Source organism: Bombus bifarius, unplaced genomic scaffold (genome assembly GCF_011952205.1).
Source record: "Bombus bifarius isolate JDL3187 unplaced genomic scaffold, Bbif_JDL3187 scf7180000009825, whole genome shotgun sequence".
Classification (NCBI taxonomy): Eukaryota; Metazoa; Arthropoda; class Insecta; order Hymenoptera; family Apidae; genus Bombus; species Bombus bifarius.
The window spans coordinates 153,260-397,052 of NW_022885359.1; the positions used below are offsets into that span (position 1 = coordinate 153,260).

The 243,793-nt window shown below is 36.1% G+C and overlaps 10 protein-coding genes and 1 non-coding gene across 22 annotated transcripts; 5 read left to right on the top strand and 6 right to left on the bottom strand.

The window, feature by feature from the left end:
• Positions 1-6,169: 6,169 nt before the first annotated feature.
• Trnai-aau lies at positions 6,170-6,243 on the top strand. Its single transcript has one exon. It is a non-coding gene; the product is annotated as a tRNA-Ile (tRNA).
• A 113,996-nt stretch (positions 6,244-120,239) lies between these two features.
• On the bottom strand, positions 120,240-124,331 carry LOC117215815 (mitotic spindle assembly checkpoint protein MAD1). 5 transcript variants are annotated; one of them, XM_033462297.1, is made up of 8 exons: positions 124,194-124,231; positions 123,735-123,819; positions 123,556-123,622; positions 123,252-123,482; positions 122,367-122,803; positions 121,826-122,278; positions 121,445-121,743; positions 120,240-120,708 (listed from the first exon to the last, which is right to left on the bottom strand). In XM_033462297.1, exons 3-8 carry the CDS (start codon positions 123,613-123,615, stop codon positions 120,356-120,358), a joined length of 1,833 nt encoding a protein of 610 aa, XP_033318188.1. In that variant the 5' UTR covers positions 123,616-123,622; positions 123,735-123,819; positions 124,194-124,231; the 3' UTR covers positions 120,240-120,355. The 5 variants fall into 5 exon arrangements, with proteins under 5 accessions (XP_033318188.1, XP_033318187.1, XP_033318183.1 ...); XM_033462296.1 differs by having other exon boundaries at positions 123,556-123,819; positions 124,230-124,331; XM_033462292.1 differs by having other exon boundaries at positions 123,556-123,819; positions 124,194-124,248.
• A 1,005-nt stretch (positions 124,332-125,336) lies between these two features.
• On the top strand, positions 125,337-129,519 carry LOC117215814 (GATOR complex protein WDR24). Its single transcript, XM_033462291.1, has 12 exons — positions 125,337-125,892; positions 126,291-126,407; positions 126,477-126,699; positions 126,771-126,984; positions 127,046-127,294; positions 127,370-127,530; positions 127,603-127,786; positions 127,866-128,019; positions 128,128-128,251; positions 128,339-128,840; positions 128,918-129,079; positions 129,139-129,519. Exons 1-12 carry the CDS (start codon positions 125,796-125,798, stop codon positions 129,265-129,267), a joined length of 2,316 nt encoding a protein of 771 aa, XP_033318182.1. The 5' UTR covers positions 125,337-125,795; the 3' UTR covers positions 129,268-129,519.
• Positions 129,354-132,844, bottom strand: LOC117215818 (aldehyde dehydrogenase, mitochondrial). Its single transcript, XM_033462300.1, has 8 exons — positions 132,683-132,844; positions 131,515-131,760; positions 131,188-131,434; positions 130,654-130,988; positions 130,440-130,577; positions 130,169-130,333; positions 129,926-130,083; positions 129,354-129,852 (listed from the first exon to the last, which is right to left on the bottom strand). The coding sequence occupies exons 1-8, from the start codon at positions 132,776-132,778 to the stop codon at positions 129,705-129,707; spliced, it is 1,533 nt and encodes a 510-aa protein (XP_033318191.1). The 5' UTR covers positions 132,779-132,844; the 3' UTR covers positions 129,354-129,704.
• An 846-nt stretch (positions 132,845-133,690) lies between these two features.
• LOC117215811 (gamma-aminobutyric acid type B receptor subunit 2) lies at positions 133,691-218,889 on the bottom strand. 2 transcript variants are annotated; one of them, XM_033462287.1, is made up of 20 exons: positions 218,086-218,889; positions 207,737-207,830; positions 194,885-196,308; positions 142,543-142,680; positions 141,789-141,956; positions 141,191-141,366; positions 140,627-140,804; positions 140,326-140,559; positions 140,176-140,236; positions 139,877-140,111; positions 139,373-139,613; positions 139,168-139,290; positions 138,967-139,077; positions 138,610-138,834; positions 138,305-138,487; positions 138,141-138,243; positions 137,928-138,054; positions 137,354-137,829; positions 136,642-137,058; positions 133,691-136,445 (listed from the first exon to the last, which is right to left on the bottom strand). In XM_033462287.1, the coding sequence occupies exons 3-20, from the start codon at positions 195,191-195,193 to the stop codon at positions 135,904-135,906; spliced, it is 4,047 nt and encodes a 1,348-aa protein (XP_033318178.1). In that variant the 5' UTR covers positions 195,194-196,308; positions 207,737-207,830; positions 218,086-218,889; the 3' UTR covers positions 133,691-135,903. The 2 variants fall into 2 exon arrangements, with proteins under 2 accessions (XP_033318178.1, XP_033318179.1); XM_033462288.1 differs by lacking the exons at positions 207,737-207,830; positions 218,086-218,889 and adding an exon at positions 189,081-189,224 and having other exon boundaries at positions 194,885-195,009.
• A 2,615-nt stretch (positions 218,890-221,504) lies between these two features.
• Positions 221,505-225,432, top strand: LOC117215816 (glucose dehydrogenase [FAD, quinone]-like). Of its 2 annotated transcripts, none has more exons than XM_033462298.1 (5): positions 221,505-222,113; positions 223,012-223,367; positions 223,471-223,851; positions 223,944-224,317; positions 224,557-225,432. In XM_033462298.1, exons 1-5 carry the CDS (start codon positions 221,536-221,538, stop codon positions 224,929-224,931), a joined length of 2,064 nt encoding a protein of 687 aa, XP_033318189.1. In that variant the 5' UTR covers positions 221,505-221,535; the 3' UTR covers positions 224,932-225,432. The 2 variants fall into 2 exon arrangements, with proteins under 2 accessions (XP_033318189.1, XP_033318190.1); XM_033462299.1 differs by having other exon boundaries at positions 223,471-223,845.
• LOC117215821 (rh5-interacting protein-like) lies at positions 224,970-231,458 on the bottom strand. Of its 5 annotated transcripts, none has more exons than XM_033462314.1 (9): positions 231,054-231,448; positions 228,209-228,670; positions 227,851-227,979; positions 227,005-227,145; positions 226,355-226,483; positions 225,997-226,257; positions 225,835-225,930; positions 225,682-225,753; positions 224,970-225,586 (listed from the first exon to the last, which is right to left on the bottom strand). In XM_033462314.1, the coding sequence occupies exons 2-9, from the start codon at positions 228,333-228,335 to the stop codon at positions 225,501-225,503; spliced, it is 1,041 nt and encodes a 346-aa protein (XP_033318205.1). In that variant the 5' UTR covers positions 228,336-228,670; positions 231,054-231,448; the 3' UTR covers positions 224,970-225,500. The 5 variants fall into 5 exon arrangements, with proteins under 5 accessions (XP_033318205.1, XP_033318204.1, XP_033318206.1 ...); XM_033462313.1 differs by having other exon boundaries at positions 228,209-228,691; XM_033462315.1 differs by lacking the exon at positions 228,209-228,670 and having other exon boundaries at positions 231,054-231,458.
• A 235-nt stretch (positions 231,459-231,693) lies between these two features.
• Positions 231,694-235,573, bottom strand: LOC117215820 (multiple epidermal growth factor-like domains protein 6). Its single transcript, XM_033462311.1, has 7 exons — positions 235,333-235,573; positions 233,940-234,092; positions 233,724-233,858; positions 233,500-233,637; positions 233,129-233,401; positions 232,903-233,046; positions 231,694-232,724 (listed from the first exon to the last, which is right to left on the bottom strand). Exons 1-7 carry the CDS (start codon positions 235,493-235,495, stop codon positions 232,651-232,653), a joined length of 1,080 nt encoding a protein of 359 aa, XP_033318202.1. The 5' UTR covers positions 235,496-235,573; the 3' UTR covers positions 231,694-232,650.
• A 97-nt stretch (positions 235,574-235,670) lies between these two features.
• Positions 235,671-236,990, top strand: LOC117215825 (tenascin-like). The gene is made up of 6 exons (XM_033462323.1): positions 235,671-235,923; positions 236,015-236,164; positions 236,249-236,377; positions 236,468-236,611; positions 236,709-236,825; positions 236,899-236,990. The coding sequence occupies exons 1-6, from the start codon at positions 235,857-235,859 to the stop codon at positions 236,952-236,954; spliced, it is 663 nt and encodes a 220-aa protein (XP_033318214.1). The 5' UTR covers positions 235,671-235,856; the 3' UTR covers positions 236,955-236,990.
• A 726-nt stretch (positions 236,991-237,716) lies between these two features.
• Positions 237,717-238,691, top strand: LOC117215826 (39S ribosomal protein L51, mitochondrial). The gene is made up of 2 exons (XM_033462324.1): positions 237,717-237,888; positions 238,158-238,691. The coding sequence occupies exon 2, from the start codon at positions 238,159-238,161 to the stop codon at positions 238,642-238,644; it is 486 nt and encodes a 161-aa protein (XP_033318215.1). The 5' UTR covers positions 237,717-237,888; position 238,158; the 3' UTR covers positions 238,645-238,691.
• Positions 238,692-238,797: 106 nt separating this feature from the next.
• On the bottom strand, positions 238,798-243,169 carry LOC117215812 (dipeptidyl peptidase 9). 2 transcript variants are annotated; one of them, XM_033462290.1, is made up of 11 exons: positions 242,907-243,169; positions 242,627-242,821; positions 242,393-242,527; positions 242,146-242,308; positions 241,831-242,072; positions 241,442-241,753; positions 241,076-241,362; positions 240,672-241,000; positions 240,359-240,610; positions 240,013-240,285; positions 238,798-239,890 (listed from the first exon to the last, which is right to left on the bottom strand). In XM_033462290.1, exons 2-11 carry the CDS (start codon positions 242,794-242,796, stop codon positions 239,543-239,545), a joined length of 2,511 nt encoding a protein of 836 aa, XP_033318181.1. In that variant the 5' UTR covers positions 242,797-242,821; positions 242,907-243,169; the 3' UTR covers positions 238,798-239,542. The 2 variants fall into 2 exon arrangements, with proteins under 2 accessions (XP_033318181.1, XP_033318180.1); XM_033462289.1 differs by having other exon boundaries at positions 242,627-243,169.
• Positions 243,170-243,793: the final 624 nt, after the last annotated feature.

Below are 243,793 nucleotides of genomic sequence, written 5' to 3' on the forward strand. Positions count from 1 at the left end.
AGACAAAGTTTAAAAAAAACTGGACATATCCTATATAATGGGAATAAAAAATGATTTATTAATAATCTATGATTGCTGATTCTATTATGCATGCTGGTTGATTCAATTATATAAGAGTTATGCATTCAATTATATCAGACAAGTCTCATACGCTGGTTTGAGACTTTTGCGCACTACTGTACGTTTTACACATGATCTCCGTGGTTAGTTCACAGCTGCCATGTGTCATAGCAGACCGAGTGTCAACGATGCAGTTCGTACGTCACGAACAGACATACGGGTTCATTAGTCGATCAGATGAGGTTCTGTGAAAGATTGTAGCTTGTATTGAGTGTATCCTGCAGGATGTCTATCGAAGATCAGGACAAGATAGGATTGCTTCACTGTTAATCTGCTAATTGAGTCATTCCTCAACCAGAAGCTCCTCTAATCTTACAGTAATTATATAATCTAGAAAGTAAAGACACTCTATTTATAAAAGATCTTCTAGGATCAGGATGTCTTCAAAATATTCAAATGAATCGGGACCTTTTCTCAATCTTCAAGTAATTATTATGCCAAAGGTCTTCGCTAGTATTATAAAACTATTTTCCAATTGATGCCTTCGCAATGTAAGGCTAGCTATTGGTCGAAACATTCATTAATTATGTAATTCTTTATCTATCTATCTATTTACTAGATAGATAACTAGATCATTATATTAGTATTATGTCTTGAGACAGCCCACATATGTCGAAGTGTATTGAAATACACGCATTGCTTCCTAGATTTCACCAAATCAGAATAGGATCTCAACAGCCAGGATGGTCTGTACTGATTCCTTCATTAATGCAACCTATTGCCAATGTCGATATCAATCTACACACATTGTAACTTGCTTCATGAAACTTGAGGATTCCTAGGGATTGATTGATGAGTCTCGTAACAGATTGTTTAAGCCTTAAGAAATCGCGAGACTATCTTCCATCTTGAAGGAAAAAATACAGGTACATTTTGATGTTTACATTTTGATTAATGACATGTAGATGTTTTATTCCGCAATAATGAAAACTGATCCGCGTCATCACGTCCCCGACCCGTCAATTGAATCTTTCTTTCTCAATTCTACACCTCTATATCGGTACGAGTAATTTTTTGACTTGCTGATTCTGACGCCAACAATGTACCCCTCCCCACCACTTTACCTTAAAAAAAAAAACACTCTATAAACTGGAAAGTAGGTCAGCAATCAGCCAGGCTCGCGCTCTGCCTCACACCCCTCACGCGGAACACGCTGCTGTACGAGTCGAACTACCGGTCGCCATAATATAGGCTCGTTGACGAGTATCGCCAAGCTTTGCCAGCGCCAGTTTACGCGTCGTTTCCCTATACAACCGCGACCAAACGGTAGAATGGATAGGAACGGTGGGGTTGGGGTCGTAGCAGCGCGTGGGATGGCGTTGGCGGTTATTGAATTATTAATTAAGTCAGTTAATTAATAAACGATAGGCCACAGACCCAGGCAGTTGGCCAAGCCCTGGAATGCCAACTTCCAACCACTCGTTTTACGCGATCGTCACCCTCAACCGCCATTTCCGATCCTCTTACACTTCTGCTTTCATATATCTTCGATATTAGACAGCAGGCAAAGCTGACTTTCTCTTCTTCTTTACTCTATTTCCTTCTTCTATAATCTTGTATTTCTCATTTTGCCTCTTTTTGATCTTTTTTCTTCGTCTGCTGCCGTCCTCCTCCTCCTCTTTGTCTCTCGTTATTTATTTTATTATACCTTTTTCGAAGATAGTGGCAGATCCTCCATTTTTTTAGGTTCATTCCGCACCTGTACATCTTCATTCGCCCAGGGAAATTAATGTTTTCTCGGAACATGAGTTTCCCTTTCTCTCCGGGCGTCTTCGCGGCAAATTATTAATCGTCTCACCGCGTCATGAAGTGTAGCAACGACGAGATTCTCTTCTTCGGCAAGCGTTGCGTATAATTCTTAATTTCTGTCCTGGCGTCACCTTTTCTATCGTATTTTTGTAAGAAACTAATTTTCAGCTGGGATAATTCGTTTAGTTCTTATCCTCTTTTATTTTAGATACCTTTCTAAAAGCAAATTTTTGATTGGGAAAATCAATTTGGTTATCATTTTCCTCTTTTATGTTTTCAGGAAGTTAATTTCTCAGTGAAGACATTGGTTTCACTGTCATCTTTCTTTCCTAATTTGTTTAAAAATCTAATTTGTAACTGGGAAAATTCAATACCTTGAGTTGGTTGTCAATACGACTTTAAATTTATATTCGTAAGGGCTTTAGATATTGATTTGACTATCGTTTGTTTTCTAATTTTCTTAAAGAATTAGTTTTGAGAAAGTTAGCTTTAAATTATTTTTAAATTTGATTTTGTTGTTATCTGTTTTCCTAATTTTTAAGGATCTAACTTTATGGGAGAAAACTTGATTTCACTGTCATCTTGTATTCCTAACTTTTCAGCAGGCTAATTTTCGGTTGAGAAAATTTATTTGATTGTCATCTCCTCTTTTTATAATTAATTGCTGGCTGGGGAAATTAGCAGAGCTGGCTACATTCTGATAGTAATAGAAGAGGGATGAAATCGACGGTTTGTACGATATTTGTTACTGATCGAGTGGTAATTAATAGCAGTTTAATGATGCAGGTTTGAGCAAATTTGATGGAAGATAACAATATGCCAGATTGAAGGGTATTAACGATAATACGCAATTTGATGGATTAGATGCAGGATGATTCCAAAGCAATTGAATTTCATAAGCTGTATATCGATCGAAATTTTACCTTGTAACTAAACGTCATCAGTTTAATTAGCGTACTCGAAATTTGATTATTCTTTGATCTTTAAATATATACAGGATGGTTGGTAACTGATGGTACAAGCGGAAAAGGGATGATCCTACGTAAAAAAAGAAGTCAAAAATATAGAATAAAAATTTTTCGTTTGAGGCTTTGTTTTCGAGAAAATCGACTTTGAATTTTCGCTCGGTACGCGTGCACTTTATCACGTCTCGTTATAACGGATCTCACTGTAAATCGTTGTCTCGATGGAAAAATTTAAAAAAAAATTAAAAAAAAATTTTTATTCTATATTTTCGACTTCTTTTTTCGCGTAGAATCACCCCCTTTCCGCTTGTACCACCAGTTACCAACCACCCTGTATATAATCAAATATGTAACATATTATTATTTCTTGTCAATTTATTAGTTATCATTATTGATTGAACTTTAATAATAATTAAAATAAATTGATATATAATATTATTAATTTATACGTGCTAAATATCGATTATTATACATAGTTAGCCCAGTCGCTTACCCTCTTCAAGAAATTTTTCTATCGTTAAGAAATCTTCTTTAGGTTTGAGAAAAATATGAAAAATTCATTAGGGATATACGTAGATAATTTCTCGTTTCACTTTCATCTTAAAGTTGTTCTTAAAGTATTATAGGTATAAAGTGAGCCAAGACAAAGATGAGATTGAGACATAAAAATTCGAAGACAGTAACAGAGTTAATTTCTATTCTCATCTGTGTGATTATCGTCTTTATGCATCAATGGAACAAATATAGTTATAAAAAAGGAGCAAAGATAAAAATTATGTAGTAAGATTTTGGAAACATCTTAATTTCATAATGGAAAATAAAGTTCCATTTTGGTTATAAACATTCTGCAAATTTATTATGCATCGAAATACTTCTATTATAATTAAACGCTACTTCATTTTGTAACGACGATGGATAATAAATATTGCTATTATTTGCAAGTAGATATAACTATGCAATCCAGAAGTCTGCCCGCTGATTTTCATTACCGATTTCCCGGGAACCTCGATTTCAACGTGTTTAATTCGAAAAGGGAAATATTTTGGTTGTTGGCAACGGTATTTATAAAATTTGTTACAAAAATCGTTGATTTTTCTACGGACTGATATTTGACTTCGAGATAAACGTTATATCTATCTGCTCGTTCGCAAAACACCAGTTAGCTTGCGCAAATATTTATAAAGCCAGACGCAAAAGCGGAAACGTTCGAATTTATTTTTCGTTATAATTGTGATGTTAAAACTGCGAGACAGAATGACGGTCACTGTCATCGACAAGTTGTGATTTCTGCTTCCATCATTTCTTTCTTTATTTTGTTTGTTTCTTTTTTCTTTATTTTTTTTAACTAGTTTCGTCATTGAATTAATTTTAATCACATGTAAATCACGATAACCATAAAATTGTGTCGTAATGCCATTAAAAAATCACTCCACTGATGTAACAATTGTGGAATATTTTATTCCAGGTTTGTTATTATAAGTTTAGTTACATAGCTTTTGTCGACACAACTATTTCTTCACAGAGATACAAATTTTGGTTAATTATAAGGTAATAGAGAGGTAATAGAGCGCGAAACGTTTGAATAAGACGGTGGGGTTGACTGCTAAGTGAGAGTTGATGATGTTAGATAGCCTATAGCCAAAGAGATACCGTAGAATACAAATTACGTTAAATTATAACTTAATTACGTATCAAATTTTAATCCACATATTGCGTTCTATAAATGGAGAAATTAGTTTGATATCTTAATCGACGTTTTGACTTCAGACAGATTATAGTAAAGAAAATATATTAATACGAATTATAGTTTACTTACAAATGAAATGTCCATTGCGTTTTATAAATGAATTTTTGCGGATACAATAAATAAATACAATGAATAAATAAATTTATATCATAATGAAATTACTTTTCAATATTTAATAAGTCAATTTGTCTTTTAATCTTCAAAATTTAATCAAAAAGCCTGGTTGAAAATGTCTGATAAAAAAGAAATTTCTATCAAATGTTCCAAGAATGCTAAATTCATTTCATGTATGTAAATTGCCTTGTTTTGAATAATTACTATCGCAAACAATAAAAAGGGCCAGTTAAAGTGTATTGTTTCGTTTCATCGACTATTATTCAATTTATCTAAAATGCAAATTCGATATCAGTTTGCTGGTGCGCGTAATGTAGTCACACGCATATTCGAAGGGCGCGTAACACGAAATCGGACGTAATGTAATTTCCATACAGAAACAGTCAAAGTAGAGACTCGAATGAAACTCATAAAATACTTCTACGGGCATTTACGCGGCTGTGCAATTTTTTTCTACAACATTTCTCAGCTTCGTGACGCTTTATCGGGATAGCTTTTAATCATCGTGCCGCGTTTCTTCCGGGCACCCGTTAGATAAAAGTTAGATGTGCGACAAACGTAGTGTAAGTTAGGGGAGAATGGCGGAAAGTACCAACACGATACGATAAGCTAGAGGCACTCGTACGTTGCAAAAAAAAAAAAAAAAAAACGAAACCAAAAATGGAGAAATATCATAACTACATATATGTCACAACTTCGCCATCGTGGTCTCCTGCACTCTAGATTTAAGGCCTCTTCAAGACATCTATTCCTTCCACTTTATTTTTATCTTCAAAGAGAGGAATAAATACAAACTGTGACAATATAAGTATTATAATTTCTATATTTACTTGTTTAATTTTTATTTAATTTAACTTTCTCAGTTGTTTGCAAGTTCCCAGATATTTTTTCATTCATTTTCTCTCGGTATTATTTTTATAATAAAAATATTGTAAATATATATTGTAACATCACCTATTTCATTTTTAGTTTCGGTTTATCATAATTTTGTTATATTTAGTTACTTAATTCGTAACATGCTAACGCGAATATTGTTACATGCAATTAAATTGTTTGCTTGTTTGATAGATAACAAGACATTGATAACGAACGAGTGAAGAACGCAATTAATATGAGGTATAACCCCAAAAGCAACCTGTTGCCAGCGGTAATAAATAAGGCGGTTGATCGTATCGTTGGGAAATTTGTGCTTCTCGAGCTTTCTGATCCTTGTCTGGCGTTTCTTCTTGCTTTTAATGTTGTTCTCACTTCACGATTATTGCTTATTTATGGACTTACTAATTTCAAACGTAAAGTTTTCCAGTTATCTTTATCCTTCTGAATGAGAACTTGGGCACATTGCGGTAATTGTTATCGAAAATTGATTCTCCACTATCATAATGATTAATTTGTTGAATTTTTTTCGTGATTTATAATTAATTATGATACGTGAGTATTTTCTTCACTAGTAAAATTACAACCTGTTTTTTCAACTGGCTCATTAGCTCAGTTGGTTAGAGCGTCGTGCTAATAACGCGAAGGTCGTGGGTTCGATCCCCTCATGAGCCAAAAAAAAGTAAGATTATTAGAACACCGGGGATATTATGTTTATTCTCTGAAATCTTATCTTTTCTTTTACAAAAACTTTCTGCATCGAAGCAATCGATAAACTTGCTGCTATCGCGTCTAAATTCTTGAAAAAACAAGAATCAGAAATCACTACTAAACACAGTATAACCAAACAAACCCTAGTCCTAAACATATTAAATCCTCTTTTTTTGTGTATGTATCGGTAGAACATGAATATTTATGCAAATTCACATTTGTATTAATACTCTCAATATTCTTTGTTTGGCATAGATACTTGCTTCATTTATTAAATCATCGACTATAAAGTTTTGAATTATTCGCTAATTCACGGTGCACGCTTACGTCGAAATTCTCATTTCTTCTGCATCTGCAGCATCCACAGTGCAATACACAATAAGAAACAGCAAAATGGCGGACATTGATGAACGAGCGCACGACTCACAAGCATTATTCTTTCGCCGTGCAGGAAAATTTTGATCCGATCCATCAGTGCGTGCACGTGATCACCCATGTTCGCTATTATTTCAACGTTCTTTCCAATTTCTCTGTGACTAGTCCGGAAATAAAGGCGAGCCCTGTCACAGAAGTGGTGGTCAAGTAGAAAAACGATGACAGCGTGTACATGGTCGCCGGCTGAAGAGAAGAACGAAAGCAAATGTCGGCGCATCGACGACGATGAGAAATAGAAAACTATAGCCGGGCGAAACCGAACGAGAAAAATCGAGCCTGGAGGAACGAAGGTCGCGAAGCCCAGAGAATCGAATTACGCGATACGGACCATAAAATAAATAGACGAATATTCATTCCATTCCGACATCCACCTATTCGCCCATCCCATGTCCTCTGTTTTCTTTGCGTTTATTCTTTTTACGTTTCGTTGTTTTCTCTCTCTTATTTTTTGTTATCGCTTGTTCCCAGTTTCGTGTTAATCGATTACTTTATTAGCGGAGTCGGTGATTCTCGAAAGACAGAGTTAGTAGTCAGAGCTCTTTTTTTGGGGGGGGGGGGAAGAAGATTGAATATCAAGCAAATTTATTAATTGTGACAGTGGAATACGTGATGAGTAATAGCCATATTTAGTTCAAATAATATTCGAATAGTAGAGAATTGATTGTAGAATTGGAATTTTGAGATTTTAGCGGCATTGGAAAATTACGTTTTGTAATTAAAAATTTACTTCTCACTAGATTAATAGAAAGAAAAAGAAACCTCAATCCACTTTTGCATTTGGTCACATGATCGGCCACACTTAATTCCAATCAAATTATCTTCAATTTAAAATTTTCCCTTTCGTCGTCCTCATTCTAAATTGCTCACCAATTCACGGTGCACGTTTACGTCGTTTCAATTTTCCACGTTTCCGTTCGCTTACAATTCAGCCGGATATCCCACGTTTCCCTTTTTCCGTGGATCGACACGACGAGTAATTCGAAGGCCGAATACTTTCGAAGGCGCTCGAGATTTGCCGCGATATCAACCCTCCCCCCTCCGCGCATTTTCCCATCCCGTTTCTCTTTCCCCTCAACAATTCGATACCAAATGGCCAACTACAAAATTCGCCTAGCTCTCTCTCGTCACGTCTCGCTAAGATACAATATACCTGCCCGGTGATAGCATCGAGTGTAAACTGCGGAAAGTGTCACGTAGCCTGACGGTAGATTTCTCGTTTGAATTTGTTTCAATAGGAAACTTTCAACGACAGATTAAAAAGTGGTCATATAACATATAATAAAAATAAATATACGATATAAAAATAAATAATAAATGATATAATATAGTATCGTAATGAATAAGAATGTATGAAGCAATATATAATCTCAATGTAAATTAAAAAATTAAAAAATTTAAAAATTTCAATGTGAGATCAGAAAGTATAATTCTATAATTAAAAGAAATATATGCTAAAAACAAAATGAAATTAAGTATAGAAAGTACTTTTAATTGATTATGAAGATACAGTACTACGAAGCATAATAGATGTAGGTATCTAAATCCTATAAAACCTTTGAATGGCAGCCTGCACCAGTGTGACCTACATTTTTTGTGTAAATGCATGCACTTAGTGGTAGTAATAGTATAAAAAACGCAGACATGGTCTGTCACTGACCAGGGCACTGTTAAGGAGGTTGCGAGAGTCCTTTAGAAAATTAACCGACGAATTTCCATGTCTAGCTTTCGCATACCGATTTCTTTCGCCGGCTTCTTTTCAGCCGCGGTTTTCACGAGGAACATTCCGAATATCACGAATAGGCGGGACGAAACCGAAACGTGATTCAGTTCGTAACGGGACAAAAACTGTAATCGAATTCGTCGTCTAGTTGCACAACTCTCTTTTCCAGTAGCGTGACTCCACGAATTTTTTTCTCACCCTCGTCTCGCGATTTGAGTGAATACCATCTGTCTGAATAGTCTGAACGAATTGAAGAAGTTCAACAATGGAACGAAGGGGCCGATATTAGCGCCCCGACATTTGCGTTTTTGTAGTTACATCAGGAACAGTTTAACGAAGAAAATAATTAGTTGCACGAAAGTATTTGAATACACTTGTCATGAAAAGCATTACTAACATGTCCATATTGTACGTTTCACAGTAAAACATTTTAAAATTTCGTTAACATCGGGATGGGATACGGCTATGTTGATTAGATTAGTAGAATTTGCAAATTGGGAAAATGGAAAATATTTACGCAACATTTTGCAAACATATACTAAACACAAAATTAGTGTACAGCATGAACAGCCATTTTCAGGATACAGAACAGTTGTTAGAATATTTACTAGGTGAAACAAATTCCTTGTTAGATCGCATTTCTTTAATTCAACTCGTAAAAATGTAAATACATAAAATGTAAAATATACAAATATAAATATCCGCAGTCTAGTTATCAGAACTTCTTCAACAGTGTCATAACGCTTTTATGAGGGCGTTAGCAGCGTCTGCTGATCAGTATGCCGAGGAAGGAACGGAAGACTTAGCATCGCTCTCTCTTACCTCCCATGTGGCTTCACCCTGAGCCAAGGGTAGGGAGTATAAAATTTCCCAGGAGATATAGCTCGTGGGTAGATGGACCAATGATAGGGGAGGAACGGAGGAACGATGAAAAAGGACGAAACTCACGATACGTACGTGATTCTTGAACGCGGATGACTCTCGCCGCTGGAACTTTCCGGCTGAAACAATTACCAGCCATAGTATAGAGAGAGAGAGAGAGAGAGAGAGAGAGAGGGAGAGAGAGAGAGAGAGAGAGGATTTTATACGATAAGGGCTGTACGGAGCAAGAATGAACGTGCCGACGTGTTCCAAGTCAGTTTACAAATGTACGACGCTTTTGGTACATGATTTAAAGATTGAACGACTTGTTTAGAGATTTTTTTCTGGAAATTGAAGTACAGTGATTATGAAAAGTATATATTTACTTTCCAACGGAGCATTTGTTTATTAGGTTCCACGTTTGATTTTCACGGTATTACATTTTCGTGATCATACGAAAGTATTACTAAATGATATGAGACCTAATATATTTGGACTTGATTAATTGGTATATTAGTGCAATAATGAATACAGTGGTGTACAAATATTTTTTGTAGCCACCATATATTAACTTTGTCGTTTATAAATAACACTCATAACAGTTGTATAATACGATGAATATTTTGTTGAAATATTATGAAATTTATTATACGAAAAATATAAACATGCTGCAATATCTTTTTAGTTTCCAAGAAAAAAGACAAAAAATAACAAATGCAAGTTTTAATATCAAAATCCCAGAGCCAGAGCGTATTAAGTTATACTTTTTAAGCTTTAGAGAACAGATCAAAGTTGCAAAAACCTTGTAACGAAAAACGGATTTAATATCATTTTTCCGCTATTATATTAAAAAGAACTTAGAACGAAAAATTTTTACTATCAGAAAGTGTTACGTCGCGTAACCCTCTACCTAGCCCAGGCCGCACACCGCGGGCAATATGGCAACCAGATGTCTTCGGATACTCACTGCGTACCCTCACTAGTCTCAAGTATCTTCCATAAATCTCAGGAATTTCCTAGTAGAGGTCCTTCAAACCAAACAAACGTCTGTTTCCCAAGAATTTCTAAAGACTATTGTCTACCACGGCTTGACAAAGGAATGTTAGTTTTTCTCACGTATGCTGCAACTTTCCTCCCACTAACCACTTTCTCTCGAGGGCGGTTAAGACCCTTCGTTTAACCAATTAACAACGAAGCCTATTCCCTCACTCTCCTAACTAAAATCGTCACCAACAAATCCGAGGGTCCCGTGCGCTAGACACACCCATCCTTAGCTTTCCTCCGACACAGCATCGTCACTCAACTTCACTTCTTCTACATCGTTGGAAAAGTCAACTACTAAGTTTAACGCTAATGCCTATCGGGGCAGTCTAAGCATAACGCGAGAGTCGGTCTCGGTATTGTCGAGCATACATTTCCTCTCCTAAATATCTTATAGTGCTACGTCCACTAATACATTAAATCCAATTATAAGAGCCCTGCTCTAACGTACATATCTATCTTATCTTCGTGCGATAAGTGATTATCTATCTGTCTATGCTCATCAGTGTAATCTAAGTGTTGGAAATATATAATTTATAATTCTGTGAATCACAGTGTTATACAAACTCAATCACCCCTATTATCTCAACGGAAATCAGGGGATCGATCAAGTCGTGGTGTCGATTGTTATAATCGTAACGGGAATTTACGACTCCCGTTGACGTCTCTCCTAGCGACTACGTCTCCCCGCGATTGGTCGAACAAACAGAAAGAGTGAAAAATTTGATACAGGAAACATGTTAAATTTCATATTTTTTGAATCTAAATCTCGAACCACGCTGTATCGAACGAGAAGCGAAAGACGTTCGCGATTAATACAGCATTATTCGATATCGAGTCAGATTCGGGTCGTGATCAGAAGCAATTGTGGCTGCTTAAAGCGGATGGCTTTTGTCTCGCGAGGAAAGGACTTAAAATGGGGAGCGCAAATTAATGACGGCCGCGAGTGGAGTATTCTGTAGTTCTTTCGTGGCGTCTTCTGGCAGCGGAGTTGCCAGGAAGCCCGGCAAAAAGCGGAAAAAGTGTTAAGCGCGTGGAAGTAGCTATCGCTGATAGAAGTAATGGTCCTCGGAAAAAGAAGGAAACGGGACTAAGAATCCTCTCTAACGTCCAAAGGTCTATATGTTACCATATCTCTGGAACAGTAACATATTTCTCCGCTAATCTATTCGAGCTGCTCGACGTACCGCCATTTTTGTCGGCCGTTGTTCCTTGAAATTTTCATCGATCATCACCATTCCACGGAAATTCGCTTATAAAACGATTCGCTTTCAACTCGGGCGAAATATCTCGAGGAAAATTCGTTTAACTGTCGCCAATATACACATTTACATTTCACGTTCATTCGTAATAGATAGCACTTATGTGTCTTGTGAATTTTCTTGGTCTTTTTCTTTATTCTGTGAAATTAAATTCGATGCGAGTCGTGTAGCATAAATATTCCTCCTACGTACATTCTAATTATAATAATAAACAAAATTCAAATTTTTCTTATTATAATGACAAATTTAATTTATTATAATAAGCTGTTGACAATCAAGGGCCTCTATCAAATATATATGATTTCTTGGAACTTTCAATTCTCAATTAAAGGATCTTTTAGGTACGAAGTTATAAGTACAATATCTATGTATATAGACAAGGAGCGCATAAATTTCGTCGGTAGTGTTTGAAAAAACATTTTCAAACTTTTAAACTACCACTTTTTAAAAAGTTGCAAATATATGAACGAGTCAATATATTTGGCCGATTATAGCGCATAATCTTTCTGTTAAAAAGTAATTTATCTTCAAGATTGGTTTCGAATGATCATGAAAGTTAGTATTATCTTCTTCATTTACATATTTATTTATATTTCATGTTATAGTATCTGGAATTCTGTTGATGTTTCTCTGTTATACTCTGTTAAAAATGTATTATTGATTGCAACTTTTTATTTGAGATCTTATATTTCGGATTTAACAAGGGTATGAACTTTTATAAGAATAGTCGTTTCTTTTTATATAAAATATTTCGTTACGAGATACGATTTTCTATTATGGATAAAATTTGGGATTTTATTGTCATACAGAAGAATGTTTTATGCATACATTATAGAGAAATTTCATACGTCAGAGCGCGTTAAACAATTAATTATAATAGTTGAAATGTGAGCAGAGTCCATTTGCATTCAACGCATGGGAAGCATATATAATCACCTGTGCAACATTTGTCATCCACATCTTCGTATGCCATACGCATGTATAGCTTTCTAAGTAGAGAAATTATTACATGAAACGAATGGAAAATATTACTCTTATTTTTACAAGGAAGAAACTGCGTTCCAAAAAATCGAAACAGATAAATATCTTAAAACTGTTTATTGTATGATTATATTAATGATATTGTTTACTTTTTTCTTTTTTATCTTCGAAAATATATTTCACGAATATTCGACTTTATATCCCAATATCGCGGAAACCATACTAAAACGAAAGAACCGGAAAATTGCGTGTTCCTTAATCGTCTCGAAAATGTAATTCAACCCTCTCTTATCGGCTGAGGTAAACGACATCTACGAAGAATTGCAGCCACCCTTAATCTAAATGTAAACGTTTTACGAGACATCGACGCGAGTGCCTCCTTATTTATCTCTGCTATAACACGCTATATAATATCAAGCTCCCCTGTCGAATCAAGTACTAAAAATACCCGTAAAAGCTTCATTTTAAAACTTCGACTGACTCGCTTCACAATCCAACCTCGAAAATACAACTTTCGAGTAAACTATTTCTCTCGTTCAATTTTTATCCAATTATATTACATAGCATTTTACATCAAAAAACAATTATGTTGTACCGCACGCTACAGTAAACTTCCCAACTCTGGAAAAATGCAGTACAAAAGTATAAAATAAGTTTCTTCATATATTTGAATAATTGTGAATATTTTGTTATTTCAATGTACAAAGCTACTAAGATGCTAAAGAGGCTACAGTAATATACCTATTGTCTAATAAGCTGTAAAAGCTTGTGCTAATCTTCACAGTCCAATATTCACAATATTTCAGTCCATAGTCACAATATTTCGAAAACTACAAAATCTTGAAAAACTCTACTAACAAACTTAACGATTATCATTAAAATATATTAGAAAATGTTTAAATAAATTGAAATTGTTCTGAACCCAGCTAAAGAAATGAAATCAAAATAGATATTAGTTTCGTATACCAAATATTACACCACCACTTTATTTTCGATATTTTACATATTTCTTCTCATTATATTACGTTCCATATATCTGTACACTTTTAAATTTCCAATAAATGCACAATCATTCACAGTCATCGCAATATTTCCAATGTTTTCTACCATATAACCACCCCCCCCCCCTCCCTGAAACCCTCTTGAAAACAAAACGTGAATAAAAAACGAATAGTAGGAAAAAATCCAAAATAAAATAGCCGAATATATTCGCATGGAGGATAAGGCCGACAAATAGGAAAAAGTTGAGCCAGCCGGCGAGGGAAAATATCGTGCCACGTGTTACCCTGAAAAATTAATCGTTTCAGGACTCTCCGGGGAGAAACTGCGGCTGCCACCCCCATCCCTTGTCGTAGCCAAGTCCTGGAGGACGAGTTAGCCCGTAAATTCTCGGCGAACGCGACGCATCGTCCGGCCAGCATGAAAATTAATGACAGGGGCGTGATAGGAGGTGGGTTCCTCGGGCAAGTAACCCTGCAAGACTGAGCGGAGGTGGCGCTGGCGTGGCAATAATGCAAACAGACATGCGATAATCTGCGATAGCTCGTTAGCAGAGGCGAGGAACACGTAAGTCATACGTGTGTTTCTGCCACGTGCCCCTTGACGAGGGTTGCTTACGTGTTTCCAAGCCACCACCAAGGATGATCGTCTTGTAGAGTGCCCGGAAAGCGATTCCATTTCGTCTTCCATTCCTAGCCAATCCGTTTTAAGGGGTTTTTTTTAACGGAACAGAAAACGTGCAATTTATACGACACGCCTTGGATCAAGCAGCGTTGGCTAAGAAAGAGCAATTCTCTGCTCTTTTCGTGGCTTTCGGGAGGGTTAAAAGAGATTATGAGGCTGGATAAAGAGAAGCGGAGATGTTTAGCGAGCATTTGTAGGGCTGAATAGTTACGATGGATTAAAATTTGGGAGCAAATTGTAAATTGTGACACTTCTAGCCACGTTACAAAATTTGAACCCGTACAATCGAGACATATTTCTTAGAACAGTAATCAATGCCCTATGGTATATCCGCAACGAAATCCGTCACTACCTGTACGTAAAATCGGCTTCCGAAGAAATAAAACGACCACGTAATCGCTACCAGAACAGACAGGAGAATTATCCCGATACAACAGCTGCGGAACTTTATACATCTGATGGACTCAGGAGATTACGGAGAAAACACTCGGTTGACGAGATTAGAGATTTCTTCTCTGATTAAGCATTAAATCTCCACAAATTCCACGATGCTTAATTAACGCAATTACGCTAACGGAATTGATACTGACGTTTTTATAAGGGGATAAACGTCTACGTGTTAAATGAACCTACGCCAATAAGGCGATCTACCGAGTATCCTTATTTGGATAAATTGTAAAGCTTCTACGAAGAAAAAAATACTACTTCTACTATTAATTATGTATTATATGATATATGATAGTTTTTTTTATTATATATGGTACTATATTCAAGAATATATCTTTGAATATATAATACCATTCTGAATATACTATTTATATATGTTATACAAAAGATCTTTCGTGGCATACGATATCACACGATTATCATGACCCCAATATTATTGTTTGGAACAAACTCGAGAGTGTATATAGAAGTTACAAGATATTTACTGCAAACGATTTTAAATGGGTCTAACTAATCTATTCGTATGTCCAATCCGGAATTGTAGGGTTTCAGCAATTAGCCACGAGAACGATCGATTTAAATGAAACATTCTCGGAACAAGATTCAGGGATAACGCCGGAAGACATATCGGCTAGCTTGAAAGGACTTAGTGGAAGCGTTAAAGCAAACCGTACTTGGAGAATCGGGCCGAAATCAATATCTTCGTACACCTTGAACACGACTCACAAATCCTAGTAATGTTCGACTTACTAAAGCGATCATATCAGTTAATTAACATTAAACACGATAACTACTGGTTTTGAATTTTGCACTGTTTTCTTTTATCGACATATACTGCGTTAGAAAAGTGGTAACCTTAACAACTATTATAACGTTTTTACAATCTTGTGATAAGAATCCCTAAATATTAAAAATGTATAAGAAACTCATACGTAAAGCCTGTTCTCAAATTAGGTCAGTCAGTTTTGAAATTAGGAAAGAAACAAATGCTAAGAATTGGATAATGTTGCAGTATATTTTCATTTCTAATACTTTTGTCTTTTAAAGATGACAACTACAGCTACAAAAATTAATTATCGGTCAGTTTTTTAAATTAAGGAAAAGCAAAAGATAGCAAAGTACATTTCCTACATTTATAAATGTCTATGCAAATTTATATTCTTATTAATACAAGCAAAGAAATAGAACTTGGTTAGTGATTTGTTTCACTTATTTAATATTATAACGAGTGCTCTGCTATAGATCCATTTTTCCACCTTCAAGGCTAAAAGTATATTTTTAATACTACACAGAGTTGTATTTGCGATTTTTCTTAGAAATTTATGTAGATTTACAGTGGTTCGATTTTGCGAATTTATATGGTTTGTTACAAAATTTTATATTTTTTCTTGCACATATATCTTTTTTACACACTTTTCATTTTTAGATTTTAAGCTTTCACGATAGCTAGATGACATGTTTGTGGTCTTTCGGGTTTCAATCATATTTGTATCAATACGAAAGCGCTTGGTTTCGACGTTTCATGAACATCCCTTTTGAACGAATTCCTCGTAAACTTTACATTGCCATTTCTCTCAGACGGTTTTAGTGAATGCTTCAGTTAATAGTTCTATTCTCAAATAATTGCATATTAATTTAACTGGTGCAATTAATAAGTATTCCTCAATTATCATAAAACAGCATAAATAACAATTAAAGAAAATAACGAAAAAATACAAATACGCCATAGAATTAGGAGAAGAAAAACAAGTCATAACGACGTGACGTTGTACCACGATAAGTGATTAGAAATGCGACTGGTGACCACTGCCAATCATCCGGAAGCCGTCAGCCGCATAGCAATTTCCTGTGGCTCCTGCAGGGCCATGCTCGAGCCCTCGGTGCGTCCTTTAACTGCCTCATACCTCCGCGATGATCAATCCGAAGATTTAGAGAGGCTTTCGTCCCCTCTAACAGAGAATCTAGTCCTGTCTCCTTTACAGATTGCACCCCGAAACAATCGCCCATTCAGCTAATTGTATCCCTTGGATTTTTTTCTCTATCCTTTCTCTTTCATTTTCTTCCTCGTTAGACTTTTCCACACTCTTCCCTTCATCTTTTATTATTCTACGCGTATATTCGAGAATAGAATAGTCGCCGAAACGATTCTCTCTTAATTCGAATGTATTCCTTAGCAAGTTGAATATTTCTCTTTCGAACTTTTACTTTTGTTGAAAGAATTTAGCGTGATTGAGTTAATGAACAATTGTAAAACGTTGGGGGATTATTGATAAGTATTCTAGAGTCTTGTTCAGATTTGTACAAAGTAGGAAAGAGTAAACGATATGAGACTCGAGTTAATCCAATTTGTAATAAATTAACAGATAAATTAAATATGCAATAACAATAACCCATGATATGTAGTGATAAGATATATGGTATATATAATATAATGTATAATTACACGAACGTATATGTACGCCGTTTTTCTTCTACGTATTCATTCGAGAGCAAGATAGTTGTCAGAAAGATTCTCTGTTGATTTCAATGTGCTCTTTCGTAAGTTGAAGATGGATGGTTTAAGTTAGGTTTAATGGAAAGTAGATGGAAATCTTTTCTGAAGTAGAAAATTGTTAAAAAGTTGCGGTTATTATCCTAGTTTCGTCCTGTCCTCGTATTTTTCGGTCTTTCGCACAGGCGCATCTATCCACATAGCCATAATAGTGCAATCCCTGTTAGGTTGATGCAAAAAAAATACATTTGCCATGCAATATATATATTCAGAATGTTCATTTCCATTTTTCGGTATATGTATCGGCATTGTCTGGCTGCTTGTTTACTGTTCCTGTATTGTTTACATTTATGTCGCGTTTGTTTACATACTTAGCATGTGGATTACATTTTTATGATATATTCCCGGACTATCTGTTTATATTTTCGAGATATCTGTTTATATATTCGAGATATCTGTCTATATTTCCACCGTACCGGATTATTTACTTTAACCTCACTTTCATTTACAATTAATTGGAAACGAATTGTTTTAAAATACCGACGCTTTCTTCATAAAGAATAAAACAATACAGTTTGATTGGCATATAAAAAGATATCTACTTCCTCAGAAATGTCAATGACTTAAAGTTATACCATTAATAACGTTATAAATATAACGTTATACCATACAACGTTATGTTATGTAAAGTAATACGTTCTAACGTTATATCATATAACGTTATACGATATAACGTAATACGTTATAACGTTATACTGTATAACGTAATACGTTATAACGATATACCATGTAACATAATACGGTATAACGTTAAACCGTGTAACGTTATCCGATACTGCGTTATACCATGTAGCGTAATACGTTATTACGTTATACCATGTAAAGTTATACGATACAACGTAATACGTCATAACGTTATACGATACAACGTAAAACGTTATAATGTTATACTATATAACGTACTACGTTATAACGTTATTCTATATAACGCATTACGGCATATCGTTATCCCATGTAACGTAATACGTTATAACGTTATACCATGTAGCGAAATATGTTATATCGGTATTCCATATAACGTTATGTTTTATAACGTAACACGTTTTAACGTTATACTGCATAACGTAATACGTTACAACCTTATAGTATATAACGTAATACGTTATAACGTTATATCATATAACGCAATACGTTATAACGTCATACCATATAACGTAATACGTTATAACGTTATCCCATATAACGTAATACGTTATAACGATATACCATGTAACATAATACGGTATAACGTTATACCGTGTAACGTTATCCGATACTGCGTTATACCATGTAACGTAATACGTTCTAACGTTATACTATATAACGTAATACGTTACAACCTTATAGTATATAACGTAATACGTTATAACGTTCTACCATGTAGTGTGATACACTGTAACGATATACCACATAACGTTATACAATACAACGTAATACGTTATAACGTTATGCCATACAACGTTATACGACACAAGGTAATAAGTTATAACGTTATGCCATACAACGTTATACGACACAACGTAATACGTTATAACGTTATACTATATATCGTAAAGAGTTATAACGTTATACCATATAACGTTATACTATATACCATAACACGTTACAACGTTATACAATACAACGTAATACTTTATAACGTTATACTATATTACGTATTACGTTACAACCTTATAGTATATAACGTAATACGTTATATCGTTCTACCATGTAGCGTGATACACTATAACGATGTACCACTTAACGTTATACGATACAACGTAATACGTTATAACGTTAGACTATATAACGTAATACGGTATATTGTTACACCATACAACGTTATGTTATATAACATAATACGTTATAACGTTAGACTATATAACGTAATACGGTATATTGTTACACCATACAACGTTATGTTATATAACGTAATACGTTATAACGTTATACCTTATAACGTAATACGTTATAACGTTATACCATATAACGTAATACGTTATAACGTTATCCCATATAACGTAATACGTTATAACGTTATCCCATATAACGTAAAACGTTATAACGTTATACCATGTAATGTAATACGTTACAATGTTATAGTATATAACGTAATACGTTATAACGTTATACCATGTAGCGTGATACGTTATAACGATATACCATTTAACGTTATAAGATACAAACTAATACGTTATAACGTTATACCATATAACGTAATACGTTATAACGTTACACCATATAAGGTTATGTTATAAAACGTAATGGGTTATGACGTTATACCATATAACGTAATACGTTATAACGTCATACCATATAACGTAATACGTTATAACGTTATCCCATATAACGTAATACGTTATAACGTTATACCATGTAATGTAATACGTTACAACGTTATAGTATATAACGTAATACGTTATAACGTTATACCATATAACTTATTACGATATATCGTTATACCGTATAATGTTATGTTTTATAACGCAATACGTTATAACGTTATCCCATATAACGTAATACGTTATAACGATCTACCATGTAGCGTAATATGTTACATCGTTATTCCATATAACGTTATGTTTTATAAGGTTACACGTTATAACGTTACACTATATAACGTAATACGTTACAACCTTATAGTATATAATGTAGTACGTTATAACGTTATACCATGTAGCCTGATACGTTATAACGATATACCCTATAACGTTATACGATACAACGTAATACGTTATAACGTTATACTATTTAACGTACTACGTTATAACGTTATTCTATATAACGTATTACGGCATATCGTTATCCCATGTAACGTAATACGTTATAACGTTATACCATGTAACGTAATACGTTCTAACGTTATACTATATAACGTAATACGTTACAACCTTATAGTATATAACGTAATACGTTATGACGTTCTACCATGTAGCGTGATACACTATAACGATATACCACATAACGTTATACGATACAACGTAATACGTTATAACTTTATACGATATAACGTAATATGTTACAACGCTATAGTATATAACCTTATACTATGTAGCGTAATACGTTATAACGTTATACCATATAACGTTATACGATACAACGTAATACGTTATAACGTTCTACAATGTAGGGTGATACACTATAACGATATACCACATAACGTTACACGATACAACGTAATACGTTATAACGTTATACTATATAACGTACTACGTTATAACGTTATTCTATATAACGTATTACGGCATATCGTTATCCCATGTAACGTATTACGCTATAACGTTATACCATATAACGTAATACGTTGTAACGTTATACCATGTAACGTAATACGTTATAACGTTATACCATGTAGCCTAATATGTTATATCGTTATTCCATATAACGTTATGTTTTATAACGTAACGCGTTTTAACGTTATACTATATAACGTAATACGTTACAACCTTATAGTATATAACGTAATACGTTATAACGTTATACCATGTAGCGTGATACGTTATAACGATATACCACATAACGTTATACGATACAACGTAATACGTTATAACTTTATACGATATAACGTAATATGTTACAACGCTATAGTATATAACCTTATACTATGTAGCGTAATACGTTATAACGTTATACCATATAACGTTATACGATACAACGTAATACGTTATAACGTTCTACAATGTAGGGTGATACACTATAACGATATACCACATAACGTTATACGATACAACGTAATACGTTATAACGTTGTACTATATAACGTACTACGTTATAACGTTATTCTATATAACGTATTACGGCATATCGTTATCCCATGTAACGTATTACGCTATAACGTTATACCATATAACGTAACACGTTGTAACGTTATACCATGTAACGTAATACGTTATAACGTTATACCATGTAGCCTAATATGTTATATCGTTATTCCATATAACTTTATGTTTTATAACGTAACACGTTTTAACGTTATACTATATAACGTAATACGTTACAACCTTATAGTATATAACGTAATACGTTATAACGTTATACCATGTAGCGTGATACGTTATAACGATATACCACATAACGTTATACGATACAACGTAATACGTTATAACGTTATACTATATCACGTAATACGTTACAACCTTATAGTATATAACATAATACGTTATATCGTTCTACCATGTAGCGTGATACACTATAACGATGTACCACATAACGATATACGATACAACGTAATACGTTATAACGTTAGACTATATAACGTAATACGTTATAATGTTACACCATATAACGTAATACGTTATGACGATATACCATGTAACATAATACGTTATAACGTTATACCATGTAACGTAATACGTTATAACGTTATCCCATATAACGTAATACGTTATAACGTTATCCTATATTACGTAATACGTTACCACCTTATAGTATATAACGTAATACGTTATATCGTTCTACCGTGTAGCGTGATACACTATAACGATGTACCACATAACGTTATACGATACAACGTAATACGTTATAACTTTATACGATATAACGTAATATGTTACAACGCTATAGTATATACCCTTATACTATGTAGCGTAATACGTTATAACGTTATACCATATAACGTTATACGATACAACGTAATACGTTATAACGTTCTACAGTGTAGGGTGATACACTATAACGATATACCACATAACGTTATACGATACAACGTAATACGTTATAACGTTATGCCATATAACGTTATCCGACACAACGTAATACGTTGTAACGTTATACTATATATCGTAAAACGTTATGACGTTATACCATGTAACGTTATACTATATAGAGTAACACGTTACAACGTTATACGATACAACGTAATACTTTATAACGTTATACTATATTACGTAATACGTTACAACATTATAGTATATAACGTAATACGTTATATCGTTGTACTATATATCGTAAAACGTTATAAAGTTATACCATATAACGTTATACTATATACCGTAACACGTTACAACGTTATACGATACAACGTAATACTTTATAACGTTATACTATATCACGTAATAAGTTACAACCTTATAGTATAGAACGTAATACGTTATAACGTTCTACCATGTAGTGTGATACACTATAACGATATACCACATAACGTTATACGATACAACGTAATACGTTATAACGTTATGCCATATAACGTTATACGACACAACGTAATACGTTGTAACGTTATACTATATATCGTAAAACGTTATGACGTTATACCATGTAACGTTATACTATATAGAGTAACACGTTACAACGTTATACGATACATCGTAATACTTTATAACGTTATACTATATTACGTAATACGTTACAACATTATAGTATATAACGTAATACGTTATATCGTTCTACAATGTAGCGTGATACACTATAACGATGTACCACATAACGTTATACGATACAACGTAATACGTTATAGCGTTAGACTATTTAACGTAATACGTTATAACGTTACACCATATAACGTTATGTTATATAACGTAATACGTTATAACGTTATACCATATAACGTAATACGTTATAACGTCATACCATATAACGTAATACGTTATAACGATATACCATATAACGTTATACGATGCAAAGTAATACGTTATAACGTTATACTATTTAACGTAATACGTTATAACGTTACACCATATAACGTTATGTTATATAACGTAATACGTTATAACGTTATACCATTTAACGTAATACGTTATAACGTTATTCCATATAACGTTATACTATATACCGTAACTCGTTACAACCGTATACTATACAACGTAACGCTTTATAACGTTATACTGTTTAACGTACTACGTTATAACGTTATAGTATATAACCTTATACCATGTAGCGTAATACGATATAACGTTATACCATAAAACGTTATACGATACAACGTAATACGTTATAACGTTATACTATATAGCGTACTACGTTATAACGTTATTCTATATAACGTATTACGGCATATCGTTATCCCATGTAACGTAATACGTTATAACGTTATACCATGTAACGTAATACGTTCTAACGTTATACTATATAACGTAATACGTTACAACCTTATAGTATATAACGTAATACGTTATGACGTTCTACCATGTAGCGTGATACACTATAACGATATACCACATAACGTTATACGATACAACGTAATACGTTATAACGTTATACGATATAACGTAATATGTTACAACGCTATAGTATATAACCTTATACTATGTAGCGTAATACGTTATAACGTTATACCATATAACGTTATACGATACAACGTAATACGTTATAACGTTATACTATATAACGTACTACGTTATAACGTTATTCTATATAACGTATTACGGCATATCGTTATCCCATGTAACGTAATACGCTATTACGTTATACCATATAACGTAATACGTTGTAACGTTATACCATGTAACGTAATACGTTATAACGTTATACCATGTAGCCTAATTTGTTATATCGTTATTCCATATAACGTTATGTTTTATAACGTAACATGTTTTAACGTTATACTATATAACGTAATACGTTACAACCTTATAGTATATAACGTAATACGTTATAACGTTATACCATGTAGCGTGATACGTTATAACGATATACCACATAACGTTATACGATACAACGTAATACGTTATAACGTTATACTATATAACGTAATACGTTACAACCTTATAGTATATAACGTAATACGTTATATCGTTCTACCATGTAGCGTGATACACTATAACGATGTACCGCATAACGTTATACGATACAACGTAATACGTTATAACGTTAGACTATATAACGTAATACGTTATAATGTTACACCATATAACGTAATACGTTATGACGATACACCATGTAACATAATACGTTATAACGTTATACCATGTAACGTAATACGTTATAACGTTATCCCATATAACGTAATACGTTATAACGTTATACCATGTAACGTAATACGTTATAACGGTATCCCATATAACGTAATACGTTATAACGTTAGACTATATAACGTAATACCTTATATTGTTACACCATACAACGTTATGTTATATAACGTAATACGTTATAACGTTATACCATTTAACGTAATACGTTATAACGTTATTCCATATAACGTTATACTATATACAGTAACTCGTTACAACCGTATACTATACAACGTAACGCTTTATAACGTTATACTATATAACGTAATACGTTACAACCTTATAGTATATAATGCAGTACGTTATGTCGTTCTACCGTGTCGCGTGATACACTATAACGATGTACCACATAACGTTATACGATACAACGTAATACGTTATAACTTTATACGATATAACGTAATATGTTACAACCTTATAATATATAACGTAATACGTTATAACGTTCTACCATGTAGTGTGATACACTATAACGATATACCACATAACGTTATACGATACAACGTAATACGTTATAACGTTATGCCATATAACGTTATACGACACAACGTAATACGTTGTAACGTTATACTATATATCGTAAAACCTTATGACGTTATACCATGTAACGTTATACTATATACAGTAACACGTTACAACGCTATACGATACAACGTAATTCTTTATAACGTTATACTATATTACGTAATACGTTACAACCTTATAGTATATAACGTAATACGTTATATCGTTCTACAATGTAGCGTGATACACTATAACGATGTACCACATAACGTTATACGATACAACGTAATACGTTATAACGTTAGACTATTTAAAGTAATACGTTATAACGTTACACCATATAACGTTATGTTATATAACGTAATACGTTATAACGTTATACCATATAACGTAATGCATTATAACGTTATACCATGTAACGTAATACGTTATAACGTTACACCATATAACGTTATGTTATAAAACGTAATGCGTTATGACGTTATACCATATAACGTAATACGTTATAACGATATACCATATAACGTTATACGATGCAAAGTAATACGTTATAACGTTATACTATTTAACGTAATACGTTATAACGTTACACCATATAACGTTATGTTATATAACGTAATACGTTATAACGTTATACCATTTAACGTAATACGTTATAACGTTATTCCATATAACGTTATACTATATACCGTAACTCGTTACAACCGTATACTATACAACGTAACGCTTTATAACGTTATACTATATAACGTAATACGTTACAACCTTATAGTATATAATGTAGTACGTTATAACGTTATACCATGTAGCCTGATACGTTATAACGATATACCATATAACGTTATACGATACAACGTAATACGTTATAACGTTATACTATTTAGCGTACTACGTTATAACGTTATAGTATATAACCTTATACCATGTAGCGTAATACGTTATAACGTTATACCATAAAACGTTATACGATACAACGTAATACGTTATAACGTTATCCCATATAACGTAATACGTTATAACGTTAGACTATAACGTAATACGTTGTATTGTTACACCATACAACGTTATGTTATATAACGTAATACGTTATAACGCTATACCATATAACGTATTACGTTATAACGTCATCCCATATAACGTAATACATTATAACGTTATACCATGTAACGTTATACGATACAACGTAATACGTTATAACGTTATACTATATAACGTACTACGTTATAACGTTATTCTATATAACGTATTACGGCATATCGTTATCCCATGTAACGTAATACGTTATAACGTTATACCATGTAACGTAATACGTTATAACGTTATACTATATAACGTTATGTTAAATAACGTAATACGTTATAACGTTACACCATATAACATTATGTTATATAACGTAATACGTTATAACGTTATACCATACAACGTAATACGTCATAACGTTATACGATATAACGTAATAAGTTACAATGTTATAGAATATAACCTTATACCATGAAGCGTAATACGTTATTACGTTATACCATGTAAGGTTATACGATACAACGTAATCCGTTATGACGTTATACGATACAACGTAAAACGTTATAACGTTATACTATATAACGTACTACGTTATAACGTTATTCTATATAACGTATTACGGCATATCGTTATCCCATGTAACGTAATACGTTATAACGTTATACCATGTAACGTAATACGTTATAACGTTACACCATACAACGTTATGTTATATAACGTAATAAATTATAACGTCACACCATATAACGTTATGTTATATAACGTAATACGTTATAACGTTATACTATATAACGTAATACGTTGTAACGTTATACCATGTAACGTAATACGTTATAACGTTATACCATGTTGCGTAATACGTTATATCGTTATTCCATATAACGTTATGTTTTATAACGTAACACGTTTTAACGTTATACTGCATAACGTAATAGGTTACAACATTATAGTATATAACGTAATACGTTATAACGTTATACCATATAACGCAATACGTTATAACGTCACACCATATAACGTAATACGTTATAACGTTATATCATATAACGTAATACGTTATAACGATATACCATGTAACGTAATACGTTATAACGTTATACCGTGTAACGTTATCCGATTCAGCGTTATACCATGTAACGTAATACGTTCTAACGTTATACTATATAACGTAATACGTTACAACCTCATAGTATATAACGTAATACGTTATAACGTTCTACCATGTAGCGTGATACACTGTAACGATATACCACATAACGTTATAAGATACAACGTAATACGTTATAACGTTATGCCATACAACGTTATACGACACAACGTAATACGTTATAACGTTATAGTATATATCGTAAAACGTTATAACGTTATACCATATAACGTTATACTATATACCGTAACACGTTACAACGTTATACGATACAGCGTAATACTTTATAACGTTATACTATATCACGTAATACGTTACAACCTTATAGTATATAACGTAATGCGTTATAACGTTCTACCATGCAGCGTGATACACTATAACGATATACCACATAACGCTACACGATACAACGTAATACGTAATAACGTTAGACTACATAACGTAATACGTTATAACGTTATCCCATGTAACGTCATACGTTATAACGTTGTCCCATGTAACGGCATACGTTATAACGTTATACTATATAACGTAATACGTTAAAAGGTTACACCATATAACGTTATGTTATATAACGTTATACGTTATAACGTTATACAATGTAGCGTGATACGTTATAACGATATAACACATAACGTTATACGATACAACGTAATACGTTATAACATTATACCATATAACGTTATACGATACAACGTGATGCGTTAGAACATTATACCACATAACGTAATACGTTATAACGTTATCCCATATAACGCAATACATTATAACGTTATACCATGTAACGCTATACGTTATAACATTACACCATATAACGTTATGTTATATAACGTAATACGTTATAACGTTATACCTTATAACGTAATACGTTATGACGATATACCATGTAAAGTAATACGTTACAACGTTATAGTATATAACGTAATACGTTATAACGTTATGCCATGTAGCGTGATACGTTATAACGATATACCATATAACGTTATACGATACAAAGTAATACGTTATAACGTTATACTGTTTAACGTAATACGTTATAACGTTATACCGTGTAACGTCATCCGATACAGCGTTATACAATGTAACGTAATACGTTATAACGTTATACCATGTAAAGTTATACGATACAACGTAATACGTCATAACGTTATACGATACAACGTAAAACGTTATAACGTTATACTATATAACGTACTACGTTATAACGTTATTCTATATAACGTATTACGGCATATCGTTATCCCATGTAACGTAATACGTTTTAACGTTATACTATGTAACGTAATACGCTATAACGTTACACCATACAACGTTATGTTAAATAACGTAATACGTTATAACGTTACACCATATAACATTATGTTATATAACGTAATACGTTATAACGTTATACCATATAGCGTAATACGTTGTAACGTTATACCATGTAACGTAATACGTTATAACGTTATACCATGTAGCGTAATACGTTATATCGTTATTCCATATAACGTTATGTTTTATAACGTAACACGTTTTAACGTTATACTGCATAACGTAATACGTTACAACATTATAGTATATAACGTAACACGTTATAACGTTATACCATATAACGCAATACGTTATAACGTCACACCATATAACGTAATACGTTATAACGTTATATCATATAACGTAATACGTTATAACGATATGCCATGTAACGTAATACGTTATAACGTTATACCGTGTAACGTTATCCGATTCAGCGTTATACCATGTAACGTAATACGTTCTAACGTTATACTATATAACGTAATACGTTACAACCTCATAGTATATTACGTAATACGTTATAACGTTCTACCATGTAGCGTGATACACTGTAACGATATACCACATAACGTTATAAGATACAACGTAATACGTTATAACGTTATGCCATACAACGTTATACGACACAACGTAATACGTTATAACGTTATAGTATATATCGTAAAACGTTATAACGTTATACCATATAACGTAATACGTTATAACGTTACACCATATAACCTTATGTTATATAACGTAATACGTCATAACGTTATACGATATAACGTAATCCGTTACAACGTTATAGTATATAACCTCATACCATGTAGCGTAATACGTTATAACGTTATACCATATAACGTTATACGATACAACGTAATACGTTATAACGTTATACTATATAACGTACTACGTTATAACGTTATTCTATATAACGTATTACGGCATATCGTTATCCCATGTAACGTAATACGTTATAACGTTATACCATGTAACGTAATACGTTATAACGTTATACTATATAACGTAATACGTTATAACGTTATACCATGTAATGTAATACGTTACAACGTTATAGTATATAACGTAATACGTTACGACGTAATACCATATAACGTAATACGATATAACATTATACCATATAACGTTATACGTTACAACGTAATACGTCATAACGTTATACGATACAACGTAATACGTCATAACGTTATACGATACAACGTAAAACGTTATAACGTTATACTATATAACGTACTACGTTATAACGTTATTCTATATAACGTATTACGGCATATCGTTATACCATATAGCGTAATACGTTGTAACGTTATACCATGTAACGTAATACGTTATAACGTTATACCATGTAGCGTAATATGTTATATCGTTATTCCATATAACGTTATGTTTTATAACGTAACACGTTTTAACGTTATACTGCATAACGTAATACGTTACAACCTTATAGTATATAACGTAATACGTTATAACGTTATACCATATAACGCAATACGTTATAACGTTATCCCATATAACGTAATACGTTATAACGATATACCATGTGACGTAATACGTTATAACGTTATACCGTGTAACGTTATCCGATACAGCGTTATACCATGTAACGTAATACGTTCTAACGTTATACTATATAACGTAATACGTTACAACCTCATAGTATATAACGTAATACGTTATAACGTTCTACCATGTAGCGTGATACACTGTAACGATATAAAACATAACGTTATAAGATACAACGTAATACGTTATAACGTTATGCCATACAACGTTATACGACACAACGTAATACGTTATAACGTTATACTATATATCGTAAAACGTTATACCATTATACCATATAACGTTATGCTATATACCGTAACACGTTACAACGTTATACGATACAACGTAATACTTTATAACGTTATACTATATCACGTAATACGTTACAACCTTATAGTATATAACGTAATGCGTTATAACGTTCTACCATGCAGCGTGATACACTATAACGATATACCACATAACGTTACACGATACAACGTAATACGTTATAACGTTAGACTATATAACGTAATACGTTATAACGTTATCCCATGTAACGTCATACGTTATAACGTTATATTATATAACGTAATACGTTAAAAGGTTACACCATATAACGTTATGTTATATAACGTAATACGTTATAACGTTATACCATGTAGCCTAATATGTTATATCGTTATTCCATATAACGTTGTGTTATATAACGTAATACGTTATAACATTATACCTTATAACGTAATACGTTATAACGTTATACCATGTAAAGTTATACGTTACAACGTTATAGTATATAACGTAATGCGTTATAACGTTATGCCATGTAGCGTGATAAGTTATAACGATATACCATATAACGTCATACGATACAAAGTAATACGTTATAACGTTATACTGTTTAACGTAATACGTTATAACGTTATACCGTGTAACGTCATCCGATACAGCGTTATACAATGTACCGTAATACGTTATAACGTTATACCATGTAAAGTTATACGATACAACGTAATACGTCATAACGTTGTACGATATAACGTAATCCGTTACAACGTTATAGTATATAACCTCATACCATGTAGCGTAATACGTTATAACGTTACACCATATAACGTTATGTTATATAACGTAATACGTTATAACGTTATACCATATAACGTTGTGTTATATAACGTAATACGTTATAACGTTACACCATATAACATTCTGTTACATAACGTAATACGTTATAACGTTATACCATATAACGTAATACGTTGTAACTTTATACCATGTAACGTAATACGTTATAACGTTCTACCATGTAGGGTAATATGTTACATCGTTATTCCATATAACGTTATGTTTTATAAGGTAACACGTTATAACGTTATACTATATAACGTAATACGTTACGACCTTATAGTATATAACGTAATACGTTATAACGTTCTACCATGTAGCGTGATACACTATAACGATATACCACATAACGTTATACGATACAACGTAATACGTTATAACGTTATGCCATATAACGTTATACGACACAACGTAATACGTTACAACGTTATACTATATATCGTAAAACGTTATAACGTTATACCATATAACGTTACACTATATACCGTAACACGTTACAACGTTATACGATACAACGTAATACTTTATAACGTCATACCATATAACGTAATACGTTGTAACGTTATACCATGTAACGTAATACGTTATAACGTTATACCATGTAGCGTAATATGTTATATCGTTATTCCATATAACGTTATGTTTTATAACGTAACACGTTTTAACGTTATACTGCATAACGTAATACGTTACGACCTTATAGTATATAACGTAATACGTTATAACGTTCTACCATGTTGCGTGATACACTGTAACGATATACCACATAACGTTATAAGATACAACGTAATACGTTATAACGTTATGCCGTACAACGTTATACGACACAACGTAATACGTTATGACGTTTTACTATATATCGTAAAACGTTATAACGTTATACCATATAACGTTATACTATATACCGTAACACGTTACAACGTTATACGATACAACGTAATACTTTACAACGTTATACTATATCACGTAATACTTTACAACCTTATAGTATATAACGTAATGCGTTATAACGTTCTACCATGCAGCGTGATACACTATAACGATATACCACATAACGTTACACGATACAACGTAATACGTTATAACGTTAGACTATATAACGTAATACGTTATAACGTTAGACTATATAACGTAATACGTTATAACGTTATCCCATGTAACGTCATACGTTATAATGTTATACTATATAACGTAATACGTTAAAAGGTTACACTATATAACGTTATGTTATATAACGTAATACGTTATAACGTTATACCATGTAGCCTAATATGTTATATCGTTATTCCATATAACGTTATGTTTTATAACGTAACACGTTTTAACGTTATACAATATAACGTAATACGTTACAAACTTATAGTATATAACGTAATACGTTATAACGTTATACCATGTAGCGTGATACGTTATAACGATATACCACATAACGTTATACGATACAACGTAATACTTTATAACGTTATACCATATAACGTTATGTTGTATAACGCAATACGTTATAACGTTATACCATATAACGTTATGTTATATAACTTAATACGTTATAACGTTACACCATATAACGTTGTGTTATATAACGTAATACGTTATAACGTTATACCATGTAATGTAATATGTTACAATGATATAGTATATAACGTAATACGTTATAACGTTATACCATGTAACGTGATACGTTATAACGATATACCATATAACGTTATACGATACAAAAATAATACGTTATAACGTTATACTGTTTAACGTAATACGTTATAACCTTATACCGTGTAACGTCATCCCATACAGCGTTATACAATGTAGCGTAATACGTTATAACGTTATACCATGTAAAGTTATACGATACAAAGTAATACGTTATAACGTTATACTATTTAACGTAATACGTTATAACGGTACACCATATAACGTTATGTTATATAACGTAATACGTTATAACGTTATACCATATAACGTTATGTTATATAACTTAATACGTTATAACGTTACACCATATAACGTTGTGTTATATAACGTAATACGTTATAACGTTATACCTTATAACGTAATACGTTATAACGTTATACCATGTAAAGTAATACGTTACAACGTTACAGTATATAACGTAATACGTTATAACGTTATGCCATGTAGCGTGATACGTTATAACGATATACCATATAACGTTATACGATACAAAAATAATACGTTATAACCTTATACTGTTTAACGTAATACGTTATAACCTTATACCGTGTAACGTCATCCCATACAGCGTTATACAATGTAGCGTAATACGTTATAACGTTATACCATGTAAAGTTATACGATACAACGTAATACGTCATAACGTTATACGATATAACGTAATCCGTTACAACGTTATAGTATATAACCTCACACCATGTAGCGTAATACGTTATAACGTTACACCATATAACGTTATGTTATATAACGTAATACGTTATAACGTTATACCATATAACGTTGTGTTATATAACGTAATGCGTTATAACGTTACACCATATAACATTCTGTTACATAACGTAATACGTTATAACGTTATACCATATAACGTAATACGTTGTAACTTTATACCATGCAACGTAATACGTTATAACGTTCTACCATGTAGCGTAATATGTTACATCGTTATTCCATATAACGTTATGTTTTATAAGGTAACACGTTTTAACGTTATACTATATAACGTAATACGTTACAACCTTATAGTACATAACGTAATACGTTATAACGTTATACCATGTAGCGTGATACGTTATAACGATATACCACATAACGTTATACGATACAACGTAATACGTTATAACGTTATACTATTTAACGTAATACGTTATAACGTTACACCATATAACGTTATGTTATATAACGTAATACGTTATAACGTTACACCATATAACGTTATGTTATATAACTTAATACGTTATAACGTTACACCATATAACGTTGTGTTATATATCGTAATACGTTATAACGTTATACCTTATAACGTAATACGTTATAACGTTATACCATGTAAAGTAATACGTTACCACGTTATAGTATATAAAGTAATACGTTATAACGTTATGCCATGTAGCGTGCTACGTTATAACGATACACCATATAACGTTATACGATACAAAGTAATACGTTATAACGTTATACGATATAACGTAATCCGTTAAAACGTTATAGTATATAACCTCATACCATGAAGCGTAATACGTTATAACGTTATACCATGTAAAGTTATACGATAAAACGTAATACGTCATAACGTTATACGATATAACGTAATCCGTTACAACGTAATAGTATATAACCTCATACCATGTATCGTAATACGTTATAACGTTATACCATATAACGTTATACGATACAACGTAATACGTTATAACGTTATACTATATAACGTACTACGTTATATCGTTATTCTATATAACGTATTACGGCATATCGTTATCCCATGTAACGTAATACGTTATAACGTTATACCATGTAACGTAATACGTTATAACGTTATACTATATAACGTAATACGTTATAACGTTATACCATGTAATGTAATACGTTACAACGTTATAGTATATAGCGTAATACGTTATAACGTTATTCCATGTAGCGTGATACGTTATAACGATATACCATATAACGTGACACTGTATACCGTAACTCGTTACAACCGTATACTATACAACGTAACGCTTTATAACGTTATACTATATCACGTAATACGTTACAACCTTATAGTATATAACGTAATACGTTACAACCTTATAGTATATAACGTAATACGTTACAACCTTATAGTGTATAACGTAATACGTTATAACGTTCTACCATGTAGCGTGATGCACTATAACGATATACCACATAACGTTATACGATGCAACGTAATATGTTATAACGTTATGTCATATAACGTTATACGACACAACTTAATACGTTATAACGTTATACTATATAACGTAATACGTTACAACCTTATAGTATATAACGTAATACGTTATATCGTTCTACCATGTAGCGTGATACACTATAACGATGTACCACATAATGTTATACGATACAACGTAATACGTTATAACGTTATACCATATAACGTAATACGTTATAACGTTATACTATATAACGTACTACGTTATAACGTTATCCCATATAACGTAATACGTTATAACGTTATACTATATAACGTAATACGTTACAACCTTATAGTATATAACGTAATACGTTATATCGTTCTACCATGTAGCGTGATACACTATAACGATGTACCACATAATGTTATACGATACAACGTAATACGTTATAACGTTATGCCATATAACGTAATACGTTATAACGTTATCCCATATAACGTAATACGTTATAACGTTATCCCATATAACGTAATACGTTATAACGTTATCCCATATAACGTAATAAGTTATAACGTTATACTATATTACGTAACACGTTACAACCTTTTAGTATATAACGTAATACGTCATATCGTTCTACCATGTAGCGTGATACACTATAACGATGTACCACATAACGTTATACGATAGAACGTAATACGTTATAACGTTATACCATATAACGTAATACGTTATAACGTTATACCATATAACGTAATACGTTATAACGTTATCCCATATAACGTAATACATTATAACTTTATCCCATTTAACGTAATACGTTATAACGTTATACTATATAACGTAATACGTTAAAAGGTTACACCATATAACGTTATGTTATATAACGTAATACGTTATAACGTTATACCATATAACGTAATACGTTGTAACGTTATACCATGTAACGTAATACGTTATAACGTTATACTATATAACGTAATACGTTACAACCTTATAGTATATAACGTAATACGTTATAACGTTCTACCATGTAACGTGATACACTATAACGATATACCACATAACGTTATACGATACAACGTAATACGTTATAACGTTATACGATATAACGTAATATGTTACAACGTTATAGTATATAACCTTATACCATGTAGCGTAATACGTTATAATGTTATACCATATAACGTTATACGATACAACGTAATACGTTATAACGTTATACTATATAACGTACTACTTTATAACGTAATTCCATATAACGTATTACGGCATATCGTTATCCCATGTAACGTAATACGTTATAACGTTATACTATATCACGTAATACGTTACAACATTATAGTATATAACGTAATACGTTATAACGTTCTACCATGTAGCGTGATACACTATAACGATATACCACATAACGTTATACGATACAACGTAATACGATATAACGTTATGTCATATAACGTGATACGACACAACATAATACGTTATAACGTTATACTATATATCGTAAAACGTTATAACGTTATACCATATAACGTTATACTATATACCGTAACACGTTACAACGTTATACGATACAACGTAATACTTTATAACGTTATACTATATCACGTAATACGTTACAACATTATAGTATATAACGTAATACGTTATAACGTTCTATCATGTAGCGTCATACACTATAACGATATACCACATAACGTTATACGATACAACGTAATACGTTATAACGTCAGACTATATAACGTAATACGTTATAATGTTACACCATATAACGTTATGTTATATAACGTAATACGTTATAACGTTATACCATATAACGTAATACGTTATAACGTTATCCCATATAACGTAATACGTTATAACGTTATCCCATATAACGTAATACGTTATAACGTTATCCCATATAACGTAATAAGTTATAACGTTATACTATATTACGTAACACGTTACAACCTTTTAGTATATAACGTAATACGTCATATCGTTCTACCATGTAGCGTGATACACTATAACGATGTACCACATAACGTTATACGATAGAACGTAATACGTTATAACGTTATACCATATAACGTAATACGTTATAACGTTATACCATATAACGTAATACGTTATAACGTTATCCCATATAACGTAATACATTATAACTTTATCCCATTTAACGTAATACGTTATAACGTTATACTATATAACGTAATACGTTAAAAGGTTACACCATATAACGTTATGTTATATAACGTAATACGTTATAACGTTATACCATATAACGTAATACGTTGTAACGTTATACCATGTAACGTAATACGTTATAACGTTATACTATATCACGTAATACGTTACAACATTATAGTATATAACGTAATACGTTATAACGTTCTATCATGTAGCGTCATACACTATAACGATATACCACATAACGTTATCCCATGTAACGTCATACGTTATAACGTTATACTATATAACGTAATACGTTAAAAGGTTACACCATATAACGTTATGTTATATAACGTAATACGTTATAACGTTATACCATGTAGCCTAGTGTGTTATATCGTTATTCCATATAACGTTATGTTTTATAACGTAACACGTTTTAACGTTATACTATATAACGTAATACGTTACAACCTTATAGTATATAACGTAATACGTTATAACGTTATACCATGTAGCGTGATACGTTATAACGATATACCACATAACGTTATACGATACAACGTAGTACGTTATAACGTTATACTATATAACGTAATACGTTATAACGTTACACCATACAACGTTATGTTATATAACGTAATACGTTATAACGTTATGCCATATAACGTACTACGTTATGACGTTATCCCATATAACGTAATACGATATAACGTTATCCCATATAACGTAATACGTTATAACGTTATACCATATAAAGTTATACGATACAACGTGATGCGTTATAACGTTATACTATATAAAGTAATACGTTATAACGTTATACTATATAACGTAATACGTTATAACGTTACACCATATAACGTAATACGTTATAACGTTACACTATATAACGTAATACGTTACAACCTTATAGTATATAACGTAATACGTTATAACGTTCTACCATGTAGCGTGATACACTATAACGATATACCACATAACGTTATACGATACAACGTAATACGTTATAACGTTAGACTATATAACGTAATACGTTATAATGTTACACCATATAACGTAATACGTTCTGACGATATACCATGTAGCCTGATACGTTATAACGATATACCATATAACGTTATACGATACAACGTAATACGTTATAACGTTATACTATATAACGTAATACGTTGCAACCTTATAGTATATAACGTAATACGTTATAACGTTCTACCATGTAGCGTGATACACTATAACGATATACCACATAACGTTATACGATACAACGTAATACGTTATAACGTTACACCATATAACGTAATACGTTATAACGTTACACTATATAACGTAATACGTTACAACCTTATAGTATATAACGTAATACGTTATAACGTTCTACCATGTAGCGTGATACACTATAACGATATACCATATAACGTTATACGATACAACGTGATGCGTTATAACGTTATACTATATAAAGTAATACGTTATAACGTTATACTATATAACGTAATACGTTATAACGTTACACCATATAACGTAATACGTTATAACGTTACACTATATAACGTAATACGTTACAACCTTATAGTATATAACGTAATACGTTATAACGTTCTACCATGTAGCGTGATACACTATAACGATATACCACATAACGTTATACGATACAACGTAATACGTTATAACGTTACACCATATAACGTAATACGTTATAACGTTACACTATATAACGTAATACGTTACAACCTTATAGTATATAACGTAATACGTTATAATGTTCTACCATGTAGCGTGATACACTATAACGATGTACCACATAATGTTATACGATACAACGTAATACGTTATAACGTTATACCATATAACGTAATACGTTATAACGTTATACCATATAACGTAATACGTTATAACGTTATCCCATATAACGTAATACGTTATAACGTTTTACCATATAACGTTATACGAATCAACGTAATACATTATAACGTTAGACTATATATCGTAATACGTTATAACGTTATACTATATAACGTAATACGTTATAACGTTACACCATACAACGTTATGTTATATAACGTAATATGTTATAACGTTATACCATATAACGTATTACGATATATCGTTATACCGTATAATGTTATGTTTTATAAAGTATACGTTATAACGTTATCCCATTTAACGTAATACGTAATAACGTTATACTATATAACGTGATACGTTAAAAGGTTACACCATATAACGTTATGGTATATAACGTAATACGTTATAACGTTATACCATATAACGTAATACGTTATAACGTTATACCATATAACGTAATACGTTGTAACGTTATACCATGTAACGTAATACACTATAACGATATACCACATAACGTTATACGATACAACGTAATACGTTGTAACGTTATACGATATAACGTAATATGTTACAACGTTATAGTATATAACCTTATACCATGTAGCGTAATACGTTATAACGTTACACCATATAACGTTATACGATACAACGTAATACGTTATAACGTTATACTATATAACGCAATACGTTATAACGTTACACCATATAACGTCATGTTATATAACGTAATACGTTATAACGTTATACCATATAACGTTATACGATACAACGTAATACGTTATAACGTTATACTATATAACGTACTACGTTATAACGTTATTCGATATAACGTATTACGGCATATCGTTATCCCATGTAACGTATTACGTTATAACGTTATACCATGTAACGCAATACGTTCTAACGTTATACTATATAACGTAATACGTTACAACCTTATAGTATATAACGTAATACGTTATAACGTTCTACCATGTAGCGTGATACACTATAACGATATACCACATAACGTTATACGATACAACGTAATACGATATAACGTTATGTCATATAACGTGATACGACACAACGTAATACGTTATAACGTTATACTATATATCGTAAAACGTTATAACGTTATACCATATAACGTTATACTATATACCGTAACACGTTACAACGTTATACGATACAACGTAATACTTTATAACGTTATACTATATCACGTAATACGTTACAACATTATAGTATATAACGTAATACGTTATAACGTTCTACCATGTAGCGTGATACACTATAACGGTATACCACATAACGTTATACGATACAACGTAATATGTTATAACGTTATACGATATAACGTAATATGTTACAACGTTATAGTATATAACCTTATACCATGTAGCGTAATACGTTATAACGTTACACCATATAACGTTATACGATACAACGTAATACGTTATAACGTTATACTATATAACGCAATACGTTATAACGTTACACCATATAACGTCATGTTATATAACGTAATACGTTATAACGTTATACCATATAACGTAATACGTTGTAACTTTAAACCATGTAACGTAATACGTTATAACGTTATTCGATATAACGTATTACGGCATATCGTTATCCCATGTAACGTATTACGTTATAACGTTATACCATGTAACGCAATACGTTCTAACGTTATACTATATAACGTAATACGTTACAACCTTATAGTATATAACGTAATACGTTATAACGTTCTACCATGTAGCGTGATACACTATAACGATATACCACATAACGTTATACGATACAACGTAATACGATATAACGTTATGTCATATAACGTGATACGACACAACGTAATACGTTATAACGTTATACTATATATCGTAAAACGTTATAACGTTATACCATATAACGTTATACTATATACCGTAACACGTTACAACGTTATACGATACAACGTAATACTTTATAACGTTATACTATATCACGTAATACGTTACAACATTATAGTATATAACGTAATACGTTATAACGTTCTACCATGTAGCGTGATACACTATAACGGCATACCACATAACGTTATACGATACAACGTAATACGTTATAACGTTATACGATATAACGTAATATGTTACAACGTTATAGTATATAACCTTATACCATGTAGCGTAATACGTTATAACGTTACACCATATAACGTTATACGATACAACGTAATACGTTATAACGTTATACTATATAACGCAATACGTTATAACGTTACACCATATAACGTCATGTTATATAACGTAATACGTTATAACGTTATACCATATAACGTAATACGTTGTAACTTTAAACCATGTAACGTAATACGTTATAACGTTCTACCATGTAGCGTAATATGTTACATCGTTATTCCATATAACGTTATGTTTTATAAGGTAACACGTTATAACTTTATACTATATAACGTAATACGTTACAACCTTATAGTATATAATGTAGTACGTTATAACGTTATACCATGTAGCCTGATACGTTATAACGATATACCATATAACGTTATACGATACAACGTAATACGTTATAACGTTATACTATATAACGTAATACTATATACCGTAACTCGTTACAACCGTATACTATACAACGTAACGCTTTATAACGTTATACTATATCACGTAATACGTTACAACCTTATAGTATATAACGTAATACGTTATAACGTTATACCATGTTGCGTGATACACTATAACGATGTACCACATAGCGTTATAAGATACAACGTGATGCGTTATAACGTTATACTATATAAAGTATTACGTTATAACGTTATACTATATAACGTACTACGTTATAACGTTATCCCATATAACGTAATACGTTATAACGTTATACTATATAACCTAATACGTTACAACCTTATAGTATATAACGTAATACGTTATATCGTTCTACCATGTAGCGTGATACACTATAACGATGTACCACATAATGTTATACGATACAACGTAATACGTTATAACGTTATACCATATAACGTAATACGTTATAACGTTATCCCATATAACGTAATACGTTATAACGTTATCCCATATAACGTAATTCGTTATAACGTTATCCCATATAACGTAATAAGTTATAACGTTATACTATATTACGTGACACGTTACAACCTTATAGTACATAACGTAATACGTTATATCGTTCTACCATGTAGCGTGATACACTATAACGATGTACCACATAACGTTATACGATACAACGTAATACGTTATAACGTTATACCATATAACGTAATACGTTATAACGTTATACCATATGACGTAATACGTTATAACGTTATCCCATATAACGTAATACATTATAACGTTATACCATGTAACTTTATACGTTATAACATTATACCATATAACGTTATGTTATAAAACGTAATACGTTATAACGTCAAACCATATAACGTAATACGTTATAACGTTACACCATACAATGTTTTGTTATATATCGTAATACGTTATAACGTTATACCATATAACGTACTACGTTATAACGTTATCCCATATAACGTAATACGTTATAACGTTTTACCATATAACGTTATACGATACAACGTGATGCGTTATAACGTTATACTATATAAAGTAATACGTTATAACGTTATACTATATAACGTACTACGTTATAACGTTATACCATGTAACGTAATACGTTCTAACGTTATACTATATAACGTAATACGTTACAACCTTATAGTATATAACGTAACACGTTATAACGTTCCACCATGTAGCGTGATACGCTATAACGATATACCACATAACGTTATACGAATCAACGTAATACATTATAACGTTAGACTATATATCGTAATACGTTATAACGTTATACTATATAACGTAATACGTTATAACGTTATACGATATAACGTAATATGTTACAACGTTATAGTATATAACCTTATACCATGTAGCGTAATACGTTATAACGTTATACCATATAACGTTATACTATATACCGTAACACGTTACAACGTTATACGATACAACGTAATACTTTATAACGTTATACTATATCACGTAATACGTTACAACATTATAGTATATAACGTAATTCGTTATAACGTTCTACCATGTAGCGTCATACACTGTAACGATATACCACATAACGTTATACGATACAACGTAATACGTTATAACGTCAGACTATATAACGTAATACGTTATAATGTTACACCATATAACGTTATGTTATATAACGTAATACGTTATAACGTTATACCATATAACGTATTACGATAAATCGTTATACCGTATAATGTTATGTTTTATAACGTAATACGTTATAACGTTATCCCATGTAACGTCATACGTTATAACGTTATACTATATAACGTAATACGTTAAAAGGTTACACCATATAACGTTATGTTATATAACGTAATACGTTATAACGTTATACCATGTAGCCTAGTGTGTTATATCGTTATTCCATATAACGTTATGTTTTATAACGTAACACGTTTTAACGTTCTACTATATAACGTAATACGTTACAACCTTATAGTATATAACGTAATACGTTATAACGTTATACCATGTAGCGTGATACACTATAACGATGTACCACATAGCGTTATTAGATACAACGTGTTGCGTTATAACGTTATACTATATAAAGTATTACGTTATAACGTTATACTATATAACGTACTACGTTATAACGTTATCCCATATAAAAAATACGTTATAACGTTATACTATATAACGTAATACGTTACAACCTTATAGTATATAACGTAATACGTTACAACCTTATAGTATATAACGTAATACGTTATAACGTTATCCCATTTAACGTAATACGTTATAACGTTATACTATATAACGTAATACGTTAAAAGGTTACACCATATAACGTTATGTTATATAACGTAATACGTTATAACGTTATACCATATTACGTAATACGTTGTAACCTTATACCATGTAACGTAATACGTTATAACGTTATACCATGTAGCCTAATATGTTATATCGTTATTCCATGTAACGTTATGTTTTATAACGTAACACGTTTTAACGTTATATTATATAACGTAATACGTTACAACCTTATAGTATATAACGTAATACGTTATAACGTTATACCATGTAGCGTGATACACTATAACGATGTACCACATAGCGTTATTAGATACAACGTGTTGCGTTATAACGTTATACTATATAAAGTATTACGTTATAACGTTATACTATATAACGTACTACGTTATAACGTTATCCCTTATAAAAAATACGTTATAACGTTATACTATATAACGTAATACGTTACAACCTTATAGTATATAACGTAATACGTTATATCGTTCTACCATGTAGCGTGATACACTATAACGATGTACCATATAACGTTATACGATACAACGTGATGCGTTATAACGTTATACTATATAAAGTAATACGTTATAACGTTATACTATATAACGTAATACGTTATAACGTTACACCATATAACGTAATACGTTATAACGTTACACTATATAACGTAATACGTTACAACCTTATAGTATATAACGTAATACGTTATAACGTTCTACCATGTAGCGTGATACACTATAACGATATACCACATAACGTTATACGATACAACGTAATACGTTATAACGTTACACCATATAACGTAATACGTTATAACGTTACACTATATAACGTAATACGTTATAACGTTATCCCATATAACGTAATACATTATAACGTTATACCATGTAACTTTATACGTTATAACATTATACCATATAACGTTATGTTATAAAACGTAATACGTTATAACGTCAAACCATATAACGTAATACGCTATAACGTTACACCATACAATGTTTTGTTATATATCGTATTACGTTATAACGTTATACCATATAACGTACTACGTTATAACGTTATCCCATATAACGTAATACGTTATAACGTTTTACCATATAACGTTATACGAATCAAAGTAATACATTGTAACGTTAGACTATATATCGTAATACGTTATAACGTTATACTATATAACGTAATACGTTATAACGTTACACCATACAACGTTATGTTATATAACGTAATATGTTATAACGTTATACCATATAACGTATTACGATATATCGTTATACCGTATAATGTTATGTTTTATAACGTAATACGTTATAACGTTAAACCCATTTAACGTAATACGTTATAACGTTATACTATATAACGTAATACGTTAAAAGATTACACCATATAACGTTATGTTATATAACGTAATACGTTATAACGTTATACCATATAACGTAATACGTTGTAACGTTATACCATGTAACGTAATACGTTATAACGTTATACTATATAACGTAATACGTTACAACCTTATAGTATATAACGTAATACGTTATAACGTTCTACCATGTAACGTGATACACTATAACGATATACCACATAACGTTATACGATACAACGTAATACGTTGTAACGCTATACAATATAACGTAATATGTTACAACGTTATAGTATATAACCTTATACCATGTAGCGTAATACGTTATAACGTTATACCATATAACGTTATACGATACAACGTAATACGTTATAACGTTATACTATATAACGTACTACGTTATAACGTTATTCGATATAACGTATTACGGCATATCGTTATCCCATGTAACGTAATACGTTATAACGTTATACCATGTAACGTAATACGTTCTAACGTTATACTATATAACGTAATACGTTACAACCTTATAGTATATAACGTAATACGTTATAACGTTCTACCATGTAGCGTGATACACTATAACGATATACCACATAACGTTATACGATACAACGTAATACGATATAACGTTATGTCATATAACGTTATACGACACAACGTAATACGTTATAACGTTATACTATATATCGTAAAACGTTATAACGTTATACCATATAACGTTATACTATATACCGTAACACGTTACAACGTTATACGATACAACGTAATACTTTATAACGTTATACTATATCACGTAATACGTTACAACATTATAGTATATAACGTAATACGTTACAACCTTATAGTTTATAACGCAATACGTTATAACGTTATTCCATTTAACGTAATACGTTATAACGTTATACTATATAACGTAATACGTTAAAAGGTTACACCATATAACGTTATGTTATATAACGTAATACATTATAACGTTATACCATATAACGTAATACGTTGTAACGTTATACCATGTAACGTAATACGTTATAACGTTATACCATGTAGCCTAATATGTTATACCGTTATTCCATATAACGTTATGTTTTATAACGTAACACGTTTTAACGTTATATTAGATAACGTAATACGTTACAACCTTATAGTATATAACGTAATACGTTATAACGTTATACCATGTAGCGTGATACACTATAACGATGTACCACATAGCGTTATAAGATACAACGTGATGCGTTATAACGTTATACTATATAAAGTATTACGTTATAACGTTATACTATATAACGTACTACGTTATAACGTTATCCCATATAACGTAATACGTTATAACGTTATACTATATAACGTAATACGTTACAACCTTATAGTATATAACGTAATACGTTATATCGTTCTACCATGTAGCGTGATACACTATAACGATGTACCACATAATGTTATACGATACAACGTAATACGTTATAACGTTATACCATATAACGTAATACGTTATAACGTTATCCCATATAACGTAATACGTTATAACGTTATCCCATATAACGTAATTCGTTATAACGTTATCCCATATAACGTAATAAGTTATAACGTTATACTATATTACGTAACACGTTACAACCTTATAGTATATAACGTAATACGTTATATCGTTCTACCATGTAGCGTGATACACTATAACGATGTACCACATAACGTTATACGATACAACGTAATACGTTATAACGTTATACCATATAACGTAATACGTTATAACGTTATACCATATAACGTAATACGTTATAACGTTATCCCATATAACGTAATACATCATAACGTTATACCATGTAACTTTATACGTTATAACATTATACCATATAACGTTATGTTATAAAACGTAATACGTTATAACGTCAAACCATATAACGTAATACGTTATAACGTTACACCATACAATGTTTTGTTATATATCGTAATACGTTATAACGTTATACCATATAACGTACTACGTTATAACGTTATCCAATATAACGTAATACGTTATAACGTTTTACCATATAACGTTATACGATACAACGTGATGCGTTATAACGTTATACTATATAAAGTAATACGTTATAACGTTATACTATATAACGTACTACGTTCTAACGTTATACCATGTAACGTAATACGTTCTAACGTTATACTATATAACGTAATACGTTACAACCTTATAGTATATAACGTAACACGTTATAACGTTCCACCATGTAGCGTGATACGCTATAACGATATACCACATAACGTTATACGAATCAACGTAATACATTATAACGTTAGACTATATATCGTAATACGTTATAACGTTATACTATATAACGTAATACGTTATAACGTTACACCATACAACGTTATGTTATATAACGTAATATGTTATAACGTTATACCATATAACGTATTACGATATATCGTTATACCGTATAATGTTATGTTTTATAACGTAATACGTTATAACGTTATCCCATTTAACGTAATACGTAATAACGTTATACTATATAACGTAATACGTTAAAAGGTTACACCATATAACGTTATGTTATATAACGTAATACGTTATAACGTTATACCATATAACGTAATACGTTGTAACGTTATACCATGTAACGTAATACGTTATAACGTTATACTATATAACGTAATACGTTACAACATTATAGTATATAACGTAATACGTTATAACGTTCTACCATGTAACGTGATACACTATAACGATATACCACATAACGTTATACGATACAACGTAATACGTTGTAACGTTATACGATATAACGTAATATGTTACAACGTTATAGTATATAACCTTATACCATGTAGCGTAATACGTTATAACGTTATACCATATAACGTTATACGATACAACGTAATACGTTATAACGTTATACTATATAACGTACTACGTTATAACGTTATTCGATATATCGTATTACGGCATATCGTTATCCCATGTAACGTATTACGTTATAACGTTATACCATGTAACGTAATACGTTCTAACGTTATACTATATAACGTAATACGTTACAACCTTATAGTATATAACGTAATACGTTATAACGTTCTACCATGTAGCGTGATACACTATAACGATATACCACATAACGTTATACGATACAACGTAATACGATATAACGTTATGTCATATAACGTGATACGACACAACGTAATACGTTATAACGTTATACTATATATCGTAAAACGTTATAACGTTATACCATATAACGTTATACTATATACCGTAACACGTTACAACGTTATACGATACAACGTAATACTTTATAACGTTATACTATATCACGAAATACGTTACAACATTATAGTATATAACGTAATACGTTATAACGTTCTACCATGTAGCGTGATACACTATAACGATATACCACATAACGTTATACGATACAACGTAATACGTTATAACGTTATACGATATAACGTAATATGTTACAACGTTATAGTATATAACCTTATACCATGTAGCGTAATATGTTATAACGTTATACCATATAACGTTATACCATATAACGTTATACGATACAACGTAATACGTTATAACGTTATACTATATAACGTAATACGTTACAACCTTATAGTATATAACGTAATACGTTATAACGTTCCACCATGTAGCGTGATACGCTATAACGATATACCACATAACGTTATACGAATCAACGTAATACATTATAACGTTAGACTATATAACGTAATACGTTATAACGTTATACTACATAACGTAATACGTTATAACGTTACACCATACAACGTTATGTTATATAACGTAATATGTTACAACGTTATACCATATAACGTATTACGATATATCGTTATACCGTATAATGTTATGTTTTATAACGGAATACGTTATAACGTTATCCCATATAACGCAATACGTTATAACGTTATACTATATAACGTAATACGTTATAACGTTACACCATATAACGTTATGTTATATAACGTAATACGTTATAACGTTATACCATATAACGTAATACGTTGTAACTATATACCATGTAACGTAATACGTTATAACGTTCTACCATGTAGCGTAATATGTTACATCGTTATTCCATATAACGTTATGTTTTATAAGGTAACACGTTATAACTTTATACTATATAACGTAATACGTTACAACCTTATAGTATATAATGTAGTACGTTATAACGTTATACCATGTAGCCTGATACGTTATAACGATATACCATATAACGTAATACGTTGTAACGTTATACCATGTAACGTAATACGTTATAACGTTATACTATATAACGTAATACGTTAAAAGGTTACACCATATAACGTTATGTTATATAACGTAATACGTTATAACGTTATACCATATAACGTAATACGTTGTAACGTTATACCATGTAACGTAATACGTTATAACGTTATACCATGTAGCCTAATATGTTATATCGTTATTCCATATAACGTTATGTTTCATAACGTAACACGTTTTAACGTTATATTATATAACGTAATACGTTACAACCTTATAGTATATAACGTAATACGTTATAACGTTATACCATGTAGCGTGATACACTATAACGATGTACCACATAATGTTATACGATACAACGTAATACGTTATAACGTTATACCATATAACGTAATACGTAATAACGTTATCCCATATAACGTAATACGTTATAACGTTATCCCATATAACGTAATTCGTTATAACGTTATCCCATATAACGTAATAAGTTATAACGTTATACTATATTACGTAACACGTTACAACCTTATAGTATATAACGTAATACGTTATATCGTTCTACCATGTAGCGTGATACACTATAACGATGTACCACATAACGTTATACGATACAACGTAATACGTTATAACGTTATACCATATAACGTAATACGTTATAACGTTATACCATATAACGTAATACGTTATAGCGTTATCCCATATAGCGTAATACATTATAACGTTATACCATGTAACTTTATACGTTATAACATTATACCATATAACGTTATGTTATAAAACGTAATACGTTATAACGTCAAACCATATAACGTAATACGTTATAACGTTACACCATACAATGTTTTGTTATATATCGTAATACGTTATAACGTTATAATATATAACGTACTACGTTATAACGTTATCCCATATAACGTAATACGTTATAACGTTTTACCATATAACGTTATACGATACAACGTGATGCGTTATAACGTTATACTATATAAAGTAATACGTTATAATGTTATACTATATAACGTACTACGTTATAACGTTATACCATGTAACGTATTACGTTCTAACGTTATACTATATAACGTAATACGTTACAACCTTATAGTATATAACGTAACACGTTATAACGTTCCACCATGTAGCGTGATACGCTATAACGATATACCACATAACGTTATACGAATCAACGTAATACCTTATAACGTTAGACTATATAACGTAATACGTTATAACGTTATACTATATAACGTAATACGTTATAACGTTATACTATATAACGTAATACGTTAAAAGGTTACACCATATAACGTTATGTTATATAACGTAATACGTTATAACGTTATACCCTATAACGTAATACGTTGTAACGTTATACCATGTAACGTAATACGTTATAACGTTATACTATATAACGTAATACGTTACAACCTTATAGTATATAACGTAATACGTTATAACGTTCTACCATGTAACGAGATACACTATAACGATATACCACATAACGTTATACGATACAACGTAATACGTTGTAACGTTATACAATATAACGTAATATGTTATAACGTTATAGTATATAACCTTATACCATGCAGCGTAATACGTTATAACGTTATACCATATAACGTTATACGATACAACGTAATACGTTATAACGTTATACTATATAACGTACTACGTTATAACGTTATTCGATATAACGTATTACGGCATATCGTTATCCCATGTAACGTAATACGATATAACGTTATACCATGTAACGTAATACGTTCTAACGTTATACTATATAACGTAATACGTTATAACGTTATACGATATAACGTAATATGTTACAACGTTATAGTATATAACCTTATACCATGTAGCGTAATACGTTATAACGTTATACCATATAACGTTATACGATACAACGTAATACGTTATAACGTTATACTATATAACGCAATACGTTATAACGTTACACCATACAACGTTATGTTATATAACGTAATACGTTATAACGTTATACCATATAACGTAATACGTTGTAACTTTATACCATGTAACGTAATACGTTATAACGTTCTACCATGTAGCGTAATATGTTACATCGTTATTCCATATAACGTTATGTTTTATAAGGTAACACGTTATAACTTTATACTATATAACGTAATACGTTATAACGTTATACTATATAACGTAATACGTTATAACGTTACACCATATAACGTCATGTTATATAACGTAATACGTTATAACGTTATACCATATAACGTAATACGTTACAACCTTATAGTATATAATGTAGTACGTTATAACGTTATACCATGTAGCCTGATACGTTATAACGATATACCATATAACGTTATACGATACAACGTAATACGTTATAACGTTATACTATATAACGTAATACGTTATAACGTTACACCATACAATGTTATGTTATATAACGTAATACGTCATAACGTTATACCATTTAACGTAATACGTTATAACGTTATTCCATATAACGTTATACTATATACCGTAACTCGTTACAACCGTATACTATACAACGTAACGCTTTATAACGTTATACTATATCACGTAATACGTTACAACCTTATAGTATATAACGTAATACGTTACAACCCTATAGTATATAACGTAATACGTTACAACCTTATAGTATATAACGTAATACGTTATAACGTTCTACCATGTAGCGTGATATACTATAACGTTATACCACATAACGTTATACGATACAACGTAATACTTTATAACGTTATACTATATCACGTAATACGTTACAACATTATAGTATATAACGTAATACGTTATAACGTTCTACCATGTAGCGTGATACACTATAACGATATACCACATAACGTTATACGATACAACGTAATACGTTATAACGTTAGACTATATAACGTAATACGTTATAACGTTATACTATATAACGCAATACGTTATAACGTTACACCATACAACGTTATGTTATATAACGTAATACGTTATAACGTTATACCATATAACGTATTCAGATATATCGTTATACCACATAATGTTATGTTTTATAACGTAATACCTTATAACGTTATCCCATTTAACGTAATACGTTATAACGTTATACTATATAACGTAATACGTTAAAAGGTTACACCATATAACGTTATGTTATATATCGTAATACGTTATAACGTTACACCATACAACGTTATGTTATATAACGTAATACGTTATAACGTTATACCATATAACGTAATACGTTATAACGTTATCCCATATAACGTAATACGTTATAACGTTATCCCATATAACGTAATTCGTTATAACGTTATCCCATATAACGTAATAAGTTATAACGTTATACTATATTACGTAACACGTTACAACCTTATAGTATATAACGTAATACGTTATATCGTTCTACCATGTAGCGTGATACACTATAACGATGTACCACATAACGTTATACGATACAACGTAATACGTTATAACGTTATACCATATAACGTAATACGTTATAACGTTATACCATATAACGTAATACGTTATAGCGTTATCCCATATAGCGTAATACATTATAACGTTATACCATGTAACTTTATACGTTATAACATTATACCATATAACGTTATGTTATAAAACGTAATACGTTATAACGTCAAACCATATAACGTAATACGTTATAACGTTACACCATACAATGTTTTGTTATATATCGTAATACGTTATAACGTTATACCATATAACGTACTACGTTATAACGTTATCCCATATAACGTAATACGTTATAACGTTTTACCATATAACGTTATACGATACAACGTGATGCGTTATAACGTTATACTATATAAAGTAATACGTTATAACGTTATACTATATAACGTACTACGTTATAACGTTATACCATGTAACGTATTACGTTCTAACGTTATACTATATAACGTAATACGTTACAACCTTATAGTATATAACGTAACACGTTATAACGTTCCACCATGTAGCGTGATACGCTATAACGATATACCACATAACGTTATACGAATCAACGTAATACCTTATAACGTTAGACTATATAACGTAATACGTTATAACGTTATACTATATAACGTAATACATTATAACGTTACACCATACAACGTTATGTTATATAACGTAATATGTTATAACGTTATACCATATAACGTATTACGATATATCGTTATACCGTATAATGTTATGTTTTATAACGTAATACGTTATAACGTTATCCCATTTAACGTAATACGTTATAACGTTATACTATATAACGTAATACGTTAAAAGGTTACACCATATAACGTTATGTTATATAACGTAATACGTTATAACGTTATACCCTATAACGTAATACGTTGTAACGTTATACCATGTAACGTAATACGTTATAACGTTATACTATATAACGTAATACGTTACAACCTTATAGTATATAACGTAATACGTTATAACGTTCTACCATGTAACGAGATACACTATAACGATATACCACATAACGTTATACGATACAACGTAATACGTTGTAACGTTATACAATATAACGTAATATGTTATAACGTTATAGTATATAACCTTATACCATGCAGCGTAATACGTTATAACGTTATACCATATAACGTTATACGATACAACGTAATACGTTATAACGTTATACTATATAACGTACTACGTTATAACGTTATTCGATATAACGTATTACGGCATATCGTTATCCCATGTAACTTAATACGATATAACGTTATACCATGTAACGTAATACGTTCTAACGTTATACTATATCACGTAATACGTTACAACATTATAGTATATAACGTAATACGTTATAACGTTCTACCATGTAGCGTGATACACTATAACGATATACCACATAACGTTATACGATACAACGTAATACGTTATAACGTTATACGATATAACGTAATATGTTACAACGTTATAGTATATAACCTTATACCATGTAGCGTAATACGTTATAACGTTATACCATATAACGTTATACGATACAACGTAATACGTTATAACGTTATACTATATAACGCAATACGTTATAACGTTACACCATACAACGTTATGTTATATAACGTAATACGTTATAACGTTATACCATATAACGTAATACGTTGTAACTTTATACCATGTAACGTAATACGTTATAACGTTCTACCATGTAGCGTAATATGTTACATCGTTATTCCATATAACGTTATGTTTTATAAGGCAACACGTTATAACTTTATACTATATAACGTAATACGTTATAACGTTATACTATATAACGTAATACGTTATAACGTTACACCATATAACGTCATGTTATATAACGTAATACGTTATAACGTTCTACCATGTAGCGTGATACACTATAACGTTATACCACATAACGTTATACGATACAACGTAATACGTTATAACGTTATGTCATATAACGTTATACGACACAACGTAATACGTTATAACGTTATACTATATATCGTAAAACGTTATAACGTTATACCATATAACGTTATACTATATACCGTAACTCGTTACAACGTTATACGATACAACGTAATACTTTATAACGTTATACTATATCACGTAATACGTTACAACATTATAGTATATAACGTAATACGTTATAACGTTCTACCATGTAGCGTGATACACTATAACGATATACCATATAACCTTATACGATACAACGTAATACGTTATAACGTTATACTATATAACGCAATACGTTATAACGTTACACCATACAACGTTATGTTATATAACGTAATACGTTATAACGTTATACCATATAAGGTATTACGATATATCGTTATACCACATAATGTTATGTTTTATAACGTAATACCTTATAACGTTATCCCATTTAACGTAATACGATATAACGTTATACTATATAACGTAATACGTTAAAAGGTTACACCATATAACGTTATGTTATATAACGTAATACGTTATAACGTTATACCATATAACGTAATACGTCGTAACGTTATACCATGTAACGTATTACGATATATCGTTATACCACATAATGTTATGTTTTATAACGTAATACCTTATAACGTTATCCCATTTAACGTAATACGTTATAACGTTATACTATATAACGTAATACGTTAAAAGGTTACACCATATAACGTTATGTCATATAACGTAATACGTTATAACGTTATACCATATAACGTAATACGTCGTAACGTTATACCATGTAACGTAATACGTTATAACGTTATACCATGTAGCCTAATATGATATATATTTATTCCATATAACGTTATGTTTTATAACGTAACACGTTTTAACGTTATATTATATAACGTAATACGTTACAACCTTATAGTATATAACGTAATACGTTATAACGTTATACCATGTAGCGTGATACACTATAACGATGTACCACATAGCGTTATAAGATACAACGTGATGCGTTATAACGTTATACTATATAACGTACTACGTTCTAACGTTATTCTATATAACGTATTACGGCATATCGTTATCCCATGTAACGTAATACGTTATAACGTTATAACATGTAACGTAATACGTTCTAACGTTATACTATATAACGTAATACGTTACAACCTTATAGTATATAACGTAATACGTTATAACGTTCTACCATGTAGCGTGATACACTATAACGATATACCACATAACGTTATACGATACAACGTAATACGATATAACGTTATGTCACATAACGTTATACGACACAACGTAATACGTTATAACGTTATACTATATATCGTAAAACGTTATAACGTTATACCATATAACGTTATACTATATACCGTAACACGTTACAACGTTATACGATACAACGTAATACTTTATAACATTATACTATATCACGTAATACGTTACAACATTATAGTATATAACGTAATACGTTATAACTTTCTACCATGTAGCGTGATACACTATAACGATATACCACATAAAGTTATACGATACAACGTAATACGTTATGACGTCAGACTATATAACGTAATACGTTATAATGTTACACCATATAACGTTATGTTATATAACGTAATACGTTATAACGTTATAGCATATAACGTATTACGATACATCGTTATACCGTATAATGTTATGTTTTATAACGTAATACGTTATAACGTTATCCCATGTAACGTCATACGTTATAACGTTATACTATATAACGTAATACGTTAAAAGGTTACACCATATAACGTTATGTTATATAACGTAATACGTTATTACGTTATACCATGTAGCCTAGTATGTTATATCGTTATTCCATATAACGTTATGTTTTATAACGTAACACGTTTTAACGTTATACTATATAACGTAATACGTTACAACCTTATAGTATATAACGTAATACGTTATAACGTTATACCATGTAGCGTGATACGTTATAACGATATACCACATAACGTTATACGATACAACGTAATACGTTATAACGTTATACTATATAACGTAATACGTTATAACGTTACACCATACAACGCTATGTTATATAACGTAATACGTTATAACGTTATGCCATATAACGTACTACGTTATGACGTTATCCCATATAACGTAATACGTTATAACGTTATCCCATATAACGTAATACGTTATAACGTTATACCATATAACGTTATACGATACAACGTGATGCGTTATAACGTTATACTATATAAAGTAATACGTTATAACGTTATACTATATAACGTAATACGTTATAACGTTACACCATATAACGTAATACGTTATAACGTTACACTATATAACGTAATACGTTACAACCTTATAGTATATAACGTAATACGTTATAACGTTCTACCATGTAGCGTGATACACTATAACGATATACCACATAACGTTATACGATACAACGTAATACGTTATAACGTCAGACTATATAACGTAATACGTTATAATGTTACACCATATAACGTTATGTTATATAACGTAATACGTTATAACGTTATACCATATAACGTATTACGATATATCGTTATACCGTATAATGTTATGTTTTATAACGTAATACGTTATAACGTTATCCCATGTAACGTCATACGTTATAACGTTATACTATATAACGTAATACGTTAAATGGTTACACCATATAACGTTATGTTATATAACGTAATACGTTATAACGTTATTCCATGTAGCCTAGTATGTTATATCGTTATTCCATATAACGTTATGTTTTATAACGTAACACGTTTTAACGTTATACTATATAACGTAATACGTTACAACCTTATAGTATATAACGTAATACGTTATAACGTTATACCATATAACGTAATACGTTATAACGTTATACCATATAACGTTATACCATACAACGTGATGCGTTATAACGTTATACTATATAAAGTAATACGTTATAACGTTATACTATATAACGTAATACGTTATAACGTTACACCATATAACGTAATACGTTATAACGTTACACTATATAACGTAATACGTTACAACCTTATAGTATATAACGTAATACGTTATAACGTTCTACCATGTAGCGTGATACACTATAACGATATACCACATAACGTTATACGATACAACGTAATACGTTATGACGTTAGACTATATAACGTAATACGTTATAATGTTACACCATATAACGTAATACGTTCTGACGATATACCATGTAACGTAATACGTTATAACGTTCTACCATGTAGCGTGATACACTATAACGATATACCACATAACGTTATACTATATAACGTAATACGTTACAACCTTATAGTATATAACGTAATACGTTATAACGTTATACCATATAACGTAATACGTTATAACGTTATACCATATAACGTTATACCATACAACGTGATGCGTTATAACGTTATACTATATAAAGTAATACGTTATAACGTTATACTATATAACGTAATACGTTATAACGTTACACCATATAACGTAATACGTTATAACGTTACACTATATAACGTAATACGTTACAACCTTATAGTATATAACGTAATACGTTATAACGTTCTACCATGTAGCGTGATACACTATAACGATATACCACATAACGTTATACGATACAACGTAATACGTTATGACGTTAGACTATATAACGTAATACGTTATAATGTTACACCATATAACGTAATACGTTCTGACGATATACCATGTAACGTAATACGTTATAACGTTCTACCATGTAGCGTGATACACTATAACGATATACCACATAACGTTATACGATACAACGTAATAGGTTATAACGTTAGACTATATAACGTAATACGGTAAATTGTTACACCATACAACGTTATGTTATATAGCGTAATACGTTATAACGTTATACCATATAACGTAATACGTTATAACGTTATCCCATATAACGTAATACGTTATAACGTTATACCATGTAATGTAATACGTTACAACGTTATAGTATATAACGTAATACGATATAACGTTATACCATATAACGTAATACGTTATAACGTTATCCCATATAACGTAATACATTATAACGTTATACCATGTAACGTTATACGTTATAACATTACACCATATAACGTTATGATATATAACGTAATACCTTATAGCGTTACACTATATAACGTAATACGTTACAACGTTATACTGTCTTACGTTAAGCGATACAACGTAATACGTTATAGCGTTATACTATATAACGTAACACGTTATAACGTTATACCATATAACGTAATACGTTATAATGTTATACCGTAACTCGTAATACTATATACCGTAACATGTTACAACGTTATACTATATAACGTAACACGTTATAACATTATACCATATAACGTAATACGTTATAACGTTAGTTCATAAAACGTAATTCGTTATAATGTTAAAGTATATAACGTATTACGCAATAAGGTTATACCATATAACGTGAAAGGTTATAACGTTACACCATATAACGTAACACGTTATAACGTTATACTATATAACGTAATACGTTATGAGGTTAGACCGTAACTCGTAATACTATATACCGTAACACGTTACAACGTTATACGATACAACTTAATACTTTATAAGGTTATACTATATAACGTAATACGTTATAACGCTATACCATATAACGTAATACGTTATAACTGTTACGCCGGACGAGTCTCTGCATGGCCCAGGTCACACACCGCGGGCCAGACGGGTACCTGATGTCCGCTCTTCCGTACGGCGTACCCTCAATAGCCTTAGGCACCCGTCATAAACCCGAGTCACTTGCCTGCTAAGGTCCTTCAGACCCAACAAATGTCTTTTCTAAATCAGTTTCCAAAGACTATTGTTTACCACCGCTTGACACGGGAAAGTTAGTTCTTCTCACGTACGATGCTTCCTACCAGCAACTTTCTATCGAGGGTGTTTGAGACCCTTCCTAGTCCACCAACCTTCGTTTGTCCAATCCGAGGCAATGTATACTGCCCTCACTTCCTGACCTAAAATGGCATGAACAAATCCGATGAGCCCGTGCGCTAGACACACCCTTCACTAGCTTTCCTCCGACACAGCATCGTCACTCAACTTCACTTCTTCTACATCGTTGGAAAAGTCAACTACTAAGTTTAAGGCTAATGCCTATCGGGGCAGTCTAAGCATAACGCGAAAGTCGGTCTCGGTATTGTCGAGCGTATATTTCCTCTCCTAAATATCTTCTAGTGCTACGTCCACTAATACATTAAATCCAATTATAAGAGCCCTGCTTTAACGTACATATCTATCTTATCTTCGTGCGATAAGTGATTATCTATCTATCTATGCTCATCTGTGTAATCTAAGTGTTGGAAATATATAATTTATAATTCTGTGAATCACAGTGTTATACAAACTCAATCACCCCTATTATCTCAACGGAAATCAGGGGATCGATCAAGTCGTGGTGTCGATTGTTATAATCGTAACGGGAATTTACGACTCCCGTTGACGTCTCCCCTAGCGACTACGTCTCCCCGCGATTGGTCGAGCAAACAATAACGTTATACCATATAACGTTATGTTATGTAACGTAATACGTTATAACGTTAGATCATAAAACGTAATACATTATAACGTTGTAGAATATAACGTATTACGCAATAAGGTTATACCATATGACGTAAAACGTTATAATGTTATACCATATAGCGTAACACGTTATAACGTTATACCAGATAACGTAATACGTTATAACGTTATACCGTATCTCGTAATACTATATACCGTAACACGTTACAATGTTATACTATATAACATATTACTCTATAACGTTATACCATATAACGTAAAACATTATAACGTTATACCATATAGCGTAACATGTTATAATGTTATACCATATAACGTAAAAGGTTATAACGTTATACCATATAACGTAACACGTTTTAACGTTATACCATATAACGTTATACGTTATAATATTATACCGTAACTCGTTATACTATATAACGTATCACGTTATAACGTTATACCATATAACGTAATACGTTATAACGTTATATCGTAACTCATAGTACTATATACCGTAACACGTTACAACGTTATAGTATATAACGTATTACGCTATAACGTTACACCATATAACGTTATGTTATATAACGTAATACGTTATAACGTGATACCCTATAACGTTATGTTACATAACGTAATACGTTACAACGTTATTCTATACGTTATATAACGTTATACGTTATAACGTTTTACCATATTATATATCATATTTACCATTATAATATTATATAACGTTATACGTTATAACGTTTTACCATATAACCTGGATAGTATCCTAACTGTTGCCATAGAAAACTTTAGTATAAAAATGATCTTTATAAAGTATATGACTTTAATATAAAGAAGATAAGAAAATGATCTTGAAAGAGGGAAATCACAATTTTCCTCGCTTCAAACCAACTAATTTGTCCTGGCGCAAATTTTTGCGTTATGTCGGCGCTACAAAAAATGATAACTACGAACGGAGACAATAGTGTAGTATCGGGGAGAAGGGCCCAAGAAACGTCGAGCTAACTACAGACAATGTCGCGAGAGCCGAGGCGCTGTCGGCTCCATCAATGCATTACCGGGTCCTTCAGGTAAATAGGTAAATAGCCGAAAAGACCTACGTGACCCTGGCTACGAGCGTCTGTAGAACACGTGTGCGGTGGGCCCATCAATAGACAATAGAGTGCTACAACGGCCGGAGAGTCAGTCGGAGAGCAGAGTGCGAGTTGAGCGGACACGGAGTGTGAGTCGGCGTGCGACGATATCGTAGTCTGTCCTTTTGTTATCGAATATCACTCATTAAAATACCGTAAACTTTAAACTCTACCATCATCACTTGTCCTTACTCTAAGAATCCACCAGTTACTACAATAGTAACTAGGAAATTTTGTAACCCAGGATCAACGAAACCCTCTGTACTCTGTGCTTAGAAATAGGTTTTGAACAGCATTGTTTAATGCTCTGCCCCACGAACAATTTAGGAACCTTCGCTGCATCCTATCCACCATCCAACTTTGTCATCCGTTCTCCACAGCTCCTCCCATGAAAATCCATTGAAATCGATCGTTCAAAAAGTCCAGCGATCTCGCGAACGCAGTAAACTCAACTATACATAAGTCTCTTTGACCATCTTCCGTCGCTTGCCTCGACACACGAGAAAACTCGCGCAGGCTCGTTCAATCACTCATAAAATAAGCGTTTTGGAACGATCTTCCGTCTCTCCCTGCTTTAAATATTCAAACAATCCTTTTCCTTCTTCTTCTTATTCTCCTTGCTCCTTCGCACTCCAATCAAGCGACCGTGTCGTCGTCGTCGTCGTCGTCGTCGTCGCTTTTACGCCCGCATCGTGGCCCTTCTCACAAGAACCCTCGAACCAACTGTCGAATGATACGCCAGCGAATCCTTTATAGCTTGCCCTTTTCCGATGTTTACGATCCTGTCGCTATATTCGCTAGTCAAAGAAGCGTATTCGCCCCTTCTCTTCGTCCTTTTCATCGAGATAAGGCGAATTTTCGCTTTGGGTGATTCTGGATGTGCACAGCGAAATGTGTAAGGATTGCTTTCTATAATTATTGATATTGAATTTAAAAGTTGCTGTTCTATAAAACAGTAGAAGATATAACTTCTTCACGCATTCTTGACATTCCTTCACCTGTGACGTCCATATGTAAAAAACATTGCCTCTTTTTATTTCTGCATTTCAACTGTAGATACGAATAAGTTTTAGTTTAGTAAGAATAGTTTTATCTCTCATTGTAAATACTGTAGCTTTCATCACTCTGTGCATGAAACGTCTGCAATGGACAGTCAGCAGACTGTTCGTTTTTTAACTAGAAGGTTCTTTCGTTTCCTGGACAAACATTCGACACGATTCACCCCTCGTGTTGCTATAAGCACGCCGTAAAATGATATTTCCTTTTCGTTTCGATGGGGAACCTCCAAAGGGGACCAGATTAAGTCACGCCATGTTCTGAGTTTTGATTTCGCGGAGATATGTTGACGTCGAAGTCTCTTTGATCCAGTCGAATATTACCTTTCAGGTAGCTGGAAATATGATTCCTCTTTATTGCTTTTCCTTCCCGTTTCTTCTTCTCTATGGGATTCTAAGCTTGTTATAGGGTTACGTGTCAGGGTCCTGTTTAATTCGGTGTGATATTGGGGGTTTTAGAGAGGGGTCGCGAGATTTATTGGTTTGGATTTAGGGATGACGAAATATCTTGGGAGAAAATATTTTTCTGCCATTTCTGAAAATTACTGCTTTTTGAGACATAGGAAACAAGGCAATTGAAACTCATGGTAGTTAAGTTTACTAAATTGTTAAGTTCTTCCCTCTTCTTACTCATTCTTTAAAGATACGAATGTTCGAATAAGGATACTATTTAATCCTCCATAGACAAACTGGATCGATGATTTTTTAAATTTCAGTTGTGAAACTTTTCCCTTCGAACTTTTACTTTTAAATAGAGATTTTTTAATGTAATATTGATTGAATGAAAGGTTGATGTGTAAATGTATACGTATTCAGTGTGTTATTAATAGAATCGTTTATAAGGTGTGTTAACATATTTGTTTCAATCGTTTAAACTTTGTTTTTACTTATTTTTATAAATATACGGTTCTCTGGTATTGATATAGTTGATTGCAAGAACTAATTATAGACTTAAACTGATTAAACAATCACTAACTGATAAACGATAACGTAACTCATTAAATAATATTTAAAAAATGTTCAGGAAAATAAATCAAACGTGTTAAATGTCGCAGCTAATTAAATAAAGTATTTAAAAAATAGACTCAAACGTGTTAAAAATATCGCCAGAAAGGATTTACCACTCGTTTTATTTTTATCATTTACAATTATCATTATTATATAAATATACAGGGTGGTTGGTAACTGGTGGTACAAGCGGAAAGGAGGTGATTCTACGCGAAAAAAGAAGTCGAAAATATAGAATAAAAATTCTTTTTTTATTTTTTATTTTTTTTTTTTAATTTCGATTTTCTCGAAAACAAAGCCTCAAACGAAAAATTTTTCACTTTCACCCCCTTTCCGCCTGTACCACCAGTTACCAACCACCCTGTATAATTATTGTGTAACAAATAGCTTTTGCACATTGTTTATACAATCATAAACATAACTTTCGTTTATGGTAACTCAGCTTCAATATAGTTCATAAAATAATACAGAAATTCCCAGCAAACGAAACTGCAATCAGACTTTTCTACCGCATCTTACTTTCTCGATTAACGCGAAGAAGCTTTAAGAAGAACATCTTTTAGCCAAAGAAAATAAAAACCAATTCACCAAGCGATCGCAAATATTTACTCGGTTGCCTTACGCCCTCGTTGTCCTAATAAATATATTTTTAACGAAGCGCAAAGATTTCAGAAAAGATCTTGATGCAACATATTGTTTATATTGCTTTGTTTGATGTTGTCAACTTCAAAATTTTAAGCAGAAAATCGAATATTCGAATATAAAGAGCTCAGGGGAAAGCGTTTAATACGAGAAAGTTTTTAATTTGAGAAAATTGTAGATAAAGTTAAACTGTAATAGAGAAATCTCTATGCCATTTATTTTATTTTATCTCATAAGGGCACTCCTTCAATTTTCCACCATCTGTTACGTTGTCTCAAATGCAATTTCTTTATTCTTCATCTCCATCTTCTTTTGCTTAATAGAACATTCTTTTACCATTTATTACATTGCCTCAAATGCAATTTTTATTATTTTTCATTTTCCTTAGTCTTTTTACTTTGCATTTCGTTATTCTGTCTTGTACCAAACTTGTTACTAAACACGCTGCACAAAACTGGCTTTCAGGAAACTTACAATGACTGTAGATACTGGAATTGCGAAGATGTTCGGTTCTGTCACTGGTTGTAGGAAGGTTCTAAAATCAACGAAGAGAATGGTGAATAATGGTGGAAACTGAGGTGTTCGGTCAGGACATTCCACGTAGAAAGCGAGGCATGGAATTTGTAATAAACTAACGAATGTAGAAATTAGGGAGTTTGGTATATCGAGGTATGCATGGAATGACGCTCGTTTTTATCGCTCCGTGGAGAACACACATGGATGAACGGTTTCTGTTAATTGATCGTGTGCAGCCTGTAAATGAAAAATTCCATTGCCCTAGGTAGAATGCTTGGTAACAAGGAGTGATCATTCGATATCCGTGACAATGTAAAATTTAAAATTATATGAATTCAAATCGTTTGAATAGGAATAATAACTCGATTGAGTAATAAATGAAGTAATGACATCATGAGTATGATCGAGATTCGAGACTCCATCTACTCTTTCAGTTCGATATTGCAAAGATCTACAACAAATGTTTGCTTTACTATTAATGTTTTGGATGAAAACGATGAAAACGTGAATTGAGCAAAATGTGAGTGTGAACATCGTCAGACATGATCGGACGCACCGTCGCGTTACATCACGATGCAGGCCGTTCCGTTTCCCAATATCGATGCAAATTTTTTTGCACGCGCCACAACTCGTCGCTGGACACACGAAGGAAACGTTTCTCGAAGGGAAATTAATAGCACGTCCCGTTTAACGGCAGCCAACGCGTCGTTTCGACGACATGGAAATATATTACCGTCGGCGCAAACGTCATCGCTGAATATTCCGAATTTCTAGTCCGCGGGGCTTGATTTCGCGACACAATTTCGATGCAAATTCTCTGGCATTCAACCTTCTTCTCTAAGTGTCTTGCGCGCGGATGATTTCTTCTTTTTTCGTAATATATTCTATAATAAAAAATATTAATTTACAATAAGTTTTTTTACTGTTGTAATTTTTCTTGTATTTTTATCAGAATAGATTGTTTTATATCTCAATGTATTGTTTGACGTTTAATATAATATAATTGATATTTAGAGGATAGAAGATTTTTAACAGATTTATCTTAAATTTGTATATTTTGTTTATATCGATCTTTCGTAAGATATTGACGATTCAGTTTTTTCTTGATTTTCTGATTTTTATATCACTTGCTACGAAAGGAGTAGTTTAATACGTTCATACTTTGTGACGCAACGTATGCGCCATGGATATCATCGATTTTATATGTAGCGACGCATATGTATGCGTCATCAACGTTTATCCAAGAAATGTGGAGTTTGCGTCAAATACGTGTCTTCATAGTGCACGTACGAAGCGACACCAATTATTAAGTAATCAGTTATTAACTACATTTCATTTTTTATGTTTTTCTCTAATGTCATTATTTTGCCATCAGTGAAACAATACTATACATATATAAATAATATACAATATAATATATAATAATATGTAAATAAATATATACGATAGGTAAAACAATTCAGATTTTGAAAAAGAGATTTTGATCTCCTTATTCTTTCGCTGCCTAGAAAGGCGGGATTATTCGATGTCGGGTCGTTGATGCCATCGTTTCAGTTCAAAGGAAGGCGAGATTTTCTTTTCCGCCTTTCTCCTCTGATTTCTCGTTTTGGGTATACTTGGCTGAGTGCTCGGTTTCTTGGCGGTTAAGGAAGCTCCACGGGTTGGTCTCGGCTCTAATTCTCTTTTTGCAGCTAACATTGCATTGGAGATAAAAGTGGTTTGCAGGTAGCACTGTGCAATTGTACTGTATGGGTTATATCCGTGGAAAACGATGTTTTCGTAAATGACGATAGTGTGAGCGAGTTGTAAATTCTTATTTTTATCCATATAGTGACATTAATAGATATTAGTGGCAGATATTGTGCAATGACTTAACGCTATGCAACAATAGTAATAGCGTGCAGCAATTAAATGCTATGTGACGACAATATAAACAAATCAGCATAAACTCGAAGTAATCTATCTTTCCTGCTTCATCAAAGAGCAAATAAGTAGCAAACAAATGATTACCATATCATATGAATTTTTGTTCCAACAATTGTTATAACAAAACAGTTTATGGATTATTTAAAATGAATGTGAATAGTTCTGGTTCTTTATATGACATCTAAAAATAACGGCAGTCATACAAATACAAATACATACACGTACAAATTTTATTTGCCTAAAAATACACACGTTGGAAACTTTCGCCCGGTGTAGCAATAAGCGAAGAAATCAGGACCATGGGGCATTCTTACCCCGTTCCATTTGCCGTATTTCACGCACGACTTTTTCCCCCCCCCCCCCCCGAAAGCGTTCCGAAATGCCCGTGGCCTAGGGCAAACGCTCGCAGCGAAAGGTTAAATGGCGGAAAACGGCCGGCCGTGAAGGAGCTGCACCGTGCTGACTTCATTCTACTCCTGAGCTCGGTAAATTCTGGAACGTCGACCGAAGAAGCCAAACGGTGTAACGTTGAAAAGAGAGATGGCTTCGAATTAGAAAAGAGAACAGAGGATGATGATCGTCGAGTGTCGATTTTGTTCTAGGCGGACCCGAAGTTTCACTTTAGCATGCTTTTCGAGAGGAATATCGTCTTTAAGGGAGGTTTCAGATGAGTAAATGCGGGTCTCCTTCTTCTGTTCTTTCGTAGATAGCGGTTCGTAGATGGGTTTTGCCGATGTTTGTGTTTGAAGGTTGGAATGAGTTTGTGGAGGCTTGAAGGTAGTGAGGTTTTGGAAGAATTCGTTTGTGAGCGTGATGGTTAGATCGTGGATGTTCATGCATTTATTCAATCATTGGGAGAGCGTTAAAAATTATTTAGAGAATATTACAATATCTAGTCGTTTTTAAACTTGTATCTATCACCTGCCGGTTGTAAGTATTCGATATTGCCTCGAACAAAATGAAATATTGTAAATTTCGCTTGAAAAATTTCAAAGTAACCTTCGTGTCTTTTAAGAAATTTAATGTTACTTGAATAATTATAAGGACATGATTGAATAATGAATTAAATAATAACTATATTAATCTGACACCACGTTGGATTCTATACGAATTTTGTTTATAACAATTTCTCTCCCATTAAACATTAAACAGTAATTTAAACAATTTCGACGTGAAAACCTTAAAGTATCTCGCGTTAAAAAGACAAGATACGCAAAAAATTACCATGATATATAAATCTTGTTTCTCACGATATTCTAAACAATTTCTTAGGAATAATTTTTACAAATAATTAAAAACGATCAAATAATATGACTCATGCTGTGTACACATAAATCACAAATATAATAATATATACAAATAAACAACGAGAAACATTCGCGTTTAGAAAAGAAATTTATAAATTTCTCAACGAAATTCGCTCATCTTGAATACTAATGTATGAGAAATGAAAGAAACGCGGGTCTCAGCTGAAATTCCCAGAGAAGCTGCTTCCGAGCAGTAAATATAGTCCGCAAGATTGAAAAGTGGAAATTATCCGCTCCTAATCCGCTTCACGTGCTCATTTTCGCGCGCAAGCAGTGAAATAATCTCGTCGAGGAGGGAACAATAGAAAAACAATTGGGGCGTTGCGTGGCCGAGGATTTGCTAAAAATTTCACTAAATTGACTTCGACTCGGGAAACGACGAAACAGTGCCTCGAGGCTTCTTCGATTGAAATATTCACACGTTCCCAAACATTTCAACAGACATTTTTACGAGGTCAGCTAGTACTTCTTGCTATGTTTAGTTGCGTGTAAAATGTAGGAGCAAATTGAAGGAGCAATTTTCCTTGTTTCCTTTAAAATCTCGCTTTATATTACAGCCAAGTAAGAAATTGCAATTAAAAACAGAAAGTTACATTTATGTCAGGTTTAAGAGACAATTGAAATTGATTTAAACAAAAGATTCACGCGGATGATTTAAAAGTTTAAAAGCTCCGAATAAGAAGGGATAAACGTACAAAACCTCCAAGAACTCAAATTCAGAATCTTTCAGGAATTCGCAATATTCTTGAAAAGCGTAAAATTTAATATTTTAAAATGAAAAGAGAAATTTTCGGAGATTCGAAATGATAGAAATTCTGTGAAGATTCAAACAATAAATTGTAAGAGATTCAAAAATTTGATATCTGTTACAGAAATCTCACGAAGACACAAGTTCGAACTTGAGAATTTAAATGCTCCATCTGCCCGATTCAAACTTAATCAAAAATTCATTTATTCAAATCGAATTTGAAATCCAGCGTGGGAAACTTTGAACATTTTCACTACAAATAATAGATATAAATTTACTTGTAACTTTAAAGAAAACTATTTTTTTCAAAGCAATATAAAATTCCACAGATCATCTCAAACACCAGCGGTTTACAAGAAATCGTTAAATCAGCGTGTTGAATATTTTGTGATTATAATACACATAATCTACACGCGAATGTTTGAGGCAGAAATGGAGGGCGGAAAGCTTTTGGAAGTTTCGGCGCGAGGAGTTCGTGTAAATTACGAGCGGTAACAATGCACAGTTGCCGGAACATAATAGAAACTTCGGCGTGTTTTTTGTGGAAAAGTGGCGGACGTGTTGCTCAACAGCCGTGTTAGTAGTCGAAACAAGAAAGAGATGCGGGAATTGAACTCGAGGAAAGGCAAACAAGTAGTGAATGTCGATAATAAAATTCGAGGTGCATTTACATCCCGCAAGTATTTATTGAAAATTGCTCCATAATTGAACGGGACGTCCGCGAATAAAAGTCGTGAACCTCGATCCTTCCATTTCTCAACTTCACCGATATTTTTTACTTGATGAATATTTTCTTGAAAGTGCGAAACGATATCGTGCTTTAAAACATTTCGGTCAAGGATTTTAAATACTTCTAAAAGTAATTATTGTAAAATATTTTGGGACATGATAAAGATCTGAAACATTCTTAAAAATATACGAGATACTGCTGAATATTTTTAAACAAGAATATTCTTTAAAATATGCAAATACATTAATATTTTTTATTATTTTATTATTATTTTAAGAGAAACTTTTCGAATATCCGATAAGAGAAAATCATAAAATTGACTGTTGAGATATTTTTCATATTTAGAAGTGAGCAATCCAATCTGTGGAGTAGGTATATACTGGTTTTGAATCGTAACTGCGAATAACAATACAAGCGGCAAGCACGATAATCGGAAAATCTAATCTGAACTCACCATTATGGAGAACATGTTCGAGTTTGATCATTGGGATTGATCAGATTACCGAAGCTGTTGAAATATTTCCAAATCCGGTGTAGATCAACCTATAGCCATAGCAATCGATCAAAATGTCGCTCCATACCGCTTTCTTCCCGCATTTTCGTTTCAAATAAAATTCCGTTGGATTATTTAATCAACCTCCGCACATTTTAATCGAAAATACTTATTTAAACCTAAGATTATGGAAAATATAAAGAGCACGACTGCTAAACATTTTTCTATTTTCGTTTGATAAAATACAGGATTGTGTTAAATGAATTAATCTAATCGGATATGTGCATTTAAATTATTGATATTTTTTAAATGATATTTTAATAGAGAAAGAATAATAAAATAAATTGGGATAGTATAAAATTGTATCGATTCTGTTAATCAATTTATATCTGTTTCAATTATAAATATTTGTTTAAATTTTATATAACAAAGAAAACCAACTATATACAAACAAAAAAAAAAGACAAAATTTCCCTGATACCAAATACGAGGAGGTTTGTAACGAATGTCTAATCCACTTCTTTTTAAAACAGTAACAAGTATAACAAGCACTTGCTTGTTACATAGTATTACGGAAAATTTTCAAAAATTTGCGCAACGAATATTTGGAAATATTTCTACGAGAAACTCTAAACCAGGAAATATACAACACAGTACAGTCATTCTATAATTTGTAGTGTTATATGTATAGCGAAATACAAATAACCTACCCCCAATTTGCACACTGAACCAGAGCATTAGAATTGCCGTTTCAACCCTTTAATTTCCATACGTAACTTCGCGACTTCCGCTCTGCTCTTCAGTTCGCAAATTCCTGATTTTTTTCACCCTCGTAGAGTACGATGTTCCCCACCCTTGTTTACAACTCACAGAGAAAATGGCTGCCTCTGAGGAGATTAAAGAGGATCGCTTAAAACACCCTTATGAACGTCAAAATTCCCTTCATACTATCTACTTTAATAATACAATATATCAAAGCAACGTAAAATAGAAGCAACATAAAATAAAAATAGAATAACATTCTATTAAAATATACTACGTCGAAGCATATTTTCATAAATAAAAGAAAATAATGTTAAAATAAAACACCGTTTCAGGGCATAAATAATTAAATTTATTTATTTAGATCGTGGAACTCGTAATACTCTTTTTAAAAATACAACAATCCAAAAAAATGTACAATAAAAATAAACAGAATTGAATATTTTACTTTAAATAACACGGGATGTAGCGTTTTTTAAATATAGAACTTTGAATATCTCTTTTAAGAGCATGACAATTGAAAGCCACGTGAACGAAAGAAAACATGGAATAAAGATGAAACAACAGATTGTTGGACAGAAACGTTTAGACTTAAAAGTTAATTAAGTAACTATAGTTATTCTGAATATTGAGCTTGACAACATATTTCAGGGCTATCAAAATTGTCCTATTCTAAATAAATATCGTGTTTATTGTAACGTTGTTGATATCTTCTCATACGTCCCACGATAAAATCGAATGGTGCACACTACACAACTGTTACCATAAAATTCTCGTAACAATAGCAATTTGTTATAGCGATTACCGTAACATTAACAGAAGAGAATGATGGAAAGACACGAATCCCGAATTTGTATATTTCAATCCTGCTCTCATTTTAGTAATCAAAGAAAGTTTGCAATGGTTTAGAAAGATGTTTAATGCTTATCCACACTTTGGTTCTCACTCTCCAGATCTTCATCCCTTTTTTCGACGATCTGACCCGTAAAAAACATATCGACTGATTTGATCTTCGTCGGATTAATTTGTACCCTCACGGCAACGTATTATACTTAATTTGCCGTAAATCAACTCTCACCCCTCCTCAAACAAAGTAACCAGTCACGATCGTAATGAACATTCGAACGAACGCTGATTTGCGTTTCGTGAAATTGTCTGTAAACGATTTCCCTCTTTCGGTTGTTTTCCACGCGTTTCTTCGGTTCGTTGAATTTTATCGCGGTTTTTCCCAGCTTGAAAAAGAATGCCAGATCTAGTACAAACGAAGGGAAACCAATACTTTCTCGTTTCCTGTCAAACTTGGAATTGTTTTACGGACATAACGTACATAGAACTAGAACGTATCTATGTCAAAGAGATTAGAGAGAAACGTTTTATCTTATTTTGGGATTCGTATAAAAAGAATTCCAGAGTTTATGTGGGAGTCTACTTTATATTACTTAAATTAAATTTAGGAGAAGATTGTAGATAAATGTTAATCAATGTTAGACTTTGGACCTGGTCTCTTTATACTTTAAATACTCTTTAAAAATTTTTAAATGACATCGAGTGGTACTAAAAATTCTTGATATCCATTGAATTCGTCGACTCTTTAGCTTCACCATCTTTGAATAATTTTAACTCCCTTGTTCATTCAATTCAAGCAACCCCACAAAGTAATACCACACACATCACAATCATTAATATTTACTTTTTGTAAATTCAAAAAACAAAATAGATATATAGATAGGTATATATATATATATGTAATAATAATAATATATATATATAATAATATATATATATATATGTATATATATATATGTAATATATATGTATGTATATATATTATGTATTTGTATTTTGTATTAAATACAATGTATGTATATATATATATATACATTGTATTTAATACAAAATACAAATACAAAATTACACACTTTTGTTTATTACACACTTACCATCGCTTCGAAAATTCAACAAGTGATAATCCTAACAGTCGACGAGCGTCACTCTTTCGTACAGAAATGGGAAGTGGAAAGTGGTTCATTGTCTTTTGCACGAGTAATTCTCCCGAAGCGCGTTCCTCTGCGTCGACTGTTCAACTTTTCTGATTTTCTTTGCAATTTTCGCACCACGGAATTTTCATGCTGACACGTTCCTTGCGCCTCCTGTTTGTCGAGCTTATGGTTCGACGTTTCACGGTTATTCCAAAAATTCGTCGACTACAAACGCGCTAATAACAATTTCTTGTGATCGCAGCGAAGAGAAACCTTCCTCCTTGTTCTTTCTACCTTTTCCGGTTTGTAACTCCTTTTGAGCACGCGGAGGAACGGGTGCTGAAAATTTAATTGCCGTACACCCCACTACTTGGCAAACGCCTACGTGTGTGTGTCATCAAAATTTTCCTAAACGTTTACTTCTTCACGTGTTCGCTCAACACGGCAAAAATTCTGCTGGTTTACGACTGGAAACGTAAACGGTTAGACTTTGAGGGTTTCTGACTGTTTTTTACGAGTGTAATATAATGCGCGCGTGTGTGTATGTTTTCTGCTAGTGCTGAAACTGCTAATGATATTTTGGAAATGAAGATTGATCTCTGAAAATTATTCTCATTAATTCGTTCACTATAACAATAATCATTGTTTATCAGTGATTTGCTAAATTGTCTAGGGTAGTTAAAATAAGATAAATTTCATGGATTAACAAATTTCCAAGAATTTGAATTTATGTGGAACTTAGATAACATTATCAGAAAATAATGCACGAACAAAATATAATATTTTGCAAAAATGAAATCTTCTGGTGTAGGATGTTTCAATCATTGCGACTCCAAAATATATAACACTCTTCTTTACAAAATGATTATGAATAAATTCTTTTAATATCCAAAGCGTTAATATAATAGTAAAAAATGGAGATTAGTTCTTAGAAATCTTTGAAGCTATTTTAGCAAGCAATTTTAATTTTAGATTATTCAATAGGTAATATAACAGATTTTGCAAAGATAGAAACAATTACAGCAATTTGCAATAAATTAATATATAAATTAATTAGTTTCTTAAACAGTAATTGGGCCAACAAACATTGTCAAAATTCTTCATACTAACGACTGCTGCACTAAAATAATACAACGCGAATATCAGTGCTCTAACAGTGGAAATTGCGTGAAATTGACAGAACGAATGGGCAGAAATTTAGCTTTGACACGGCAACAATACTAACAAATACTGCTACAAGTATACATTATACAGTACTATGTTATTATCAACAATTGCTACTTACTACTAACATGGCTACAAACTAAGGTGCGACAATATAATTAAACAACAATGGCATTGGAACATTTTCGACAAAAAGAAATCGATCGAACAAACTTCACGCTGAATGAGAGTGGAGAGGTTGGAAATTCAGTTAAAAATATCGTCGACGCATGTCGTTGCATTATCGATCCCCTAACTGCATCGGTTTACCTGGGCCCCGTGAAAACTGGCACGTTAATGTCGCTGTAATTCAATTAATTAACCGCAGCTATTACACACGTTGCCACGTGTCAAGCGTTCACCTCGCGTTTCACTCAGTCAACGACTAACTCCGTCCTTCGTCGCCTGTGTTGCTCTCTGACTTCCTGTTACTTTAAATTCCCCAACGAATAAACAGCGAAGTGAGACGAGGATGGGGGGGGGGGGAATTACAAGTTAAAAGGTAAAAATCCAGTAGTCGTAATGCGGGTGTAAGTTGGCGGGAAAAAAGGAAAAGAAGGAGGGAAACATTTTTTAAAGGAAACAAAACGAAGAAAAAATTAAAAATTAGAAAATAGCAGTCCAATAATTTCAAGAGAGCAGGTTAATGGAGAAGGGGAGAAAATAGAACGAATTTTTAGAGGAACTAAAACCATAAAGATGTTTAAAGTTATTATACTAAGTAAAGAAGTAAACTGGCAAAAGAAAAAAGGAAGGACAAAACAAAAAAGTTTGGAGGGGGAATCAGAATGTGAGAGCAATTAAAGAGAGGAGAAGAATCTCAAAGGAGAACAGAATGGAAAAGAAATGAGAAATTAATAATGAAAAGAGCACGAGAAAAAATCTCAAATGAGACCAAAAGGAACGAAACAATCGAAGTGTAAGAAATCGAATAATCTTATTGTGGAATAAGTTGGCAAGGAAAAGTGGAGAAGTGCAGAAAAAAAGAAAAGAGTTTTTTATAAGAATACAAGAGAGAATGAAATATTAAAAATTAAAATCCAATAATCGCAGTGAGACAAGGTGACGAAAAAAAAGAACGAGAGAAATTTTGTAAGGAAAGCAGTACGAGAAGAACTAGAAATTAAGAAATAGAAATCAAATAATTGCAAAAATGTAAATGGATATAGGAACGTAAGGAGAAAGGGGAAATAAGTTTGAAGGAAACCAAGCGTTCAAAAAAAGACTGATTATAAGGGGGAAGAAAGTACTTTAGAAAATATGGAAGTAGAATATTTCAAAGTATGTAATTGGCGAAGTAATTACCAGGCTAGTTTTGTTGGTACGAAAGGCACTAACGAGACAACGTTAACGCGACTCGCTAAATGACGTGGCTAGAAACCGCACACCCACGCCGATATTCTTTTTTCCTTTTTTCTACCCTCTTTGCTACCCACTACTTCCTTTCCATGAACGTAAGTGATCTCTGGCTACACGTGCAGTTCAGGTCGTAACCTTTGAGATCTGGTACCACCGACTCTCTGAGTAATGAGACCCTCACACGTAAAAGCGAATTTTTGGGACCTTTCCGAGGCTTTTATACGTAGTCTTTCCGTAGATCCGGAAGTATCGAGATCATCTTTGTAGATATTTTTGTACGTTAATAAAAGTCACAGTGATCTTTTGCAAATTAATTAATTATCTTGAGAAGCGATACACTAATGAAGAAATTTTTTCAAATTCTTGACATAATGTTGGCAACCTTGACTTTTTGGCTTTAGAGTAATGTTAATCAATCCTTTATTTTCTTTTTTGGATCATGACTACTATCTGTAATAATATAGTATATTTTAAAAAATATGTACGAAGAATTCTAAGGATTTCCAATTGATTTCATCTTTCCTCATCTATCTTATTCGAACAAAATAAAATTTATTTAGCTGTGCACAAAAGTAAAACCGGTTCTCGATGTAATCAGTTAAATGTAAAGAGAGTGTTCGTATAGTCGCGTAATCTCGTTTCTCTATGAATTAAGTTAAAAAGGAATGAGACTGTCGTTTGCAAACGACTTTAAAAAAGTAGGAAAAGAAGTTAATTTTATAGCACAACGACGACTGAATTGACGACGAAAATTAAACGACCGAAGCGGACTCGGTCTTAAACCAACAAAACTATAATAGATGTTACTGGCTTCCATTCGAGTTTCTTAAAACGACATGATTAATGCAACAAAAATACAAAAAAAAACCTATGAAAGAAATGTAATTATGAATGAAAATATTATAATCATAAATACCATTATTTATTTCAATCTTATCATTTACATCACATTGAATTTTATTTATTATCATTTCATCAAAATCTCTTCATCAAATATAACAAATATATATATTGTATCATCGAAGATTACCAGATAAAATAAGAAAAGAATGTAAAAAGTAGAATAAAAAAGCAGAGAAGAAAAAATAAAGAAAAATATTTATATAACTTATTAATAAAAGTTTATTTTACTGTATTAGGGACAGATTAACGAATCCACTAAGCAAAATTAATCGAATTAACAAGGCAGGTCAGGTTGCATAGTGCAAAGTGGCACGTTGTAGCCATTAGAGGAAAACGTATAAATAATAGAAAGACGGGATAAGTTTCGGTGCTCTTAGAGCGTCTCGGTGTCCCCTGCGTAAAGGAGGCAGGATAAGAGGCTGCTTTTAAGGACATAAAATACGTAGACACGTAAGAATACCTGCGCGAAGCCGCCATACACATGTGACCCCACCACTTTACCCCGTACTCACGCTTCTGAAACGCCACTTTTCTTACCCCCCGAGAATTCCGTAAGTGTACCGTCGAGCTGCTTTCTTTGAACGATCGAGCGATCTTCAATCGATCGTCGTCCCAGCTCGAGTCCCCCGAACCTTCTTATTAACAACTGACTTTGGCACGTGGATCGACTGTTACATAACTCAAGAAACGATTTTTGATGGTATTCGTGGAACAAAATGATAGATGCATGAATAAAGAATACTATTACTAGTCTAGAAACTTAAACGTTTGAAAAAACAGGACTGTGATATGAGCGGAGTGTACATGACTAATATTTTAAATTTATATTTTTGAAGATGTAGGAATGAGTGTATCAAGCAAAAAAGAGAAAGAGAAATACCTAAGGACAGATGGTTATGGAAAATGCGTGTGCAAGCAGTTGAGGACGGAGAGTTGGGCGCAAGAAATTGAGAGTTTAGAGCTCAAAGTGAGAGTAAGAGTTTGTATAGGAAAGTGCTTGATCAAGTAGAACGATAGTTTAGAGTAATCTAGCTATTATTGTCAGCAAATATCTGTACCTTCAGAAACAATTAAATCTTAAACAACTCTTAAACAATGCAAAATTAAAATTCGAAATCAATTTCTATTAATCTTCGTTCACGCTTTCAATTTACATGCTTCTCCAGGGTGAAATAAGATATTCAGCCGAACCTGCAGTGGATCATTTAAGCGTGGCTATCAACCTGTGTCTTACGACGCTTCTTATAACGTTTACATGATTTTTTTAACGCCACTTTCGACGAAACGGTGGTTCCGGCGAGTCGTTTCTCTAGTAACCCGCAAAGAGCACGATGCGCTCCTTAAGAGTAGCGTTATCGGCAAATAAGAAATTCCTGCCGAGCCAACCTAACAATATTTTAAATGCTCGCGTGCGTTCGGTTGAGAAGTCTTCTTTTTAAAGCAAATAGGGAAAGAAGGAAAGAAAGGAGATTGCATTTTATCTTGCAATGTGTGTAACCTTTTGAGTTTCTTTGGCGATGAAAATTGGGTCGGTGTAGTTTACATAATACGTAGCTGTATGTCGTATTATAGTACTCATATCGAACATGTAACTTAGAATTATAGGAGTAGTTACCTAATATTTGATTCTTATAAGCTAGTTGTGTTTGTATGTAAATTGTTTCTTCTATTTTTATATAAATATGAAAATTTGTGAAAGAGTAAACGGAACGCAGAATTTAAAGAAAGGAAAAATTCAAAGTATACAAGGCAGAAAAATTCAACGACCGCACTAGATGATTCTGAACCAAGAAATAATAAAGAGTAACGACATATATAAGGAGAAACACCGGTGCTTAAGCCGGCAACATTAATTTTATGCTTTACAGAGAAACATACTTCTCCAGACTTATAGGGAAGTTACACTGTGAACACTCGCGGGCCATCAGCTTCTTAATTAAAGGGAGACCCTCCCAGCCGTGTTCTCATCGGTGAAACGTTAATTCGTTGGTTTTATGAGCTTGTTTGGAGAGGATGTGTCGTGGAACGTTGTTTCAATGTTACTCTTCCTTACTTATGAAGAGAAATTCTGCTATTTATTCCTAGAAAATTTGCTTTCAGGCAAACAGGTAGTAGAATTAAAAAAATATAAATTGGAGCCAAATATTATGAATCTTCAAATGTTTAGACATTGACAGTTCTAGCATTAAGACTTTCATAAAGTTTGTTGTTCATCGGTTCCATTTAACCGGTCGATAATTAATTAAACGTAAAATTTAATAAATCTGAGTTTCTGTCTCATATGTCAATGCCTCGACATTGATGATTCGTACAATTACGGAATGAAATACAAGAGTATTAGAATTCCCAAACGTACTTCGCACAAGCGCGTTGGAAATTCGTTTGAAATTCGTTGGAATACACAAGAGGGTAAAATCTACAAGCATAAATCAGACGACGCTTAGCGAGTCAACGTCAATTACTCAATGTCCTGTCAACTCTTCTATTCATCCCTCAAGCTTCCATCGCAACAACCAGTTAACCTTCCCAACGCGATTGCTAAGCAGGTCTCGAGCGATGAACCATCATTCGGAGAAACCAAATTCTATCAAGATTTATCCTGTTGCGAGCATACTACGTACGATATCGTTTCAAGGGTTTCGAAGCAAGTAAATTAGGATGTACAGTTAACAATAAGATCAGTGTTGGAAACAGTCTCGGCATTGGATAGTCGAGCTTCGGCAAAGTTACACGAATTAGTCGAGCTCTCTCCAAACTTACGGCGTTGGACCAAGAATCACTCAGCCAGGGCGCAAATCACTTCAACATCGTACTTAGAATTACTTACATCGAAACTTTCTGAAATGACCCGGCTACGAATTATATTCCGACGTTAGTTATTATGGCTTCCTCAAAGTACAGAATTAATATTGGGTCGGACATCGTTCACTGATAATTTATATACAGTAGCGAACAAAAGGAAGTTTATAAAATAGGATGTACAAAAAGACAAAATAATTTAACAAACTGGATTTCCATTTAAATATAGCAATGAATAAATATAATTAGACTGCAATTTTTTATGTAAATTCATATTTTCGGCAATTTAATTAAAAGACCTAATAACTCGGTGGAGAATTGTTCTACCTACCAAGTAATATAAAAACCACTATGCTTTGATTATATTATATATGTTTTTATATTATACGTATCTTGTGCAAAATTGCGCTTTCAAACTTCTTGTAAATGCATAAAACTCCGCAATTATAGCAAACTATAGAATAAAAGACTGTTGTCAATATGATAAAGAATTTTTAATATAAAAGTTACTAAAATTTATAGTTCATAGTTACGGAAATTCATAATTTTGAACTTTGTTTTATCCTCCATTGTAATTGTACATAATTTTTCATTAGCCTGCTACTATGCTATTTTATCCTGTTAGAAAATCATTTACATCCACGACAAAGGACTTCTTCGTAATTATTATTCATTTTTAAACTCCAGATAACAATACAATTACAATTTTCCTCCCATACGGGGAAGAAAATTCTAATTAAACGGTGTTGATATATTTTTTAAACTACAACTTTCCGATTTTCCTAATTTTACGGTTTTTATAATCCATATCCATATTAAATTAAAAAACCTGGCATTAATTACAGTTGTTTCTCTCACATTAACATTCTAGTTATAAGGATTGAATATGAATTTTCCCAACTGCGTAGTTTCAAATTCGTACAATAACGAAAATAAACAATAACATACGAAGATTGTAAAATTAAAATAATTTACGAACAGACGTTTCATCGTCACTATACAGTTTTACATATAATTATCTACAATTTAATACGAAATTCTGAAAATATTAATATTACATTAATATACTCGTATACGTTGATTAATTATCATAATTGATATATTATCGTAAGAACGGGTGCAATATTTTCCCATGTATTATTTTAACAAATATAACAGAAAGAGAATTAATCTTATTACTCACAAAGGCTTAGAAATTCATAATAAAATTCTCTAGATGAATACATAAATGAATATCACAATGAATGAATAGATCGTCCCCCATATTTACCTCATTTTTAGAAAAAGTGCATTTATACTATTCTTCTATTAACAACAATATGTATATCGATTGAACCATAAAAGCAAACATCGTCACATTAACCTATTAAAAATCTAATAACCAAATATTTCCCCAAAAAGTGGCATAACATCGCCAAAAAGAAAAATCTCAAAGTCTAAAGAAACGAGGAACTGTGACATGAAGAAGTCGCAGGTTCGGAATTTCGCGAAAAATTCGCCTGGAACGTGGATCTTACCCGAGGCGACCAGCAAAGTGACGTTTCAATCGTTTGAAACGATAACATTCAACTTTTTCCTCCTTCCCTCTGCGAAATAAAAAAGTCTAGAAAAGCAAAAAGCTGATGGAAGTCTTTATATCGGAGCGTCACGTTTGACGGAGGAATCAAGGTCGGTTTAATAGAGCGTAACAAATTGTCCCGTTAACTGTATCGAACTATCGTTTCGTCCAGAACTCGACGCTTGTACATGTTCACCCGTATATTAATCTTGAAACTGCTATACCACAACTATCGATCCAATGGCCCTATTTCATTCTATTCAACGTGAACTCTTTCAACCTGGAAATATTATCGGTTCTATTAAGCGTCACGCGACACCGACTTTTCCCTTCCCTAGTGAAAGACCACACTTCCGGAACAAACTCAGGGAGAACCAGTAAAAGGAAAGGGAGTGGAGAAATCGAGATTTTCTTCCTCACTGTTTCATACGCGTGTCAAAATGTTTAGAGACAATTGTTCCCCGGTATATAAAGGTGTAGGAATTGCAAAGCACATTTTCAAGGCACATTAAAATAATAAAATGCAGCAGGAACGTGGGGTTAGCCATTGATTTATAAAAAGAATTGATCGATTTGAGATCAATACTAAAGGAACATTATTTAAAAAGTTATGTAAACATCGTGTACTACGAATGATTTCAAATTAAATAATATTTAGACCTTCTCCAGGCCCAAAAGAACTTTAAGATTCAATTTCTGTATCTATAATATCGTAAAAGAATGATCATTCTAAATTGGAAAAAATAGCTAATTTCCTTTGAAACTTAAAATTGGCACAATCTTTGAAAAATTCGTAGCTTTTGCTCTCAACAAAAAAACAAATCACGAGGGCAGCAACAGTGAGACGTTTGTCACGAAACGAACTCGACCGAAAATCAGCACGGGCGTACAGAGCAATAACAGCAAAAGCCACTTAATGCAAGGATTTCAGGCGAATCTCCGAGGAAATCGTTTAAAGTAACGCCTTAAGTGCTTTCTCCGGACAGGTTTTACGAAAAACCATAATTTCTTGTGACCCATTCGCCTATCTCTTCCATGATCCAGCTCTGTTATCATTGCCCCGGCTGTACCTTATTTCTCCCGTTCGAAACAAAGTGTTCGAATAAAAGGACCATCGATCGTACGGGTTGGGTAACATCGACAGATAAACGGGGACCATTCAACTAATCAAAAGCGGAGAGGAAAGTTATGGCTACGACTATTAGCACCTTATGGCGTCGGGACATGCGAAACCCCCGTTTACCGACATCGTGAATATGAATTACAGTTTCGTCCCTTAGGACAGTTAGATTCTCCATATATTATGGCAAACTCCGGGTTCTACCTGTTTGTTGATTTATAGATGCTTAATTCTTTTAATACGCTTTTTTGCAAAAAATTAATCCGTTCGTTACAGTTTATTTAGTTTCTTTACAGTTGCATCCTTTTAGACTGTTTTAATCCCCATATATTTTGACAAATTCCATGTTCTCTCTGCTCATTTATTTATGGATGTTTCATATTTTAAATATTTTTTCTTTTTTGTTAAACATGGATGTTCGAGATCATTGAAACGGGTAAGGATTTATGACACTGCTGAGTGGGCCCTCAGGCAGGTCTAAGCCCGAAAAACTCTTGAAGGTCCAACAGTGTCATAAACCATTCGGTAAGAGAAGCAAACTTTTTACTTTTAACCTTCACTCCCATCTTGAGCGCACAACTGCGGGGTAGATGCGAAGATTTAGTCGTCAGTAACTGTTGTCTTCCGTCTTACGAGAACCAAGGGTTAGGGTCTGGCCGCTGAATACGACAGACAGATGCGAAGAATCAATTCTCAAGAGCTGTTGTTTTCCATCTGATGTAAACCAAAGGTCGTGGCCTGGCCGCCACATACGAAGGGCAGAGATGTCAAGGAATAGTCAGCAAGAATAGAGTTGTTCTTCTGCCTTACGATACCTCCAGGTGATGCTATAACCACCTGACACGACGAGGCAGATTCATCCAAGCAGATATCAACAATCAGTCGTAGAGTACGGTTCTCCTCCTTCTTACGAAGATCAATGGCCGTGGTCCAACCACCGGACACAACAGTCAGTTACACATAGTCATTCGTCGAGCACGGTTCGTCTCCGTCTCACGAAGTTCAGGGGCCGTGGTCCAACTGCTGGGCACGATGAAGTCACATACGAACAGTTATTCGTCGAGCACGATAGTCTTCCGTTTCGCGAAGTTCAAGGGTCGTGTTTCAACCGCTGGACACGACAGAGTTGCACATAGTCGTAGAGAACGGTTCATCTCCGTCTTACAAAGCTGAAGAGTCGTGGTATGATCGTCGGACACGACATAAAAGTCGATATTTTGTATCATATCTAGAAAGGACAGTCCCTTGATAGTCACGCATCCAATAAAATTATACAATCCACTTTGTGAACAACTGTCTGGCTTGCAACTTATTTCCTCCGTCAACCCGCTTACAACCGCGAGTGTTCCGACGCGTATAATGGAAATTAATGAATTCATTGATCAAATATAACTACATATTTCTCTTTAGGGGCTGCATATCGTTTTTATCAAAAGTGTCCGTAGATTAAATGATAATATTTATTTTAATACATTATTGACTGATTTGTTTATTTTCGTAAGCCTTTTTAACATAATATACACAATAAAGATGCAATACTTCTGTTATTAATGTTATTTAGATAATTGAATCATTGCAACACGTTCATTAATAACCAATTGTCTCGCAATCTTTGTTCCAATGATACATGCAGGGTGTTTATAAATATGTGGAACGTTTTCAATGGATACCAGGAAGATGAAATAAGATTATGAACACAAGACTCGGAAGTATCTTACTTCTCAAGCTACAAGTAATTTGAGTTCGCTGTAAAAACGCCTGAATGTAAGCAATTCATTTCAGTACGGTACCGACCAAAAATTTGACATCACTTTTGTATCACAAATTGTATTGACATCGAATCACCTGGCAAATTTATTATTAATTTGAAATTAATGCTCCAAAATATATCAATATAATTTTAAATCAATACGCAACAAATGTTTACTTTTAAATATTTTCTATCATCTATTACAGACCAGATACACATAGTATCATCTTCTACAATTATATTCTCTGCCCATCCCAAACCTTTGCAATGAACAAAACCATTTTAAACCGAAATTGTCGGCCAAACAGTTTGATAATTTAATAGGAAGTTGTTATGAAAATTTCTATTATACATTCACATTGTAGAGCTTCATTCATTATATGGAAAATCGATATGGTTAACCCTGAGATCAGCTGAGTTGACTTTAGATAATCCCGAGCAGGGGGAACATATAAAGGCTAGCCAAACTTGGAACATTAGGAGTAGAATAGAGAGTTTCCTGGTCGATGAAGAGTTTATTGAAAACTTACGGATACAGTGTGCTGCATCTGCTTGCACAGAGGAATAGTTAATCGAATATTCGAACTCTCTTCGGTCCTAGATAGGCAGACATTAATTAGCTAAAATTTCAGGTAAAAATCCTCCAGTTTCTCATCATAATCCTCAAGCGGTCTAGGCTGAGTAAATTTTTACTTATGCAAATATTTCTTGTTTTCACTTCTTAATACATTTACACGTATTTATTAAAATATATTTACATGTATCATTCTGTTAAATTATATTCTATAAAAGATCTTATCCTTTTAGAAAATTTAATTGTTACGTAGAGGTAAAATTATTCTCAAACGGTCTTTCGATTCATCGCTACAGAATAAAGTATTCGATAACTGTGACAATAATGTTTCGGTAATGATGATATAATTTTTGTCTATAATTTCGAATCAAATATAATTATTAGTGGATCAGACAGAATTAATTTCTGCTATTTTTGGTTTAATGTTTGCAACAAAACAGATATATCTGTGGCTATCTTAAAGACCATCTTCAAATAGCTATACATCCATTCTCCAGTTTAGAGCGATGCATCACGGTTAACACGCGATATCGCCGAGAATTGTTTCCAATCAATTTCAATGCAATTTAAAGCTACTCTCTAATTTGACACAGGCTGTTTCTCCCCTTCGTTCGACCCTATAAGTTCCGCTACACTCCATAGTTCGAAATTTTAATATGTAGTGCCGGCCAGAAGTTTGAAATTAGTTTTCCAATTAGTATCTATGTCTAATTACCTACCAAATTTGATATTAACTTAAATATAATGTTACAAGTATCAATATCAATATTTTTTATTTCAATAAAATTTGTATAGCAATTAATGGTAATGTGTCTATATAGTATATACTTCACGTCATTTATTTTTACACCTTTACGCCTTTATGCCATTTATATATAGCAATTCTAGCAATTAATAGTAATTACCATTTTTATAAAAACAGAAAAGAGAGGAATAATTACAATCGTTCTTCTATCGGCAGAGAACGAGTACTATTTAATTTCACATCTTTTTAACCGTAGCTCGTCGGATCCTTATAAACGCGAAATTGAAAAACTAGTGAGAAAGGTTGAAGAAGCTCGAATTACATCAGCGATTAATTGCTTTCCGTTTATGCAACCTTGTCTCTGTTATGCTCCGTCGAACAAAGGAACTGAACTTTTGTTCCAGCTTGATAATTGCTCTTTCCCCGTCGTCGTTTCGACATTTTCATTAAGATCTCCTATCAATGTATTGCATTCGCTCGACACAAATATCGACCTATCTATAGCCGACTTGAAGCTCGTTTACAATCGTTCGCTAGTAATTTTCCTAACTTCAGACACAGAGACAAAGGTATCTCGTAATTATACGATTTCATATCGAAGAATGACGTTTTTATTGGACAAGATATAATAGAAGTTATACAAGATATGGTAACATAATTCTTATTTTATCCTTGAGGTGTGTAGGACGTGCTAGTTGCCAAAGAAACACTCGGAGATGTTTAAACAATATATTTATTAGCAATTCTCGCTATCGACACTTTACATAGAACTCGCGATTACAATTGACGATTCGCACTTAACGATTACAACTCGACTGATAGACGATGAATTAAGATAGCGATTGAGCAGAATGCGCGGTATAAGTTAAGATGATGACTGCTCAAGGTACGTCGACGAACTGTCTTTCTGCCATGATGATGCTGCAGAGGAAAACTGTGATGGGTGTGTCTAAGGGTATGAGATAATTGGATTCGTTAAAGAACGTTTTCGTTAGGAAAGTAAGGGAAATGGACGTCGCTGTTAATTGGTTAATCTACTAGGTTGGTGGGTGAGGGAGGATGCTAACCACCCTCGAGAGAAAGTTGCTAGCGGGAAGCATCATATGTGAGAAAAACCAGATTTCCCGTATTTTTGCGGAGTAGATAATAAATTATGGAATGTTCGAACTAAAAGATATTTGCTCGGTTTGAAGGACCTTAACTGAAGGTCCTTAAGCTAGTTAAAGGTATGCCATGAAGATGCTTAGACATTTGGCAATCATCTTGTCCGAGGGATAGAGTCTGCTTTGTGTAGCAAGCCACGGGACAGAAACCGTTGGAAGGTTTGTTGCTGAGTGTCGCTACATTCTTTTTTAAATTAAATAAAATAATTAAGGAATAACAAACTATTTTACCTCGTAAGAAGGTGAGGAAACTATTTTGTTTATTTTTGAAAAAGTAGAATATCGTGCTTTTTAAATAAATTGTATCTCTACTTTAATAAGATCAAAGTTATCGTGTTTATTTATAAAAATAAAATATATATATTGCTATAATTAGCCTTTTTCTATATATAATCGACAAGAATTATATGGAAATGCAAAGAAGTAATATAATAATGTGGAAAACACAGGACTTATAGTACAGATTTAGATTTATAGTCAAAATTCTTACCAGAGGGTGTCAGTAAAAAGGTCTATCAACGTAAGCGTGAGCAATCGTCGCAAAATTGCCGTCTCGACGAAAAGGCCGCGGCAAACACCCCGAAAGAAAGACTGGTTGGAGTCGAAGGATGAATTGGAAGCGTAAGGGTAGCTTGTCACGCGATTGTCTCCCTTTCAGGAACGTCTTTAAAGGCACCGATCATGCGAGTATCACGGAAACGTGAAGGTGTTTCATGTCGACTCGCATTACGTCTTTTCAATCACGTAAATGGATTTCCGTTATCTGTCTTCGTCGATAAAAGGCTATATTCCGGTAATACATAGAAAAGTGATAACGTGAACGGGATCTTATCAAATTATCGAGGCTCTTTGAAACCCTTCGTAAAGTTAAATCACTTATTGGATAGTAGAATTTCTCGGAACTTCGATGCATTCAACTGTTTTCCGTTTCTTAGAAGAAGAACATTTTTATACTTAAAAGATTCCATATAAACTAAATAATATTATTTTTACTTTTTGTTGACTAACAGAAAATTGAAGACTATTTATTAGAATACGTTTAGAGGCACGAGGAATTAAAAGATAAAAATAGCTGCGTTATAAAATTTCTAAGATAAGCAAAATATTATACGGCACAATAAGTAGAATAGGTAAGTATATAACCAGAGTAGTTAAATGACACAAGGGTAGAGCAGAGGCGCGAAAAATTAAAACTAATAAAAGCGTGTAATGCATTAAGTATAATAAATGTGAAGCATGCTGAGGTAAAAGATCAAATACGTTACTTTCAGAAATAAAAAATAAAAAACGTATATATAATACACAACATAGCCTATACCGAGTAACAAGTAGTATAGGAAAGTGTTTGATCCCATAAACAATAGAACTAAGTTCAGGAATCTTACATATTCTTATATTTTTGTATTTTGTATTTTTGTATTATTCTTATATTTTTTTAAAAATGATATTTTTTAATAATTTCATAATATAATTGGTAAGAAATTCAGAAAAATACTATAATGCAATATGTAGATCAGAATTAAAGCAATATGTGCAATATGCAAATTAAATGTTCAAGTAAAGTAATAAAATATTGATATAAATAATATGATGTAAATGATATTTTAATAAAACGAACAGCATAAGAATTATTATAGATCTATATGTAGATCATGCAGGTTAAAATTATGCAAACAAGAAAATAGAAAATAAAAAATTAATATTCTTTAATAATTATAATTCATACTTGTACAAATATAACAGAAAGAAGATTGTGTATATTTTAATAAAACGGGCAGTACATATTTAAAAAAATAGTTTATATATCTTTCTTGTTTAGTCCAACAAAAGTTAATACTTTCTAATAACAATTCACGCTCGTCCAATCTCTCCAACATAAACGAAAAATTCACACATTTTAATTAAGGGAAATTTTAATTAACATTTCGAGGCCGACATGTAGATCAACGAGTAGTATAAGAGCGTAATCGATTGAACATTGAACGATATTTTCTTGTAAAAGGTATCGTATTATTTCAACTTTTTACGATGTAAAAAAACATGTAAGATTTGTAGCGTGACCTCGCACGAGGTTCGAGTAATGAACGCCATTGCAAAATTGCTGCATACTGCAGCGAGCGAGAAGAAAATTGAGGCGAGAACTCGCCTTTCGATATGACAGCTGACGAATGTGCACGAGTGACCCGTCCACGATATATTTTTGCAACTTCCATTTACAATCGTGGGAAACGGCATCCTGTTGCAAGTCGTAGGTTTTGTAGCCCACGGGCGAGAACAACGAATCCCCTGGCTTGTTTCGTTGTGCGCTCGGTCTCGAACATCGTTTAAGCTCTTTGTTCGAACGATAAACCGCCCGCGAATAAATCGATGGATTTGCCTCGACGGACGTATATTGTGTGTAGAACGAACATTTCTACCCTTTTGCTATCCTTTACGGCTATATAAAAGAAAATATACTTTCAAGGGCCTCTCAGGGGAATTTTATTAGAGGGGTTGCAGACTATACGGCTTGCGAAATTTGTAGAATTATGAAAGAAAAAAGAATAAATGAGATGAAAATGGATTTTTTTCGAACAATGAATTAGCATTTGAAGTGCAAAAATATTTTTAATCTTTGAATTTTTAGAGACTTCTATAGATTCTTCTAAACCAATGAACCAGTATTTTTAATGCGAAAATATTTTTAATCCTTCAATATCCCTGAAAACTTTTTGATCGGAGATTTAAATATGTTAGTGGATAATAGGAAAAGTAAAAGTGCTATAAAAAAAAGTTAAAACACTTGCTCTTTCGTAAGAAAATAATATATCAACACAACATTGGACCTGAGTGAATTAAGCAATTTTCCTTATAAAATTCAGTTTATGAAATCACAAATATGGTATTTAAAAAAATCTCTGTCGCATGATATAGTATAATTTTATAGTTTTTATATTTTTCAATTTTTAAACAAACATATATAACATATATATTATATATTATAGTTTCAACTTCCAACAATCACAGTCCCTTTTTTTCTCCGAGCTGTAATAATTTCAGACAGAATCAGCTGATCAACAATCGCCACATCCTTCGAGGTACATTATCTCGACAGTTAACTCTCTATTTGATATGCCCAATACATCCAAGCTGCTATTTCAAAAGAGAAACAATGGTCCACCCACCCTGTTTGCCATAAAATCTCATCACCAACGACTAATCTTCTTTTCGACCAAGATAAAGATTACTGTCGACCGCAGGAACGCTTTCCACAATCTTATTTACTTACGTTCCTTTTGTTTCTCGAAATAAATGTTTGCCACCAGAAAGATTTGCAAACTCAATAATGAACAAAAGAATATTTGAGAAATAGTTGATACGAAATGATATAATAATTGAGAAGAGCAATGGACAGGTATAATATACAGTAAAGTGAAAAGAAAAAGCGATTACTAATATTCATCATACACAAGTTATAACAAAATTGTCTTAATTTCAATTATTCAAATATAAAGTACGAAATTATTTCATTTAATAGCTAGATAATAATATAAAAAAAAATTATAATTAAATTAAACTAACGCATAATTATTTCAAGACAACATCTAGCTAAATGAAATAATATATTGCTTGATGTATTATAAAAATTTGCATATATTTGATTTATATTATATCCACGTCTGATATAAAAGTATTTCCACAAATATTTATTCTTTCTCTTGACCACCTCGATACATTTCCTCCGAGATCAATTTTTCACCATAAAACAAACTCACATCTTCTTTTTTTCTTTCATCCAAACCACCAGAAGAATATCTCTTCCCGCAAATTCAGTAATAAACTCGACACATTGCACTCTCAAACCTCGTATCAATGATCACCACTTAATAGCCCCTATCATACGCTTCCATTTTGCCCTTCAGACTTATCCTAAACCTCCTCCCTCCTCCACCCTCCCCCAAGAATCTTCCAGAAATTCTTGAAACTCGATCGCAACATAGACACAACCGGTCTTCCAAACTAAGAAGACCGCAATCGATTGTCCGTTAGCCAATAAGTTCTTTTTCCTATCTTGAGCTCTCTTTCCGTCATATTTCGAACGCGTCTCGCCGACAATTTTCTATATAACCGTATATACTATCAGCTAAAGTTTCGAATCACTGCATACATACATGTATATGTTTCGTAAGATTTCCGAATTTCGAAAGACGTCAGTTTAGAAGTTACTTTAAAATCTTACTTTAGGTACGTAGAAAATTATTATCGATGTTTGTGACATTAACTTCGACTGAATAACGGGGTTAGAGTGCAAGAATTCGAAACGATATTAGTTTGAAATTCACTTAATTTGCTTGAATGCTTTTTAGTTGAAAATCTATTTAAGAAAAAAAAATTACGGAAACGAAACGAATGATAAAGTGAACGATAGCTTTGTATCTTTGAATTTCATAGAAATCCATCAGAATCAACAGCACACTTATGAATAATAGTAAATAAAATAGTAAAATAAATAGTAAATAAAAATAGTAGAAATAGTAAAACCAATTCGATATTTTTGACCAGTATTGTATGAGAGGATTGGACTGCAAAGACACGAAACACGTGAGACGCGAGCTGATATTTGGCTTAGTGACAGACCCCAATCTCCGGCTGTTCTCTCGAAAAACACACCACTGTCGCTGCTACCGTAGCTGCCACGCCCTCTTTTTCTCACCGCACGCCGTATCTTTTTCTCTTTTTCTTCTTCCCGCCAGGGTTACCAGGACTGTTTTCTTAAATGGCGAGTTGAACGATAAGAAGAAAAGGACCATTTGATGAATCGACGCAGAACTATGTCCAGCATACATAAACTCCCACGGGTGTGGTACCGCGGTAGGAGAATGTGAACGATGCCCTACAACCAGGCCAGAATGCCGAGGAAAGCAAACCCTTCGTGCCGCTTGGAAACACTTGGAAGTGATTACAGAAGAGAGAAGTCTCTTGTTGGTGGCTATACGACGTGGATACTCGAGAAGCCAGTTCGCTGACGCGAATCGCTCTTAGTAATGGGGATGTGCCAGCTGCAATTGAATAGAGATAATAGAGTCTGGTACAAAATGATAATCCCATATTTCTGTGCCTTTTTGAATATATATGCGAAGATATGTATATTTTGCATGCGCTGTGCGTTCCATTATATGCAAACATACTGAAAATCGGTTTCGTGGAACATGGTTTACGAAAGTTATGGAAAGAAGGTGTGCTATAAGATTAGGTGTTTCGTTTAGGAAATTTGTTATGGTATCTTTATTGCGATTTAGCATAATTTATTAAGATAGTTGGACAAAGACAGAGTTAGAAAAATCTTGGAGTTTATGAAAATTTGTATAATGAAATTGTACTATTTGAATACTATCTAAATACATCGTTAACTTTCATAATAAAATAGCAATGTTATTACTAAATTTGATTTGATGACAATTTGAGTTTGATAATTCAAATACATAATCTCACAAAAGATTCTTGTCTTAGGAAAAGACTTCTAAATCACGAAATAATCCATCATGAAGAATGGATTATATAATATAAGAATTTATTGCAATTTTCATACGATTAAACATTCTATCACAATTTTTGTCATCGATCATGTTCCGTCTTTACGATAGTTAGAAGACATACTTAAGCACCAATCGCAATGCAGAGCCCTGTTCATCTCGAGCACGTATGTGCTCTAACAATATCCTTTGTACTATTGATGATGGATGATTGTATCGTACGTGACATCTGTTAAATGTCCAAAGTATTCACATCTTGCATCATTTCCATAACCCGTGTTTCATGATAACCAACTATATTTTGATCGACGTCCGATTAAGTACCTCTTTTTCGTTAATATCTACGTTATTGTACGATACGCTTGAATACGTTCCCCGTGATTGATAGTGAATATCGATGTTCTGTTCATCAGATTGAACGTCAATTCAACACCTAAATGTGACGTGTAAATAATGTACGTTTCACTGCCTGAGTAATTGATTCTTTTTAAATCTCTAAATTGCACGACCCACGATAAATATCACTGAAACAAAAATAAGTATTTCTTCTTTCTGTCTTTAAGTATTTCTCAGACTTCACTATGGTGGTTGGACAAATTGAAGATTAATTGAAAAGGTATAAAGCATGTAAGAGAATGCAAATTAATGATCAAAAGCATAGGTAAGTTAATATCATACGAACCTCACTTTGGTAATTATATTATTATTGATACCCGTTACCATTATTATAGCCTACAACACCAAATTCATGTACCAAACTTCCTCCAACATATGCATTACAAAATCCACCTAAACGTATCTTCAAGTGTCCCTGGCCGAACCAGTTTTCACCAAAATTTACACAACATTCGGTACAGTCGGGATGGTATTGTGTAAGGTCGGTGAGTTAGAAAGGGTAAACCACGCTGTCCCGCGAGGTACATATTGTCAGTTTCAGCCTCGGCACTCGCTACTTGTAGACTCTGTAATTTCCGGCTGCCACTCGACCCGCTCTTATTTCCCGTCACGTTCGTCCACCGCGTCGCTTTTCTCACCGGCCCACGTTGGTCCTTCAGGTGTAATGCAGCCGAGAAACAGATAATTATCCCCTTGGCTCCCTTTACCCCGAAAGAATCGGCACTCGACTCGCCTCGCGCATCCAACCAGTCGTTTTTCCGTCTCCGATATCGACCGCACGGTTAAAAACAGCGAACTCACCATCAACAAAATCATTTCGAGTTGTTCTATGGCAATCATCCTACGCTTCAGAAGCTGCAACGTGGTTCAAATTAATAATTCTCGAAAGTTAATTTTAAGTAATTTTTCATTTTTCCCACATTTTTCTATAAATTTTCCTTCGCTTCATGAGATCAAAGTAACATATAGATATTTTAGAAACGTAAAACAATATTCAAGAATTTTTTAGGATTTTTTAAAGCACAAAAGCCTGGAAATGACCTGCATGAACTTAAAGGACGACCCAGTATGCAAATGATGTCAGTAAAAATAAGCTTGCAGGCGGAGGGTTAATTGTTTTGGAATAGAACGGAGAACAATTTTGTGTTAAGCCCGGAGTAATTTGATTTGAATGGGATGATTTGTTAAAAATGAATTGAGTTTGATGTAACATATCTTTTGTATACTATACAATCTCAGAATATTTTTTCTTATATATCAGCATCTCAACTTTTTACCGAATTGATAAAAATGGTATTTGAACTGTTCATGTATTCTGCAATATAAAATCTGATCACTATATTTATAATTTGTATCTATAATACTATCTAATCAAGTATTATCAATCTATCTGTTTCTACTGTTTTCAAGTGGAACAACATTAATCTAAAAGTACTTGCAATGAAAGAGAAATATTATATATTATGTTATAAAAAAATTGTTATATATGTCGGAGATGAAAGGATATCGGGGCCTCCCTTTTGGAATATTGGGAAAAACCCCAATACCCTAATCCAGACTTTTATTGTAGTTACACTTAAGTAATAAAACTAAGAAATAGTTGTGCTCAAGGTTTATGACGATTGGCTTGTGCTCGAAGTGACATAACGGGTCACTGAACGCAGCCACGATCACGGGAGGGATGTGTACCTAACAGAGGTATGGAATAATTATATAGCTTTCCCTAAAAACAAAGATTGACCCGAGAGGTGGGGAGAGGACTATATAAGGGCAGTTCCACTTGGACATAGATAGAGTCTATTCCGAGCAGTACTACTTGCACTTTCAGTGACATCAGGATCGTGTATCACATCGCATTCGTCGTCCCGTTGGCCGTGGATTCGTTATCGAACCCGAGGCCACCGTGATTCGTGTCTAATCACCGCGATTACTCGATAACGTTGTAATACTTACGATTGTGATAATAAATATTACCGCTATTGTATGACAACCATGGCTAATGCTAGCGAAAGTTCGTTAAACGCCCCTAACCCTATTCTTGACGTCAACCCGACATATATATGATGAAAATTGTTATATATAAGTAAAACATAATGTATTTAATACGAAAAATGGTTAATGAAGTTAATTTAGAAAAATTTTGTGGGTAAAATTCTGTGATAATAAGGCCAACAGCATATGTAACAGCATTTGCAAATAACTTTAAACGATATCTAAATTGCATTAATTCCCTTTGCAGACGTATGGTCAGCAGATCTACAGGATTTATTGCTTTATTACATATGCGCCATCTAAATTAATCCACAAACCAATCCAAATTAATCCAAATTAATCCTATACCTTCTCTATACCATACTAGTGAGGGTACAGAGATACAGGTACATTCCAATTTTCTTTTCAATACCAAATTCTAATATGTATAAATAATTAAATTTTCTAACCGACCAATCGTACAATTCCAAGAAATCTCATTCTTTAAGATCACCTTTGATTGAAATCCATAGATACAATCTATTTTATATTTATTTCATATTTTTATATTCAAAAATAGTTATTACATCGAACATCAGACGAATCAACGAAATAAATATCTTGTATTCCGAATTATTATAAACTATCTATTCATTTAGTTAAAATGAAAATCTCTGATATTCAACTCATTTATTACATTGCATCTATTTTTGTTACATTGAAAATAGATAATTGTCCAGAAATTGTGTCCAGAAACTTCGTGAAAAAATGTTATAAAATTAAAGTATTGCAGCCTCTCCACTTGTTAGCATTTAAATTATAACTGTTCGATGGGGTCACGAACCTTGGACGATATTAACGTTCAAAGTGGAGGCTCGATTAAGAGTTCTAACATGATTGTAATTTTGTTGAATGTTTATTTTGAAGTGCTCTAGTATGATTGTGATTTTGAAGTCGCTTTTGAAGTGTCTTCTGAAGTATCTTTTGAAGTGTGTTATTCTCGGAAAGACTGGTGCTTATATTCTACGTGTTAGTCTAAAGAGTGTGTTTTTGTTTACGTTTTCTGTGAGGTGGAAATCTATGTCTGTCCAATCATATAAATATCGAAATGCCATGGACGTCTCGCAAGTTCCACATGATGTGCGTACACATGATCAAGAGTGCGTAGCATATCGTTCCGTTAGTGACATCGTCCTGTGGTCTCTTGTCGAATTTTCAACTGGTGTCAAAGTTTATGACACATCGTTTGCTATTGAGTGGGCCCGTCAAGCGCTTAAAATGTTAATTAAGTTATCGATGTGGTCTGAGTTGTGAACTTTATAATGTGCAATGTGAAAAAATTGTCACTTCTCAAAAATAGCAAATGTGCTGTGCGTATCGTAAACTTGGGATAATCTTATATCCTAAACATAAAGAATTCCAAAAATTAAAATTAAAATTAATATTAATATGTTTCATTATAACACAGTTATTATTGAAAATATATATATATTAGGTTGTCCGGAAAGTGTCTTCCTTTTACAGACCCGTCTTTTACAACGATGCATCTTTATACAAACATGAAACCTAATCTGTCGAACGTTGTGATCTTTATTTTGATAGAACAAAATGGATCATACGTAATTCGGTAAAATAATATAAAACGGAAAATGTTGTGCATCCTTTACTTCCTTATAAATCGAAAGAAACTTTTCGGGCGACCTAATATATATGTATAATCAGTTGAAACAAAAAAGACCTAAACGATACATAATTCGAAGAACATGAAAAGCAGAATACGCGAATACAGAATAAAAATTGTTTTTCATATTGCAAAACAGGAAAGTAAAATATATTTCTTATATTAAAACAAGAAATATCACAAATTTTTTCACGATACCGAAATATATAAATATTCGGATGTCGCAATCGAATACTGCATGAAACGCAACTTTTAATTATTCAATATATGAAAAGCACGCACATATGAAACATGAATGAAGCTCCTGCACCAATTCGAGTGAAAAAAGTTGCATGTTTTTAGCTTATTTCGTTATAAAAAGTTGCCTTTCATCGTCCGCTGCAAATGAATCGCTGTGTGAACGTTAAACATGATACAACAGTGATTGAACAATTACAAATAGACCAATTGCTCTCTGTGCATTCGCAAAGCAAAATCTCAGCAATGCAATCATTGATTCCAATGAATATCTCTCGTTCCAGTAAACCCAATGCAAGAATAAACATACCTTACTCTCTGCTTTTTTCTCGTTTACCAATTTACTTGATTTACGTCAATCTTCTATAAAACCATGTGATTTAGAGATTATTATTATATACGTTCATATAGCTACGTTTCATAAATTTTATTACATTTATTTGTCGTTGTACTGTTGCATTTTATTATTATTACGTTATATACTCTGCTGTAACATTATTATTACATTCTATTGCGTTAAATTGATATTAAGCAATTTATTTGTGACAATTATTGGTTTGTACATTTCAAGCGAAGTCAAATGAGATTTCAGATCAAACGATTAATTATCACTACCTTTGTCATAAACGAGTAGAATATCGATTACAGGGAATTAATTTATAAAAAGAAGTAACGTAGGGCTACATATAAACATTTCGTTGCAAAATAAATAAAAATGATTAAAATGTGGTTGAATTCCTGCTTGATTTGCGAGAGTATGATGATGCAAGGTTCTGATCAAGGAATAACATGATGCGATGTATCATTTTAAAAAAAGGAACTTTATGACTATTATATTTTTGCAGTTTTATTTGAACAATTACTTTAATACTCCAACATATATTTTCTTCAGATTTTAAGTCAAACTTAACCAAGCATAGGACCTACTTTAATCGAAATTTAACCAAACTCAATTCTATAATATATCTATGATTTCGATTAATTTAAATTCTCACTTTAATCGCAATCAATATAAACAATAACATGGCATTATTTTAATTATTATCTTAATATTTAAAGATCTATCGATTCAAAATCTTAATCCAATTCGACTAAAACCTAACAACTAAATTCAAATATAATTGTACAATAGATAATTGTATATAAATTTTACATACTTAAATTCTAATTTCAATCATAATTAATAGGACCCTTAATATGTTTGTTTTAGTTATTACCTTAATATTTAAAACCATATTCTTCCCAAATTCAAATCTAGCCTAATCTATCTTAAACAAGATCTAACCCAATTTCGAACCCAATCTACTTTATTTAACAACTCAACTGCATTGATTAAATCTCTTCCACGCCCTTAAAGAAAATTAATTCCAATTAATTATTAGTGATTTATATACCCTCATAATTGGAACCTGCTAGGTTGCTCTCATATAAATAAGATAACGAGTTTGCCAGGCTGTCGTGTCTCTGCAAATGAGAAATGTTGATCCTCGAAATCCTCGTTGATCCGACGAAACGTCATCAGCAGATTAATTCCTCGAGCTCCTTTATCGCGTTCAACATTGATCCTTACTTTTGTCGCTCCTTTCATTACTCTTTTTCTTTTTTGTTCAAACAGAAAACAGGACGTTAAGAACGATTCGGCGAAGCGCGTTGATAGGGAGATGCGAAAAAGTCGGTAAGCGCGTGCTGGCACGTTTAAATGAAAAAAGAAGGAAAAAAGAAGTTTCGCCTTTTGCGAAGCAGAAAACAAAAAACTGATGAAAAAGGAATTAACAGCTTTTCGGAGCTCGAATATTGCGCACTCAGAGTTTCATTAAAAGCTGACGACCAAGCACAGAATGCATATTATGAAAAATTGAGACGTTCAATTTACAACCGTGCTGGGTATACAATTGAGGAGGAATCTCATTGTGTTGAGAATTAGTCGAATTCTAAACCAAAAAGGATTTTTATCCGTTGAAATAAAAAAAGCCCCGTTTAGATCAGAATCGAGATTAGAGGTTTAGAGTAATTTAGATTCAAGTCGCCTGACTTCAGCTGAATATTTAATGGCAAATGATATTTTCAACCCAAATGTTCCTTTTTTCATTATTCATAATCGTATTTGTATTTGTGATATATTTTGTATATACTTTGAGAGAAATTAATAAAATAAAAATCTTTTTAACAATTCCGTGTCTCCTTAAACTAGTGCAGCAGTGAGTACAAAACATTTATGTCAGTTCCATTTGGGAAGATTGATGAACCTATCAGTGCGCTGCCATTTATATTTCCAAACATTTCACCAAACTCTATTTATTCGCGACCAACGTAGCAGCCGGATATTTTGCATAATTTATTTGATAGTTTAGAATTCGATGACGTTTTCGCGATAATTTTCGTTATTGGGTCACTGTAATACAATGACGGATGAAATAAATCTTGTTTGCTTTTGACTTTAGTCTTTCGTTTTCATGATATCCGCATAGTTATTTATTATAGGATTATGAAGTGTGTTTTTCAGAAAATTTGCATGTTTATTAAATGGTTGTGATTTTTGAATAAATAAATCAATTAATCTTTTCTGTCTTCAAAGCTACTTAGAAAAATTCAAATTGAACTTTTGAATGTAACAAATTATTTCTCTTTTCAATTATGCCATAATAGAATTCTCCACTTCAATAAAATAACATAAAAATCAAGCAATAAGAAAGGAAGAAATTTCAAACATGATCAGTTTCCTCTCGAGTAACGCGGAAATTGTAAATTTTAAAACGTTAACCTCGGAAACATTATTCGTGGAATATTTGGTGCAATCGTCGCCCGAAGGTGGTTCCACAATTTGCTAAAAGCCCGTATCGACGTTAAAAAGCTCTCAACCTATTCGACCAATCTTTCTCCATCCTCTGCTATTTACAACTCTCGAAATTGATATCGAAGCAAACGAAAAAATCCTCGAAAAATTGGAAATATTGAAAGAGTAAAAAAAGAAACGACAAAACAAAAACAAAAGTCGAACAATTGCACAAGTTGTTTCTATAAAATTTTAATTTGCACGAGGTGCACGAAAAGCATTCTCTATGCCACGCTACTTCCGTAGAACTCTCGAAATTTTAGAGTCTAAAATATCGTAGCAATTAGAGCGACCGGTCAAAATCTTTTCAACTAAAACGTAAAAATGAACTTTCGATGGTTTGTTTCTTGGTTCTTTTGTTCGTCACTCTCGACACTCTCGATAAATGTGGAATTTCCGCGATTTCCGAAATTGGACATTCTCATGTCGCATTCAACTTCGAACCAACTCACGGCCTTGAATTTCGAGGAGAATCGCGAGACTCGTTCGCGAACATTGTGACATTGGTAAATGGATTCGAGGTTGATAGATTTAATACTATAATTATTATTTGTTATGCTACGATGTTTGGTCCTTTGGAAATTTTTATTTATGTTCCTAACTGGAATTTTAATTCGTGAACAGATCTAGTCTGCCAACAGATGTTGGTCTTTACCCGATTCTTTGAATTTTCGAGTGTCAAATTTCTTAAAAAACGTGTCGTAGGTTAAATTTGGAATGGTGAAATTGCATTGGTAGTAGGAAACATAAGAACAATTCTTCTACCGATTGTTATTATGAATTTAATTCGTTATCACCGTTAAAAGAATCAATATGTTGGTTGTTGTATTATTTTAAGTGCAAGACAAAATAATCTTACATTATATTAAAAAATTCATATTTCCCACAATATAGAAAACATTTCATTTCAAAAGCCATTCTTTTATCTAAATATTAATCCAATCGGCTGTAACCGAATAAAAAAGAATATTGAAACAGAAACACCCCCATTCCTCTCAACTTCATAAAAGGAAAACAAAACCCATCCCTAACACGATCCCACCCTCGCCCCAAAAATTTCCTCACAAATGCCCCCATCCAAATGTCAACCTACTCCTTCCGACACTTTCGTGCCAACCTTCACCAGGCATTAATTCGCAATTTCCATCCAAAACGCGTCACGTTTGGCAGAAAATGCGACGAAGCGTCGAACGACGATTTTCACGACAGAATCGTGGCAAAATGGTTTGGGGAAGTGTTGAAATTCAAATAAATTACAGCGTGTTCTGGGTGTTAAGCGGGAAAATTTGTCGGACGATTACCGGGAAATTCGGTTGGTTGTACGCCGCTCTATCGTAGCAGATACGTCGTATCAATGCAACGCTGGCAGACGCATGATAGACGATCGCATTATTGGCCCATATTTCACGACGATCGCCGCCACGAACAGCTATTGCTTCATTTTTATTGGGCACATTACAAATATGCGAGCGACGGAAGAGAAAGGAGCAGCCGATATCCGATGAGGATCGCCGCGGCGCCGATAGAACGGTTCTTTTATGCAAACCGCGTTATCAATGCCGCGTAAACTGGTTGGGGAATATATCCGCCGTGAACCAAGTCGTGCTTTTTTCACAGTTTCTCGTTGAAATCCGTTCTTACGTGGATTTAGGAGAAGAAGGATGATTGAAAAAGTGTTATAAATTAGAGTAAGAGATGGAATTGATATTCAATTTATAAAATTTTGGTATTTGATATCATAATTGTGATTTTTCATTCTATCAATGGAGGATTAGCAGACAAATTATTAAAGACTGAATAATAGATCTTTTCATTATTCTGAAAGCTTTTTAATGGTCTCTGTGATGTGAATTTAGCGATTTGAATTTCTTGTGATTTGTAAATGAAACAATAGAAATATATAACACAGTCGTGAGAAGATTTACTATTAAGCATGAAAACAGTAAATGTTTCTAACAGCCAAATTTATGTTACTTTTTAAGTATAAATAAATACGATATACGAAAATTTATAATTTATCAATTTTAAGCTTTCTTCTATCGGTCACTTCATGCCAGGCAAAGTGCCAATCAACCATATTATAACTACAAACATCTGAAGATTCACCCAACGAAATCAACTAAAACAGATGAACCACATACATCAGAGCCGGCAAAGAAGAAACAAAACGACGCATCGAAAGGAAATATATTACCGAGCGTGCAACTGGAGAAACGTCCGATAAACCGCGAGCAATCTTCGGAAAACCGTAAATCGTTTCCACAATATCAAATAGAAACAGCGGAGAACCATTGGGATCCGGTCGAATTCAGAAAATCTTCCGGAAAGAAAAGTTTCACGGGGGGAAGTTGCACGAACGACGAAGTAACGAGAAGTAAATAACGCCGGAGAGGATGGGGGCGGAGGAAGCTGAAAACGGCGGGTATTATGCGAGAGCAAGCAAAAGGGGGGCGATGGTAAGAAATATGCAAATGCAATTGCGTCGACGGTTTAATAAAATCTGAGAGAGTGTAGCCCTGGGAGATAATCACCGGCGCGGAATGATTCAAGCAATAATGCGTAAAAGAAAGAAGAGAGGAACGGTGGAATGATAGAGAAGACAGCCATGAATGTGTGAGTGCTGAAGAAGAAAGAAAGGAGCATGAAGACTCAACGAAGAAAAGAAGAGGGAAAGGGAAGTAGGGGATAAAATGGATGGACAGCTAGAGAAAAGTAATTAGATGTTAGAAGAATTGTGAATGAAAACCGAAGACAATGAAACGTCGAACGAAAACGAACGAAAGCGAAAAACTGGCCATGCTAACTGCCTTTTCACTTGCTTTTTCGCAAGAGGAGGTTGTTCCTTAGCGCTCATTTATCGGTCGATTTTGAGAGGACAAGATTCATGAACCTCTTTACTCATTTGGAAGTTGAATTTGTTAAAGATTTTGGGAGGCAACGGAGGTTGTTTAGAGTACTGTCCGCGTACTTGTTTTTTTTTTTCAAATTATTCATAGACGTGAAGATTACATGGGATTTAGCATCAAACGTGAAAAATACATACTTTAAACTCTTTACAGAAAATGAATAATAATTGCAGTGCATATGACGATGCTTAAAATGTAAAATTTACAGCAATATATTTGATGATTTATCTTTCTCGCATTATTATCACGATATGAGTGATCATTGTCATATAACAAAAATAAAATTGCGAGTATAATTTAGTTAAATTAATCCAAAATATTAATTGATCTTTGACCAAATATTCAAATTCCTTATCCTCTACTATAAATCACCCCACGATACATTTGGACCAGAAGAGCAACTAAAAGAGAGATGATTAAAAACAGTGAAAAGCGATAAAAGACTTGCATTGTTTAGTCTCCGAGTGTTGCCTGATTGACGTCGTCTACCAGCTTAATTTCGATATTGTATCGGATTCAGGATCTCTGTCCTGGTCTCGCCCGGAAAAGCTCGCATCCTGAGTTGATGAAGCCAAGAAACAGGTAATTATGCCGCGATGGTCTCGAGAAACTACCCTCTCAGACCTCGATGAACGTCATGGCGGCTTATAAGCCCGACACTGAAGGATCTTCTCCATTATTGGGGACATCGACCTCCAGAATGATTACGAAAATAACGAGGAAGACGCAAGTTTTAAACAACCTATTTGTTAGCCTGTTGCATTTCCCATGTACAAAAATATACAGAAACTTCTCTTTATTGATATTCCTTTCGATTAAATTATTAATTTTATTAAGAACTTGATTGATTCTACAAAGAAATAGATGAATTTAGAAAATTATTGGTCTTATTAAAAACATTCATTTTTGGTTCCTATTAGAATATTAAGTTTATTAAAAATCTCAAACACAATATAAAAATAATTGGAGGAACTAAAAACATTATTAATTTTATTAAAAACCGTAATTTGACTTTTATTTCATAGAATAATTCTCCAGATTTTTTTTAACAACACTCATTATACTATCTCTTTGATGGACTTTGGGTACACGAACATTTTGCTTAACGTGGGTTAACGTTAAAAAAGCTTTTGATTAAATATTCGTAAAGACAAGTCCCATTATAAAATATCTAATTATTTATAATAATCTTTGGAAAAAATATTTAATTCGAGCTGTTTCCAAGGCGGATTACTTACTAAGTAGGGAAAAAATCGACCAATTTGAATATATCTTATTTTGACTGTTTATTTTTGGGAATGTAATTACAATGAGATTGTTACAAATATAAATAAACTGGCAGAAAAGAGACGAAAGAGGCAAAACCTCACCGTGAGGCGTCCTAATTAATAAAAACAGTTTACCTTAATACTTTTTACCAGCACCTTCGTTTAAACTTGCCCCTCAATCCCTTTTGTACCCTTTCAGTTCATTATTATAACAAGAAAAATTCTGAGATGTTACCAGAACAATGTTTAAAAATTTACCAGTTCAAACGCAATCGCAGTCACAAAATTATAATTAACGAATATGTTATTAATATTTGACACAGAATAATTGTGTTTCCTTTGCAAGTGTCTTTCTTTATGATAAAATAACAAAAACGCGGATGTTTTATTATTTCTATGCTCGTTATAATTTTCACAAAACAGTTACAAAATAGATGAAGCATTTGTCTGACTATATACAGAAGTGTGCTACTGCATACTGAAATCCTCATTTTTCTACATCTATTCATGCTTATTTCTTTGATGGTAATTATTCTAAATTATAAAATTTAGGAATTAAACTTTAAATAAAATTTCTTCCCTCGTGTAATAGTAAAATTACCTAAAAAATTAAATTATAAATATACAGGGTGTTTCACGCAGCTGAGCCAAGACATAGACCTTTAAAAGGGGTTGGTAGAAGAGGCAGAAAAATTTTCATTAGGCAAAATGAAATGATTTCAAATGGTGCATTACGTGGTACATGTATCTAGTTTGGAAGTAAAAAATTTCAAGGATTTCAAGATTTTGATTTCTATTTTTCTCTAACAAAAATATGCATTTTTATGTACTATAATTTATATAAAATGAAAATTCTAACTTTCCAAAAGTTAAGCAATTTGGGACTTGAAATCGTTATGTCTAATAGCCAAAAATCAGACAGTGTCGAATAATTACATTGCGTAGAACGCACAAACTTAGAACCAACGACCAGCTTAAAATTCTTAAAAAATTCTACGGTAAAAAAGTGTTATCGAAGCAAGGAATATTATTATTGATATTTACATCATTAATGTTGAATTAATAATCAAATATGATAATATACGTGTAGTATCGTGGACGAAAGGCCTGGGAAATATCGGACGAACTATGAACAGTGTCGCGAGAGCCGAGGCGCCGTCGGGCCCATCAATGTGTCATCGGTCTTTTCAAGTGCATAGTTTCGTGGAAAAGACCTACGTGACCCTGGCCACGAGCGTCTGCAGAACACGTGTGCGGTGGGCCTAGGAAAAGGGCAATAGAATGCGACAACAGTCAGTCGAGAACAGTGTGCGAGTCGGGAAACAGAGTGCGAGTCGAGAAGCCGAGTGCGAGTCGAGCGGAGACGGAGGTTGCGAGTGGCGTTGCCGAGAGAGTGTGGATTGCGCTGTTTTCTGTACGTTTGGTATGAATAGTTCAAGTTAAGCCACAATCGTCTTTCCTGTCTGATTAACATCTCTATTGTCCACTCTTTGTGAACATATTACATCACGATATTACATACGTATATAATAAATTCCAATATGATAATATAAGTACATAAGTATAAAGTGATTCCAAATTTTACATTAACAGTACAAACAATTAGCATAACACGATTCAACGAAACGTCGAAACAGGCCGAGAAATATATCAAGCCATATCATCAAAGATTCTAGCCTAAATTAACAGGTAAACACGTTTGTTGTTTAAACAGTTTCACGCTAATCGCGGCCGAATAAACATCTGCTCCAGGCAAAGTTTATGCTTGCTAGCATCGGAATTCGCGGATTCTGGAAAATTAATAAACTTCCTGATTAAATGTGGTGTCTCGTGCGCGACGTGACTAGTCGAAGTCGTTACTCTCAGCGGGTAACTGAGTCGAGACGAGCGGATAATTAACTCCTACCAGTTTCTTTTGCACATCCGTCGACTTTTCCCTGTTCATTCTCTTTTTCTCCTCCGCCCTTCCACCCTTTTCTTTTTTCTCTCCAGCGCAAAGCCTGCGGCTTCCACGAGATTCCACTTTCCACGTGATTCAACGAAAGTTTCCACTCGAAAGTGCGCAACACTGGAGAAATCGTGAAATGACTGACCGATTACTTACCTAAACGTGTTCAGACTGTCCTCCAGTGGAATCCAGCTTTCTAAAAGGATTGGAAGTGTCGCTTTATCGAAAAATCGCGCCTCAGCTACGGTTCAGAGGATCGTTTCTGACAAAAGTTTGCTCATTGGGTTCTTTGTGACGATTCTTTGGAATTGTTAGGATTTTGCTGTTCTCATTTTGTTCAATCACTGCAGATAATTCGTTATATCGATAGCATAGAAAAATCAACATATAAATTTTTGGAAGATATAGAGTTTGCTGTAATTAATTTTGATCTTTGTTTGTTGTTAATATTCTACAGTGTAATAAAGCCTCAAATGAAAGAGATATATTCTATCTTTTCGGCTCACTTTTTTTTTGTAGAATCGTCCCCTCCTCGATTATACGCATCATTATTAGAATACCCTGTATGTTAAATTGTTTACAAGAAGAATTAATCTAACCTTTTAATAGCCGCTGTATACTTATGTCTTTACCTTTAAAAACTTTCTACTCCAACGACACAAGAGGACTATATCACAACTTCTAATGTACATACACCTTTACTGACGCTACAAAACCCTTCTTCAAATTTACTCACGCGTCAAGAAACTAATTTAAAATAATAAAACAAAAATATTTGTTGTATATGATACGGTAAACCACATCGATCTTGCGAGTATTATTATAACAAGTAAATAGATATTCCATTGTCAATGCAACAAAGCAAATGAAATCGCGATGCAATGTTGCGTTCACGTGGAATAAAATGTACATAGTGAATGCTTATTAATTACGAGAGCATTGACGAAACAACAATAATCAACACCGCGTTTCCGGTTTTACATAACGTCTATCGCATTTCATCCCGAATCGCTGATCGCTCCCCTTTCGTGGCTCGCGGCTGACTTGGCACTGGTTTGTTCTATTGGCAGCGCGCGCGCGTGTTCAAATCCACGAAAAGTTTGACGGAAGTTTATCGTGCGGCGCGATTGAAAATCAATGAGATCCTCTGGTGAAACTGACGTGAATTCCGGCAGAGAGTTTACAGAAGGAAAGGATAATACGGGAAAGTGTTTGGGAAAACAATCCTGCCACGAATATCGTTGTGAAACGCCAGATTTCTTGTTGTGTACATTATGATAATTTTCTGGATTAAAATGTACGAGAGTAGAAAAGAAAAAATATTTTCTCTTTATAAAAAATTTGTAATATTCGTGGATTTTTGTCATTACTTACATGAAATTATATAGAGTACTTTGTTAAATTAATTTTTCTTTCAGTTTTATTATTTTATTATAACGTTGATATTCTGGGTAAATTTTACCCATGATGTTTTAGTATTTTATATCTTACTTGCAAATATTCTGCTTTGTAAAAATATTTGCATCTCTCGTGTTTTATTATGGAATAGAAATGTTTGCAGCTCGTATATTTTTTTGTGTACCATATCGGTCATATATTAAGTCGTCCGAAAAGTTTCTTTCCTTTTATAAGGAAATAATGGATGCACAATATTTTCCGTTTTATATTATTTTATCGAATTACGTATGATCCATTTTGTTCTATCAAAATAAGGATCACAACGTTCGACAGATTAGGTTTCATGTTTGTATAAAGATGCATCGTTGTAAAAAACGCGTCTGTAAAAGAAAGACACTTTTCGAACAACCTAATAAAGAGAGAAGGTCCTTATATAAGTCCAAATTTTTAACTTAATTTGAAAGATAAGATGATCTTTTTTTTAAAAAAAAGTAGAATCTCATGCCGCAAATTGATGAACGTTTTCGGAAATTCTGGAAAATATAAATCTGCATCCGGTGTCCCAGCCAGCAGAGAGTTTCCCAGAAATCCCTATTCTCGCATATAGATCGCATATTCATATAGATCTTTTGTCCTAACACCAATGTCCCCGCGTTTAAAGCACGGATCTAGCCAGTAGCCTGCTAGGTAATCCACTAGTAGCCCCGGATGAAACGAAGCCCCCTGATCCTCCCTTCTTCCTTTCCTCTCTACTTTCTCATCCCCTAGGGGGACGTAACACGCTCTACATATCAACTGCTCTTTTAAATTACATAGCTAGTGTCCACAAACACAATTTGATCGATTCAGCAACTGATTGTCAACAAGGAACTTCGTACAAAAACAACACGTAATTATAATCAACAATTCAGTACGATTTTTTAATCGCAATTTCAATTCCATAAATTTAGCTTAATCCTTTTAGGAAATTAAATAGCATCTGTCAGTTATTGGTAACAATTTTCATTTTTAGTATGTGTAATATTCTATTAAATCTATTACTATTTGCAGTATATTGCAATAATCTAAATGTTGTTATTTACAGCATACTGCAATAGTCTGTCTATTATTATTTGCAACATACTACAATAACATATCTGTTGTTATTTACTACATACTGCATAAACCGTGCCTACTGAAAATGATACCACATAAATTCAAATACTGACCGACCTAAGCGATAAAACCACAAAATCGATAAATCTGTATCTCATGTTTCCTAGAGAATTGGGAAGCGTTTCGACATCAATTAGATTATTGACTAGCTGATAGTTGTTGCTATATTCTTTGACTTTATAAACCTACTTTTGCTACATGTCTTATCATAGAATCTGCAGAACAATAAGCAACTAAAGAACTTAAAAATTATTATTTGTCATATAACATAAACTTTATCGAACAGAAAACAATCCCGCAACCAATTTTCAAAAACAACCATCATTCTCGTTTTACAGTCATCCTCCCCACCGATTAAATCCAGGAACACCAAGATCCCTTCAGCTCGAACGAACGCAGAAACCCATTTTCTTTCATCGTCACTTCCCCTCGGTTGGTTTATCTTTCCGGCTGAAAAATTGTCAGGCGGCATCAGAAGTGCTCTAAAGTCATCGGGGATGATCCCAGTAGAGGCAAGGGGACTCTGATAGCCCGTAGTATCGGACTTTCTTCGTCCACGCAGTTTTTTCCTCTCCTTTTCGCATCGCGACGCGGTAGAAACTGGTTCAAGGGATGTTGCAAGAAGAAGAAAAAGCCAGTGGAAGAGTAAGATTCCTCCAGAGGTATCCGGAGACAGGCAACGTCGATATAACCGGCCTCCTTCGTAACTCTGATCGAGCAAGTTCCTCGTGGCAGCGCCGCGAGCACACACAGACGCGAAAGTTAGGGGAACCCAGCCCTGCGACGCGTCTCCTCGTCTGTGTCGCCTCGATTCTAACCACGCTCCCTTCACCCTTGATTCCATGCAATGCGAAGAACACGAGTCCGTACACCAACGTTGAGACCAAGTTTCACCGAAGATGGGCCAACTTTGATAAGATATCCGTTTACCCTCCGCCACAACTCCGTCATCCCCATTCCCCCGATTGATTATCTTCCGAGACGCTACCGCCGCCGTAAAACCATCACCAGCGTCTTTTTTACATCCGCGAACAATCATCTTCAAAGAGGATTCCCACTGGTGGGTATTGGTTGAAGAGCTTGAAAATTAATGTCGAAAATAAAAAAATTAACCTGTACGTACAACTGTCTTCGAGCTAACTATTCAAAAATGCACAACTTTTCTGAGCGGTACAATAATATCTTTCTTCGTAGTTCTAATGCTGTTTATTTTTATTAATTTAAAAACAAATTTCTCTAACTTCTAATTTAGAATTTGTCATTTTTTATGAAGTATAGGATAATGATACTCACTCGCAGAACTTTAAAAATGAATTCGAAGGTAGCAAAGAAGAGACAGTCTGAGAAGCTACGGTTGCTTCTAAATGGAAGATGAAAACTGAGTGTCACTCGATTGTCAGTGCTTCGCATAACTTCTCCTATTATATCAAATATACAATCTCACAAATCGGAGCCTCCTGGATTATAATAGTCGCTTATAATACTAATTTGTCACAGTGACAGGCTTAATCCAGGAGATTGAATAGAATTTAATATAGAACCGTGTAATTAAATTTCATATCTCATTTATAATCAGTTACGTTTAAATTACGCTTGTATTCGGAAAACTGATTATGACGAAACATGATCTACATCTTTATGAAACCAGAATTTTTATAATAATTTAACTATTATCCTTTCTTGAAAGAAACGATAAATTCACAAAGGTTTTATATAGTCTACTATAGAGAACTTTTTAAATTGTCAAACGTGCATCAACAATTGTTCAATTCTCCATTAAACTGTAATTATATCAAATATTTAATTCTTTAATAATTCTTAACTGTAAAAGAAAATTCTTTGAACGATCGAACATGGATCAGTAATTTTTCAATCCTCAACTAAGCTATAATTAGATTAAATTAAACTTCAAACCTAAAATTTAATTTTATCACGTAATTACAAAAAGAAGCATTCATTTGCTTTAAGCGTAATGTAAAAATGTAATATTTTGGCTGATACTCATATATTCAGAGACAAGTTCCTCCTTCGAACAAAGTTAAGATATCCGTTTTAAAAGTAGCGCAGACTGTACACAGCGAATAATAAAGGCAGATGGCAGTAATCGTAAAGAAAGGATCAATGTTTCAACGCTCACAGTTCTGCATCCAAGATACACGTAAATGGAGACGGGTCCTCGTATTTCAAGCAAACGAGGGCTCTGCTCGGACCACGCCTTTAGCCGTGATAATCATTGAGGAGGCTTCTGTTAATCTTACAGGACTCGATGCGATGTTTACGTTCATGTTGTCCGTTCTTTGATGTAAATTAGTCGATAGCCGTCGACGTTTTCGGTGTAATGGTTGATATTGTATTACAATAGTTAAACTACGACTGATATTAAGTCGTGTTTAGTCGTTTGATTTATAATTTTGGAGGATTTATTTGGAAGTGATGATTGTCTGATTATATAGAGACGTATTCATTCACGCTTTATACATTCTCTTTGAAATATTATGTAAATTAATTTAATTCAGCATAACTTAATAGCTTGTATACTTAACGTAATACACTTACTTGAGTATTGAGACTGCTTGATACTAATCAACAGTCGTTTTTCTACTAGAGATTGATTCCATAATTGTTTGTGCTTTTATAAAATCGTTATAAATGTTTTTTTCGCAACCTTTATATTGAAAAATCTAAGCTATTAAAAGCAGATTAGAATAGATTAAAAACGGAACACAAAGTTCTAAGCAAAGTTTAATCGATTGCGCAATGATACGTCAAGCACTTTGTTCGTGACAAAAAGGCTACAACATGGAAGAGCGGTACGCTAGAAATAGAAACTACAATAAAAAAGAAAAAGATCGAACTGAGCAATTATTCTAGTTTCAGGCTGACATCGATATTTCATTAGGCAAATAGAACGGCCTTTGTTTCTTTACAAAATTCTTAAATCTCCATAACTCGACAGAAGATATCTAAGCCTTTAAATCCAACTTTTATTTTAACTTTCAATAAAAATCTAAGGAATTATCACTATCAATACTTTGTTACAAAAATAAATTATCACCGATTGGAAATCAAACCAACACCATCAGAAAGCATTTGTATCCTCATACAAAAAATTCGGAACATTTGATCTGTAGTTCAACTATTAACAATATTATATGTAAGCAAATAATATAATAATAATCTCTGTTATAATGAACGCCAACTCTGTCTTACTCCTCGAAGTTGATTCCAACCTTCAACAACAAAATGTAAAACAACCATTATATATATTACAAATAGATGATATACCTTGTATAGATAGCTGGCTACTCCCCTCCCCCCTCCCTCCAATGCTTTCCTCGAATCAAAAAGAATTCATCCTCCAGATCCATTCGACTTTCGTTCGAAGCAAAGTACCCCGGGCATTGTTTCGTTGACGGAAGAAAATTCAATTAAAAAGCGGGCATCGTGGAAATGCGATTAACGCTCGTTCGCTCGCGCAAATTCTGCGCCTGTGCGAAGCAACACCGGTTGTAACTTTTCGCGACGGCGAACGGATTAACATGAAAACAGAGTTAATAGGAAACTTGGAGAAAATTATGGGGACGAACAACGTCGTCTGGCCAAACTTGCCAAGCCACCGTTCCCGGCGTCGCTCGTGATTAAAAGCGTGGCGCGTTTGAAAAATCGTACTCGTTAGCCCCGTAAAACAGGGGTCGAGAACCGTGTAGCTCTCTACGCAAGGAAAAGCAAGCGGGTACCAACGATAGACCGGTGGGGTGTAAAGGGAAAAAAACGTTTCCAACTTATCGAATAAATTTAACGAACCGAAGGTCTCCAGAAAAAGGCTTCTTGTTCGCGTGCTACGAGCACGCGTTTAGAGGCTCCTCATTATCGGAATTTTTGGCGCCACGAAAGCATCGTTTACGCGGCAACTTGACATCGTTCTACCACGCGTGCAAATTACATCGAAGTTCAACTTTTTAAAATGCGCCACGGCAACCTGGATATGTATATTGTTATCCTACTATAGGTGGTTTCGTGGATTCTGTAAGGTTTCTGAAGCTTGGAACGTACATGTTTCACTTTATCAACTAATAATATTAATGAATTGACACGTTATACATTGTAGAGTTCTTTTTTATAATTCAATGACTTTAAGACGAATAGAATCGTTCGCTAACTTGTAGCTTATGATTTACTTATAGAGTTTCATAAATTAGTATGATAATGTCATATTTCTTAGCCCGTATATTATATCACGGAAGAACTCTAATTAAGTAATTAAGTAATTGTGTATCTCGTAATAATTTTATAGTGTCAATTAATTTTCATTCGACAATAAAGCAACATACAGACCATTTTTTATATCAATTTCATTACACTGTGGGCTCGCTTCTGACTACTATAATGCGTTGTTATATAACAAATCGAAATATTTGACGAGAATCTTTTGTGTTGCGAGCACCTCGATTCCACCAATTTGCTTGTTAAAAGTCGTGGAAATAAATGTTCCTCTATGGAAATCAATCTCATACAGCAGAAGACGTGGGTCAGTTGATAGACGTGACGTTACAGTCTGATATAATTAAGACGAAGATCATCCTCCTTTCAACGTGTTCTAGGTGCTTTTCATCTCACTGGGGTATCGTTTACGCCCGTCTGGAAATCATGGATTAATCCCGCAGGGTATTAGCCTCGGAAGTCTCCAACCGTGGTAAGGAAAGGCAGGAAGACAGAAACGAATATTAAGGAAACGGGAAGGTTGGATGTTGACCCAGTGGACAATGTCGTTGTCTGGGATTTTATTTGAGATGCCACTGTAAGGAAACAATGAGTTTTTGTACCAAAATTGTGCTTCTAGGAACATTTGGAGTTTGGAAGCTTTTGATTAAGATACTAAGAACAAGATTGCGTTAATACGATATTTCATTCGTAATTAATCAAATCAATGAAAAAAGAATTCGCTAAATATTTTTTATCAATTTTTACCCTTCTACCTATATCTCGGAATTTTATACAGTTTTAGGAACGTAGAATATTTGAAGAAATATGATACACTATTTTTCCTTTAAATCATAAAAATAGTTTTCATTGTTTTTTGTGGAAAGTAAGAAGCGTAGCTTCTATTTATTTATTAACCCAATTAAGGACTAAGCAGTGAAATAACTCATTGCGTTTGAGAAACATGCTACAAATAAAATAACTTACTACTTTGTCAAGGCACAACAAAATTATTCAAATAACAGATACTTTACGGAAGCTCATTACAAAATAAGAAACACAATTTCATTTTAAAAATAATAGCTTATCATAATGATAATACTATGAATAATTTAATTTTATCAAACTTCGTAAAATTATAAAACCTAGGTGGAAGTACGAGGAAACGGAAAGGGGGCAAGTATTGAACAAATCTCTGGCATTGAAAGAAAAAGATTCAAAAGAGGATCTTTTCGAACATGGATAAGCGTTGTTTCTGTGATGAGCCCTTCGATTCTCGTGTACGAGGTACGATTAAAAAAAAGTTTACGATCGAAACGATAAAGGTTCCTTAAGCTTATCTCTGCGAGTCTTTCGCGGCCGAATAAACTGAGTCGGATCGAACTTTCGAAATAGGGTAGCTTCATTTGCTTTTACTCGCTCTCAATCTTCTCTTCCCTTCCTACTCAAGTTTCTTTGAATTCCACTTGCCCCGTGACAATGACTTAAGTTTCATTCCTTTCGGATAGTTCGCGCAGTCTCGCGTATTCCCTCGCCCCTGACCTTTTCCACGCCCTGTAATTTTCTCTTATCGACCTCACTGCGATCCGCTTTTTCAAGTTTCTAGCTGAAATATAAGAAATAGTTAAAAATTATATCAATGTGCTTGAGAAATTCTCCTTTCTTTGAACTTTCTAGTTACAAAAATGGTATTTCTTTTTAATCCAATAATTTCATTGTTGATGGTATCTTTATAGTTATGTTAGAGTTCGTATTTTTATGAATGCAAATAAAAGAATGAAAATTAAATATACGAGAATATTTTAAAAGAAGTAAAAGAAATTTGTATTATCCTTTAAATATTCTGCTTTTGATGTTCTTTGTACATATTCTTGAATATTTTATTCTTCATATCTTTGCATATTTAAATCCTTCATAAATGCACAAACATCTGTACTATAATTATAATAAATATGAAGATTATTTTAGTAATATTGGAACAATCGAGATTGAAAATCGGGAGTTAGTTTTCGTCATTTTTTTCTAGTCTGACATTAAAATTATTTTCTTCAAAAATCGGTCCATATATAATTTGATCCTGAACGATAATGGAATAAAGTCTTATAAACAAAGTAAAAAGGAGCTTAAATATTCTAAAATCCTGTTGTAAAATTTAAATCATTTCATTCAAGATCACACCATCGATAACTTAATCACGAATTATAGTAGAATATGATCCTACAAAAGAGGTAAAAAAAAGTTTAATATTCTAGAATCTCGTTCTAAAATAAATATTATGTTTCGTAAAATCACTTCAGTTATAATTTAACCATGAACGATAATAAAATAATTCTACGAAGGAAATAAAAAGAAAGTTAAATATTATAGAATCTTGTTGGTATAATCACTGTCTTTACTAAGTGACGCAGGGCTCTAATATCGTAGAAAAAGATACAATAAAGCGTACGTACGGCTAATTCCCCAAGTTGCAGCCCCTCGCTGATAAAACAAGAAATTTGCGATGGTATTTAATTCGTGCTAGCAGGTAGCTCAGGGAAATTGTTATACATTAATTATGCAGGTTCGAAACGCGGTTACTAGTGGTGAACTTTTACCGAACCACTAGGCGGTAGTTACGCCCGCGTATTCGGCGTTCGAGTGGATCCTGATCGATATCTAACGATGGAAGAATAAATTATTCCGCACCAAGATACGGGAAAATTTTCTACAAAGATGTCTGGATTATGTAGTGATCTTACATACTTGAAATGAAAAGGAAAAGCTAGAAAAAATAGAAAATATCGCGTAAAATTACAGATTTTCGTGATATTTTTGGTGATCTAATAATTGATTATATTTTCTTACTAATGTGATTAGAACTTTCTGAAATTTTACCCTAGTATAGTCTTTGGATTATTTTCAACACGATCGAGTTTTATTCAATTCAAGAAATTTCTTAACTTCGAAGAGAATACTTCTCAATCTTATGTTAGAATTTCTAATATTTTGTAAATATTTTTAAAAATCTTCTTGCTTGTTCAAATAGGAAACCAAGAGATAAAAATTCGAGAATCGCAAAAAGGTTAAGAATTGTTGAATTATTGAATTGATCTTTGGAAAGATTGCACCGAAATTGAAGGGAAAGAACTGTATCGCATGATGTACAACCTAATTTGAACAAAGATTGTTTGAAAGAGCTATTCGACTTATACATATAAATGGAAGACCATTTTAAAAATTAGTTTCAGCGTCAGTTTCCTGACATACACTCTACATTTTCCTATCTTAAATTATATCTATATCAAATTAGCGTCGTTATTAACTTCTAGTAAAAAATTAAATTTAGGAATAGTTCGGATTAAAGCAATAAATCAAAGAATTTATAGCATGAACTAAAAAGGAAATGGTAACATATTTGAAACCGTACTTTCCAAATTACCAGTGATTAAATACGATGACATGTGAAAATTGATAAAAAAATCAAGAAGAACTACCCATTAAACAAAGGTAGAAAGATAGCGAAAGATTGAAGAATAAAATAAATTCGAAACAGTCCCTAAAATGAATTCCGATCTGATATTAATATAAAACTAAAAATTATTCCACTTTACAGGAGTCTGCCCTCATCCAATCGCCTCAGAAAATAAAAAATTCCAATCAGACCGATCTCCATAAAACAAAAACCTCCCTTCTGACTCATAAATACCACGACACCCCTTCTAAAATCACCACCTGTCAAGCCTCGCCCTCAACATCTACATTAGCGTAACGTGACAACAATCGTTTCGGTAAGTACGAAGAAACTTTTCCCGACAGGTTATCCGCTTGGCTCGGCGACGAAAGGGGTGCGCACAGAATTGATTCCGTATTGATAAGCAAGGGCGAGTTCGACGGAGGAGTTTAAGGTAACCCGACGCGTAGCTTGCGCACATATGGAAGGGAGCTGGATGAGTTTGCGATTAAACGCGATTATAATTAAGGATAATGGAGTTTCGGCGAGCGGGAGTTGCCGGGTCCCCTCGCAGCTGGCGCCGTTATATCGAGTTCCTGTCGACAGCGAGTGTACACGGTCGAAATGCTTTTGGTCATCTAGTAGTTCCTCCGTGTATACGTGCACGTACAAAACGTGCTCCCTTCCCAGCGCTATTCTCAACGCGCCACGTGCACCTACGTGTTTTTCGTGTTCGAATTCGACCGGGAAGCGACGAGCTTCCTGCTCGTCCAGAGGGTGCAAAGGGGTATTTGGATATTTCCAAACGACTTGTTTCAGCGATGGGATGCCGAAGGAATAGAGAAATAACCGAATATTGATTTTATTTTCACAGAACGTGATCTTTTATTAAGCTGAGAAAATTGAACGTAGGATGATCCGCAAAAGTATCTAAACGCTTACCATCGAAAATTTTTATGTACGTGCTTCAATCAGAATGCAATTTGATTAGTACTATAATGAAGCATGATAATTGCAATTGTGTTGATAAAATTTGAAATCGACCTGAAAATGTACAATAGTGGATCACGAAAGTATTTAACTAGCGCTTATAATTACCCGGAATTCGGACACATTAATCGATCTGTATTAACGGTATGTGAACGGTATGTATTTGCCGAAGAGCAGAAAGTAATGGTAAATTTATTATTGAGAAAAGCACTTATTACGTTTACTATGAGTCACCAGTATATGAATTTAAAGTACCTAATAAATACTTATTACTATTTATAATATTACTATCTATTACATACATATACATACATGTATTTAGTATTGAAATGTCACTGCTTGTATTAACAAACGAAATCTTTCTATCAGTTTAAGAAAAAACTCTTTATTAATCTGACTACTGATACAGAAATAGAAGAGTCTAGAGATAAAAAATTTGTCAAGTAAGGATCTATATGTTTGGCGATTGCGATCACTACTTTGTTATTATATATCACTTTTCAAAAACCAACCACGACACAATGTTCTATCACAGATACCTACAATCAGTATACAAACTAAAATTATTCTAGTTTATTTTAACTTAATGTTGCAGTTAAAATGCAACCTTGTCGATAATAAACAAGGCGTAGAGGAAAAAAGCAAACTAAATTATATGCTCAATTTTAGACACAGACGGTGTAATTTTTAGTGAAAATATTCTTGTAATTATTTTAACGAAGGTAAGCTGAATTGTTCGAAAATTTAAACATTTCATATGAAAACTGTTCCTTGTGGATCCATTATTAGTTACGATGTTAATTATAATTTACATTGTAGTAACTGTACCATAATGATAAAAGTAATGTTTATCGATTTTCTGACCTTGTCACTCGGTGACTAAAAGGAATATTTCGATAAGAAATAATTGAAAAGTTGATTGCTAATATACATGTTATTGAAATTTAAAATTGTTTCTCTACGTACAAAAGACATGACGAATGTGACATGTTCTCCTCCTGTAGCCTTCATATTAAAATAATTTATTGTATAATAATAATGGAGGAAAAATAAGTAAGAATAAAATACTGATAATAAAAGAAATTAATATTAATAACTATATTATCACGGATAGTAGAAGAAAAGAGATTTTTTTAAACTTCTATTACTTTGAACCTTAATAAACTATTAAATTCAGAATTACTAACTATATTATTATATTGTTATTTATATATATCCCTAGAATATAAAGCAAACTCTCTCGAAACTAACTGAAGATACAGACTCTGCATCTGAACTAATTAACTCGATATTTGGTCCCTTTGGGATATGATAACTAACGATCAAGTATTGCGATAAACGCGCTAATTAACAACCGCCAATGATAAAGTAATAGCAAATATAAGTATACGAAACGCATTTAATAAACGAGAATATTCGTAAATATCTCTGTAATTTCCCACGCAATCAAAAACGGAATTGAGAAACTAATGGAAAAAAGCTCGTTTGGGACCTTGGGATCTTGACCTCTGACGTACACAGCTTGCGAATAATAGCGTTAATAATACATTAACGATTACAATGAACGGACCATTGACATAAATCTTAATCCTCAAAAATCATGGATTCTTTAACCCATTTTAAACCAGGTATTCAAATTGCTTGTTTAAGTTAAATTGAACATTTCCTTGCTCGCAACAGAATAAATGTTTTATTTGAAAAAAACTTTTAATAATAAAAATAGTAAAATTCATTCAATATCACTCACCCATCTCATACGCCCATTATGCTCGAGCAATTAGATCTGTAATTATTTACAACGTATAAATTAGAACACAATAAGAAATAAAATAAAAATATTCGTAACAATAAAATTTAATTAAAGCAATAATAAAGTATACTCGTAAATCTTACTAAAGAGACGAAGTTTCGTGAGTTAATTTTAATCCAAAGAAACGTCGCAGCAAATAACGATCCTTTTGCAAACACCAAGAGACTTTACCCGATACTATTCTCTTTTGCGCGTCACGTTGTCTCCTATCACTTCCGATTATTTATCCTGTACAATAATAAATACGAAGAAACACGTGTATCTACACATTCAATTCCGTCTCTCGTAAGTTACACGGATGTAACTTGGTTCGCTAATAAAGATCATCACCCTCGGACATTTCTTTCTTCGCGGACAATGCAATTGGAATCGTCCCTCCGGGACCACCCCATTCGCATCCCTTTCCCGAACATATAGGGACACGAAAGTAGTCTCTTAACGGATCCTTAGGGAATGGCCCATGCGATCCGTAGCCATGACGCTCCATACTCATGGAGAATTTGAAAAGTTGCCTCCTGAAGCTGGTAAAACCGCGACATAATTGAGATGAACGATTTACACGTCCCTCGAGAAGGAATTCCTCTCGTATCCTTTTTTGTGTAGATTTTCATGCGCTAACGTCGTATAAGTATTTGAGTATGTTCATCTCCTGGTACAGTTAAATATGGATTATGGAGATGTGAGCTATGGTTTCTTGGATATGAGTTTCGAGGAAATTGCTGGAATAATTGCTTCTCTTTTTGGAATTCTATTCTTTTTTTAACTATAGTTCTTTCGGGAGTTTCAAGATAATTGTAGGAATTTTAGGAACTCATCGTTAAAATATAATATCTTGGATAGAACCTTCGAAGAAATTGTCGGAATAATTTCTTTTCTATTCGTATTCTTCTTTTACCATTTATCTTCTTCTACGAACTGCGGTTTTTCGTTTAACAAGTTCGAAGGGAATATTGAAAGTGTTCCCTGCTCTTTTAGAATGTATGGTATTCTTCCCTATTTTTCGCGAATAGTGTTATTAAATGCTCGGAAAGAAGAATGAACATCATTTTGATCAAAATTACGCTTTTCTTCGTGTAACCTAGTTTCATTAAAGTATAACACACTGTCAAGTTGAAATTATATCTTTCCAACACTTACAGAACATTTACACGTCAAAAAAATCCTTCGAGAAAATGCAAACTAACATCCAGTAAAATTCTAGACGAATCTAAAGAATAAAATTTAAAGAATAAAATTTAATCTTTCGTTGAGATTTAAAAATACCTGATTTCATCGAATTGAGAGGAGGAAAGCCTTGTGACGAAGACTTGGTTCGTTCGTAGGATGGTTCATTGTTGATTAATGAACGAAATTTACAAGGAACAGGAGTAAAAGCAAGCAGACGTACGATCGACTCCGTGTATGTTAACGAAGCGTTTCTTTCGATGAAGTTTCTGATTCCGTGTACAAACGAAATTGGACGAGAGATTAACATTGTCCACCTTGAGTCAACTTATTCGAACGCAAACAGAAACTGAAGTTTCACCAAGAAATCCCTAAGTTATAGAGAGGAACACCACTGTGATTCTCACGTCAAGAGCTACATCGCCGCCCAATGGTCAAACTAATTTCGATTTAATAATAGAAGAACAGTAACCGGTGACGTTTTATATGAAAGACCAAGATTAAAACGATCGAAAATTAAAAGAATGAAGAAAAATGTCTAATAGTAATTGATCCTAATAAATATTTTATAATACGTTTGGAAAAATTTCGTTAATATACTGTTGCGAAAAAGTATAACTTTTGATCATTAACACGTTCCGTTTTTTTATTTTAATATTTATTTCATTTTTTTCATATTCATGATTATTTTCTCTTTTTAAATATTTGATTAAAACGTAAGTACTTCGAAACCAAAGGTACACGTCTTACATTTTATAACTGAATATCGTATAAAGGATAAATATTCAGGATTAGAAAAACAAAATTTTCCAGGACGTTCTTTATAGAGATAAACCTTACACTAAGATAAGAACTAAAAATTATTTTCTAAATACGCAACGGAAATTAATTTGGAATAAAAAGAGCTTATTTACTAAAGGGAATGTTAATCACTTTACATTGCAAATGAGATGATAAAGTTGTTATTTTAGAATGCTATATTATTAGCTTAGTGTAATGCTGTTACAAATGATTCGGTCAATTATCGTTCCGCGAATCAACTGTCTTTTGCGACAAGTAAAGCGTATAATGATAGTGTAGTTGCTGAATTGGTCTGGCATCAATGAGCATAATTGGTGCTCTGTTTCAAACACCAATATCTAGCAAACGAAATACCTAACTATTCAATGATGCATGAGTAACTATGTGAAATATAGTTCGAGGAGGTGTACGTATTGTACAAGATTATCCAAGATACAAAGTCAAATGGAAGAACAATATGGCTAGAATAAAATACTATACAACAATTCATTGATTACTTCCACTTCTATATACTACTTGCTTAAAAATATGGTTATATAACGAACGAGGATTATATGAACAGTCATTACATCTCTTGCATATACATATAAGCTCTTTTTGTTCTCGTGGAACAAGCGTTATTCAAGAACGAACGATCATTACATCCCATAGATGTAGATCATAGATGCAGGTAGAACAATCATAATTCAAAGACGAACAACTATTACATTTACGAGATGCAATAATTGTCTTCGTCTTTGAATAACATTTGTCGTATAAAAACGTATAAAAACGTATACAATGACGAAGAGTTTAGTATAAGCAATATAATAAATCAAATCTTCCTAACAAAATCCAAAATATTTAAACATTGTTAATTTTGTAATTTATAAAAATATTAAAAAATGATGATTAAGAAAGAAAACCAGCATACATTCAGAAATAAAGTAAATCATCGAGAAACAAGTGTGCCCAAAAAGTTATTGAAAAGAAACGTTTCAAAACAGGTACATAAGTAAACGATACAAATAAATAAGAATTGACACGAAGAATGCAAGTTCTTGATTGTATAATTTGTCAATAATAAAATATTTTCATGATCTCCGTCTTCTTTTTACAGCTCTCAGCATGCAAAGATTTCTCGTAGATTCAATGACAATTAAGAAAATCAACTCATAACGTTCGTCATTGTTTGCTGATTAAATAAATCTGTTTGCACTGCATTCAGAAACATAGGTACGCTGTGTTGTTGTTGCAGGTGTCGCTCCACTAACGTGCCGAGTGTCGCAGAGAATGCAGTTTCCAAAAGGTCCACTCCCTCCTCTCCAATTTTAAAGAATAAGAAATCATCCGGCGATTCGGCGTATTGACTAGATAACTTGTATCGAGCCTCCTTCGTTCTATCCACTCTCCAACCGAACAATTGGTAACAAGCTTGTCGGTATTCTTGCGATGATGCTTTGAAGGCTTCCTTGAGGCGAGCTATTTTAATCTCGTGTGTCTGTTTGAGTTCCGCTATTTCTAGATATAACATGAAAATGCTGGTAAATATAAAACGAAAATGTACCAAATGTGATGCAAAATAGTCGAATTGTAGTTGTAAATTCAGAAAGAGTGAAGATTTATTTCGTTGTTGACGCTGAATATTTATACGATAACAGAAAAGATATGATAAAATAATTTTATGATAGTTTTTCTTCTCTGAAAGTATAAATTAGTATTAAAACATTATAGATGAGATAAAATATGAAAACAGTGTACATATAAATTCAATTAAAAGGCTAAAGAAGTTTATCAGTACACAAGTCAACAGTATTATATAAATATCGTTTATCTTAGAAGTTTCTTGAAGCACTCGTCCTCTACTACTTAGCATAGTACTATTTTATAAAAATTTATCCATACTATTCCTGTTATCTTAAATGCGATTCGCATTATTTTCAGAATATATCATTAGCTGCAATTATGTTTCACTATGATCATCAATTATCTTTCATGTCATATATTACTTTCTATATCTTACTGCCACTTATTATCATTCAAGCTTATAAACCATATTATAATATAGTACAGTATCGTAGTATAATATAGTATAAAAGTATGAACTATAGTATAATATAGTAAATATTAATTATAGCACCTTTAATATAACCAGTACTTAATATTAGTATCTATTTCATTATATAAAAGTACTTTTAATTGATTGATTGCCTTTTTGCTCTTAACAAAAATCATATTAATGTTTTTGTAAAATTACCTTGTGTTTGAAGGGAGGACGTCGTCATGTTGACTCCACCTTGCGCGACTTTCGCCCTCAACTCTTCCACTTCATGTAGCAAAGCCTTCTGCTTCTCCTCCGCTTGTTGTTCTGCAATGGCAGCAGGATTCATAGTGAAGTGTAGTATCCTCGCGTTGCAATTAAAATCGCCCTTCAATGCTCTATGTTCCAATTCACCCTTCAATCGTTCGACTTCCTCCCTCAACTTATTGCACTCGTCCGCTTGGTTATGACTCTCAGCCGCTTGAAGATCACTTTCTAATTTGGCGACTAATTCTCTACAATTATAAATCAATGACCGTAACTCAGTTATCGTATTATTATCCAAAATGCAAAAATTGAAATAGAATTTTAAATTACCTATAAACATCTATCGTACGTTCCAGCACAGGAATCCTTTCGGTTATCGCGTTATTAGTGTCTATCGTTATCTCTTTTTCGTATAAGTCTAATTGCTGTCGATAACTGTCCCTCTCTCTCGTAATAAGGATCATCTTCTTCTGTAATCTGTTCACTAATTTGTTCAACTGTTCCTTGGAGACTGTAACATCCATAGCCACTTTTTTGGCATCTTCGTAATTCTTCGACAAAGTATACGACTCCCTCAATGCAGCATCCAGTCTAGATCTCAGCTGCCCTTCCTCTGATTTTAAGACTAATTCAGCTTGTTGCAGTCGATTCAATTCGCGTTTTAAAGCAGTTGGTCCACCAGTAATTCCAGTAGATTCATATTCGGCCAAGCGCAATGAAAGTTCCGTCTTTTTGGCCTCAAGTGTAGCAACCTGCTGCTCTACTTTTTCCATATGATCTAATCTATAAAATTAAAACCACACTTATAAATGATTATAAGTATAACAATGATAGAAGTTTATTAAAAAGGGCTTGTTGAAAGAAAGTGTACCTTTTCATTACATTGGCCATTTGTTCTTCTAAAAGTAATTTTCCCCGCACTGACTCTCTTAATGAAACAATAGTTTCTTTTGCAGCGCTAAGCTCTTTCTCAAGTTCATTCGCTCTCGCGGCTCTTGCAACAAACGTCTTTCCTTCCTCCCATAGCGCTCTTTCTGACTCCAACCTTTCAACCTTTATTTTCATACTTTGGAGTTCCACATTTTGCAATTCCAACTCCTGTTGCTTAGTCTGATATTCCTTCAATTTTCCTTCCAGCTGTGTTATTCTTCTTTGAGCTGCATCCAGTTTTAGTTGTGTTTCAGATACATCAGTAGAATCCTTTGTTACTATTTTACCCTCTTGTACAGGTGCATGTTTATGATCTTCTAACAGCTTTGCATTTTCGTTCATTAGCGACATAATTTTCTGCTCCAAATTCGTTTTTACCTATAAACAATATATATTTATATTAAACATCAAACTGAAGCAATATTCAAATTATTTAATTAACCCTTTTGCAATGGCAGATACTAGCCATCTTTTGAGCTACCAATGTGCCCATATAAAATCTTGGAGGATTTCGTTGCAACAGCAGAGGACTTAAGGATGTATTGGAAAAGAAAACGTTGTTGAGTCCTTGTTCTATATTTTAAAAATAAATCCAATAATAAATCTTCACTTTAAGTTACTTATTGGAAATTATGTAACAATGATAGATATAATTTAGTAATGTATATAAAATAATGTTATATATATATATATATATATATATATATCATCGTTGTGGACAAGAAACATATGTAGCTGCTAGCTGTGGCTAGCCAATACAAAGCGCTTAGTGGATGACTGATATAATCGGTACCAATCGCAAAAGGGTTAAATAAAAGCACTATACCTGAAATAGCTCTTTCTCTACAGAAGCTCGTGCTTCAGATGCATCCTGAATTGTTCTACGTGAAATATCAAGGCGCACTTCCAGTTGTTTAATTGTCTGTTTATCTTGTTCCACTTGCATCTCTAAAATACCTTTCTCCTTTTCGAAGACTTCTTCCATTTGTCTGCGTATTTTGTGAAGCTGCTGTACAGCAGCTTCCTGATGAGACAATCTTGTCTTCAAGGACACAACCTAGTGAAATAAGTACAGTTCTTTGATATGCTTGATTTATGAATATTTATATAATGTTAATTGAGTACATTACCTGCCCTTTTAATCTTCGCCATTCCCATGGACTACTTGGAACAGTCTCAGCCTCACTCATATTTAAACTAGAATCATTAGAATCACTTAATCTTGGCCTTTTAGGTGATATAACACATTCATCAGATTCACCAAATGTCAGTGGTGTATATGCAGTACCAGATAATCTTAAAGACACACTGTTATTACTTTTACGATATGCTTCAGAACCTGCCTTAAGATCCTTTATCATTTTAATGACACTTGTTGGATCCTTACCATCCATCTGTAGAAAAAATATAATACAAATTATAAATAAATAATTATGACAAATAGGTTATGCTCATAAAATCTATTAATTTGTGTTTGTTACATACATTTTATAAGAAAGTGAGATTTAATTAAAGTTACCTTAATAAATTGTTTTATTACAAAGAAGTTCAAATATTGATATGAGCGTTATTTAATGAGATATGGGCGTTAGAGATATGAATATACATTGAAATATATCATCTATAATATATAAAATGTAATTTACTATACACCCAGTCAGTGAATATAATTACAATTCTTGTATAACACTGTATATTATTACGTTACTATACTTCTTTCGCAGTTACTAGATTTATAAATTTTAAATATCATTACAGTTGCTTATACTTTAGTCATACGTTTTTGTAGCGGCACAATACGCATACAATACAAAGGCGGTAAAGTCTACACCACGGTGTGTACCATCAGAAAAGAAATGGGAGTGCTCGCGCTCATTTTCTAGCTGTTCCACAGGTGCTGCACCATGCGGCACAGTGCTGAAGCTGTTCTACGCTAGCATATACAAGAACCTATAAAGTTAGAGATTTGTCTTGTTTGGTTCCATTTGGTTCCTTGTTTGGAATTTACATTCCTCACAATAATATTTTTGTTATAATAAAGTCTAAATTTAATATTGTGAATAATACTGTGAATAATATTTCCGACGTGATGTATCTATTTTGCATGCATATTCGTTTACAAAAATGATAAAAACAGAAGTACAAATTAACTACAGACGAGATTTAACATCATGACTAATTTTTGTGATACACGATTTTTAGAAGGATAAAAAAGTATGAACTTTCCCGTAGAATCTTCTAATGAAATATGCTCTTGTAACGTGAAATCATAGCGAATATACTTTGTTTGTGGTGAGACTAAAGAAGTCCTTGTATATGCTAACGTAGAACATCAACCCTTCGCCATTGGAGAGCAGTCCTAGTACGTGAACAACCGGAACCATAAGCATGAGCACTCTTATTTCCTTATTATTAAGTTGTCCAAAATCAGACGCTTAATGATCATTCATACTACGAACTCATTGTAAAATTGTACAATTATTGTAAATTTTCAAATTCCATTGGATAAAACAATCTTATCTTACAAATGTACAACTCATTTAAAATCATTTCAATCTATAATCCTTAAATCCTTTCCAATTTCCATTGATCTTGGGAATAAGTTAAAAAAATGATGTCATTTTTTGTCAAAATCAGAGAGCAAAAAATTTGCCGTTCAAACGAGAAATTTAACAGGCTAAATAGCGATTGTTAGGAGAATATGATAACATAAGATATAGCACAATTTTGTCGATTCTTAGAAATGATGTCATATACCGAGAATTTATAGAAACCAAAATCTTCGACTGCCCAAAAATGTTTTCAGTCGATTTTGCTATTTTGCTTCAGGAGAATATGACAACATAGGAGGTGGCACAATCTGGCCGATTTTTGGAAATAACGCTATATTAATACGGCCACGTCGTGTACACTCATTCTTTTCATCAAGAGCAGCGTAGAAGAAACGTGCGTATAGTTCAGCCATTGATCACTAGAGACCCTTATTCTTAGTTTTTACTGATTTTTTCACATTCCATCGGCGATCTTCCTATTCCTTACTACTCATGCCTAGTATGCAGTATACACAAAAACTTTTTATACATTGTATATATTTCAAATATATATAAGAGGTTGTTGTGAAAAGAATATGTATGGCATAATTGGAATTTAATAAAATGTAAGAATTAAAAAAGGTGACTTAATATTGTATCGATGTTGTTATCACTAATAAATTCATCTATGCGTATTTGTTTTATTTACTAAAGTATGGAATAGTGAGATAATTTGTACACGAATATTTTTAAAATTTGTGCAAATTAAATATATTTATTTATGTATATGGCACATTGTGGTTGACAAACTAAAAAGATATATTTAAAAGAATTTCATCATGATTTCCAAAACTGTATGTATCACTCAAGAAGGCCCAGCAAATGCATTAGCTCTTAATAAAGATAACAGTCAAGTTGTTATAGCAGGTCGCAATGGTAAATTATTCAATCATAAAATACTAAGTTATTTAATACTTTGACTGCCACACTGAAATCACATGTTTCGCTCAGGACGCCACAGTGTTTTAACACAGTGCACCATTAGATGCAAGATTTGTTCTCATTTTTTTTTATTGATGTTCTAATAAAAATGTTTAATTGTTGAATGGGGCACTTTTTATTTCAAAGTATCTTCTATTTATCGGTTATATTCAAAATGTCCTAACTGTCAATTTTCATTCAATTTTTACAATTGTAAGAAGTTCAAGCGCTCCTGTACCAAAGACCACCGTGGCGTCACAGGAAAAACCGTGGCCGGTCATATATGACCAACATGGCAGTCAAAGCGTTAATTACTGAAGAAATGATGACTGATTAATTATTTTCAATTACAGTTTTCAAAATATTTACTTTATTAGAAGATAGATTTGAAGAAGCTTGTAATCTACGTGTTGGGAAAAATTTAAATTTAAATTTTTCTTGCAATGATGTTGCTTGGAATCTTATCGATGGTAAATTTTAATCTTTCTCCTTTATTTTGTCTAAAATGTCAAGAGATAATGGGCGATTTCTTTTCTCAGATCATATATTAGCTACTGCAGCTACAAATGGTGCAGTGGTAGTATGGAACTTAAATAAGTCATCCAGATCCAAGCAGGAACATGTTTTTATCGACCATAAAAGGACTGTAAATAAAGTCAGTTTCCATATGACAGAACCTATGTGGTTGATATCAGGTTCTCAAGATGGTACTATGAAATGTTTTGATTTGAGAATAAAAGAAGCTACTAGAACTTTTTATAGGTAAATATATGATTAAGAAATATTTCAACATATGCATATTGAAAAGTATTAGATAATATTGTTAATTTCAGTAATACAGAATCAGTAAGAGATGTACAGTTTTGCCCTCATTCACCTCATACTTTTGCCGCTGTTTCTGAAAATGGCCACGTGCAACAATGGGACTTACGCAAACCAGACCGTTACTTTCAACATTTCACTGCCCATAGTGGTCCCATATTTGCCTGTGATTGGCATCCTGAAACTGCTTGGCTTGCAACTGCTTCTAGAGATAAGACCATTAAGGTAGTTTGTAACTATATGTTATTTCTCATCTGAATCAAAACTAATGTATGGAAAATTGCAGGTTTGGGACTTATTAGGTAAACCTAGTTGTGATTATATTATACACACAATTGCATCAGTAGGTCGTATAAAATGGAGACCTCAAAGAAAATACCATATATCCAGTTGTGCTCTTGTAGTAGACTGTAGTATAAATGTATGGGATATTCGTAGGCCTTATATACCTTTCGCAAGTTTCAATGAACATAAAGACGTTCCAACTGGTGTTGCATGGAGAGGCAATCCACAGTCTTTCTTGTCAACAAGCAGGGTAATAACATTATAATATTTATAGTAAAGTATTGCCTGCATTATTGAAAAGTATTAGCAGAATATTCTTCTGTAGGACTGCACACTATATCATCATGTGTTCAAAGATGCAACCAGACCTGCGAGTAAGGCGAATCCGCAAGGGATTGCGTTGAATCCAAAAGGAGACATTGTATATGCTTGTAAAGTAAATGTTCATGTTACAACTACAATGAAACAATTAACTAATATAATGAGGTTAATAAAGTTACTATTTAAAAATAATCTTGAAAAATAAGTCAATGAATATAATTCTACAATTATTTATAGGAAGACACCAGCTACAAATGATACGTTTTGTATGGCATCTAGCGTTATGCATAGATTTGCTATAAATATGCCACGGGAACCAAAATGGTTTAGAGCTTGTGCAGAAGGTTATTTGCTTTCTGGGAGATTAAATGACATTTGCGATCATAATGCCATCGTTGCCAGAAATGCCGGTAGAAATGATGTATGCAGTCGTTCAACTTAAAATCATTGTACCTCACGCTCGTATTATATTATTAATGCACAAAATCAACTTCAATTAGATTAGTACGGTGTGGAATATTATAAAAACTTTATACGCGAATCCTCTTGGAGCTATTTTAAAAACACCTCCAACTGCTTCCAAAGAAGATATAGTGAATACACTAAATTTAGCTCAAATTACAATCGGATCTGGTATAGATCAATCAAATACAGGTAAAGATATCAGTATGCTTAAGTAATACAATCGGTCTTTAACTATAATTTTCACTAGTAATTAAAGTTTCACAGACTTTTAACAATGTTTACAATATTTTTTTCAAGTACATGAAAATGATGTAAAGTCATTACAAGGAGAAGTAACAGGTGCAACTAGCGGAGGTGACGATGAAACAGAGACGGACGAAACGCCAGAAAACCAACATTCTATAGGGTCTATGTTACCTAGGTAATATTAACTATATTAATGGAAAATATTACATGCGATGTTTACTGTAGCTGGTATATTTACATTGTTCTTTTATGTGATATCTAGCTACAGACGAGCTTTTATTGATCATAAAGGTCCATCCAAAGGAGATTTCTTATTTGGAGAAAGCGAATTCGAACCTACGACTATGGAATATACTTCCAGTTACATGCATAATATGATAAATAACGATAACGATTGGACGCTGTCCAAAGAGGCGTTTCCTTTGCGACACGAAATAAAGGACAGATCTCCACCACCGGAACAATTTCCAAATCATCCACCAGATATTAACGAAGACTGTGCTTCATTAATGATCGAAGATCAACCAAGTCAGTTAATAGTCTCGAATATACCTAAACCACAATTTTGGGATCCTACAAACTTGATCGAAGAAGCTTTGAAGCACCATGCCGCTCTTAGAGACATACAAACTTCTGCGTCGATTCTTATCGCGTTAGGAGAAAAACGAAAAAACTTGAACATCGAAACTGCTGTTCAAGAACATTGGATATTAGAATACTTAGATATGCTTGCAAGATTTAAACTTTGGAACGTGGCTACACAGGTTAGCGACAAATTCTTATTAAAACATCTTAATAATATTCATATGGAAATCACAATTAAGTTGATATGCATCGGTAGATTATTCAGTCAGTCTGGATTCCATCCGTGTCGCAATTAAATCAACAATCAACCGTAATACACACGTGTTGCTTAGCTTGTTCAAAGCCATTACAACGTGCAGCATGGTTTTGCGATCGATGTCATACGTCTCATCACGCACTCTGCTCGGTTTGTCATCAGGTAAGCTATTGAATTACGATTGCTCTTATATCATTATAACTTTATTCGCATATATATAGGTTGTTCGAGGAATTTACGCATGGTGCCAGGGCTGTACACATGGTGGTCATGTTGTTCATATGAACGAATGGTTCAGTTGCAATCGACAATGCCCTACTGGTTGCGGTCACATATGCGAATATACTTAAAAATATCGTGACAATAACGACTACAGTGTTCCACATTTTCCGTCAGGGTTAAAAGCATAGGAACTCTACGAAATACCAAATGTATATAAAAAGATTAAATTATTTATTAATTATATTTTTGTAAATTGTACAATGGTGTTTGAAACACACGCCCGCGAGACTTGTATGTTCTGTTTTTTTATCTCTAAGATAACATTACATTTTTTCAATGATACAAATTGTACAAAAATACATTCATATTTGAAATACTTAGTTCTTGCTTCCAGCAGTTTTATTCTTGAACATTTCTGTTTTTTAGCAGGTAAATATGTGAAGTTCTTATTTTATATTTCAACTATTTAATAATGTTTGTTAAAAAATAGTATAATGGTACAAAAATTATAAAATGCCATAATTTTGACAAAAAATAAGTGAAAACAAACTTAAAACGAACTGTTTTAACTATTTTTCTGATTAACTTTCATTATGACGCTCTTTACTTCGGTATACGCATGGAGACCGTATTCTCCGAGTTCTCTTCCATGTCCCGACATTTTGAAACCGCCAAATGGTACTTGGGGTTTTAGAACGTTGTATGTGTTAACCCTGGAGCATATAGTGAATAATATAAAAAACAAGGAAATAGAAAAAAAGTTGTTTAAAATATTGTCTAACATACCATACAGTGCCAGCACGGAGTCCTTGAACGATATAATTTGCTTTATCGATGTCTTTTGTAAATACTGCTGCTGCTAGTCCGTATTCGGAAGCATTAGCGCGTGTAATAGCTTCGTTCAAACTGCTGAATCTGAGAATTTGTTGAACTGGCCCAAAGATCTGAAGCAAATACCATTACGTTATTTGTAGATGCTTGTTGCGATTTAGAAGTATGTAAGAAATTTCTCTATTAATTCATATGCACCTCCTCTTTAGCAATGGTCATGTGATCCACAACGTTGGCAAATACCGTAGGTGCGACAAAGTAGCCTTTATCACCAACCCTCGTACCACCGGAAACCAGCTTTGCTCCCTGCTGTTTACCTGATTCAATCATGGACATGATTTTATTTACTTGTTCCTCGTCGATCTGTCGATAAAACAAGAGGTAAAATATAGAAAAAATTGAATTTAATTTATGAACGCAATGAAATTAATGTCTTCATTTTGACTTCGTCTTGAAGTTGATTAGGTACCTGTGGACCCTGTTCCACGTTTTCGTCAAACGGATTGCCAACAACCCTAGATTTAGCGCGTGCTGCACTTCGTTCCACGAACTCGTCGTAAATATCATCTTCTACAAAAGTTCTCGAGCCAGCGCAACAACACTGACCCTATTGGAAAAATATAACCCAGTAGTAAATTTATAGAAATAGATTTTATTCTGAAATTAAAAAATTATAGCACTACCATGTTATAAAATAGTGCAAAGTGAGATGTTTCTACAGCATGGTCAAGATCGGCATCTCTCAAGACTATATTTGGCGATTTTCCACCAAGTTCTAACGTGGTTCTCTTCAAATTGCTCATCGCAGCACCCTGCTGTACCAGTTTTCCAACTTCAGTGGAACCAGTGAATGCTATTTTATCAACTAATTTATGAGCAACTAGCGCAGCACCGGCTTTACCGTAACCAGGAACGACGTTGACTACTCCGTTAGGGAATCCAGCATCTTTGGTTAATTGAGCTATAAACAGTGCCGTTAGAGACGTCTGCTCAGCTGGTTTCAATACGACAACGTTTCCTACAAACCAAAAAATGTAATTACTTGCAATTGCAGAGGTCCATCATTATTATATAATACACACAATACTGTAACCGTACTTTTACGTGTGAACACAACTTCAACGTTTTTGATCAGTCAACTCATATCTATTATCAAGGAATTATTGTATGAAGAAGAAATATTATATTATATGAAGAGGTATTATTCAATTATATACCAGTAGCCAAAGCAGGTCCTAGCTTCCAGGCCATCATAAGGATGGGGAAATTCCATGGAATAATCTGACCGCAAACGCCAACCGGTTCATGACGAGTATAAGCTAAATATTTTCCATCGACGGGAATTGTTTTGCCATGATTTTTATCAGCCCATCCTGCGTAATATCGCAATGTCGCTATAGCTCCAGGAATGTCGAATTCATATGCTGCCGAGTATGGTTTCCCGTTATCTAGCGTTTCTAAAGACTGATGCATATAGAGATTTTAAATTTTATCAGTAATTGCTCCCCCAAACAGTACTTCATGCAGTGCAGAAGTATTTTTACCGCGAGATAAGCGTGATTACGTTGCATTAAATCCGCCAAATTGTTCAATAATACGCCGCGTTCCGAAGCGTCCATAGTTCTCCATGGCGAACCCAATTTAAACGCTTTATTGGCAGCATTTACAGCTACATCGATATCAGCAGCATCACCTTCCTGTATCTCCGCGATAATTTCACCAGTTGCAGGATTTATTGCGGGAAATGTTTTGTTAGACTTTGACCGGTGCCATTCGTTATCAATAAATATCTAAGGTAAAATAAATTTCCCCATTAAAAGGCCAAATAAATCTATGAATGAATATTCAGACTAATATGAATTTTCATAGATGAGACATGTTTTGTTTATAATTATCGTTACTGTTATTTAACAATATCACTTATTTTTATCTTAAATATACGAATTGTAGGTAATCAAGGATATTTAGGCGTATGAAAAAGACCATAGAAAAAACCGCGTTGAAAAGATAAATACTAGAAAGCGAAAATTGCGAATTATGAAAATACGTTTGCAACATAAGCTTCTTGATTATCGATTATATTTATCTGAATAAATTTCGCAATGTCTTAAAAACTTCGTTAAAGCTATGATATTTATTTAAATGCAACAATTATAGATAAATCATCGAACATGAAACAAACATGACATGTCGGCTTTTCTTGCTTCTTGGTCGTAAAAATATTTAATTCGAAAAATTAATAAAGAATAGTATTGATAAAATGAAAAATGTGACCCGTCATGTTTTTCTTTATTAATCTTCAATCGCTATTAAGCCTTTATCTAATCTACTTTTATTCGCTTCTAAAACAAATTTTAAAATAAATCTTTTGTCTTTGATTTCCGTAACAATACGTAACAATAGACATTTGAACTATAATAACATTTGAACTATAGAACATTATATATAAGTATGAAGTAAAAGTGAGAAGCATTTATTTTGCTAAATCTATTACGTACAACGAATTAATAGACAAAAATCTTTGATTGTTATATGTAGAAAAAATATAAATCTTCTGTTTTTAGGAAAATCTGTTACTTTAACGAAGATCCACACGAGGAGAAAGATTTTTCAAGAAATCGTAAGATACATTTCTGTAGATGTTAGGTATAAAAATTCTGTAAATAGAAGAGACTCAATATAGACACACGCACAAGAAGAAACAATACTTACTCCTGTATAAAGAATCGCAGGATTCCTCTCTGGTGCCGGTCTAGCAGCAGTGGATAAGTATCGTGGTAATTGAACGTTTTTTAGCAACCGCAACATGATTACTTTTCTAATTATCGCAACTGGTCCAACACGTACGTTAGTTGGAACATTACTGCTCTTTGTTGCTGTCGGCACAGTGCCGAGGTTAGTTGCGTTGCGTAGCTGTAAGAGAAAAGTGCACATGCGCGTTGGTTTCTTGTATCATAAGAAATAATGTGTATATAGTGTATTTGTATGTTGTTCAAAGCAAATTATCGTTACACATTATATGTGTCGTTATCGTTTCATCGAGTTTATAAATAAATATTTTTCACAAGACGTGTACGCAATGATCTGGTATATAAGAGGTTAAATATGTGATAAAGCACACATACACGCATATATGTCTGTATATGTTATTAATCCAATCATACCTATTATGTGCTAAGAATACCAATTGTTGTTTAGATTCCTTCCAATTATTGTTATTTATTATTTGATTAGATTCCATTCGACATAATCTTATCATTCTATTAGAATTAAACACTTTATCAATTATGTTTAATCTAATTTATATTGTGTAGCTTTTTAGCTTTCGAATAACGATTCTTTTGTGCGATACTATCTATATATGTACATCGCTGTGTCCAGAAACAAAACGAATGTAAGTATGTAATTGGATCGTCTCGTTGATCGATCAATTCAGTATCAAATCACCGTTTTATTAAATTGTATTTTCTTTATATTAGTAGATTGCTCTATTATAAAATACGTCAAATCTATCCTAGACAATGCCAATTAGCTTTGGGATTATTTGTAGAATCCACATTTCTTTATAATATCAAAGGAAAGCAGCCCATTAAATATTTCTAAGAAAATTTCGTAAATAAGAAGAGGTACGTGTGTACAACTTCATTGACTGTTTCTTGTTTAGTATAGAATTATAGATATCGATCGTAATGAGCAGATTTACATTTAAGGAACGTAAGATAGTGGAAAACAAATGAATCAACTTTATTGATAAAATTTAATATAATTGACCTGTTAGTATCGACTCGCACTTAATTACTTTAAATTATCGAAGTTTTTCCAAAGTTTTCAAATTTCGATGTTTCGTGCATCGCGAGTTTCGCAAACGACTGAAAATTACTGTGGCACAACATACAAAGATAACAAGTGTATTTATAATTAAAAAGGGGAATTACGCCTGCTTGTAAACTGTCTTAAAAAGTATGAAGCGGGTATAATTCGTATTACATAACAAATGCCTATTTTTACCTGTAAACATGACATTTATTTCGATAGTTATATACAAGACTCGCGTAACCACACAATGAAAGTTCTGTGACGAGCATTAGGCTCTCAGAGAATACGCTTTTCCAAATATCCGGACGCTTTTTCGACTTTTCGTTTATCGTAGGCTGTTTCAGATTTTAGTCAAAAAAAATACGTATAGAAGAACAGAAGGAGAAAAGATACGAATGAAATAATATGGAACGAGGAAGGAAGGTGAAAGAGAAACAGAGAAAGCGCGGGGTAGAGAAGAAGAGGAAAATGGATCAGGATAAAATACGCGGAACGAAAAGATAATACAGTATTTCATCGATTCCTTTTACTAGGCATTTAGATCACATTTAGAACTTGCCCGCAAATTGTTTACATTGTGATATATTTCGTCAACAAAAAGACGCCGGCCGTTTATCGTGAAAAAGCGAATACAGTTTTAGATCATGACAAGGGTAATATTTTTAAAAGCCTCTTATTGTGAACGCTTATTGTATGCTTCACTTGTTTATTTATTTTTCATGTCAATGTGTTAGTGTGTTTTGAGCTGTCTCAGGAGTTGATAACAATCAGTTTAGAATTAATTTGCGTCAGTACAGTAATAAGAAGTTCATTAAATATGATTTAATATGACGCGAACGCGTATTTGCGACAAAAATCAACATACGTGATATATTTTTTTCATTTTCTTTTCCCTTTAATCCTTTTTGTTCCTTTTTTTTTACTTTTTCATTTTTTTCTGTTTCTCTTTTGAGAAGAGACTCTTGGTATAACGTAAAAAAAAGTTATCTCCCTCGAAACGCGAGGGAAAAATCCTATAAAACGGTTCGAAATTTTTCGACTCGTACGTCTATTCTTCGAATTTGCTAAACAGCGATTGTACGAATTTCGTACGCTATAAAATTATTTAAAACGATTACGCACGCTTACAATGATAGAGTTAGATTAGACGCATACGCTAACACCCTTTTTTTCTACGTTCATTTCAATACTGGCTATTCTTTCTTATCGACCGAATCGATGCAACGTTATTTTTTTATTTTCGTATGACAAACTGCTTTCATGTAATTTGTTATAAAAAACGGGGCTCCGCATTTTGGAACGATAGGTCGCTGTGACATCCGTTTTCTCGTGGACGCAAAGGCGTCATGTGTCTGTATCGTTTTGTACAACGTTTCGTCGTCGGAACGAGAATCGAGATGAGGAAACGAAAATGGCAAAAGTTCAGAAGAGTAACCGTTACAGTGCAGACGCTGTAGATTTCCGTAAAACTTGTCCGTAGAATATCGCGAGCGATTCGTTCGATTCGTTTCATTAACCGAAAGGCTAAAAGATTCTCGAGCGTCGAACAGAGGCCGGCATCCTCTCGTTAGTCCTTCGATATCGTTTCCGTTCCGTCCACATAGGAATGTAACGTTCGCTTATACCTACTTAGTCCTATGATAGGACTCCTATCCATAAGTCATCAGTCCCTCGTCAATTTGAAACATAACGTTTATTAAAATATTTTATAATAAAATCTTTAAAACATAGTATAATTTTCTTATCATAAAAACGATTAATAAATGTCAACTTCTTTTTGCAATTACAACGTTCATATATATCTCTATGTAAGAAACATACGAAGCATCCGATGACTTATGAATAACATAGCGTCTTATTTGCGTACATTTACGTATATTCGAAATAGCAGCGCTGCTGCTCGCTCAAACGTCCGCGAGAGTATCGCAAAGGTAGGCAGGCTCGAGAAAGGAACGATGATTGCTCGCGAAAAAAGATGTCTCGGCCGTCAAGGAACGCGTTTCGCGAGTTTATGACGCGTCTTAAGGCCGTGAAGAGAGAAAGAGGGCTCGAAGAAAGGAAAAGAGATAGAGAACGAGATCACCAGATGAAATTCGAAACTAATCGTTGGAAGATCGTTAAAGGTATTCAACGATGTCGCATTTGATAGATATATTCGGACAGCTGGCTACACTAGCGCCGTAGCCGGCCCTCGAGGAACTTTTGTGCCTCTCGGTGAGCAGCTTCTGAAAAATCGGTAAGATCGCCAGATCGAGCAATTCGCCGTCCGACACGGCACTATACATTTTCGAAACGTTCGCAGCGGAACCACCAACAACGTCTGAACTGCTACCGGTCACGGAGCTGGCCGTTCCCGGTCCGTTCGCACTTCCAGCCACACCACTGCCTCCACCACCGCCACTGCCACCTCCACGCGGATTCGCGCTTGCGAATTTGTTATTGTGAATGGTAGCGACGTTTGGCGTACTTTGCACGTATTCCAGGCGAGCCTGCTGCCGTAGCTTCGACTCGGTGTGTCTGCACTCTCGTATTCGGCGGGTGGCGCGATGCGGGCACTCGATCATCGCGTGACCCTCGCCTCGCAGCCTAGGACACTTTTCTCGCGATCTCTCGGACACTGACCGCTGGATGATCGTTGACATGGATCCTTCATATTTCTCTGCAAGTACATAGAGCACGGAAATGTTTATTCCACATCCATTAAAATGCTGAGTTACGGTTTTCTTCCATTTTTAATCATTATGAAATAGTTTTACAATTATTACAATTTACCATTATTAAAAAGTAGTATAGGATTTTATCAAAATCGAAATATGACAATATGACAGAGTAGCAAAAAGAGTGGCGTTACTCACCTGTATCGGAGTAACTCGCGTTGACCATAGCGGGCACACTCGGAGAACTTGCGTTTTGAGAATCGTAGTGCTTTTTCTGCCTTCGCGGTGGAGGCGGAGTTTCTGCCGAGCCGTTCAACATCGTCCGGGAGTGTCTTCGACCACCGTGTTTCTCGCAGCGGTACCCAGTACCAGAAAGTAACGCCCGACGATGACCGCACTCGCCGATAACGTAAGATTTATCGAGGCCAGAATTCAACGAGATTTCCGTTGCTTCGGATTTGGATACGTTTTCAGTCGAAATATAGCTGATGCAGTTGGCCGGTACGCTAGTCCTCCGGGTTTGGAACAACTCGTGATGGGAATGAGCCATCCCGTTACTTTTTACGGACGATCTCCTTTTCAGAGAATGATGAGCGGATGCGTTTGTCGCCGCAACTAGAATGAAACGAAAGTGATTGGAAGTGAGAACTTGCACGAACTCATCGCGAGAATCGTAGGATCAATAAGTACTGAGGAGAGCTGGAAGGAAGTGCTGATTGGTTATCTCTAATAAATCCAATACGATTATAAAATCAGACGCACATATTGGTGGAAAGTTTCACATTTACAAATAAGATCATGTAACATTGTATCAGACGAAACGAGCGAAGGGAGTAATCAGAAGATTGGTCGAGAAGACTCAAGGGACTTCTTTCCAGTTTTGCGCAATATATAGAAGTCGACCTCTCACCAGAATGTCGATGTTTGGGCACGAATTGCAACGGTGGAGGCAGAATCGCCTGCTCGAGGTAGTTCTGCTCATGAAGTTCACCAAACGAGACATTTTTCGTCGGCGGAGGTGTAGGGAGTCTGGACCTACGATCGTCTTTAGATCTGATCGACTTTCCATGTCTGGGTATCTCAGTCTCTTCGAGGATAATAGCGTCTCCTTCTTCGACAATTTCCGGGACGAATTCGACATTCGTTTTACCAGCATCAGGTCGTGAGTCCGGACTCCTTTCGGTAAGAAGAGGCTCGCTCTCTTTCCCAGGTCCGGACGAACGACTTCTTCTACGGCCGAAGTCGTCCACATGTTTCAATGCCGAGGGTGGAGCCGAGGTCGAGCTATCTACGGTCCCCTTTTTGATCTCTTGCATTTCGGGAACCAAAGGAACTCGTTCGCTATCGATCGCAATTGCCGGTACCTTCGAGAAAGACGTCTTTTTCCTGGGAGAGAAAAAACGTGAATATAAATTTATTGGTAGCATTGTTTTAATCGCAATATATTAATATAGCGATATTAGACGAGTAGATGGTATACGCACTTGCCAATTTGATGCTCGGTCGCGGTTGAATTCGTGTAGTCGCCGCCTTCCGGTTGAGATGTGGTAGTCGAGTTTAGGCTACACATCGACATCGAAATGTCCGTTGTCTCTGTCGTAACAGATAGACCTAGGATAAGATAAAAGGGCATCAATAGGATAGGGAATAACGTGCTAGAATATCGAAAAGAAGCAATACAATCGTGCCCTGCTTACCCTCTTTTTTCACCGTTGTGCCTTCTTGTCTCGGAACCGTCAGTCTGTCCATCGCTTCTTGCGTATTCGATGCAGTTTGGTCATCGATCCTCCTTAGAAACATCTGCAATCAATACAATTGTTCATTCAATGGCTATTTTGCTTGAATTGTCTCACTCGTTTACCTGAAGTTCTGAATCCTTTTCCAGCAGTTGCTTACGAAACTTTTGATTCGCCAGCGTGGCTTCTTTCAGACGTTCTTCCAATTCGCTGATGCTCGAATCCCTTCGCGTCTTTGACATTGGCCTGAGCGTGGCTCTGATTCGTTTATCTATCGCACCTTGAGGATTCCTTCGCAATTCTATCAGCTAACGTGGAAAACGAATCGTTAGCTTTGTTTTTACCAACAAAGCGACAAAATAATAATAACATAATAGTATGAAGTAAAAGATATAAATACATAAGAATTTGCGTTTTAAAGCTTGCGTACCTTTGGTACGAAAACCAAGCATAGAGTAGCGGTGCTGCAGAATATTATGAATATCGCCAACATAATGAACATGGCGTCTTGTTTGTCAGCCAACACGAAGCTTATAGCTGCTCCGGTAACACACATGATCACAACATTGTATACACTCATTCCGACATATTTGCTGTCGTTTAACGCCGGAATACTAACATGCCTGGTTTCCCATGCCAAAAAAGCGCCAAATATCTACAAGATAAAAAATTGTATTGTGTAACATCCTTCGTTTCGCTATTAATTTTTCTTTCTATTACTTGAGAAAAATTTGTAATCATGCCGGCGCTGTCTCTCGAATGGATCGTTCGGTAAGCATTTACCTACCATCAAGACACCTTTGTATGCATAGATACATCCTAAGTAAATGGTCATTCGATTACTTTGACAGTATTCATTTTCTGGTATTATGATGATGTCTTCGCTTGAAGGATGAGGCTGAAACGGAAGAAGTAATTCACGCTATTCGTACTTTTTTATGCACCATATTTTCACCTCTGTATATTGGATAGATATTGTTGCGCTTACATAAGGCTCCATTTGTTTCGTTTCTCGGTAAAATGGATCTGCAACCTGCCAGGTCGTCATAATCCCCAAATCGATAACCAATAATACACCAACCACCATGAACAGCTGGTAATCCTTTATCACCTAAAGGAAAAACGTAAGGGACATTGCGATCACACGCGTAGCGTGAAGATGAAAAACGCAGACCACGAACCGATCGACTCACCTTCTTATTCAATTTAACGTCGGTGAATATCGAGTGTACTCGCCATGTTTTCGAGAACATGGAACCAAAGGCCAAGGAAAAGCCAGCCATCAATAGCCATGCTCTGGCGGTGCAAATGTAGGGAAATGCCGTTACGCTGGACAGCTGCGAATCTAACCCAAGGAAAATTACACTGCTGTAGGTCAGCATGCATCCGACGATAATGAGGTTGTTTAAATGCGGCGATGACATTTTTATGTATCTGAAACGTCGAAGATGATCGAACGTCGGACATGAGAAGGGAAAGAGAATATCGCGACTGTACGGGTAAAAAGAAGAGCTAAAAAAAACAACCAACGGTACAATTTTTCTCGTTTGAAAGAACACGATCGTCCTTTTACCCGTGCATCTTAATTCCGTGCTCTTCGATTCGATTCGTGTCAAAAAGACGAGCAGAACGAGCCCACGATGAAGTTCGCGAGAAAGAAGAAAAACGAAGGAACTATCCCTTTATCGCATAATCACCTTTGATTTCTATATTTGATATTGATGGCGAGAAAAATGGCCGCCATGGTGATACCCACGCTAGCCGCGGAAGCGAGCAGGGCGTAGATCGTAATATTTACGGTCGATTGCTCGATGATGTGAAGCGTTCGATCTTTTGGTGGTGATTTTCCTCCCCAGACCAAGGGTTCGCCCTTGGACAGATTCAGAACCCCTGTCATGCCATTGAATTCGCCGACCTTTACCTCTCTGTCTCCTGTGATAGAAGAAAACGCACACGAATCTCTCAAGTTAGCGACATCGTCGCGTCTCATACTCACTTTGAAACTGTTTCAACAGAATATACGCTTTCCTTTCGTTATCATAGAAACGCACGAGTCCCTGGAAAATTATGCACACACGATCCTTTAAATAGAGACTAGATAGACTTATAGAGGACCTAATTTGAATAATCGTGGCTTCATACTGACCGTGACACCTTCGAAGCTGGTGTTTTTCAGAGCTTCGAGAAAAAGTTCTTCCCAAAATTCGTCCCTGTATCTGAAATCCGACATGGTCTGATTGCGACGGTGATGTGTTATCTTGCCTGCCACGCGTTCTATAGCTAGAGCAACCGCCCATATACCATCGTACGTATATCCGTGGAATCTGGAATACTCCCCGCCTCGTCTCGAGTCATACTCGAACTGATACTGCTCGGTTGTCTAAAGAAAATCAAGAAGAACGTTGACAGCACGCGATTGAATTTCTACTGGTATTACTGGTACTTACGATTCCAGCTACGGTCTCTTGCTCCTCCGTTTTGATCGGCAGCAGGTCAGTTAATATAGCACCCTGCAGAGCTTCCACAAGATTAGTATAATTGCATCCGCCTCCAGAATGCATCCACCAGTCATTAGCATACGTTCCCATGATCACCCATTGATATTTTCTCCCAAACATGCCAAATCTGCAAACGCAATATGCTTCGGTGAATTCAGGGATCAATCTGAGACAGTTTATGAAATTTTAAGGTACAAAAATGCATATTTACATTACACGCAAAATTGAATAAAATATCTAATGTAAAGTCTTCGTTTTTAGTGACTACAAAAAGTATTGGTACACAATGAAATTTTTTTATAAGGTTCTGCATTTCATTGTAATAGCATCAAATTTGCGTAGACATATGAAGCGACACGAAATTTAATATCGTGATGTGCGCATACGCTTTTTTGCCAAGAAAGTTCCATTTATTGAATTGTATTCACAAAGATATTAATTTGCATAACTATCCATAGTCTACTCGTGATATTCAATAAATAATTTTGTAATTATATAGGTTATATAGCGTACCTATACGCTTCGCAGAATATTCGTCTAGCCCACGCTTCGTTAAAATTCCCTAAAATTATTCTAACATCTTTCTCTTTCAGCTTCTCGAGCGCCGTGGTCACCTCGGTGGCGAAGCTTTGCGACTCCACTACTTCCATACTGTAGCCATCCAGATCTGTGAGCAGCCGATTGTGTGCCTGTAAATACAAATAAAAAGTTTCTCGCTGGTATACGATACCGTATATCCAATATCACACTATAATTTTATATTTTATATCGTCGTAATATCGAGATGCTCAAGTTGGAAGAGATGAGCGAGGCTTGTTGCGTTTTCAGCAAATAAAATAATAGCTCAACCTTTTTTTTTTGGTTACGAATATCAATCGTTATGATTGTTAACGATTCAGGTGAAATTGTAAGCATAGGTAAATAGTAATTGTACACAGTGGATGCAACAATCGGGAAGATGCGAAGGTACGAGAGATACGAAAGAAGCGCGCAAGTTTGAAGGATTCGTTGGTGAGGTTTCGCGGTGGCGCGGGTTTGACGAAATGTTGACCGTGTCCGGCAGCGCGTGTATCACGTTCTATTATATTTTCGTAAAATTTTAAATACTCACCAGAGCGTATCTCGGTTCGTTTTGATAAATGGTACCGACCCGGGTCCAATTGAAATGCATTAAAAGCGCCACGCGGGGAGCGTTGAACGCGTTCTCGGAAGGCACCACCCTAAAGAAATTTGGAAAGCTATTGCTCGTAAACATCGGGTGCGTGTCTGCGTAGCTAAGCTGCAACAAAGAAGATTCAACAAGGATAATTAAGGCGAGACAGGAGCGCAAGAATTCGCAATAACTCGTCAGGAATTCGGTTCGTTAAAGTTCTGACAAAGGGTGTCAGAGACAACGATCGATGCGATGCAGACACTCTTCTCTCGAACAAAGATCAGAATTCTCGAGGTTGAGTGTTATAAGTTACACCCTTGTGAAGTCTGGTAACTTGAATTGCACACTGGACATCCCAGACCTTGGTAGTGGGAACTCCTTAGTAATATAAACTTTCTATTCTCGCACGTTCACCCTCACTACCACAAATACATCTTTGCGAAGATATCAACATGGCTGTTTACAAAACGTATTCGATATTCAAAGATATTCAATAGGAAATACAAGTATTCGCTTCAACAGCTAACGAAACTATAGTTGAACTTGTTTAATTCCGAACAAACATTCAGAAACTAGATTGACCAACAAGTTGACCATTCATCAGAAGATTCATCGAAAGATCGATCAACAGATTCGCCAAAAATTCGCTATAAGATTCAGCAAATGTCACGTAATGCTAGAAAATTAGAGCTCATCAAAGTTTCTAACTTACCTGCGTGAGACGCCAATGCTTCGATGCTTTAGCGATGGGATCTGTGACGTGCGTGCAAGCTGCTCCGAATAGCATCACCTTGTGCGGTCCGCTGTGCATCATATCGAAGAACGCTTTCACGCCAACGGCGGCGTTGCACTGGAATAAAATTGAATAAAATTCGACCAAACATCAAGCGTTCTGTTTTTGCTGGTTAAACAGCTTTTGATCGCGATTCGGCTAGCCTTTACGTACAGAGAGAGGAATATACATAACTCGTATGTATATGATACACAGATAGGTTTGAATTACTACCACCCCGGTGTTCTTTTACCTTGGTCTATACACCTAGCCCTATTCGGCTCGTGTCTCTCACTGCCCTCTATTTTTATTTTCGGGATAGCATATAGCAATCTCATTTGCATAGTATGAACGTGCTCGCGTATATTTTACGACGATGCCCGAGTAACGTCAGGAACAGCTCGGTGTAACAAATCCCGTGTGTCAAAGTGAAGCTTCCCGTTTCTCCGTCGAGGATACTCGAAGACAAGCTACTCGCGTGAGGTTGAGAGCGAGGACGAGGACGAGCGCGAACGAGAACAAACATGGTATGTAGCCGGCAGATATTAGAAAGGAGAACAGAGAAGCATAGTCTAGCGACAAAAGGATATGGATATACGTATGCACAAATTGAACGCATCGGGTAATAATTGACGCGTGAACGCCAGGTTGCTAGCAATTACGTTTCGAACGACAGCAGTTTCGATCTCTTCCTAACCGCATTTACCAAGGTAGCCGGCTGATGGGTACACGGAAGCGAGAGATACAGCACGTGTATGCGACAGATACGCTCTGGTATATTGCATTTGGGTACCGCAAACAGCATACCGGAGCCGTCGCGTCGGTCTACGTAGGGAATTACCGATTCCTTGTGGATCGGCATACATTAACTGGTGGCCCAGTGAACTCGTTTCAAGGCGTTCGAGCTGCTCGAATTAATTAAACCTACGAAACTTAAACTTCGTTTCTATGCAAGGACGTGTATTTAATTGATAGCGTCGCGCTGATCGATCCTTTATTCGTTGCAAATGAAGCAGGTATACGTATCCACGAAGGAAAACGTGACATGTTTCATTCAAAAATGAAATCCTAATCTCGTGTGTGTTTCGAGAGCGGAATCAACGATTCACAATGATAACATAAATCGAAGATTCGTCAAATTCACCAAATTTATTATTATTATCTATCGATAATATCGATAAAGATTAACGAGCAGAATTCATTATGTATATTGTCGTTGAACAAAGGGATCCAAATGGTGATCGATCTTAACTGTGTGAAACACAACGCCTTGGCTGTTCATGCGTTGGCTGTAGGCCATGCCGAGGCTGCGTCGCGAGTCGCGAGCTCAGCATTACCGAAAAAACGGGATCACCAGGGAACGACAACGAACAATGGGAGCCTGCTTTCTCGTGGTCGAGAGAGAAAAAAGAAACAAAAGCGCATAGCGATCTTTGCGTTCTCGACGCACGTGGAAAAGTACGCCAGATTTATCGATCCGTAAACTCTTACGAACCTGCAAAATTGTTATCTTCAGCTTCAGTCGATAGGATAGAGATTGTAAAACATTTTCATCTTCCTTCTATTCTTTCCTATCGAACGAAGAGAAGCGCGGCGTTTCGTGCAGGTAGAAACGAATTATTTGAACGGCATTGGTACTTTTTGTAGCAGAAAAATTCCAATTTGCTCAAAGGGAGAGAAAATCGATCGATTCTATTATCTCGAATCTCATATTTGCTAGAATCAGAATAAGATACACTAATGTTTTTCCATTCATAAATATTGGGATAGTTTTGGGTTCCTTTTGACGTAGCCGATAGACCGGTTATTAACATCGTTGAAATCTGAAGTGAGATTCATCGAATGAATAGGCAAAACGAAAGCGTAATTGAGAGCCTCTCGGTTTTTAGAATAAACGATTTCTTTATCTAGAACGGTATACCACGGAAAGAGAGAGACATCTTTGATATCATATTGATTCGAATCGCATGGAAATCCACCGACTAGTTTACGAAGCAGGCCAATCTATTGTACAAGCTATCAAAGCCAAAATTTCATTATAAGTTTGCTGCTCTGGAAATGAACGCAGCTGTGTTATTCACGGAACTCGCCATTTTATCGAAAATCTCGCAACTGATCGAACCAACTATTCTCTGTTTGCATTAAATGCGTGTAAACCGTCGTATTTTTAAAACTCAAACAAACTCTCGTTCATCTGGGTGTTATATATTTATAACTCAATCGAGTTGTCGCATACACCGTAAAATGGAAATCGCGTGTGTATTTTCTTACTAAATGGCAAATAGCGAGCTCGTAAAAATGCGGTGACGTATTCTTTGTTTTATCCATAACGAACATTCGTCGTTTCGTAACGCTTTTAGAATCAAAAAGTTCGGCAATCCACTGGAAATAGAAACAAAGAGAAATTTAGTCGCTGCAACGTGATTATGCGGATTTCCGGAATCTGTAAAAAGTTGCGCGTTTATGATGTATTTTAGGTAGCGAGGATGCACAGGGCAGAGAGCAAAAGGGTAGACAGAGCGGAGGATAAAAAGCCAGAGAGCCGATCGCACTAAATAAGAGCGAACGAAAACTTTGTGCCTTCTGTACGGTGGGCGAGGGGAAGAGCTCGGGTAGCTCTGGAAACGGGAGAATTTCACGTGTATTCACTGAGAAAGCCAATTAGTGGGATGGAAAGTTGAAAGTCCCAATGAAATTCGAAGCCCCAGGTGTAGGCATTTCCAACGCATTCCCTTCTTTTTTCGCTACTTTGAGGAAGCGTGTGCTCGTATGCGTGTCAACAACTTCAACGCAATGTTCGGTTTAAGTGTCACGCGAGAAAACCTGAGAATATTCGCAGATCTCGTTTTCAATTCTGACGGCAGATATTTCTTCATATTCTTTTGTGTTGCATACATCGACGGTAGTTGGAAATTACTTTTTCCTATGAACATAAAAATCGTGACAATGCCTCGATGCAAAATTTTTATGAAAATAGCTCCTGTTCGTTCGTTTCTGTCTGGATCTAGTTTCTGTTCGTTGAAGTATTTTCTTCATTTTGAGAGGAAGTTGAGTTACGTTGATTCGAGTTTCATCGTAACAGTCGCGCGATATTATTTGCTTATAGTCGACAAAGGAATGGGGAAGCAGTAAAAGTTTTGCTATTTACTTTACACGATTCAAAGAACGATAGAAAATGGGAAACGGGAGATTTCTCCTACCTTTATGCTCTTTTTGAAATATAAATACGAAATTAAAATTAAATAACCAATAATAAGAAATAATCATGGATTTTTAATTAAATTTAAAAAGCCGAGTTTGCCAACTAACCGAGAGCTTTAATACCTCGATATCGAAATTAATTATCCTTGCTTCCCTTGAGATTTCTGATGACTGGCAACTAGAATACAGACGAATGTTCAAAATTATTTTATCTGAGGGAAAAACTTCAAATGGGTTAAATATTCAGAAAAAAATGAGAAAGCAGCGCTCTCGTTATTTATGCTAAGTAATTCTTGATATGCGTTCGTTTGTTCCAACAGCGTTAGAACATGCTTTACTTGTCGATGTCTCCTTAAACACGATAAAAGATTACAGATAGGGATGACAAACAAAAAATTCTGTCCAATATCGGCTGTTACGCAAATTAAAATCAAAATCGAAATCAATTTCTAATTCAAAGACGGAAGTGAGATTTTAGCCGTTATCGCTCATAGATTATCTTCGACGAACGATATATCTACGACTGATACTGTCGAGTTACTGGTCAAGCAGCGTGGCCAGATTGCATGACCAGATTGTACGGTCAGATTGCATTGCCGGATATCGGTGTCGCCGTACGATACAGTACATATTGTATTACATTAACTTAAGATAACGTATAGTCGCATTGGTATTACTTCTTTACCTTTCTGTACCACAAAAATATTGTATACAATTTCCACCAGTGCGTAGAATTTGTAACAGTGCCAAATTTTATGTGGAAACTCTTGCATACGAACATAGATACGTACAGATTACATTGGAAAATATGACCACGAGTTTTCAACGCACGAGCGGTTAAACATGTTTTCACGAAACATGGAGTGACCGATTTTATCAAAGTGGTCGTTATTCGTTGGCCGAAACTTCAAATAGAATTGTGAATTATTAATGTATTTACGTAGGTGTTCGAGGTTATTCTGCTTATATCTAACGATAAGTCAAAGGTCAGCCAGGTGAGCAACGAATTTGCTTGTAATTTATCGAGTTCTGCAACGCGATCGTGCCCGATCGAGCATATTTTCGAAACACCGAACGATCGAGTAATAATTAAAGACACAGGATTCGGTATTCTCTATAATAAAATCGTTGCGATTGCTCCACTTTCGTGCGTTCACTCGTCAAAGCACGAACACCAATTATTATCTTTGGTAAACAATGAGATGAAAATTAGAAGAATTGGAAGGATTTCTCCCCTGAATCGGAAGAACATTACGAGTTTAACCGCGCGAAAGATCGTTCGCTCACTTTTCGAGTATTTTCCTCGATCGATATGAAATCGACAGAGGCGTAGAACACAGATCCAATTGGAACGAATCAACTATCACGAAAAAATAAAAGTCAGTCGAGTGTCGCGTAAAATTAGTTTTTCATTACGTTTCGTCCAGCATGCGATAAATAATTAATCCGAGGCTCGATATGTATAATTGGTTCGTTGCTTCGCGTAATAATTCACATGGAATATTCTAAAGTAACAGTGACATGACAGCGGACATATGTTACGCTCGTTGACTCGCGAAAGTTAAACGGCGTATAAAAATCTCGGGGACAAGAAATTACGCGACCTCCAGGTTTCTCAAATTAAGCTCGTAAAAATATCGAAGGACACGCCATTGTCGTCGGGTGGAAGGCTCGTTTCCTTGGCGCGATTTTCGAGGCTAGAACACAGTTGCAGGACAAAAGCTGTCCAATATTTCGGCAACGCCTGAAATAATAATGCGACGATTCCAATTAGAAACGTATCGCCCACGTTCCGATGTTTTTTATCAACTTTCTGCGAATGTTCACGGAAAAAACAACAAAGCGGAGGAAAAAGTTTGTTTCATCTAGATCATCTTCAAAAGAAATATCGTTTATCACCGGAGGAGACAATGCGAATTCCTGAATCCTCCTCTCTTGTTCATCATTTTCGCTCCCTTCCTTTTTCCTTTCTTTTTATTAACGAGGCAGAAAGGAAGGCGAAAGAAACGCAAAGTGCCGGGCGATCCTTAACGAAACGTCAACTCGCGACGGTGGAACGTCGCGAATCGCGAAACGTGCAAAGTGAACAGGCGAGAAAGAACGAATGAGACGGAAAGAAGAACGGAAGAAAGAGAAACATAGACGATGCTGGAACGATGAGAGAGGCGAGGGAATCAGCCTGAGGTATATACGAGTTTAGTTGGCTAAATAGCCAAGAGCTATTTCCAGCGTAAAGCCCTTCTCTGTTCTTCGTATAAATTCTGAATAGGTCTCGACTTTCATTTTTTTCAACTTCGGTTCAGCTCAGTGCTCTATTCCTCCTAATACCGTATGTTTACAAATCCCACTGGATTTTCGTTATATTCGTTCACACCCATAATTCTTCGATCACGATTACGTTCCTTGAGCGCATTTCACGCCGATATTTATCGTTTTCTCGCTTTGATGTTCATGTTTTCTCCGTTCTTGTTAATCAAGCCTGTGATACATTATCAGCCAAGCGATAAATAAGATGTTTTTCAGATCGATTCGGATGGAATTTGATTATTTTTCCCTGGCAGAATTTCCATTCGATATCACAGGGTTCGATACGAATCGAGACGTAACCAAAGAGATGTTTCGAATTCGATTAAACCCATCTCCACGAACTTCGGACTCGTTCGTTAAAATTTTTCGTTGAAACGGAACCCTTGTAACGGAAGGTGGGGAAGTTAACGGCGAGCGTCGCCTATCACGATTAGGAAACTGGAGATGTGCCCTGCAGAAAATGAACGACCTAGATCGACATAACGAGCACGATGAAATGGATTTTTTAAGGTTAACGGCAGGTGCGAATGTCTTCTCTTTTATGCAGCTCGTTTGCTTCTAAAATCCGTCAGCAGACCTTTGCCGTTCAACCCCCGATCCGATGAAAAATCGAGCCTGCATCGTAGCTGGCTCGAGTTTTCCAAAGAAGAAAGGCGTACGAAAGAAAAGAGGATTCCAGCTTTGCGGCTCGTATAGAAGCACGTTTTCTATGTCTACCAGCTTTTCTGCGTTTTATCTTGCTCGATCGTTGCTCCGTACTCCGAGGACGTATCTCTCGCGTCAATTAACGTGGATGTTCAAATTGGAACTTTCTTATGAAAAATTGTCAATGTTCAAACGTCGGGAAAACTTCGTCCGTGATTTTATATCTAACGGGTATCGGATCGCGATTCATATTTTATAGCTTGCCCGCCTCCTACTTGGCGTGTACGGAGAAATCGGTTCCATCATCTCAACGAGCCATTGTGCCTTACGTAAAAATCTATTTTGCACGAATAAAACCCAATTACACGGTGCTCGAAAGAAAGATAATGCAATAACAATCGGAAGTTCCTCGAGATATATGACTACTATACATTTGGTAAATGAATAGAATATATTGTCTTTTTCCGAGTTCACTACACATAACTGAAAAAATATATCGCGAAAGGAAATCGTCGACACGAGGCAAATGGAATTTCAGGGTCTAGCATTCAACTGCGTGCATTCACGCAGAATGCGTCACACAATGGTACGTTTAAACCAATTTCTTACGCTCAACCTATTCGCTCAACAAAATCACGTTCTCGTTGTTTCAAGTTTCGCGAAGCTTAGCCGGCTGTCGCCGAATCGTTTAATATTTTCGAAGCGAAACGTACGCGCGTTCGACGATTCGTCAAATTATCCTACTTTGAAATTCTTTAAAATTTTTCTTGGCGAATTGCGACTGAACGATCACGTTCCCGATTATTCTACGATGATCCTGACGGCGTCACGGCATTACGGATTTTGGTTTAACCACGGTACATTGTTATTGAAATAAGTTGCCGCGTAGATCGAGGCGGCCGAAACCGGATTAAATTTAGCAAGCGACGCATAAATTCTCGCCTCTTGCTTCTTGCTGCCCGTCAAACTTCGGGAATTATGTCAAATGCACTCTGTCGTCTGAAACGCGCCATACCGGCAGGCTTTCGGAAGTTTACCAATGGTGAGCGCAATTCGAAATTCTGGGCCGAAGTTCAACGTCCTTTCACTCGTGATTACCGAGTTATTCGATTATCTTCGTTATTATTTCGACCTCCGTTTGAATAAACAGTATTTTTCCACCTCGAAAGAAAGAATCGAAAGAGAGAATCGTAACGCTTGGCGTTTATCATCGATTCTCTCTTAGCGGTCGGGAGCTGGTTCGCTTTCATCCAACACGCGTTCTGAACGAGGATGATAAATTCAAATGTAATTTAAACGTCTCGACATTGACGGACGTTTCTATTTCGTCGACTAACGGCAGAACGCGTTCGAACGATAGGACGACGAATTACTGGAGCAACGGAAGGAAATCTGGTCTTCCTTTATTTTTACTTTTACCGAGTGCACCGCGGAACCAATGCTATCCAAGAAAATCCATGCTAAAGCGCAGGAAGGGAGGGTATCCGTCGTCTTCCTCGCGCGACAGAGAAGATTGATGATATCGTGGACTTCAAACGGATAAGATAATCTTCGATGGTGGCTACAAGAAAGGAAGCGAATCGCTATCGATCCATTATAAATTGTTTCGCTCCTTTCCGTCGCGGTACAATTTTAAGACAGATACGAAGCTTGTCTCCTGTCTTTCTCGCTTCTTTCTCGCCGTTTTTTATCCATTTGACAGGCAAAGGATATTTTACTGCGACACGTTCTTGCGACATATCGGTACGACGATATTTACCATATGGCGAAGCTTTAAATCGACGCGGTAAATAACATATCCCACCGATTGATGAAGCGACAGCCAGGATTGCCGCAGCATCCTTTACCAACCCTATGATATGATTGTTGAAACAATGCTGCTTTCCGGTTAATCAACGTTGAATTCGCGTTTCACGGTAGTCGAGCACTCTCCATTACCTGTGAAGCGTGTTCGACTATCATAATTCTAATGTAATTAGTAGGCGCGCGAGTACAATTGCAGCGACGAGAACAGGCAACCTGAGCGAGTGAGCGGGTGTCTATCGTTGTGAAGTTTTCGTGCATGCTGGAAAAACAAATATCCGCGATATAAATAATTAATTTTAATTTTGGTTGCATTCGAAATTCCATCGCCTCTATTTTCTTTGCGAGCTAGATGAAATCGATATACATTCTTGGCAGGGTCGAACGATCGAAAAAATCAAGCCAAGACGTTTACACAGAGCAATGGAGAATTTTAACGCGTTTGCACGTAATGTCATTCCACCCGAGTAATCTCCTTTGCGTTGGATCTACTTGGAAAGACTTCAAAGAAAATCCGCTCGAATCGCATTAACCGCTTTGGATTCTTTACTTGCTATTCTTCCTTCCTTCCTTCCTTCATTCCTTCATTCCTTTCATTCTTTTATCTCTCCTCCATTCCTTTCTCGTTGTTTAAACGTTCATTCATTTATCGATGCTGCATAGTGATACTTTCGCTGACCCTCTGAATGTCCATCGATTCATTTGGATAAACTCGATCGTTGATTGCTCTCCGGCCCAACAAATTTACCTTTCGCCGGCTTTTCGTGGTAGCGAAGTTGTTCGCTGTCGTGGTCGTAGAAATGGCTTGCCTGTCTAGGATGCTATCGCCCTGAATGCATGGCAAACTTTAACCCTTCAACTTTTGTTTCGCGTACTCGACCAAAGTTAGTCGAACACCCATCGTTCTAAACTCTGCTTCGCATTCGTCTTTCGATCGAGTCGAGACCACTTGGAGACGAGAGTTTTCCGTTTTGTCGTCCTTCCTTCCGCTTTACTGGTCTTCCCAAATCAATCGATACATCGCTAATCGATAGTTTTGTGACAAGCTGCGAGCGACCGCTCCATAGATCCTAACGCGCGATGAATGAAATCGCTTCGAAATTACTTTACTCCGAACAGATTTGATTACCGTCCGATGTAGTTTCAGCGATTACGCTGAATCAATGGCACAAGTAAGTAGATATATTCCGGTCGAGTTCCGACCAAGGACCACTTTGTCAAGATTGGAGAATCTCAATTATGCAACGGGCGCTAATAGCGCGCCAACGAATTCCGTTCGTTACAATTACATTCGTCCGATTTGCGTTCTAATACTTAATAGGCCTGACCGCACACAGTTGGAACAGAACGTGCAGTCAATACGAATGTATTCAAAACGTCATAGTTAGGTTTGGAAAATTGCGGTTTGACGTTGGATGCGTCCTTCGATGTTAAATATTCTTCGACGGTTACACAATTGCACATTGCGCGACCACCGAGCAAAAACTTCATTTAGTATAACTTTGGCTACACTCTCGATACGATATCATGTATGTAGATGTACGTTGTTCTATACGATTCCATGTGGTGCACGGAACAAATTAACAGCGTTAGAACGCGACGATATTCCAGCCAATAAATTTCTGCGCAGCGAAAGGTTTCAATTTTCCAATAAAAGCTCAACTCCGCCCGGCTGGACTATACAGGACGCGTTTATTTATGGAGATACTATCAAACTTGCTCTTATATCGGCTCTGCGTATGGAGGTATACATATGCATGTACTCCCTCTGTCATAAAGGAGGTATTCGAACATTTCCTGGCTTTATGTAAGAAGCGACGCAGTAGAGTTGCGATTACCCGACGTGATGTGGACCGCTTATCTTAGATAATTGAAAATTCAAATAATACGGAAAGGACGATGGCTGTTACCTAGTGCAATAAAATATTAGAAAACATTTTTATAATTTAACAATGTTGATGTATCTAAGCTTAATTAACTAATTGACTGATTAACCGTCTTACCAGTACCTGACTATTTACACTTTCGTACTTTTTAAGTTAAACCTTCGGAAAAAATGAAGTTATGGTAAAGTTCAAAGTACCTCGGAAAAGATGGAACTTCGATTAAACGGGACCTGAATAACTAAGACTTCGCCGTAATCAATTTAAATTAGCGAAGATTAATCGATCACGTCTTTGCATTTGTGCAAAGTAATTCTCAACAAAAAGAGGAAAATATGTAAAAAATGTGCTTGTAAGAAGAACATAATGAGTGTAGAATTACTATATACAGGGTGGTTGGTAACTGGTGGCACAAGCGGAAAGGGGGTGATTCTACGTGAAGAAAAAAGTCGAAAATATCGAATAAAAAATTTTTTTTATTTTTTTAAATTTTTTTTAAATTTTTTTAAAAATCTACAGTGAGATCCGTTATAACGAGACGCGATAAAGTGCACGCGTACCGAGCGAAAATTCAAAGTCGATTTTCGCGAAAACAAAGCCTCAAACGAAAAAGTTTTATTCTATATTTTCGACTTCTTTTTTCGCGTAGAATCACTCCCTTTCCGCTTGTACCACCAGTTACCAACCACCCTGTATATTCTGCATTCATCTTAAAGTTCTACAATTTTTATCTACTTTTGTGCAAAGTTTTAAAAGCAAGGAAATATAATAATTCTTAGAAGTTTCAATAATTTCCTAGTCGCGCCGCTTTCCACAAATGGCTAGCAGTTATGAATGGTAGTGTACGTACCTTTAATCTCGACGTGAACAGCGATACCTACTGTCGATTGGAAAGTAAATCGAGGAAATTGCCCATGGTGCTTTTCGCGTTATCAGGCCGATTATTAAAAGAATTTCGTACGTCGATTCCTCCCTTGGGACAACGCGCACTGTGATCGAGGTAAGAAAGCTAGTCGACCATATAATTACTTTCGAATCGTTTCCTTGGCAATCTTTCGATTTTAAAAGATCCTCGCTCCTCCTTGTCCTGATACGATTCGATCGATGAGAAGAGTCTTTACGCGTGCGGTACGGTTTAACGAGTTTCGATCTGGAAATTCTACGCCCATCTTACGTAACCTCGATGTCATTAAATGAGGTTCGACTCAAAGACTTTTGAGAAAGTACTTCTCGTGACTGCATCTCCAATATACGATAATCTTCGATCTATACCGCTTATACTATATCGTACTGAATACATCATCCAGTTTCTTGCAATGCACGAAATAATTGCAATGCTCGATCTTCTCTCGTAAATAATTTCGGTGTGAAAATTCGGGTGGATTTTCACTGCGGATAACAAGCTCTGTAGAACAGCTATATCGACAATGAAGTGCATCGCAGAATACCGACAAGTAGAGTTTACTACTGCATGCATATCGAATGCATATCCATTGGACACGAATGTTCGACCGTCATTGTTACGTCAGCCGATAGAAATCTCTAGCTCTTGACGATTCGTCGACCGCGTGCAATTTTTTTCGCTGCGAGTCACCATATATTCCACTGGTCCACCTTGTGCAACATGCTTTAAAATCATTGGTTTCTATAGAAAGTCTTTGAGCATCGGGATTGGAGAGTACACGAAGCTATTTGACAAGGAATTTCGGTTTGATTACATTCCACGAACTTTGCCGTACAAGTTAAATCTTTGAAATCTTTCCCGATGTAAAGCAAGGAATGGTAAATAAGGAAACGCCCGCGCGACGAAGTTTCTAAGTACGCGAGACGAATAATTATTATATGGTGTGATTCACGATGAAAAAGTTGATGGTTATTGGGTAGAAAGTGTTTGAATATTTGCTAGAAACCTTTTGAGAATGTAAATGGCGTATATATTATACGTACATAGGGTAAACAACGTAAGATTTGAAATGAAATAAGAAACATAAGGAATGAAGTAGTGGTATATGGTAGAGAATGCTGGACGAGCCTTATTACATAGTATTAATGAAGTTTTAAGATGTTCTACAATATAACACACATGACATATATATTTTTACATAAACATTTTTTATGATAATACTTTTCTGAGTCAGTGTTCGTCGCATGGCTTTTCGACCGATCTTCGTTCCATGGTACCTTGTTTCAAATCTATTCGCACACTTATCTATTCATCTGTCCATCCACTCGCCAGATCTATCTGCAAATTCATCTATCTCTTCTATATATCTATCCATTTACCTATCAATCCGTTTATCCGTGTATCATGTTTAAACGTCGATGCAGAAGCACGCGCTTTCGTGTCGCCGCTCGTATTACGTTTCATGCATGCGAATTCCCCGTTTGAAATCGTTATCGTGTATCTGGAAGAAATTAATTATCGGAGCGGCAAAGAGCGAAGGCACGTCGCGTTGCCCGTCGAATACATTTTTAACACAATTACGGTGCGAGCGTAATGCAATTCGTTAGCATCGGTCGTTTGGTTATTCAACTCGCCGAGATGGTTTCGACCGAGAAACCGCAGCTCTATCGTTAAAGATCATTTCACGTAAATCGCGGCAATTTCTAAAGAAAAATCTCTTTTAATTTTCTCCTCTGTGCTCTGTGTAGGATCGATTCGTGCAAGCGCGCGTTTCAACAAAATCTGCTGCGTATCAATTATTCAATGATCCGACAAATGATCGATTTGAATTGCAGTTTGGATTTGTCTGCATGAGGCAACATGCTCGCCGTAGCCACAGCCGCGGTTATGCCAACGGTGTTAATAATGATTTATGCATAATAACGCTATAGTAAAATAATTATTATTACGGCAACAGTCAATGTTTAGGTAAATAACCAAACGCGTGCACGTGTAGGTCGACGCATTCGTCCGCGATACTGTTCAAACTTTGCTATTAATCAAATGAGAGAAGCGTGCGTATTTCTCGCTGCGAGCTACTAATAATCGAATGAAATTTCCAAATTATCTTCTGTCCCGAATCGTTACGAGGCGAGAAAAGATATGTCACGCCACCGAGAGGGGAGCTAAATTAGAATTTGTTTGCGGTTCGTTAAGCGCGCGAAAAGGTTTTGGGTGGAGGATTTTTACGTTTTCAAACACGCTGGTACGTGTTGTTATACAAATAGAATGCCCACTCTTGATAGATGCCTTCGTTATATGCATGGCGTGTTTTTTATATTTGCAAAAAGGAAGTTGTTAAACTACGTGATATAAGATTTTGCTGAAAAATAGAGGCAGACAGGGAGAAAATGAAAGGCCACATTTAATTCCGTGATAGACGAACGCTTCGTTTATGAGTGACATAGACTATATGAATAAATTTCACGCGAACTGAAACAGTAAATGAATGAACATCGAGAAAGTATTTTCTTATTCCAAAGCAATCGAGGCATTTGAAAAAGGACTTCGAGACCTTGACTCACAAAAAGAAAGTAATCCTACATAATTACTTATGTTGACAAATTTATATAATTCAATAGCTAAGAAGATAGAGGATCCTCAATTATCGAAATAAACTAACAATTTTCTTGATCTCTATTTGAATAAATGAAATTTAATATCAGAAAAGTGATTGTTCTATTATCTGGAAATTGCACTTTGGGTCTATTATGTAGTTTGGATATAGGATGGTCTACTGTATCTCGATCCTCGAGGGATGGAGAAAAAAAAAGAGAGAAACAGGCGTGACGCGTCCAATTTCACGAGGCAGATCAGAACCGCCAAGGAATTTCTACTTCGCTCCAAACAGCTGATTAAAAAACAGAGTTGAGGCAATTTTAAATTTTAAATGTTCGCGTTCTCGTCGAGCTAGATCTGGAAATGCGAAAAATACATACCGCGGGCCGAGTTTTATTTTTAACTGTTTGTTGCACCACACACCGCTTCCTGGTGAGATGAGAATGTGCTTGTCGTCAAAGGGGAAATCGTTGCTCCGGTAAATTACCAACGGTAATCGGAAAACGACCCGCCGAGCAATTTATTCCAAGCTCGTTCATACACTTTGCATTTGCATTTAAATGGTTTATTATTGCATAGATTTTCGATGTTTCATCGGAATATTTCAGACTCGGATATCTTTATATTTAGACTTTCTTTGGAACAGGCCAAGAGTCGAGTAGTCTATCACTGTTCACAGCTTTCTTTAACATTCTCTAATAAATTGATTCGCGATTTTCAAACGATGGCAAATCGTCGACAAATTTGCTGATCAGTTTCGATATTCGTTAGCTAGATTCACAATTTGTATGTTTGCAACTATTTGCAGGGTCGTGTAATTACATACGTGTAAGCGCAAAGGTAATGATTGGTGTAGTAATTAACGAACCCTGTGCGTCAACTTTCCAAATAACGTAACCACGATAATACCCGAAGAGAAACGAGACAATCGTATGCGCAACGTAGAATACGTCTATACATTGGCTTAAATTTCGCACGCTATCGCAATATTCCGCGTAAACGTTCTAGAACTATACAACGTGAACAATGCCGGATATTCATTACACTATTCATCTATGTATCCATTCTTCTACTGCTGAATAAATTTGCTACAGTCTAATGTTTTCTATTATCTTCCTCAGGTTTCGGTCACAATTGCGATTAAATCGCTGAATCGTGACAAAAGAAGCAAGACGCAAGCGAGAGGAAGGTAAAAAGGGGAGGAGTGACAATTTTCAGGACGTTTTTTACTTTCTCGGTCGGAAAGTTCACAGACAGTAGAGTATCAAGTTGTGTCTTGAACAATTCAGCGAACGCGCTTTGCGTTGAACGCGCGAATGCATTATTTAAGGATTGTCGTTGTGCTCGGGTCCGTCTGTCGTAGAGACGGTGAATGCATCGCGACCATTTCGCTTTTGTCAAGGAGGCGTGTCGAAAAGCTTTCGCTCGATGCATCGGTTATACCTACTTCCTTTGGTAATGAAGCAATTTGAAAATTTCTCGCTCCCTTTCAAAGCGATACGACATGGTCGAACGAGCGTAGTCAGCTTTGTACTCGGTCGTCGATGTTCTCTCAATGGCTTGATACTCCTAACACACACCGATAACCTAATCGATCGCGAATGTTCTCCGCTGTTACAAACAAGATGCCCCCCGGCTGACTACGGCTCGTTCCACCATTTATTTCCTAAAGCGATTTGTCCGTAAACCGATCGTAACCGGTCAGGAAGAAGTTGCAAGATACGATGTGTCACGACGATCCTTCGTTCTTTTGGATCATGTTAACGTTCCGGAAAAACAGCGTAGAGATGTTTGCTCGTACATCGGCTCACGAAAATACTTGAACCCTTACTATAGAAAACTTTTATGTCTATATCGTATGTATTATATAAAACATCTTAAAATTCCATTAGAATTGTAACGAGACGCAACATCATTATATTGGTCTTTGGAATCAATCTGAAAATGTATGTAAAAGTTACAAAATATTTATTTCAAACATATATTTAACAGAAAATTAGTATGAGTATCCATCTTAAATATACAGTAACCGTTAAATGTTGTTTCACCAAATATCGAGGTTTATGAATATAAGGGATAATTGGACTGCTTAAATATTATTCTGCGAATATATATGTGTGTATATATATATATATCCTACGTATATAAGTACATACCTATCTGTATTAAATAAATATCTTGCAATTTTAAACTTAACTAAATAAACTTTACGATCGTAATTGCGATTGTCGAGTCTCATAGTAGTGCTAATAGAATTTTAATATGCTGTGTATAACGTAATATATTCATAGAAGATATCTACAAGTGTCCGCATAGGTACTTTCGCAAGTCACCGTAAGATAGGTTTTTATTCATTAATGTAAGAATATATGGGAAGGTAGTACGTGGAAAACGTAGGGAAAGTAGGTCTTACGTGATAAGTATGTTAAGCGAACCTTCGAGATGAAGAGATCCTACGAGACACCACCGAAAAGATGCGGATATATAAGATAGAAACGATGCCCGATGGATTTCCAGCGGTGAGTGTTGGACGGAATGGTCCAATACACGTTTCTACAAACTTATATTAAATATAAAATAAAGCGACAAGAACGTTAAATATTTATTTAGCAATAAAAAACAGAATGACACAACAATAATAATTCCCACTTAACAGACGACTCGATCTTCTCCAAGCATGTCTCTCTGAATCTTAAAGGATTCTTATAAAACAGCGTTGCCTTTTTTGGGAGTACTTCCCTTCTGTTTATTTTGTAGCATTTCGGATTGAGTTCTACATTCATGCTGATTTGTGTTTTCTATAGGTACTAGATGGTATTTACCGAGTGAATTTATTTTGTCAGGGAAAGCTTTTACAAACATACCGCACTCTTACAGATCTCACAGTTAAAGATAACACACTTTTGCCACGCGCAGCGAGAATTTCACGTGGTACCATGCAACCAAGTTTACTCGTGCGTTTTTCTCTCACAATACTGATGTTTGAGCATAAACATTCGCTCGATTCTCTATTAGTCATCATCCATGCGAATCCCCACCGTCCACAATAACGTTAACTTTCCCTCTCTTCGGTAGGAAAAATACTGTTTTCGAGATTGCCAGGAAAAAAAGAGAACGTATATGGATTTTGTTCTGCGGCGCGTCCGATCAGCAATGGTAAAAGAGGTAAACCACAGCGCGTGCGTGCTCAAAGCCTCAGTCGCCGAAAACTACATTACGGTTAGTGTATTTTAAAAGTTATTCAAATCGACGCAAAGAGAAAAAACGAGTTTTGGAAGCAAAGCGAGCGTATAACTGCGCGGTGGTTGAAAAAGGGGTTGAAAGCGGCCCGCTCGTGCCGTTACACTATTTCACTGGCATTCACTTGAGATTTCGCTTGAGATTTCTCATTGTCGTGAGGAATCGATACAACCAAACTTTCCATCTCGCGAACATTCTCTGTACACGAGCAAAGCGATTAAACTACCTGGTTATTATTTTCTTCGTTCCTTTCACGCTCTGTCTTCGCTCCTTGAGCGCTGGTTACTGGACCATAGCAGTTTCCCCCTTCCCCCATATTTTTCTTCTATTTCTCCTTTTCTTAGCCTCTTTCTTCTAACCCGCGTTACAGACTAACGAGGACGCGTCACGGAGTATTATCACGCTCGAAACAATATACCTTAATTCTCGTTTAAATCGCTACTATCAAGCTATACGACGTAGATTGAGTGCGGCTTCTGATCACACCGTAAAGGCAAAAACTGCATCTCAGTCGTTTAGTACTTTTAAAACTAACGATTATTTGTTTCTATCCTATGGCGATGGGACAGCGATTAGAGCCGTAATCGATTAATTTCGACGCCCTCTTCTCTTAATTTTCTTTGAATTTCTTATCTACATGTAATGCCACTCCGATAGAACATTCCCAGATGTAACTACAATCGGTAGAATACACCTGTGGGTATTATCATCCACTTTGCCACGAGCTTATTGCACGTTTTACCGGGATCGATACGAGAGCTGACTCTCTTCTTATTCTTTTTGTCATTTTTTTCTACCCTTTACGACAATGGGATCGCGACGTTATCGCTTTGTCCCTTCCTGATCGAACGAGTCTCCCGCACAATACACTCCGACGTACAAATTTCCACGCTCTCCTTTCAATCGAATCCAAGATGGAAAACCTTTTTTGCGCTCGATGATATTTCTCTGGTCTTTCATTGAGATCACAGGACAAGTTAAATAGCTTTCTCAGCCAATAGAAAGTTCCCTTCTCGAGATACGTTAGGGAAGTTAGGATCAAGGGGCGAGCTTTTATCGAGATCATGCACCGATTATTGTCCAATCTCGGTTGCTTGGGTATTGCTTTTCATTTCCTTCGTTAACATTGTACCGCTCGGTGCTCGTGACAGTTGATATCAGGTAAGCTTGTCTGATAATTGGTCGTTCGTGGTTGCTGGAAAGAACGGATGTTAAATGGAAACATGTTCAGAAGCGCTTTCGAGGGCGACGCATAAAGCCAGAAGAGGAACACGGAGAATTACAGTTTATCGAACGATGCGACTATTTAAGACCGTGACGTTTTCGTTGAATAAACGCGTTGCCAAGAATTTCATTATTGCCGAAAGGTTTACCTGAAGGATTGGGCGCGATAAATTATGAGGAGACTATACGTCTGACCATTAATTCTCTACAACGCTCCTTCTAAAGGAGCCGACCTATTTTTTCTCAGGTAGCTCCTTACGGCTAATCTACACTTTTTAAAATTGCATTATGCGTTAAACAGTAGTTAATAGACCCGACAATTACAAGAGCTCTTTAATTAAGAAAGCAGCTCGATTTTCCACCAAATAATTTGTTCAAACGTGCTGTAAACTCATAACCAAATTATATGTACTCCTCGTAATACATTTCTAGAATTTTTGAATGTGGAATCTACATCTTTTCTTCTGCTCTAATAAACGAGTTTCTTCGAAGGTAAATTGATCAAATACAATTTAAATATTGGAGCTGTCTCCTCATCGATGCAGATCCTTCAATTTTTAAACCTTCCGCTTCAAGTTCGTGATCTAATAAAAAATATCCGAAGGTATCCTTCAAATTTCCGGTTGTTGCATAGCGTGTTTGTATTACGCGAAATGTAACAAATTATGAAATTGCTTCTGCTAACGCGGTGTTTTTATGCTAAAAGTGTTCATCCCTTGGAACAAGTCCAATTTTGATTTTGTGTCGCGATGATTGGTTGAAGTTAGCGAGCCATCGAATTATCCGGAAGCGATGAACGTTGATTACGAGCCCCAAAGGCTTCTTTCGCGTCGAGGGGAACTGTTAAGCAGCATTGCCGGTGTTTGAGACAATGCCAGGAAAAATACATTAGCGGGTCTGTTTTCTCCAGTCGAGTACCGTAATTTCCGCATCGGATCGAAGATTATCGTATTAGCGAGGACGCTGCTTCGATTGTTGGGCCTCTAACGAACCAGATAAACCGATACCTTTTTACGTCGAACTGCTCGTGTCACGTTTATATTTTTCTGCTTCTTACTTTACGTCAATTAGCTGGGTACACCATCCTGGCAATTTTAAAAACGTCGAATTTCTTGTTTGATAATGTCTAAAGTTGATTCTTTTCTTCAAACAGTTACAATTATGCAAATTTTTACTATGCTTTGGATTCTAATTCCGTATTTCATCTCGTAATACTTTTCTTTTAATATATTGGGAAATAAAGAACAAGATGTATTCTGAATTCGCAATTATCTATAAAAAAAAATTCCTAATAAATCTATTAAAAATCATGGCAATGTCCTTCGACCAATAATTGTTCGTTCTCACGTCAAAGGAATTGGCGTTACAATCCCTGATTTACATATATACAAAGCCAGAGATTCTCGCTAGCAAAACCACACAATGCATAAAAGCAACATTCCTCTCTTCTCGTCTTCTGGTTTTTTTTCCACTTTTCTTGTAATCCCTTTCCTCCATCTCGTCACCTCTCCAGTTCGGTATTCCCTCTGGTACTTGTCTGATCAGCACTCGAACATCAGTCGCTTTCCAACTTCTGTTTCCGTCCTATCGTCTGTCGCTGGAACGGTGTCGTGATTATACATCCTCGTAACCTGTCATTGTTCGACAAGAGTCTACTTCGTCGCACTGCCAACTTCTCTGATCTTCGTCTTCTCTCGAACGCGTTTCCACGAACGCCTGGGCCTTCTCTGCCATTTGAATCTTACTCTGTAACGCCATTCTAATTGCGTACGATCGATAGAAATTCAAAAGAGGATATAGACCTTCGATAGAGAGCAGTCGTGGAAATCAACCCGTCCGTCAGATCACTTTGATTTCTCTTTCTACGATATTTCGTATAAAAAATAGTGAAAATCTAGTTAGAGAAAAGAAACAAAGAAATCGGATCTCGCGGAAAGCGGCCGCGGCTTTTGTAAAAAACCAATATCTCGGCGGTAATTTGAACGGTCGACGAAAATCCCAGGACAAATTGCCTGCGCGAATTCCGATCCCGATGTCCCGTTTCGATTCTGTTTCAATTTCATTAAAGCGTGTTTTGTTCGCGAGTCGTTTCGAAGTGAACGCGTTCGTCGGAACTATACGTATGTTCGACTCGTTCGTTCCACCAACCGTACTTCCTTTTTTAATCTTGATGAGACTCTTCCGATCGACCGGCAAGATTTCTCATTTTTTCCAGCGTAATCGTTTTTAGAGGCGCCTCGATAAAACAATTCCGTTCTATTCGAGGTTACGATTTGTTCAGTAAGAACTTAAAAACTGCTCAAACGATTGCTCGTCGAGCGACTTCAATGTCCATACTTTAAAATACAGCTCCAGGTGAAAGGACCATTATGCAGATAGCACCTTTTTTCCTCTGCTATTTCGCGCCGCTCTTTGCACTCTCTTTGAAATTAAGTTTAACGTCACGAAGTTGATCGAGTTTCCTCTGTAGCGCTTCGTCTCCCTTTTTGCGCGGAAAAAATCGCGCAAATATTTACTCGCCGATGTTTCACGTTCAATCGCAACACGTTCACCTGTTTGCCAGATTCTCGGCCGTGCATGTTCGCCTAAAACGATTTCTCGCTCCTTTCTTCGAGATCGTCGCGTCTCCTTTGTGAACTGCGTCGACCTACGATAACGTTCGAGCGCCTTTTACGGGTCACGAAACGTTGATACGAGGTCATTCTATAGAACAGCATTCAACCGAGATGTGTAATTCCTAAGATCTGTAAATTTGTCGCGTGATCTTGCGAAAGCCACTCTGTAACCCGTGAAATTTTTAACCCGCCACATTCGATCGTTCCGCAGGATGACAATTGCTAATTCTTCTTTTATAATCAATCAACCGGACCAAATTTATCTTAAGTTTACGAGTTGTTTACTGTGGAAAGATTACTTCTGTTTTACGCTACTTTACTTTAATCACGTACGATATATTCGTTGGAGATTAGGTTTCATTGTTACATGCCAACGTTAGTTGCAACAAGTCGAAACGTAAAATCAGGTGCCACTATTATATCGCGAGAAAATTTATGATTACTTCTCGATTATCTCGAAACAATGGCTATTTTTAAATTGCGCTTCAAATAATAATCATTAATAATTGTTATCATTATTATAAACCCTTTGATATCAAGTGCACGAAGATGAAATATTGATCCTGATAAAAAAACGCTTCGTATAGTATCCAAAGTGGATGTTTCAAGTAATCGTCATAGATCCGTGGAAAAGACGTCTATGTTAATATTGAAATGTTTCCTTGTCAAACATAAATATGCTGATTTTCATGTGCTATTCGGATTCGCAAGATCCGAAAGTTGGTTGAAAAAGGAAGTTTGGTTGATTGTCGATGGACTGTCGAAGACGTTCAATGGTTGGGAGAATGCAAAGCACGTATCTCTTCGAGCCAACCTAGTACATGTTCAACATCGCATCTATCGATCGCGAGTGGCGATAATCGACAGCTCATTCAAGCAATTACGCGATCCAAAGCAACGCGTTGCGATTATCACCACTCGCTGAGCGCCAATTACCGATCGCTCGTGCGGTAATTCGAAAGAGAGCGAACGTTATTGCTTAAACAGATAGTGTCATCGCCCATTTTTCGTTATCTCCAATTATTATTCAAGAAAAGATTATGTCATTTGCGCAACAGGTCCTAAGTACAATATATCTTATGTATAGAATATTTCATATAAAGTACGTAAATTCTAAATTTAAATCGTTTATATTTCGATGAGACGAAATCTGAGACGGAGTTCGAGAACGAGAAGGAAAAAGGAGGTCATTCATTTGGTTACTTAGCGACGCAGCGCAAAGTCTGGGATCGCTATGAACCGAGGTTGGTAAATTGGTAAAGCGGCCAGTTCGTTGCGAGACAAGTTTCCACTTCGTTTAGTGATAATTTCGAGTCGTTCGTGTTTCACGGTCAGTTAGCTAGTCGTTGCACTTGGATGGTTTCTAGGAGATCGGGATGCAGAAAACGATCCTCTTTGGTCCAGAAACGCGGAGAAAATGTCTTTACCTAAGTTTATTAAAGTGATGCGTTCATTCTTGCGGTGGAAATGGCAGCCACATTCTGTTCTCCCTAGAAGAGTGTCCGCACTGCGTGGACATCAGTTCACAGAGAATTTCTTCTTGCGTGAGTAATCCAACCAAGAGGGGGAATTATGAAAAGTACTGGTCGGCATTCAACGATGTTCTTTTCTATCGCTTTGTACCAGTCGTGAAAATTGCATAATACGCTCTTCATGTACTTTGCTACTTTTGCTTTAATATTCTTGCGCGCGAAGAATAACGGAGACTGCGAATCCTATGGTTTAGCAGCCAAATTTTATCAGAGTATTCAACGGGTATATACGAAGCTAGAGATATTATAAAAATGTACGTTATTTAACGCCCGGAAAAGTTATAGTAAAAACACAAAATGCAAGGAAATAATTACTTTGGCCTCTAACGTGGTTTCATAATGAAATTAAGCTTTCTAGTGGCAGCAACGACTGCACGATCGTCTATCCGATCGATCGCGTACAAACGTAAAGAATTCGAGTTCCTCGATTAGCCTCGAGAGGAAAAAGGGAGACCCTGACGATGGTAACCAACGTTCCATCTGGTTAAATACGCTTCTTGGGTATTTATACGGTTTCATTGAAATAAGCGTGCATCTCAGTCGAATTAAGTAACTCAGAACACTGCGTTCATTTCCGGAATGTAAATATTTCCGGAAGAGTAGCGCGCTGTTACTGGCTGTGGCGCGCCCTCGACCGCGCCCTCTTTCACCGCCTCCGACTTAACAACTTCCCGATCTCTTGTTTAGGTAATGCGATTTAAATCTTAATTCCGCGAAATTTCCCTTTTGTGCCACGTCTGCATTCGAATTCGACTTTCGTCTGCCGCTTGCGCTTTTCCCAGTCGTACCTCGCGGCACTTTTCGTCGAGCAAGCTCTGTTCCGCCTTTTGTTTCGCGAGACGTAGACAAATTCCCAAGAATGTAAATTATTCGCCATGTTCTAACTTATTTACATTCGTGTGTGCAACGGGCGACTATTCGTTCCATTGCCCTGTTACTGTAAATAAAAATGTAATAGCTACAATCGGCGAGACGGTTGCAGCCAGTAACAACGAAGGCGTGAAATTTTTAATTCGAAGAATCACCATTACGAGAAGAGGCTGCGCGCCATTGAAGCGTGACAGTTCGATCGAAACTAAGTACACGAAGTTAAGTTTATTACACGAACTACAGTCGAAACGCAGATAGAATCTGTCCGCGACTAATTAATATTTGCCAGCCACTATCTGCATCGATGTTGAATGTTCGTGTACGTTTCGCGAGTGTTCCCACGAGATAATGTTCGTGACGTTGTCTATTCGACTCTTCCTAAATTAACTCCTCCTTGTACCCACCCTCTCTGACATCCTCTTCACCCACCCTGCCCTTCCCTACCTTTTGCCCTCTTTTCATCTTCTTAATGACACTTTTATCGAATGCACCGACAGACAACCGTGATTTTTGTCGCCAGTCAATCCCACCGTTCTAAATTGCCTCTCGCGCCATTAAATCCGCGAATCGCGACTGCTAGTGCGTTTTCAAGCGCAAGAATGCTCATGTCCCATACGCAGTCGTGAACTAACTGAGTTTAGCGCGAAGATACTTTTGACGAAGAAAGCGCATCGTTTCTACGACGACGAAGAAATTTCGATAGCAGTGAACGTGTTAATAGGAACTAGTCGAACTGATAATTTGAATTCTGCAACGAATCAAGCCAAGTTTCGGTTCACGTAATATCGTTCTCCGATCGTTAATCCCTGCATCCTTGTACCGTTTGAGACTGTTCAGAGCCCTGGAATTTACAATAGAAGCGCGCAATGTTCTTCCTGACAATAGAAATCGTGCAAGTTGTACGTTGGAAGTTACTATGTCCGACAAGTTCGGGACGACAGTGGAGAAAACCGCGCCTCCGAGACGGAAAGGAGTTGGACGGACTTTCGTAGCTGATCAAATCCGCCGCAACTACCTTCCCGACCAGGCAACGCGACGAGTTGCTTCCAGTCCATTCGAACCTACAAGCTTGAAAGCTCGTTAACGACTTCGTTCCATGGAACCAACCATACGTATTTTATTAGTTTACCTTTCGCGTATTATTGGGCCAATACCACGTATACACATTGCATTTGTACACGTCGAAACATTGAATGTGTAGGCAGAAAGTTTACCTAGTTGTGGTGCGAATATTCCTGCCTGAAGTGTATCGAAATTCTAAGAAATACTTGTACTAGGTGAAACGACATAATGTGGTCGTAAATTAAAGCTTTAAGACGAGACATCAATTGATGTAGTTGCACCTAAGATTATACGTGTTTTGAACAGGCAATTTAATTCCTCGGTATCATATAATTCGAAAGGGGATTCGAGGTATTTACCTTTTTAACAATGTCTCCAATTATATTTCTTGGTATTTAAAACGTATCAATTTTAGCTCGTCCAATTTTACAGATTTACGCTAGAGATATCCGAAGAGAATTGAAAGAATATTTGCACGAGTGAATTAAGTACATAAAGTGTAAAATAGACGAAGTTTTCCTATAACAGCTGTAAGGGAGCTGCGTTCAAGAAATTTCATTTCCGCGAACGAGTCGCGCTAGAACGTGTCGAGAATGGAAGTTCCGAGATGGTGGCATTAGCAAAGCTGGAAATGGGCGAATGGTCAATCGTGGCCAGTGTTGTACGGTATACAGCTCGGGCAACGATTTACACATAAGATTGTGCATGAATCAAGGAGTTGCTACGTTTGACACACTGCTTCGTGTTATGAATATTTACGAGCGGTTTGCTACCGATTTCGTGGCTCACGTGCGAAATTTCTCCACGAGGATTTGTCAAGAAACAAGCGCCGCGTTTCAAATTGACTCGTCGTCGTTCCACGGATAACTACATCGAAGTCGACTTAATCCTTTCGCAGTTTAGATTTATCCTTCCCGATATATTTACATCAAAAATTAAAAAATTGTCTTTTCCTTGGCAAGAAAGATATAACATTATAAAACTATAAGTAGTAATTTATAATTTGCGTTACCTTATTAGTACGGGTTTTTATGTAGATTTGTAAGCAGAGATTTGTTTCACTCTCTAAATATTACGAAGAATACACTGATTTGTATATTTTATACATATATTTCGTATCTAAAGATTTTCAATAAATACAAAAAAAAACTCGTAGTCCATTTAGTAGCGAACAGAATTATGGACGTCATTAGCAGTTGAAAATTTATGCAATGCAGACTTTAGTCATTTTGACGTCAATTGGATCTACATAATGTGAAAGTAATCAGAGCAGTCAAAATCTCATGGAATATCAGTAAAATTTCAGGATTAATTGAATTGGAAGTGAACAATGTAACTTTGTAAGTCGAGTTCTCGATTCTCGAATTCTGATATCCATTGAATGCTGCTACCATTTAATTACTTTACTCAGGATTGCTCGAACAAATGGTCAAGTTGATAAACGGTCGAAATAACGACATTCCGAGTTCTCGGGTTATTTCATTGAACAACGTTCCATGCGACCGCAACTCTCCACTGACTGGCAACTTTCTTTCGCGGATGAAAAGAGGAATTCCGTGAAAGAGGACGGCGCGACGTGAACAATAGCGAGAGTCAAGATAGAAGGAACTAGCCACGTGTTTGTGGAAGAAGAAATCTCCTTTGAAAAGAAGCAATTGAGCGTACTCCTTCTTCGCGAAGATAAAGCGACCCGCAACCAACCATCTAATTTTTTTACTCTGATTAGCGAAATCGATTTGGCAATTATGTTTTCGCCACTTTTGCACGAAGGAGGATAGCAAGCACAGATTTCGATGATGAATGGAAAGTCAGTGATTCATTAACGGATAACGAATTACGCACTTTTATTTCTCGCAGTTCAAAATCTCGAAAAAATGTAACATTAGACGGGTGTTTGTGTAAATTTATATTTTTCATGAATAACAATTGTACCGAAGTTGTACATATCTATAAAGTATAATTGCTCGTAACGCGTCTTGACCGGATTATAACATCGATTTTATGGCGACTTTTCAGGAATTACGGATTTCAATTTTATGGGACAGGATTATCCGTTGTTTCAGTGATCGTTTTGCCCTTTCCTCGAATCGCGACACGATTCGTTGAAATAGTTTCGAACGGAAGTGTGTGACGCGTACGGTAGGAAGTTTGTGCAGCGTTCCCGCGTGCAACGCATTTATTTGTTGTTTCTCAACTGGGACACGTATCTAAGGTTGACGGGTAAAGTAGACGATATATGTGTATAGTGGTCGTTTACCAAGTTGCTGTCACCGCCAAATATATCCCTTTGCTAGACATCCTTTGCACTGCCCTTTTCTCCTCCGTCGTTCGTTAAATAGTTTATCTGGACCACTTAATTCGTCCTGCGTAGCATTTTGTTTGCTTAGTGTTAACGTTGCGAGTATGATACCGTACATGTCGATTAATATTAACAATGATAAAATAATGGACGTTGTTCGATTTTCTCAGAAACCAAACTGAACAACACCGCTTTTTGTAAATTTTTTGATTTCACTGTACAGCTACAGGACTAATATTCGCTTCTTGCATAATAATTTTCCAACTAATATTATTAACGATTCGACAAGTGGCAAGTTATAGATTACAGACTTTTCTTATAATTTGATCATTTTGATCAAATTTAGTGGACGATGAACATATCTCTGGTTTAATTTCACCGCTTTAATCGTATTCGTAAAGATATGAATTTACATTCGCAATGTAATCATCACTTTTCTATATTCCTCTTTAATTTATGAAGTTGATCAACGTGACTCTTCCCTGATTCCCTAACTACGAACAGGGGAAAGAGAACACTTTAATATGCTTTGAAGACGAGTAGGAACGAGAATAGCGTGCAAATGAAATTTCGGGTAAATCGTTTGGCCGATATGGCTGTCCCATCAAGAATGACGTACGATTAATTCCAGATGCCGTCTCAGGTGGAGGTTTAAAAAGTCGGACCTTTCAGCGGACTGTTTGCGAGCTACCGCCTCCAGCTGGAATCTCGCCATACGCCTCAATTCAACTTGCTCATTTTACTCTGTCGCTGACTGTTGCTCGCGTCTCTAAAGCATCCGGCTTTCTATCATATTCCTTTAAAACGGTAACCTTCTTTGGGCAGCGTTGCCCGGCCGCGTTTACCATGGCTTGAGGCATTGGAAATCCCTCTTAATTCATAGATAAGAAATCTGACGAAACCAGAAATTGGAGATTTGTCTTTCATTGTTACGCTGCTCGGAAATTCTGATTGAAAATATCCTAGTAGCAGAAAAAGCTGACAAGAATCGAATTGGATTGCATTGCACCCTTATTCTTGTAACAAATCTAATCGTAGTTCTATCCTGCTATCGAAAGTGCTTTGTACCTTTCCATTCTTCCAAAGATAAGATCTACATTAAAAAACGGAGCTTCCAAAAAGTATTTCGAACTAGATTGAAATAGATCGAGGTTCTGTTACGTCGTGTGAAATGGTCCGCGCGACGTCCTTCATTGTCTGGCCGTCAAGGCCCAAGCACCATTAGACAGACCCTCAATAAACCTAAGGCCCCACCATAAACCGAATCTTATTAGTTTCCAGGAACCTTTAAAATCCTGCAAGTATTTTCGGTTTATAGCTGGTACTTAAAACAGTCCTTAAGGTCTATTGCACGTTCTTACAAATGTAGTATTTTAAGTGCTTAGCGCTGTAGATGTCGCTGCTGGGTACGGCCGCTTTTCTTCTCATTTTTTGTATCGTGGAAGAAATGCCGTGGAACTCCGATCGCCGGGATTCGAACCCGGGTTCCGAACCACTGCGCTGCCGTCGTCAAACACTAGTTAGTGTCGAGTGGTAGTACTTGCTATCGAGTGCCACCACAAGCCTTTTTTCCACGATACTACACAAATTACGGAGAAAACAGGTAGTTACCTAATGGGAAAAACGAATAGTTGTCTAATGGAAAAGCTGGTTTTTCCCATAAACAATGTCGCCCATGAGCCATGTTGGTAGGAGGATTCTTCCTCCTATCTTCATTCCTAACGTTGGTCATAACCAATCGGCATCGCGGATCGTTACTCTCACTTTCCTGACGAAAAGTGTGAACAACGAATCTACGTTCTTCGTTCAAAGGGCACACCCTCACCGAGCTTTCCTCCGTAATCACATAAGAACGAACTTCACTTCTTCTACGACATCAGGAGGGTCAACTCAACTTCTTCTACTTTAGACTTGTTGCACAGTAACATTCAAGTAACAGTTAAAGTTCATCAGTCAATCTACATCAACTCGAGTCAGAGAACAGTGCAATGAACAGCAAGAATTTACAAGTCGAAAACAGTCAATCGACATAAGATATATTATCATCGTCGTCAACACGAAAGGAATCTCAGGTCGTACTCGTTCGTAGATGTCATTTCAAATCCTCAATCTTATATCACACTGAAGTTTTTGGATCATTCAAAATATATAGTAACCTGTTAATAGCAGCGTTATATTCAATCAACTACCCTTATTATTCCACAAGAAATAAGAGGTCGAACGATTCGTGGCGTCGATTAGTCAAATCGTAACGGGAATTTACGACTCCCGTTGGCACGCTTCTCCGAGATAGCGTCTTCCCGCGAACGTCCGATAGTTCAGGTTCCGATGAAACGACACAATTTGGTCGGCTGTTAGAAGAAACTGGACAAAAACTAAGGGGTGAATTATTTCTGATTGGCGAAAATCAAGTTTCCCTCGATCGTGAAAAAGCATAGTAGAAGGGGAAAAAGAAGGGTGCGTCGCTATCGGGCAGGCAATCAACCTACATCTAGCAAGTTACTACCAGCAGAGGTAGGAGCAGAGGCAGAACCGGACAAGTGGCCGACCATAGCTAGCGACCTACTAGGAGACAAGGAGCGCAGTTACGTATCGAATTCTCAGTTCGATATCCAATAGTCGATTGCCTATCGTTCATTTCCTACGGGCAGGAGTTATTGCTTTTCTATAGAGGTCCCGCCAGCTGCCAGCCAGCTGGTCGACCAGTCGGCCACCATTCACGTTCCGCCGTCGTTCGTTCCATAATCGGCTAGAAAATCATGTTCGGAAGGTGTTTCGCGAACAATCTTCCAGCAGTCCAGGTCGACGTCGATTTCCCATTCGACCATATCAGATACCAAGCGACTAGCGTGTCGTTCTTCTTAATACCCAATTGATTTCGTGCTTCTTTGGACGGTCTAATTTCAAGCCGGAGCTTCGTTACGCGTGTCCTTCATTAATTCAACGTTTAATCGTCTTATATCCTGAGAGCAACCGCTTCCTGCCGGTTACACGATAATGTAATTGCATATCGATTACGTTCCCCATGGCTCCTAAACGTTTACCTCGTATACGTTATCTTTCCTTCTTCTTCCTCTCTGCTGCTTTTTCTTGTGGATTCGACTTCCTTCGAAAAAGCGTATTACGTTCTTAATTGGATGTTTAACGACGCACTAAGTAATCCCAGCTGAAGTACGACATTATACGTTACATTAACCGTGTACTTACGCAATGAAGTAAAAAAATTAATGAAAAGCATAGTTGATCGGTAACTGGCTTCTAGGAGACTCGTACGTCATATTGTAGCTCTAAGTAACGTAATGCTATGATATCGCGTCGGAATTGTTGGGTAGTTGAAACTTCAGACAAGCACGATAGTCACGGTAGCCAAGTTTGTTCGTGGCACGCGTTTCGCAATTATAATCGGTAGAGTGAAGTATTTCCAAGGAATCACCTTGGACTGCAGCAGAAGCTACAGAGCGGAGGTGCAGCAATTTAAAAGTACCCATACAAGTTCAACCATTTTTCCCAACTTTTCCTTCCGCCATGGAAAGCTTTTAACAATTTCTCGCTTTAACACGGAGCCAAGATGCGAGGGATTCTGCAGAGACAGACACGGACGCTATAATAACATGAACGGATAATCAGACGTTTCGATTAAAGTTAACGAAGAGGATGAGAGGTAGTAAAAAATTCTGATTGACGTTTCGCCTCCTCGACGTTCGTGTAACGCGTCACGTAATTAACATAGTTAACCCCCTAAGCACGACCAGATGAGAACCGTCGCTTATCCGCGTTTATGAAACAAAGATTGATCTATACGTAAAGATTCATTTTATGCTTTTTATGTACAATTATTTTATCTTTTACTCTTACTTATACTGTACGATGGGATTTAGTATCCAGAAATTTAAAAATCCATCGACAAAGTCGTAATTCTATTTTTCTTTACAAGAATATAGATTTCGTATGATTTTAGCATCCGCAAATCAATATTTTTGACGACGGCAATCCATTATAAAGATTACGCGACAATTGGTTAATATTTAAGAAATTAACGCGATTTTCCGCTGATTTCACTGCGTTCATAGCACTTTATCGCGAGATGAAAATTAACGAAAATGAACTCAAATCGAATCTCGTATCTCACTTACGTTGCCTGCACGCGACGTTTACGTTTACTCAATAATGTATCTCGTAACACGGCATCGTATGCAGCGGCCTCATAACCCCTCGATACCAAACTTGTACTCGCGGAAAGACCTTTTCCACGGATGCACGATGTGGGAGAGTTTCGAGCTACTCGCCGCGAATGGTTCGTCTCTTCTAATTCGATACGCTACCGAAACACTCCGCGTGAAATGGATTCGATTTGAAACGCGTGAAAATTACTCGCGAGATCGACCTCTGGGTTTGGATGGCTCAGGGTTTTGCTTCGAGAGAGTCCTCGATAGCGATAACCGGCTGAACGCGGTCGATCGAAAGTCATTGGCAAAGTTGAAGAGACAGAGAGAGAGAGAGAGAGAGAGAGAGAGAGAGAGTGGTGTACGGCCATAACGGGAGAACGTGACCTCGTCGGGAATGCAACAACATCCACGCCCCGTCTAACGAGATTGTTTCCCTCGTTTCCCCGATGCGCTTCTGCTCCGTTTGCGCGCACGGACCTGCGAAAAACGCAGCCCAGTTTCCGTGTCCAGGAAAAAACAAGGTCATGGCTGGAAGATAGATGCGGGAGCCGCGTCGTTCCATTCCTCGACATCGACTCGCCCCGACGTTACGACGCCACGACACCGCGCCGTGTCGCCGTTTAAAGGGAGTATTATAATTGGGCTAGCCCGGCCCTATTCGAGCCGGCGCGCTCCAGACAACTTGGCTAACCTATTTAGTATCTAGGAAAAGTTATCGAGCGTTGAAACCGCGTCGAACCTGCCCTGGCCCGTCTTTGTCGACACATGCGGAATTAGCGCGATTAATAGCATTAACAGGATTAATTGGTTTAACGGGGAGGGCGACGCGAGTGACAGAGTGTCTCTGCAAGCTTTGCTTTATGCTGTGTGGGGGTGAGAATTCATGTGAATGACGGGTGATAGAGAATCGAGCGAATGTTCATGCTCGAGTATCGGTAGCGGATTAGGGATTGAAGAGAATGCACGACGAGAGTTGCGCGGCATAGCGCCACATGAAAATTTGGTTGCCCGTGGAAGAATGTGTATTGTGCGCGTGGAATTTTTGAGAGCGCTATAAAAATCGTTGAAGAGCTGAGAGAGTCGAGTGGGAGTCAGAGAGGCGGAGAAATTTGAGAGAATTAAGTCGTGTCGAATGAAAGCAATTGTTATCCTACTATTTCTACCTGTTATCGTCAAATATCGCCCTGTTATTTCATTTTATATTTACCGAGTGGAAATCTATTTGCAACCTAACATTCCTACACTATTTATAGTTTGCCCATACTACTTGTACCACCGACGTATCGCGCAAGTGAAAAAAGATCGATCGGATCGGCTCCAGCGAAAAGAAGAGTCACCATCAATTTTACTTGGCTACTCGAGTGTGAACTCGACTTTCGTTCGATTGATCATTTATTCCTTAAGAGACTGTAAGAAAAGCGATGAAATATGCAAAATGTGCATGCACACATTTTGCCACGATGTGCTTTCGTACACGCAAAGATCAGCCTGTGTAAGCCCGGCTGAAACGCTGCTGACGAAAGTGTCAACTAATCTTTTTTCTTCTTTTCCCCTGGCTCGAATTAATATCTATTTAGAGGACAAACACAAAGAGCCGAATGCAAAAGCGGAGAGCAAACGCGCAGCGTCGAAAAAGTTTCTAACACGGCTGTGCATCGCTTATTACCGGATCGAACAAATATTTCATCGGAAACAAAGCGAAGAGAGTCAAACGTTTTGCCTAAAGGGAATTCGAACGATCATGATGCTTTTCGCCATGTTCGTTACCTTTCGAACTGTCAACTTTTCTCTCGGTTCATCGTTACAGAATAAATATTCACACCGAGGAAGATCTTGTTTAATTGTCGTGGGAGAAGAATAAACTCTAAAGGAAAAGAGAAGATACGTTGGCTGAAGACTGACAAAGAATCGAGGTTAAGTGGACATCAACTTTAAGCACGACCAAGACTCTTGCCGCTTCCGCGTCTTCCAAGTACTAACAAACCTCTTTGGGAGAGTTATAGGTCTCCTAGATCGCGCAATAAGTTGCACATATTAAGAATTTGCGACCAATATTGTTTCTTGGAGAAATATTCGGTTACGACGCGTTCGTTACAAAAGACATACCTAACATACGCGAAAGACATACCTAATTCATTTGGTTGCGATTTAAAATTGATTCGTTTAATCGAGAAAGAAATGTTCATTTTACTGCTCGTGAAAATTGTTATCTCAGAGTAATTTCTACCTCAAAGTCAAGGGGTTAACCCGCGTCAAGGGGATAACCAAGCTCGTTAGTTATATATTCATTAATATTTCACAGCTCCAAATTAACTCTAAATTAATCCTGATTCGGCAAACGGCAAATATATAAATCCTGACGTTAGATATCCCCTATGATTTCATTTTACGATCTCGTGATTGCCACAATATCTTTCACCCATGATTTGGTATATCGATTGAAATCTTAGCCTGCGATTTACAGTGCTGGTGTAAGGGTAGACCAACGTCGGAGATTAAAGAAACGATGGAAAGAATTCAGCGATTACGGGGCGGAATTCGTTAGAAAGACGCAAAGCACGAAATACAACGGATGTTGAGAACAATAGATTCACACGGAGAATGCTTGTAAAAGGTCTGGCGTGTTGTAGAATCGGACGCGAATAGGCATTCCGCAAAGAAGAATTTGCATCGCAAATGCACCATTAGTTTACTCGTAACTCGTCCCATTAGCTTGCGACGGCTGTTTTATCTTTCGCGTTTCTTTGTTTCTGCTTTCGTACTCGTATCTCTTTTTGATTCTTCGACTTTCGTAGCGGCGGCAAGTGTAACCGTGAGTAAAACATTATTCGGAACGAGGAACATAAATTTTCTAATTTTTCCGACATTTCTCCTTCCTTTGACCACGAACCTTGACGAACAGTTTTATGGCAATAAGCGAATATTTTCCGACGAAATGCCAACGATGTTTCGCGTGGACGCCGAAAGAACTACACGTTATGATGTACATAAAGTATGAAAAGTCTGTTTGAACGCTTTAGATTCTTTACATGCGCGGATTTTATCGAAAACTACCTACGTGTATCATTTGTCTATAGGATAGTTCACATGAAATAGAGCGTCAGCGTTCTTTTATTTCGTGCATCGTGTAACTTGTTTGAAATAAATTTTTTAAATTTATTGAAAATTTTACAGAATATTCTTTGTAATGACACAATGAACATGTAATGTAAATATGTAAATGAAAATGTAAGTACATACATTTAAATTCGAGTCATAACATCAATGTAATCTTTGAACAATGGGTGCTAATAATCGATTAATGGGTTGTTCTTCGTTGGTTTTTAAAATTCTCCTTTGCGATGACAACCTTAATGAGTAATATGTAATGAAAAGGATCTGAATTTTATAAAATTCAGGACGAAAGTGATTCGTGGAATGTAACGAATTGTATTTCGATTGTAACGAAATATGGAAAAAGGATTAATATCATCGTTTCTCTATCGTGCGAGTATTTCGTTCGTGATCGATTACGAATTCTCGAAGAAACATTCTCGGATAAGGCGTTGAACTCTGCGAACGCTAGGCAAATGTTTGGTATATTTCACCGAATTATCGGTTAACGTTCCGGAGTAATATATGCAGCTCATCGGTTGCACGTTTGTACACGTGTAACATGCCTATATGTTTACATGTAATCATGATCGATACATCGTGATACATTGCGTATTATCAGCAGAAGCAACGTGTCACGAACACGTGACCATATTATTTAATAAAATTTCGCCGTTTTCAATCGATGGCATTCTACGTGTTTATCCAAAAAATTCCAGTATTCCTATGGAAACGTATATTTTGTACATGCATAAACGAATTTTCTTCCTACATTGTTTTCACTGCCAATTTATTTTATATTTCATAGTCGCCCGCTATTTCCCGCGCTCCCAAGATCGAGTAAAATAAATTTCCACAGGTGAGAAAATATAGAAAATACCTATATAAAGAAAATATTGATAACTGCGTCACTGTTATTTCAAACGAAAGCATGAGAAATATATCCCTTATTAATCAAGTGCGAGATCACATAACGTTGTAGAAAGAACGTCGTAGATGAGCGTGCGCGTAACTGGATTGTAACTTAACCAACGTTAACCGAGGTTATTTTTACATCGTAGGAAAGAAAGGCGATAATAGCGCACAGTAGCGATTTCTCGAATGAAACATGAAGCAACAACGCGTTGTAACCATGGTGTTAATGTGCGTCCATAGACTGTTATATTTCCCAGTGGAGACATGGGGGCAAGAAAACGGAGATGTTACGCTGCAACCTACTCGCACATTAATCGAATGCGTCTACCTTCTCATTTTCTCTCTATTCCTGGCCCGTTTGGAACCACTCGAATAACGTTTACATATCGCAAAAACTATGGGAAGACGAGACACGAGCGACGTCCGAGAATTGCGATATTCCTTCCAACGATATCGTAAAAAGAATATCGTTCTGAAAAAAATGTGTATAACACGCGTCTCCTTCCTATTTTCTTTTATTTCTTTTTACCTTCTCGAATACCGTATGCAAGGTATATGCGATGCAGTTGGAAACAAAAACGAGCGGTATTTAAATAATAAGCTGGAATCTGAATTTAAGAGGTTATCGAGTGAGAAGCAATACTTGAACAATAGCTGGCCGTTGTCTGATGCACGAGAAATATGCAGCGATGGACGAGGTTCGCGTTATCGAATTTTCCTTGCAAAAGGCAGTGGCGGCAACCAGCTTCCTTTCTTTCGACGTCGGCCAGCAAGATTCGTCGAACGCGTCTACTAGATAGGAAAACCGTTGTTTGCGGAATGGATCAGAATGCGGAAGCGTCGTATTACGAATTCCATGGCTTGTCGAAAAGCAGTAGGAAAAATGTGGAATATCAGGAAATACGCGTTCGATCCAGTTGCCTCCTAGCTGCACCGATACTTGGCTCGATGTAGTCCACGTGTACATTTACCTACTGTTCGATCGCATCGGAAACGTACGAGCCGAAAAGTAAAAGGAACATCGATAGAAACATAGCTTTCAGTGTATCGATGAATTGTTAGCTGATTTTGATAAGCTGGTTTTAAAATAGAAATTAGGCCATCGGATCAATCGATAAGTTCGTGTCGATTTTCATAGGTAATTCTTTCATAGGAATGTTTGTGCTTGTTTATGGTGTGAAAGTTAAGCTAACTATTGCACATTCTCTGAATCGTGATACTTTAATTATACTTACTAGTATCTCTGCGTATAAAAACATTTTATGCATTCGTGTCATTCCATGTTTCACTTTTATTTAGATTAGAAAGACAAAAATGCAATGCAAACAGCACAAAACAAAGTATCTACCACTAACGAAAAAGTGTTATTCGTGAAGGAGTTGTTCGCGAGTGGTTTTCTAGATATTTAGTTCATGATTTCAACCTTAAAGGTCAAGAACCGAAGACATTGGTTGAAGAACGAACGGAAAAGTAATTGTACCGATTAGAAATAATTCTACTTTCCAAGATACGATGCAAGTCTCTCAAAGTCTGCAACGAACTTATGAAAGACACGATACATAATTCCGTTTGTCTTGCAACAGTTTCGAAATTCGTCGCTTCTTGTGAACGCGCGAAACAAGGAAGCCTTTATGTAATCGTGTGGATTGAGGACTCGTTAGGAAATTGACGCTCACTCCAACAACGCTAGGCCAACAGTCTTTGCTAAACCTGCACACAAAGCGCGTTGACAAATTTCACAAATAAATTACAGTTTACAATGACGAAGAATAAACACGATTGTTCGATAGATTCATCCGCTCGTAAGATTGCGTTCCATCTTTCCAAGTTTCCTTACTTTCCACTGAGTTCGTTGGTTCCGTTTCGCTTCCAATGTAACCAACGAGAATAATCGAAGATCACGTCCTCTCTCTCTCTCTCTCTCTCTCCCTCTCTTTCTTTCTTTCGCATTCCTAATTGGAGAAACAAAGGTACGCAAAGATAGAAACACTGTTGTAGGTGTGTCACAGTGAACGTCGGCATCCGTTAAATGCTTCCCTTGCATGGACAAAGCTCGCCATTAGTTCGCCCCTTTGAGAGAGAATTATTCGAGGACAAAGGAAGATCCACTAGCTAGATCGTTACTTTCGTATTCATCGAATGCACTTTACCCTTTGTCGGTGTTTTATTCCCCCTGATACGTAAATGCCAAACCTATCGATACCGGTTTTCGCCTAAAATCATTCCGATCGAGAAAAGCCTCATCCGAGATCGTCCAACAAAGAACGTCAACCAAACTTTTTAATACCTAATATTGAAATTATCTTTTGACAAGATATTTTAATTAAAAGATCGTTAAGTCCGTGATTTACAATATGCTTTGATATCCTGCCACGCGGTTGCTTAATATTTTCAACATTTACCGAATACGATGCGTTTATGAGTGAATACGTATTTTTATGTTTTATATCTCCTATGGTAGCGACTTGATTGTGGGGGACGAGAAATAAAAGCTATAAAATAGCCAAAAAAAATTCAGAACAATTCGTGCCAAATACATACCCAAGTTTTATGGCGTACACGTACCTATTGTATGGAAATTATTCGCGAGCATATATCATTGTTCGAAATGGAGATTGGATTCACAATGAACATGTTAATCGGATAAATTTTCTACGGCAGATGTAGTTTAGCCTCAGTTCGTTAACATATTCATTGGGTATGATACGGATTCCAGTACTTTTACGTCATGTATATCAATTTGATTACGAAGGGCAGAAATTAAAAGTTATAAAAACGAATTATATCGAAAATTATTTTTTCGAAAATGCTATTAAAAACGCGAACGTGTTAGTAAAAATAATCGCGTAAATATTCTCTACAATTGTTTGCAACAGACGTAGGCTAGTTTGGCTCATCGACACGCGAAACTTTACATTCCTTCATTCGGTATCAGTTGTTCGCTCGACTCCTGGATTTTGTCCAGGAACGCGTGTTCTTCCTTCTAGGAGATTCTTGAAGATCGACCGGCGCAAACACTTTGATCGAGTTTAAACCGGACGAGGTTCGTTTAGAAAGCACGCGAAATCGCAAGATCGAGAGTTTCGAAGCCGCGTCGAGTATCCACTTAAAGTCGCAAACAGCCAGGCAAAAATTAGCCTGAAAGCTATATAACTTTATCGATCGGAAGGAAAAACAGGAAGATGCAAGAAATACGTGTCCGTGTATAAGTTTTGAGAGGTGAGGCTTGCCAACAAAACAAGCTAGAAACTTTCGAGCTCTCGTCTATTACACAAATACCATCGGGAATTTTCGATTCGCGGTTCGGTTCTGTGCTCGTATCGATTCCGGAAACAACTATTTTATGATTTTCAACGAGTTCTACGTATGTGTATTATAGTTTCCTTCTAGTGTTTACGCTTTTCACGCGAAAACAAGTTGTTTGGTTTAGTAATCGGGAAATTACATGGAGGATGCAAATTTGAAGGATGAAAAGTCGAGGAAGGAGCGAAACACGCTCGAAAACGAGGAAATATCGAGTGGGTGGTGAATCGCAGTTATGAGTGGAGCGCGGTAGGTCGATCAATCGAAAAGCAAAAAGTCCATTGTTGGAGACGATTCTTCTGTAGGAAGTTTTTCAAGAATTTTCTCTAAACTAGGGAGAATCGCTATTTATTCGATACTATGTGTACGTATATATTTCCTGGAAAGAGGATCGCCAGTTTCTGCAAAGGATATCTTGTAGTTCGCAAAGTTTCACGATGTAATACATTTACCACTGGACGAATTTTTGTGTCTTGCACACAGCGCTTATTTCGAAATGATATACACAGGTATCACAGAACAGAACATCTAAACATGAATCTCGTTTATTTTTAGTAATATTAGACAATTTTTAAACTATAATCTAAATTGCTCAGGTTAAATCTAGGTCGTGACGATAATTAATGAAAATAATTATCCTGACAAATCCGTGAAAAGAATTTGTTTTATAGTTCCTTCTTCGAGCTTCTTCTAAATCTTTATGTTTTGGCAAGCATATGCTTTTCCCATGTAGAAGGTGCTAAAATGCGTTCAAGTATAATTTATGTCATGATCTTGAGCATGATATTGACCCATTGAACGTTAAACAAATGATATAACTCTGAGACAACTCGTTAAAGAAGATAGTAAAGTACCAAGCTACAATCAGTAGTGCTACGTTTTGGCCCATTTTGAATGTAGCGTATCATCTCGAAACGGTCTTCATTGTCAACGTAAATCCTATCTTTGTACCGGAGGGAGGCTCTGTAATTACAACTACTAAGCCAACCGCGTATCCGGCTTCCAAAACTTGCCAACTCCGTCTACCGAGTCGCGGTACTTTTTCCTCTTCCGTCACGCTCTCCTTCCCTTCTCTCTATTTTCCTACCTTTCCGACCTACCAAACGAAAATCTAACTAGCAACCGTTTACGTTACATTCGAGTTGAAGTTTGCTTCCACCCTCTCTGTCCGATAATTTGCATGATGAGGATTAACGTTCCATCTTCCTAACTTATGACCAATTGACGTCCGTATGAACGTTACTCTATCTCTTTTCGAATACGTAGCATTACCAGAATCCGGAATACTATGTGTCAAATAGGGCAATCGGAGTATATATGTAACACATACGTCGAAATTTGTCAGAAGCGACAATTCACACACGGACGGTTCAAAGGAAACAAAAATGACAGCGTGAAAAAAGCAACGCGAAGTAGATTGTGACTAGATCGAGACAAGGAAGCGATAGGTTGAAAATGACGATAAACGAGCTGTATGTCGCTGTGCGATACGGTGAGATAATATTTGCTACTCTCTCGAAATGGATTTCGCGTCTAGCCAGCAGCTGCACTTCTCTACCAGGTGTTCGTCCGTGAATATAACGCGCATCGATTACGCGAGTAATCGCAAACGAAACTTCTATCTCTATTAATCGCGTGGAAAAAGTGAGATTTCCGCGAGGAAATTTTACACGTTGTTACATTCTCCGATAAAAAAATTCAATTTTCATTATCCTGGCGAAAAATTCTAAAATCGCAGAACAAAAGTCTATAAAATGCAGCTCTGTCCTTCTCGTTTAAAACGCCCTATCTACCATTCCGAAATATCGAAGAAATCTGAACTTTCATAATTTTTTTTGCGCCATAAATTTTGCCCACCTTAAATTCGATTAAAATTTTAATTATCGTCGCGTGTGATACTTCGATCGAACTTACGTATCTCGATTGTACGGATGTGATTCGCGAGAAGCAGCGCGTATCCATAGAAAGTTTTACCGATCTTCTACACTCGGTTGCGCGCTTTCTCTTGTCCTATCCTCTCGAAATTTTGGTTCTGCGAAAATACAAAACGTGACCTACTTTTCGACCCATTTTCGCGGTATCCACGGTATTAAACGCAACTGGATTTATGGCGTTCTAATTATTCCGTAGCTCGTTAGATAATACAAATCTGGGGTTCTCGTCGGGAACCGGGCTTCAAACCATACTACGTAATTGTGGACATTTTAATTAACGAGGAAATTCGATTACGTTAGCTACAGTTACGACACTGTTCAACGATAGAACCGAATAAACCGCGAATTAGGAGAACGATAATAGTTGAGCATCGTGATACCTTATACTTCAAATCGATGATCATCGATACAGTATGCTGTAATTTCGCAAGAACTAACATCCTCCGCGAAGATTCCTTAAGACTCAGATTACTCGAAGTATTTGTATTCAAATGACTCGCAATCAAGCGACTTGGTTAATGAGAACGAACGTAGAAACTTGAAAAGGGTGTTTCGAGCTGAGTCTGTAAATATGTAACGGATTCATTAACTAACAGAGTTTTAAGTTGCTTGAATTTTATAAGGGACAGCTCTATGTTTAAATTGTGTTTACTGGAAGAGGGAAAAAGGTCCAGAATTCAAATTCAAAAGAGCAAAAGTTTATTACTACCAATATTAGTCCTATATACATTTTACGGCAGTATAAATTTATAGTACGTTTTAAAAAGTGATCTGATTTTTGTCGATATTTAATTGGTTTGCTTAAATTACCGGAAAATGAAGTTATCTCCTTATTTCGGTAGTATCTTCAATTGCGCGAAAGTCTACTGAAATAAGGCTCTGCCCTGTGATTTCTTGTCCAGATCGACGCTATCTTGTCCCATCGTTATCGTCCTACTAACCGATATCGTGGTGAGATATGAACGAAACGTTCTCGTATCGCAAATGCACCTCTACGTTCTCTTTAAAACGAAAGAGTTAGTCGTTCGAAACGAGTTTAGTTATCTCGACGAGCGGAATGTGGCGCGAAGCGACGACGCGACCGCAATATGGTGATCTGCCGGAAAGAGCGAAGCGAAGGAGGGGGAGTGAATAACAGAGAAACGAAAGAGCGGATTTCTTTCGAGTGTCCCTTTAAATCCAGCCACCGGTTGGCGGGGAGAGGGCCAGAAGACTAGACGGACGAGTGGAGGTAAAGCGGCACATAACAGCGAAGGGTGAAGTGGATGAGAGCTCCAAAAGGACCGAACCTCTCGACGGGGTTGAACTTTGAAATTCCATCGCAAACATCTCACTCCCGGTGAACGGGACCAGCCGCGGGAATGGCCTGGGACGATCGTTATATACTCGAATAGGAGACACAGTTCGGGTTAGCGATGGGCATTCGCCACTTCGTTTTGAAACTTTCCAAACAATTTTCTTGGGGCAATGCTCGTTTCGTTGTAACTCGAAGTATTAAGTCTGTCAGTTTCGACGTTTTAAAGACACACACACACGTTGATCTGTAACGCGTGTTTCTTAACGTGCGATAAGGATGGATGTTGTCAAATTGTTCGAGATTTTTCCGTTTCCGACGGTGGCATTCGCGCTCTTCTAACCTCTAACTCCTCCCTTAGACCTTAGGGATTCGCTGTGTAGCTACTCGAAAAATTTTTTCCCCGGAGTACTCTCGAAACTTTCAAGATTTTTGAAACACTTCGAGTCGAGATTGTACGAGCGTCTAAGGACTCCCGAGTAACGAATAACATTCGAAGCGTGCCGAATCGTCTTCAGGCCATCGCTAACTACTCCTACTAGGACGAATCGAATTCTCCCTCCTCTTTCTCTATTCTTTTCCCTTGTCCGCCAGTGTTATTTGCTGGAATCGTAACGACGACTAACAGAGATTTAGAAATTCCAGATTTTTAGCCAAAAGATCGAGCATAAACGATGTTGAAGCGATCGTTAATGACTACGAGATTCTGAAATAATTGAATACGAAAGAGATGTTTATTACGTGTAATCGTCTATTGAATCGATTTCAACCAGACGCTTTTATTGACGAGGATTGCCTGCGAAAAGCAATTCCAATTGGATTGGATATTTTAACTGTATAAATTGGATGACTAATTCTACCAACTTTAGCGAGGATAGTCTATTTGAGGGACTTCAGTGCTTCTCCACCGCTGATCAACCTCTCGATTCGATCGTATGAGTCTCTCAATGCTGTTTCGTTGCTGCCGTTTCGTTCCGGTGTTATCTGCTATCCGATGTTGTTTACTATTAATTAAGTCTAGAATTGATGGAAATGTATTGGGACGCCAAAACAATTTATCGTACCTCGAGACAACACTTGCCGCAGACTATAGAAAGAGAGAGGAAACCATTCGATTGCTCGAGATCGTGCTCATTACGTCGAGCTAGCGTAATTTCTTCGAAACGAAGATTTTTATCTTTTAACCACTTCCAAGAAGTCTTTAGCTTTCGTTTTCGGCAAATCGTTTTTCCCTCTTTTTCCCCTCTTCCTTCTCTGTCTTTACCTTTACCCTTTCAACCTCACGGGAACCAAGTTTTTTGGTATTCAACGCGATCCGATAACGTAACAACTAAATGATGTGATTGAATGTAACGCAATTTCGATCATCCTTTTTCTCCCGAAAGAGTGTCATTTGTTGTGTAGCGATTACAATGGCGTGACAATTACAAAGGAAAGCAATCATCCGTAGAATACATTACCTTAGATTTATTACGTTCGACTCGAGAGACTCGATTCTAATCGAGGATATAATTCAAGATCACAGGAGAAAGAAATCACATTTTTCATGTTCTACGGGAGAACTATTTTAAAATTCAATACGATCGAGATTGATAAAACGTTTAGGATGATAAAATCCGCGATATCAGTCAAGGAAAAGTGTCGATGCGTACTCGGATCGAAACTTATCGGATATATCGAGTTTTTTATTAACCAGGAGTGAATCAAGCGCAAAATCTTTCAAACAGATTTTTCAGCGTTTCGAGGCATTTCGAAGGCATACAGTTATCTATCGTACGTTTTACTTTGCGAAACGTGATTGATACAGTTAATAAGACTTCCGTAGTAGCCGTCGATCAGAAATTTGCCAAAGAGACCGATCGACGGTTTAAATTCGCGGGAAGAAATAAACGAAGGAAATTCAGTCGACCGAGATTACCATAGATCGATTTTTCTACCATCGCGTCGACTTTCCATTGCGTTCAGATTAAATGGAGAGAACAAAGAAAAGAAACGAACCTCCTGGTAAACGGGGTTAAAGAAAAATTATTGGAAAAATTGAGGGAAATAAAGTGCGAACGGAAGCTATAAAACATGGAAATGTGTCGAGAAATGTTGAAATGATAGAATTGACAACCAATCGTGCGAATTTTTGGTCGAATACAAACGATATATCAACTTTGGACGATGATAGAAAAACCGCTGGCACTAATTAATTAATGGTGATAAATCAATTGACGGGGCAACGAAATTACAACAAATGGTGCATATTTGTTTAGCTGAAAATAGCAAATAATCATTATTGAAGGACCCGATACATATGAGCTACGTGAATTCGTGCGAATAAATACTCGAGTACGTTCGGTCAAAGAATAATTGAATAATCCACAATTAATTGTATTCGAACTGCAATCGCTAATGAGAATCATATTACGACCAAATTTTCATAGATATTCGAGCATAGAGGGGAACAGGATTTCCATCGGAATATTTTATTCTTTGAAAATATGATGTTTTCGATATACAACATCAAAAGTCCCAATGAAAATCTATCGTCATTATCGTCGATCAGCAAAGAACTCGTAATTTTTGATACACAATATTTTACAATTCTTTGACCGTGAAAAAATGATCAGATATTGTACAAATAAACATCGCCAAGCCCTTAATCACTCTAATTACCCTACTCACTTTCCCGAGTAGAATCATCCTCTTATGGGTCAGACGCGTTGTGCAGTTCGTTCATAGCTCCTAGATATAGCATAATGTAGTAACTAAAATAGTTAAATAACAAACTGCGTTAGTATATATGGTGTTCAGAATGGCTGCAAGATTTAAAATGAAATTGCGAAAAATATTGGAAACAGTAGAATTTGGTTTTTACGAAGATCAGATATTTTGATTAATCCAGATAATTCCGCTTAAAAACCAGAATCATATACACCTAACTGTCGCTGCAAGGTACTTATATTGCGAGTCTATTCTTGCAACGTCTGCTGCTAATTCTGCAAGGCCTAATTTAGCCAAGAGGGCGCGGCTCCGAGCTCCCCTACAAGAAAGGTGACTCGCGATCGTTGTCTTGTCCCGTACGCTGTATCTAGAGTGAAAAGAATGACTTCCGCGTTGCCCTCCCGGGACAAGAAAACCCGTTTCGATCGTTCGATCAAACTGTCTTGGCTTTCGGGACCGTGTATGACTTTCCTGCGAAAACTTATTGTCTGAATGTCTATTCGAGATATCAGCTCCGTCACGAGACGTCTCGATATCGGTTAACTTCGTAGCGGCTGCAAATTGACTTTCGTCCACGTAGAATTCCAAGTTTCCTCGCGTTCGTTCGTTTAATATGATAACGTATCTTTTTTGCCGACGAGAAAGGGACGAAAGACATCAAAGAGAGAGATAATTAAAAATACGAGGTAATTAAGAAACAGATATATTATAAAAGTCAGAACAATTAATTCGTGGATAGATTTAAATTTATGTTCTTGCGGAAATTAAGCAAATAGGAACAGTAAAAGCATTCGTTCTCAAGCTTTTAACGCACGATAAATATGTATGCATATGAAGCTCGTCCGGATTAAGTTTTACACCCAGTTTCAAATGTATTATCGTCATTGTTATTTCCACGTTTTCCATTTCCGGTGAATTAAACAGCTCGCGTATGTATCAACTATTTAATTTTACAACACCGAACGATACAGAATTGCGGCACGAGGACGTCGTTTTTCCTTCGTTGATAAAGCATCGTAATTTATTCTGGCTTTTTCGTCCGAATCGACCTAGCACGACGAGGCCGATGCACGTGCTCGCCTTTATCACTCAGGGCTACATCGCGGTGTTTTGCACGCACCGTGTCACGTCGCATCGGGTGCAACCAGTTTACGTTTCTTTCATTCTCACTTAATCCAGTCGCTTCATAAGCTTTCGTCTATGACACGCTAACTAGAATTTTCTTTTGTCCGTGTCGTGTATATACATGAAGTTACGTGCTGAAACGTTTCTTTTTCTACTTTGCTCCCTGCTCTTTCCGCCTTCTTCGTTACTCTTTAAACATTCATGACCAACCGATGGAAAAATCATTCGCGCCCGACGACAAGGAAAGTCGCGTGAACATTCAATTTGCTCGAGCACGCAACGAGCTCGGATTTCCTTCCGCGAAACGAACTCAACGAATTATTCGCGGAGCGGTTAAAAGTCAGCCAATTTATTCGCGTCGCGTAGCCGTGGGCGCGAAAACTTGGCTAAAAAATATCAATGCTCGCGAATTAGCAGCAGCTGCGTTACCGAGCCAGCAACATAGCTGCCTGTTAGTTTTTGCGGCGGAGAGACAATTATATTAGCGAGTTTACCCAGTGGATCGATACTGCACAGTCACTGAGTCAAGGTGAGCTTTCTCCACTCTCCTTCTCTCTCTCTCTCTCTCTCTCTCTTTCTATTTCCCCCGTTCGAACGCTCCTTTTATCCTTTGCGTTTCTACCCCCTCTGACCGCGTACGACCTGTCGTTCTTCTTCTTTCTCCCCCGTTTTATTAACCTCTTCTAACGCTCCTATCTCGCTTTTTATTTCGTTAACTGCGAATCACGCTAAGCAACTGATAAGAAAACGAATGGACGAAGGAATCGTTGATCCGTGGAAAAGAGCAAACGGAAGTTGAAATGGCGAGTAGAAAATGGGGAATGGTAAATGGCGGGTTCCGGATGGTCACAGAGTATAATTTATCGTCGAAAATGTTCGTGGCTCTGCAATAGCTGGACCGTTATTATTGATCAGTGAAACTGTAGGTCGCGATTATCTGCGGATCGATCACACCTCGCGCACCTACCAAATCCCCTTTTCTTCCACATCGTGTATCTCCCTAGGCATTGCGTTCGAGCCTCCCAACATTTTCGGATCGCGCATACGCTGCCTTCTCCAGCACGACGACGACAACCACGCCGCCACAGCCACCGCTGCTTTTATCCTTCTCTTCGTGTACCCGATGCGATGTGACACGATTTCTGGAGCCCCTCCCTAGCGATACGTCTTCCAACTTCCCGACACGACGACCAACTTACTTACACGGGTCTAGCCATTGGTAGTTATGTTGGCGGAAGGGAATCAGCTACGCTTCTGCGTGGCGAAATCGAAGTATCTATATTGCTTTTGCAGATTGGTTATTTTTGGCGAGATGTGTTTCAGTGGCAGAATTCTGAATAAATAAAATTGCAACGATTTTATCCCTTATAATCGAATTGTTCGGATGTCACGCTGGTCAATTCCATAAATCGAAATATAGAAATACATCGAATACAAAATGACGATTACAAACGATACGTTTGAAAATGAAATCTATGAAACTCGGATTTCACGGACTGCAGAGACTTTTTGGAAATGTTCATTGCAAATCTTTGGGAAATATGGAGCAACGTTTCGAATAAGCTGATGGTAATGTGGTAACAGTAATTATGATTTACATATCTTTGCGAGATAAATGCAGATTAACTTGGCGACTGATCAACCTAAAATTTATCACGGTACTCGACCGAAAACTTGCTAAACGAGCTTACCGATGAATAAACCAAAGTTTAAGCGTTAAATCCTCCATGCCTACCTCCGGCTGATTAACATTTACCTGGTTGTGAAACTTGGTCGCGTCATTTTTGCTTAGTCGCGCCCCGCCGCGTCACTCGAGTTCGTCCTTTTCAGCGGTAAAACTGAATTTTTAAACGTCCGCTTTACAGGTTTGCAATGCCTTTTCTTCGAATTCTTCTTCTTTCTGCAAATGACGTACCACGGATCAAATACACGAAACAATTTCAGCTTTTATTTTGCGTTGATAAATCTCTACCTTTTGAACTTTTTCGATATAATGAAGCGCAAACGTAATAGAATTTGAAATAGCCAAATACGGGAAAGTATTTTTCAATGTGTCACGTGCATTAAAATACTATTACGCTCGGGGTAAATCGATTTCGAAGTTCACGCTGTCACGGTGTTTGCCTTTCTTTTGCTTGAATAAATTGCCTTGCGATATTAAACAAAATTCTGCTCGTTGTTTCGATCTAACCAAGGCACGGAGGAATCGAAAAACTGAAATATTATGCGAGAAAGATTCAATTTTGCCTGGTGGAAGGATGGACTGAAAGAATTGGAAACAATCGTTCACTGTTATTTACGATACACCGCAAACATGCCCAAACGCCTATTGAACGAGACGCAATTCGTTTACCTATTCTACTTGGTAAGTTCCCTAGTAGAATAATGGCTGAGATTTCGTTTAGTCGTGCCCCCACACGTGATGGAAAGAACTATGACCGAAAATTCAGTATTGTTACGTGTTTTATAGTATCGGAGAATTTAAACAATGAAATTAATTTAGATTTCTATTGTCATGAAAAAAGTAATAAATTTATATTTATAGAAAATCAATATCATAAATGAAAAAGTTATCAAACAGTAAAGGAAATTGGTATCGATATCTGTAACATTAATATTAAAATTAATAGTGATTAAAATTTAAAATTAGTTTTAAAATTAGTTTCAAAATTAGTATTGATTCAATATAGATAGAACTGGAATTTTTGATATTTATCGAAATTTGGACGAAGCGATTTTAAGGCAGATCACCGAGATAGATATTTAAACGTTTCCCTAAAACAATCGCAATTCGTGCTTGATAATGGAAATGCATTTTTTTAGAGCTCGATTGCGTTGTTATTGCAACAACGAAAATTCCACTTGTCACTCAAACGTCGCGTCGTTTCGAGCCATCGATACCACTTTAAAATATTAGATTTAATGTTCTGAAGCGTGTATCGAAATATCGAATGGAGATAGGTAATAAATTTGTTCATTGCTCGCAAACGATCCTCCTGCTGCATTACGTATTTATGATTCGAGTCCACGATATTTGCGATCCACGTAATTTGCGAAAACTTTGAAAATTGATTGCTTGTCGAAATTTCCTTTCCACCTTTTGAGCAATTTCCAGAGAGATCGGCGAATAGAAAGTAGGATTTTTCTTTCTTATCTTGCATCTTGCGAAAGAGCCGTTGCTCGCCTTTATGCGATTTCATCGTTCTTCTAGTTTCTTATCTACAATCTGACAGGAAACGCAATTTTTTCAAAATCCGCTGATTCACCTCGCGTAATAATTTATCTCGTTCAACGATTCAATCCGCAAACGTTCCTTTAGAACGGAGATAGGTAGATGATTTTATTCGAATAATGGATAGCGAATGCACATGACGAACATCGATTTATTCCGATATTCAATCCGGCAAATATATATTCTATTCTTACTTCGATAATGGTATTTACATTTATTAAAATAGTTGGCCTTTATATAATATTTACCAAATTATTGCTAGTAACAAATGCGATTCCAGTGATAATAAACTAGATGAACATTCATCGAATAAAGTCATTGATTTCAGATACGAGAGACCAGTTATTTATAGCTTGCATACCACTTTTTCTGAACCGTTCCTAGAACGTTAGTAACCCATGTGCATCTAACGTGTATTACCAGATAAGGTAGATGGTGCGTTTCAATAATTTATATCGCGACAGTTCCTATCAAAGCAACTTGAATTCGAATCACTATTTCTCATAAATGCATAAAAGTCACGAATATTGGTATAATCAAATTACGAACAACCTTTTAATTTAATCTATTAAATATAAACTAATTACGTTGAAATAAATGTTGAATATGACTAGGGTCATAAACAACGAAGAAATTTAAACAAATTTTCGAAATCGATGACAGAGATTCCACGAATAGATATCTTTTCGGCGGCCATTACTACGTCAGGGCAGGTAATCAAGAGAATTTGACCGTTATGTGATTACGCGGCTGTCAAACACGTATTACCGGATATGGGTGCCTGCGTGTGGACAAACGATCGAAATAATACGAAATATTACGTGTGTCTGATCGTTCTTGGGGTCACGTCGAAGGAATTCAATAAACACTCATCTCGAATCCAGTTTTCCCCTTCTGTTTTTCTGTCTTTCCATTTACGAGAAGAAAGAATCGATCGTTCGAGAAATCCTTCCGACGTGACGTAGCGTGCTACAATTTTATAAAACTTCAATTCGGAGCTCCCTTTTCGGAGCGATCGCGATTTCTCTGCTGTCAACTAGTTAGCCGGAAATCGAGGAACAGGTATGAAGAGAATGAGAAGTAAATGAAACTACGGGTGAAACTATGACGTCAGCAATCCGACTTTTTCTTCGTCCAGCAGCAAGGAGAAAAATCATGGGAAAGCGGAATGGGGCTGGTGGAATTTTCGAAATAGATCGCTCTCTGTTCTACGCTTTTCACTCGGCGATTTGTAAACTATCGCCAACCAGATTTATTACGTTTCTATGAAATATGGTCACCGGAAAAGATTCATCGCTTCTCTGGCTTGAAAAATCGTTCGTTTCCTCCAATTACTCTAAGTTACTTATTGCTTGCTTATTGCCAGACGATATAACACGATGCAGATACGAATGGAATGTAAATTAAAATCCGGATTTGCTCGCTGCGAACGTTTCCACATGAAAGATATAAATGGACGAGTATCGAACTGCGATAGGCGCGAGTCTTTTTCGAGCGGAAACATTTTGAGAGTCATGCAATTAATGAATTATTGTCGTCTCGCCGGGAAACGGTGTCGACAGCCTTAAGCGACACGGTAAACTTTCAACGACGAGCGAACGCTAAGAGCGCTAAGTGCTCTCTTTTTATATCGATTAACATCGTTAGTGGTAAGCGTCGGTTATTTTCAACAAAGACGGAAAACGGTGATCGTCCACTGGTACTTTTCACGGCTGACCTGACGCGACATTTCGAAAAAACTTTGCCAAACACGATCTATTCCGATCGCTGATTTTCTGCTCTTCGTCGTTCCAAGCGTCTTATATTTATTAGCTTCGTAATCGGTTCCCGTTTGTAGTTCCGTCGTGACAAAGAATACCGGAGATTTCGATATTCAGGAGATTACAATTAAAAGGCTTCGCGACGAGAGTCAAGGAAGTTTCGTTAACGTGAAGCCGTTTACACTTGAAAGATTCAGAGCCAGAGAGACACTTGAAACAAACTGTTTCTTATACTCAAACACGCCGGCATCTTATTTGGCGCTCAAAGCAACGTGCTTAATGCATTTCTACTTTTTACAAACGATATTTGTTCTCGTGCACGAGGCCGGAATTGTAGCTCGTATAAATGCCTTGGCAACAAATTACTAAGCTGCCTAGCCAGAAGATTGAAACGTAAACACCCATCAGAGTTATTAATAATGTAAACCTCTTTACATTCACGACTATAAAATTCAGACAGCTACATTTTCGACATCCAAAATTTAATACAACGGAAGACACGAATTGTTAAATTAGAACATAACTTTTCGCAGTTTTATTTTTTAATTATATAGATACAATTATCCTGAAATGGTAGAGATGGAAATATTTAACAAATAGTATTCTTAGATTTTTCAAAACTGTACAACAATAAGAAGTTACGTTCGGATATAAACGAATTGATTTGGCTTAAGAAATATGTCTGCCTACGGAGGCACTTAGGTGAATCTAGCCACTGGCGAGCAATGGAATAAAAACGTCGAAAAAGCTTCGTTTTCGCTACTATTTTATGAAGCACAAAATTCTTGGGAACCTACTGACCCATATCCTTAAAAAGGCAAGTGTGACGTTTAACACGTATGAAAATTTTCCATGTATTGGACGAGCACGGCGAGATTTATAAAGTTGATTGGTAAGAGATCAGGACCGGATATCTGCACAGTATCGAGACCGGAACCGACCTCTCGATCGATCGACGTATCAAACGTCCCCTATATATTTCTTTACCCTCAAAAATAACTCACATGTCGACACGTTTCTCCCGAGCGAATATCGATTGTCGACGAAAGGGCAAATCGTATTAAAAATCGTGAAATGTCACTTTTTTCTATCAGTATATAATAAAGTATTTTTAATAATGATAGTAATAATAAAAGTAAAGAAGAACATTCCAACAGTCGTATATTATTTTTCGCCATATAGAACTGCGCGTGTATTCATTACGCTGTCACCTATCGGTTTGCGCTTTGAAAGTACGAATCGAGTTAGGATAGAGCGACTCGAAAGTTCCGAGTAGCATCTGCGATAAATATGAAGCGAAGTTAAAGTGTGTAGCTGTGCATCGTCGGTTTATTAGAAAAGTGACACAACTGAAAGAAGCGAAGTTTTCAGGACAGCGATTAATAACACGACCATTTATGGATGAAAGGATTCGAGCTATTTTTCTGCGACTTAGGCAACAGTCCTTGGGTTCTGAGAAACAGTTCACTTTTAGAGTCAATTTCTGCAAATATCTCAACATCGATGATATCCCGAATGGCTCTTCTATTAAACCGCGTCGGAAATATTTCCGATATTTTCGCAATCGAATCCCGTGTGGAATAGGAATGTCAGATATTTGAAAGTTCTTAAAACGCGTATGCGCCATTTCTTTGTTTTATAGCGAATCGATCTCCAAGCCGAGGTGTGCTTAAACGCGAGGATGACGCGATTTGAACGGCAATGTAATTTTAACATCCTCTCTTTCCCTCGTGAAACGCCCCAGACACGTTTCATTGTCAGTATTCGCAGATGAAAATGACGATATCATAGTTTATGAGAACGTTGAGAATACAAGTGCAAGGATAAATTGGCCCCGGTTATTCGAGTTGATATTTTTGCATGCAACACGTAAACCAGTTGCGCCGTGCACGATAACGAATAAATTGATTTTACGGAATATATATATGCGTAATAGATTTTTCGGTAAAGTTCGGCGCACCGTACGAATCTAATGAATATGCATAGGATAAATAAATTAAACGAGTAAGATTGTGTCCCGAGGTTAATTCCAGCGGCGCTGAATCGAACGAGCAGCTTGAAATTATTAATTCGAAACAGCTCGACGAGAATCGAGTGTGACCTGACGATTTTTCTTCGTATAAAAATTCATGTATCAAGCTGCCGCGAGATTAATATATCCTGTCAACAAATGAACATGTTTCCAACACATCAACATTAGACATAGAGATTTCCTATTAGTGTGAGATAAAAATTAGATTAGAGAAACATGCAATTCGAAAAGCAATTTTCAACTGTCGTAGCCGCGTATTGTCACGGCGTTTATAGGAAATTTCACGTTTATGCTGGATTCATCCTGGCCAAAACTGTTCGTGCAGTATGCAGGACTGTCGCGAAGAAGCCCTTTAATGTACCTTTGATGCGTCTTCCGGACGAACAGTGTTCGCTAACGACTTCACTCGCTGTACGTAAAAGTTCACGCTGCTGGTGAACATAGTTTGCAGATTGTTCGCAAACTGCTCACGAGCAGCAGCATGGATGCAAAATTACACACGTAAACGTAGAATAAATGAAATGACGGGCGCTTACCTCTGTGTCGTTCCACCACATGTGCAGTCGGTAGTTTTTAAGGACACGGCGATTCTCGTTGATATGATCAACAGCGAGCTTGACCGAAGGCATGACACCACGACCGATGTGACTCTCGGGCACGTGACTACCGTACGGAAAGAATCCGGCGATGTAAACGTCTCGTTTTTTCGTGCCTATATTCTTCGGCCTCTGCCCGGCGCAGCCGAGCATTCCGTCGATCCACAGGACGAAGGCGCAAAGGTAAGCGGCCGTTAAGAGACCAGGCCAGCATCGGCTAGAACTGGTTCGTCTTGAAACCGTAGCCATCCTTCTCTTCTACTTCGCTCGAATACTTTCCGAGTGTCTGTTAGAAAAGCGAGACACGATCTATCGATTACCGATTGACACTTTTAATTGGCTTTATTAGCCGGCTTCCGATTACTCAAGCAGTAATCTTGCCACCGGTTCGTACTATCTCATTGTGCGCGTGTGCATTGGAAGCGATCGCTTTTACCGCTGCTTAAATTTAATGGCGACGAGGCAACTTAATTGACTGTATCAAACGGCCACTCTTTCATTTTACTTTTCTCTCTTTCTCTCACTCTTTCTCTCCCCCCCTCTCTTTCTCTCTTTCTCTCTCTCTCTCTCTCTCTTTCTCTCCCTATTATTCCCTCTGGAACGCGTCGTTGCTCTCGATCTTTGTTAACGTCGCGTCTATTATGGTTGACTTCGGTGTCGATCGTGCTCGCGCGGGCAACGCGTAAACGTGCGATTTCATTCTCGCGATCACCTGATATGCGATCGATGATACTTGTACTCGTTCGACGCGTTTCACTCGCTACTGTTTTTACCGATACTGCCGACTGGACTGGACCGCCGCCGCCGCGGTTACCATTCACCGAGGGATGTTCTTTTAACGTTCAAACGTTCCACATGTTTCCGTTTCTTGGTTAGCTGTTGTTGCTGGAGTTGCCGTTGATGGTGCCGCCATCGCTGCTGGTGCCGCTGTTGCTGCTGCCGTCGCCGTTGCTTACACGCTTCCAGATTACCTTCCATCTTTTTGCCTACGAAATCTTTTCGCGTTACCGAGGCAAAAAAAAAAGGTGTCTACACGAATCGCCTACAGACAGACTTAATCTCGTAAAACGCACAATCTTCCGAAGGAAGAGAGCGCGGACAAACAGTACGCGTTGCAAATAGCAAAAATTTCGCTCGGTTAGGATATTTTCTTGTACGCAAGAGACACGTATCGAAATTGCACAACAGCATAAAGCTGCCTCGACTCGAAATTTCTCAGAGAGCGTGTAACGAACGTGGCGCTATTTCATTTTTTAATTACTTTTGCGATCTACGAATTTCATGTTTTCGATTGTTTAGTTTTACACCGTCGTCGCACGTTATTTGTTTCCATAATTGGGCCAGCCATCGCATCCGCGTCGAATCTGTAACAAAAATTTATATTTCTCAAATTAGAGCGATTCATAAATTCTAATATACGAACTGCAACGTTGCATTTAGTCGGATAACGAAGATAGATAACCTAAAGTTCCTTATTTGCTCACGATACCAGTAGCGGTTCGATGATTGTTCGTTAATAAGTGTACAGGGATCGTTAATCACTAATTAAAGATAGATATTGTGCGAACAAAACATGTCTATCTGGTTGCACGTTTAACGTGTTCCCTGTATTTCTAGATCTATTCGTACTTCGTCTCCTGAGAGAATGCTTCTACTTGTTGGAAGTTGCCATACTAATTCTGATATGAAGCAACTGGTTCTAAGGCGGCAATCGTGCCAAACGGAACAGTAGCAGAGTTAACATTGAGACTGCAAACTAAACAACTTACGGCTGTCATTCAGATATAAATTTGTCGTAGATAGCTGTTTATACAAGCTAAAGAAAGACCATTCTGCCTCTCGTTTGTTGTTTTATACTACATTTCTGTTTGCAATTGAAAGATCAGACAAGTATATTTAGAAAAAAAGGAAAATGATCTTGTGATTTTCAAAAGTATTCGAATCAGATTTTCTTAATTTCTTTTTTCTATTCGAATAATTTGAAATAATTTGGAATTCGTAACATGCGCGACAAGTACCGTTTGCAATACTGAGACCTTCAAAACAAATTGCAAGATAAAATAGCAAATATCGCTAGCAGAACCACCATTAGTAAGAGATTTATTTTAAAAGCAAAAATTACAAAAGGAAAATCATGCTACCATTCGATAATTTTGGAGTGCTATCGATTTCACGTTTGACTTCACGCCAGTCACGCGAACAAAAATATTTCCCTCCTTTACAAAGGTCTCATAGAAGTTGTTACCTTAATATTGTGAGTCAAAATTACATAGCGGATTTACTTAATTGCTGCACTCTATGCGGGACGTGTTTTATCTTGCTGTTGTAAAGCAGAGGACGGTTAAATGAACCACGCGCTACTAACGCCGCGAATTTCTGTTAGGTGGACCAGAGATAAAAAGAAAGTACTGAGATAGCAAAGTCGACAACGTAAAGAATAATATCAACATTTGCCACGTCACGTTGCACCGTAATTTCTATAGGTTTCCGGACACATTGCGCATCGACGATATTAAAAAATGTATTCTCTAATGAACTTCTTTCATTAAAGCTAAGTGATATTTGGTGCGGTGAACTCCAGCGCCTGGCCAGTTATAGAGTAATACTACTTACCACGATGAGGTAGCAGGATATGCCCTGTTCACTGTCTATCGTTGTTTAACGCAAACTCGTTCAATTTTACTTTTTCTTCCCGAGGAATTTTCCAATTTCCGTGGGAAATAATTACACCGGGAGTATACACGTATACGATGTATTGGTATTGGATTATTTGGAAAGTTTCTAGCAAAAGGAACACTTTCTTTTTAAAAACTTATCTTTCTTAACAACAAATTAAGATAGTTTGTACGAGTCTTTTTAGTATCAAAACGCTACCAACTTTCTGAATCACCTAATTTCTACGTCTAAAAGAAAAGAAATAAAATTTCAGGCGATCGATTAATTGTCTCGCGAGGTTATTAAGGTTAGTGGAGGAAACCTATATATTCTTTGGACTACGTAAGAAGAATTCACGAGCTAAACAGAAAGAAGAATGAGAATGGATGGAAGTTTGATATCAGGTTGCTCGGAGCTCCTACTTGACCGGAACACTCGAGTCGATGAACTTCGGATGATCGTAAAGTTAAGTGTCCGGAACCTCTAAACCTTAAGTACCCAATTACAATAGCAGCAGCTGTCGATAACGTTCTTTTACATCGGACGACATCATCTGTTTCAAGAGACACTTGCTCCGGGATCACGACGTTAAACGCGGCCTTGCTATTATTCTACATATATATGTTACATTAATTGCTTGCACGTAATTATGATGTCGACTGAGCTCAACTTTTTCAACCCTCTTGAGGTCGTGATTTATCACATACGTACATTGCCATCTATAAGCATTTGGACACTCGATGCGATAACTCGTATTTGCAGTAACTTAGAACTGTCCAGATACTTACGAGCGATAGTGCACATGGGAAATCTTTTTAAGTAGAATCTTTTTCGACAAACACATTGCGAATCTGACAGTCAATCATTATACGATCAGGGTTGGAAAAAGAAGAGAGTAAAGAGGCAAAGAGATGCAAACGAAGGAGAGAGGGAGCAAAGAAAAGCAAAAAAGAAAGAGAAAAAAAGGAGTAGGGTTGAGATGAGAAAAGACGAAGCGAAAGTACGGGAAAGAAAATCCTATTTCACCATTATCCAATACCAAATCTGTTTCTCATTTCTCATTTTCCAATTAACCGCTTCTTCCTTCTCGCTCTATTAACATTCTGCATTCTTCGATGCTCGGCAACCATATTTTTTTAATAGTTTCTTTAATTATTCGGTTGGCTTCTTCGTGGCTTTTTCTCATCTCGTACCATCGTAGCTCGTCTTACAAACTTATATCCCCCTATTACTTTCTTTAAAAGCTTCCCCTTGATTCCTCGGTAGCGTAATACTCGCACTGGTACACTCGAGTCTCTTGTCTTTCTCGCAGAATTGACCGTTCGGGTTGAGTTCAACCTCCATCTTTTCATCGTTTTTCACCGCTCAAGAATTGCTTTCGTCTTTTTTCTTTATTTTTTTGTTTGTTTCTCCTTTCACATTTATGACGCATGAACGCTCTTTCGGGTTTCGTCATCTTCTGAGCATACCGTGAATCGGACTGTCTTAACCAGAGGATTTGCATGAAACGAGGCGAAGTCGCGATTTAAAGAAATACAGCAAGTTGTAGAATAAATAATTTATTCTTCGTCACCTCGTCGGCGATACTTTAATCGATCCAACTTTGTATGTAGCTATAGCTTAGTATTATAGTTTAGCTACGAAATTCCTTAATTCCTCGGTGAGTTCTTTCCTCCGAGAATTTCTTATAATTAACTTCTTTAACTTTGCAGATCTCTCTTCGATGAAGCGTGTTACCCGGATGGTGAGCCTTACCCGAAATGGATCTTACAGATATTTTTAGGTATTTGGTTTTAATATAAATATTGTAGTATCGTGGAAGAAAAGCCTAAGAGAAAGCCTAAGTGCCGACAGGCCCAACAATGTATCGTCGGTCCTTCAATCGAATAGTTTCGCGGAAAAGGCCTGCATGACCCTGACCACGAGCGGTTGCGGAACACGTGCGTCATGGGTCTAAGACAAAAGATAAAGGGATGCTAAGGGAGGAAGACGAATTAATAGTCAGTGTTAGTTGAGAAGTCAGAGAGTGTGAATCGAGAAGTCAGAGAGTGCGAATTGCGCTGTCGAGAGAGTGTGATCCACGTGAGAGAGAGAAAGAGAGAGCTTTGGAACCGTGATGACGAGAGTTAGAAATAAACTATTTAGTTGTCTTAATTACAGTACGTTATTGTATTTAGTTCACGTTAAACAATCATCGTTTCCTGTTTAACCAATATCTGTTTAATCCATTTGTTGTAAATAAACAAATTGTAGTAAAGATCCTACAATATTCAATATGACTTTATTATCTTTTTATGAATAAAGTGTTAAAAAAATGGTGGTATCTGAAGAAATATAAACGTGAAAAACATTCTATGAAAAATTAAGAATCGATCATTGTGGTCACTGTAATAATTCTGGTTAAATAAAATCATTATTCAAACATATAGAACCCCTAAAGTTCATTTTCATTATCCATCTTCCTTCCAAATTGATTGCTAGTTCGAAATTTGTTGTATTTCTTTTATCCCGAATCACATTTCACATTCTACAACCCTTTGCCGTTTAATTCTACATCCCAGAATTACAACATGCGAATTTCTTTCTTTGAAAGTCTCCTTTCTAGGCGGATATTCGTTCCCAGTTGGTTCGAAATCTTCATGCTACTTCTTGCTTCCTAATCAATTCATCAGGATTGAACGCGTTCTGAACAAAGTTTCGGGATCGTCGAGAAATTCGTTTGAGAAATTCATCCTGACTGATGCAAAGTTTCTATGAAATTATCATTTTGATCGTCTGATACGTAAAGGCAAATTCCACGAATCAGTACGAAGTACCTAAAGGTAAGGTAAGGGTTGTGTATTTGTCTGTCGGACGTAATTTCGTCGAGTTTATCCAGAAGCATCTTATAATGTGTTGGCGTGTGGAAAATTTGCGTAGAAATTGTCGGTTAGGCCAATAGGCGGCGCGGTTTTACGCGATACCACTGATTGACGTGAAGGTTTGCTCGTTTGGCACGAAGAGGGATGATCGCTGATCAGAATTCGAGGATGAAAATCGGTAGGCTGTGAAGGGGGCAACGGTCGATTGGCGAGTAGCCGGTCACGACTCCCGATCAATAATCCGGCGTCGGTCGACTGGCTCCAGGAAGACCACCGGTTTATATCTAACGCTTCAAGAATCGGCTTGACGGACCGTATCAGTCTGTCAATTTTAGAAACAGCGTTTGTTAGCGTTCAACGCTAGCGAGTTCACCGGGTTAACCAGCTGTAATTTTCGAGGATATTAGCAGACTCGCTGAGCAATCGACGAGTTAAGTGGCGATCTAACGCGAGCGCTTCTCGATCGTACATTAACTGACTGTGCTAGGTTGGTCATCGTGAAAATTTCCCTGGTTTTTATCGTACCTAATTGTAACGCCTAATTTATTCCCCAATTAGCTAGCCAGTAATTCCCTAATTTATATCTCCAACTGGTTTCCACTTTGTCTACTACGATTTAAGAGAATGTCGAATATTCTTGCGAATTTCACGGAAGCCAAACTTTTTAACTTTGCTCCGTGTAACTTAATTATCAATAAACATCTTACTTCCATAAAAGAGATATTTTATAAGGTGTTATAAATAATAGTAAGTTCCGGAGTAAATTTGAACGATTAATATTTTAACGTCATTATTGGATTTGGATCGATGCGGCTTCCGAGCGTATCAATATATGCATCGAACAGTAGCTGTAGAAATTATTTTAATTTGAGAACGGTTGTGTTCTTTCAAAACGAACGACTTCTATAAATCTGCCTTTGGACGGAGATTTCCGATTTTCTACGTCGATTTTATCACGAAGTATATCGTTAGCCAGCAGCATAGTTTACGTAAAACTGAATGTCGATATATGTTTCTTTTACGTTCCCTGTATCTTTCGTTTGCAATAGCGCTGGATACAACGCTATCTCGATATGATCGGTAACGATCTCCGTTAGTTTCCGGCTAAATTGAAATATTACACTAATATTATTCTTGAAAATAATACTATTAACGAAAATAGTACTCGACATTTTCTTCTGGCAATAACAGGCTTGGAAATAAAGGAATCAAAATTTTATGAAATCCAAAAGCACGATGGTTTCGTAATATCGGTAAGATCTGCTCTTGAAAGCTCGTAGCTTCTAGCGACGCTTTGATTAATAAACTTTTTCGAATAAAAAGCAATTACGTTTTACAGGTCGTGTTCAACGGAGGAAATATAAATCAGGACTAAAATAAATAATATGAATGCAAGGTAAAGAAAAGAGCGAAATAGGCGTTGCTATCAGTGCCTGTATCGTAATCGAGTAACCGCTAATTTACCTGTAATCTCGAATATTTATACGGATAGCAGGCAATCCGTTGACCGAACGGGTAATCCAATCTATCGAAAATTTACGAGCGGATAGCCGATAGACTGGAAAATTGGATTACGCATAATACGAATTTTAATGTAACTCCTTTCTGCTGGGATCTCGTGTAAATATTACTAGAACGGTACGATATTTCCTATCTCGTTACCTCGACTTAACAAATAATTTTGCTATGAAATAACACGACATTACTCGTTTATACTCGAGATAAAGAAGAAAAAGGATATTAGGCAAACACGAGAAATACTCGAATCGCCTGCATGAGTCTCAATGAGCGTAAATTATCGTAGTTAATATCTCGAGTTATAAACAGCAGTAAGGAGTCACGCTAGAGGAAAAGAAAAGAAAAAAGAACAAAGTCGAACCTCGGTACTCTTACTTTCGACGAACCAGGCAAACCTCGAGCGAAAATAACATAGACGATAATCAACTCGATCGACATCAAAGGTGGTTTCGGGAAAACGAAGCAAGCTAAACCTTGCCGATAGTCTAACAGTCGACGGTAATAAAGTCTCATACAGTATTCATCGGTGACCATGTCGCGGCAAGGTTGAGCCTTGGCATAGTGACATAATTCTCAACGCTTGTGCCGCGCTACTAGCTAGTAACACGCTAGCCAGCGATGACCGTGAGTCTGGACTGGAATAATCGGTGGTTCTGACGCCGTAGTCGTAGTCGTCGTCGTCGTCCTCGGTAGGTACTATCGCGTCGGTGACGTGGGCCTCGGTTGATAGTGAGTACGGTGGCGTGTTTCCTTCGGTTCATCGCTTGATCGATGGACTTTACTTTCGAGCCAAGAAGGTCGTTCGCTTTCACCTTACTGCTCAAACTGCCGCGGAACACGAAGAAACATCGAAAGTGCTAGACTGCAGTCGAAAGGCTCGCGTGCCGAAAATGCAGTTCCCGTCGCCTTCGACGCCAACGCGACCAAATCGTCCACCTATCTCGACGCACGCTAATGAAAAATTACCGGTAATTAATTCCAACGGTTAATATCGATCGCCTGACAATAACAGAGGCAGCTACGCTGATCGAATCGTTCGATTATCGATGATTCCAAGTAATATCTCTCGCTTATTGTTTAGTAGACGCACGTTCGAATCCGCTACGTGTCTCTATTATCGAGGGAGATACCATTCTAGAAATCCTCCGACCGCTATATCTCTCTTCGGTTCATTCGTTTCTTAAATGTAGCGGAATGAAATGAGTAAAATACAGAGAAAGATTCAAGCTGCTAATCGTAGCGTTGTAAATTATTTTTACCGAATTTATTCGAATATGATCGTGCTTGTTATCATTCTTATTGAACAATCTCCAAAATTCTATTAAAATAGTCCCATAGTCATAGATTGAAAATATATAAATCTTGGTTTTCGACGTATTTCGACGAACCACTGGAAATTGAGATATCGCCAATCTGATTCAGCCGAGGAAGTAATAGTAGCTACCAGGTATAATTATTCAAATTTTTCTGCCGGTAGCCGGCGATGGTTTACGGTAAGCGAACTGTTCGTGTTTTGCACGGTCTTTGGTAATCTCTTAGATGAAAACGTACGTCGCATCGCGTCGCGTCGGTTTGGGTTGATCGACGGTACGGATGAGCCGTGAGAAACTAGATCAGCCTGCTCTCGGGGGTTAGGGCGTTCTACTTTTCGAGTGCGGCAACGACGATGCAAGAACCGGGGGAAAGCAGTTGTTCTCCGTTAAAAATGCGACCACTCGCTCGCATTGTCTCTGCCCTGCGGAGAAGCTGAATTGCGACATTCAAGCGAAACATCGAAAACATTTAAACGTTTACCGTTAACGCGATTCAAGCTGCTAGAAAACCGGTTTTCGCTTTTCAGGAAATTCCTGCTCCACCAGTCAGCTTAATTAGCATGCTTACTTAGCTTTTCCTCGCCAACCTTTTCACAGCTAACCTTTCCCCTACGTTCCCCAACAATCTTTCCTCATTTTCTTCTCGTTCTTGTTTCTTTATCTTAAACGATGGTTTCGCGAGAACCGCAAAGTTACGTGTAGTCAGTGATTCGCCGATTTTAACGGCTGAGATGCGAACAGATGTACAGATTTAGTCGCATTAGCGCCACACGAACCACGTATCTAAAAAGCATTCTTTAATGGAAAGTTCGTGTTTTCCGTTCGCACGGCTTCCCATTTTTTTTCTCTTTCCCCTTTTCGTTTTTTCGGGAAAGATATGTGGCGCGTAGTAGAGCAGTCGTAATGGAGTATAGAAAGCACTTTTTAATAGAGAGCTTCCACATTTTTTTTTTCTTCGTTTTATATCTCGCACTTTTGTTTCACACCACATGTGTGATTTAGCAACGTCTTTTCCAGTGTTTGTCATTTATGTTCATCGATTATGAACGATTATGACGTTGAAAAGAAAATCATAGAAATGATTTAGAGAATTAGAAAACCACATTCAGAGCGTATTACAACGTGCCGTTAAGTGTGACAGAAATTAACGTTCCTTGGCTTATCTCGCATTTTTACGATTCGAATAACTCGAGAACATTATGATGGCACATTACATTCAAAGTTTTATCGAGTATTGCCAAGCCAACTCGACCACTCTCATCTCACTAGAATAATTCGTAGATACAATCTTCTGATACCAACAACCAACTTTTAGTTTCCATCATCGTTGGAAAACTTTCTTGATCACTATAGGCAGTGCAAACTCGATAGTTGTGCGTTTATAACGCAGAAATTTAATCGTGCCTCCATTTCCAGTAAAACGCATCGATCATTGGATCGATCATCGTATGTTTCGCACGACGGTAGGCAAGAATTTTTTATGCCTAGCTCCGTGCCATTTAGGAAAGTTTTTTGTTATTTAATATTTGTGTTTCTCGAATTATAGTACGGTGTATAACTGTTCAGTAAGCTCGCTAGCTTTCTTTTCAGGTTATATCTTCAGGGAACAAGGGAGATTGCCCGTTCATTAATATTTTAGTCATTAAGAGGTTAAAGAAGTCTTTCACGAGCTCAGCGTGCTGTGGTGGACTATACTATAGTCCAATATCAAACAATGGCTATTTGATATCTTTATTTATAGACGGTCGAGTGTAAATAAATGATTCATTTTTTAATACTCAAACTAAAATCAATTTCGTGATTGAGGAGCGATCGAATCGATGAGAAAGAAGGAAAATGGGAAAAGCACTTTCTCGAATTCTGTATACCTCCGAATTCGATTAACATAATCGAACTAGTTCTGTTTAAACAACGTTGAAAAGCTGTTTACGGATGTACTTTTTCCTTTTACGGTCATGAGTATCATTACGCTTTGAAGCAACAACGCGAAGCAACACGAAACAAATTATTTAAATGTAATTTCCAATCGAGTACAGTCCGATACGTAACGGGAGATTCGAAACGATCGAATCTTCGAAATCATGAATACACGCCGACATTCCGAACGGAATTAGTTTGCTTCGAAAGCGATTGTTTACCGTTGGTTGACAATAAATTTGGATTTTACCGCCGAGTTACGGATCAAATATATCCAGAATTGTGATTTTTCACTTCGAGAAATGGAGGTTTGCCTGACGAGTCGATTAACAGGCAAAATTAAAGTAGCTGAAAGCAGTGGCAGTTAGTCGGTAGCCGTTGTTCGCGTGCTAAATTCGAACGTCCTGCTACGTAAATGTTGACAGAGCGTGGTAACGTATTGTGCAGACACACGCGAAAAGTGGATGATCGATAATCAAGTGCACGAATACGTTCTAGACGAATATACATAATGCATATCGTCTGCGACGATATTTACCGAGAAGGTCACGTTTAGCAGAAAACAAAGTGTTTACCGATTCAAGTGGAAAAACAGAAAGCAACTATGATGGAGGGAACTAGTTTTCAGTCACACCTAATTACGATACATTTGTATGCTTTTATTCTAATAACCGAGACTAGCATACACGATCCTTTTTATGTTATTAGCGATATAATCTTTCCTTTTACTTTCACATAATGACAAGAATATTTCGATATAAAACGCTGTCTAACGCGAGGTTAGGTTGAGATATAAAATGTAAAATTGTTAAGTTTCATCAATTCTGCTAACCTTCCTGAACTTGCCAAAGAAATGGTACATCAAACATGAGTTTGAAAAGTCTTCGTCTCAATCATCTCTTTCATAGAAATAAGTTCTATGGCCTAACCTCCGCTATACCGATGATTTGGTTCAAAGCACTGGCCAACTATGAAAGCTTTAGCAACGAGTCTACTAAGACCCAGTCGAGATAACTTCGTCCCTTCCTTCCTCTTTCCTCTCTTTCATTAGAGTGGTGCAAAATGATAACTTTAAATTACACTAAATTACTATGGGGTCAACCATTACTATTGTATCTGTAATCACTTCTGCTTCTCTGTTCGACCATTTGTTAATTGCATCTAAGTGGAAGCAAACTTTATAGTTTACCTTCAATTTCCCTCTGCGCAATCTATTATAATCGATAACCTATCCCTCTTTGCGAAATTACTCGATCGTAGTTTGATAATTTAACAAAGGAAATTACAACTGTCTCTATGTTGTTTCAAAATTTGAAACGGCAGATTGAAAAATCCGAAAGGACGAGCTTGTCGGACGAGCATCGAACGTATTGGAAATCCGCAAAAGCATTGAATCTTGCAGCACGGAAGGTTGGCTTATTTGAGTAATCCACGTGGGAAAAACGAGCTGATCGCGTCCCGTATATCATGAAAGTAATAACATATAACACGATACAAATAATAAAAGACATCGGGTAACCACCAAATGATCCCAATTTAATAGGGTAGAAGAAATCCAATCAAGCGCGTCCCATTAAATAGTTGATGCTAATGTCCAAAAATGTTAATACTCCCCATTATAATAATTAGTCTTCTCAACGTTAGAACTACCAAACGCCAACAAAATGACGGGTTTTGGATTTCTTAATTTACATGTACGCTAAAAATATGCCTTTGATAAAAGCAAAAACATAATTATATATTTGTTTGACTACTTGTTTTCCTCGTATTACCTCAATTACGAATAGTTATAAATAGGATATATAGATACATGTTATAGATTCGTAAATATTTAGAGAAGCTGAAATTGCGAGTAAAAATCAAACGCACGTAAACGTAGTTCTACAAGATAAAATCCAACAGCTTTTCCGATATACAAACGATCATATCAGTGATTATTTCAATGGGCATCCCATCACTGTTGAAATTTTTTGATAGCGATATCGCGTAAACAGTACTGGAGGGTCGATCTGAATTTCATTGGACGTGAATTAATTAACTCGTCGAGTGAAACTCCATGGACTTAATTAAATCCGGCTTTCATTTCATTCTAATTTAATTCAAGGATGACATAGAGTAATGTAATGTGTTCGTGCGGACCTCGAAAATATTAGTACGCGAGAGCTGCGGCTGTCCAATTTTTAATTTGTTTTGTCAAATTTTACATTTTCTTTCCTATCTCTCTCTCTCTCTCTCTCTGTCTCTCTCTTTTTCGGCGAAACAAATTAACTAAAATTTCACGGTCGTTAAATTATTCATTTGTTTCAATCATTTTTACAAAGGAAGTTAAATACCTCGTGTCAAGTTTTGAGATGCAAATATTTGATGTTGCACTTCCCTCAATTGGCGAACAGACTGTGGAAGAGGAAGCACCGATAATTCACAATTTATATTTTGCCCGAACATACGCTTCACGTAATTGATGCTTGTACGTATTGAAAGTTCATTTCGAGTTAAAAATGGAGAATAAGATTACTCGATGTACGAACCTATCGAGCAGACGTGCCTCGTGCAGGCTCCATTTCCGTATTTATCGGGCCTTGGCTGTTTCTTCGGCGATCTCGAGTGTTCACGGGCATTTGGCTGAAAAATATATAAAGAAAATTGTAATGGAAAGTAATTTCGAGACAACCGGGACAGGAATAATGATAACACTATCGTGCGGTTTCATAAAGAAAACAGCGTAATCTCCAATATAAATGATGTTCCGTAAAGCGTATCGCGAGCAATTAAAATTAGTCGATCTAGATGAGAACGCGAATGCTACACGAAATTTCCTCAAACGAATGGTTTATCGCGACATCTGCTAACGTTTCACAAATCTTCGTACGTAATCTATCATAGCTCGTGTTTCATGTATATGTATAGTATCCAAGGTTTCATAGCTCAGAAATGTGCAGATGGTTCGAAAACCGTTAGTTAGATCGCTCTTTCATTTATTCCACTAATCCTTTTCACTGGCAAACAAAACTGTCCTCTACGAGCATTGAGTAAATACCGTTCGCAGCAAACAAAAGATCGGTCGTTTGTCAACAGGAAATTTTATAGAGTAAAAGTAAGTTGATTCGCGGCGATGCCAAGAACATCGAGCAAACATGATGCACATACATACATATGTGTGTATAACAAACGTAATAAAATGCATTCAATCGTCCTAATGCAACTATCAACTGAACCACGAGAAATTTTATTGAATTTAAAGCGACGAAGTTTATGCGAGTGGTATCCTTTTAAAAATGTTATGTCGTTCCAAAGTTAGCAGAAGTCTTAAAACTTCTATAAGATAATTACAAGAACGGAAGGTCTCTTCGCTCGAGTTATAGTCGCAGCGCTACTATTACTTGTATCTCTTCTCAACTTTTTTTTTGCAATATGGCCGGGCACATGACAGGTCATACATTGCATTCGAGAGCGATGTAGAACGAAAAATAAACTTCAGAGTTATTCGTACAGTAAACTGACAGTTATTCGTACTCTATGTCTACTAAGCTAAACGCGTATTTTTTGCCAATTGTTGGCACCATTTTTTCAAATCGCGGAACGTACAACATTACAGCGTATAATTCGAAAATGCCAATGCGCAGTCGCTATAAATTTATCCATTAGTTAAATCTTAATATCGGTAGTCGTATGTGAAATGTATCCGTATGAGAGTATTTCTTACTAATCGAGAGTCGTATTATCCATGTTTCAAAAAATATCGTACAAAGAAGAATTTTTAAATTTTAGATCATCCCCTCGTCGAATTTAAAGTAAGCTGTTGTTCGACGCGATGCTTCATATTTTACTTCTTATTAATATTTTGTCACGCGATATCAAAATTTGCGAGTTCCATTTCGAAAGATGAATAAATAATTATTATATCATATTGTTACAGCATATTACACGAAACAATTTGATGTTAATATGACGCATTAAATGATTCAATGAGATAGATACGTGTGATAAAAAAAATTCTCATCTCGTTAGATTTATGTTTGCGTAAGCATGAATAAAATTGTACCTTCGTATATTTTTCCTCCTTAATCATTCCATAATTATTCCCCCTCTGTAGTCCTTGCATATATTACCACAATGGCACGGTTAATTTCTACCAATCGATCCATACGTGTGCTAAATTTAATTATCGACGAAGTAAGAAGGAATGACAGAATTGAGCGAGATTTCAAGAAAGTACCGTACTGTCCGAAGGGCTTTGCAATCTCAAAGACGGAAGCGGAGATTCGATTATCTAGGGTTTGCTGGAACTATGACGAACGACTAGAGGCTGAGACGAGGAAACGTATAATCGAGTTCTGGGTTAAAAGCAGATTTATATATAGACGTCGGTGGATTTAAGTCTCGATATAATATTGTCAAATAGGAGGTCGAACAAGGGAACAATGAAAGTTAAGCTCTACACGAAATCCTACTCCTCTGCAACTAGAAAAATGACAGAGATCGAAACGAGCATAGAAGAAAATCCTGTTTTCGAGTCAACTCGTAATACTTGTCCCTATAAACACCTCGTGTGTGGGCCGAGTTGGTTCAATAGAAATCGTGCAAAGAAGCTTCGCCTCTTTCATCACTCGTCCAACCAGGAGAGCCGCGCGTTGTCGAAAACTGGCACGTACCTACCGGCCTAATATTTCAGCCGAAAGTTTTTTTCCAAAGCACATCGAAAATATCGTACCGTGTATTTCGCCAATGAAAAGATACTCGCGTTTATTTGAGGTCGCGATGCCGTATGTTTTTCGCGTAATTTTATCCTATGCATAAATCGTGGTAAAAATCGTGATAAATGATCGATAGATTGTCCTTTCTCTTAGTTACGTATCAGTATTTATTAAGAGTAATGTGTGACTGGTTCCGTGAATAATGTTTCGACTTAATTTTATTTTTTCCCTTTTTCCCTTTTTTACGATGTGACTAAAATAAATTACATGACTGCGAATTTTCATCATGCATTTATGGGAAGTTGAAGGGTGCAAAGGTGCATATGACGCACATAATGTTCGAAATATCCAAGACCGTATCTGTTATATAATTTCTGTTATAATAGTATTTATTGTTGGTAAGAGAGTCAGACATCTGCTGAGATTCCATATTTTCAACTATGCTAATGAAAGTATGAATATAAAATGATTTTGCTTGCAAAAAAGATTATCCATTCCGTTGTTTCATTAAATAGCAGAGTTTATGCGACGAACAAAGAAATTTCTCAAATGCAAATAAACGTACGTGTGTACAATGGGATTACCCAGAGGTATACGGTAAGCAACGAAATAATCTAGCGGCAGCTACGTGATATGGATTTTGTGCGGACAATTCATTAAACCGATCATTGAGGAACGAAGAAATTCCAGAGAGACGTCAAACGCAGCTGGGGTTGATAGGGATTTCAGCATATATGCGGTCACTGGTCAGCGAGCAGTTTGTATTTTCCAGTTTCGGTCTAGCTACAACAATAGGCACTCAAATTCAATTGCTATGTTTTATGAATCTGAATGTTCATACAAACCGGAAGGATCGGACGAAACTCGAAGCACTGGCAAATAGTTCAAACAGTTCTTCGTTTTGTGTATTACGATTTCAAATGGCTTAATAAATTCTTGTTTCCATCGACCAACGGCAATATGATTCTTGTTTTTCTTTGCTAATACCGCGATTCTTTCGAGTACTCTACCAACGAATTTATCGTAAAAATGAAACTCTACAAGCGAGAGAATGAGAAAGAGAGAGAGTGAGTATCCAGTTAACTCGTGTGTAAAGTTAGCTATGTGTCCCGGACTTTTCTCGAGAGTCTAACAGATAGCCAGGCAACTCGTACACGAACATGTTCGTGGTCCACAATGAGAGAACGCTAATTGAATTTGATTACATTTGAAACAAGATTATACATGTACATATATTACGAAACGAAAGTTCGTGGCGTAGAATAATGTTTCGTATATCGATTAAAATAAAAAGACGAAAAGAATAGGAGATCGGGATGATAAAATGGGTTGGAACAATTTTTCAGGGATTTTCAGAGATTCGCGTTCATGAGAATTTGTAATAAACTACTCGATGGAAGACAGGCGAAGCGCAAGCCCTGTTTGTTATGCATTCGCATTATACTCCTTTGCACAGTTTCCACTATTTCGTACGCATTCTATTTTGTTGGCCAGGAACGCTCAAGTTCTTTTCGCTTAAGTGTTTTCGCTACTTGTGCTGCTTTTGAAGTGGCTTTCCGCTTCCTTCGCGTTTCTAAAGCTCCTTTAGCGAACCCCTCATAAGTTACCTTTGCTTTTTCGAAAACCCACTTTCGTATCGAAGTGCTCGAGTTACGATGCACCCCTGTTTTGCGGTGATGAGTATAACTTTACTCTGTTATAGAGTTTCCTGTCATAATTGAACTTCGAATTAAACGCTTGCGCTGGACTACAGGCGACTCTCTCGATCTTCAAACGTAATTCTAGTGTTCCGTAGTAGGCGAACTGTAGGTAAAAAACGATACACGCTTCCTCGATACACTGTAACGAGTTTCGATGTTTTGTTTGAAACTGGACAGACGAGGAGGATTTTTCCGTTGGTCGGTATTCCTTCTCGAAGATATGTCGTTCTCAAATTCGAGAAAAGACTACTATGAAATATTTTTCCTTTCCTTTCCTTTTCTTTCTTTTCCTCGATAGCTTAGCGACAAGGAAAGTATACGCGTTGCAAGTTTAACCCTAGTTCGACCGCTTCGAGATTTGTCGCGATCTTTCCTTTGTCATTGGCAATACACGAATTCAAGCGTTCGAAGCAAAGAAAAGTCCTGCCTTTGTCGGATACTTCATGTTCGTGATCGGTGTTGCTACGTACGCGCAAAATAGGATAACACGCGACACAGACTGATGCAAGTTGATCGACGTGTTCGACACACTCGGAATGACAAACATGCGAATGCGATATACACGACTGCACTTTTGCATCGTGAATTCTCGCCTAATCGAAAATACCTACACTGATTTTCCTTATTCTTCGATCCCCCTTTGAACTGGCGCACGCGCTGTCGAAACCTCGCCACGATGAATCTTCCAAATCGAATATTCCAAAGGTTCGAAACTACTCTCAGGTTGCCGTCTAACAAGCAGCTACGACGAAGAAGCATCTTTACATGGTAAACACACTCATTGCAGAAGCGATATTTCATTTTGATTTATAGCAGTCACAGAAGTGCAAGTCAAGATAAACATTCATCTAACTATAAGCAAACAGTCGTAGGTAATATGTCCGGAGTAATATATTTTACGTGCGGAAAATTTCACATGACACGGGAGCTTTGAAAACGTAAAACACGGAGAAAATAAACCGTGGCGAGCGTGAAAGAAAATTACAGGGAAGGAGAGCAACAGCCCGTGCAAACCGCTCTATCCACTTTGCCAAGTAACACATTACGCTGGACTTCGCGCGTCCACAATTCGATGAACGCCTACCTAACCTCCAACCGCGTTACAATGCCATATGCTAATATCGTGATACGTCCCTCTTTGGCATCTATTCTCTGCTTAACTACCGCTTAATCACCGACAAACCACGCTCCTGGCTACAAATTTTCCTACGAATGGCCGAACCGAGGCTTAATTAACTCACACTTATATAAACTGAATTAATAAACTGCGGCGTTAGCACGAGACGTACGTTTAGAAGTCGGGTTAATCAATGGCGAAACGATTCAAGGCGTCAACCACGGAGTCCTCGAAAGACCAAAAAAGAGGCAAAAGGTAAAAGTTGCGAGTTCAAACAAATTCATTTTCGTTCTCGTATCGAGCTTTAATTCAGCACGCTCCGCCAAATTTTTCGCCACGGGCTTCGGCCCTGCGTTGAACCGTCGCTGGCAACCAGGAGCGGCAGTTTTATTCGGAAAATGCCTATTCGTTGCCTACGATGAATCAGCGATTCGTTGATTTAGCGACGAACACTGATTTTACAGCGGCGCTATCACTCATTCTGTATCGACATAATAAAAGTTGCCAGGTCAAATACTAACCCTTCTTGCGGTTCTCGCTAACAGCGTTCTACAGGGCCAGCCACGCGCGCACCACCTATCCGTAACTCTCGAACACCAGCCTTTTCGATGTGGCACTCGATAACGGACCGCTCAAAAATTGGTTAAATTCCGAAAATTTCGCTCACGGTACTGACTTCAAATCGCTGCAAATCGAAATTCCGTCACAGCTACGATTATACATATATTTCACGCGACGAATTTCAAAAATATTTCATTTCCACCGGCGTAAAGGAATGCGTCGCTGCAACGCTTCCTGGTATTGAAAAATCGAATCACCAGCGTTTGGCGCATTATTTTTATTTATTTCCTCCTAAATCGATTACAATTGGATGTACACGGTACGGTACGAATCTCGCGGCGTATGATTTTAACGCAGGTACGAACATCCGTTAGCTGAGGTTCGTACGTGATTTCACGTAAGCCGCACGATATTCTGCTTATTTTTCCTATTACGGTGCGAATACGTTACTCGATCGTGACTATCCGTAGATTCTGATCGTCGACGATGCGACCCTTCGCATCGTCCGTCCGTGTAAATAGGTTCTTCCACGTAGAGTAATCCATTTGGAACGGACGATTACTTCGCGCAACTAAAATTTCAAACGATCGTACGGATTACTGGGCGCAGTTATCCATACTAATAAGCTTCATTCTCTCTGTGGTGACTTCACGCGAATAAGTTAACTAGATAGAAATTGTGGCGGAATATGTAAATATTGCGTCGCGGACCGGCAAACGTTTGTGAAATCGATCACGAAAACTCGCCGTAAATAAAATGAATTTCGATCAGTCGATGCTTGAAAGAGAGCTGACAGCATCCATTCAAAACGATGTAATGTAAGTGCGAATTTTATTCACGTAAATATTACAGCAGAAACAAGAGGAAGAGAAAAATTCGTTAATCGTTAAATGTCCCGTTTACGAATAGAAGGATTTACGATAGGGTATGTGCAAATGGAAAGAATTGAAAAGAAAGACGGCGGAGGAAACGTGTTTTGGGAGGAAATCGGCTTTAAACAACGAGGACGTTTAAAGAGGCGAGAATAAACGATAGGTGACCCTTGTATTGCATTGGACAACGATGGTATCGACACGCGGTCACGCGTTTCTACCTACGAGAAGAAAATGCTGCGAGGAGAAAACGGTCGAAAGCCCCAACACCAACTTCGCCATTAACGCCCTTTGTCAGGATCACTATGCCATTCACCCCGTGTCCTCCTTCCTCGTTCTCACAGAGAGTAAAAAGGCCCGATAGAATTTATAGAAATTCCAATGACCCGATGCTAGAACAGTCCTATAGATAGTAATTGCATCGGTTACTTTTTATTTGACCGAAAAAATATGCACGTCCAGCGAGACGAACGATTCGAGTAATATTTTGTCAGCGGAATCTATTTCGTGTTTCGTGACGAGATCGCGGGAAATTTTATTTCCGTCGCTCCGTATTTCCATTACGAAACTCATGCTCGATCGACTGTTTCGATTTCTATCTTTTGTTTAGACGACTCGTTAAAACAACGAGTTATTTATTATTTTGAAAATTTTCGGACGGGTTCTAAACGGTGTACAGCTGTGGATTATATTCGGCTTCGTTAACGGAATGAGTAACTGGTGGAAATAATTTTTAGCCGGAAACGAGGAAATCGATAGGTGTACACGTACCGTGCAAAACTGAAAACAATCCGAACGAAATGAAGATAGATAATTTATTTAGATGGCGAAATGAACGAATGAAAGATACACTCGATAGCTATACGATGGACAAATCGAAATCATTAACAGAACGAACAGACTCGAATCAGTTACGAAAACATGTCCGATGATAGTCGAAACGACGTTTCGCTTAAAAATACGAGCGCGGGTAACGCGTGTCATAGCTAGCCAAATTTACAAGATCGTGACAGGGATGGGTGATTCGTGAAATGCGAGAAACGCGTAGGCGACGGCATCCGAGGTATAAAATTGAACGGTACGCGCTGTCAACTTGACATCGAGGCGATGATTTACAAATAAAAACCTCTGGGCAAACTGTTTGTCCGCGGTTTCTATTCGGCTATTATGACAGATGACGTTACATTTCGGATCTCGTCTCACATATAGCGAATCTTCCCTTTTCTAAAAGATTGCCGAATAGAATCCAATCAAATCGGATCGAATCGAATCGAGTCGAAGCTAATTTAAACGAATGAGATTTTCGAGCGCGTGAATTTTCTCGCGCGAGAAAGAATCTGTTCTCTTTTGTAATGAGCGTCGACGAGACGGATCGCGTATAAAATCTTTGTGGCACGTTTCGAGGCGAATTGTTACACGTGTTTGCGTAAATTTCTGAACTCGAAGGAACAAGAGCGCGAAATGACGAAGCGAGAAGAAAAGAGAAAAGAAGAGAAGAGAAGAGAAAAGGCCAAGTGGCGTCGATATGGCGACCTGAATTCCCAGGAGAAAAGGGAAATCAAAAAAGCAAAGAGTCGTTGCAAATCAGAGAAGCGAATGCTCGCAGTCGCCGCTACGTGAACCCACAGAACCGCCCTATTGTTCACGCCCGAACAATGCTGTCTTTGTCGCGATGTGATTAAGCTCTGAATAAATTTTCTATTACGTTGTTCTACACCGGGCTTTCCTCCATTTTCGAATACTCTGTTTTTTTCTTCTGGTGGCTGGTCCATGGTCTCGATTCTCTCTCGGTAAAACGCCGACGCGCGAACGCCATCCAACGCGAGAACATATCACGAATTAACCAAAGTTTTTTTCCCCCATTGATCTGATTTCTTTTCCGATTCTTTCTCCCCGTCAGTCAGGATGCTATGTAAAGTTAGGCGAAGTTCCGAGCCGAACGGAACTGCGAGCACCGTCTATTATTTAGAAACGATCCAACTTTTTCTATTTTCCGCTAGAACGAACGGTTTCGATAAAAACCTCGCGGTAGAGAACACGGGAACAAGATGATTGATTCGCAATTTATGCTAATTATCGTTGATTGAAAGAAACTGAAGAACGAATTTCTTTATCTATAATAAATTTATTCTTTAAACTTCCTATATCAATTACATCAAACCTGAAACAGCGTAATGTTAATTCTGTTTCAGCAGAATTTCTCATAAAAAAAAACTCTTTTATCTCCCGAATACATCAGAAATAATAACGAAGAGGGAAGACAGTATATTCAGAAAGGTTCTCATTAAAAAGGGAATCGAGAAGAAATATAAAATACAGTTCGTAGAATGGAAACGCCGGCTGTATATACGTTTGAATTTTCAGCTACGAGACATCCGGTATTAATTCTTCCACGTAGGATATCTTACATATGCCGCAAGGAATTCAGAATCCTGGGATCTCGGAATCTCATGTTCCACATATCCGCACATACCACACCTTCAGTCTGCAAGCTGTGCTTTGTAATTTTATCCTTCCGCTATCTTTTGTATTAAGCCCGCGCGCGCGTTCGCTACGTAACCTTCAGTGTACAATGTACACGACGCTTTTGATTGACACATCGCATTTGATATCCGAGCATGATTTGACAGCCAAATCGAACTAAATAAAAATTTCAATGCGCAAATATTTTACATCGAGGATAGTCGCGAATACGTTTACAAAAATATACAACGTACGTAAATAGGTACGCGCATCGAGACCTTTTAATATAGCGCGAACGTTGCCGAATGAAATCTTGGAAAAAAGCTAATCGTAAATAGAAGGGACCATCTGTTCGATGACGAAAAGGTTAATACAATATCTGATCGATCGTTTCCTTGACTGGAAGATCCTCCGCTTGCCAGCGTACATATACACACATACATATATACATACATACCGAGAAAGGTTTCGTATCGTTGAACAAACATTCCGAAACAACTTGGCTCTCGTTGCTATGTTAATTCGTTATTGAGGCCGATTCGATTCATTTACGGAGCGCTTCGATAAAAACTATTCCGCGATGCGAAGGTAGATACCTATAGTTAACAACCGCATCCACGTCCCGCGTTGTGAATAATACAATTCGTGCTTTACACCGTACTATAGAAGCAATATTACGTACTTTTCCTTTGTGAAGAGGCATTGCGAAGGTAAATACAACACCGAGCACTCCTGAATGTATGTAAAACCTTGAATCGAGGTTACAGTCGAGGTCGAGATCGGTCGATTAATGATACTCCCGCTGCAACGTATGTTTGCGATTTTTCAGTTACTTAGTTGCCGAAGCTAATGTCATCGGTCACGTTACCGTCTATCGTTCTTTGTCGCGTTCGATTTCGTCACGAAACGAACCGAGCGTCCGTTTCACGGTACAACAAAGATAAGGTGAACTACGGCGATAATAAATACCACGCTCTGCCAGCTCGTGTCCTACGAATCTACGCGAGGTAAACCTAATAGAAAATAAACGAAACGATGCTGCTCTCGCAGACGAACGATAGTCAAAGAAAGTCAAGCACGCGACGATGTCTATGTTATATTGTACAAGTATCAGACAATCCAAATTCAAGTTTGCACGTAAAAATACAATAGATGTTTCAGCAGGTTGGCGTGCTGCAAGTTGCCTCGATATACAATAAAGATTTCAGATAGATTTCGTAAAAGTTTCATGTCCTGCCTCAAACTGTACGTATATATAGGTGTGCCAATGCACATACACGCGGGTACGTATGTCGCGTGTGTACGTATACGTCCGTACACATTTATTACTTGTTCAAACGATGCATGTAAAAACGTACACGAGCGTAGATATTCGAACAAATACACTCTCGCATACAGAGACATGCTCGTATGCGCGCAGTGACAACGCAAAAGGAAAAAAAACAGGAAAAAAAGAATATATACGCGTACCTGACAACATATAATCCTCTGTTACTTGTCCGCTCTTCCCTCCGAAGGCATTTATCTGCATTATCTTCCTGGTGGATTTCTTGTACTGACTATGTCTGATAAACTGGTTGCCACCCCCATCACGAACTAGCTACCGATCCTTGCGATACCATCCACCAAGAATACACTACACACTATTCGAGGAAAGGAATCTCTCCCCCTCCCTCCCCCTCTTTCTCCCCGCTCCGTTCCTCTTACTCGCTTTTATTTTTCTTCTTTGACCCTCTTCTATGTCTCCTTTTTTCGAATTAATTTGCTATTCGGTGGCCTCAGGAGAACGATGTAGCATGATGCTCTTCTTGCTGCGAGGGGTTTACGGTCACGAAAACTGCGCAGAGTCACAGGGTCGCGCAAGATGAGAACGGCTCGATCGGATCGAGAGGGAAGAGGATCCAAAGTACAGCGATAGGAATACGGTCGGTACGGCGTGAAGAACGAAGAAAAGAGCGAAAAGACGGACCGGTCAGTGACGGCGGTCGATAGATGGTGACTTTCCAAGCCGTCGATTGTAGCACGTTAACGGATAAGTATAGGAACGAGTGATCGAAAAAGATCCGTGATAAGAAAAACGCGACGAGGTAAAGAATACGTACGGAGATCGCGTACCATTGGCCGAGCGACAAAACCCGACTGTTTTCCAACGGTAGCGAATCGAACACGATCAGTCACGTTCGCCGGATGTAGCGCGAATAGAGGGTTGGTCTTGCGCGGCAGCGCGCTCACGCGGTCATCCGGTAAACTGACAGACCACCCCTGAAAGACCTCCAAACTGTCAGCCTTCCCACCCTGCTCTTTTGCGGCTGCGCGTTTTCCTGAACCCGCTGTCCCTTACCCTGGTGCCGATGTGCTCTACTTCTCCCACTACCGACTAGCGATGGCCCTTCGATATTCTCCCCGTCGCAAGTTTTCGAGCAAGTTGCTCCTACGAGGACCCGCGAGTCTCGCCAATTTCCCTTGTATTTAACCTCGCATAGCCGCCAGCCTCATTAATACGATATACAAAGTTTAGTTTCCCTTCGCGAACCTTTGTTATTCGATGATAACGTAATAAGTGCGACTAAATTTGATTATCTAAAGCACCTACATTATCTAGATTACCTAAAGTAGATTAACCAAGTTGCATAGAGAGTATGTAACGAGAGTTCGAAAATGTTCTGCGGCGTCTCGAAGTCATCGCTACCGTAGGAACCGATTCTCGTCCCTTATTTCCACGCCCCGTGAAAAACACCCCACCAGCCAGCCACTGGAAGGAAGCTCGATCGTATCTACCCCGTGACCCCACATGCCAGCATTCCCTGTTAAAAGGCTTTCCACTTTACTTCACTCCCGATTCTTCTTCGCTGACTCGGTCATCCTTCGGGAAAAGACTTTGCTTTCTGGAACACTTTGAAAATTGCCAAACGTCTGGTGAGCCGAATTCAAACAACATAGCTCGAAACTTGAAACTCCGAAACTAACGATCCAACAACCAAATTACTTACTTCTTCATTGGCCCAATTTTCTTCGCCAATTTCTCGAAGCTCGAAACACGATACGAAGCATGCCTGTCTATCGTGCGTCATACTCTTTTATTTCGTCTAAATTGATACTCAGCATTTAAAATTACTTATGTCGATACTCGGTATTTAAAATTAACGCGGAATATCCTTTCGGCACAAACACACGGTTGTGATAACAGCGTCCATGTTTGACTAACGAGGTTATGATGATCATATTATTAATGAAATCATTAATTATTCGCAACTTCACGCAAAAACTCCATATTCGTGAGCACATCCGATTAAACACGAAACACTGAAATAATTTGGAACTTTATTCTTAGGTATAAGAGTAATGTTAGTAGATATTTAATTTCGTATATAAATACCACGCAATTTTTCGTTTCTTACCGCGCTTTTAAGATACATTCAACTGCACTTTCTTTTAAACACGCTAGGTAGAGCTACTAGAGATTTGGCGCGCTTTCGCTGTAGTATTAGATGTATATATTAGAAAGTTTAGGAGCTGTAAGATTAGAAATTATATTTAATTCGATCATCAAACTTGACATAGATTTTTCAAAACGCGAATGAAACGTAAGAATAAATTTCATGTGACACTCTTATCATTTTCGCGTCACATGCAACGTTATCGATACAGTATAAGATAAAATTACGACATTAGCGATTAGAATTAAAATTAAATCAATGATTAATAATTAAATAATTAATTAATTAAGAAACAGGATAGACGTGACCGTCGGTGGTTACATCGATCATCATTGACTAACGTCGAATCAAAAGATTTCTACTATATCATAATACGAAAATGAAGAAACTATCCTCCTGCGGATTCCTTTTCTTATCTTACTTGCAAATAAGATGACAAACAGTCATCAAACTTAGAAACTAAAAGTTTACAGTATAAAATGTCATATGTAAGCACTGAACCAAAACCGAATATCAAAATTTGTATAAATAACATTTGAGTATAAGAAAGAAAATACTTTTATAATCGATACGACTATATGAAGGAAAGAATTATATTCTGCGCAAAACCATCTGTCTTCTTACAAGTTAAATTGCAAATGTTGCACATCTTCGGAAAGATTTCCTGTACGCATGTTATAAATCTTGCGGACTAGTACAGTCCTTATTCTTCACAATTATCTTTACGCTATCTTTCATTGTTTTTAATTGAGTTGTCTTTACTTTTTACTTGATTGATTCATTCAAATATGATAAATGCACTTTAGGAAAAACTCGATGAATGACTGACGTCATCTTCAAGATGTCCTACTTTTACATGGTTTTTTGTGATATCAACTTCGTATAATTTGTATTCTCAAACGGTATTTAATATTTCTATAAAGAAACGCTCGTTATGAAACTAAATCTGAATATTCCAATGAAATATGTTTCTTCATAAATATCAAGCCTATTAATAAATTAGCGACGACAGGTGCGGCGTTTCTCGTAACGAATCGTTCCTTTAATTTGGATGATCGATCTCTTTGGAGGAGCTTCCGTTCGGTAGGTGGGCGTTTGATATTCATCTCGTACTCTTACTCGCGTCATTATACCTTGACTATACAAACGCTATCAAGAATTCCAGGTGTCTCTCGTGCCAGACGTCGATCGTGTCGAGCAAATTCGTTTCGAGGTAACGAGGCACAAAGATCGCGCGAGTCGATGACGATGGGAAGCTACGAGGTGTTCCCTCACAATTTTGCTATATTTATATTAGAAGCACACGAGTTTTTAAGTCGCGATTAAAGTTTCAGTTCGCGCGTTTCAAATTTTCTGCGACAAGTGTCAAAGTGATATAAGTGATTGTTTCTACAAATTTTGTATTTTCTCAACCATACGCGCACCGGGTACACAAAGAAGTCGGTTTCGTCATCGCTCGAATTCACTGAATCCCTGATAAACGATGTTAAGGTTGTTGACATCTGTTTTGTTCCTGTCCTTCGTGCAATGTATTCTTCCTCCCGCCATACTAGAGACTGTATACCAATTTTTCACCGAAATCCCAACCGTGGACAATGACTTTGTCACCGATGAAATATCTATGTCCAAGGAATACGATTTCATCGTAATTGGAGCTGGTTCTGCCGGATCAGTAGTGACAAATCGTCTGACAGAAAATTCTAATTGGAATGTACTGTTGCTAGAGGAGGGCAAGGACGAAATCTTTGTTACAGATATACCATTGCTGGCTTCAGTTTTGCATATCACGGACTATGTCCGATTGCATAAAAGCGAGCCAAGACCCCGAAACGCCGATGGATCTGGCGGTTACTGTTTATCGATGAACGAGGGTCGTTGCAATTTGCCAGGAGGAAGAGCTGTTGGTGGTAGCTCGGTGGTGAATTTTATGATATATTCGAGAGGATCGCCCGCGGATTATGACGCTTGGGCTGCACAAGGTAATCCAGGATGGAGTTATCAGGATGTGCTACCGTATTTTATCAAATCGGAGAACTGCAAGCTTCTGGATCAAGATATTAGGTACCGTATCAAGTTTACCCTTTGACCGTATAATAAAATGAAAGAACGAAGAATTCATAATGAACGATTTGCAAAATAATTACGTCCCTGGCCCCAAGATTTCTTATAAATTTCTTGCAAATTCTTTCATTTTCCATGAAGCTTAAGCTAAATAAATTTGTTGACAGATCGTAGAAAAATATGATTGGCTCGAAAATGATTCAGAAAACATATTAGAGTTAAAATGTGAAATTTATAGCTTATTATATTTGACTTCGAATCTCTCGTGCTACGCTGTGAATAGGAAAACATAAAAAGAGTCTTCGCGAACTGTCTTGAAAATCTTTCATCTACATTTTCGTACTAATAACGCAACAGTCGAATCTACGAATAAAACGACAGCAATATATTAGTTAACACTTTACCGACCGATAGCCTATTAATCGGCTTTTTGTCGCCGACAATCTTTCTCATTATTTGAGCAGTAATTCGTTACTAAGTACTAAGGTATCAGTTGCGTCAGTTGCGTTACTTCGTAAGCTCCCACAGTTTTATACCAATTTGAAAAACTTACCGTTCGCGATGAACGAAGAGAATACTATTGGAGAGTCTAAACCGAAACAGAGCCAGCGCCAGGGAGAATCTGCGCCTGAGATGCCGGTCGGACGTGCGTATGTTGTTGAATTGCTAGCGGTCGGTAAAGTGTTAATAATAAATATATCCACGGTAAAATGTACTAATTGAAGATACATGCAAATGAACTCGCGAATACTAGAAAGTGACTATGGAATATATGCTAGTTCAATGTTTGCTTAACAAACGTTTTAAGAGAACTTGAGAAACAGCGTGATAATGTTACTTAAATTAAATTCCTTGTTTACCGATTAAATTCTTCTTCTGACACGGTTTATCTCGTCAGATACCATGGCCGCGGAGGATATCTTGACGTGACGTCTCCGTCGTACGTGTCTCCTCTAAGAGAATGTTTTCTCCAAGCTGGCAAAGAACTAGGATATGATGTAATTGATTACAACAGCGACAGCCTTATTGGCTTCTCTACGGTTCAGGTTCATCTACGAAACGGACACAGGGTCAGTGCTAACAAAGCGTTCTTAAGACCTATTCGACTCAGGAAGAATTTGCATCTCTCCAAATTATCAAAAGTAACAAAGATCATCGTCGATCCAAAGACGAAAACAGCCATGGGTGTAGAATTCGTTAAGAATGGCAAAGCACTGTTTGTCTCTGCCAAGAAGGAAATAATACTTTCAGCAGGTACCTTGGAAGAGCTGCTAATATTTCTTAATATTCCTTATGGTTGCCAAACTGTTGCGAAAACTCTTCGTTAACGTCTCTTACTCGTGTATCTATTACTTAGGTACCCTGAACTCGCCACAGTTGTTGATGCTCTCGGGAATAGGGCCGAAAAGTCATCTCGAGTCTTTAGGTATCCATGTAATCGAGGATCTACCGGTTGGATATAATCTTCAAGATCACGTCAGCATGTCGGCACTGACTTTTCTCGTAAACGAGAGCGTGACTATAGTCGAACCTCGGCTAGCTTCGAATCTAGCCAACACCGTTGACTATTTCGTTAAAGGGACCGGGCCATTGACGTTGCCCGGAGGAGCTGAGTGTCTCGCCTTTATCGATACGAAACAGGATTATCCAAAGAATCTAGTCAAGAAGTTGCAAATTAATACTAGCAATTTTCACAGTAAAACGCGCTCGAAGAGATACAACGACAAGAGAGGTAACGGTAAAGAAATTCCTCGAGCTATACACGTTAAATGGCAATTAACAATTTAAACGATATCGCACAACGTTAACGTTACTACTTTCGTTTTTCAGTCTCTTTACCTCCGAATATAACTTCCATCAATGTAAATTCGGATTACTTGAAAGATTATCCACGCCCGACTTCGCGGGAAAACAAAGGGACAGATGTTCCCGACATTGAACTGGTTTTAGGTATAAGCGCTCTAACCGGTGATATATCGGGCAGTTACAGGGGACTTCTCGGTTTAACGGACGAATTTTATAAAGAGGTGTTCGCCGGTTACGAAGGTTTTGACGCCTTCTCCATTGTCCCGGTACTCTTACAGCCAAAAAGTAGGGGAAGAATTACCTTGAAATCGTGTGATCCACATGACCGACCTATTTTCGACATAAATTACTACGATCACGAAGATGATCTCAGAACTATGGTTCGAGGCATTAAAAAGGTTGTTACTTTCAATGTAATGTTTATCTTGATATCGCCACGGTTATTTATCTTGCGTTTCACAATCACCGCTTTTTCAACGCATCCACCGTAGAGTTTCCTTGCAGCTATTCATTTTTATTGTACATCTCTGTCGCGGTTGCTCCTACTGTTTCTTCCCATCTTCCTTCTTTTTCTGCTATCGCTACCGCTACTAATATGGTAATAGGATCTAAAGTTAACTTTTCATTGCTGTTTCAGGCTATAAATGTTGCATCGACTGAAGCCTTCAAACGTTTCAACGCGACACTATTACCAGTCGCGTTCCCAGGATGCAAACACGTCTCGTTTGGTTCTGATCTGTACTGGGCTTGCGTCTCGAGGCACGTGAGTACGACCCTAGGTCATTTCGTAGGAACGTGCAAGATGGGCCCAAGGAGGAACTCGGGTGTGGTGGATCATAGGTTACGAGTGCACGGGATCAATGGTCTCAGAGTTGTGGATGCCAGTGTGATACCTACTATAATAGCAGGTCATACGAATGCGCCTGCTTATATGATCGCTGAAAAGGCTGCGGATATGATAAAAGAAGACTGGGAAATGTCGAATTCCGCACGCAGAATGTCGTTTAATTAAATATTGGAAAATGTAGGGAACAAATTAGAAGCTAAAGATCGTACATCAACGCATGTGTTTTCGTATAAATTTGCTTTCGTTGCTATTCGTCCGAGTATAGTGCTGCTACAGAAGCAACTGCCTGATCTTTGCGCGATTATTTGTGTTAACCCTTGGACGACGAAGTTGGCTTAATTCGGAATTTACGTATTGTTATTCTATCAAACTACGTATATGAACGAATTCATTTTTTAAGTAACTTTAGTCGTCACATAGATGGTTTATCGCCATAAAATAAAATATTCGACGCTCGATAGAATGATACAGCTTCCGCTGGACGAGTGTCAATACACGTCGAACAACGATTAACCAACTGTGATATAAATAAATACGAACCGGTTGGAGAAAATGGATTTGTCTTTGGTAGCGATATGTTCATCTCTATCTACACAAATGCAGCGTATTTACAATGAAAGAAAACATTTGAATAAATATAGTTGTACAATAATAACGTCATTATAACTCGATAAAACTGCGAAAGACTATGATATCTTTTCAATCGTTGCTATAAGTGACTGTGTCGCTCTTATTCACAAAGTCAATGAAAAACTCGCAAAAAATACAAAATTTAGAACTAGAGGAAGTTGTTGCCAGGACTCTGTAATTGTCGCAGCGCCTGAAAACGAATGAAATGCATTTGTTGTGCGATCCAAAACGAAAAATGAAAATCTTCGTTTCACAAATTGCAATGAAGAACGAGAGAACTGTTACCATTGTCGCTATATCGGATGCAATCGTGCAGTTCCTCTGCCATAATGTAATCCTTGGCGCATTTGCAAAAGCCTGGAAAATAGATGGGTACTCTGAAAAGCGGTATACCTACGAACTTTTGCTTCGTTGACGAACGTTAAAATGAATTCTTACCATCTATACAATCAACGTTCATCACCTCGGTGGAGTTGGAGTCCCTGTATGTTTCGGTAATACACTCTCTATGACTTTGGCATCTGTTATTCAACACTAAAATGACGATTCATCGGTCGAATTAGTTTTGATTCGCCGTGAAGCGACGCTAACGGTACTCACACGTATCTTCGAGACAAATAGAACCGCGTTGATGGAAGTACTCGATACACCTGCATCTGCCATTAGGTCCGCACTCGGACTCCCTCTGAAATAACTGGCATTGAGAATTCTCTTGACACGGTTCTCCGATGGATTCGCTAACTTTCAAACACCGTTTGCCGTCGCTCGATAGCACATGATCCACTTTACACGTACAGAAGTCGAGGCACCTCGAGTTCTCCGCGATGCAATCGTAATCTTTGGAGCATTTGCCACCTAATTCTGTCAAGCCACGCACGGATCACTTTGATTTTCTTCTCCGTTCAAGCACAATTATTACGTAAATACATGCATACAATGTAACAAGTGGCACGCTTACCAATATTTGGAATGCAAACGTCGTTGCGTGGATTCGCATGGTAGTTCAAGGTACACGCACAGAATCCTGTCACGCAGAAACTGTCTTTGATGTAGCAATTCCGATGCGATTGACAAGGAAGTCCTAATCCTGAACAAGAATCGGTGTCGATCAGCATTTCTATACTACAGCTTTGAATTTTTTCAAAGACATTAAAGCATCTTTACGAGGAGGAGAAATATCGCTGGTATTGAGGGAATCTTTAACAGTCTAAGAATCTGATAAACAAAGTAGATATAACCGGCGTTCTTCTTCCGAGACAACGAAAGGGAAGAAGAAAATTATGTCCACGAATTTAATTTGGTAATAATAATTTAATGTAACAGTAATTTGATAATACAAAATTCGTATGATTTAGTAGTGCTTTCGTACGATTGATCAAAAAGCTAATACTACTAAAACGAAGTGTGAAGCCCGATGAAAAAAAGAGGCTTCATTGAAAAACAGTGGCATACGCCGATATAATTTGTAGCTAGTGTAAATTACGTCGCAGAAATATTTTAATTAACCTTCGAATCGAGCGTGCGAAGGTGAAAAAATAATTATAGCACCTGCTTATGGATAATGATAGAGGAAGCTGAAGCGTTTCGCAGGAAGTGGAGTACACTCACCTACAGACTTGTAACACCTTCCTTCCACGTAGTGAGAACCGTCGGAGCACTGGCAGATCCTTTGTCGGCACTCCGAGTAAGGGGCGAAGGTCACTTGACATTGAATGTCCACTTCACAGGGGTCCCCGATAGCATTCGCCTCTGTGAACAAATTCTCCTCGAATCAATTTCGACGTTGATGGATTCCGTGATTTCGTTAGAAGCTATCCTTCGCGTGGGAAGTCGAGGAAAATATAGCTCAGTTTTGTCGGACCGACGAGCACGATGAACGACACGCTCTAGAAGACGATGAGACCGTGAGAACGGAACGGCTTAGAATACGAGCGAAGAAAGATGTCCGTGGAATCACGTTTTCCGGGGTCGGCGACACCGATTCCGACTTAGCGACGAGGACGATGATTAATCAGAATTTTTATCCAGGTTGATCGGTTCCTGTTGTTCGTTCCAAAAAAAAATATTTAACTATCTGTGCTCGACTCGATTAGTTGAAATTGACGCGGAAATTTACCGAGGTTATTTTTATTCGATTTGATCGATGATTAGGCAATTAATTAAAAAATTTCAAAGACATGGAGGAACACGTTACATAATGTTAGAAGTGAAAGAGCGCAATGAATTCTAATTATGTAATAAAATTAACGTTATAGATATTGATATTATTTTCGTCGTATCAATTTTCGTGACTTCTGTTTTCCAACAAGTATTTTTACGTTTTTATAAGTCGTTCTATACATCGCTTTAATATGGAGAATTTCCTTTTTCATATGTAAATTGAATACCTCGACTTTTAGAATTTAGTAAGATATGTTTTATTATAACGTAATGAGAAATACTTGAAAAGTATACCTTTGAGACATTCCAGGTGCGTGCGATTTTTATAGGCGATAAAACCGTCTTTGCACAGACAGGCTTCCTGGTTCCAACAATAAGCATTCTTCATACAGTCTTCGTCGTATCGACACTTTGCCAACGTCTCTGAAAAATTCATATGAGCGTTACACGTCCTCCTTCAAACAGCCAAATTTAATCTCTAATTTTCAACATTTTCACATTCATAATTGTCGCGTATAACGCACTTTCGTTTCATACACCTCGTTCAGCTTACACGGGCTAATTTTCTAGCTGTTCGTAAGGATTGTTCGAATTTCTGACGAAATAAGGGTCAGGGGTCGAGCGCAAAGGGACTAGAATCGCATATACATACGGGGAGGTGGTGTTCGGTCGCTGCATCGCGGCAGTTGTTGGTTGACGTAAGAAATGGTTGCACAGACGGTGACAGGCACGAGGACGAGGAGCCTCGAGATCCCGACCACCGTCCCGATCGGTGTCATTCTCGTACCACCGTTGGAACGTCTTCCTCTCGGCGTCGTTTCATCAGCCCAAACTGAATGATCGTCATTCCCGATGGTCCCGCGAAGGATCTCCCGTTTCTTCCTCGGACTCGTTCTAGCCAGCCCGCTAGGCTCGTCTCTTCACGGTCTTCTGTGTGCGTTCTCACCGTATTCGCGTTACGCAACTCAGCCACGAAGCTCCGCTCTATTTTGCTTCACGTTAAATTCGATGACGGCATCGCTTCAGTTGTATATACTTGTTCATCGACTCGTTTCGTGTACCGTGATTATCGCCAAACCCGGACTAATCGAGGACGATCGTTCTTCGCGGTGTATTTGTCGACCGTGGCGATCTTCTGGGCAGTCAAAGTTTTCGAACAGCGTCCAATAATGTTATTTCGTTTAATTTAATTTACGAGCGTTGTTCGATCTTTTTTTAATTACCGGTAACCATCATGACTGAAGATAATTTAAATTTACGATTTTATTATTCACACCGGATACCAATTGCTATTAATAAGAATCGAAGATGGTTGAAATTGATTCCACGATGGTTAACGGTAACCAAATTCGTTTAAACTAAGATATATATTCTTATACCATAACTTTTTTTAACCGGAGTTACAACAGTTATGGTCCCTGTTTTCAGATATGAATTTAGAGGGATTCACATTTGGTATTTGATGACCTCTTCTCTAGACTGTTTCGGAAAGGCGATTAACTCAAGTTGGTAAATCGATACGCGGCATGGATTTGATTCGCGAAAACGATTTGTTGCCATTGTTACAGGAAGCAAGCGAAGCGCGTTTTACCGATCGCGAGTGAAATTAGGTTAAACGCGGTCGGTTGGTATCGATCATACTTTAAACTCGATTAATCGATCGTAACGAGTTAACAAGACGTTAAGTTTGTTTTCAATTCGGCCGCCGATGACCGCGCGTCGCGTCGCATCGGTGCACTCGTCCACGGTCGCTGGACAATCGATCTAATCCGAGAGGCTCTCTCTCCATTATACGGTATTTCGCCGTAACCACGTAACAGGTTGCACTATGCCAACGATGATAAGTATGCGTTAAATCGATGATTCAACTGCGAAAGTATGTGATCACGGTTAACTTTAGACAATGTTTGCGCAACAGCGCGGAAATAAGAATATTATAAAGATCGTACATCTATCGTTCTCTTTAGTTCGATAATGTTGAACCGTTATCAGAAATTTTTGCTGATTCTCTTTTACAATCTGAACACGCGATGCTGAACCTGTGGCGAATATTTCGTAGTAACTACCGCGAAGTCTTTTATTCGCTTTCGACTAGAAGGTTGCCGATCGATGGTCGAGTTTAACGTGCTCCGCTTCCATAGTTTCGGCCTATTACACAACGATAGTCATACGTTTAAACACAGAAGCCACTATTAGGTATATCGAGCCTCGTTCCTTTCATCGTTGTCACGTAGCATTCGTGCAATGATTCTCAGAAACTTTACTCGATTCTTACAGTAATGATTTACCAGAACCTGACGATTGAGTCATTGCGCAACTTGTATGTGCATTAGTAGATTTGTTCGCTACTATTTTTATCGGCAGTGCGTCAGTATCAGACCTGTAGCTGTATTTAATAGTTGTAAATATAACTTCCGATTACTTTGTATTAGAAGATAACATAGAATAATAATTCGAGCTTAAACGTTGATATTATAGGCAGATATATGAAATGAGATTTCTATCGTAATATAGCAAAACCAGTCACGATACATTAGTCATCCCTATATAGAAATAGCTGAGTATCGCGTGGAGACGGATTTGAGATTTTGTCATACGTTTTGGAGGGTTAAATACTGCCATTGTTCCCAGGTCACGTGTGACTTCGTAATAGGGTTTCACGCAATAGCAAGCTTTGTTTAAGTCGTACGCTGCAGTCCAGCTCAAAGAACAGTGCGTTATACCGAAATATCAGACGACAAGAGGGAACGACCTCCCTTGTTCTTTAATTATGTGCGGTTCCAAGCCGACATTCGCCTAACTGTGAGAACCAGCAGCGTAGATCCGGCCTCTTCGTGTTTCCCCACGAAACCGAAGAAAGGATCACTCGGTCATGAAGGAACGAAACCACGCGAGACTTTCCTTATAAATTCACTCGCCCCAAGATCTCGAGATCTTATCGCTAAAGAAACCTCGTCGAGACCGTACACTAGTGGATTTTTCTTTCGGCTTTCGTTACATTCGACGAGTTCATTAGCTGCGATACAGCGCGCTTTAAAGAACTCATCGACGCCAATTTAATTCGATTAAAATTCAAGATACGTAGAATCGAATTATAGCTGAAAACTGTAGTGACATAAATCGACATACAATATTTCAAATGTTCGTTTTGCTTCGGTTTGAAACGTACGCGTTAGTGGGGTAGATAAACAGTATATCGCACTCTTTTCTTTTTTTCCTTTTTTTTTATACTTTATATGCGATAACCGTCACTTGCAAATTTAACTCGAATTCAAATTCAAGCTTGTATTTAAATTCAAATTCAAATTAAAGGTTCCCTTTCAAATTGCCATGCGCGGTGTACAAAATTTTTATGAAAAACTTGAGATTCTTGGGAACAGCGTAGAAATTAAGGACACGTGTCGGAAACGCGAATCGGTCACATATTTTACGCATAAAATAATAGAATTTAAAGAATACGTATCACGACTTTGAACGATGCAACGAAGCACACTCACGTCTGAGAAGTAGATGTTCATGCTGTCCGTGCGCGGCGACGACTGCACTCGGTACGACGAAACAGAGGCCGATCGACAGCGCAAGACCTCCCATTGTGAGACGATTTACCAAGCCCGCCATCTTCCTCGTTCAGCACGAGCTCGCCGCTTTTTCGCACGTTCCTCTTCCTTTTCTTTTCGTTCGTTTCCAATCTGCAGTCACGAAGCTCGCAAAGACGATTCTCCCGATATCGTTCTTTCTCCCAGTCTAACAAAGATCGCTCTTAAATTCCGATTGGCTTTATCTAATCTGTGCGCGCTGATAAGTTTGTGGTAAATGCAACGAACGAAAAGGAATCATTCGTCTGTTTAATCGTGCATCGCCATTGAAATCGCAACACGATGTGTTACATCAAGCGCGTGTCATCAGAAATTTTATGATCAAATAGGTGAGGAATGAAAACGCCGATCCACGTGATCGTCATCGATATTTCAAATACGTAGTTGATACAAACGATGGCGCGATTCAACCGCCGTTATCTTTGGGAATATATTAGATAAGCGAAATGTCGAAATTCATATTTGTAATAGTAATTGGGGCATCAAGAAGGTGTACTAGCTTAAGAATACACAATTCTTCATTGTGAAGGTTATCGGGATGTGAACGTTACTGAGATGATGTAATGAAAGATACAAATACAAGATACAAGATACAAGATAGAAGATTCTTTATAGATGTATATAAATTAAAAAGGGTGTATAACAACTTGAACAAAATAATATCTTATTCTGAGTATAACGATATCGAAAACGATAGATATGAAATTAGTGGGAAACTTATCGACGTCTACTTACATATTCACTTAGATGTAAAAAAAATTATGTGTTGTTTCCTTAGAAAGACTAAAATAGCTAAAAGACTGAGACTAAAAAGGAGGAACAACTTTTGGAAAAACTCATAAGGAGTTCTTAAAACGTTCGTTCATTCTAATTTAGATAAAATTAAGAGCTTAATTAATCACTTATAAATCTATAAATACTGTAAGGCTGTTATAAAAAGAGTAAAACACTACTATGCCCCTGGTTTATAATTGTTTCGGGATTGCAAAGGTGAACGATTGACGTCCAAACAAGTCATAATATGCTTCATGTCGCATGATCGAATATCAGTTTCTCATAAATATTGCCATAATCGCCGAGGTAAAATTTGAACGAAACAAGATGTTGGGTTAGACGATTATTTAATTTCCACTTGTTGGCAAACGTATCCACTTCTTTGGTATTGAAATGACCTATAAGGTAGACGAGGCTACGAAAACGAGTCGCAGTAGCGCGCTTTGAGTGCGTTAATTGCATGCATGCCGCAGGAAGTCTTTAAACGGCTCGGTGCACCCAGCCTATTCTCTCGATGCACTCGACGCGTAACTCTGTGCAGTCGCGGAGACATCCAATGCCACGCTGTGTTCTGCTACCTTTTTCTCACTTTCCGTGCTGAATTTCGCGTCGTGTTTCAGCTGTGTCATCGAGAAGCCTGCATACCAAAACTGCTCCCGTGTACGTCGTTACTTGATGAACATGTACATTTCCTGGCAACGATTTCTAGATCGCTCGAAAATGTTTAGTCGAGTATGAAGGAGATGAAACAAATAATTGTCACGAGGAAAATGGGTAGAACAGGTAGAAGATGCGAGCCTAGAAAATAGTTGTAATAAAAATAAAGATTAGTAACAAATGAAGCGTACACGAGAAAACATGACAAGAGCACTTTTGTCGATTTCTCGAATTTTATGCTATTTGCTTTTATGTTATATATCGAATTAAACGAACGCGATCTATGTAAAGGTCTGTTTCATCTTCTCTTTTTTCTTACCTTTGCTCACACATCTATCGTCTTTTCTCTCGTAATTCTCCGCACACACGCACACGTTCTTCTCACATATCACTGCCTTTTCCATCACACTTTCATTTTCCTCCTGGTAACAATCGTACGTATTTCCACAAGGCTCGTCAAGTTCTGTAAAACGTCGCAATTGCTCTATTAGTACAAGGAAAGGAAGACTTTAAGAAACGTAACCATACTCTTGAGAAAAACCTACTCTTGTTATTGTAACATTGCTTCTCTGTGTGTTCGAAGTGATATCCGCTTTGACACTGACACTTTCGATTAACGCATAACATATTTGGGAAGCTTTTAGTGCACTGTACGTCTTCCTCGCATTCTTCCAAGATGTCTTCCGCGACTCGCAAACATTTTTTTCGATCCATGTTGATCATAGTCGCTTCTGCACAATCGCAAACATTTCTATCCGTACATATAGCACCGCTCACGTGAGCGCATTCCTCCGATCTTTTACATGATTTTCCCACATCTGTGAATATTAAGCGATTGTAGGTACATCTTGCGCGATTATTTTTGCAGCGACGCTTCCTTGAATTATCAGAAGAAGGAAGGAAATTTTTGTCTTACCGATCGTTTTGTAACAAGCGTTTGTCACAAAATGATATCCGGGGATGCAGGCACATTGGTTATTTTGGCACGTCGTATTCGGTAAGTATGCCAGGCATTGTATGTTGTCCGTGCACGGAAAATCCAATGCATCAGCTTCTAAATTATTGAAACAAAAACGAATTAATCGCTGAATTGATGTCTAACGAGTTTAACTCGCACGCCAGTATACGAATCGTTCTTACTTTTAAGGCATTCTCTTTTGCTGCTTGATAAAACGTAGCCCTTCCGACATTCGCATTGACTCTTCGTTGTGTTGCAAATAGTGTTATTAACCCCACAATTCTGATCGATCTTGCAAGTCTGGAATATTGTGAATCCTAAAGAGAACGCAATGCCTTTCATTTACTGATCAAATTATTACACAGAAGAAGGAGAAACAACAAAAAATATTACTCTACCTGCAGTTTTGTTATGCTGTATATTACTACTGGAACAGTTCTTCATTTGCCCATCGTTCTCGCATACGCAATATCCATCTGTACACGTTACGCCTTTCGTCACGTTCAAATCGTCGACGCAAGTTTGAACACTTACACAAGGAATGGGCGGATCTGTAAAAAGTCAGTTCTGCATTTTTGACAACTTTTGTAATCCGCTGGAAAAAATGTTTCATCTATGTTTCTTATATCGATTAGATGAGCAAGATTGAGGCATTCGTTTTAAAATACGTTGTATGTGTATGTAAGAGGTAGGACAACCAGATTAGAGAATTATAGATGTTTGTAGGAATTCAAATGATATTTTATTCGAACAACGTTTAATTATCTTTCCTCTTGTCCTCCTTAATTTTCTATTCTCGAAGAATGAATCAAAAATACTCTTCTTGACGAATTAAATGTCAAAGAACTGAAATCATCGATGGTGAAGTGTTATTCACTTGTACAACTTCTCAGTACCATGAAGAGGTCGTTTTTATTTTGAAACAGAACCTGCCAATGTTTGTATACAAGTAACGAGAACGGAGATAATACACGTATTTGTTCTGAACCAATAGCATTATGTCGACACGTCGGTTGCTCTAAACGAACCAACGTTAAATCAGTTGCTGAACATTACCAAGCTTTTATTTTCCCGAAAAGTATTATATCGATCGAAATAAAATTCTTTCAAAGGACAAAAATCTAAATAAAACGCAAATATGAGTCATGTTGAAATATCATGGTACGAATCGCGTTTAACAGCTTTCATCCAGTTGAATCTTGTTTAATTACTTCTCAAGAGCATCGCGTTTCGAGTATACATCCCGTGATTAACTTAAGACTAAAACCAGCGGAGTGATTAGAATGATGCAATTCGTAATTTTTCATAGAAATATTATAGATTAACCACAGTATGTTTTTAGAAATTTTAATGATTTTTATCAAATATATGAATGAAGACTCGATTCCTCGTTCGTAATATTTTTTCATAAATCATTCACTTTAATTTCTTTGACACAAGTTTATATCGTACTCGCCGGAGATTCTAAGGTCTAATTATGGTAAAAGGGAGCATTATGACATGCATAAGATATACGTGATTAGAAACGTATATAACGCGCTCTAATTGCAATGAACAGTGCTAATAATACCATTATTGCAGCGAATTAATTTCAAATTAACTACGAGGGTTGCTATCAATAGCAATTTGTCGAAATAATTATTCGATCGATGCAATATGTAAATTATAAACTAGATTGAGATATGAATTAACATACGCTTATCAATTTCATGCAAATTAACTTACTTAACTTATTAATTTAATTTAACTGAAACTCGACATCGGTTAATCTAAGGAAATTTCAAAGCTTACCAATATTCTCGGTAATTGCACTGTGTATCATAACGGCGATCAGCAGGGTGAACAAATATTTCTTGCATGCGGAAGCAAGCATTCTTGACGTTCGAATCTTAGTATGAAATGGTACAGGCTTAGCTGCAAACTGACAAGTATCGGTTCGCGATCGAGCGAGCATCGATAGCACACGACTGACGAACGCGAGGCCGTGTACAACTACAATTAACCATATTCTCCCACCATCCTGATTGTCTTCTCAGCTACCGGCTCGGACACCGTTTTGTGTTCGTGTGTATTCTCTAGTTTTACCGGCTGAGTCGCTAATCATTTGTAGCGATCTTTTACCATCTTCCATTTTACGATGAAGACGGTCAAACATTCGAGGAAGCGGTACATTCATTGTTCACTGATTCACTGATTCACTCAGTCCGATATATCGTAGATAAGCGGAAAGATAACGATTATCACAGAAGGGCGTGGGTTGCTTACCTTTCTAACGAGACCATACCGTTTCTTACTCAGTTGCCATAAATATCAAAATGAACGTCCAACTTTTCAAGTTAATTCTATTCTTCGCGACTTTCCAATCGCTGTTGTGTTTTCAATGTGAGTATCGCTAGTAAATGTCGCTCGATAAGAAACATAATTGTGCGTCTACTTGTTCTTTTCACTGTATTTCTATCATCACGTTATTTAGTGGGCACACAGGAATATGGAAACGCAAAAGTCGGCGAGAGATGCGAAAGAGATCGCAATTGCATTCAACATGCATTTTGTCTTACACACATGACTTGTCAGTGCGATCAATATTACTCGCCTACTCCTGATAAATCGATGTGCATCGCTAGTGAGTATCGCTTTGTAAAATCTCATGTACTGACAACTCTGTATATGTTCAAAGATTTATTTGTTGATTTGGAGTAAATAATAGGTGCCGGATTGACATGCACGGATGATTCGGTATGTGCATCGATGACGAACGCTGCGTGTAGGCAAGGAATATGCGCATGCAAAGATTCGTATATTTTAGATATAAATAATTCTTCAAATTGTATCGTTAGTAAGTAATAGATACGATTAGCAAAATTTCTACGAGCATCTTCGTGATCCGCATGGACCAATCTATATGTAAATGGATCGCACGTTTCAGGGCCATTAGTAGTGGGTGATCTTTGTCAAAGGACCGATGAGTGTCAGGACACGTTTGATCGTGCCATGTGCATCAATGGACGCTGCCAGTGTATCACGTCTTATCATTTCGTCAATGCAACGGGGAAATGTATTCAGACACGATGTAAGAATCGATATTGTGCTTCATTTGATTATATAACTTAGGTAGAAATGATTCGTAACTAAAGACAGGTTAATGAATTAATACACGTTTTTTTCAGTTTTATACAATCAATGTACAGAAGATTACGAATGTGTAGACTTCGATAACAAAAATGTCCTTGAATGCAGGGACGGTCAATGTGTTTGCAAAAACGGAGAAGAAACATGCAGCAGAGGTTAACCAAAATTAATTGCATGCCGCAATATAATTTGGTGAATCCATCTTTCTGACGAATCTCTTTTTTTCAGGTGCTACGCTCACTTCTATTGGAATTTTTGTGGTGCTTTTACCTTTTATATATTGACTGATTTAACAAATAGACGTCATCTTTCTAAACAAATCATATTATTATTTCCAACTGTGATTCTCCAAATTAATACATTATTTAATTATATGTTCTTCCTTTCAAATATTAGCAGTTATTTGTGAGACTTCAAAACATGAGAGTAAAGTGTTAGATATAGTATAGTTCGTAGTTCGTATAGTTCGTACGCACGTTAGGATTTATAACGCATTCACGCGATCGATCGTGGCAAATACGATCAGCTATACATATGTGTCACAATAATACGACGTACAATTCAAATCTGTTTGCGGTTCATGCGACATAATTTATAATTCGATATATTATCTTTCCATTTATCTTCCGACATGCGATCATATTTGTATTTGCAAATTTGGTTATTTCAACGCACTATTAGTATATATTTTAATTCTCCTTCTACCATTTTATCAAATACCAAAATAGTAATAATATTACTAATACATTCTATTTCGATTATGAAACTACACTGACTTCTATTTTTGAATTTTCATTTTTATCAAAACCAAACTCATATAATATATTTTCATATCAAAATACATAGTTATACTTACCTACTAGTTGATTAGTCAAATAACGTTAACATTAATACATTGTCTAATTCTTTGTTCTGAATTTTGGCAAACATAGTATTAGTAGATAGCTTTTAAAAATGATAATTTATATAATGTAGAATGCTAGGTCTATTTTATATCAATTTCAAATTAAGATATAGTACGAACTTGACACTCTCATATGCATTCACATTTAGAGTAGTACTAGCATCAAACGCCTGAGGTGTGCTATATGTGATATATAAATATCATTGAGGTTATGGAAAACAAAGTATAATTTGCAGTTTATTGTACGATAACAGTTCTAAGTAAAGAACTTAAATAAATAATATTAAATGTGCTCATTGATATATTCTTAAAAGGTAAATTTTGCTTCATAAGGAATACTATTAACCTTTAGAACACTACATGTATTATATAGAAAGTAAGGTTATGTCAGTTACTTAGCATTACGTGTAATTCATTTAAATGATTAATTCTGTTCGAAAAAAAATATCTATCGCAAAAATTCAACTACAATTATTTTTGTAACTTTGAACGATATATGTTCAATGCAAAAATCTAATATTACAAATGCTTTAAGAAAGGGAGAGATATAATTATAGTATTAACTAAATCAATTATTCGCTAGCATGTCGTGGTTTACGAATACAATACGTACAACTATCAACATTTGGGTACCACAAGTAATGCCTGTTAGATTTCGCTATCATGCAGACAAGATAGCTAAAGGTCCACTTGTGAGGCGTTATGGCTACGAAGATCCTATAGATATGAGAGGACTACTACCTCGCAATAGTGATAAGAAATTACCCATGCCAATATATAGACCAAAGGATGCTTGGGCTGAAAAGAGAGCATTGTTTGGTCAAAATGATTATATAGATATTTTGGGTTCAGACAAAATTCATCCTACTAGAATCTTATATAATGTACCATCTTGGCTAAGAGGCGTAAGTGGAAATGAATATCAGGTACTACTGAGAAAACAGAAAATGTTGAAGCATGGTGTATTTCCAATAGCAAGACCAACTAAATGGAAAGAATTAAAAAAAAGACTAAAATATTTATTCAGATATTTAAACAGAAAGACTAAAACTTACAGCTCACCACAGTAATGTATATCAAAGTCAGAAAATATAATTATATACTGCAGCAAGACTAATACATTCTACATTTTTTATTTTCATAACATTAAAATCCTCGGATATAATAATGGTACACGTTGTAACAAAATATAAAACAACGTATTTATTTATTGACAAACAATAGTTAGTCGGATATATGATTTATTTTTAATTACGGAATAATGTAAACACTCTTCCGCTTAAATTCTTTGCTATCATATACATCTAAGGTATTTTAGAAATGTGGGTGAAAGAGGGAGAGATTACTCGTTTATATATACAAAATTAAGCATAAAATGGTGACAGCCACGAAACAGACGTATTTCTGACGATAACTATCGACACTTGTAAGTACAGTTAGAAGAAAATTCTAAAAAAAATTAATACAGATCTCATAACTCTTATTTATATATGTACAGAGAAACTGCGAGTATTGTCCATTTTCTTAAAAAAGTAACAATAAGTCTTACAATTCCAAAAATCGATGATCATTCATTAAAAAGATTGCATATTGCATTTAATATAAGTTTCGCGATGGCTGTATGCCCGAATGTGTTATCGATATCAATATTTATATACGTTCTTTTTTTTGTTTTTATGAACGGAAAAAGAAACATTATTCTTCTTATATGGATAAAACTTTTAATTGTTTTTTATTATAACCTTTTTTGTATTAAAATTATAATACTGTTTAAGTAGTGGTTTCGGAGACTTCATACAAAACGTAAGATTTGTATTAGGCAAAACCATCGCGAACACAATGATGCGAAAAGTAATTTTTAATTTGTCTGATCTATGTACATAAACGTAATGGCAGTTACTTAAATTGTTGAAATATTTTAACCAGCATTTATCGCTGTAGCTATATACTTGAATAAGAGTAATAAATTTATAAATGATTCTGTAAGAATGATAGCAATGTAGTTTCATAATGTTTACTAGCATCCAAACTTCTGAGGCTATGTCTTTCATTGGGGTAAACTTGCAGTTGATATGGTTTCCCAGATTTTATAAGAGCATTGATCAATTGACTTGTATGGAAAAAGTGTACATTTTCGTCTATAAGTCCATGAATGATCAATAATCTATTTTCTTCATCAGGGAACTTATCCACATACGTTAAAACAGAACCAGACGTGTATCCATGAGGATTATCTTGTGGTAAATCCATGTAACGTTCAGTATATCCAGTATCATAAAAATTCCAAGAAGTAACTGGTGCACCGGCGATAGCTAACTGAAAATTGTACGTTTCGATTGTCGAATTTGCTTCTCTGAATATATATGTATGTACAACTATGTGTATATGTATGCGTATGTGTATGTGTATATTCAAAATTTTTTAATCAAAGAAGATACCTTAAATATTTCTGGATATTGTATTAGGCCCATAAGACTTAAATATCCTCCATAAGACCAACCATGAATTGCTACGCGATTTAAATCAATGTAACCAGTAGTTTCCGCTAACCATTTTAATACCTCGACTTGATCGTTTAATTCAACGGATCCCATTCTGTGCTGCAAATGGCTTTCAAATACTAAACCTCTGTGATGTGAACCACGTGAGTCGATTAATACTACACAATAGCCTTGAGCAGCCAACATATGCATTCTTAAGTGCCTCATTCCCTGAAATGTGCGAAATTATTAAACGAATAAAATTTAATTTATCACTTTATACTTATATTTTTAAAATGCTTACTTTGAACGTATTCGATACCAGTTGTACTTCAGGACCACCATACACGTTCAATATCGTGGGATATTTTACACCAATTTGAAAATTGTGTGGTTTAAAGATCATTGAATAAATAGTGTCATTAGATGATATTTTATAGGTATAAATTTCCGGGGAAAATAATTCGGATTCCAAGGCGGATGGTTCTAATAAATAACCCACAGGTGTTAGAGAAATACTTTCTACTGTCCAATTTGATTGTGATATTTTAAATACCTAAAAAACATTGATTGTCACAAAGATTTGCTTAATGTCTACTGTCACAAAAGAATCGTACTTGACAAGTTGGTAACGTCTTGATGGAACTGTAGACAGTCACTAGCATTGTGCACTCCTTATTAAAATATATACTATTATGACTATAGCCCGGCCTGGTAAGCAGTCTCACTTCCAGCGGACGACGGAGAGATACAGCATAAACGTGCTGTTCTAGTGGACCCTCGCGTAAACCGCAAAAGTAAACAATAGAATTGATTTCGTCTACCCACAATTTTTTACCCAGAACCTCCCAATCTCCTTGGGTCAAAGCGACTTTGGAAGTAACTCGAGGTTGCAGAAAAATACTATCCATCTTATCCAATGGTTCTTCCACTTCGTTATTTAAACCTATAGGAAGAGAAAAATGTATTATTTCAATCTTAGTAGGTAATTAACCGTCACTAAGACCATTTGCTACTTTACCTGCTATGCTAGATGTAATGAGATATAGGTGTCTAAAGTCAGATTCTTCGCTGCCCCAAATAAGTTTTACTTCCGTTGGGTCGTCGGATGGTAGAAAATAAAGGAGATCATTAACATTAATCCAAATTGAACTTTGCTCGGAATATATTACTTGAACACTCGCCGATGATGGTGTAAAATGGTTTTCCGAATTGTACACATTAGGTGGTGGTTCGCAAAAATTATCTATCGATAACAAAACTAATTCCAGCCTTTGCTGCTTTCTGTCCAACAGCTGCACCCAAACACTATATTCGTACAATATTTAAGAAGTTATATTCATAGAAGCGAACAATGAAATAGAAATTCAGAACGTTTTCGACTTACTATTGTGCATCAGGAGTCCATCCTACTCTTACCATGTATTCCATCCATGGAAACATAATATGCAATGGATACTGGAGTTCTAATATTTCAATATCAACAATTTGTAATGTTTCTGTTAATCGAAATTGCACCATTTTAAGATTACTCCTGGCATTAGGTGTACCAGCCCTGGGAAACCTGAATTCATCTATATCTTCGGAATTTGATGTTGATGGAAAACAAAATATTTTTACATCGCTTTCATCGATTTCTTCATATACTATTCTATAGGTACCATCGTTGGATTTCGGCTGCCACCAATAGCCGATATATCTAAATAAAAGTATCACATTATAAAAAATATCTGCATAAAGCAAACATTATACCACAACCTGTATTATGCCACCAACCTAGTAAATTCCTCTTGCATTACATAAGAAGGAGTTCCTGCAGTGAGAGGATCATTTGCTAAACTTCTGCTACCTTTTCTTGCATGAGTTAATCTTACAGAAGAACCTGTGATACTATGGGACAGGTACAGGTCGCCTGAGCACGTATGAGCAATTAACGCATTATTCCATGGACAAATTTGTGGACATAGTTTTGCACCTGATGTTGACATACGAATTTCAGATGGAAAAAGAGGTCCGGCCTAATGTATAAATACGTTTACTGTCTTATTATCCTAATTATACATAAAAATGGAAAGCGCTAGAGAAAAATACCATGAATCCTGTGTCTATACATTGATAAAGGCTACTTGCTGCTGGAAAAACTAATTTTCCACTGTCTAGATGAATCTCATAACTAGTAATACCCCATGTAGCTAATCTTTTCCTTTCCCATAGTAACTGTTCTTCTCTCGATAGCCTTTTGGTACTTGAAACACTGCAAATAAATTTTCATATAGTCATATAATTAGATTTAGAAAAGAAATACCTTGTTTCGTTTTAGTAAAAGAGATTGCATTACGTTTGAAAATTTGCTTCTATAATAGGTTGCCAATGAAGGCGATAACCATTTGCATGATCTGAATGTGCAATGTCCACAAATAGTAACGTAGTTTCCCATCCATTGCTTGGACTACTAAGAAAATATATCCTTGTTCTAAAAAGAAGATGCACACAATTTAGAAAACATACACTACAAAAATAAAGAACTGTAATAATGCAAGGGTTATGTTACTATTTTAGAAGCATCTCTTACCGCCCATCTGGTAAAGATCGAAACGTTATAGATCCAGGCACAGAGCCTACCGACACACCGGACAATTTCCTACGTAAATCACTGACGACACTTCTCAATTCCGACCAACTTCTTTGCGTTACAGCAATGTCAGTTAGAATCCGGTCGCCCCCTTCGTTGCAAGTCTCCATATTTTCTCCGTTCTTACCTCCGTTTCTGATGTCATTCATCAAGAAGACAGTACTTTGAAAAGATCATATCAAAGAATTTTTCAAAAACGGTACCGCATCGTCCTATATACCAGAAAATCTGCGACAACCGCGGATGCAGCTTATTCTTAGGTTATGTCCGTGGATGGTTCTCACTTTCACCTACTCCCCAAACACGGCCTCTCCCTCCCCCTTCTCTCGACAAGCCCCACGACATTAATTTTGCGAAATCGTCAGCACAAGTTTCGATCTGTTTTTAGTAAATACGGGTGCCAAATATTCTCAGTCACCTATAACTAATTCGCAACTAGCGTGACAATCCTATCTATTGGCAGTTGTCAGAAGTAGACACTCATTGACACGGAAAAACGACACGTGAAGTCATATACACTATATATCATAAACACGGGGAAGATAATGGATCTTCTCTCTTTGTTGTCTTTTTTTCGACAAGTCAGTGCTCGTTTTACCTTAACAGAAAATAATGGTAAACATAATTAAACAAACATAGTTTGCCTTGATCTTTTCGTTAATTTTTCTTTCCTCATTAATCTGCTTCGCCTTCAGGTAGCGTTCTCCTTTCTTCACTTTTAATCGCGACTGACATGCAATGCACAACTCGCGGATTCTTCAACGTCAGTGATTCTCAATGATAACTTTCAAAAACAGTTATTTACTCGTAGAAATTTAAATATCACTTCATTTATTTGTATTATTATATAAGAATATCGAACTTCATCGCACTCTTTCTGCCACTGTTTTTCACATAAGTGCTATTATTAGAAATATAGAACAATTTCAGTAAAATAACATCGTTAAGAACACTACTGCGAATATTACTTCGCATAAAATGTTAAGTAGAATTAAGAGAGGAAAACACTTAACGCTATATTATTTTTCCAGTTTGCCTCTGACTTCCTTCGTTTCTTGAGACTTGAATTACGGTTCTAAAGATCACGTACGCTCTGATATTAAATAT

What these genes read in the sequence shown, in the direction of transcription:
- LOC117215816 (XM_033462298.1), top strand. Translation starts at nt 221,536, where the DNA reads ATGTTAAGGTTGTTGACATCTGTTTTGTTCCTGTCCTTCGTGCAATGT. An exon ending in CTTCTGGATCAAGATATTAG is followed by an intron (nt 222,114 to 223,011) that starts GTACCGTATCAA and finishes TTATCTCGTCAG; the next exon opens with ATACCATGGCCGCGGAGGAT. An exon ending in GGAAATAATACTTTCAGCAG is followed by an intron (nt 223,368 to 223,470) that starts GTACCTTGGAAG and finishes TCTATTACTTAG; the next exon opens with GTACCCTGAACTCGCCACAG.
- LOC117215820 (XM_033462311.1), bottom strand. Translation starts at nt 235,495, where the DNA reads ATGCTCGCTCGATCGCGAACCGATACTTGTCAGTTTGCAGCTAAGCCT. An exon ending in TGCAATTACCGAGAATATTG is followed by an intron (nt 234,093 to 235,332) that starts GTAAGCTTTGAA and finishes GACTTTTTACAG; the next exon opens with ATCCGCCCATTCCTTGTGTA. An exon ending in GCAATGTTACAATAACAAGA is followed by an intron (nt 233,047 to 233,128) that starts GTAGGTTTTTCT and finishes GACGTTTTACAG; the next exon opens with AACTTGACGAGCCTTGTGGA.
- LOC117215815 (XM_033462292.1), bottom strand. Translation starts at nt 124,229, where the DNA reads ATGCGTATTGTGCCGCTACAAAAACGTATGACTAAA. An exon ending in GGCGAAGATTAAAAGGGCAG is followed by an intron (nt 123,483 to 123,555) that starts GTAATGTACTCA and finishes TTATTTCACTAG; the next exon opens with GTTGTGTCCTTGAAGACAAG. An exon ending in GTCCTCCCTTCAAACACAAG is followed by an intron (nt 120,709 to 121,444) that starts GTAATTTTACAA and finishes TGTTATATCTAG; the next exon opens with AAATAGCGGAACTCAAACAG.
- LOC117215826 (XM_033462324.1), top strand. Translation starts at nt 238,159, where the DNA reads ATGTCGTGGTTTACGAATACAATACGTACAACTATCAACATTTGGGTA.
- LOC117215812 (XM_033462289.1), bottom strand. Translation starts at nt 242,835, where the DNA reads ATGAATGACATCAGAAACGGAGGTAAGAACGGAGAAAATATGGAGACT. An exon ending in GTATAGACACAGGATTCATG is followed by an intron (nt 242,073 to 242,145) that starts GTATTTTTCTCT and finishes TTTATACATTAG; the next exon opens with GCCGGACCTCTTTTTCCATC. An exon ending in ATGCAAGAGGAATTTACTAG is followed by an intron (nt 241,754 to 241,830) that starts GTTGGTGGCATA and finishes ACTTTTATTTAG; the next exon opens with ATATATCGGCTATTGGTGGC.
- LOC117215818 (XM_033462300.1), bottom strand. Translation starts at nt 132,778, where the DNA reads ATGTTGCGGTTGCTAAAAAACGTTCAATTACCACGATACTTATCCACT. An exon ending in CTGCGATTCTTTATACAGGA is followed by an intron (nt 131,761 to 132,682) that starts GTAAGTATTGTT and finishes ATTTTACCTTAG; the next exon opens with ATATTTATTGATAACGAATG. An exon ending in ACGTGGAACAGGGTCCACAG is followed by an intron (nt 130,334 to 130,439) that starts GTACCTAATCAA and finishes TTTTATCGACAG; the next exon opens with ATCGACGAGGAACAAGTAAA.
- LOC117215821 (XM_033462314.1), bottom strand. Translation starts at nt 228,335, where the DNA reads ATGACACCGATCGGGACGGTGGTCGGGATCTCGAGGCTCCTCGTCCTC. An exon ending in GCACCTGGAATGTCTCAAAG is followed by an intron (nt 227,146 to 227,850) that starts GTATACTTTTCA and finishes ATTTGTTCACAG; the next exon opens with AGGCGAATGCTATCGGGGAC. An exon ending in CGTTTGCATTCCAAATATTG is followed by an intron (nt 226,258 to 226,354) that starts GTAAGCGTGCCA and finishes GTGGCTTGACAG; the next exon opens with AATTAGGTGGCAAATGCTCC.
- LOC117215811 (XM_033462287.1), bottom strand. Translation starts at nt 195,193, where the DNA reads ATGGCTACGGTTTCAAGACGAACCAGTTCTAGCCGATGCTGGCCTGGT. An exon ending in ATCAAATATAGAAATCAAAG is followed by an intron (nt 139,614 to 139,876) that starts GTGATTATGCGA and finishes TCGACGTTTCAG; the next exon opens with ATACATAAAAATGTCATCGC. An exon ending in ACCGAGCATCAAATTGGCAA is followed by an intron (nt 137,830 to 137,927) that starts GTGCGTATACCA and finishes TTTCTCTCCCAG; the next exon opens with GAAAAAGACGTCTTTCTCGA.
- LOC117215814 (XM_033462291.1), top strand. Translation starts at nt 125,796, where the DNA reads ATGATTTCCAAAACTGTATGTATCACTCAAGAAGGCCCAGCAAATGCA. An exon ending in TGTTATAGCAGGTCGCAATG is followed by an intron (nt 125,893 to 126,290) that starts GTAAATTATTCA and finishes TTTCAATTACAG; the next exon opens with TTTTCAAAATATTTACTTTA. An exon ending in CTTTCTTGTCAACAAGCAGG is followed by an intron (nt 127,295 to 127,369) that starts GTAATAACATTA and finishes ATTCTTCTGTAG; the next exon opens with GACTGCACACTATATCATCA.
- LOC117215825 (XM_033462323.1), top strand. Translation starts at nt 235,857, where the DNA reads ATGAACGTCCAACTTTTCAAGTTAATTCTATTCTTCGCGACTTTCCAA. An exon ending in TTCTTCAAATTGTATCGTTA is followed by an intron (nt 236,378 to 236,467) that starts GTAAGTAATAGA and finishes CGCACGTTTCAG; the next exon opens with GGCCATTAGTAGTGGGTGAT. An exon ending in GAAATGTATTCAGACACGAT is followed by an intron (nt 236,612 to 236,708) that starts GTAAGAATCGAT and finishes CGTTTTTTTCAG; the next exon opens with TTTTATACAATCAATGTACA.